The sequence below is a fragment of the Tenrec ecaudatus genome, chromosome 16, assembly GCF_050624435.1.
Source record: "Tenrec ecaudatus isolate mTenEca1 chromosome 16, mTenEca1.hap1, whole genome shotgun sequence".
NCBI classification, from domain to species: Eukaryota; Metazoa; Chordata; class Mammalia; order Afrosoricida; family Tenrecidae; genus Tenrec; species Tenrec ecaudatus.
In genome coordinates, this window is record NC_134545.1 from 1,289,863 (window position 1) to 1,576,829 (window position 286,967).

Here is a 286,967-nt window from a genome sequence, read left to right on the forward strand (position 1 = left end):
CCTTCTACTTCACCAAGTCTAATGTCCTCTCCTGATAACATGTCCAAACACGTGAGACAAAATGTCACCATTCTCACATCTTAGATATGTGGGTATTTATGGAGTACACCCACTGTATGTATACCTATGTCCTTATACATACAGACTCACCTATACGTGCATGTGCCTTTACTCACATGCATCTTCCTATACACTTACACGTATCTATCCGTACCTACATACAGATGGTACTGAAGGAAGAAGTCCAAGCCGCATTGAAGGCATTAGCCAGAAGCAAGGCTCCAGGAATTGATGGAATATCAACTGAAATGTTTCATAAGGCTGATGAAGCACTGGAAGCACTCATTTGTTTATGCCAAGGCATTTGGAAGACAGCTACCTGGCCAACTGACTGGAAGAGAGCCATATCTGTATCCATTCCAAAGAAAGGTGACTCAACAGAATATGCACATTACAGAACAATAGCATTAATATCACACGTAAGTAAATGTTTGCTGAAGATCACCCAGCAATGGTTGTAGCAGCACACTGAGAGGGAGCTCCTAGAAATTCAGGCCCCATTCAGAAGAGGGCATACCGCAGGGGATCTCATTGCTGGTGTCACATGGATCTTGACTGAAAGCAGAGAATACCAGAAAGATGTTTGCGTGTGTTTCATTGACCATGCAAAACATTCGACTGTGTGGATCATAACAAACTTTGGGTAGCCTTGAAAAGAACAGAAGTTCTGGGAGACTTCATTGTGCTCATGCGGAACCTGTACATGGATCAAGGGGCAGTTGTGCAAATAGAACAAGGGAATATCGAATGGCTTAAAATCAGGAAAAGTGTGCGACAGGGTTATCTCCTGTCACCACACTTATTCAATATGAGCAAATAGAGAAGTTGGACTGCACGAAGAGAACTTGGATGATATGGCATCAGGGTCGGAGGAAGGCTTATTAATAACCTTCAGTATGTAGCTAACACAACCTTCCTTGCTGAAAGTGAGGAGAACTTGAAGCACTTGCTGATGAAGAGCAAGGGTTTCAGCCTTTTGTATGGATTACAACTCAGTGTAAAGAAACCAATATCCTCACAAGTGGACCAGTGGGTAACATCATGATAAATGAAGAAAAGATTGAAGTCAAGGGCTTCATCTTGCTTGGATCCACAATCAATATACTCCCTTGGAAGCAACAATCAAGATATCAAAGGGCCCATTGCATTGAATAAATCTGCTGCATAAGATCTCTTTGGAATGTTGAAGAGCAAGATTGTCACTTTGAGGACTCAGGTGCACCTGACCCAAGCAATGGTATTTTCAGTCGCCTCATCTGCATGTGAAAGTTGGACCTTGAATGAGAAAGACTGATGAATTGATGCATTTAAATTATAGTGCTGGCAAAGAATACTGAAAGTTCCATGGACTGCCAAAAGAACAAACAGATCTGCCTTGGAAGAAGTACTGCCAGAGTGCTCCTTAGAAGCAAGATGGTAAGGCTTTGTCTTACGTACTCTGGACATGTTATCAAGAGAGACCAGACCCTAGAGAAGGATATCATGCTTGATAAAATGAGGAAGACACTGAAAAAGATGAATTTACACAGTGGCTGCAACAATAAGCTCAACTATAAGAACAATTGTGAAGATGGGCAGGACGGGTAGTAGTTCATCTGTGGTACATAGGATAGCTATGAGTTGGAGGCTCACCTTGAAGGCACCTAACCAACAACCTTTTATTGAAGACACTCTTCTCATCAAACGGACGTAATACCGTCTTCAGAAGTCACATGACCATAGATGTGGGCGTTCATTTCTGGGCTCTCCACTGTATCCCATGGGTCTATGTGTCTACTGCTGTGCCAAGACCAGGCTGGTTTTGATTACCGTAGCTATGTGGTATGTTTTAAAATCAGGACATGTGGACTTCTCCACTTTGTTCTTGTTCAGCACTGCTTTTGCTATCTGGGTAGCTTGTCATCTCATAGAAAGTTGAAGACTGGCATTTCTATGAAAAAAAAAAAGACTTTTGCAATTTTATCAGAATTCCATTGAAAGCCAAGAGCACTTTGGGTAGTATTGGACAACTTAATAATACATCTTTTCAATCCATGGGCATGGGCCCTCTTTCCATCTGCTAAAGTCATTTAAATCTTTTTCAGCAGTGTTCTGTGGTTTTCACAGTACAAGTGCCTCATGCCCCTGGTTAGGTGTATTCCTAGGTATTGTATTCTCTAGATGTTTGCCTAATTTTGCTTTCAGATTCCTCATTGCTGGTGTGTAGGAATCCAATAGATTTTGTTGGTTAGCCTTCTACCTGTTAACTTTGCCAAATTCCTCTATTGCTCTATACATTTTCTTGTGGACTCTTTGGGATTTGGTATCAATAGGGTCATCCCATCCATGCTTAGAGAATCTGGTTGATTCTGATCATATGATACCAGGCCAGAGGTCAGAAGTCCATGGTTAGCCAGTGGACTGAGGCAGTTGGGTCAGGGGACTACCCAGGTAGTCACATGCCACAAAACATGGCTGCTTACACGTTTCCTTCCTGCTTGGCCTATTAGGCAAGGCCCTTCCTCTCAGAATGGACTGAGCTCCCTCTTTCTCCACAGGCAGCCTCACCTGTTAGGTCCTCACCTAATTCCTTGATCCCCAGTTGCACTGAGCGTCTTGCTAGTTCACTGCCCTGGCTTGTTATCTGTGCATCTTTTTTTTTTTTTAAAGTGAAGACTTTATTTTCAATACACACAGCACATGATTAAGCATTTGATAAAAGTTTTCTTTTTTTAAAAAAAACATTTTATTAGGGACTCATACAACTCTTATCACAATCCATACATATACATACATCAATTGTATAAAGCACATCTGCACATTCCCTGCCCCAATCATTCTCAAAGCATTTGCTCTCCACTTAAGCCCTTTGCATCAAGTCCTCTTTTTTTTTTCCCTCCCTCCCCTCTCCCCCCTCCCTCATGTGCCCTTGGTAATTTATACATTGTTATTTTGTCATATCTTGCCCTATCCGGAGTCTCCCTTCCCCCCCTTCTCTGCCGTCCATCTCCCAGGGAGGAGGTCACATGTGGATCCTTGTAATCAGTTCCCCCTTTCCAACCCACTCACCCTCCACTCTCCCAGCATCGCCCCTCACACCCTTGGTCCTGAAGGTATCATCCACCCTGGATTCCCTGTGCCTCCAGCCCCCATATGTACCAGTGTACAGCCTCTGCCCTATCCAGCCCTGCAAGGTAGAATTCAGATCATGGTAGTTGGGGGGAGGAAGCATCCAGGATCTGGGGGAAAGCTGTGTTCTTCATCGGTACTACCTCGCACCCTGACTGACCCATCTCCTCTCCTAAACCCCTCTATGAGGGGATCTCCAGTGGCCGACACTTGGGCCTTGGGTCTCCACTCTGCACTTCCCCCTTCATTCAATATGATATATATATATACATATATATATACACACACATATATACATATACATCTTTTTTGTTGTTGTTGCATGATGCCTTATACCTGGTCCCTTTGGCACCTCGTGATCGCACTGGCTGGTGTGCTTCTTCCATGTGGGCTTTTTTGCTTCTGAGCTAGATGGCCGCTTGTTCACCTTCAAGCCTTTAAGACCCCAGACACTATCTTTTTTGATAGCCGGGCACCATCAGCTTTCTACACCACATTTGCTTATGCACCCATTTGTCTTCAGCGATCCTATCATGGATGTGTGCAGCCAATGATATGATTTTTTGTTCTTTGATGCCTGAAAACTGATCCCTTTGGGACCACTCGATCACACAGGCTGGTGTGTTCTTCCATGTGGACTTTGTTGCTTCTGAGCTAGAGGGCCGCTTGTTTATCTTCAAGCCTTTAAGACCCCAGTCACTATCTCTTTTGATAGCCGGCACTATCAGCTTTCTTCACCACATTTACTTGTTCACCCACTTTGGTTTCAGCAGTTGTGATGGGATAGTGAGCATCATAGAGTTCCATTTAATAAAAGAAAGTATTCATGCATTGAGGGAGTGTTTGAGTAGAGGCCCAAGATCCTTCCGCCACCTTAATAGTTAACCTATAAATATAGACACATAGATCTATTTCCCCATCCTCCTATATATATTTGCATGTACATGTCTTTGTCTAGACCTCCATAAATTCCCTTTGACTCCTAGCTCTTTCCTCCATCTCCCTTGACTTTCCTCCTGCCCTACTACCATGCTTTGTCACCACCTGGGCTACAGCTATACCTCTTCTTTACGCAACCTTACCCTTGATCATTCCCCACCAGGCCTGCCACTCCCCTCTCTCTACCATTTTGGGTCCCATGTTGTTCCCTGTGTTTGTTAACACCACTTCCTTACCCTCCCTACTCCCCCCCACCCCAAGTCCCCCCAGAACTGTCGGTCCCGTTGTTTTTCCTCCAGATAGTTCATCCAGCCTGTCCTATTCAGACAGACCTGTGGAGACACTAACATGCACGAAAACAAGACAGAGGAAAACAAAGCAACAGTATACAACCAGACAACAAAACAACAAAAACAAAACACTGACAAAGAACAAAACAAAACACTTCACAAAAGAAAAGCTTGTAGTTAGTTCAGGGATCGTTTGCTGGCCCTTAGGAGCGTTTTCCAGTCCAGTCTGTTGGGGCGCCACGCCCTGGCCCCAAAGTCCACTTTCAGCATTCCCTGGGGACCTTGCCACTCCATTCCCTTGCTGTTCCGCTGCACTCCCCCAGTGCTTTGCCTTGGTGTGGTGGGATCAGGTCAGGTGCAATTCCCACACTGTGTCTCCGGTGCTGTCCCCTGTATCGCCCTTAGTCACTGAGGGGCATCATTTCTCATAGTGGGACCAGCCATGTTGTTCTCTCTGTGGACTGGCTACTCTACTCAGGAACATCATCCTCACGGCCTGGTGGGCCAGGCTGTGTTCCACTCTCTCCTCCTGCCCCTTCATGTGCTCCCGTGTGCTCTGATCAGATATGTCCATCTCCCGGAGCTGCAGAGTCAATGTCGTCCTTTGGAACAAATTCTTTTCTGGGGAGGGGCAGGAATCCACTTAATTTGTGGTGCTGGGGCCAGCCTCCCAGACCTCTCCACTGGTTCCCTACTCCACGTCGGGATATTGCAGTCACACCTTGCGGCACTGGGTTGAAGTCTGGTCCCAGCATCTTTTGCTGAGTTTTTCTGTCTGGAAGCATGTACCCAGCAACTTCAAGATGCAGCTCAGACCAAGCCAGTGTAAAGGAGAGGAAGAACAGCTCACAGTGTTGACTGTGCATGTGTGCCGCATGCATATGTAATAAGCGTGTGTGTCTGCACACGTGCACACACAAGTATGAGTGAACGCTGGTCTTCTACTTCCCATGCACGTGACTTTAAATAAGTATCCCCCCCCCTACCTACCTACCTCTCACCTATCAAAGTGACTTCACCCACATTAAAAACCCATTGTAGTTCGGTAAGTTGCGATTCACAGGGACCCTATGGGATAGAGCAGACTGCTCTGGGAGTTTCTAAGGCTGCTGGGGTTGAACTGCCAACCTTGGGTGAGGAGTTGAGTGTTTTATCTTCTGCTCCAGTCCATGTAAAGTGTTCAGAAACCTGCCTGGCCCAGAAAGGAACCCAGAGAAGGTGGCTTGCCATCCTCATTTCCATGCGCACCATCATTCTGCTACAGTCCGGAGGGAGAAGACAGGCTTTCTACCCGGTAATGTGAATTAGGTGAAAGTTTAAAGAGTAGATAGTCAGTTTCACATTCCACAACTCATCACACCACCCCCGGCATTGCGCCTTCCCCTCCTTCCCCTCTCACCTCCCTCTTGCTGGGCATTGTCCCCTTTACCCAGATCACACCTGGGTGTTCTCTTGCCCGGGGAACCCTGGGGGGCGTAGTGGGTTACGAGTCAGGTTGCTAACCTGGAGGTTAAGTAGTTCAAAACCACCAGCCACTCCGTGGGGTAAGACAAGACCTTCTGCCCCAGGAAAGAGTTGCAGTCTGGGAAACAGTCCTTCCCTGTCCTGTAGGGTCGCTGGGAGTTAGGATCGACTCCTTGGTAGTGGGTTTGGTAGCCTTTGACCCCCTCTGGCCCGGGCAACCATCAGCGTTGGCTTCTTTTAGTATGGAAGCTTGCTCTTCAATTTTTCATTGTAAATTATGTGAGGGTTCACATTTGTATTCAATAGTGGACACTGCTCATCAGTCCCCCCAGTGGTTTACCTCCACCTGCTCCCCTCGTGGACTCCCTCCCACCGACTTTCGTTAACAGTGTCCACCGGTTTGTCTCCCACCCCTGCTCACCCCTTTGGCAAGCTTTAGGGCAGCTTCCCTGGAAGGGGAGCCTCTGCCTTGGTTTTCTATGTCTGTTTGAGAATAACGGTATAGCAGTGGTCTCATGCACTGCCCTTTGTGCTGCTCTGGGCTGGGCTCACTCAGCATGGTGCCCCCCACTTCATACCTGTCCTGGTGTACAGAGATGTGTTCCCTCAGTATCTGCCCAGCATTGGTTCTGTCCTGGCTGCAGTCCACCTCTTGCTTGATCTCAGCAAGCCCACTCTTCATCCTTGCCACACGCTTAGGAAGGGGACATACTCAGTGGCTGAACATGACTGAGGCAGGTTCTGGGCAGTTCAAGTCCAGCCCCACCCCCTACCCTTCCACAGGTGCAATGGTTCACACGCTGGGCTGCAAACTGCAGGGTCAGCAGTTCAAATCCAGCAGCTGCTCTGTGGGGGGAAAATGAGGCTGTCCACTCCTGTCAAGAGGCACCACCCTCAGAACCCTCAGGGACTGCTTGGCTGCATCCTTGGGTCTCTGGGAGGGTATTGGCCCTGTGGCAGGTCTCCTGGGAGGCACGTCGAGAAGGTTGTCCTGTGGCTCCAGCTGAGGGCTTGTCAAGAGGCAGGCGTGACAAATACTCCGTCACCGAGCTGCAGGCCCTGCTCCTGCCCCTCTGTTTCCCACATCCAAAGTCTCTGGCAAGACTGCGGTTTGAGACATGCAGAGTTTCCTTTGTATTTAGGTCTGGGAGCTGCCTTCCTGTTTCAGGTGCTTGTTCCTCTGTTGTTGAAGTGTAACGCCTGTGCGTGCAGTCACATCCCCCTGCCGCTAGCCTCTTGTCACGGTGGTTGTCTGTTCTCAGAAGTACCTGCCGAGCCAGGAGGCTCATTCCCTGGCCCTGCTCTGGTGTGGCCACAGGCTTTTCATGGGCCAGTACTCAGAAGTAGGTCTTCAGACTTTCCTCCTGGTCTCGTGTGGCCTGGACACTCAGCTGAGACCCGTCCAGCGTGGGTGATCCTATTGGTATGGGACACACCAGTGACACAGCCTCCAGCCTCACAGCCACATGTGCCCAACCCCCACTCCCCCAGTGTGACACATGGACAGATGAGAGGTGGAGTTAGATTGCAGACTCTCTCGTTTAAGGTCCTTGTCCCGCTAAGTGGGTCATTAAGGGGCTCATCTGGCAATTGGCTCCCCTTTCCCAGGACTTCTGGGTTCCCTATGATGGGGAACATTCAGTCTCCTAGGACTTTGGGGTTCTGAAGAATGGGAAGCCATCAGTCAGTCCTGAAGCTGGCAAAACCAGGGTGAACCAGAAGGGACTGGCCAATGTGTGTGGGTCCAGTGCAGGGACTTATTTACCATGGCTCTTCTGGTATATTGTTTCTGTTTCTCCCACCAAACTGTAGACGCTGATGTGGAGTTTGATCCCCCCACCCCCTGTGAAGGCCAAGGAGCCCTGGTTACAGAGTCGTTACTCGCTGGGCTGCTAATCACAAGGTCAGCAGTTCAAACCACCAACCTTATCCAGGGAGAAAAGGGAGTCTTGGGAATTCCTAGGGGGCAGTTCTACCCTGTCCTATAGTCACCATGAACCGGCCTCAACTTGGTGGCAGTGTGAATGCAGAGGTCGGGCCACCCCCATGCCATTTTTCTTTGGTCAGGGCGGGTCCCCACTATATGCAGCATAACCCTTGGAAATAGTAGCTAGATTGTCACCCAAGGCTCTCCCCACCCCCAGCCCCCCTGCCCAGGAGCCCATCTTTCAGCAGCTCTTGAGTCTAGGTGTGGGCCCTAGGACTAGTTCCCACCAATGGGACAAGAGCGGGGTTGGGGAACCTGGTCCTTCTGGGCCTGGGGGGTGGAAGGAAGACAACAGGTGGCTGGGCCCAGTGGGCTCTCGGCTCTTGGGAGTGGGGGAGCCACAGGGGCAGGAGGCCTGGATCCCTGCGTCACTGTGTGGAGGGCAGCTGCCACCCACCAGAATGCTGCTGCATTAATCTGTTAGGTGAGTGAGTGGGCTCAAGCCTGTGAGAGGGAGAGACCTCCTGCATGCAGGGTCCAGAGATGGAGACAGCCAGGCAGAGATTGACTTGCACTGGGACAGGTGGGTGGGCAGGGGGAGGGAGCCACTTGGGCTCCTCCTGCACTAGCTGAGCATCTTTGCTCACATGGCTTGGGCTTAGACACAGAGGGCACTAAGAGACAGGTACCTAAACTCTCCCTCTGTAAGCTCCTGGAGTTGTTGGCTTCGCTGTTCCCTGTGATGCAGGTTGGAGTGGGGTTAGGAGGTGTTCTCAAGGCATTTGGCAGTGGGGTCTACCGAGTTGGTACTGACCCCCATGTAGCAAGTTGGCTTACCCGCCTTTGGGGGTCTCATGGGTGGTGATCCCTTGGAGCTTTCTTTCATAGAACCCCAAGGGGGCAGGCGTGCGTTTGGAACTGCCAGCTTTGTGTGCATCCTAACACGCTGTCAATCTGTCCTCCTCCTGAACATCCCTGTCCGTCGCCTCCTTTAGCCACCCCCCCCACCTGATGTGGGGCTATGAGAGTATTCACAATTGTGGAGTCTGTGTAGCCGTGTCATCTATGTTCATGGAGTTGGGGCTTCCATGGGCATTAACTCACAAGGCAGCTAAAATGAATGTGCACATCTAGTAATTTGTAAAATTATGGTAATGGTAGATCACTGGCCCCGTGAAACAGTAGATTCTGATGGGAAACCCTTAAACACTCAGCTTAAACCCTTAAGCACCCTTAAGCACTCAGCTGTGAACCAGGAGGTCAGCAGTTGGAACCCAGCAGCCATTCCTCGGGAGAAAGCTTAGGCTGTCTGTTCACGAAGGTTTCCATGGGGCAGTTCTGTTCTGCCCTACAGGGTGACTGTGAGTTTGAGTTGACCAAACAGCAGTGGCTTTTATGCATTTGTTGTAGATGGAATTTTTTAAGTACAGAAAATAATTCAGAAAAACTTTCGTTACATGTAAATATCCCCCTCCCTTAAATCCTTGTGATCTGATGCTTACGGCATGAATCACACTTTGTTGGCTTTTGAGAGAATGTAGTATACAGGTTTGACTGTATCTGGAGGTGGGGTGGTCATTGGGTTCTTTCTGTTCATGCGTATCTTACTTTCTAACACGTGTGTGTGTGTTTTATGTTTGAAATGAACTTGTATGTCAGTAAAGCTCCATGTCCACTTCAGTCTTATTTTTCCTCTTTTCTTAGCCACTCAAGCCAATGTTTACATCTGAGGGGTCAGGAATCTGGAGGGTTATTTTATAATATTTTTGACAGTATCTACATTGCATGCGTTATTTTGGAAGACAGATGATGTGGCACCCCTTCCCACAGTGCTGGACAGTCCCTCAGGCCCAGTGGGAGGATAATGGTGATAGTTGCACCCCCAGCACTAGTTACACTGCCCCTCCTGTCCCCAGCACTGGACAGGGTGGTGGGCATGTCCCTGGCATACCCAGTGTTGCCTGTGAGTGAGCCTGGCACTGTCTAGCAGGCCTGGCCTGCGACCCTGCGTCTGTATTGTCACCTCCAGTGAGTGGGCCCTGTAAACCAGGGGACCATTTCCTCTTGGACCTGGGCCGGTGACCTTTAAGCTGTTCAACTCCAGCTGGACAAAGCACTGACTGCTCACAGTGGCTCTCCTGACTTAAGTCTCCAGGTGTGAACCCCCCCTCCCACCCCACCCCCGTTTACTGTCTCTGCTCTGGTGTGGTGGTGGTAGTGATGTGTGTGTGTGTGTGTGAGAGAGAGAGAGAGAGAGAGAGAGAGAGAGAGAGAGAGAGAGAGAGAGAGAGAGAGAGAGAGAGAGAGAGAGAGAGAGAGAGAGAACACCACCCCCTTTGGTTGGAAGCAGGAAATGACACCTGGAGGGTGGACTCGCTTCAGAAAGTCTCTGGGAGCAGGGGAGAAACAAACCCCTGGTGAGTGTGTCTGTGCCCATGAGGCTGCTGGGGGCGAGGGCGAGCATGCAGTGTATGTCCTCCCTGGCATGGGTCTGTTGTGTTGTTTTCCTCTCTGAAAAAGCTCCGGAGAACAAACAAAGCTATTAAGTAGTTCAGTAATGGGAAAGAGCCTTAATGAATCCATTGAGCTAGGTGGGAGGCTGGGGAAGGGCAGGGTCAGTTTCAGGTTTCTGATGAAGTAGGAATCTTTGGTTAAAAGAAAAGTGCATCTCAGCCAGGCTCTGTGTTGAAAGGAAAGGCATCGACGAGCTCCCAGGTGCAGAGATGACGCATCTGGCAGGGTTTGATCCAGAGGCTCCATGCCATCACCAAGGACTCAGCCACCTCTCTCCCAGAGCGGTGACATGCTTGTGATATATACATTGTATTGGATGTGGGTACATTGTGTTAACATGATGTTGTTATTACGTGACACAGGTATTGTTACTTGGTAGACACTAGTTTTGTGTTCTGCACAGGTACATTTGACTCCTCCAGGAGGAGGAAGCAGCTCTTGGCCTGTCGCATCTGGAGTACCTTCCAAATGCCCAAATCTCCCCTTCCATTCCTGTGTCAGGCCATGCTCCACTGCCATCTGCACATCTTCACTGAGGAAGGAGATTAACAGACCATTCTTCCTAGTCTGCCTTGCCTAGAAGTTCCACTGAGACCCGTCCCCTGTGGGGGAAGACAACCACCATCGATTTCCTTGTCTGCATAATAGAAGTGGGTGCTAGGGTTATGGTGTGCTGGCAAAGTGGCTCTTGGGGTGGCAGGGGGAACCCCTGGTTTGTGGCCTGTGCCAGTTTCCACAGTGTAAACACTCCCACAGACTTGGTTTCCTCTGGGCATAAGCAAGGGGCTGCCAGCACCTCAGATGTCTGAGGAAGCGAGGGAAGGACTGCAGCTGTTGTGGCCAATGGCCTGCGTCCCATAGGGCTGCACCTCTCAGAATTCAGTCCATGCTGATGCTGTACTGGACCCAGCAGGGGCTGCTCCTGATGTCCCATTGAAGCCCTCTGCGTCTCAAGATTCCAGGGTTCAGGAAGGCTGCCAGGACTGAGGTCACGCGCATGGGCACATAGCCTCTGTGACAGCCTGTGCCACCTGCTCTGACCCCTGAGCCTGCGTGCAGTTGACATAACCTTTCGTGGTGCCGAGGATTACGTGTTGGGCTCCTAATAGCCAGATCAGCCTGCTCCACCCTACCCCCGGAAGCACTGTGGGGCAGTCCTACTCGCCAGACTGAAACGCCAAACCCACGGCCATCGAGTGATTCCCATGGCTCATTGTTGTCAGGTGCCGGAGCGTCAGTTCTGACTCATGGGGACCCCAAGCACAACAGGACAAAACACTTCCCGGCCTGCCCCACCCCCACAACCATCCATTGGTCTGAGCCCATGGCTGCAGCCCATCTTGTCAAAGTTCTTCCTCTTTTTCACTGCCCTTCCACTTGGCCAAACATGATGTCCTCCTCCAGGGACTGGCCTTTCCTGCTGACAATGTCAGGAGAACATGAGACAAAGTCTCACCATCCTTGCCTCTAAGGAGCATTTTGGCTGTACTTTCAAGACAGGTCAGTTTGTCCTTGTAGCAGTCCATGGTACTTTCAGTAGTCTTCTCCAGCACCACAGTTCAAATGCATCGATTCTTCTTGGGTCTTCCTTATTCAGTGTCCAACTTCCCCATGCATATGATTGAAAATATCATGGCTTGGGTCAAGTGCATTTTAGCCCAACTCACAGTGAGCCTGTAAGTAAGAGGAAGATGAGACCTACATACTCAGCAAAGTTAAAAAAAAAGTGAAAACAACTCCCCTCGCCCCAAACTCCCACCATCAAGTTCATTCTGACTCACAGTGATCCTACAGGACAGGGCAGAACTGCTCCTGTGGGTTTCTGAGACTGTAAATCTGCACAGGAGTAGAAAGCCATAGCTAGAGGGTTGAACTGCTGAGGGTTGAACTGCTGACCTTGTGGTTAGCAGCAGCCTCAGGGCTTCTCAGTGACCCTAGGACAGGGTAGATTAACAACAGAACTCCAAACCCACTGCCATCTAGTGGAGCTCAACTCACAGCGACCTTCTGTAGGTGTCTGGAGTTGCGAATCTTGTGGAAGCAGACAGCCTCCTCTTCTCCCCAAAGCGGCTGGTGGGTTTGAACTACAGACCTTTTGATGAGCACACTCCAGCGCTTGCCTGACAGCACCCTCACAGCTCCTCAGCACAGAGAACTAAGGGGTTCTCAGTGAGGGGGAGGGTCTGTGGAGTGACAGGGCATGATATCTGCTGGTAGGGACAGAACTGTCCTCATGGTCACCCTCTGCTGAGCCACCACCATTTTCTTTGGGTGTAGTAGCCATGTAGGCACGAGTCAGTCACCTCCTACGACTCCTGCAGGCTCCCCGTGCTGCCTGGCCCCACACTGCCTGCGTTGTATGTGACCCTCCAGTCGGTTGCCAGGTGTGAAGGCAGCACTCAGCCCTGGAGGCTGATGGGGAGAGGAGGCAGTGGAGCCCAGGTAGGGTGGGGAGCCAGGCACGCACATCACCTGTCCAGTGATGCCACCCTGCAGCCCCTGGGTCAGGGCCAGGGACGTGGCCTACTGATGAGCTAGCCTGCTGTTAGGGATGACAGACACAACATCAGATTAGACACACTTGCCATCCCCGGCATGCCAGAATACATGTGATGGGGGACAGGTGATTGGGGTAATGGCAGGGCCGAGGTCATCTGCCTGTGGTTTCAGTGCAGAGAACTGTATTCCTGCCCACCCCGGTCCTCCACCCAGTACCTTCACCCCCTACTCAGCCTCTGGAGCTCCAGTTCAAATCCTGTGCCCACCTCCCACATCAATGTGCTCACCAAGAGACCAGCGCTCTGTGCCTCTGTTGCTTCATTTGCAGGATGAAAGGACAATACCTGCCTTAGATGATCTTGTTACTGCAGTGTGGACCCCATCTCGTAGTGAGAAAGGACCCTGCTTGGGTCTCACTGTGTCCACTGTCCACTGTGAGTCAGTGTCATGATCCACAGGGGGCACAGATGCCGATCATCAGACTTTTCTTCCCAGTACATCTGGACGTACTTCTAAAATGTGTGCAACATTACAGCAGCACCAGCCTCTGCTGACTGCCAGGCAGCGTTGGGTGGGAATCCAGCCTCTGCTGACTGCCAGGCAGCGTTGGGTGGGAATCCAGCCTCTGCTGACTGCCAGGCAGCGTTGGGTGGGAATCCAGCCTCTGCTGACTGCCAGGCAGCGTTGGGTGGGAATCCAGCCTCTGCTGACTGCCAGGCAGCATTGGGTGGGAATCCAGTCAGGTCTGCTGTGTGTAGGGTGAGGATTCTCACCCTGCACCTCCACTGCCTTCTGAAATGGAGGGAGGTGTATCCCCACATGTAAATGACTGATCAAGGAGCACACTCCTCGCTGGAGGTGGTGCCTGGGACAGAGGAGGTGTACTCTCAGCTCTGGGGACCCCTCCTGTCAAGGGCATCCTGTGTAACTGATCTCTTTTATGGACCTGTATGTTGCTTGGCTAGAAGTGGCCTCCTGGATGGCTTTGGTTCCGGGTCAGAAGGGTGTCTCAGGGCCATGGTGCAGGGGGTCCTCAGCTCGGTCAGACCAGTGTGTCTGGTAAGTTGGGTTGTTCTCCATTTGCCGGCTCTGTTGCCATCCCACCAGAGTGCTGGGCTGTGGTTGCCAGGCACTCTCTAGTTTTTCTGGTCTCTGTGAGTCACTGGTCCACTCAACCGTTTTTTGGACAAGTTGCCGGGCACTCTGACTCTCGAATTTTCTTCACTCCCCTTGGCTGTCCATGGGAAAGGGTCAATAGGGGGTTGTATCTTGGATGGCCGCTGCCAAACTTGTAAGACTCCATACTCTATGTACCTCAGTAAGTAGGGACCTGTGTTCTACCGTCAAGAAAGATGGCAATCATCAAATTGTAATGAGGACTCGGGGGTGCTGCTGCAGTAGACCAAGTAGTCAGGGACAACCCATGTATGTGTCCGTGTGTGCATGTGTGCATGTGTGATGGAGATGCTGGGTCTGTGACTGTATGAGACTGCGTGTGTCTGTATGTGAAGGAGGCACTGGTGTTGGCTGTATGAGCCGGTGTAAGTCTGTGGCTGTGTGTCATGGGAACAGGGAGGTACACTCAGCATGTGGCCTTTTTTAAGTGTGAGGAAGGGCACCCATGAAGGCAGTCCAGCAGAGGCTCTCCTGGGACAGCTGTCGCTGCAGCCTTGGGTGTTTCTTTGCCCATGGGGATGTCTACATGGCCTACAACACATGGAAGGCTGCTGCTGGTACACAGGGCTTGGGGTCTGGCCAGGCGGCCCTGCTGCAGGCAAGCTGGGCACAGTATCTGTTGGCACAGAGTAGGTCTAAGGACAGATCATCGGCTTGTCGATAGGTGATGGGAATAGCTAGTGGCGTGAGGGTAGCAGGAGGAGTGGGTAAAGGTGGGACCATGTAGACCAGCATTCCTTTTTTTTTTTAAATCATTTTATTGGAGTTCACACAACTCTTATCACAATCCATACATACATTAGTTGTATAAAGTATACTTAAACATTCATTGCCCTCATCATTCTCAAAGTTCACTTTCTACCTGGGTTCATGGAACCAGCTCCTCATTTTCCTTTTTTCCCTGACCAGCGTTTCTTAAAGTGGGTGACACCACCCAGTGGGGGCCAGTGCTGGCATGACCCAGGGAGGCTACCAAAACTGATGCACCTATACTTTATCTTGCAATGTGGACTGCAGTACAAAGGTGTTTAATTTCCGGGGTTGGGAGGCACAGTTGATGCAGGATAATTTATTTCTGAAAAGGGAGAGGCAGGCCAGGCATGTGTGGGACCTGTGACTTGTAGCTGGAACAGAAACCAGATCAGAAGCAGGAGCCAGGCCCTCGGGAAACATTCCCATGTGGATGGTGTGTTCGAGGCCAAGTGGCCTGGCCCCTGTCCCTGAGGGCCTCTGGGACTCACTGATCCTGCCTCTCTTGAGGGCATGCCCACACCGGTCAAGTCCCTTTCACTGAGACTCGGGCATGATCTTCCACCTTCCCAGGCTGTTTGTCTTAGCATTCCCTACCAGTTGGTTTATTCCACTCGACCCCCAGTCGAACATTCCCGCCCCCCCCCCCCCTCCCAGGTAAGGAGCAGAGATCTTGCTTCAAGAGGCTCCACAGCAGGTAGGTTTCTGGCCCTGGGCTCCAATCCCCTTGTACCATGTGTGCCTGTCTGTCTGCAAACACGCCCACTTGGTTGAGCCCCTCCCTGGGAGTGCAGCCACGTGTGTGCGGTGTGCGCTCTGCTCTGGATCTCCTTCTCCAGGGGGGGAGGAGAGTGGTGGTGGAGGGGGGCGGGGCCACCTAGGGGCAAACAGGCGGCTCGTGTGCTCCCTTGGTCTGCGTGACTCATGCTGGCCGCTGGCCGTTTGCTGAGCTGTCCTCCGTGGATATTAAATTACCGCCCTATTCAGCGGACACAAAGCAGTTCCTGCCTGGCTGGGCGCGCCATGAATAAGTAAAGGCTCCTCCTGTTCCTGGCTGGGGCAGGCAACGCGGGCTGGGCGAGGCCAGCGGTCGGGGGTTGCTGGCGCTGGTGCTGGTTGGGCGGTCCCTGAAGGCCACCCCTGCTCTCCAGACTCCCGGTGAGTCCTCATTTTCGGGAAGTGGTTTAGACAGCGGTTGGAGCCGTGGGCCACTCACTGTAGGCTTCTGCCTGCTGCAGAGGGGGGACTGTGCTGCTGGCCCGGGGGTGGGGGGGTGGGAACCAGCCAGAGGAGCAGGTGCTCATCAAGGGAGCTCCTCTTGGGAAAGGTGGTGGGGTGGACTGTGTGGCTTTACACCCCTCCCCCCAGACAAACACACAAGAGATGGCTTTTCCATGGGGAACGGGGTCAGGGTTGAGCTCCAGCCTCCTCTAAATGAGATTGAAGGGTCACAGGTGGGGGTTCCCAGCTCACGGAGGCAGGTTTCTGTCGGGACTTGGACTTGGGATAAGGGGAGGGCTGGGGGCCACCAGTGGACTAGGTCGGAGCCATTGAAGCCCAGCCTGCTGTAGCCTGGAGACGTGGGCGTCTGTCTTTGGCAGAGGGAGTGCTGTATGATTGGGAGGCTTTGGTGGAGTGGCTGGTGTGGCAGCCTGATGTGTCCCTTGTGCTTGGCGGTGGGCATGCATCTGGGACAGGGCAGGGGGGCCAGGGTTTCTGTTGGAAAAATACATGAGTCAATCATGGCTTTGCTACCTGAGTTAGTTTATTGTGCCAATCTGGTCGATAAACACATGTGGGATTAATTGAAGGGCAGAGGGATAAATGACTCAGTGAACCTTGTCTTTCTAGTTTTCGGGTCTCTTGCTTTGTGATGTTTGCACCAGAGTGCAGCTACCTTAGCCGTTCCCTGCTTCAGCTTGAGGACTTTGTGGATTGATGTTGGACATATGAGTTAATGGGTTAATGTTGGACTTGTGGGCTTGGGCAGCACTGGGTGGGGATGTTTTCTTGATGCACACTTAACGTTTATATAAAGCTCTCTCTTATACATGAGTTTCTGTTGATTTGTTTCTCTAAAGTACCCAAACTAATACATTGTGGTACTGGGAGTGGGGTGAGGCATATCTTTCCTTGCAGGCATGACCTAAACCCATTTAAAGATCAAATTTTAATGGTTTGAAGGACTGGGCTTACAAACTTTCTATTTTCACACTTCCCATATTTTCCCAGAAAGCAACTGAGTAAATAATGTGGCTTTATCTGACCTCTGGCTGGACAAGAAAAAGAGCAACCGTGAGGGAGAGGGTAGATGTTTGAGTGACCGCTGTGGACTTGGTTTACAGGAAAAAAAAGAAGATGAGAACGATTGACTGGTCTAAGGTTCATGACCTAGCATGAGGGGGCTAGGCTTATTGAGTATTGGTGAGAGCCCATGGTCTAAAGTAAAGGCAAGGTGGCCAATGGGCACCCTGTGGAGGCTGAGTGAGGCAGCCCATATTGAGTTGACCAGAACCCGACTAGCTGGAGACTTGAGCCTGTGATGAACTGGTGCATATTGTTGCTGACTTTTCATGGATGGCCTATCCGGATTTGACTTTGCTTATGGATGCAGACTTCACAAGGTTCCAACTGGAATGAAGACTCTTCATGTCGGAAAATATGATTGTCTTCTCAGAGAACTGGGTTGATGTAAGTGGGCAGTATATAAATTGGATACCCAAAATTGGGGGAGATAAAGGCATGAAGTGGTTGGCTTACAAACTTTCATAGGTGGGGGGAAAATCACAGCATTATAGGGTTAAGGTGTAGGTGTTACTTAATTGCAATTGTGAAGCTAAAGAATTATGTACAGGTGCCAGGTTGGCAAGGGGTAATTGAGTTAGTTTATTGTGCCAAGCTGGCTGATAAACACATGTGGGATTAATTGAAGGGTGGAGGGATAAATGACTCAGTGAGCCTCGCCTTTCTAGTTCTTGGATCTCTTGCTTTGTGAAGGTCGCACTAGAGTGCAGCTGTCTTAGCCGTTTCTTGCTTCAGCTTGCAAGGCTGACTTCCAGCAGCCCGTGTGGAGACCCCTGCTAGCGCTGAGATGTTTACACATTCACTAACTCGGCTTTCCTCCTGCAGTCGGCATCATTGCCTCTGTTTTGTGAGATGGAGGAGGACTTTGTGGATTGGTGTTGGACATATAGGTTAATGGGTTAATGTTGGACTTGTGGGCTTGGGCAGCACTGGGTGGGGATGTTTTCTTGATGCACACTTAACGTTTACATAAAACTCTCTCCGATACATGAGTTTATGTGGATTTGTTTCTCTAAAGTACCCAGACTAACACACTACCTGTCTGCCCGAGATCTGAGCCTGGGAGCCTGCTTTACTTCCGAATCATTGGGGCTGGTCATGGGCAGCCCCCCGTCTCCCACACCTCCTTCACAGAGACCACAGGTGCAGGCCCGGCCAGGAGAAGGGAGCCTGTGAGCCCCTTCTAGGACTGGGCAGTGTGGAGAACTAGCAGGGAGGTGTGTAGATGGGGCAGTAATGTGTTTGTGTTTATATCTAGATGGGATGTTATGTATTTTTAGGTGACAGTTGTGTGCTTATCTGTGGATATCTATGTATATATTTAGATGGGATTATATGTAGAGAGTGGATATTATATATGTTTAGGTAGAACGCGTGTGTGTGTAACAGGTGGGACCAACCTACTGCCTACTGCCCACTTCCATGAGTCATTGCTCATTAATAGCGACCCAGTATAGGGTTCCTGGAGCTATACATCTTTACAGGTGCAAACTGTCACCTTTATTCCTCAGAGTGGCTGGTGGGTCCAAACCACTGACCTTGTGGTTAGCCTGACACGACAGTGCCATCAAGGCTCCTTAACGGGAATACAGTCTGTGTACCTGTTGTCAGGTGCTGTTGACTTGGTTCCAACTCACGGCTCCCTGTGCACAACAGAATGAAACATGGCCCTGCACTGGCTTCCCTCACGATTGTTTCTGTAAGGAGCCTGTGTGGTAGCCACTGTGACGATCAAGCTCATCGAGGGCCTTCCCCCCTTTGCTGACCTTCTTCTTTACTGAGTATGGTGGCCTTTCCCAGGGAAGGGAGCCCTGTGGCGCAGTGGTTCTCTGCCGGACTGCTAAGCACAAGGTCAGCAGTTTGAATCTACCCGCTGCTCTATGGGAGCAGACTGGAAACCTGCAGGGCAGTTCCAGCCAGCCCTGTAGGGTCTCTGTGGGTGGGAATGTGGATCTGTAGACAGGGGTGTGGTTCGCGGTGGGAGAGAAGCTGTAACTTGGTAGCTGTATGTTTTGTGTAGTTGCGGGAGGGACCAGACCCAAACTCAGCCTGTGCACTGGTTTGCTCTGAAGTCTTATGCTGCCTATGTGCAGGTTCCGTGAGTTTCCAGCCTTCTAATGTCACTTAACACTTTCTGTGGCACATGCCCAGAATCAATGTAAAAGGCCCTCCAGCCCCAGGCCACACCCACTGCTGCTGATGTGTGGGGCCTCCTGGGCCCTGAGGAGAGCTGCTCTATGGGGTTTCCACACTGCCAGTCTTCCCAGAAGCTGACAGCCTCATGTTCAGTGGAATAGTGGGTTTGAACCACTTCCCTTTGGGTTAGCAGTCAGGAGTGACACCACTGAGGAACCGGGGCTCCTTACCTGTGCCTGAAGGAATATCCTCAGGCCCCATATCCCCTGCCTTGTCTTTGGTCCACTGCCCAGCCCCTCTCACCAGAAGCAAGCGGCCATCCAAGACACCCTCCATAACATGCCTATATTGCTGCTTCTGACATCATTTTTCATAAAAGTGAGACATGCACTTCCTATTAGGATAGCTCAAATGGAGGCAGTTCTAGCCCCCCCCTCAGGTCATTCACTGCCAAGTCTGGTTGGAAGAGGCTGGGGTGCAGTTCGACATGTGTGCACAGAGCCGCCTCCTCCCCCCCCACCCAAAACTTGGCTCTGCCCCAGAGGCCCATGGTGTGAGTGAGAGGCCTGGAGTAGGGCAAGTTAGGTCCCCTGGAAAGGAACCCGGATTTACAACTGTTGAAGTCCTTAGCTGCTAACAGAAAGGTTGTTGGTTCAAATCCACTAGCAGCTGTGAGAGAGACAGATGAGGCTGTCTGCTCCCATGAAGATTTACCACTTTGTATACCCTCTGGGCCCATTTTGCTCCATCCTGTAAAGTAGCTGTGAGTCTGAACCAACTGATGAGAATGAGCTTGGCCTGGCCTTGGGTGTGGCATTTGTGGTTAAATGCTGCCCGAATGCACCACATGCCTCGAGGCATACAGATTTGGCAATCAGATTCCATGTGATGTTGACCTTGGAAACTCATTGAGGCAGTTCTTTCCTGTCCTAGAGGGTCGTTATGGGTCAGAATTGATGAGAGACTCCCTCGATCAATGGTTGAAATCACGATCTGGTTCTGCTCCCTGTTGATGCTCACACGGCTGCTGTGCGCCCATTGCTAGCTGCTGCAAAACCAACCGGGGGCTGTGCGCCTGGCAGCATTTCCTTCTGCGCCCAGTTTTCCGGTTTTCCTGGATTTACACATCGCCTTGTTCTCAACGGTGTCCCTCGCAGTCACGCAGTGAAAACCCTCGGTTGCATCAGAAGCTTTTCTTGCGTCTCCCTTCCCCAGGCGGGCACTCCAGAAGCTCCTCGCACTGGTGTGGGCTGCTCTCCTGGGCCTGCCTTAGAATTTGTGACTTTCTCTTTGGGGCGGACAGGCTGATTTCACCTCAGCGTAGTCTTCAGTTATTCCCCATGAAAGATGGTGCTGAGGGGAATTGGGTGGGTCTTTATCCTTAGGAGGATCCCTGATGGGTCGGGAACCACAAAGTCAGAGTTTGAATTCATCTGTTGTTCTATGGGACAAAGATGAGGCTCTCTGCTCTCGAAATGTTAACAGCTTAGGAAACCCACAGGACAGTTCTACTCTGTCCTATAGGGTCACTGTGGGTCAGACGACTCAATGACAATGAATATTAAAAATTTTTAGACATATATGGCAAGCTCTCGTCTCTGCCTTCATACTTGTTTGGATAGAGAATTTTAAGTTGGAACTAGTAATTGATAAGAATTAAGAAAGGAAAAGAAAACAAAAAACAGACCAACAAAACTATTATTGTGAATCAGGTGAAGGTTTACAGAGCAGATCCGCTGTTTGGTGGTCCATGCACATCTTGTTTCAGGTCACTGATTGCTGTTTACACAGTGTCCCACCTCCCCCCGCGTGTCCCATTTCCATCCCCCTCCTCTCTGAAGGGTGCCCTTTATAAACATGTCCCTTTTGATCTCAAACAGTTGGTGATGCTGAGGTGTGGTCCCGCTAGACTTACTCTCCCCTTATAGACCTGTCTGTTGTCTGGCTGGACACTGAGCTATGGGGGGAGGGATACTGGAGTTGAATTCCAGACGCGGAGGTTGGCTGATGAAAGGCTATCGTTGTCTCTGTGCCACCAGGAATCTGAGCCTCTTTTATGCTTTTGCGTGGAGGTCCACACGTTCCTGGCTTCTAGGATGGCTGTCAAGGATACCCACCGATGCCTGTAACCGGTTCTTGGGCCTTTGGCAAGAGCCCCAGAAGCACCACCACTATGGCCGGCCTACCGAGTCGACTTCTTATCTCGTGAAGGCTCGTGACTCCCATACGTGCTTATGGGGTCCTTTCTGAGTTCTAGAAACTGTTCTCAGACAAGTATTTCACTAAACCAACCCACCATTTTTCTTTCCGGGAATCTTCAAAGTAAAAAAATGGACCATCTGGATTGATCTTTAAAGCCACTCTTTTTCTTTCCTAGTTACTGTCACTTTAGGGGATTTTGTCAACTTTATCTTCCAAATGCTCCGTTTAAACGTCATTTTACACTATGTCTTTTTTGGTCCCCGGTTGTCTTTTTAAAGCATCTTGCTTTTGGTTCAGGCGTGCGATCCTTGCAGGTTGCCTTTTACATTTCTCTGGTTGGCTGTGCTCCCCCAGCCCCCCTCCCCCACCCCCAGGCTCCTGTGGGTGCGTTGACTTTCTCTCCTGTGTTGGAGGCTTGCTGACATAAGAGGATTTTTAGAACCTGCTCCTGCCACCCGTGTGGGTGTCAGTGGTAGTCTCACTTGGGCTAGGCTTGATCGTTTCATTGAGCTTCTGCTGTCCACACTGACTGACTTCCACAAAGACAATGTCAGGGAGTCCCGGTGGCAGAGTGAGTGTGGGCAGTGGGAGGTGTGTCAATTTTCAGAGCTTACAGCTGGTGCCAGTTGACCCAGCATGGATGGCTATGGCCCAGATGACCAGAGCCTGCCCAAACGAGGAGAAAGAGGCTCCACTCTGAGCTGATAGACACTGCCACAGTTTTGACGATTGGCCTGCTGTGGACTGGACTTGGCATCTGCATGTAGATGGCCAGAGGTCCAACGTGAAATGAAGACTCATTACATCAAGCTTCAGCCCTGGGATACTGGGGACAGGCTATTGAAGAATTTGGACAGTGATAGGAATTGCCTGAAAGGAACAGGTTTTTTGTTTGTTTATTTGAAACCAAGGTAGACTAAGGGGCTTAGAGAGAAATCCCGAGCCCCACCCATAACTGCTGGGAGACCAGGTGTTAGACATTGAAGGGAAGACCTTCAGGGGAAAATCCTGTTTGCCTTTTGAAAACCACAAGGTTGGCAGTTCGACTACCAGTTACTCTGGAGGAGGAAGGTCGCTGTATCTGTAGAGTCACAGTCTCAGAAACCCACAGGGGCCAGTTATGCCCTGCCCTACAGGGTTGCTGGGGGCCACATGACTGGATGGGAGTGTGCTTGTTTTAGGTTCGGCCTCACTGGAGGAGACCCTGAGGGACTGTAAACCCACAGGCTGGAAGTTGGTGTTCACCCATAAGTAGCCACAGAAAACCCCGTGGAGCAGGCTGTGCCGTGGGCGGGACTATGGGTAGCTTGGCTGTAGGATGGGTGAAGTGGGTTTCTGAGCCTCTGATCTCTGCATGTGGGGCTGGGGCGGGTCTCCACAGGCAGGTAGATTCTCATCATCACTGTTCCCTGTGGCACCTCTCTACCGTGAAGGCCACCTGGTCCCTACACATCCTGAGTGCAGTTAGTTACCAGAGATCTCCCTCCTGTCTCCTGTCTGGATGCCTTCCCCTCCCACCTCCCCTTGGGTCCCACTGGCCCTCATCCCAGTCTAGCTCACATGACCATCATGCATCCGTGTGTGGACCCCAAGGTGGTGAGGGCTGCATGGACGTGGTTTTATTATCTCTGGATCTAACCACCACCATGAACTTGAGAGGCACTCGGCAAACGTCTGATCCATTGAAGTACATTAACATTTGCTCCCACAGACTGTGTGGTGTGTTGCTTTGTAGATACTCTCTTTATTCCCCGTCTTTGCTGAGTTGACTTGAGTGGAAGGCGTTTGTCAGTTCTCTGAGAAGATCAAGATACTTCCGTCTACTCTGCGATTCTAAGGAGATGTGAAACGATCAGAGTTGAGGGAAGAGAGAAAGGACTTGAGACTTTCTGATGGCGTGTGCCACCTCGGGGGTCTAAGGGAAGACGGGGAGGATCCCCTCCCCCTCGAGAGAGTCTGTTGGGGTGGGCCTGGGAGGGGCCCCAGGAGTCTGTGGGGTGGGCTTGCTGGTAGTGCTGTGATTTTCAGGACTTGTCTGACCCCTCCTCAAGCTCCTTATAACCCCCCTGGGGTCATCCAGGCTTCCATGATGAAGGGAATGCAGTGGTGTGTGTGTGTGTGTGTGTGTGTGTGTGTGTGTGTGTGTGTGTGTGAGAGAGAGAGAGAGACAGACAGACAGACGTGGGTCTGGGCTCTGTTCCTCTGTGTGTGTGGCCCATGGCATGTACGCTGTGTGATTGTGTAGCCCACGATGTCTCCACAACATGTCTGTTATTTGATTCTGTAGTCCTGGCATGTCCATTACATGGTTCTGTAGTCCATGGTGTGGCCACTGTGTGATTCTGGATAATTAGCCACGTGTCCAGTTTTCCTTGGCAGATCCAGCAACACGGTGCTTCTGCACAAAGCCTCATGGGCAAGCTCTGTGTGCGGGTGGGGGGGTGGCTCTTCTTTTTTTCTACACCGGGACGTTTGGTGAAGACATCTCGGGTTGGTGAGAGCAGGACTTGAACCCTGGAATGTTCTGACTTGGAAAATAGATGGCATGAACCCTGCCTTGTGGACTGGAGAGGGAACAGGAGGCAGAAAAGTCAACCTGTAGTCATTTCCTTGTGCTTCTCCCCGCAGGTGAGCCATGTCCCACTATACCTGAGACCAGGAGGTCCAGAGGACAGACTTGACTGGCCGGCCGGCCGGCCTGGGATTTCCCTGCGGTGCCCGAGCTGAGCAGAAGCCCAACGTGGAAATCACCAGGTAAGATGTCCCGATGCCCTTTGGAAGCTCTGTCCTTGCATTGGCTCTTAAAACCCGAGACAAGATGTGTGTTCACTGAGGGCCAGCTGGGGGTAGGTTGGTCGGAGAGAAGGAGAGAGTGACCAGCAAAGCCAGTTGTGCCTGCTCCCCCGGGAGGCTGGAGGCTGTGCTGCAAGGGCCCAGCCAAGGCAGAGCTGGCTGGGTGCTGTGCTTGTGGCCTGTCTGAGCTGAAGGAGCAGTGGCCTGTTCAGGGACGAGAGTGACATGTGTGAGAGCGCTGCAGGGCGCTGAGTGGAGGTGGGGCAGAGGAGAAGCAGGAGAGCGTTGTCCAGATGATTGATTCACTATGGAGGCTTGTACCAGGGGGTTGGCCCCGGCGGGGGTAGGGGAAGTGAAGAGAATCTGCAGGTTTGGGCAGTGAGGGCTGTCGGGCACTGGGGTTGACTGGGGTGGGAGTGAGGGAGGAGGTGACAAGCATGACTCCAGTGACCTGGAGGTGGAGGCGGAGCTGCCATTTTAGGATGAGAATGGCTGACGGACTAGTGTGTGGGCGCACTCAGTCTGTTTGCAAGCGTAGGTTTGGCTTGAGTGCCTGGAGACACTTTCCTGGGGTGCAGTTGGCCAGGTGGTTGTGTAGTTTTGCATGGGGAAACGCCTTGCTTCTCGCCACAGTGATCCTCACCCGGAATGGCTGTCTAGGCCCCAGGTGTGGTAGATGCCAGCAGGCATATGCTTTGTGCACGAAGCAGAAGGTGAACCACCAGGACCTGCAGTCCCCTCTCTGGGTGTGACATTGAGACTTAACTTCTGAGAGAGAGGAGTGAGTCCCAGGTTCCAGGGAATGTGGTGGCACACCTGGTTGAGATTAGGATTTGGGTGACAGTGATGATGGTGACAGAAGTGATGGTGGAGGTCTGAGTTGGGGTGACAGTGATGATGGTGACAGGAGTGATGATGGTGGTCAACAGGTGGACAGGTGGTGTTAAGGTAGGGTTACGGTGGCAGAGGTGGTGATGGTGACAGAGTGTGGCAGACCTGGTGACGGTGGTGAGGAGGATGGCTGGGAAGTCGTGGCAGAGAATCCCGGTGGGTGTGTCGGGGGCCTGGGGAGGGGGTAAGTGATGCTACTGCTGGTGGAGCTGCGAGACGGTGAGGTTGGGGTGATGAGAACCTGGACTTGGGGGGATGTGCTGGCGGGCTCCTTCCACACCAAGCAGTCTCATTCACGTGTCCTGCCTTCAGTTTCCTGGGACAGCTGATGTAGGGTCTGCAGCCACTCATCATTGTGCTGTGAGGTGCTGGTGAAATTCCAAGCCTTGTGCCTGTCTTCCTCCCTGGCACACTCACAGTCTCCCTCAGGTGCCACTGGCCACAGGGTGCGGGTGTCGCCTGATTCGGCCTGTCTCATGGACAGCTCTGGGGCAAGGGGTGGAGGTGGGACGGGCGTCCTTTATAAGTTTGTTAGTTTCTGAGTCCAGGCTCCCTGCGTGGCCTGTGGGGTCCAGAAGCCCCTTGCTTCTTCTCAGGGCGAGGCAGGCAGGCTATTTTGAGCACTGGCTGCTTGGGCGGTTTTGGTTTTTGTCCTCCGGCCGCTGCGGAGAGGAGCTGTGTGTGTGACTCTGCCCTATATTTGGAACGGGCTGATTTTTCTGATAGATTGTTGGCTGCTTGGAATTGCAGATGCATCATTAACTTATTGCGTTTAAATTTAGCCCTTGTTCTCACTTCCGAAGGGAAGGGACTGTTTGAATTACTTCACCACGGATGGAGAGCAATTAGGAAGCAGACCACGTGCCTTTCTGGAGTGGGGGCCTCAGCCAGTGGCTCGGGTGGCTGGGGAGGGGGCTACCTGGGTGAATGGGAGGAGGAGGGGCTCATCACAACTTCCCTCACCCTGGGAGTCGTTCAGGCAGCCTTCAGGAGACCATAGGGATCCCTGCATTTTACCTTGGGCTTTAGATGGGCGTACTGACTTCCTGTAGCGTGTTTGCATACACACCGCATGACACTGAGGGCCACCCCTGTGCCAGTACTGGACAAGCGTCAGGACCCACGCCTTGCACTACTGGTGGGTGTCATGTTCTGTTCCACCTTGGGGCTGCAAGGAGCACCAAGATGTTCTCCCCCACCTGCCCCTTCTTCCGGGCATCCGTGCCTAGGGTTGGTTTGCTGGTCAGGTGATCATGTGATGGCCACCCCAGGGATGGGTCCCAGGGACTCTCCTCAGCGCTGCTAACCTTGCTTTCCACCCACCTCTGGGTCCTTTCTCCATGTAAGACCATGAGCCTGCACCTCTCGCCCTCTGGGCTTTGATCATCTCTGTTCTAAGGGAGGCGAGGGGCTATCGCACAGCCATTTCTGTCCGTATCTCCCTAATGAGGTGGAGTGTCTTTTTAGACACCAGCGGGTGGTCTGTGCTTTGAAAGAAGAGGCTCCATTTCTCTGCTACAAGCATCCCTGCCGCCGCCTCTGCAGCTCCTCTTAGAGGCAGACCTCTCCCCATCGGGATGTGTCAGCTGGGCCCATCCAGAATGCTGCCTGTGGGCCAACAGCATTGATGATGCACAGGGTCTGCCAGGCTGCCTCAGATGCTGTGTCAGGGGGAGCCCGCTGGCTGGGAGAGGAGCCTTGGGGATTTAGGGGCAAGTGGGAGATGGGGCGAGGCAGGAACTGGACGGAGGTCATTGGGGGGAGTGTGGATGGCTTGCCTCTAGATGATCACCAGCACTGGCGGTGAATGGCTCTGTCGTGTGTGGAGCCTGTCTGTGCTGTGGGCACAGTGATCAACATTGCCGGGGTTAGGAGGTACCTCTGTTCACGTCTGCTCGTGAGGCTCCAGGTGTGTGTCATGTGCATATGCAGTTCTTCCCCGAAACAATACAATCCCCATGAGATATCCCCCCAAAATGTGTGTATGTGTGTGGGGGTGGTGGTGGTGGTGGTGGTGGTCTTAGGTGCAGTCAGTGGGTCTGACTGCAGAGACCCTATCTATGCCCAACAAAAGGAAATACCACCCGCTCCTGGGCCATCCTCACAACTTTCCTTATGTTTGAGACCTTCGATGCAGCCACTGTGTCAATCATCTTGTCGAAGGTCTTCCTCTTTTTGGCTGCCCCTGCACTTTGCCAAGCATGGTGCCCTTCTCCAGAGACTGGTCTCTTGACAACACGCCCAAAGTATGTGAGACAAAGTCTCGCCATCCTTGCCTCTAAGGAGCACTATGGCTGCACTTCTTCCAGGACAGATCTCTTTGTTCTTTTAGCAGCCCATGACACTGTCAATAGTCTTCTCCAGCATCACAGTTCAAATACATCGATTCTTCCTAATTCAAGGTCCAACTTTCACATGCATGAGGCGATTGGAAGTATGTTGGCTTGGGTCAGGCGCACCTTAGCTTTCACGGTAACCTCCTTGCTCTTCCTTCTAAAGTGGTCTTCTGCAGCACATTGACCCGATACAATGTGCCCTTTGTTCTCTGGACTGTTGCTCCCATGAGCATTGACTGGATCCCAGCAAGACGAAATCCATGACGACTGTAATCTTTCCCCCATTTACTGTGGTGTAAGTGGTTGTACTCTGTCTTATGGGGTTGTTTTACTTTTTCACATCAAGTTGTACTCCCCACTGTAGGCTGCAGTTCTTGACCTTCATAAGCAAGTGTTTTCAGCAAGCAAGGCTATGTCATCTGTTTCTTGCAGTTTGTTAGCGAGCCTCCCTGCAACCCGGGCGCTTCCTTCTTCTTCATAGACTCCAGCTTCTCTGTTGACTTCCTCAACCTACAGATGGAGTCACTGTGGTGGGAGGAGACAGCCCTGGAGCACATATGCCTTTGTTCTGTTTGCACAACTGCCTCTTGATCCTCGGACAGGTTTCATATGAGCACAATGTGGTGTTCTAGAACCCCCATTCTTCTCAAGGCTGTCCATAATTTTCAATGATATATATGTATATATATGTGTATGTATGTGTGTACACAAACACACAGTGTTTCCCAGTGTGGGCAATCCCACCCCCTGGGGAGCAGTGCTGGAATGATGAGGAAGCAGGCGCTTGTATGCAGTTGCCTGCGCTGTATCCTGGGTGATGGGCTACAGTACAAATGATTTTAATTGCTGGAAGCGCAGGGATGGGGTGGGGGGGACTGAGTGATTTATTTTTCCTGAAAAGGGGGCAGTAGGCCAAATAAGTTTAGGAACCCATTCTCTCTATATATCTATATGTATATAGATATATTTAGTTTATATGCGCATGTATACACACTTGCATAAATATTCGCTCTTTACACACACACACACAATACACAAGGGTCTTCCAGAAGCTCATGGAAGCTCAATTCCATGTTTCCACAAACCTCCTGCAGCCCCTCCTGCATGTCCACCGCTGTCTGCTTTGCTAACGCAGAGCCTGTCTTGGGGCTGTGAGGCCACAGGGTTAGCATGCCATGCTTTGTCCTGTGAGACCACACGGTTAGTGCTATAGTTTATTGTGCCAGCCTGGCCGATAAACACAAGTAGGATTAACTGAAGGGCAGAGGGATAAATGGCTCGGTGAGCCTCACCTTGGTTGTTCTGTGCCTCAGTTTAAAGGGGTACACTACCTGTGGGATGCCTAGCCTGTGGACTGTGTCGCTGTAAGTTGAGGTCCCTTTAAGCCCACACGATTGGAATGTTCATCTCTGGAGCTGGGGACTGACAGTTGATGACAGTTGGGGACCTGCCTTGCTGTTTGCTGCCTGGGTATATATAGCCCAGCTCTCTCTACAGAAGGGGACTGGCAACTGGCAGCCCTCAAAACTTGAAGGACTGCTAGTGTCTTACTACTTTATAATTTAACTGTTAATTTCTTGTATTATCTATCTGTATATTATTTAATGGTTTATTTTTTGAATTATATATCTATCTTTGTAAATATATTTATATATAATTACTAGCAAGCTGGTTTGTCTCTCTAGAGAACCCTGTCCAATACATTTTGGTACCAGGAGTGCTTCTAGAGAAGTAAACTATAAATATGGATTTCTTAAATTGGTTTTCCAACCTATTTAGTCTTGACGGGGATATGTCTACTACCCGTACTAATCCATGGTGTGAAATAGCAAAGATAATACCTAAAGTAGCACCTAAAGTAGATGACGTGCTGAATAAAGGAGATGCTCTAGGCAATCGCATATTTGATATTTTCCAGGAGTTTTGTGATAATGACAAGTATAGGGAAGCTGGTTGGCTGGTCCTTCATACAATGGAAAGTGTGATTAAGGAGAGGGATGATCTCAGAGCCTCAAAAGCACGCCTCAGGTGCAGACTAACATATTTGAAAACTTCCATCTGTGCTACAAAGGAGAGCCTTCTCTTCTCTAGTAAAAGAGCTGACATTGCTGAGAAACAGGTCCAGAGTCTCATTATACGAGTGGCTGAATTACAACGGCAGTTGAATTGCAGATCTAGAGTAGTGTCTGAAACCAAAGTAAGGGCATTAATTGGGAAAAGTTGGGACCCTGAAACATGGGATGGGAACCTGTGGGCTGATGATCCAGAAGAAGAGGATATTGAGTCCTTAGAAACACCTGAACAGATTAGCCAAACTATTCAAGTTGATATGCCAGGTGGGGCTGCATCAGTAGCATTACCTGAGGAAGATGCCTCGCAAGATATTGCTGAGAGCACCCAGGAAACACCCTCACCACCCATTATTTCCGCTAGATCTGTCACTAAAGTTAAGTCTCAGAAACCTCCTAAAGGTGCGGTTGAGAGGATTATCCAAGAAGAAGTGTGCTACACACATAAAGACCTTCTCGAGTTCTCAAATACGTACAAGCAAAAGCCTGGAGAATACCCCTGGGAATGGTTACTAAGGGTGTGGGATACTGGTGCACGAAATGTAATAATAGACCGGTCTGAGTTTCTGGATATGGGACCCCTAAGCACAGACTCTTCTTTCAATGTCTCTGTGAGACAGGCTAAAAAAGGATCTAAGTCTTTATTTGGTTGGTTCAATGAAGCATGGACTGCCAGATGGCCTAGATTAGACCAACTTGAAGTACCTGACCTACCTTGGTACACTGTAGAGGAAGGCATCCAGAAGCTTAGAGAAATTGGTCTGTTAGAATGGATATGTCAAGATATTCCCATAGATCCAAAAAGGGGGTGTCCTGAAGACATACCCTTTACCACAGCCATAAGGAACAAGTTTGTGAAGTGGGCCCCAGCATCTCTTAAGACTCCTGTAATTGCTATTCTATGTGCACCAGGATTAACAGTGGGCACTGCCCTAAGCGAACTCCGACATTTGCCCACAATCGGGCTGATTGGTCCCCGTGATGATAGAGGGCAGGTGTCAGCACTGAATCAACAGAGACAGGGTGGGCGTGGTTATAATAGACAACAAGTTTTCAATAATAATCAAAGCAACCTGTCTTGTGTAGAATTATGGCATTGGCTACTTAGCCACGGTGTCCCTAGGAATGAAATAGATGGGAAGCCTACTAAATATTTACGTGATCTCTACAGGCAAAAGAATGGTAGATCAGGTGAACAGCAGAATAGACAGTCACGATCGCTCAATCAATTCCCAGACCTGAGCCAGTTTACAGACCCACAACCCCTTGAATGAAGGGGAGGCCGGGTCCCTTGTAAGGAGGATCCTGCTACATCACTGAAGGTTTATACTGTTAGTCTTTCTTCTAGCCTTCCCCAAAGGGACCTGCGGCCTTTCATAAGAGTAACTGTTCATTGGAGGAAAGGAAATAATCAAACTTTTCGGGGATTACTAGACACCGGCTCAGAACTGACACTAATTCCAGGAGACCCAAAATGTTTCGCAGGCCCACCAATCAGAGTGGGGGCTTATGGAGGTCAAGTTATCAATGGAGTTTTAGCTCAAGTACGCCTCACTGTGGGTCCTGTGGACTCCTGGACCCATCCTGTGGTTATTCCCCCAGTTCCAGAATGCATCATTGGAATAGACATACTTAGTAACTGGCAGAACCCCCATATCGGATCCCTGAAATGTGGAATAAGGGCTATCATGGTAGGAAAGGCCAAGTGGACACCATTAGAATTGCCATTACCTAGGAAAATAGTAAACCAAAAGCAATACCGCATTCCTGGAGGGATTGTAGAGATCAGTGCCACCATCAAAGACTTGAAAGATGCAGGGGTGGTGATTCCTACTACATCCCCATTTAATTCACCAATTTGGCCTGTAAAGAAGACAGATGGATCCTGGAGAATGACAGTGGATTATCGTAAACTTAACCAGGTGGTGACTCCAATTGCAGCTGCTGTCCCAGATGTGATTACATTGCTTGAGCAAATTAATACTTCTCCTGGTACATGGTATGCAGCTATTGATCTGGCTAATGCCTTCTTCTCCATACCAGTCTCAAAGGACCACCAGAAGCAGTTTGCCTTCACCTGGCAGGGGCAACACTATACTTTCACAACTCTCCCCCAGGGGTACATCAACTCTTCTGCCCTGTGCCATAATTTAGTCCGAAGGGACCTTGAACACCTGTCTATTCCACAAAATGTCACACTGGTCCATTATATTGATGACATTATCCTGATTGGACCCACTAAGGAGGATGTATCAAAGACTCTAGATTCATTGGTACAATATCTGCATACAAGGGGTTGGGAAATTAACCCAACAAAGATTCAGGTACCCTCAACATCAGTAAAATTTCTAGGTGTCCAGTGGTGTGAGGCATGTCGAGATATTCCTACTAAAGTGAAGGATAAGCTATTACATTTAGCTCCCCCAATGACTAAAAAAGAGGCACAACGCCGAATGGGCCTCTTCGGATTTTGGAGGCAACATATTCCTCACTTGGGTGTTCTACTTCGACCTATTTATCAAGTGACACGAAAAGCCTCCATTTTTGAGTGGGGCCCAGAACAAGAAAAGGCTCTTCAATAAGTTCAGGCTGCCGTGCAAGCTGCTTTGCCACTGGGACCATATGATCCAGCTGACCCAATGGTGCTAGAGGTGTCAGTTGTAGATAAAGATGCAGTGTGGAGTCTTTGGCAGACCCCAATTGGTGAATCACAGCGTAGACCATTGGGATTTTGGAGTAAAGTCTTGCCATCCTCTGCAAACAACTACTCCCCCTTTGAAAAACAGCTGTTGGCCTGTTACTGGGCCTTGGTGGAGACTGAACGCCTCACCATGGGCCACCAAGTCACCATGAGGCCTGAATTACCTATCATGAACTGGGTATTGTCTGACCCACGTAATCATAAAGTTGGACATGCGCAGCAACACTCCATTGTTAAATGGAAGTGGTATATACGAGATCGGGCCAAAGCAAGACCTGAAGGAACAAGTAAGCTGCATGAAGAAGTGGCCCAAATGCCAACAGTCTCCACTCCTGTCACATTGCCTCCTTTCTCCCAGTCTGCACCTATGGCCTCCTGGGGAGTTCCTTACCATACTTTAAGTGAAGACCAAAAAAGTCATGCTTGGTTTATGGATGGCTCTGCACGATATGCAGGTGCCACTCATAAGTGGACAGCAGCAGCACTACAGCCCCTTTCTGAGATCTCCCTAAAGGACAGTGGTGAAGGGAAATCTTCCCAATGGGCAGAACTTCGAGCAGTGCACCTGGCTGTTCAGTTTGCATATAAGGAAAAATGGCCAGATGTGAGATTATATACTGATTCATGGGCTGTGGCTAATGGCTTGGCTGGATGGTCAGGGAATTGGAAGGACCATGATTGGAAAATTGGTGACAAGGGAGGTGTGGGGAAGAGGTATGTGGATAGACCTCTCTGAATGGGTCAAGAAAGTAAAGTTAATTGTCTCACGTGAACGCTCACCAAAGGATTACCTCTGAAGAGGAGGACTTTAATAATCAAGTGGATAAGATGACACGCGCTGTGGAGACTGGTCCTCCTCTTTCCTCTGCCACCCCTGTTATCGCCCAATGGGCACATGAACAAAGTGGACATGGTGGCAGGGATGGAGGTTATGCATGGGCACAGCAACATGGACTTCTACTCACCAAGGCTGACTTGGCCACTGCCACTGCTGAGTGTCCCATTTGCCAGCAACAGAAACCAACATTAAGTCCAAGATATGGGACAATTCCTCGGGGAGATCAACCAGCAACTTGGTGGCAGGTTGATTACATAGGACCACTTCCATCATGGAGGGGGCAGCGTTTTGTTCTTACTGGAATAGGCACCTACTCTGGATATGGATTTGCCTTACCTGCACGTTATGCTTCTGCCAAAACTACTATTCGTGGACTTACAGAATGCCTCATCCACTGGCATGGCATCCCACATAGCATTGCTTCAGATCAAGGAACTCACTTTACAGCAAATACAGTGCAGCAATGGGCCCATTCCCATGGAATCCACTGGTCGTATCATGTTCCTCATTATCCTGAAGCTGCCGGTTTGATAGAACGATGGAATGGGCTCCTAAAGACACAATTACGGTGCCAACTAGATGGCAACAACTTGCGGGGCTGGGGCAATGTTCTCCAGGAAGCTGTATATGCTCTAAACCAGCGGCCAATATATGGTGCTGTGTCTCCAATAGCCAGAACTCATGGGTCCAGGAACCAAGGGGTGGAAGCTGGAGTGGCACCACTCACTATTACTCCTAGTGATCCCCTTGCAGCATTTTTGCTTCCTGTCCCAGCAACCCTGTGTTCCTCAGGCCTGGAGGTCCTGGTCCGAAGAAATGAACTCTCCCACCTGGAAACACAGCACAGATTCCACTGAACTGGCAGCTGAGAATGCCCCCTGGGCACTTTGGACTTCTCATGCCTTTGGATCAACAGGTCAGGAAGAGTGTCACCGTACTAAGTGGTGTGATTGATCCTGATTACCAAGAAGAAATTGGACTGGTACTACATAATGGAGGTAAAGAAGAATATGTCTGAAATCCAGGAGATCCCATAGGCCGACTCTTAGTGTTACCATGCAGCAACCCAATCCTAACAGGACTTATAATGACCCAGACCCCTCAGGAATGAAGGTCTGGGTCACCCCACCAAGCCAAAAACCACAGCCAGCTGAGGTGCTTGGTGAGGGCAAAGGTAATACAGAATGGGTAGCAGTAGAAGGTAGTTCTACCTATCAATTACGACCACGTGATCAGTTGCAAAAGCGAGGCTTGTAATTATCAATGTATTTTCTTTGTGTGATTATTGAATATATATCCTTTGTTCAAGTATGTTAGATATAATTTGACTCAGTGTGTTTTCATTTATATGTATGATAGATGATTGATGATAAGTGTAAGTGTGATTTCATTAATATCTGGAAATTATATAAGTATGTATGGGTAAAGAATTGTGTACAGGTGCCAGGCTGGCAAGGGGTGGATTGCTATAATTTATCGTGCTAGCCTGGCCGATAAACACAAGTAGGATTAATTGAAGGGCAGAGCGATAAATGGCTCGGTGAGCCTCACCTTGGTTGTTCTGTGCCTCAGTTTAAAGGGGTACACTACCTGTGGGATGCCTAGCCTGTGGACTGTGTCGCTGTAAGTTGAGGTCCCTTTAAGCCCACATGATTGGAATGTTCATCTCTGGAGCTGGGGACTGACAGTTGATGACAGTTGGGGACCTGCCTTGCTGTTTGCTGCCTGGGTATATATAGCCCAGCTCTCTCTACAGAAGGGGACTGGCAACTGGCAGCCCTCAATATTTGAAGGACTGCTAGTGTCTCACTGCTTTATAATTTAACTGTTAATTTCTTGTATTATCTATCTGTATATTATTTAATGGTTTATTTTTTGAATTATATATCTTTATAAATATATTTATATATAATTACTAGCAAGCTGGTTTGTCTCTCTAGAGAACCCTGTCCAATACAGTTAGCATGCCGTGCTGTGTCCTGTGAGGCCACAGGGTTAGCATGCCATGCTGTGTCCTGTGAGACCACAGGATTAGCATGCTGTGCTGTGTCCTGTGAGACCACAGGGTTAGCATGCCGTGCTGTGTCCTGTGAGACCACAGGGTTAGCATGCCATGCTGTGTCCTGTGAGGCCACAGGGTTAGCATGCCGTGCTGTGTCCTGTGAGGCCACAGGGTTAGCATGCTGTGCTGTGTCCTGGGGCTAGCGTCGTCTGCACTCCCTCTGCCCTGTGCTTTTGTGGCTCTCGCAGGTGTACGTGGGGGTGTGGGGGGGTGTGCTCACAGCTGTCCTTGTCCTTAGAGCTGCTCCACAGTAAATATTTTTTGACAGACAGGGCCCCTCTGCCTGGGAAGAATCAGCCCCACCACAGCCTGTACTCCAGCCCTTGTCACCTGCTCCGAGACAAGCATGGTGCTCAGACCCTCAGAGCTGCCAGGCGGGAGCTGGAGGACACCACATAGGGAATGGGGAGGGTTCGGGGAGATACTTGGCCTTCTCTGCATTTCCAGAGTTTTTGTGATGAGCTGCTAGGTGCAGTCTTTACCAAACTCACCAACTCACCCGGCATTTCCCAGTGTGCCACCCTTGGGTGCTGGTTGCGACTCATAGCAGCCCTGCGTACAACAGAGTGAGAGGCTGCCCGGTGCTGCGCCATCTACAGATAACGAAACGGACATGCATGACGAGCAAAACCCATCTGGAGCCAAGTGTCTACTGGGATATTTAACAGGAAAAACAAGTACGACCAGCACACGAGACCCGTGGCTTCAGGGTTGAAGCCGCTTTCTCTTTCAATATGTGTGTGTACGTGAGAAACCCCAGTCTGTTGTGGGGGCAGAATGAGCAAGCAGTCGATGCGGGGGGCACTGGAGATGCAGGGTAGAGCCGTCACCATCCCTGTAGGACACGTGGACTCAATTCCCAGCCAGTGCACTTCATGCGACTGGGTCTTAGCGGAGCTTCCTGACTAAGATGCACTAGGAAAGAAGGCCTGGTGATCAGTTCTTAAAACCAGCCCATGAAAACCTTAGCAAGGTCGTGGTGGGATCTGCAGCTGGTCATGGGGAGGGACAAGGCAGTGTCCTGCTCCCTTGTGTGTGAGGTCACTGGATTCTGGGGGCCCTTCAAGGGTAACTGGCATCCTCCATTGCTGGTGGGTCTACAGAGAGGGCAAAAAGGGTGAAGGCTGGGAACCCCAGGGCTTGGCTGTAACATGAGAAATTACTGAGGTTGCAGCATGGATTATGATCCAACAGAAGGAACATCCTCACATCTGGACCAGAAGCAACCTCGTGATTGGTGAACGGGGCGAAGACTGAAGTTGTCCAGGATTTCCTTTTGTGCGATCCTCATCAGCACCTGTAGACGTAGGCAAGGCATCAGTGACGTACTACGCCGGGTAGACCTGCTGCACACACTCTTTAAGGTGTTATGGAGCAAGGATGTGAGTGTGAGGACCACAGGTGTTTTCAAAGGCAGGCTGCCAGTGGTTGAGGTGTGGGACACTGGAAGAACCATGGACAGCCAGAAGAACAAACACTTTCCTGGACGAAGTGCAGCCAGAATGCTCCTTAGAGGTGTGCCTTCACCTCACTTGGGACATGTGCTCCATCGGGATTGGCCAGTCCCCAGAGAAGCAGATAGAGGGTCAGTAGAGAGGAAGGTCCTTAAAGAGATGGGTGGATTTTGGCTGTCACCCTGGCCTTAATATAGGGAAGGTTGTGGGGCTGGCGCTTCATTGCACACGGAGTCACTGTGAGGAGGAGATGACTTGAGGGCACCAGACAGCAGCAGCTGTACCTTCAGGCACTGCTTTGTGGCGGGCAGCTCATGGTGGCTCTGAGCAGAGGCCGCTTCTGTGGCCATGAGTGGATGAGCTGCCCATCCGCACACAGATGCCTCCATCTCATGTCTGGTTCAGCCCCAGGCCTGACCGTCTCCACTTAATGCTATTTGTGCTACAGTGGCTCTTGAAGGGGGCTCTATATGTCATTACTCTTCTCACCAAAGCAATTACATTTCTGCCATTCCACTTTGACTTTCTCAGGGATACAGACACTAAGGGACAGGCTCTGTGGATGGCGATGTCTTTGTGCCAGCTGCTGTTACAGGACCCGGCAGTGTTGTCCTGGGCCTCTTGGGCGACACGCAGGGTCCTGAAGGTCTGTGATGTCCGGTGCTTGCCTCTCAGGCAGCGGGAAGCCGAGATTCCATGGCTTTGGTAACAGCTAGGAGGCCATCATGCCTGACATTTCAAATACAAGCAGGGTCACCCTGCCTGGCAGGTTTCAGTGGAACTTCCAGACTAACAGACTCAGAAGGAAGGTCTGTAGATCTACATCTACAGAGAAGCTCAGGGATGACTAGGGGCCAGCACAGAGTACTGTTGGGGCTGGCCACTGGTAGGGGGCCAGGGGACCCTAGGTGAGGTGGCGTGCCGTTGGGCCACACTTGAGCATGGATGGTGAGGAGCAGGTGGGACTGGGAAACACAGGACTCTGTTGTGTGTGAGGCAGCCGGTATGTGCCAGCATGCCTGCCTGACTCTCCCCACCCCTGAGTGCACAGAGCCAAGGTCATGATGGCCTCTGCCCACCACTCCCAGCCCGTAGGCTTGCCCTCTGCCCATTAGTAACCAGGCAACAGGGCAGCATCTCAGAGTACAGGAAAAGTAGAGGAGATGGTTGGAGGGACACAGCTACGGGCAGTTTCATGTTCTACCTTAGGCCGGCCTGTCAGCATGTCTCTGTGTGTGTGTGTGTTTCCATGACAACTCTGCTCATAGGTGCTGGCTGTGCAATGAGAGAATGCGGGTCCTGGCTGCTCTTCCTGTTTCCTGGTGGCTCCTAGTGGCTGGGCAGTGGCTGCCCAAGTTACCACCGGATCTGGAGACCTGCAGGAGTGGTGTGGGGAACTTGGGGCCTGCAGTCAGAGGCCCTGGCATGCTTGGGTTTCTTTGTAGCTGAAGGCCCCGCATCAGCTGGAAGCTCGGCTGGGGACAGGCTGGCCCTGGGAGCTTCACCAGAGGGCTGACCTGCTGAGGGGCCTTTTCATGTGATGTGAGCTCCAGCCCCATGAATTCCCCCTGATTGCCAGCCAGAGCAGCAAGCAGAGCGTGGTCCTCAGGCAGAGCGTGCTGACAAGTGGACGCTCCCTCTCCCTGGCCAGCCCAGGAGGGACTGCCCTGCCCCAGGCTGCTGGGACCACACAGGAGTCAAATGCACTTCCCAAGGTGACCAAAGGCCTCGAGCCAAGCTGTAAGGACCTCTGTCTGCAGTAGTGGACAAACCCCCATCATGGCCCAGTGAGCACTTGACCTGCTCCATCCTGATTGTGTGACGGTTTCCGTGTTCTGCAGAAGCGTGGGAGCCTGGTGGCTTCGTGGGCTGCATGCAGCGCTGCTCGCCAGAAGGTCAGCGGTTGGAAATCACCAGCTGCTCCAAGGGGGAAAGACGGGGCTGTCTGCTTGCAGACACACTTACAGCCGTGGAAACCCACAGGGGCAGTTACCCTGTCGGCACTGACTCGATGGCTGGGTTTTTATGAGCAGTGACTCCTTGGGCACCTTTTTGAGGGCATCACACCCATGGTCTCCCCCATCCGGATGGATGATCTGTTTTTGTCATTGTCCCGGCCTCGTCCTGTTTGACTTAATAAAGGGGGTTTCTGTGCTGGGGTAAGGGGTCGTTTTCACTCTCTGACAACCCGGAGGACGCCACACACCGACGTGAACTCCCAGAACAGAAGCCCACTCCTTGCCGTCTGGCCCCACTGCAGGCACTCCAATCTGGCGGCTGTGTGTGCGTGTCCGTCAGAGGGGAACCACCCCCTATGCCATTTCTGAGACCACCATCTTTACTGTGGGCAGATGCCAGGTATCTCTTCCTGGGAGCTGCTGGATGGGCAACTGAGCATTCCACCACCGCACCACCAGGGTGCCCGTCTTCTAGTCGACGTGCTTTTAAGAATCAGTAAAAAATGCAGCTTTACCAGGTGAGGAGGAAGATCTTACCAGAAGTAGAGGTGCATAAGCACACTGGCAAGTGAAGTGAGGCCGGGCAGGCCAGAGTGCATGGTCCAGGTCCAGCTGGGTGCCAGACCTGCTCGTCACCTCCCACTGGATAAGAGGGCTGAAGTGTGTCACCTCAAAGCAGACGGGCTTCAAAAGTTCCTGGAGAAACGGGCTTTCCCATGGACCCTTTGAAGCCCCCCCCTCCACTTCCCATAGAATCCCCTGGTGGTACGGTGGCTTAAGTGTCCACTGCCAACCCCAAAGTTGTGATCCATACCCATCAGCCTCTTGCTGATGGAAAGACATGCTTTGGAGCCACACGGGGTGGTTCTCCTCTGTCCTGCTGGGTGCCCGAGCCTGCAGCCACTCCGTGGGGGGCAGGTCCCTTTGCTTTGTGCTCACCCTGTCAGTCATCTGGAGTCCTGGGTGGGGCAAGCCACCTGCTCCCGGGTGGCAGGGGTGGAGGACTCGACAGGGAGGGGTCCCAGCTGCTTCCCACGCAGATGCTCCGTAGTCCTCAGAGGCCTGTCTCTGCCTGGCCTGGCACACAGCTGCCTTGCTGCCACTGTGGGACCTGCCCCAGCACCTGCTGTGGCCCTGCAGAGCTGTCCCTGTGACATGTCAGGGGCCCCAGGTCTGGTTCCTTAATTGTCAGGAGACACTTCCTCACAGGACTGGAATCTGGGTCCCTGTGTTGCTGGCTCCACCACTTCCATTGACCCCCGCAGAGCAGCCCTGTGAGGGCAGGTTCGCAGGTACGAGAGCAGGCTTGACTCAGGCAGTTGTCCCCACCCCAACACCGACTCCCCCTCCCCCAGAGCACTGTGCAGACTCCACACCCAGGCCATCAGCCAGCCTGCTGCCCGTTCCCAGCCTCGCAGCGAGGGGCGCCCTGGCTGCCAGCACTGCTAATAGCTGCGTTTATACCTGCAGGGCGGCTGTGTTGCTGCCAGGGTCTGCAGCCAAAGACCAGCCAGCAGGCAGGGCTGATGATAAACCACCCATGGCCAAGGTGAGAGACAGAGGCCCTAGGGCACACAATGCTTGCAGAGTGTGGGGACAGCCCAGGGGCCCGGAGGGGGTATGCTGACTGCCTCCTTCAGATGTGGAGAAGGCAGGAAGTGGGTTTCCTGCGTGCCGATGCCATGTCTGCCATGGTGGTGCCCTGGCATCTGGTGCTGGCAAGAACACAGGGCAGGCTCAGGCTCCGCCCCAGGCCAGCATCCATAGCTGATGTTTGCCACCCCAGGAGCAAGGTGCTTGGATGCACTGATCCTGCCTTAGGGTTTGCAACGGAGACAGACTTTGTGTGTGTGTGTGTGTGTGTGTGTGTGTGTGTGTGTGTGTGAAAGAGAGAGAGAGAGAGAGAGAGAGAGAGAGAGAGAGAGAGAGAGAGAGAGAGAGAGAGAGAGAGAGAGAGAGGAGAGAGAGGAGAGAGAGAGAATATGGGGTGAAGTGCCTGACTGATGTCTAACAGGTCTGTGTTTGGAGCCTCCCCATAACCCTGAGGAAGAAAGACCTGGCTCCCATGCAGATGATGCCCGGGACACGCACAGGCAATGTGACTACCCTACCAGGTCCATGTGAGCTGGAAGCATCGTAGTGACACACAGCAGTGGCCTTAAGGGCGTATGTATATGAATATATATGTGGGTGTGTACTTGTGTGTGTGCTGGTGTCTGCATCTGTCTGAGTGCACATGTATGTGTGTCTGTGTGATTGGTGCATATGTATGTGTGTCAGTGCGGGTATTTCCTTTATTTGGTTCATAGAGTTTATGCATTTATATATATTTTTGAACATTTTCCCTTAAAATAACAAACTTGTTCAACTTCAACGTGAAGTCGCACCCTAAGTCCCATTGGACTCACTCTGCATCTCTTACATACTGAGCCTGTTACATCTTGGCATTGTTGCCAACTTGTTAGCCCGTAGAAACCATGCTGCCACCCTCTCAGTTGTCCTGATGGCTGCCATCAGTTTGCCTCAGGCACACACGGCCGCTCATATTCCCATGGGAGGAGATGGTGCCTGGCTTGACTGGGAAACTGGTGGTGGCGATGTGTTGGGGAAAGGGGAGAGGTTTGGAGCCTAAGGTCCATGTGAAACAAAGTGAGGGCGGTTTGGAAATGCCAGCTCCGCTTCCCGGGGCATCCAGAGGCGGCCTTTTCCTGCACTCTGAGCCTGCTGGGCTGGAAGGGAGCCCTGTGTGGGGACAGCAGCAGGCGGGGGTGTGTTTGCTGCTATGGAGAGGAGAGGCTCAGAACAGACCGTGGAAGTGCTGAAGATGTAAAAGGAGAATGGCCGTCTTCCATTCCTGACTGTGGGGCAGAGAGATGTGAAGGTGACAGCCTGGCAGCCCTGTGGGGTAGGTCCTGCCCTGTGGAGTCACTGTAGGCTGGCATGCTTGTCTCTATATAGCAGTGGTTCTCAACCTTTACTACAGCGCCTCATGTTGTGGTGACTCCCCCAACTATAAAATTATTTTCGTTGCTACTTCATAACTGTAACTTTGCCACTATTATGAATCATCATGTAAATATCTGATTATGTGGGATGCATTTTCATTGTTACAAAATGAACATAATTAAGGCATAGTGATTAATCACAAAGCAATATGTAATTCGATATTATGAAATATGTGTTTTCTGATGGTCTTGGGCGACCCCTGTGAAAGGATAGTTCACCTCCCAGGCTGAGAACCACTGATAGAGAGAAACTCAACTTGTTGGAGGAACACCTTCTACAGCATGGTTCTCCTGAGGTAGGAAACGCTGGGTGTCCATGAAGGGATGTGGGCTCTTTGCCATGGGTGGACTTTTATTTACTTCTGACTCTGTGAAAGCCAGGCTCCAGCCATGGGGCGAAGGTCTCACTCTTGAAAATGTGCACTCCACAGTCTGCCTTGGGCATGACGCTGGGACAGGGAGAGGCCGTGGAGAAGGACTGTCAAGACTGTTGACGGTGGTGGCAACAATGGGCTTGAAGGTGGCAGCAGTTTTCAAGGCGGTGCCTGGGTGGCTGGTGTCTACGGGTTAGAGGTAATCTCAGGACAGAAGTTTCAGGGGGTCCATCCAGCTTCTGTGGCTCCAGAAAGTCTGGACTCTATTAGAGTTAGAGATTCTGTCCCACAGTGTCGTCCTCCTTCTGATCAGGATTCTCCCATGGAATCTCTTTGTTAAAATGCTCAGTAACAGTAGCCGGGCACCATCCAATCCTGGTCTCCTGGCAGCAGAAGCAGAAGCCATGGTAGCAATTAGACAAAACACATTTTCTAATCTGGGTGAATTGAAGAATGCAGAAAAGACAGCTCACATGCAACAGGCATCGCAGGATCTCAGAGAAGGTCGGTGGTCAGTTTGTCACCTCTGTTTATATCATCATCCACCTGCTACCTGCCTGTCTCAATCATCTAGTTCCCTATCATCTGTCTGGCTGTCTACCCACCCCCACACACTGCCTATCCCCCTACCTACCTACCTACCTATTGTTGGTCATCTTTCTCATAAACCACCCATTTATCTTCCACCTCAGTCATGATCATCTAATGCTTTTGCAGAATGACTTCAAGGTGGATTACAGATACTATGCCACTTACTACTAAACGGTCTGTCCTGCATCCTTAGAAACAGTCATTTCTTGAATAGCTGCAGCACCGTGCTCAGACCCAGGAAAACAATGGCCCTCCCCCAGGGCACCTGATGTCCAGCCTGCTGTCAGGGAGTGTTAGCTGAGACAATGCCTTCCTTACTGCCGGGACTCACTCTGGTGGGACATTAGCTGCCCCCTGCCTCTGATCTTGGGTGGTTGAAAGCTCTTTAGCCCCATGCGGCTGATGGTTTTGAACAGAGGGACCAGTTAAGCATTACAAATTCCCTTCTGATTCCCACCCCCGCCCCATCCCTGCCCTACTACCAAAAGCACTTGCTGCATTTTCAGGGCATTGTGTGCCCTTCATGTTCCAAACCTGCTTGCCTGCACATCTCTGTTCCCTCCTGTGGAATCCCTGGCCTCGCAGATGGTCACTGTGCAAGCTCGCTGCTAACCGGGAGGTTGGGGGTTTGAGCCCACCCTAGGTGGCTTGGGAGAAAGGCGTGGTGATTGAATATCCACACATCAGCCATTGAGGACTCCATGGGGTGCCATCCTGCTATGATTGAAGGGTCACCGTGGGACAGAGTCGCCTTGAAGGCAGTGGGAGTAGTCTTCACTGGTGGAAGCAAGGGCTGGTGAACGGCTTCCACGTGGAGTGAAGCTGGGACGCACGAGCCCGTCTACAGTCACACGCACTCTGTCTATTTTAGAATGGTTTCCAGGGCAGCGAGGTGTAGATCCTTACCTCTTCATTTAGTCTGCCACTAGCTTATAGCCGCATTTTGTGTGTGTGTGTGTGTGTGTGTGTGTGTACACACACACACCAGGGGACTTCAAACAGTTCACAGGAAAACCGTGTTATTTCTAATGTATTCTTATGGGATTTTCGAAGGCCCCCGTTATGTGACAAGAGCCTTGACATTGTGACCCCTTTTCCAGTGGATTCGGGGATGTTTGTTCTGTCCCTCATCCTGGGCAGCCACCACCACAGATTGCTGTGCCACCCTTCACAGGGGCTCTGCCACCACCCCTAGCAATGACCCAACCCTACACTCGTGCCCATGGTGACCACGGATTACCTCCGGTTGGTCATCTGGGCCTGTCTGGGCCTCTGGCACTGCTGTCCTGGCACAGTGCTTATGCACTCCACTGCCGACGGAAAGGCTGGCCTCAGAGAGGAGGTGGTGATGGTGGTGAGGTGCTGTCCAACAGCCCTCCCTCACAGTGACCCCGGATAACAGGAGAACACACTGCCCGGCCCTGTGCCATCCTCACGGTGTTGCTGTGTTCCAGCCTGTCTTGTTCAGGGTCTTCCTCCTCTTGCTGCCCCTCCACTTTACCAAGCATGATGTCTCTTCGTGCAGGGACTGGTCCCTCTGACGCCGCACCTCAAGTACTCAAGATGAGCCGTGAAGCCCCCATGGGGCAGTTCTGCCTTGTTGGGGTTCTACCCACAGGCCACCACAGTGGGTGCTTCCTGTCTGGGACTGCACCGTGCTGGTTCTTTTGTGACAATAGACGGTACACAGGCCCTGCTTACCATTGCTGTGGCACAGCTCAGCCACTCCTCCTCAACGCCTCTCTGCTTGGGCCCTGCCTCCTGGACACCCAATGCCTCCTTGGCCTGTGCCCATGCTTGGCAGAACACGGAGGGAGCAAAGGAAGCCAGGACTGCCTGCCAATGGCACCTCAGGAGGAGCGACTCTCTTGGGTCTGCTGCACCTGCACATCTGGAAAGGACACTCCTGGGAAGCACAGGGTCTCACGCAACAGACAGACAGCAAGAAAGAAGCAGCCCACACTCAGAACTGGGCCTGGACCTGGCGGGGTCGTCAGCTTGGCTCATAGCACCACTGTTCCTTTGGAACCGGTGCCAGGGCTGGATGACACGGGCAGGGCAGGCCGTGGGGAGGAGGGAACAGGAAGAGCCCCCGTGCCCCAGTGTCCTGCCTGAGTGAGTGCTCCTGTGCTGTGTGGTTCCCGGGTGCCATTGAGTTGGTTCCGACCCATAGTGATCCTGTGCCCACAGAACGCAACACTGCCTGGTCCTGCAACATCCTCACAATGGTTTCCACGCCCAAACCCATAGTTGCAGCCACTGGGTCAATCCTTTTTCTTGAAGGCCGCCTTCTCCTTCGCTGCCCCTCCACTTTACCAAACACGATGTCCTTCTCCGAGGACTGGTCTCTCCTGATGACACATCCAAAGTATGTGCCATCCTTGTCTCTGAGGAGCATTCTTGCCAAATCTTTTCCCCTAAGACAGATTGGTTGTCCTTTTAGCAGGTCATGGTACTTCCAATAGACTGCTCAAGCACCACACTTCAACTGCATCAATTCAGTGTCCAACACTCACATGCATGTGAGGCAATGGACAGAGCCATGTCTTGGATCAGGCCCACCTTTGTCCTCAAAGTAACATCTTTGTTCTCCGACGCTCTAAAGAGGTCTGTGCAGCAGATTGCCTCATTCATCAGAGAGCTGGCTTATAAGAAGAAAAACGTGGGGCATCAGGATTGGATGAAGGTTTATTAACCTGCAACATGCAGGTGACACAGCCTTGCTTGCTGAAAGTTAGGAAGTACTGAAGCCCTTGCTGATGGAGATCAGGACTGCAGCCTACAGTGTGGGTTACAGCTCAAGGTAAAGAATCCAGATCCTTACAACTGGACCAGTGAGTGGTAGCATCTTGATAAATGGAGACAAAGTCGAGGATCTTATGGATTTTCTCTTGCTTGGATCCACAATCAGTACCCATGGAAGCAGTAGCCAAGAGACCAAAAGACACATGGCATTGGTTTCTGCATAAGCCCCTTGTAACTGTTTCCAAGATCAAACCTCAGAGATCTTTCCGGCCAAACCAAGACCACAGCTATGAGTTAATTTTGACACGTCACCACCTCATGTAGGTTTCTACAGGCTCATCTTTCTCCCCTGGAGCGGCCGGTGGGCTTGAACTTAACGTTAGTAGCCTACGCCTACTCTGCAGCACCACTGCAGCCCCTGAGGCCAGAGGCTAGTGAGACGGTACAGGGCTGCCTTAGCCCTGTGGCTCTGTCCCTGCTGGCTGGACTGCACTGCATCCACTTGCAGACTCGGCACTGAGCAGCTGCTCAGGGAGATGGTCCCTGTGATAATAAGAGGGCTGCTCTCCAGAGGGCCTTTACCAACAGCAGGGTGGCCCCGGGGGTGGGGTCGAGGGGTTCAGCACACCTTTGATGGTGCTTCTCTGAGCCCTGTGTGCAGGTGACAAGAGGATGAGTGCTGTGCGGGGGGCTGGCAGCTCAGCGCTGCTCTGCAGGACAAACTCAATTAGGGTGTCAGGCTAGAGGCCAGGCTGGACAGTAAGTGAATTTCCAGCCCATGGATGTGACTTGATTCTGGCATGATGGATGTCTCCCAGCCCAGTGCCTCCCAGTCCAGGAGGAAGTGCGGAGGTAATTGCATTGACCCGTGTGGGTGAGCAAGGCTTGGGCAAGGCCCCAGGGCTCCTGGGGTGACAGGAGCTCTGTCCATTGTCACGTCTGAGCAAAGACCTGGCAGGTGGCTGCTTCGGGGCTGCGGCTAACAGCCCGGGCCAGTGATCTAATAACCATAGGTGGCCTTCTGGGTGACAAATCCAGTGCCATCCAGTCCATTCTGACTCACAGTGATCCCATATCAGCTGTAGATCTTCATGGGAACAGACACCCCATCTTTCTCTCGAAGAGTGGCTGGTGGGTTTGAACTGCCAACCTTATGGTTAGTAGTCCATGCTTAACCCACAGCACTACCAGCATGTCTCTTTAAAGGTAAGGGACTATCAACTTTACCCTCTTGAGTGAGGCTGGTAGTCTGGGTCTTTCCAGGAGTCTGTCCAGGGCCTGTTGGAGGAGCGTTGGGCTGGTTGGTTGGGGGCAAGTGGACACTGTGGCACTGGGATATCAGCATGCTGTCAGGGCCGGCAGGGTCCTGTCTTACTTCATAGATCAGGTCTCTGGGGACACTCAGGAAGTCCCAGCACCTGCCCCAACACTGGGATGTGGACAGCAAAGGAAACCAGAGCTTGCCTCTGAGCTCCCCACCCGAAGGGATAGGTGCCCACAGGCCCTGACCCAGGGACCCAGTCCTTAAGGTATCCTAGATCATGAATCAGGGCTAGCAAACTGCTGCTTGAGAGCCGTGTAGAGTTCTTTCGGCATGTACATGTGGCTCTGAAGTGACATTGAAAAATTTGAAGGATATTATTCAGGTAATGGTGACTTTGTAAAAAAAATTACTTATGGCTCTCAAATAACTTTTAAGTTGTAAGGGACAAATTGGCCCCTCCATCTCGAGTCTGTCTGGTCTCTCTCCAGTGGCATCATCTTCCTGGAGTTGTCCCTGGGCCTAATCGGCTCTCTCCATAGCTCGAGGCATTCAGCTGGCAAGCCCAGCGATTCGGCATGACCTTAGTAGTGTTGCAGAAGAAAGCCCCATTTTCCATTGGATCCTGTTTATGGGGCGGGGTGGGGGGCTGCAGCACCTGTTCGGAGACGGCAGGCCCGAGGAGAACAATAGTGAATCAGGTCCCGTGGAAGTGGGCTTGTGAGAGAAAGTGTGGTCAGCTGGATGGGTTGAGAGGAAAGCTTTGGGAAAGAGTAGAAGAGGGCCCCCTGGAGAAGGCCCACCACCTGGGAAAGGCTGACCTGGGAGAGTTCTGAAGACTCGGGAGCCCGGATTGGAGGCCCTCCCAGAGCTGAGCAGGCACGTGGACAGCTGCTTCCTCAGCAGGAAGAGACTCAGGCAGAGACTGGTGGGTGGGAATCTTCCTGCTCCTGCTCCTGCTCCTGCTCCTGCTCCTGCTCCTGCTCCTGCTCCTGCTCCTGCTCCTGCTCCTGCTCCTGCTCCTGCTCCTGCTCCTGCTCCGTGTTAATTTACAAACTCCCCTGGGTGGGAGGAGCATAAAGTGTAATGACTTTCTAAGAGACTAGCCGTGGGGTAGTCCCTGATCATTTTCAGTGACTTTCAAGTCATTAAGCTGCTAGGACCCTTCAGAAAGATGGAGCTGGAAAACATCCGGGCTGCAGTGCGACCATCACAGGCTCCTCCCTCTTGATCTGACCTCACGGTTGTTAGGGGTCTTTGAGTGAACTCATAATGCCCATGTGCAGCAGAAGGAGACCCTGCCCGGTCCCATGCCATCCTCACAACTGCTGTCCTGTGGGATATCACTACTGAGGCCACTGTGGGGGTCCTTCTGATGGTGGGCCATTCCTGTACCTGACCAAGCGTAGTGACCCTTTCCAGGACCGGTGCCTCCTGATCTCATGTCCGTAGGATGTGAGACAAAGTCTCGCCCTGCCGAGGACCTTTCTGATTGTGCTTCTTCCAGGACAGCTTTGCCCATTCTTCTGGCACCCACGCCACCCAGAACACTCAGATCCTTGAGGGCAAGAGCCACCTCCAGTGTCCCCCATACTGCTGCCTCTCAGCTTTTGGGGGCACAGCATGGCACCATTGTGCCAGTTCTCACCTCTCGCCTGGCTCCCCTCACCTACGGCCCCAGCTCTGTACCCTGAAAAGTGCTGTACCCCACTGCTCTTGGAAGAACTGCCCCCCACCCTTCATGAGTTCATGAGACTATGACTCTTTACGGGAGTGGAAAACCCTGTCTTTCTCTCAAGGAGTGCCTGGTGGTCTTGAACTGCTGGACTTGTGGTTAGCAGCCCAATAGAGAACCACACCACCACCAGGGGTCCTGCTAGGCTCTTCTAGGCCAGTGAAATTCAAGGCAGAGTGGTCAGCTCAGAAGGTGATGGCGACTGTTGGGGGATTCAAAGTGTGTCATTATGATAGTTTGGAAGGACACAGGGTGAAGGTGGGGCTTATTAGGAAGAAGTTTCATGAAATTTGAAAACCGCGTTACTGAGGAAAAGGCCGGGAAAGTTACTCCACGGCCTTTTTTTCATCACAGCGGTGCACCTGCTCATGGGCCGTCCCAGGGCAGTGTTGTTGGGAGCCTTGACCCCATCCACACTACAGCCCTGATCTTGCCTCTGCAGACTGCTTTTTGTCCCTCAAACTAAAAATTAAAAAATTGAAAAGGGACATATTTTGAATCCCTGGAGGATGCCAAAACAGATACTTTGATTCTCCAAATGACTCAGTGATATGGAGTCAAAGCCCCATAGAACAGTAGAGCTGCCCCTGTGGGTCTCCAAGACTGCCAGCCTTCACTGGGGCAGACAGCCTCGTCTTCCTCCAAGGGGAAGGTTAAACCAAACCGAACTCAAGCCGCTATGTTGATTTCAACTCATGGCCACCCTATAGCACAGTGGCTATGTGCTGGGCTGCCAACCACAAGGTCAGCAGTTCAAAACCACCAGCCACTTCTTGGTCAAAAGATGAGGCTGTCTGCTCCAGTAAAGAGTTTGTCTCAGAAACCCACAGGGGGCACTTCTGCCCTGCCCTCAAAGGTGGCCAGAAAGGAAGACGGGAGAGAGATGCAAACCTCCCTTCAGAAGTGTGTAGACCTAGCTGAAGGGCATATCCAGAGACGATAGCTTTTTGATATTTGTGTTTAATACATTTTGTGTTTCTGTGCTTTTGTGGCATGACATTAGGACTTTGCCTCTTCTTTAGGACTTACCAGCTTCCGTTCCAATGCTCTCCTTGACCTCTCGGCCCTCCCTCTGCGTTCCGACAAGACGTATTTTCCTTGTGCCAACGGTTGGCACTGAGCTGTGGTAGCTCACTGGGCTGGTGAACACTTGGCCTGTGTGAGCGGGAGCTGCCAGTGGCCATTGTGGTAGTTACATCATTTCGTATCAGCGTGCAGATATGTAAGTGTAGTAGTGGAGTCTAACCTGTGAACCAGGTCTCAGCCTGATGGCGCCTCCTTTGGGTTTGGCCTTCTCATAAGGAGTACCTGGTAAACTTCCCCTTTATCTCTCTGCCTTTGCCTTCCTGCTGGAGGACCCTGGTTGCTGCTAGAGCCCTGGAGATGCATCCGCCACCATTGGATCCATAGGACTTTGCACCCACCGGACTGTGACCTTCTTGCCTTCGGCATCACTGCATGTACCTGCGTGAGTCTGAAGAGGACTTATGGGCTTGAGTTGGACCGGGCTGGGATGTCTTCCTGATATGCAATTTCTTCCTGATATAAAGCTCTCTCTTAACACATGAGTGTCACTGGGTTTGTTTCTCTAGTCAACCCAGCTTCACAGCCATCCCTGTCACTAGTGGCCATCCCCAGTGCCTGGCAGAGAAGAGTGTTTGCTGAGTCTGAGGCAGTGAGAGGCCCAGCCCCACCCGGCAGCTGTGTTTGTTTGCAGAGAGAGGTGTGTTTGTTGGCGATCACAAAATATTATGATCCCATATGTCCAAGCTGATCATAACTGTGAGATGCTTATTTTCAGGCTTCTCTGCGTGCTGATGGGTCCGAGGCTCTGGGTGCTGTTCTCTGGGAGACAATGAGGCAGGGTGGGGGCCTCTGTCAGCAGAAGCACTTTGCTGCAGCCCCAGGAACGCCCGCTCGAGTGATGGTTTTGTTTCGAGTCTCGGGCAGCAGCATCAAACCGTCATTGTCATCCCAGTGATGATGATGGCTAATTGCCATCCCAGTGGTGATGAAAATGACAGCTTCTAATAATCAGGCCTTCATGCTGTGCCAGACTTGAGGTGGGGCAGCGTCTAAGCCGATCTGCATGCCAGGCTGCTTCCTTGTGGTGAGCTGAGGGGTAGATTCCACACTGCCCTTGCTGCCCAGATGTGGAGACCAAGTCGCAGAGAGGCTAATGAGCTTCCCACAAACCGGCCAGTCAGGACAGATGGAGGAGGTGGGACTTCAGAGTCAGCCCCATTCACCCTCAAGTGAGCACAGGGACCAGGCTGACGAGAAGAGACAGTCGGTAGGATTTCCTCCAAAGATGGCCTCTCCAGGTGGCTGAGGTGCCATCAAGTGCTGACTTACAGGTGGATGTGTGTGTCTCTCTGTGTCTTACGTCGCATCTTTGCCTCAGCGTGGTTACTGACATTGGGTCACACAGGTGGCGTGCGAGGGCGGGTGTCTAGGGAGACAAAACCAGTGACACTCGTGTAAAGAAAGGACTTTACATCAAGAAGTCACTTCACATCAAGATGTCTATGGACTAGTATCAGACTGTATCCAACTCAGTCTGTGGGTCTGATGCCAGCTGATCTCCTCTGTGGCCTCAGGCCAATGATGCTGAGGGATCCAGGGGGAAGCAGGGAGATCACAGGCTGGTGGGGGCAGAGTCTGGGGAAATGTGGCAGAGTGCTGGCAGTTCTCAGGTTGGTGGTCCACAAGGGGCCAACTCTGGAGGCAGGCACAGAGTTCCAGCAAGCAGGAAGGCAGAGGGAGAAGGGAGGGGTCCCCAGTGTCACTCTTTTTTTTTTTTAAAAACATTTTGTTAGGGACTGATACAACTCTTATCATAATCCATACATACATCAATTGTATAAAGCTGTACATTCTTTGCCCTCATCATTTTCAAAGCATTTGCTTTCCACTTAAGCCCCTGGCATCAGGTCCTCTATTTCCTCCCTCCCTCCCCACTCCCTCATGAGCCCTTGATAATTTATAAATTATTATTTTGTCATATCGTACCCTGTCCTACATTTCCCTTCACCCCCTTTTCTATTGTCCATCCCCCAGGGAGGAGGTCACATGTAGATCCTTGTAATCGGTTCCCTCTTTCCAACCCACTCTCCCTCTACCCTCCCAGTATCGCCACTCACACCCCTGGTCCTGAAGGTATCATCCGCCCTGGATTCCCTGTGCCTCCAGCTCCTATCTGCACCAGTGTACATCCTCTGCTCTATCCAGACTTGCAAGGTAGAATTCGGATCATGATAGTTGGCAGGGAGGAAGCATTTAGGAACTGGAGGAAAGCTGTATTCTTCATCGGTGCTACATTGCACCCTGACAGACTCATCTCCTCCCCTAGACCCCTCTGTGAGGGGATCTCCAGTGGCCGACAAATGGGCTTTGGGTCTCCACTCTGCACTTCCCCCTTCATTCATTATGGTAAGATTTTTTTTTCTCATGATGCCTTATACCTGATCCCTTTAACACCTCGTGATTGCACAGACTGGTGTGCTTCTTCTATGTGGGCTTTGTTGCTTCTGAGCTAGATGGCCGCTTGTTCACTTCCCAGTGTCGCTCTTATAAAAGTCCACACCTCCCAGCAGGCATCATCAGACTGGTGCCTGATGGGCAGGTTGCTTCACCCACCTCCACAAGTGCAAGTTGGTATAAAATCTAAGTGCCACGTATGGTTTTATTTTTTTAATTGATTCAGTACTTATGGGTGATATTTTTTACTTTAAATATGTATGTATGTGTACTTTATAAACCAGATGCTCATATAGCATCTTCTGGGAGTCCTCTGGTGTCCATTGGACCAATAATTGTGGACTTAAAGGAGTTGAGGTCCAGTTCCACACTTTCCCTTCCTCCTATCAGGCTTCCTCGATTGTGGCCCTGATCAGAGGGCTGCTGGTGGTGGTCGGGCACCGTCTAGTTCTCTGGTCTAAGAGGAGATGAGCTCCTGCACACCAGTGTCCCCTCTGTGTCATTGGCTCCATAGTTTCCAATGGCTGACTTTTCAGAAGGAGACTCCTCAGTCTCCTGTCCGACCTGCAACTCCTGGTGACACAGCTGAGTGTGTTAACTGGGTCCAGCAAACAGGGACACCCCTTTCATCCAGCCCACTGTCCCCGTAGATGCAATGGAGGCATGCTTCTCCGGAGAGCCTCATGTCCTGGTCTGTAAGCGCTTTTGGGCTGGGGGACAGACACTGCTGTTTGGACCAAGAAATGAGGACATGGAGAGGAAAGCCCAGCAGAGCTGGCTCCCTCTCAACACCCTTGTGTTGTGGCATTTCTCCTGTCCAAGCTTCTCTGTCCTTTCCTGTGACCTAGGGCTTGGTCCTGTGGATGGCATCACCCATCTCCTGTGTACTTTGCCTTCCAGTTGGGCACCACCCTGAAGTTGCAGGTGTGTTCCAGTCAAAACTTCATAGCCCATTTTGTTTCATCTTGCTGATTGTCATTCTCCCACTGTAAGCAACTTCACTGTGTTAGTCTGGGTAAACTGGAGAAACAAATCTGGGGAGACTCATGTGTGTAAGAGAGAACTTTATATCAAAGAGTAATTGTACATTAAAACTTCCCAGCCAAGTCCATCAAGTCCGTAAGTCCGATATTAGCCCATATGTCTGACACCAATCTATGAATTCCTCTTCAGACTCATGCAACACATGCAATGATGCCGAATGCAGGAAGATCACAGGCGAGTGGGTGGAAAGTCTTGTGGATCCAGCAGTGGTGGAAGCATCTCAGCGCTGGTGTGGGTGTCCACATGGCTTCTCTAGCTCCAGAGCTCAGGCTCTATCAGCATAGCTACATGAGGCTTGTTAACAGAAATGTCTATCGGGGAGAGTCTGTGTATCTAGCCTCTAGTGATCTATTTATCTCCTTTGCAGCTCCAAATGAGGTCATCAAGGTGCGACCTGATTGACAGGCTAGACTCCTCTCCTCAAGTTGACAGGAGATGATGCTCTGCCACAAGCACGTATCCCTTTCTCCCCTGCCTTCCACATTTCTACTCCTCCGCTTTTTTTTTTTTAACCCCTCTGAACCTTGTTCTTGGATCAGTGCTGCCCTTGAGATCACCAATGGCTACTTGCGGTAAATACCTCCTTAGTGTTATTGTGCCCCTTATAGACTGTCTATAGTTTACCTGAAAATTGAGCTGTGGGGCTGAGTTCCTTTCCAGACTCGATGGATGATCCAGGACCAGACCCCCAGCTCTCTGAATAGCAAGCCTGGTCTTTTTATGAGTTCGAGTCTTGTGCCACATTTGTCTCCCACTTAATCTATTGCAGCAGTTCTCAACCTGTGGGTCATGACCTCTTTGGTGGTCAAACAACCCTTTCACAGGGGTTGCCTTCAGACCATTGGAAAACACATCTTTTCCATGGTCTTAGGAACCAAGACACCGTTCTTCTAACCGTCTCCAGGTGGGTCTGCCCACAGCAGATACACCCACATAGGAGTCCCTGGCAGGAAGACTGTTAACCCATACTACACCATGTTTCATGACAAAATTTCATTTATTTTTAATTAGAAATAAATATTTCACAATTTATAATTACATAGTGTTTTTGTGATGAATCACTATACTTTAATTATATTCAATTTGTAACAATGAAAATACATCCTGCCTATCAGATATTTACACTATAATTCATAACAGTAGGAAAATTACAGTTACGAAGTAGGAACAAAAATAATTTTATGGTTGGGGGTCACCACCACTTGAGAAACTGTATGAAAGGGTTGCCGCGGCATCAGGAAGGTTGAAAACCACTGCTGTAATGTGATCTCTTTCAGAGCAGTTGGTGCTGGTCACGGGGCACCCTCTAGTTCTTCTGATCTCTGGGCCATGGGGATTGATGCTCACATGGTCCATTAGTCCACTGGATGAATTGTTTCCATGTGTCTTCGACTTTCTTTGCCTTCTTTCCTCTAGAATCTAGAGTCTAGATGGACCAATGATTGCACCTTTGATGGCCACTCATGAGCATTAAGGACCCCAGTGGGTACTGCTGTGTGGTATTTCTGGCAGGACTTTATATTCCTTCCAATGACTCCATGAGCCACTGCTCCCCCAGACTTGGTTAGAGGCAGCAGCGGCTCCTCCTGTTGTTGGTCCCTGAGTACCTGACCTTGCCTTGTGGGACTTGCCCTACCCAACCAGAAACCAAGCTACTTGCCATTGAGTGGACACTGCCTTCTGGTGACCCCTGTGTGTGTATGTGTGAGCAGAGTGGGGCCCTGCTGGGAGCCTCACGACAGTGATTCTTCCAGAAACAGATGCCCTGCCAGACTGCCTTCTGAGGTGCCTCTGAGTGGTTTTGAAGGGCTGGTCTTTGACTGCTAGTCAGGTGACTGAGAGATTCCTAACCCTGCCAACTCCTTGAACATCCAGATCCCGTTTCAAGCCGCCTCTTGGTCCCCAGGTGACTGAGGCAAACTACCAGCCCCCCTCCCCCACTTCCCTTGGACAGATGAGACATTGTGCTATGCCACCTGCATGAGGGGGTACAGGTCCCCACGGCTTCCTGAAGACCACCTACCTGTTAAGTGTGGACTCATCTTGTGCAGATGACAGTAATGGGGCTTTCTGCTTATGCTGCTTCCTCCCCTTGCTCCAGGGGGGCAGCACTGCCTCACGTGCTGAAACACTGCTTCAGAACAAAGTTGGTGGTCGGAGTGCATCAGCACCGAGCCCCGGCGGGGGTGGGGTGGGGTGGGGGCTCAAAACGGCAGACCCCTTTCTGAGTCCTGAGGAGGCTGTGGTTACTATGGTGACTGCTGGCCTTCCTCTCAGCCTGGTGCCCCGTGGCTTCCTGTGGTGCTGGCTGGAGACAGAGCTGGGTGATCACCAGGTGCTGGCAGACATGGAGTTTGTCCCGAGGGTCTCAGCGGTGCCCCTCTCCCTGGTGTACTTCTGCACGAGCAGGTCCCCTGTCCTCTGTAGAAGACCCCAAGGTCACAGCACGAGAGCCCAGGGCACAGGCAGAGCTTCACAGCCCCTCTGCCCCCTCAGAAATGCCTCCCTCTAAGGGCATTTATAGAGGTCTAGATAAAGACATGTACATATACAAATATACTTATATATGAGGATGGGAAAATAGATCTATGTGCTTATATTTATAGGTTTAGTATTAAGGTAGCAGAAAGACATTTGGTCTTCACTCAAGTACTCCCTCAGTGCAAGAATACTTTTTTCTATTACATTGGCATTCTATGATGCTCACCCTCCCGACACAACTGCTGAAGACAAAGCGGGTGAATAAGCAAATGTGATGGTGTCCGGCTATCAACAGATATAGCATCTGGGGTCTTAAAGGCTTGAAGATAAACAAGTGACCATCTAGCTCAGAAGCAACAAAGCCCACATGGAAGAAGCACACCAGCCTGTACGATCACAAGATGTCGAAGGGATCAGGTATAAGGCATCATCAGAACAAAAAAATCTTAACCATAGTGAATGAAGCGGGGAGTGCAGAGTGGAGATCCAAAGCCCATTTGTCAGCCACTGGAGATCCCCTTGCAGAGGGGCCTAGGGGAGGAGATGAGCCAGTCAAGGTGTGATATAGCACTGATGAAAAATACAACTTTACTCTAGTTCCTAAATGCTTCCCTCCCACTATCATGATCCGAATTCTACCTTGCAAGTCTGGCTAGACCAGAGGATGTACACTGGTACAGATAGGAGCTGGAGGCACAGAGAATCCAGGGCAGATGATACCTTCAGAACCAGGGGTGTGAGTGGCGATACTGGGAGGGTAGAGGGAGAGTGGATTGGAAAGAGGGAACCGGTTACAAGGATCTACATGTGACCTCCTCCCTGGGGAATGGACAACAGAAAAGTGGGTAAAGGGAGATGTCAGACAAGGCAAGATATGTCAAAATAATAATTTATAAATTATCAAGGGCTTATGAGGGAGGGGAGAGCGGGGAGGGAGGGGAAAAATAGAGGACCTGATGCCAAGGGCTTAAGTGGAGAGCAAATGTCTTGAGAATGATGAGGGCAATGATTGTACAGATGTGCTTTACACAATTGATGTATGTATGGATTGTGATAAGAGTTGTATGAGCCCCTAATAAACCAATTAAAACAATTAAAAAGAAAATGATGACAACAAATGTACAAATGTACTTGACATAGTAGATGGATGGATGGATTGTAATAAGAGTTGTACGAGCCCCCAATAAAATGATTTAAAAAAAATAGAAATGCCTCCCTTTAAAGCCTTAGAAATCTAAATATTTCCCAGCAAGGGGATAAGTGGACCCCTTTGCTTGTTGTTCCATTGTGTGTGTGTGTGTGTGTGTGTGTGACAGTGTGACAGCATAAGTGAGATGCATGCTTTGTGTCCATGTCAGATCCTTGTTATTTATCCTGTGAAGTGTGTGTGTGTGTGTGTGTGTGTGTGTGTGCATGCATGAGACAGAGAGATACACACACACACACACACAGACACGATAATAGTCCTACCTCTGCCCAGAAGTGAGATGCATGCTCTGTGTCTAGTTCCATGTGGGATCTTCTGAGTTCCTCGGATGAGATGAACCTCAGAGAATCAAATAGACATCGTAACAGTGCCAAGCCTCATGTGCATAAAGAATTCGGGCCATGGAATGGGCAAGGAATCCGGAAGTGCTGCGGACTGCCAGAAGGATGAGCAAACCTGTTGGGGAAGAATTCTCAGCCCACTGTGCCGCTGGGGCTGCTCCTCATCTCCTGAGTGAGGACCTCATTCCCACAAAGGTGCAGACAGCACAGTGGACGCTGAGGGGAGGTGCCGGGCCAGTTCCATGCAGACGGAGAGGTCAGTTCAGCTGAGGTTACAGTGACTGGGTTTTTTTTGGTGATGGGGGTGGGGAGAAGACACCCAAAGGAGTTATCCTGATGGAACGTCCGGGAGGACACAGGCCAGGCACAGGGGATTTTCATTCCCAAACATGGACTTAATACAACAGTATTACTTATCAGAAGATGCTTAAGGAAACGGGAAGCTGCATGGGGGGTGGGGGGAGGAGGCCCAGGAAGTAAGCTTAGGATCTTGTTTCACTGACCATAAGTGTGCACCCACCTGCTCCTTGTTTGAGGGTGCCAAGGGCTGTCCTGGGAAACCCCAGCCACGCTGCAGCCCCAGTCTTGCCCCTTCAGACTCCTTTTCGTCCCTGAACTCCACGGACGTTGAAAAGGAACAAAATTCAGGTCCTCTGAGGGTGCCTACATGGCGAAGCGCCAGTAGCGGAGCATGGCGTTCCTCCCAGAAGGAGGTTCTGAGAAGACGGAAACGACACCCAGAAGAGCGCAGACCTCGATGGTGCATCCGTCTGGAGACCTCAGCTTCAGTCTTGGTGCCCTGGAAGACAGGTTTCTGTGGTGCTGCAGTACTGCTTGTGGACTTAGCATCGTCCTTGTGCTTTGCCTCGATTCAGCACGAGTGGTGACCAGGGCGTCGCTGCCTGCTTTGAGCACAGTTGGCTCCAGTCAGTGTCTGCTGGGGTGGGGCTTGGGGGGCACCATTGGCCCCTTCCCTCTTTGGAGCTCTGCTCTGGCTTGTCATGACCCCTACGACCAAACATGTGAACATGGGGTCTTCCAGGTGCAGCAGTGGGGGAGTGACCGGTTCTAGGACAGGTCTCAGGACTGCCACTGGCCGCTCTATGACTCCCGTCTGGCCCTTCAACCTCTGTCAACCTACACATCTTGAAAATAGGAATCGGCCCAGTGACTGTCCGGTGTGTCACCCTTGTGCCCTGGTAGGTTCAGGCTCCTTCTCTATGTCACCAAGATGTTCTCCCTCTCCAGCGATCGGGATCGGTGCCTCCCAGTGGCCTGTGTGAGATCTCTACTGGTGTAGTGGGTGTGTGGGTCTGCTCACCGCAGGGTCCGGGCTTAAATACACCAGGCTCTCCCAGAGGAAGATGAGGCCATCCACTCTCCTAAATGTTTGATGGCCTCACAAACCCACAGAGCAGCTCCATTCCGCCCGATAAGGCCTCTGTAAGCTTAGCCGACTCCCGGCAGTGGGTTTGCCAGTGGGGGTAGAAAGTCCAAAAGCAAGCGGTTGGACTGGCACTCAATGCGACATGGTGGGCGACTGTCATAGGTTGCCACACCTTTCTTCCTCACGTTAGTCTGAAACACTAGGGAAACCTATCCAGCCGTGGCATTTGAAATGAGAAGCATATACTTGCTATTTCAGTGCCCTCCTTGCTTCATTATGATGTGTGTCAATCTGGTCGGCATGGCTCTGCGCCTCGGATAATAATGAACATTATTGGAAGGTGCACAGCTCCCAGCACCGCACTGAGCCACTGTGTAGCCTGTGGCTGTGGCCCTCAGGTGTCATTGGGTCGACTCTGACTCACGGCAACAGAAGGAGCACCATCCTCACAGTTGCTGTTCGGTTTGCTCAGAGTGACCCAAGCAGAGCTTCCCAGGGTTTGTAACTTGTTAAGGGAGCTGACAGCCTCGCCCTCATCCCTTGAAGTGACTGCAAGCTTGAACCGCCAGCCTTGTGGTTAGCACCACCAGGACTCCTTGGTCCCCCAGCAAAAACAAGCCCACTGCTTTCGAGTTTATTCTGACTCATAGCACCCCCACAGGACGGGCAGGCCAGCCCTTTGGGTTTCCAAGGCTGTGAATCTTTTGGGGAGCAGACAGCCCCATCTTTCTCCCCAAGAAAGAGTGGTGGGTTTAAACTGTGGGTCTCGCAGGATGCATAGCCACCCAGACTGCTTTCTTGGCCTCGGACCACACATGAGGTCCTGAGCCTTTCTAACCGGTTGGAGTGGGTCTTGAAAGAGTTTGAGCAGAAAGGCCAGTGACTGACATGCTGCCTGTGATCACACAGCATCTCCCAATTTGTGCACTAAATGGGCAGAGCCAGCAGGCTGACTAGTTATGGAAACGTGACTGGGCTGTATCACCAGTTCCTCGCACCCGAGGCCTCTAGGAGGCGTGCTGCAGTGGAGCTCAGCACTTGGGGTGAGGGGCGGTGCCCTCCTTCTAGTCAGTCCTTCTTGCTGTTGCCACGACGACTCACCGATGATTTTAGACACGCTTTGTTCCAACCTGCCGTGAGGTTACCTGTTTTGGGAAATGCATTAACGAGCTAATGTGCTTTTATGAGTTTATTTACTTAACAAGTCACTTGTGAGAGGAAGAGGGGATTTGTGCCAAGCGCAGCTCTGTTTACATGGCCACCACAGTAAAGAGCATTTCTGTTCCTTAATGGTTTGGTTTTTTTTTAGTGAGTCTGTGTGTGTGTGTGCCGACCTCTCTGGTGGTTGTTTAGGGCCTTTGTACGGCAGGAGACCTTGCCGGTCCTGGGCCACGCTATGTGAGCTCCTCGTTGGAGCCCCGTGCCAGCCCATCCCATGGAGGGCCTTCCTCCCCTGCGCTGTCCTCCGCTGTGCCTCACATGACGCCCTTCTCCAGGGACTGGTCTCTTCTGACAACATGTCCAAAGTGCCTGAAGCCAAGTCTCTCCACCCTCAATCTAAGGCGCATTCTTTGTCCAGAGCAGGTCTGTGTGTCCTTCTAGCCGCCTGCGGTGCTTTCAGTGTTCTCCCTAGCACCGTCACTCAGAGACGTCCACCCTTCCTGCCGTCCTTATTTAGGAGTTGACTCTCACATGCACGCGGGGCGATTGGAAGTTACATGGCTTGTCAGATCCACCTCACCCCTCAAAGTGGTTACTCACAATTTTTTGAGACTCTGGGCTTTTTGAATTCCCCATAAAACCAGGAACCAGCTCCCAATCCTCTTGGGAGCTATCCCATTGATTCCATGTCACTGCAAGATGTAGCAGCTCACTGTGCACACATTGTCACAGGCGTTTAAGCAATTAGTAGGACAAGCAACCTTTTAGCCTGTTGGACGATTAACATAGTTGGTGGGGCTCAGAGACTTCTGGGTGTGTTTCTCTTGGTTGAAATGTGCCCCTTACACTCACAGCTTACAAATTCACACTGCCCGGCCCCACACCAGCCTCATAGGTCTGGGTGTGGCAGCAGTGGTTGGTGCAGTGCAAACCCCAGTCTGCTGCCTCGTGGCACCCTAGGGGCTTGCTTCTTGGGCTTTAGGGTCTTCTCAGGAGCTCATCTCCAGGCCTTTCTTCCAACTGACTCTGGATGGACTTGCACTGCCACACAGGTGTAAAAGGCCACCGAGTGGAGGCACTTACACCCTGCACACTTGATGCCTGTCATATCCTCCTAAGGGGACCCCTGTGCACCAAGGCCAGAACTGCTGAAGTCAGCCCACACCTGGCCCAGTGAACACCTGAGGGGTAAGCACGATACTGGATTATTGTTAAAGCACACACACACACACATGCCCATGCACACACGCTCTTGCACACACTCACATACTTGTACACACACATTCATGCACACACTCACATACAGTTGCTCCGGAGTCAACTCTAGCTTCTCTGACCCCCGCCCATGTGCCCATGTGTGTGAGAAGCACTGTGCTCACAGGGTGTCCTGTGGCTGGTTTGGGAAGTTGATCACCAGGTCTTTCTTACAAGGCACGTCTAGGTGGGCTTGAACCCCCTACTTTCTGGTGAGCTTGCGGGGCACTGGCTGTTGGTGCCACCTCAAGACTGAGTACACAGCAGTGACCAAAGGGCTCTTGTTGAAGGAGCGAATTGGTCCGTCAGTCCTGTGACTCCACCAGTGTCCCGGGATTCGGGGAGGTGTCCTAGAGAGAAGTCCTGAAATGCGCCTGGGTCCTGGGATTCAGGGAGAGGTGGGAGATGGAAGGACAGAGAACCAGGTGGAATGAAATCCTTGACAGCTTCTTCGCCTGACTCCCACACGAAGTCCTGTGTCTCTGGAGATGTGTAGGGTCCTTGTCCCTTCCCAGCCAATGGCTCTCCGACCAGGTCCAGGTCATGTGCCCAGTTCTGAGCCAACCCCTGTGGCTGTAGGGGCGGAGAGTCACATGGCAAGTGTCTAGGGGAGGGGCCCCACCTGTGGAGCACAGGATTTGAGGCGGGGAGGAGATTGCTAGAAGACACACTGGCTGGGGGCAGACGTCGTTGGCCCCTGTCAGCAGCAGGCTCCTTCTCCCTCCTCTCTCTCCGCAGTGGACTACAGACCATGTTGGGCTGACCCACGTGCTGGCAGAGTGACTACGGGGGGCGATTTGGCCACCAGGAGGAGCGCCAGTGCCAAGCCAAGCTGGAGAACCTAGAACAGGTCCTAAAGGTAGGAATACGCTGGTGTGGCGTGGTGTGGCGGCACGTCTGCCAGCCTCCCTCTGGGGGCAGGGGAGAGCAGTGGGGCCTCTTCCCAGCGGCCTTGGGGACCCAGTCTCTGGTGGTGTGGGCCGTCTCAGCAGGGAAAGGCAGTAAGTAAGTGACAGAGTCAGATGTCTTGGAACCAGCTGTACACCAGTCGGCTTGGATCTCTGACTCTGGCTGGGCAGCAGAGGGCGACAAGGCGGGGCCCTGGGGGGAGAGCTGGGCTGACCCAGGCCAGAGGCCAGGGCTATCCACAGGGGCGGCTTCAGCAGTGTTGCTCAGACCTCTGAGCGTCTCCCAACCTCCCTGACAGGACCCCTCAGTGCCAGCCTGGGTTCTTTCTCCTCCAGCGTCTCCTGGGCGGGCGGGCCTGTTACTGAGGTGACGGGTGGCTGGGCGGTAAAGGAAGGGACTCTGCAGCTGTTTTCTAGCGCTAATTTCTTTTGATTGGATTCTCATTGGGGGGTTTTCAGAGAAGAGCGAAGGGATACCCCTTACTCCCCCCCCCCCCCCCCCGAGTCCTGCCTTTGAGCACAGAGCAGAACTCTGTCCTTTGTCGTCAAGCGTGGCTTTTACTCTGTCCCTTGTGTGTCACAAATCAGGAGAATTACCCACATGCCTGGGGTGGGGCAAGAGGGGCGCTTAGATGCCATTTGGGCGGGAGGGGGGGGAGAGGCGGTGTCGTCAGGTCCGACTAAGAGCGGCCCTAGGCACAGCAGAAGGAAAGATTGCTCGTCCCTGTGCCGTGCCCAAAGCCCTTGTTAGGCGTGAACTACTGTCGCAGCCTGAGAGTCTGTGCACCTCACCCAGGGTCCTGCTCCTCTTTGTGGGACTTCTGTCCCAGGCACAGAGCCCTCTGAGACAACGGGAAAGGCACTCGAGATGAGGCCTCCCCAGCCTGCATTCCAATGAGCGCTCCAGCTGCATGTCTCCGAGAGCATGCTGTGCGCCCTCTCGCGCCCCCTTCCCTCCCTGCAGGCCTGCAGCCTGGTGCTTTCTGACCTCTTCACCAGCAGCCCATCACCTGACCTGCTGTATCACCAGGGCTTCTCAAAGGGAGGCAGGAGTGGGACAATGAACTGATGATGGAGAAGAGGCAAACAGGACGGGCACTCATTGGCAGTCCTGATCGGGGTGCTCAGACCAGTGATTCTCAGGGCAGGGGGAGAGCTGGGGCGCTGGCACTCTTTGTGTTCCAGCCCGATAGAGGTGCATGAGCCCCGCAGGCTGCACAGACTTCCAGGACAGACTGGCATCTGGACAGAGATCTGGCTGGCCATGTCCCCTTCCAGGCAGTTAGATGGAGGCTCGGCCGATTATGTCTTCAGGAAAAGGACCTTACTGGCCGTGGGCAGCATGGACACCAGCAGAAACTGGTGCGATCCAGTCGACCCCAACACATGGTGATCTGTGTGTGTCAGTGGGACTGTTCTCCAGAGGTGTGTGGGTGCGTGGATGTTGGGTGCAGGATCACTAGGTCTTTCTTCTGGGGTACCTCTGGGTGGACTTGAATCACCTACCTTCTGGTTAGTAGCCAACAGCCTCCCTCCAGTGCTGCCCAGGGACTCCCTAAACCACTGGCTGTGAGGAGTCCATTCCTGGGGAACAGAGGAGACTGCCCGGCAGGGTTTCCGCAGCTGCCGGCCTTCCTGGGAGCAGGCAGCCTCATCTTGCCGCCACGGATTGGCCAGTGAGTTCACTGACCTCTCCAGTAGCAGCCCAGTGCTTACCCTGCCGTGCCACCAGAGCTCCTGAACTCAGAAACTTGGACAACACAGAGTCTATTTTGGCTTCCTCTTTGCTGTGCTAGTTCTCTCCATGGTACAGGAAGTCACGTGATGTGAAAGCAGCCACTTGTCTGCGAATTCCCTCCCTTCTCCAGGCTGGAGCTGCCCCTGCAAGTTTGCAAGACTGTAACTCTTTACTGGAGTAGGAAGCCCTGTCTTTCTCCTGAAGAGCTGCTGGTGGCTTGAACTACTGACCTTATGGTGATCAGCCGAGCACATAGCCACTACACCAGCAGGTCACCGTCGTCTCCAGCCAGTGTTGAGTTAAAGGAGGCTGGCGTGACGTTGCACTCCTGAGAGGGGAACCACTCTCTAGGAACCTCTGCTCAGGCAAGGCCGGGGCCACAGCCCCACTTTGATCGAACACCAGGAGATCCTGTAATTTGCCCACCCCTGGACTCCTTGTCCCACCTAGTTTTCCTTGGGATGTGGCATTTTGCATCTCTGGGTAACTTGTGGGCTCGTGTGGGTGTTGTCCTCTGGTTGGACATTCCTGCCGTAAAGATGACCTGGCCACAGGTAGAGCCTCACAGATGGCACCTCTGACATAATTTCTGGCACCTGTCAGCTGTGAGGTCCCGTCCTGGAGTGCACTGTGTGCGACGGGATTTGAGAAGGGTTTGTAGATGGAGAGATGAGCTGGAGAGAGGGGTTGATGAATGATGGATGATGACAGTTATGTAGTTGTGCAGGTGGGTGGGTGGATGATGCATGGATAGGCAGATGGATAATGAGTGGATGGATAGATGATGGCTGGATGGATATAGAGGATGGTTAGATGGAGGATAGATGATGGCTGGATGATGGATTGTTGGATGGATGGAAGCATGGAAAGATGTAGGATAGATGATGGATTGATGGACAGATGATGGATGGATTATGGATGCATGGAGAGAAGATAGATAGCTGGAGAATAAATGATGGATGGGTAGGTGGATGATGGATGGATGATAGATACATGCATGGGTAGGTAGAGGATGGATGGATTAAGGATAGGTGATAGATGGGTATAAGATAGATGGGAGGATGTTGTTGTTCAGTGCCAACAACCAGGTTACTACCCATAGCGGCCCTCTGCACAACAAAACAAAACCCTGCCTGGCCCAGAGCCATCCTCACAATTGTTCCTATATCTGAGCCCATGGTTGCAGCCACTGTGTCAGTCCATCTTGTTGAGGGCCTTCCTCTTTTTTGCTGCCACCCCACTTTACCAAAAATGTTGTCCTCCTTCAGGGGCTGGTCTCTCCTGACAAAATGTCCAAAGCACTAAGGTGAAGTCTTGCCATCCTTGCTGCTAAGGAGCACTCTGGATGTACTTCCTCCTAGACAGACTTGTTTGTCCTTTTAGCAGCCCATGGTACTTTGAATAATCTTCTCCAGCTTCACAATTCAAATGATCTGTTCTTCTACAGTCTTCCTTACTCAGTGTCCAACTTACACGTGCGTTGGAGGCAATGGAAAATACCATAGCTTGGGTCAGGTGCACTTTAGTCCTCAAAGTAATATTCTTACTTTTTCAATACTCTAAAAAGGCCATGTGCAGTCGATTTGCCTAATTTACCTCATGCAATGCATCTGTTGATCGCTCTTTAAAAAAAAAACATTTTATTAGGGACTCATACAACTCTTATCACAATCCATACATACATCAATTGTGTAAAGCACATCTGTACATTCTTTGCTCTCATCATTTTCAAAACATTTGCTCTCCACCTAAGCCCTTGGCATCAGGTCCTCTGTTTTTCCCCTCCCTCCCTACTCCCCCCTCCCTCATGAGCCCTTGATAATTTATAAATTATTATTTTGTCATATCTTGCCCTGTCCAACGTCTCCCTTCACCCCCTTTTCTGTTGTCCATCCCCCAGGGAGGAGGTCACATGTAGATCCTTGTAATCGGTTCCCTCTTTCCAACCCACTCACCCTCTACCCTCCTAGTATTGCCCCTCACACCCCTGGTCCTAAAGGTATCATCCGCCCTGGATTCCCTGTGCCTCCAGCTCCTATCTGCACCAGTGTACATTCTCTGCTCTATCCAGACTTGTAGAATTCGGATCATGGTAGTTGCAGGGAAGGAAGCATTTAGGAACTGGAGGAAAGCTGTATTCTTCATCGGTACTACATCACACCCTGACTGACTTATCTCCTCCCCTAGACCCCTCTGTGAGGGGATCTCCAGTGGCCGACAAATGGGCTTTGGGTCTTCGCTCTGCCCTTCCCCCTTCATTCACTGTGGTAAGATTTCTTTTTTCTGATGATGCCTTATACCTGATCTCTTTGACACCTCGTGATCGCACAGGCTGGTGTGCTTCTTCCATGTGGGCTTTGTTGCTTCTGAGCTAGATGGCCGTTTGTTCACCTTCAAGCCTTTAAGACCCCAGACGCTATCTCTTTCGATAGCCGGGCACCATCAGCTTTCTTCGCCACATTTGCTTATGCACCCGTTTGTCCTCAGCGATCGTATCATGGAGGTGTGCACTCAATGATAAGATTTTTTTGTTCTTTGATGCCTGATAACTGATCCCTTCGGAACGACGTGATCACACAGGCTGGTGTTTTCTTCCATGTGGGCTTTGTTGCTTCTGAGCTAGATGGCCGCTTGTTTATTTTCAAGCCTTTAAGACCCCAGACACTATATCTTTCGATAGCCGGGCACCATCAGCTTTCTTCACCACATTTGCTTATTCACCCGCTTTGTCTTCAGCAGTTGTGTCGGGAGGGTGAGCATCATAGAATGCCAATTTAATAGAAGAAAGTATTCTTGCATTGAGGGAGTACTTGAGTAGAGGCCCAATGTTTTTCCGCCACCTTAATACTAAACATATAAATATAAGCACATAGATCTATTTCCCCATCCTCCTATATATGTTTGCATGTGTACATGTCTTTGTCTAGACCGCTATAACTGCCCTTTGCCTCCTGTGTCTGTTGCTCTTTTGACTGCTGCTTTTCAGGAGCATTGTGGATCCATGCAAGACAAGAATCCTTGAAAACGACAATCTTTTCTCCATTTATCACGATGCTGCTTACTGGTCCAGTTGTGAGACTTTGTGTCCTCTTTTAATTGAGTCGTAGTCCATCTCCATAATGATAGACTACGTCTCTGTGTTCGATGGATGGATGATGGGCAGGTGGGTGGAGCATAGATGGAGGATGGCTATAGGAGACAATATACAAAGGGTGGATGGATGATAGATGATGTGTGAGGGGTGGGTAGATGCTGGATAGAGATGACAGTGGATGGTGGGTGACTCCATGATTAAGCGGATGGATAAAGGAGGGGTGGGATGATGTCTGAAGAATGGATGGCAGGTAGGCAATGAATGAATGGGATGGCAGATCAATGATAGGTAGATAATGAATGGATGAAGGGCGGCTAGATAAAAGGGATACAGAGGTGACGGGATGGTGGGACAGTGATAGATGGCGATGATGGTGTTAAGTGATGCTGAGTCGGCTCTAGCTCATGTACGACAGCACGAAGCACTGCCGGTCCTGCCCCATCCTCACAATCATCCTTCTGTCTGAGCCTTTGTGTAGCCACTCCGTCAGCCCATCTTGTCCAAGTGCTTCCTCTTTTCTGCCGTCTCTTTATTTTACCAAGCATGGTGTCCTTTCCCCCAGAAAGCTCTCTTCTGAAAACACTCTTCTAAAATATGTGAGCTGAAGACTCACCACGTTTGCTCATAAGGAGCCTTGTGGCTGTGCTTCCAAGACAGCTCTGTCTGTCCCTCGGGCAGTCCACGGAACGTTCAGTGGTCTTTGCCCAAGTCTCCAGTCTCCCTTATTCAGTGTCCAATTTTCATACGCGTATGAGGCCACCGATAATACCATGGCTTGGGTCAGGTGTCCTTTGGTCCTCAAAGTGACATCTCGTTTTTCTGGTGGGCCTCTGAGTGGCACAAGTGATTTGTGCTCTACTGCTCCTTGAAAGATTGGCAGTTCTAGCCCACCAGCTGCTCCTTGGGAGAAAGGTGAGGCCAAGTGTCAAGCCCACAGGGCAGTTGCAGTCTGACCCTGGAATGCCACAAGTTTGAATGCACCAGCAGCAGGGGGTTTGGATTGGGGTTTACTAACCTTGGGATTGGGGTTTACTAACCTCAGGAGCCCTGGGGGTGCCATTGGGGAAGCCTCGACTGTTCACCGCAGGGTTGCCAGTTCAAACCCACCAGCCACTCTGGGAGAAGGGTGGACTCTCTGCTCTCATAAGGAGTGACAGCCTGAGAAACTCTGTATGGGTTGCTACCCATCAGAGTCTGTGGCAGTTTGGACCCACCCGACGGCAGTGCTGCGGAAGTAAGGCCTGGCTGTGCCCCCTGGTGGTCACAGCCCTTCAGGACCCTCTGTGAAGTCACTGAGGTGGAGGGGCCCCCACGGAGTCTGCTGGCCGTTTCGGCCGCCTGTGGCCGACTCCCTTGGGGGTCTTGGATCTGTCCATGCTGTCTGTTTTGACTGTGTGCCTAGACCCCCACGGAGGCATCTGTGGGCCCCTTCCCCACTCCCCCTCACTCACGGGAGCCTGGAGCCTGGAGCCGTCTGAGCCTTGGAAGGAAGACGGCCCCCCCGCCTGCTAATCACTTCCTTCCCGACACTAAATAAAGATCACACGGCTGGCTTGGCAGTGGCCCGCTCCCATGATAAACAGAAGCCCCGGAATTAGCGGGAACAATAGTGTAATTTGGCAGCTGTCGGCTGTTTAGCCAGGCCACGTTGGTGGCTAGGGGGCAGTGGTGAAGGCACCCTGGCCTGAGGTCTGACACCTGGGGTGGTGCCCAGCCTCTGCTGCAGGCCAGAGATTGGCTTCGTACAAGGGCCTTGCTCCAAGCCCTGAGCCCTGCTACTTACCCCTCCACCGTGCATCAGACCAGAGCGGTGACCAGTGTTGGATTTGCCAGGGGTTACTTTCCAGGCCTGTCCTCCCAGGCACCTCTGGCTGAACTCACACCAGCAACCTTTCCCCACTCAGACTCACGTACAGTTAAAAACAAACGGACACGACGAAAGTCAGACCATGGCCACTCACGGCGGGGTGCCAAGTGGTCGACCTTTATGGGACTAGAGAGCATCATCTCCTCCCTCAGAGGAGCTTGTGGGTTTGAACCCCTGACCTTCCAATGAGCAGCCCCATGCTGAACTCACAGCGCCCCCAGGGTGGGGGTGCACAGTTAGGGCTTCATGCATGTAGCCACCACCTTGTGTCATCACACCACAGCTGTCACTGTCAGGCTGTCTCCCTGACTGTCCGCCACGCAGCCAAACACAGTCACGCCAGCAGGGGCTTCCGCGTGGGGGTTCCCCAGGGAGTGTGCGAAGCCCCCCTTGCAATGGGAAGGGTCACCTTGTATCTGCGGCAGAAGGTCACAGTGGCCACCACAAATCTGCAGGGTCAAGGATAGTCTGACTTGTAGTGGGCTTCTTGGGAAATACCAGCTCTCCTGCCTAGGGGGCTGAGGGAGCCACGCTCAGAGTTGACTTGCCAAGGGAGGATGGGGGAGCCAGGCTCAGAGTTGATCTTTGGTGCCTAGGTAGTAAGGGGAGCCAGACTTAGAGATCAGGGAGGTCCAGGAGAGCCAGACTCAGGGTTGTCTTGCCTGTGGGAGCCAGGCTCAGAGCTGACCTGTGGGGACAGGAGATCCAGGCTTAGAGAACAGGGAGGTCTGGGAGAACCAAACTCGGGGCTGTCCTGCCCAGGGGTGTACCAGGTTCAAAACTGACCTGCTCAGGAAGAGGCAGGGAGTCAGTCTCAGAGACCAGAGAGGTGGGGGGAGCCAGGCTCAGAGGCAGTACAGATGTGTGAGGGGTGGGTGTGTGGTGTTAGTCTGCCGGCCTGTCTGGCTCCCCTGAGCAGGTTCCTGTGATGGGCCAACAGCTCAGCTACAGGTTTGTGGGGTTCTCTATTTCGGGCCCACTCCCCGGGATCTGACGGGCTGGACTTGCCGGCTCGGGCGTGAAACTGCTCATGTGCAGGCACAGGGCTCCTAGCTTCTGCACAGCCAGCTTTTTCTCTGGAGACAGCAGGGGATGCCAAGGCGTGAGCGTGGAGCAGTGGACAGACAGGAGACGTGACTTCTAAAAGGACAAACAGGCCTTCCTTCCGCCCCTGCCTGTCCACAGCAGCCTCTCGGCTGCTTGGCAAGAGTGTCTGTGGCTGAGGTAGTGGAGCCAACCCTCAGGAAAAGAGTGTGAGCTGCCGTGTGCCCCCCTTCCCCTGCCGGGCCCCTCCTGGCTTTTCCTGATGGAAATCATGGGTGCACCGAACCCTCAAACGCGAATCTTAACAATGACATGTACATATGTATGCATGTCCACTTACCTGTAAGAGTTATGGTGGTGGAGTGTGCTAAGCACAGGCTGCTCACCACCAGGTCAATGGTTCAAACCCATCCACTGCTGGGAGGGAGAAACAGGAGGCTGCTGGCTCCATTCAAGAGCGGGAATTTCTACTCTGCTCATGAAGGTCGCTGTGGGGTGAGATGGGCTCGATGGCAGTGTGTCTGTGTGTCTGTACGTGTGCATATAGACGGACACAGGGACCTTGGTGGTGTAGTGGTTATGCGTTAGGCTGCCATCAGGAAGGGCAGCAGTTTCAAAGCACCACACTCCTTGGGAGATCGATAAGGCCTTCTCTCACCATCAAGAGTGAGTCTCAGAAACCCACAGGGGTGGTTCCACTCTGCCCTATAGGTCACTCTGAGTCACCAGCGACTTGACTGCCGCGAATTATGTACATACAATACAGAGATATCCATGCATATACAATGAACCTATTGACAGCTAGTCGATTCTGACTCACAGTAACCCTGTAGGACAGAGCACAGCTGCCTCATAGAGTTTCTGAGGCTGTCAGTCTTTTCTGGAACAGCCTCCTCTTTCTCCCTCAGAGCGGCTGGTGGGCTTGAACCACGGACCTTGTGTTTAGCAGCCTGGCACTGGAGAAGGATGAGGCAGTCTGCTTCCTAAGATGGCAGTCATCCCCCAGTGGGGCAGCTGCCCTGTAGGGCTGCATGGGCTTGACTTTGGGGTATACCTTCAGAGAGCCTCCCTGGTGCAGTGGGTAAGTGCCTGTCTGCTAACCTGAAGTGGGCTGTCCAATCCCACCAAGGTGAGGACTTACTCTTACAAACCCAGGGGTAGCCCTCCTGCCTGCCCTGCGAGGTCTGTGAGTCTGAGCCAAGCCCTAGGGACAGGTCCTCGGTGGTGGGCATTTGGTAACTTAGAAATGATCTGGAATAAAACCCAGCCACTTGAGTGAATGTGACTTTTCCAACCCAGGGAAGGGCGGTGGTCTTTGTAAGCATCTGGCACTGCCCACGGTCCCAGCAAGAGGATGCGTCCACAGGTGGAGGAGGGGGCCGGGAGGATCGGCTGGGTTTGTGTGTGTGTGTGGGTGGGTGGGTGGGAGGGGAATGGCTGCTGGGGCGGGGACCGAGTTTGCCCCCTGCTTGGGCTGATTCAGAGATGCTGCGCAGCACTCCCCACAGCCAGCTGGCCTGGGTGGGCACTGGCCTGCTGACCACTGACCCTACCCTGTCCCTGTAGCACATGCGAGAGGCCGCGGAGCGCCGGCAGCAGCTGCAGCTGGAGCATGAGCAAGCCCTGGCCGTCCTCAGCGCCAAGCAGCAGGAGATCGAGCTGCTGCAGAAGGTGAGAGGGCAGGGTGGGGCCATGGCCATGGGGCGGGGCAGGCCTCAGCCCCTTCTGCCAGGAGCGCCCCCAGCAACATGTGTGCTTTTTCTGGCACCGCCCACGCGGCCTCTGGTCCCCGGAGGAGGACGCTGGTGCTGGTGCTTGTCACAGGGAGGGTGCCCCCACACTCACGACACACGTTAAAATGCACGGAGTGGGGGCGGCTGCAGGTGGGAACTGGGTGAGACAGGTGCCCATGCTACATGGTGTGGGCCGGGTGCTGTGTCCTGCTAAAGGGGTGCCCTGCTTCCTTTGTTCTGAGGGGTGCAGCGGGCGTCCATCAGTGAGCCAGAGTGGAGAAAGAGGGGACAGTTACCCCCTGTGGAAAGGAGAAAGGGGGGACAGAAAGAGGAATGGTGACTCAGGGACCCTTGGTGGCACCCAGGGGAGCTTGTGGGCCCCCATGCCCCTCCCCCTCTCTCACTCAGACACAGAGGGGGCTGGGGTGGTGGGAAAGGCCTGGCAGGAGCTCGGCTAATGGACCCGCTGTGGCTGAGTGTCGACCAAGTGGCCCCCACCTGGGGAAGCCTAGAAAGGGTGCCCTGGGTGTCCCCGGGCTGCTGGCATGCCCTGTCCCCTGGCACCTGGTGGCTGCCCTCTTGTCTGTCCTCGTCTTCTAAGAGAAGCCACTCAAGCTGGACCAGCATCTGCCCTGCCCCAGTCCCATGCCATGGCCGTGGGGTGGACCCACCGCCCAGCGAGCTGTCCATGGGATCTCTAATACTGCTGTCTTTGCTGGATCAGACGGCCTCATCTTCTCCTCAGAGCTGCTCCTCGGAGCTGCTGGTTGCTTTAACTGCTGCACCACCATGGCTCCTGCCACAGAGATGAAAGCAAACCCCACGGCCAACGAGTGGATTCTGACGTGTAGAGAGCCCTGTAGGACAGAGTTTCTGAGACGGTCACTCCCCACAGAGGCACTGTGGCCTTTTGTAGACCCTCACTGACCTGACTACCTGCAAAGCCTGTCTCCAGATGAGGTCACTCCCCACCCCACCAGGTCCCATCTAGGAGGATCTGACAGCACAGCTGGCCCCCCAGGAGCCACAGAGTCCTCCACCTGGCTGGTAGCCCCGCGAATACCCTGTCACAGTGCCCTGGACTGGTACACATCATTTTTTGTTCAAGGAGTAATCTGTCCACCAGCCCCATGGAAGAAAGTCCTGGTGGCCCACTGGGTCAATTCCAAGTACAATGAGACCCCCACAGAGTCGAAATGCCCCACAAGGGCAGGCATTAGGGTGCTCACTACAGAGCTGGCCGTTGGAGCCCACAGTCCAGCCCCTGGGAAGATGAGGCTGTCTGCTCCCATGAGATTTATAGCCAACGTTTTATTGCTCTGGGTCAGAAACCACATGACAGCAGTGGGATTTTACCAATTTTCCTGGGAGAGGTTTGGCAAGCCCTTCTCCTGAGCATTCACTGGGGTGGTCCAACTGCCAACACCTTTGGTAAGCAGCCAAGCGCTTCCCCACGGGGGCCACCGGGGTTCCTTGTGGAAGGGTGCTGCTGCTTCATGCTGAGGTGCCACTGGGTGGGTTCGAACTGCCCACCTTTCATCAGCCAGAACACGAAACCACACCCACTCCCTTCCTGGAGTCCATTCCAGCCATAGCTCCCTTGTAGGACCAAGTGGAGCTGCCCATAAGGTTTCCCAGACTGTCATCCTTACGGGTGCAGGAGGAGGAAGCCTTCCCCCTCCCCCTCCCCCTCCTCCCCCCCTCCCGTCAGGGATGGGCGCTTCTATGGAGACACTGCCCAGAAGTGTGGCAGGAGTGGCAGTGATAGGCTTCGCCCGGCGAGCACTTGCCACTCAGGCCACGTACCTGCTCACCTGCCCTGCATGATTGAGGCTGTAGATTACAGCAGATTTCATTAAACTGGCCTTATCGCCTGTTGCAACAAGCTGGCTGCCCCGAGCCGCTGTCTCTCGTGAGATGTTATCCGTGGCGGATATTGGTGAGACAGTGGCGGACATTGCTCCTCACCTCCCGTAGTCTGCGGAAGGGCTGCTTTCCATGGTCAGGCGGTGCCAATGATTCGACCTTCAGCCCTGCAGCTCCGGAAGCTCTATCCCAGGCAGAGCTGTTGGACAGTTGAGCTGGCAGAAGCTTCAAGCTTGCCCAGTGGGGGGCCCTGGTGGGGGGTGGGGGGGGCAGCGGGGTGTGTGTATGTGTCTGCAGGGCCCAGATTTCTCTAGGAACCAAGAGCCATTGACTGAGCACTGGGATGGGGTGGGTGGGTGGGTGGTGGTGGTGGTGGTGGTGTGTGTCCAGATTTCTCTGTGAGCACTGGGCCAGTGTGTGCGAGCGTCTGTGCTCTCAGTTGGCCATTTGTACTGTGGGCACCTTGATGCCGAGGTGTCAGCGGGCAGCAGGGAGGGTGCAGGGGAAAGACTAGCAGATGCTAGTGTGCCATTTCCTACAAGCTTGGAGTTTTTAACATTGGAAGCAGAGGGCTGAGCAGAGTGAGGCTGGTGGACTCTTTGGGGTCGGCCCATAGTTGCATTTGGTATTCCCGGCCGATGGCCATCGGGCTCTGGTTGCTGAGCTGACCAGGTCACTTGCCCTGTCAACAGATGTTGGTGACCAGCCCTCCACGTGGCAGCCGCCCAGCCATCGTTCTCGATTGCGGGGCGGCGGTGACACCCCAGTGTTGAGAGACCACAGCTAGTTAGTGGTCAGCTGGGCAGAGGAACATCCCACCAGAGACGCAGTGGTGAGGTGCTTGGACACTAATTATGAGGTTAGTGAATGAAGCCCACAAACGACTTTGAGAGGGAGGAGACAGAGACCCGATCCCTGAGGGCCTAAGCCTTGGAGACCCCGGGAGGTGCTTGCTCTCCTGCCACACAGGGTCTCCAAGAGTTAGCTCGACACCCAACAGCAGCTGGGTGGGTCCTTATTCCAAGACACACTGAGTGTCAGTAATGTGACCCCGGGCTGCTGACCGTCAGAGTCAGATCACACAGAGGGGTCTTGGAAGAAAGTCCTGGCTATGGATCCTGCACGGCCTCCTCCCTGGGAGACTGTGGAGTGGCTCCATTTGCCTGCTTGGCCTTTGAAGCAGGATTTTTGTGGCCGGAAGTGGTGGCAGCGGACACTGCGGTGGTTGGACACGATGGGAGCAATGCAATGGTGGTCACCAAATGGAACATGTTATGTTGGGAAACAGTGTCATTTTACTACTGCTTGTCCCATCTCCTGTGGTGGCTCCCCTGCATGGCCGGCAGTTCAAAACCACCAGCAGCTCTCGGGAGAAAGACTGGGCTTTCCGCTCTGTGAACAGCTACCGTCTCGGGAGCCCACAGGGGCGCTGTGAGCCAGCACTGACTCGATGGCGGCGAGCTTGGCTTAAGGAGAGGCCCTGGTGGTGTGGTGGCCACGTGTTGGACCTGGATCCCCATGGTTGGCAATTCAAACCACCAGCTCTCAGGAGAAAGATTGTAGTAAACAGTTCGTCTCGGAAACTCGATTACAATGAGTTTAGTTTGGCTTGGTTTTGGACCACCACCGAGACAAAACCAAAGCAGACTGGCCTCTGCCCTCAGAGTCCAAGAAAAGGGACTCTGTGTCATTAGCTGCCTTCACATCAGTTCCAGTTCACAGTGCCCCACACGCATATGTGAAGGAATCGCCACGCAGCCCCAAGCCATCCCGACAGTTGCTATGTCTGAGCCCTCTGCTGCAGCCTTGGTGCTGTCCTGTCTCACCGAGGGTCTTCCTCCTCCCTGCTCCACTCAGCATGAAGTCCTTCTCCAGGGATGGCCCCTCCTGATCACATTCTGAACCCTGTGAGCCAGAGTCTTGCCCCCTGGCCTCGAAGGAGCACTCTGGCAGTACAGACTTGCTAGATCTTCTGCCAGTCCACACTCTTGACTGCCCTGCTCCACTGTTGCTGTAACTCATGACTGCAACCACAGAGGACAGCAGATACTTGTCCACAGGTGGTGTGAGCAAGGAGGGCAACCCTGGACATGGGTGGGGTTTGCACGGCCAGGTGCTCACCTGCCTCCTAACCTACCATGTTGGGATGGAGCTTGGTGGCTTTGGGGTCTTTAGGTGGGAGCAGGCGAAGGGGGTCCAAGAAATGGAGGAGGGAGGTGTGTGGCTGGGAGTGAGGGCGGCAGGCTGTGAGCTGGCTCCCCAGGAAACCTCTCGATATTTGCAGTTACAAAAGATGAAGAGTGGGCATGTGTGTCCTTATTGAAACTACTTGGCTGTGGAGCCATTTGTTGAAGGGCAGGGGAGGGGTCAGGAGCACCATGGAGGGCAGGTGGTAGGCAGAATGTTGGGGTGAACTCTGTCCCTGGGTAGCTTAGAGGGTGAGGAGTGGGCAGTGGACGTGCAGGAAGGGGATCCAGGAAGTGTCTCCAGGCTCTCAGCAGCATGGGCCTGTGTGGGAGGGCAGACCACAGCCGCCTGGGCTGGTGTACGCTGCCAGAATTTAGTCTCAGGTTCGCCAGGTGCTTGAGTCTGACACAGCCTTGTGCTGGCTGGTTACCTAGCTCGGTACAAAGTGAAAACATCCCTGACAGCCAGGATTGCTTCCAGAAAGAGAGGCTTTAATGTAGCATGACAGTGGGAGGGGAGGGTGGCATGTGGGTGTGTGTCTGCATGTTAGTGTATGGGGGTGTGCACATTAGTCTATGAGTGTGGGTATAGGTGAGCATATGAGTGCATGTAGGTGTGTGTGACTCACTATTAGTGTGTCTGAGTGGGTAGTAGTGTTTGTGGGTGTGTGGTTTATATTGGCATGTATGTAGTGAGTCTGAGTATAGTGGTGTATGTGTGTAGTAGATTATGAGTGTACAATAGTGTTTGTGTGCATGTGAGTGTACAGTAGTGTGTGTTACAGTAGTATAGTTGTGGTTGTGTGTCTATGTGAGCATGCAGTAGTGTGTGGGTGTGTATGTGTGAGTGTGCAGTGTGTGTGGGTGAGTGTGCATCATTGTGTAAGTGTAGAGAACTATATGTGGGTCTGAGTATGTGAGAGTATACATTAGTGCATTTGTGGGTGTGTGGACAGCGGTGTGTATGTGTGGCTGAATGTATGTATAGTTGTGTGTGTCAGTGTGAGTGTACAGCCATATACATTTGTGTGAGTATATATAGTATATGTTTGTATGTGTGACTGTATAGGTGTAGTGTGGATCGATGAGTGTACAGTGGTGTCTGGTTCTGAGTGTGTGTGTATATGTGTGAATCTCTGTGTGAGTACACAGTAGTGTATGTTTATGGTTGAGTCTGTACATGTATGTTAGTGTGCATACAGTAGTGTGAGTTTGTGGGTCAGTCTGAGTGTATGTACAGTAGTATGTAGTAGGTGTGTAGGTATGAGTCTGTGTGTGTACAGCAGTGTATGGTTCTAGGTGTGTGTATGTTTGTGCACAGCAATGTGTGACTCTAGGTTTGTGTGTACAGCAGTGTGTGGTCTGGGTGTGTGTGTGTATACAGCAGTGTGTGGTTGTGTGTGTATGTGTGAGAGAGAGGGGGAGTCTGGGTGTGTGTGAAGGTACTCGTTGGCCCTAGAGTGTGGATGGAGCAAGCACCCACTCCAGCACTTCTGCCCCCAGGGTTAAGCAGCAGGTGAGGCTGAGACTAGGATGGGTGCTCTGGTCTGGTGCCCAGAAGCCTGGGCACCTCATGCAGGTCTCGTGCCTCGGTGGTTACTGCTTGCCTCTCCCCCACCCCCGGCAGTAGTGATGCCCAAACATCCCTGCTCCGTTGTTGGTCCCGCAGCTTCTGCTCTGTCTCTGCTGGGTAGAGCAGCCACACTCCAAAACACATACTGCCCAAGACTCCTGGTGGCACAGGGGTCAAGGTGCCCAGCTGCCAAGCCTCAGGTTGGTGGTTTGAATATACCAGCCGCTCTGAGGGAGAAAGAGGAGGCAGTTGGCACCTGGAATGACGACAGCCTCGCACAGCCCAGGGCAGCTCTCTGTCCCCCAGGACTGCCCCCTGGGCATCAGAGTCCACACCCAGCAGCAGGGTTGGGTTTGGTACTTAAAGTGCTCAGCTATGAACTGAAGGCCAGCAGTTCAACCCCACTAGCTGCTCCCTTCAAGGAAGACGAGGCTGTCCATGATGGTTAAGAGCCTGCCTGGGTCACCCTGTGGGGCAATCCTGTTAGGGTTTGTAGGGCCCCTACAAGTCAGAATTGGGTTTGGGTTTTTTCTTTTTTTTTTTTTAAGAGGAAGACCCCCCCCAACCAAAGTGGGTGGACACGATGGCTGCCCAGAATGGACTCCCACGACATGTTGTGAGGATGGTGCGGGGCCTGGCAGTGCTTTGCTCTGTTGCAAAGGGAGACTGTGAGTCCGACTGATGATATGGGAACTAGTGACATGGGGGATGATGTTGAACAGGAAGCTGAGCTATAATACTGTGGTCACAGTGGGGCTGAGATCCAACCCAGAGCCCTGAACCCTAACCCCCATGAGCAGGTGGCTGTCAAAGGTGCTCTCTGCTGCTCCACACTGCCTTGTAGGTGTCAGGCTGTGACGGGGCCGTGTGACCCGAGGGTTTGAAATGAGACTCCTGCCCCTGGGGAGGCCAGCGTGGTTCAGACACCGACCCACAGCACGAAGCCTGTGCAGTATCAGTCTCATCGGCTGCCCATTTTACAGTGTGTGGTGGGGAGGCCCTTCAGAGCATCGAGACAAAAGCCTGTGGCGCACAGGTCTCCCCTGACCCAGGGGGCAGAGCCCCCAGCACAAGTCCTTAGAGCACTTTTGGTTTAGCTCAGAGCTGATAGTGACCAGCCCCTATGGATCCCACAAGTGGCCCTCCTCCCCGCTACCTCAGCCAGCAGGCAGCATCCCCACCTTGCTCATGACACCAACCCTACCCAGTGTCTTCCAGCACCCTGCCCTGCCCACTGCCACTTAAACCCCACCTACCATCGCCCCAGCCCCAGCCACTATCACCCTGACCCCACCCACCACCATCCCATTCTACTCACATACATCCCAGCCCCACCCTCCTAGGCACCCTGGTGGCTCTGGGTCTGGTGGCTGGAGTGCTCACTACAGAGGTGGCAAGGCATCTGGGCCCATCCACCTTCCCTGGAGACACAGTTCCTGCTCCTGCTGAGCCTCCTGTGTCCTGTACTGAGTCTTCTGCATCAGGGCCCCCTGGGGGTGCAGATCCTTGTGGGTTTTCCATTGTTCTGAGGGAAATGGACCTAAATGGGACCTCAGCAAAGGTCAGGCTGCCCGCCCGCCAGGGGCCAAGGGGCCCAGGATGCTCTGGGTGCCTGAGATAAGGAGGAGCCCGCCTTGCCCCTTGTTGCTACGGGCTTCTGGCTACCGCCCGCTGCCCTGACTGCACGCGCTTGCACTGTCTGCTCGGCAGGCCGAGCTCCAGCTGTCTGCCATGGTCCTGCCCTGCCCGTAGGTTTTACATCCTGCCAGGTGACACCAATCTGTGACTGAATGGGCTCCATGGTGAGTGTGCTGCCTCTCCGAATGCCCTCTCGCCATTTCTTGACTTTGCTTCTGTTTGTTCAGTGATTTGTTTCCATCGGCTCAGGCTTTGTGGGTGCTGCCTCGCCCCACACCCAGCTCTGAGGGAATGGGGGTAGAGGGCGCTGTGGAGTATGTGAGGTGACGCGCCTGTGAGCGAGTCCCGCAAAGTCTCATATGCTTCCCATTTTTAGCCACGCACAGCCCACGGATTTGCCGAGAGAAGCAGCAGCTGTGGGCATGGTGCTCCTTTGCTTAGTCGTGACACCCGCCCTCCTCCCAGAGAGCCCACAGCCTCCCTGGGGAGCTGGGTCACTGCCAGTCAGGTCAGAGGAGCAGGGTGGGGTCCAGCCCTCTGGGAGAGGCATCCCTGTAAAGACAGAACGGACTGGGGATCCTGTGTGGCTCTGCAGCTGCCCTGAGAATGCCTGGGGCCTCCTGGCAGGAGCCCTGGTGGGTAAGTGCATCCTTCCATCACCAGCTCTGGCCAGGTTCATTCCACCTTGTGTGCCCACAGGTGTCAGAGCAGGCCTGTGCCCCGGACTACTGTAGCTGATTTGGGGTGCAGTAGACCACCAGCCATTCTTCCTCGAGGCCTTGGGGTTCACTGGGACCACTACCTTTTGGTCAGCAGCCAGGCAACAGGAAACCTGGGAAGGGACTGCATCCTGTCTGCACCTGGGTGGATCTGGGCGGGCTTCAGGCACAGCTGGATCCAGGGACCCACAGATCCCATCCACCTTTGCCCCTGCCTTCCTCTGTGCTGGCTTCCCTGCCCTTGGCAGCCACAGCCACAGCCCTCCTCCTCTTAAGTGCAATGCCAGTAGGAGAGAAGACTGCCCTCCCCCAGGACTCCAATTGGGCCAGTGTCCACCCAGAGGCCTGACTGTGAGAGTCTTAGCCCCATTGACTTCCATGAAACTCGGGGTTCACCCCAAGAGAGGAGAAGAACAGCTCCAAGAGCCCCCCAATGTTAGAAGCAGAACTTGTGAGCAGGGCTCGTGATGAGGAGAAGACAGAGTCATCAGGCCCAAGTGCAGGTTTCCTTGCTTTATTGAGATGTGCAGGTGACAGAGAAACGGCCCGTGGTGACCCCACATCCAGCAGGTCCATCAGCGTCATTGCCCCCAAAGCCAGGTGTTCGCTGTCTGCTATGTCCCACCCATCTTGGTCATTTTCACAGCTGTTCATACTTTCTTATCACTGTCACACGCTACAATGATGACCTACTAACCACCCCATTGCCACCCAGTTGAGTCCGACTCACAGTGACCCTGCCATTACGGGAGCAGACCGTCTCGCCTTCTTCCTGCGGAGCTGCTGGTAGGTTTGAACCGCCTAGTGAGCAGCACAAACATGCACGAGGGGTCCCCTGGCAGACTGTGGTGTAGTGGAGACACGGCTGTTGTACGCACCAGGAAACCAGCACATGCAGTGGCAGCCGGGTTGTGGTATTCGATCGGGGTCCTCTACCAAGAGGGCAGTGGAACGTGCCCTGTCCAGCCGTCACCATGCTGGGGGCATTGCTTTAGTGAGATCTGTAACTTTTCTTCTGAGGAGAGATGGTTTTGCCCCCAGTCATTTTCAGAGGGCAGCCCCTTCACCCATGGCCCTTCTGGTCTGGCAGGGTTGAGGTGCTTCAGGGTGAACATTGATCTTGGGGGTTGAGTATGTGGATTTATGTCTTATTCCTGAAGCGGTGTGGGGTGGGGTGTTGGCCATTCCTGTGGCGTTTTCAGAGAGGTTTGAAATGCTGATAGTCACTGTCAGACTCAATCTGTGGTCTGGGTTCCCACAGTGCAGGAGTCACAGAATTTGCACCTCCAACCCCGGTCCCACCTGCCCATCTGAGCACTGCTAGATTGGAACACAAGCTCTGAATTTTATAAAGAGCATCAAGCCCAACTGAAATCCAGGCCACCACTCCATCTCTCTTACTGCCATCAAGTTAAACTCAGTGTTCCCATGGGACATGACAGAGCTGTCCCTGGGAGTTCCAAGGCTGTAAATCCTTACTCGAGCAACCAGCCTCTGCATTCTCCTGAGGAGCTATTGGTGGGTTTGAACTACCAACCTTGTGCTTAGAAGCCCAACACCGAACCTACAGAGCCACCAGGGTTCTTTGAATGAGATGTAAACAAAAACCAAGCAAACCCACTCCATGGAGTCCATTCTGACTCAGAGTGACCCCCTGGGACAGAGTCAAGGTGCCTCTGTGCGTTTCCGAGGCAGCCTGGTCTTGACCTCTGCTGAGCTCAAACCACCACAGCCATCAGCTTGCCCTCGGTTACCTGCTGAGCATTAACTGCTGCCCCGCTGCTGCCTCCTCAGGCCTGACTCCGCACTCTGCAGGCAGAGGGGGCTGCCCTTAGGGCTTCTGAAGATGTCATCTTTACGAGAGCAGAGCGGCCGGTGGGTTGGAACTGTTGACCTCGTGGTTGGCGGTCTAGTGTCTGAGCCCCTGATCCATGGACCCTTGTGCTTGGGGCTCCCACTGTGGGATGCAATGAGTGATCTGTGGTTGCTGCAGGGCTGACTCGGCTCAGGGCCACCTCAGTGTCGGTACACTGCACCCCAGAGCCTCTGGGCTGCGATCCTGATAACGCAGCCCCCTGGCCCTCCCCCAGTAAGCATGTGCCCTCTTCTTTCTCACCAACAGGCTCAGGTTGAAGCTAAGAAAGAGCATGAAGGTGCGGTGCGGTTGTTAGAGGTAAGCGGAACCCTGCACCCCTCACGAGTAAGGGGCTGTCCCTAAGTGCCTGCTGTGTCCCAGTTCTGAGTGCATCTGGTGTGGTCCCTCAGGAAGGCCTCCCAGTGACCTGGGGCATGGTCACTGTGCTTCTTCAGGGGGAGGGCAAGGGGGTGGGGCCACGGGGAAAGGCAGTCTCCATGCAGGACACAAGCCTGCTGGCTCATGGGATGATCTCCCCAAGGGGTGAGGTGGGTGGGTATCTGCCAGCACTGGTGGCCTGGGAGCAGGGCACTGGCCCAAGAAGGCATCAGGGGGTCAGCATGGGACCCTCAGGGATTTAGAGCAAGGGTGTCTGAGTGACCAGCTCAGCCCAAGGCTCTTTTGCAAATGACCTCCCTGAGGCACTCCTGGGGCTTGAGTGGAGAAAAGCAGTCCCAGTGGACCTGGTGGGTGGGGGTGGGTCAGGAGCACATAGGGCTGTGTCTTGAGCACTTGGTCTGATGCCACCCTCCCAGTCTTGGGTCACCTCATGGACTTCCATCTGTATCCATCATATGGGACCAGGGGCTCCTGATTTCATGGGCAGGCCTGGAGTCCACCTGCCAAGGACAGAGGCCTGATAGCCCTCGCTGTAGATGCAGCAGCAGGAGCGACCTTGTTCTGAGGCCAAGAGGATCTCCTGGCGTGTAAAAGCCTCAGACTGGGAGCCGGGAGCCGGCCTGGCTATCTGCCTGGGAAACTAGCCCGTTGGCCGACACAGGGACTCAGGGTACATGGGGATGCACAGGGACGCAGGGATGCGCAGTGCCTGGCACCACTAGCTGCTCTCACTGCTGGGGCCCAGCCTGCAGCCCCGGGAGCATGTCCAGCAGGTTGGCAGTGTCTCCATAATGGTCTTGCTTTGCTCTTCCCCATCCAGAACACCCTGGACTGCATGCAGGTACTTCGAGGACTCCCCCCACCCCCTGTTTGTTGGTGCTGTTCCCCTCCCCCTCCCCACAACCATGCTAGTGGACAGTAGGTTGGGCCTGCTCACCCCCATTCTGCCCAAACTGGGTGTCAGATGGTTCTGCCTCAGGACACATCGGGGGAGCCCCCCAATTGATGGGCAGGATCCCAAGGGCTGGGTGAGCAGACTGATGTTCTAGAAGCATGGTCTAGAAACTAGGCTGAGCAGACTCTGAAAGGGCGAGCGTGCCTTGCAGGGCGGACAGGCCTCTGGGCTCCAGTGAACACAGGCAAAGGCACCGTTAGGGCCAGCCCAGCCATGGTCATGGGAACCTGGCCTCCCTGTTGCGTGTGGCCTCTGTGTGCATGTCTCATGGTGTCAGTGGTCCCTGCTCTCTGTTTGCCTATAAACAGAGACCATTGGCCCTAGAGGACAGAAGCTGCCGTGTCCTCCCTGAAAACAGGGTTTTGTGCTTTTCCCCAAAACCCTGGGCTTGGCAGTGCATCTGTGCTGTGCCTTCTGTCCTGTTTTTTGACCTGCTTCCCTCGATGTCTAGACCTGTGAGGTTGGAGTGACCAAGGCCTCCCCCAAACCAAAATGAGATGGACTCGGCCCCCCTCCCCAGGCTACAGAGAGCAGCTACCTAGGCCCAGAAAGAGTGATCACAGCAGCAAGGCACCAGCCCATTCCCCCATGGTGCCACACGGGTGGGTTTGGGCCACCCACTTTCAGGGAGCATTGGGGTCTGCCACTTAGGGATGGAAACCTTGCCCAAATTTGGAGTCCAGAGCTGTGGGTGTGGGGGGCAGGGGTGGGGGCGCTGGCATTTGGATGCTGAGTGGTCTTCCTGCCGACCATCCCACGGAGTCCAGTCCACCCCACGGGCCTCTCACTCTGGGATTCTAATTGCTGGCCTTGAGCACTCCATGCAGACAGGGACCATGCTCAGCACCTCATTATTGTCTACACATACCCCCTCCCTTGCTCCTACCCGCAGCCTCGGCTGCCTGCTTTGGGGGCAGCACAGTTTGCCTTAGAGAGCGTGGTGACGGCCACTCAGAAGCCCGGCTCACTGCTGTGTGAATTCCAACCCACAGCGACCCGTAGAGGCCAGATGAGAATCACTCTTGTGATTCTAATTTCCAAGGCTGTAAATCTTAGGGTTCTCCTTAGAGCAGCTGGTAGGTTTGAACTGCTAACCACAGGTTAACCCATTGAACTGCTAAACCAACCTGTAACCCATTACTCCACCGGGGTCCCTGACTGCCACTTAGAAGTGTGTATTCCCAAATCCCTTTGAGCTTGCCCCCCAGCTAGAATAAGCTCTGTCCATGTTCCCCTGGACACCCACTCAGCTCCTCAGCTCCTCTTGGGGTTCTGTATAGACACCCCGGTTCTCACCTGCCAGCTTCAAAGGTCCCTGAAGCTCTGTTCCAGCTACCAGGTGGGGCTCCTTCTGTACCCAGCCTGCCCTGGGACCCCGGTTTGTAGGTACTGTGCCCCTCAGTGGAGATGGGCAGCCAGACCAATTCATTCAGTCTCCTGAAAGGGGTGCTGCTGGCTTCTTGTTTTAATGAATTGAAGAAATTAATGATAGGTTGAAGCTTGTGGGTGTTATCTTTAGAAATCTGTGAATCTGGCAATAAACAGCATTTCATTCTCCCATACGCGTGCTGCCTCAGCCCTGCCCAGATCCGTGCAGAAGGAGCCCGACTGGCGAAGCGGGTACTAACCACAAACCCACCAGCTGCTCCTCGGGAGAGATGACAAAGGTGCCCTGGTGGCATGGTTGAAGTGCTCACCTGATAACGGAGACATTGGTGGTCCTGGAGCAGTTGAGGAGGCATCTGGTCCTGTAGTGCCTTAGAGACCCAGCAGGGCAGCTAGATCTCCTCAGTCCGACAGGTTGCCGGGAGTCAGAGTGGACCTGGGTCTGGGTGGGACTCTGAAGAGTTGGCAGTTGTCTTGAAAGGTAGGCGTGGTCACCTATGTTAAAAAAAAAAACCACACCTCCCCCGCCAAAAAAAAAAAGCAAATTTCAAAATCAAACCCACAGCCACTGAGTCAGTTCTGAGGCTGTACATCTTTTCAGGGGCAGACAGCCTCATCTTTCAACCCCAGAGCAGCTGGTGGGTCGGAACCCCCGGCCTTGGGGTTAGCACGGTGCCTATAGGCTCAGTTCTGAGATACGTGTGCACGCAGGGAAGCACAGTCCACCAGTGGCAGCTGGCTTGGGCTTGGTTTCAGCCCCTGCGACTGCAGGTGACCAAGTGCTTGGCTTCCCACCAGTGCCTGCGGCTCCGCAGACCAGGGCCTGCGGCTCCGCAGACCAGGGCCTGGTAAGAGACCCCTGGAGCTCGGCTCCACACTGGCACACGGGGCTACTGTGAGGATGGGCCTGAGCAAAGCTGGTGAGGCACATGGCCAGAGTCCCACGCCGGGCAGGAGGTTGTTGCTGCAGGGTGAGGAGGCAGGGAAGGCCCTCTGTCATGTCCCTGTGTCCTGGGCTGGTGCACGAACCTGCCACCTGCCCAGGCTACACCTGGGCTGAGCCCCTAGAGAAGCAGGAAACCCATGGGTACAGCATCCGAACCTGGCTCACCTGCCTGCAGGCTCTTCCCGTGTCCCGGACTGAGGGCTTTTGCCTCTGGACTCCTCAGGTGTCTGGGCAGTATCCACTCACCCAGCAGGCAGAGAGACCCCGGGACCACCCAGAGCTGTGTTCTGGGGGGCTCTGTGGTGCGAGGGACGCACCCCAGATGTGAAGGTGCTGCGGCTGAGAGCAGGTCAGCCATCCTTGGGTCTACTCTGGGTCTTGGCTTCTCATTCCCCAGCTGAAGCCCTGAGTGGGCGGCTCTGCTAGTCCTCGTGCTGGCATTGGGGGCCAGGCTACAGGGGATGCTTGGCTTTATTCGATGTTCCCAGCACAAATGCTTCTGGCTGACCTGTGTCCTCTGTGCCCTCCACCCCCTGCCCCAGTCCAAGGTTCAGGAGCTGGAGGTGCGATGCCGGGTGCAGAGTGAGCAGTTCTGCCTGCTGTCCCAGGAGCTAGAGAAGTTCCGGCTACACTCTGGCATCATCGACCTGCTGGGCCGCAGCCCGGTGTCTACCCGGGACTCCCCCTTCCTCAACGGTGCCAACGCCACCCTTGGCAAAGGTGTGTGCCCTCCTGCTGTTGCCGGCCGACACCTCCAGCCCCGGAGGGATCCCATTTTCCTGGAGAGAGGCCCCTGTAGGGTCGGCCCAGGAGCAGCCAGGACAGGGTGGCTTCTCGTCCAGGGTCTCCTCACCCCTGAGTGTCAGGCTCCCTTCACAGACAACAATGCCCCCTTCTGGTGGCAGAGTGGCTGCAGCCTCCCCTCAGTGTGAAGTCCAGGAGGAGGGGACCTCTCTCCCAGCGGCTCCACGAAATCCCCTGTGACAGACCTTCCTGACTGGACACTGTGTGCAGCCTAGCCCTGGCAGCTTGGGCTGTGCTGGCAGAAGGCCAGAGTAAGGGCCTGCTTCTAGCCAAGGGGTGGGTGGCCACCCACCGGGGTGGGCAGGGGCCTGGAGAGGCAGCATCTTGGTCTGACCACCCCTGCTAGGTCGGCAGAACATCGTGGGAAGCCACCCTGTGATCCAGGACTACATCCTGCTCCCTGGGGATAAGCCCCAGCCGCCGACCCGCAAGCCCGCCTTCCTGGCCAGGCCTGGAGGCCCGACATGCCGACTGGAGCCCAACGTGAGTCGTACCCTGGATGGCGCCCACCTGACCACCTGTGGGGGGATGCCCCAACCCATGGTGTGGCTTGGATATGGGGGAGCTGCCCCTCTGCATGAAGGAAATGGGCTCTGACCCATGGAATGGCGTGGACATGAGGGCTTACTCTGTACCCTGTTCCCTTCCTCTATTTGTGCTCCTCCTTCTCCTGCTCCCTCCTGCTCTCCCCTTTCCCCCCTCCCCCAAGACCTGTCTTTCTGAGTGTCCATGTCGGGGGACCCCGTCGTTTCTAGGACCTCACATGGAAATACACAGTTGAGCTTGAGACTGCTCTTTGAAGGTCAGAGGGTCAAACCCATCCAGAGGCCTCTGAGAAAGGCCTGGTGACCTTGAAAACCCAGTGGCGGCAGGGCCTGCTCTGATACCAGGGGCGCCGGGACCCTTGGCTGAGGGTGCACATGTGGCACTTGCTCCCTTCATTGCTCTCCACAAGGGTTTCCATGTGGCTCGGGCAGAGGGTGAGGCCGCCTGCACCCTGAACCCTCCCTTTGTCTCTCGCAGATGGACAATGAACAGAACTCCAATACCTCAAAGCAGAGATACTCGGGGAAGGTCCACCTGTGTGTCGCCCGGTACAGGTAGGAGGCGCCACTCCTGCTCTGCACTGTGCTGGCACCTGCGCTTGGGCGGTGGGTGCTGCAGAGGAAGCCAGCATCTCCCGGGTCTTAGAGGGAGGCCTCTCCCGGGGGCTGCTAATGGCGAGCTCTCTCAGCGCCTCACAAGAAAGGCATGGCATCGATTTCCCCAGGAATCTTCCACCAGAAACCCCATAGGCACAGTTCCTCTCTGACACTCACAGGATCTCCATGACTGCTTAGAGGCAACTCCAGGCAGCTGGGTGCACTTTGCCAAGAGTTAGAGTTAGGGCAGGGGAGGGGGCCTTCCTCCACCCCCTCCACCACACCCCCCCCCCCCAGTTAGGACAGCAGGCATGGCTGAGGTGGTGGGGGTGGGTTTTCCCTTCTGTGGAAATGTGTTTGCTGGAGAAGGTGTGAGTGTGTGGGCGTCACCAGTCTGTCCCCAGATCCTGAAGTACCTCTGTGGGTGTTGATGGCGAGGGGGCAACCAGCTGGATGTCTGGAGCATCTAGAGGGCTGGCCAGCCACCCATGTGGGTCAGCCACGTCCAGAGATGGGGGCGAGGTGAGTGGCCCGGCATGCAGCCTGGGGTGTGGTGCAGACGTGGCCTTTGTGTCTCCCTTCAGTTACAACCCCTTTGATGGACCAAATGAACACCCGGAGGCTGAGCTGCCGCTCACGGCAGGGAAGTACCTCTACGTGTACGGGGACATGGATGAGGACGGCTTCTATGAAGGTGCATGGTGTGGCTGGTGGGGCGGGGACGTTGGTTCCAATTCCTGCTGAGCAGCCAGTCCTTTGTGCGTGGGTTCTTAATGTCGCCCACAGCCCGTCTGGGCTAAGGTCATCGCCGTTCAGTGTGTCAGTCTGCTCTTGAGATGGACTTGCAGTTCAGGCGGGATAGACTGAGTTTGGATTTTTGGCTCTCATGGACCCATCTTAATTTTCTTCAACGTCAGCCCGATGTACAGACAAGAAGTCTGCTCCACAGTCAAGCCCTGGCCAGCTTACAGCAAGATGCCCAGTTTCTTAATTTCCCCAAACCCCACGGTGTGGTGTTCAGTGCGATTCCCGAGCCCCTGTGGTGGGCGTGTGCCAGGCTTGGGTTTGGGCTCTGCCCTGTGCTGTGAGCAGCACGAAAGGCTTATGCCCTTGGGAGGTGCCGCCCTAGCCAGGCGAAGGGGTTTGGGTGCTGGTGACAACACAGATGAGCTTGACGGTAAGTGGGAGGAGGTTGTGGGAGTGGCCCTGAGCGAGGGGCTTTGGCCACCAACAAGGGAGGAGACCCACTACGCCTTGCCACATGGTCGGATGCAGGAGGAGCGTGGTGTGTGCTGTGGGACATCAGAGTCCCTGGTATGACCCCTGGGGTATCACACCGCCTTTGTCCCCAACAGGTGAGCTGCTTGACGGGCAGAGGGGTCTGGTGCCCTCCAACTTTGTGGACTTGGTCCAGGACAATGAGTCAAGGTTGGCGAGCACCCTGGGGAGTGAGCAGGATCAGAATCTCATCAACTGCTCCGGCTTGGGCTTGGAAGGCGAGGGCCTCCCTGACCTGCACTCTCCCACGCACCTGGCCCCTGGCATCACGGACAACGGCTCGGGGACGCTGGACATGAACATCGACGATATTGGAGAAGACATCGTGCCTTATCCCAGAAAAATCACCCTCATCAAACAACTCGCCAAAAGTGTCATTGTGGGCTGGGACCCCCCGGCCATGCCCCCCGGGTGGGGTACCATCAGCAGCTACAACATCCTGGTGGACAAGGAGACGCGGCTCAGCCTCACGGTGGGGAGCAGGACCAAAGCCCTCATCGAGAAGCTCAACATGGCCGCCTGTACCTACCGCATCTCCGTGCAGTGCGTGACCAGCCGGGGCAGCTCGGACGAACTGCAGTGCACGCTGCTGGTGGGCCAGGATGTGGTGGTGGCGCCCTCGCAGCTGCGGGTGGACAACATCACCCAGGTCTCCGCGCAGCTCTCCTGGCTGCCCACCAACAGTAACTACAGCCACGTCATCTTCCTCAACGAGGAGGAGTTCGACGTCGTCAAGGCCGCACGGTACAAGTACCAGTTTCTGAACCTCAGACCCAACGTGGCCTACAAGGTGAAGGTCCTGGCCAAGCCCCACCAGGTGCCATGGCAGCTGCCCCTGGAGCAGCGTGAGGAGAGAGAAGCCTTCGTTGAGTTCTCCACCCTGCCTGCAGGTGGGTTTCCCCAGGCCTTGGGTCAGGTGTGGGGGGCTAGCTTCCAAGGTGCGAGCAGAGGGACCCTGCACATCGCCATCTTGCTGCTGAGAGCCCCTCAACTCCGTGTGCAGTGGGCTCTCCCAGCTGGTGGCCATGTGCGCACCTGTGTGTCTGAGAGAGCGCTGGGGTCCCTGTGTAGGGGATCCCGTGGTGGAAAGGCCTGCTCTGAAAGCATGTGCTAATAAGCAGGAGGCCCGTCCGGTGTGCTGTTGTCACTGCTGGCCCTGCCGGATCAGTTCTGACTCAGCGACCCCATGTGTAATAGTCCTGCACTGTCCCCACGGCAGCCCCACGTGTGAACCCATGGCAGCGGACAGTGTCCAGCCAGCTCGATGAGCCTCTTCCTTAACTCTAGCCAAGGAGGTGACAAAGATTGCACCCAAGTACTGCCTCTGCCCCTGCTACGCTCACTGGGTGGCACAGAGGATGGGGTGCCCCTGCCTCAGAATGGCCCTTCCCTCCATGTCTGGTTGGTTGGAGGCCACAGACAGTGGGCATTTGGGATCCGGGCATGCCTGCAGCTCCAACTGCTGGCTCCTCAGCTACGGGGCAGACGGACCATGGCATGGCTCCCCTGCTTGCCCCTCCTTCGTCCCATTTGGGGCTTGGGCTCCCACATGAGCTGTGGCTTCCCACTCTGCCACAGGACCGCCTGTTGCAGGGCCCTCTACTCCGACACACACAGGCCACTCCAACCTCAGCGCCCGCCTGAGTAGTGGGGGTCAATGGCAGTCGTGAGAGAGCGGCTGTCTGAGGGCCCCGCTGCTTTTCTCTTGGTTTTCCCATGTCCTTCTGTGGGAGATTCCCACCCTTGCTGGGTGTCTCTCCTGACTAAGTGCCGAATCCTGGGGAGCAACCCACCCCTACCCCCTGAGTAGTTCTTTGCCTGAGTGGTACCTGACCTACCTAGGAAGGGTCAATTCACAAGTTTGAGATGGCGGTACCATCTGGCTTCCTGCTGGTCGACTGCGAGAACCTCAGTGAGAAAGAGGTGGTGGCGAAGATCCCACTGTGAGGTCTTCGTGGAGCCCAGGGCTGTGTCAGTGGGCAAGTTCTCAACTGCTAATGGAAGCCTGGTGGCCTAGAAGGCTGGCGGTCTGTCTGCTGCCACAAGGCCACAGCCACAAGGCCCCCAGTACAGTGCTCCTCCCCTACACCCTGGCTCCAGTAGGGACATGCATGGGGTGGGATGGACAGATGGCAACTGGCTGGTGCGGTCTCGTGCTCCGTGCTGGTGGGACCGAGAACATTCAGCATGGGAGTCCCAGGGAGCGCGCCAATGAGGGACGATTCTGCGGGGAGCTGACATTGAGGTTGGAGAAGATGGGAAGCACGGGGCATTCCCTGGGGTTGGCTCCAATGCCTGGAGTCGGGTCTGGGTGTACGCAGTGGCTGGAAGGCTGTGGCAGTGGTGAGGGAAGAGAGCATGGTTCAGGCCAGCATTTCCTAGGATTCACTCCTGAACTACTTACTGTGTGCCATCCAACGCCATCTGTGTATTCCAGGGTTCCATGCTAGTGTCCATAGAACGTCCTGCGGTTATGGACATGCTATGGTGTTATGGACACACTATGGATGAGGATGGTGGCCACAGCCACACAGGGCTGCTGAGCACTGGACAGATGGCCCGAGCTTTGCTGTGAGGTGCCATCAACGTGGTTCCAACCCATAGTGACCCCGTGCTCTGCACAGCAGAAGGGAACCCTGCACGTCCTGCATCACCTTTACAACGGTGCAGTCCCCTGAGGCAGCCCCTGTGTCCATCCATCTCCTCAGGGCCTTCCTCTTTTAGGGCCCTGACATCCTTCTCCAGGGACAGGTCTCACCCGACAACTTGTCCAGAGTATGCGAGACAAGTCTCTCCGTTCCGCCACAGGCCAGGTGGGGGTTGTGGCCGCCTGTGCTGCTCCCGCCCTCTCCTGCAGCGCAGCTCAGGGCCATCAGCTCTCCTGGGCTCTTCCCGGTACAGGTCGCACATGCATGTGAGGCAATGACGAGCTTCACATTTTTTTGTTGTTTACTTTGTAATTTTTTATTGTGAATTAGGTAAAGGTTAACAGAGTAGATCATAGTTTTAAAATAAACATTTCATACACAATCTGGTTCAACTCACCTATTGCAATCCCCTCAGTGTATTACTATCTTTTTTTAAAAACGTTTTATTAGGGGCTCATACAACCCTTATCACAATCCATACATATATCAATTGTGTAAAGCACATCTACACATTCATTACCTGTCAGGGGAAGCCAGCCCCAAACACATCATTACAAGTCCGGTAGAAGCAATTGTGCAGCGATAATAAGTAAAGATCATAGTAAAGTTATAGAGAGTATGAGAGATAGAAGTGAAGTATTGAAATAAATGGAGTCAGACACGATTCATGATATTATGCTTACCTCAGCCCCACTCGATGGTCCATGTGGAGGGAGAGAGAGAGATTTAATGCTAGCCCAGGCCTTTTATCTTCTCTGGGGACGTGCAAGCCCCCTAATTACAGGTGAGGACATACGTCACTGGAAGGGGCTGTCCTATGGGTAATACAGTAATGAGAGGGGGGTGTTCTAGGGACATACACGCAATAGGAAGGGGAGGGATTGGGGTTATACATGTGACAAGATGGGCGGATCCTAGGTTTAGGAGGGCGGCTTAACTTTGACCTATTCCCTAGATCTCCATAGGAGCCATTATCGGTAGGGTATAAACCCCATGTACTGGAACCAAATAGATGACTGCAGGCGTCCAGTGTCTTTTACAGCCGGGAGTGGGGCCTACTGCAGTCTGGCAACTGGGAGGAAGGCTGTGAACAATTGACCTCCCCCCATAATTACCCTAATCATTTTTGAAGCATTTGTCCTACACTTAAGCCCTCTGCATCAGGTCCTCTTTTTTTCCCTTTCCTTACCTGCTCCCCCCTCCTTCATGAGCCCTTGATGACGTATAAATTATTATTTTGTCATATCTTGCCCTGTCCGACGTTTCTCTTCACCCCCTTTTCTGTTGTCCACCCCCCAGGGAGGAGGTCACATGTAGATCCTTATAATCGGTTCCCTCTTTCCAACCCACTCTCCCTCTACCCTCCCAGTAGCACCACTCACACCCCTGGTCCTGAAGGTATCATCCACCCTAGATTCCCTGTGCCCCCAGCTCCCATATGCACCAGTGTACATCCTCTGCTCTATCCAGACTGGCAAGATAGAATTCAGATCATGAAAGGGGGCGGGGGTGCTGGGGGGGGGGGGGAGGAAGAGGAAGCATTTAGGAACTGGAGGAAAGCTGTATTCTTCATCGGTGCTACATCGCACCCTGACTGACTCATCTCCTCCCCTAGACCCCTCTGTGAGGGGATCTCCAGTGGCCGACAAATGGGCTTTGGGTCTCCACTCTGTACTTCCCCCTTCGTTCACTATGGTAAGATTTTTTTTGTTCTGATGATACCTAATAACTGATCCCTTCAACACCTCGTGATCGCACAGGCTGGTGTGTTCTTCCATGTGGGCTTTGTTGCTTCTGAGCTAGATGGCCACTTTTTTACCTTCAAGCCTTTAAGACCCCAGATGCTATACCTTTTGATAGCCGGGCACCAACAGCTTTCTTCGCCACATTTGCTTATGTATACGGGAGCAGATGAAGGGGGAGTAGGAGAGAGTGGAGCACATCCTAGCCCACCAGGCCCTGAGGACAATGACCCCAATTAGAGCAGCCAAGTCCACAGAGAGGACCACCTGGCCAGTGCCACTATGAGATATGACGTCCCTCACTGACCCATGGCCCTGCGGGGGACAGCACCGGAGACACAGTGTGGGAATTGTGCCCGACCTGATCCCACCACACCGAGACAAAGCATTGGGGGAGTGCAGCGGAACAGCAAGGGAAGGGAGCGGCAAGGTCCCCAGGCAATGTTGAAGGTGGACTTTGGGGCCAGGGCGTGGTGCCCCCAACAGACTGGACTGGAAAACACTTCTATAGGCCAACAAACGATCCTTGAACTAACTATTAGCTTTTCTTTCCTGTTGTGTTTTGTTCTTTGTCAGTGGTTTGTTGTATATTGTTGTTTGGTTTTGCTCTGTCTTGTTTTTGTGCATGTTATTATCTCCGCAGGTCTGTCTAAATAAGATAGGCTGGATGAACAATCTGGAGGGAAAACAACGGGACTGACAGTTGCGGGGGGGAAATGGGATAGGGGGAGGTGGGGATGGTAAGGAAGTGGTGTTAACAAACCCAGGGACAAGGGAACAACAAGTGATCTAAATTGGTGGTGAGGTGAGTGTGGCAGGCCTGGTAGGGCATGATCAAGGGTAATGTAATGAAGAGGTATTGCTGAAACCCAGGTGGGGACAGAGCATGATAGTGGGACAGGAGGAAAGTCAAGGGAAATAGAGGAAAGATCTGGGAGGCAAAGGGCATTTATAGAGTTCTAGACAAAGACATGTACGTATGCAAATATATATATATATATATATATATATATATATATATATATATATATATGGATGGGGAAATAGATCTATGTGCCTATATTTATAGGTTTAGTATTAAGGTGGCAGAAGGACATTGGGCCTCTACTGAAGTACCCCCTCAATGCAAGAATACTTTCTATTATTTAAATTGGCATTCTATGATGCTCACCCTCCTGACACAACCACTGAAGACAAAGTGGGTGAATAAGCAAATGTGGTGAAGAAAGCTGATGGTGCCCGCTATCAAAAGATGTAGTGTCTGTGGTCTTAAAGGCTTGAAGATAAACAAGCGACCATCTAGCTCAGAAGCCCACATGAAAGAACACACCAGCCTGTGTGATCACGAGGTGCCAAAGGGATCAGTTATCAGGCATCAAAGAACAAAAAAATCATATCATTGGGTGCACACCTCCATGATACGATTGCTGAGGACAAACGGGAGCGTTACATTTTATTGAAACGCATCGTTGCTATCAGCTGATTCCTAGGCAACTCTCACGTGTGGCCACCTGGGTACCCAGGAAGTGCCCCCAGGCCCTGGCTTCCGGTTGTGGGCCTGGTTGAGCACATGGTTGTGGCCACTGTGTCTGGCCACCCCATCCTCCTGGACCCTGCACCAACCATGCCTTTTTCTAGCATGTGGCCTTTCCCAGCACAGTGCCCACTGCAAGCAAGTCCACATCTCCTCGTGCTCACTCCTAGGGGGCTTCTGGTTGTGTTTCTTCCTGGACTGATGTGCTCCTCCTTTGGTGCATTGGATATTTTTTCACCAATAAACAGCACAATGAGAAAATCATGGGTTTTCTTTTACGTGGCCCTCCAGCCTTTGCCTGCATAAGAGGTGATATGTGTAAGTTGAGTGAGTTGGCATTTAGGTGGCCATCTGTGGCTGGTGGCCCATTCTGTGTAGCTCACCAGTGGGCATGGTGGGCATAGCACATGGAGCTTGAGGGCCTGGTGAGTAGTGTTTCACTGATCTGAGTCTCTCTGAGGAGAATTGACAGTGCGTGCTCAAGAGCGTAGGCTCTGAGGTCAGAGGGTAAGTCCTTGTCCCCACCCTCCCTCCACTGTCTGTGTGACAGGAGGCCACCATGTCCTCAGAGAATCATAGTAACTGCTTTGTTGGTGGTGTTGGCAGGTGCTGTCTCCCAATCAGACCAAATCACTGCCCAGTCCTGAGCATCCCCCCAATCTTTGCTGTGTTTGAGCCCATCGTTGCACCCACTGTATCAGTCCATCTGGTTGACGATCTTCCTCTTTATCAACCTACCTCTTTCCTTCAGGTCTCGTCTTGACCTCTTCTCCAAGGACTAGTCTCTCCTGATGATAAGGTCCTGTTTTGGCTCTTGTGGATTTGTTTGCATTTTCTTGAGCCTCAGCCAGACCTCCAATCTCACTTACAAGCTATTGATAGCCAGTTCCAGTTGGCCTTATTTTGGCTAATGATATTGAACTTCTCCATCATCTCACTGACATGATCATTGTGTATTCCGTGTGTAAGATTGCTGTTCCCGGTGTTGAAAAAATGTCCGTACAGTGAGAGGCCGTTGGTCGTGCAAAATGCTGTCATATGATCTGTACCTTGGCTTCGGCCACCCGGGCCGTATTGTCCAACTGCTGCTCCTTCCAGCTTTTGCGTTTGATTCACCAGTGATAAGCGGAGCAGCTTGTTGGTCAACGTCAGACTGAAGAAGTTGGTAGGATGGATTCTTCAGTTTCATCGCCCCCAGTTGTGGCTGGTGGTGATTTTGAGTAATACTTGTGCACATGGACTTCCTTATAGGTACTGCGCTGTCATGGGCTGCATTGTTCTTGGAGACCCGGACGTGCTCCTTTTGGTGATGCGTTGCACACCACTGCCCTTGGACCTTGTCATTCCCAACCCACCATGTCCACTTTCACTCACTCACGCTTGGGATGCGATCTTTTTTTTTTGATGCATGCTAACTTTCCTAGACTTATACTTTGCACATTCCATGTTCCAATTCATAGTAGATGTTTGTGGCTGCCTCTTTCCATTTTGAGTTGTGCCGCCTGAGCCGCGGGAGGTACTGCAGACGGCTCCGGCACTCCCGGGGTCTCCCCTCACCGCGTGAGCCTCTGATGCTGCTCAAAAGGCATGTTCAGTGGACAGGCCCCCAGAAATGGACAGCCTCTGCCGCCTTCATGATATGTTCTTAGTCCGGAAGCTCCACAGAAGCCTTCCCACCTAGGAGACCCTGCTGGTCTGGTCGCTGATCTGTCAGCAACCTAGCCACAGACAAGTGATCAGCTACTGCCCTAGGGGTGGTTTGTGTGTGGGAGGTGACTGGGCTTAGACAAGGCCCTCCTTGTGGTGGAGGTGTTTGGGGTGGGAAAGGTTTTCGGTAAAAGAGGGCGCTTGCTGACGGTTTTCATAAGTGGGGCCTGGGCACAGTGAGCAGGCCCGGCTGGTACCCCCTGCAGACAGGCAGCCCTTGCTCCTCGGGGGGTATTCCTGAGTCCTGTGTGTCACCTGCAGACCTGGGAGTTCATAGAGGTGTGCTCTTGTCCTGCAGGGTCACCTGAGAAAGGCAGGAGGTGACCAGAGCCTGTGGAAGGTGGCAGTCCCTGAGGAGTGGGCTCAGCTGGCTGGCAGACTGCCCCCAGGAGTCTAGAGGTGCCAGTCCCTGCTTGACAAGAGGCTGGAGCTGGCGGAGTGAAGGCAGGGTTGAGCCCCGGGCACCCCTGAGGAGAGCAGGGTGTGTGGGCCACAGGACAGGGGGTCAGCAGAGGTCTGGGTCACAAGGCATGGATGGCGGGAGGGGGGCGAGCACGAGAGAGAGAGAGAGAGAGAGAGAGAGAGAGAGAAGAGAGAAAGGAGGAGGGTGGTGGGTGAGGGGCCGAGGCACAGAACCAACGGGGCAGACAGGCAGATGGGAGGGTCCGTCTGACCAACTACTGTGGTGCCCGCCCAGACGCTGGGCAGTGGCCCCTGCAGGTGGGCAGTGCTCTGTGAATCCGGTTGGTAGGTGGTGGTCCCATGCTGAGAGAAAGCCACTCAGAACCCGTCACCAGCCGCTGCTCCTCCTTTTCTCTGCGTCAATGTCAGCTGGGCTGACTCCTCATTTCTGACATCTCGGTGATGGTCCTATATCCAGAGAAGAGAGGCTGCTTCTGGCCCCACCGTGGACACTTGCCCCTGTCACCTCCCAGAGCCCCAGGATGATGGTATCCGTCTGTCTGTCCCTTCAGGCCCTCCGGCTCCCCCCCAGGACGTCATTGTGCAGGCCGGTGCCACAGCCACCACCGTCCAGGTGTCCTGGAGGCCACCTGTGCTGACACCCACCGGGCTGTCCAACGGCGCCAGCGTGGCAGGCTATGGCGTGTACGCTCGAGGGCAGAGGGTGAGTCCTGCTCTGGCGGGGGCAGGCGACACTTGGAATCAGGCCCCCTACACTCTCCCAGGCCCCCCTGCCCCCACCCCAGGGCCACCAGACATGACGCAGAGGCCTGAACAGCTGCTGCTCAGCCCACTGCCACCCAGGGCCCCTGGGGCCGAGCATATTGGCCTCCACAGGGTTTCCCGGGCTGTTTTGTGGGGTTCAATCTCCAGACCTTTCTTACAAGGCAGCTCTGGGTGAACTCAAAGTGCCATAGATTGATGAACGATTGGGTTGGACTTAGTTCCATGCACACCCAAAACAGAGCGAGAACCCCGGGGTTGCTCGGCGCAAACTCATGCAGGCCTGCAGGCTGAAGCCCTCTGACTGCTGAACCAGCGGCTGCCCTTACTCTGAGTGACCAACTCTGTCTGCACGCAGGTGGCCGAGGTCATCTTCCCCACAGCAGACAGTACATCCGTGGAGCTGGTGCGCCTGCGTAGCCTGGAGGCCCAGGCAGTGACCGTGCGGACCCTATGGGCCCAGGGCGAGTCTGTCGACTCCTTAGCCGCTGCCATCCCCCCGGACCTCCTGGTGCCACCGCCGCCAACTCCCCACCCCAGGTCTGCTCCTCCAGTGAAGCCACCTGCAAGTGCCCGTGCCCAAGAAACCAAAGATGTGCCCTCGGGTGTCCCCAGCCGGGCGCCGGTCCCCGAGCACGGACACCTACTGGAGCCTCCCAGCCCACAGGGCCCTGGTCGCCGCTCCCCCTCACCCAGCCGCCTGCTCCCGCAGCCACAGGGGGCGCCCGTCTCCAGCACCATCGCCAAGGCCATGGCCCGGGAGGCTGCTCAGAGGGTGGCCCAGAGCAGCCGGGTAAGGCCGGGCTCATAAATAAGAGGGTGAGGGGCTAGGGGGGCCCCAAGCCCACCAAGAGTCCCACCTATGGCCTTAGAAGGCAGGGTGCTGAGTTGTCATCTGGACCCCATGGAGTGGTGATGCCTGGTCTGTTTGCGTGAGGCCCAGCTGGGGGTCTGCTCCGAAACGCTCTTGGTGGTAGGGTGGGGCACGGGCACAGACACATTAGGGAGCCTGACCAGTCGGCACGCCCCACCAAGTTCTGAGAGCACGCACGCGTGGGCCAGCATACATGCGCTGTGTGCATGTACATACAGGTGTATGAGCATGCCTGGCACAGGGAGGTGTGTGCATGCCATGTCTGGAAACACACATGTTGTTTGGTGAAGAAATAGATACTGGTGTTTTCCCAGGAGGCTTTTGGAGCCCCTTATCCACGTGGCTGGGTGTGTACACACATAGTGTACTTGTGCATTACAGAAACGTGCACTCACGGGTGTGAACATGTTGCATGTGCCTGGTCTAAGTGCATCTGTCCGTGAGTGCATGCGTATGCAGGTGAGCCTGAGTACACATGTATACTGAGTGTGTGTGTATACACATGAATCAGCATGTTTGCATGGCAACCACAGCCATGGCCTGGGGCACGTGGACACTGGAGGCTATTCTGTTGAGACACCAAGTGGTTTGGCACTAATTATCAGCCACTCCAACCCCCTCCCCGCTTCGAGATCATAGATTCCATGTTCTGCGGCTGAGTGAATCCCTGCCCCTCCTTGCTCAGCACCGAGTCTCCTATCTGGATCTGGCACCTCTGTCCAAGGTAGCTGCAGCCAGTGGGCAGCCTGTAGGTTCTGACAGGACAGGCCAGTGACTAAGGGCACACCTGCCCTGCCTGGCTGCCCTCCAGCTGGTGCTGCTCCACCAGCAGCTTGTTCAGTCTTCAGTAGACGGGGACAAACGGAACACCTCTGGCTGAGGGTGCCCCGCCTGGAGCCCCCAGGACCCCTCCAGAAGCAGGGTGTGGTGGGGAGGATGCAGTCCTGGACCCTGGTTCTCACGACAACATTCACTGGCAGAGTTAGTAGCTGGGGCAGGCTGGGCGGTGCACAGAGGGGCCATGGAGCGAGCTCAGGGGCCAGGCACGAGCTGTGGACCCAGTTCACCCATACTGTGGGTGCCGCTGTTCTGAGGAGGCTGTGGGCGCAGTGATGGAGGGGAGAGAGGTGTCCCCTGCTTAGCTCCTGTCTCTTTTTATTCCAAGTTAGAGAAAAGGAGCGGGCTCCCAGAGCGCAGCAGCCCGGGGCAGCATGGCGAAGAGGAGGGCTACTGCTCCCCAGACCTCCAGCGGAGGGGCACGTCCGTGGAGGACTTCCTCAGAGGTTCAGAGCTTGGCAAGCCGGTGAGTTGGACCTGAGGCTCCGCTGCCAGTGTCATCATCCCACTAACTGCCCACCACTGAGGAGAACGGTGCCCAGTAGTTCTCTCTCACACCAGGGCCAGAGCCCACGGGCATGGGGACGCTGAGGAGCAATCCTGTCTGTCTGTTCTCACTCCCGCCTGATGGGAGGGAAGCTGGAGAAGCCGCTCCCAGAGGCCAGGGCTCCTGGTCTGCTCTGGTTACAAAGTGGCCGCCACACTTGCAGAGAGTGATGGGAAAGGGAGAGGACTCTGTCCTCTCGAGCTGGAGGAAGATTCTTCCCAGAAGCCCCGTCAGCCAAGCCCTTCCGTGCCCCCGGCCAGCTGGCCAGAGAGGAGTACGATTCTGTATGCTTATTCCTTGGGCCGGGCCTTTGCTGTTCACACAGAAGTGGGGATTTGCTAATGTGGGGAAGGTAGATTTCTGTTGAGTAGCGCCACAAGGGTACTGACTTTTCTCAGGGTTACTCAACGCAGAATGTCACAACTGGCACCGTGTAAAGTCTCACTAAACACGCACACACACACACACACACACACACAGAGAAAGAGGGCAGAGGGGAGCATTTGTGGTTGATTTCTGGCAGAGCTGCAGGTGCTGTTAGGTTCCCACTCATCGCGACCCCCACCCTCAACACAGTGTGACGCAGACACCCCCCGCCCGCCCACGCCGTCCTCACATTGCTATGTTTGAGCCCCTTGTTGCAGCCACTGTGTCGATCCATCCTGCCCAAGGCTGTCCTCTTTCACTGCCCCTCTGCTCTACCGAGCACAACAGCCTTGTCTGGGGCCTGGTCTCTCCTGACAACCTGTCCAGAGCACTTGAGAGGAAATCTCAGCATCCTTGCCTCTCCGGGGCATTCTGGCATGCTTTGCCCCAGATGGGTGTGTCTGTTGTTCGGACTGTCCACGGCACCGTCAGAAATCTCTGCATTTAGCATAATTCTGATGTGTCGACTCTCCTTCGGTCTTCCTCAGTCGTGGCCCAGCCTTCTCATGCATGGCTTTGGCCAGAAGCGCCTTCATCCTCAAAGTGACCTCCTCTCTCACCAGCACTTGAAAGCAGTCTCCCGCAGATGCCCATTCTCCAGTTTGATGCCTTGCCTGCTGCTTCTGTGAACCTTGGTTGTAGACCCAAGATGGACGCTTTGTCTTTTCTTCATCTGCCCATCTGCACTGTGGTCTTATTCACGAGTCAGGGGTGAGGATACGTGAATGTCCTCTTGACATTGAGTTGCTGTCATCCTGAAGGCTGCAATCCTTGATCTCCATCATTAAGTGCTCCCACTCCTCACGTTCCGCAAGTGAGGCTGCATTCAGAGGCCTTTCTCCAGGCTCGGTGCTGTGATCTTCACACCACCCGGCTCCTTGGAGTCTGCGCGGCACACAGGTGGCATCAGCGGTGAAAGATCAGCCACAGAGTGCACCCCTCGTTCTATTCAAGAGCGCCTCTTGGTCGGTGGGCAGGCTCCCTGTGAGCAAAGGAGTCTTTGGACGGAGCTGAGATACAGCTGAGATACACTCAGATGTTCCCGTGCATGTAATGTGCACACACACGGGAAACTAACTCACGGGGATGGCAGTTTTGCACACTCAGAACCCGTGTGATCACGTGTGGAAACAACGGTAGCTGTTTTAGGACCCTTTCCATGGGGCCCTGCATCCGGTGTGCACCTTTGCACTCACTGACCTTTCCCTCAGGTTTTGAAAGTAGACATGAGCTACATCCCGGATTCTGAGTGGGGTCCCCTCTTAACCCAACTGTCTCCATTCCATTCCCTCACAGTCTCACTGGTCGCTCAGAGCCAGACACTTCACCCGCCCATCCCTTCCTCTGGGACTCTAGGCAGGATGGAAGCTGCTTACAGGGGAGAGGACCAGCTACCCTGGGAGGGATGCGAGAGGTGCTCTCGGGGGGAGCCCTCCCTCGTGTGCTGGGGAGGGAGGCCTGACAACCAGCCAGACTTCTGTCTGGTCACCTGAAGCCTTCCACTCGGGCCTAGTTGGAAGCCTCAGGACTGGAGCTCATGTCCAAGCCGAGGATGTAGCCCTCCGCAGGCCCCTCCCGTTTCTGACCAGACAATGTCTGCACCACCGCCACTCCCTCCTCAGCCCAGTGAGACTGGGAGTGGGTATACCATAGTCTGTGTGTTTCAGGATGCTTCTCATAAGTGTACCACAGGACACTCCTCACCCACCAGTGAGAGCGCAGGCTCTCCGTCACCAGCACTCGACTGTGTGGCCTGCAGTCGCTGACCCGAGCTTGTTAGTGTGTGTAGTTTGGCGTGTTGGGGCTTTCCTTGACTTAACATGTGTGAGCCATCAAAGGACAGAGCCCTTTCTTGTAAGTGAAGCCTGGCAGCCGTGTTGAAAGTGCACGCTCCCTGCGGAATTCCGTGCCCCTTGGCACGCCCTAACTGGGGACAGCGCTCAGGGGAGCCCTCCTGCAACCTCAGAGCGCTGTGTGTGCACGTGCCTGCGCGTCAGAGCCCGGGGCTGTCATGGGCGCTCTCAATGCTGAGTCACTTTTCTGTAAAGCCTGTGCTGCCCCCCCACCCCCAACCCCACCTTCCTGCTTGGTGTCTGTGAGCCATGCGCTCACTGCCCCCTGCCCCGACCACCATCTGAGTTTACCCCACTCCACAGGTGGCTTGGACCCAGAGGAGTAGCACTGCCTACCTGGGTGCCTGTCCCATCCTTTACCAGCTCCACTCGCTGTGTGACTGGGACAGGGGCCATGGTGGAAACGGGTGATCAGGCAGTGCCCACTGAGCATAGCTCCCAGTGTTTGAGGCCACTAGAGAGCAGAGGAGGAAAGGCGGTGGGGCGGGGCCAGCCCCTAGTGTGCTTCTGAGTCAGCACCCCTCTCTCGGCCTCAGCCCCACTGTTGCCACGGGGAAGAATACCACACGGACAGCAGCCGGGGCTCCGACCTCTCAGACATCATGGAGGAGGACGAGGAGGAGCTGTACTCGGAAATGCAGCTGGAGGATGGGGGACGGAGGCGGCCCAGCGGGACGTCCCACAACGCCCTCAAGGTCAGTGGCTGGGGTGCAGGCCAGCCTCAAGTGGCTCTGTCTCAGTCCTTGTCCTGCTCAGGCTTCCCAGAGGGGCTTCTTCCTGCAGCCAGAGGCCTGACGACTTGGATTAGCTTTTCTCTCCCAACTGAATTGGCTGAAAGATCTGGGTGGAGGAGTTTGGGGGAACCCACTGGTAGCTCCAGGGGCACCGGCACTGGACCAGGAATGGGAAGGGACAGAGCACAGGCAGCTGTACGCCTCGACTTCCGTGCCCGCACAGGAGGGTGGGACCAGGTGGGACAAGACAGCGAGGCTGGTGGTTCACACAGGGGCAGGCCGACTGGGACCAGCAGCCCCTTCTACCAGGGCCTGACTCTGTGGGCTGGCAGGGACATTCCTCAGGGACAGAGGACACAGCAGGTCTTTCGGATGGTGGACAGAGCATTGTCCTATGCCCACTGTTCCCCAGTGCCACACATGGATGAACTCCTCATCTCAGCAAAGCCCCCTTGTCTGGGCAGCCCCCCATCACCAGACCCCAGCCCTCCTCAGATCTGTAATGTGTCAGCTCTACCGCTGGCTCTGGGACTCCCTGGAGCAGAGGTCTCCACAGTTCCCAGGCTGCACCCCCGCCAAGAGCTGCCTGGACATGTAGTGTTGAGAGGAACAATGGTGGAGGCCTGGTTCTAAGGCCCCCCACAATACATCTCTTTCCAGTGGGGCGGAGGGGGGATGGGGGGGTGGGGAGACAGAGCAGAGCTACCTGACGCCCCCGCTCCATCTCAGGGTTGGGGAAGCACCCTGAGAAGTGGGCACTCAGCCAAGCTCATCTCAGACACCTTTTGACCCTCACGAAGCCCGGCTCCCAGGGTGCCCATGCTGCCCCTGGTGCAGCACCCCCCACCCCCCTGGCAGGGGCAGCTGGAGTTAGGCGGTGTTTACACTTGTGCGGGGGTTCGGCTCTCTATCCTGCCCCTCATCAGGCCATTCCTTCTTCCCGGGGCTCTTCACCATGGTATGGAGCAGTGCCCTGTGCACCCCTCCCCCCCCCAGCATCCCCTGGTGAGAGGTAGGCAGGGACCCTGTCCTCACCGGGCACAGGCCAGTCCAAGGTGGGCTGTGGTCAAGGGATCCACATGCCTGGGGCCTGACTGGAGAAATGGAGACCCACAAAGTTCCTTCAGGGGGAGGCAGTTTCCAGGAGCCTTTCAGAGGAAGGACTGAGGGGCGCACTGTGTGCCAGGCAACGGACAGCTGACAGAGGGACACAGTCTGCCTGAAGCCCCTTGGAGGCCAGGGGCACCTGAGGAGGGGGCTAAGTAGGCAGCAGACCCGCCCAGCCCGGTGGTGGCGATGAGACCCCTCCCATCTGTTGCCAGCCAGCCAGCCTCCTGCTCCCTCCCCTCCCTCACGACCCCAGCACGTGGTCCTCCTGGCAGCCTGTTTCCCCTCCAGGACGCTTGCTTCCAGCCCCAGGCTCCTCCAACACTAATTCTGTGTTCTCTCTCCTTCCCTCGAACCCCACTTTTGCTGGGTCCCCTGCGCGGTCCGCCCCACACCCGCCTTGTCACATGCCCCCCTCATGGGGTGCCCTCAGGATAGGGGCCCTGTTGGCGTCTTCTGGGAGCAGCCCGAGTCCCCCCTGCAGCCCTCGCACAGTAAGAGGCTGTTCAGCATCCCGGAGGCGGCCGAGGAGGATGGCGAGTCGGGGCAGTTCCTGCACAAGTGGGGCGCAGGGTGCCCCCCGAGAGTCCGAGCACCGCCGCTGGCACCCCGGGGCTCCTGGCTCCCGACCAAGCACAGGGGGCCCTACGCCGAGGACTACCCCCCTGAAGACAGGGGCTGTCGCTTCAGTCGCTGGGCCACCCGGAGCCCGGACAGCGGTCTGGACTGCGGCAGCGAGGAGGAGGAGCTGCGGTTCAGCTTCCGAACCACGGCCTCCGGGGCCGGCCCCGGGCCCTGCCCCTGCCCCTGCCGCCGCAGCCCCCGGCCCCTCCTGGCCCGGCGGCGGACGCTGACGCGGCAGAGCAGCATCGAAGAGGACTTTGGGGACCAAGTGGACCCCAGCGAAGGCGGCCGGGGCGAAGGCGCCCCGCCCCGCCCGGGGAAACCCGGCCTCAGGAAGTGTGGCTGGGTGGAGTCTGCGCATCTGGACGATTCCCGGGATGTCTGGAGGAAAAGCATAAAAATGCCGGGCGCTAGGGCCCCCGCCCACCATGCACAACCTCCGCCCAGAGCCGCAGACGGCCCCGTGGTGTGTGAAGTAACCTTCCTCTGCTCCGCTTGCCCCCCAACCCCCGTTCTTCCATGCCTTTTCTTTCTTCTTTCCGGTGTCCACCCCTGGGGGGGGACCCCTGCTGTCTCGCCCTCTCCCCTCCCCGTGCCTTTTTGATTTAAGTCCTGTTGCTGCATAATCTCAGAACCATGCTGACGACCTCTTTGCTTTGCTTTTAGAATGATGATTTTTCCCACAGAATCAGTGATGACATGGCTGCTTATAATTAAAGGACAACTGAATCTAAATTTTAATTAAGGGTTAGCTGAACTATGATATCCAAGGGCTTGTCAATAGATCAATTTATTGTTTGCTCTTTTCAAAAATGGCCCTTGGTGGCTGGAGCCTGCTGGAGGAGCCACAGAGGCAAGGAGCTCCGCAGGAATGACTGAAGGACTCCATTTTTGCACGTTGCTTCTCCGGTGGTTGTGTCTGTGTCCTATGTGCCCCCCCCCCCCCCATTCCTTTGCTGCCTTTGAGTCATCACTAGGAATTTCCCACCAGCAGCCTTTGGAGGGGGCTCTAGGCATGTGGCCAGGGCTCCTGAGCTGATGTGTGAGGCAGGATTCACCCCGGGGTCGTCTCCTGTCAGCACACGCGGTCAGCCAGGCCCAGCTTCTCCCTGAAAGCCTGTGCCTGAGCAGTTAAGCCTGTGCCCACAAGAGGGTGCCACCCATGACGAGTGCTCACCGGGCCGCTGGGCATGGTCGGAAGCTAATAACCCCACCACCCGGCCCCCATCCCCGAGGTCATTCTCCACGCCTGTGAGCTCCGGTAAGAGTTTGATTCTCTTAAATTGTAGCCTTTTGTCTAAACTAGAGGCAGGCTTACACTAGGAAAGAGAACATTCAAGGTTGCCCCACCAAACAGCGGGTGCCTGCAGACGGGCGAAGTTGCTGCCCTGACAGTTAAGCTTGTGGCCCAACAGACAGTTCTGCACCTGCGTCCTGTAGCCTCACGCTCAGCTGTTCTCCAGGGGATGTGTGGACGCACATCAGCCCCCCCTCCTTTTGTTGCTGTCGGACAGGCTCTCTGCAGACTAGGTAAGGGCTGCCTGTCGGGCAAGTGAAGAGCCACATTGGAGGTGTGGCTGCTGCTTCCAAAGCACCCCCACCAAAGCGCCCTCCTCCCTGGACACACGGCACCCCCTCCCTGCAGGAGTATGTTCTGCCTCTCCTGGTGTGTCAGCAGCGACTGTGTAGAAAATGGGGTGCTTGGGCAAACAGCCTTTTTAATTTCTATTTCCAGGTCATTCAGCTAACCTTTCAGTTAAAACCTAAGTTTAGTTGCCTTTAGAGCTTCTGCTTCGACCTTGAGCTGATTTTGCTGACTCCCCAGCTCCAGGTTGGGCATGACCTCTGACTCTGTTGTCTTTGTCCTTAGATTTTAGGGAACCTGGCGTTGGCTGGACGGCCTGAGCGTGCAGATCACATGGGCCCAAGGTTTCCTCATGGCAGTGCTGGCTCACCGCGGTCCCGGCCAGGGGCAGCCCCCCTCATCGGTTAGTGGGCCCAATTGAGTTCTGTTCCCCTCGCAGTACTGCCCAATCTCTGGAACCATCACATGTCCACCAAGTTACGGGAACTTCGTTACTGATGGCAAAAAAGGGGTGGTGACAGCCCCCAAAGATAAACCTATTCCCCCAGTTCGTTAGGAGCCCTGGTGGTGCAATGGTTATGCCGTGGGCTGCTGGCCTCAAGGTTGGTGGTTCAAATCCATCAACTCCTCAGCAAGAGAAAGCTGAGGCAGGCGTTCTGCTCTCATAAAGATGGCTCGCAAGGCCTGTAGGGTGCAGAGTTGGAATTGATTGGACCCCAGCCGGCGTGGTAAGCATCCGTGGCTGTCCTGGCTTTTGATGTCGGCTCCTTCCTGCTAGATTCCTTACCAGAGTGGCAGCTGGGCCCGGGACACGTGTTTGTGTCCTTGAAGTGCTGGCTGTGGACCTAAAAGCCATAGACCCTGAATGTGTGTGGCCCCCAAAATGTGCGCTCTTCATCCCTAGCTTCTCTTCTCCAAATCTAGTCATCCAGCTGGGAAGCTGCCCCCTGTGGCAGGTAGGCAGGGACTGTGGCTGAAGGCTAGGCCAGATGCGTTTAGCCATCCCTGGAATGGAGCCATGTGGTCAGCACCAACATGACTGCTGGGTCCTGCTTCAGCGTCAGGTTTCGGGGTGGGTGGGTGGGAGGGAGCTCCTGAGGTACCGTCTGCCTCAGTGTATTGACAGGCATCCTCCCAATCTTTTTCCCACCTCCCCAACGTGTTCTTTCTCGTGGTTTGAGTTTGGGGGTCTTTAAAAGGATCACTGGTGGTCTCTAGTCGGCAGTTTAGTGGCTCTTGAAAACAGGCATTTTTGGTAAGCTGAAAAATGGTATTGCCTGTCATCAAGTTTGGAGGGACTAATGTCATCCACTGCAGGACCACCAGCAGGGCTGTCTGGCGCTGTGCTCCCCTCTTAGTGACCACACAGCTTAAATCCCCCGCACTCCCCCTTCCCCTCCCCCAGTGAAGTGGCTCTGGTTGGCACCTTGGTGGCGTGGCTGACTGCTGAGGGTCCTTGGTCACAGAGTGCTGAGAATGATGCCCCAAGGCCCCCGAGGGGGAAGCTAAGACGCCCCAGGGAACCTGTGGACGGACTGACATTGGTAGAGATGAGTGGTTGCTGACACTCACTGAAGAACAAACATCCCAGTATTGTGACAGAGACTCTGCCTTGCATTGATTCTGACTCTGTGACCTGCAGGAGAAAGCAGAACCAGCCCCTGGCACACCGAGAGGGCTTCCCGGGCTGTAAACCTCTCTCTCAGACTGGCTGGTGGGTGTGAGCTACTGACCTTTCTGTTACCACCAGGTCATCAAGAGCCCAAGTTTAAATAAGGAACGATTCCGTGTCTTACACGCCTTGCAGTGGGACCTTCACTGAAGACAACAGCCAGTTTGCTCCCCCCTCCCGTTCCCCTGCACTTTAGCTGCTCAGAGGCATTTTTAGAAGCAGGCTCGGCCAGGAAGTTCTGCACCCATGGGTTTGGGGCATCCTGTCACCACTTGGTGGTCTAGCAAAGTGTGCAGCTTGGGTGCCTCTGGATGTTGAGACTCCAGAACACAGCAGTGGATGCTGTGGAAGACCGGAGTCCGGCGTGCCCAATGTGGACGCAGCCGAGGGCAGCCTGGGCTCACTGGCTGTGCTTCCTCTTAGATGACTACAGGGGGCCCAACCGCCTGTCCCCCGACTTCTATGAGGAGTCAGAGACGGACCCTGGCGCCGAGGAGCTCCCAGCACGCATCTTCGTGGCGCTGTTTGACTACGACCCACTCACCATGTCCCCGAACCCCGACGCTGCTGAGGAGGAACTCCCCTTTAAAGAAGGGCAGATTATCAAGGTGGGGGATTGGTGGGGGGGGGTGCTGCACAGGGTGCGGGTGGGGCTGGGCAAAGCAGGTTAGTGCAGATGGCAGAGACCCCCAGCTGACCTGTAGCCACGGCTCCCAAACCGTCTGCGGGCCTGTACATGATGGGCACTTTTAGGAAGACGCCGTGCTCTGGTGGCACAGTGGGTTAAGTACTACCTGGGAAGTTGGCAATGCCCGTCCACCAGTCAGTGCCCCTGAGATGGAGGCATGAGGCTGTCTGCTCTCTGCCCCATGTCTCACTGCCAGTGATTACAACTTACACCGGGGGCTTTATCCCACATCTGACCTCTAGCAGACAGCAGGGGAGCAGTTTCCACCACCACTTTGCCTCCCCTCCACACCAACAGTTGTCTGCTGGTGAAGGAGGGGCTTGCCATGGTAACCAGAGGCTTCCTGGGAATTCCAGAGAGTCCCAATACCTCCTCTGGGAAAGTGGCTGCCCAGGGTCCCCCTAACAGAACTGTGGCCCTGATCCAGGCAGCGCCGCACTGTCAACAAAGAGCGCTGCCTCCCAGGGTGGCATGGAAATGCCCACCTATCAGTGGGGAGCCCAGAGGTGCTGCTCGGCCCTAGGGCACCCACCCAGGTGAGACCCAGCGCACGGCAGGGTTAGGGTGATGCTGTGCCTCACGGTGCTAGGTCTATGGCGATAAGGACGCAGACGGGTTCTACCGAGGAGAGACCTGTGCCCGGCTCGGCCTCATTCCTTGTAACATGGTCTCCGAGATCCAAGCCGACGGTGAGGAGATGATGGGCCAGCTTCTCAGACAGGGCTTCCTCCCGCTCAACACCCCAGTGGAGAAGATTGGTGAGTGGAACGCCTTCTCAGCTCCATGTGGGCCTGTGTGCTGCCGCTGCCTTGCGTGCCTCCTGGGCCACGTGCAACAGACACACACACAGATGCACCAGGTCTGTTATGTCCAGATTTGCACATTGTCCTACAGAGGTAGATCCGTCGGAGGGGGGAGTGGGGGCAAGGCCGCCTGTTCTTCAGGGGAATCTTCATCCTTTCATCTGTAGCTGGGATCCCCCACTCAGCTCCAGCCTGCCTGCCTGCCTGCAGCAGCTCCCTTCGTGACCTTTAGTCCACCCCCCAGCATGGAATTGGGAAAGGGACTTACTAGGACAAACCTACATTCCCTACACAGCTGGTGAGAAAAAAATACCAGTTTCTGTCATTCATGAGGGGAGCTGTGAGATTATGAAAAGGGAAATTTTGATGTTTAAATTTTGAACTGTTAAAACATTTATTGAGGATGAACATAAATATATATATATATACAAGCACCAGCAAAGCATCTGTTTATAGTTCAACATCTGCTACACTTTGCTTGAGTTTTTTTTCTAGCTTGTTCATGGCTGCAGAGAGCTTGCCTGAATCACTATTGTGTGTTCAACACACACCTTCTCACTTTGCGAAATGCCTTTGAGCCCCAGTAGCTTTCATATAAAGGTTTGGGGTGTTCTGTGAGATCATCTTCTGGAAGGAGGGTGGCTTTCGTTCCTTTCCCATCTGGGTACGTTGTCCACCCTGGTCACATGGCTCTGGCTTAGACGCCCAGGACAGCTGAGAGTAGGTGCCTTCCCTATGACATTAGCTATGCATTTTCCAATGATGCCCTGTTTTTTAATCATTTTATTGGGGGTTCATACAACTCTTACCACAATCCATACATCAATTGTGTAAAGCACATTTGTGCATTTGTCACCCTCATCAGCCTCAAAACATTTTCTCTCCACCTAAGACCCTGGCATCAGCTCATTCCCCCCCCCCCCCATGAACCCTTGATAATTTATAAATTATTTTGTAATATCTTACATTGTTCAACTTCTCCCTCCACCCACTTTTCTGTTGTCTGTCCCCCAGGGAAGAGGTTATATGTAGATCCTTGTAACCAGTTCCCCCTTTCCAACCCACCCTCCTGGTATCGCCACTCACACTACTGGCCCTGAAGGGATATCTGTCCTGGATTCCGTTTCCACTTCCTATCTGTACCAATGTACATCCTCTGGTGTAGCCAGATTTGTAAGGTAGAATTGGGATCATGATAGTGGGGGAGGAGGAAGCAGCTAGGAAAGTTGTGTTTCATCGTTGCTACGTGTATGACCCTTCTGTAAGGGGATGTCCAGTGGCCTACAAATGGGCTTTGGGACCCCACTCCACACTCCCTCCCCCATTCGCTGTAAGATTTTTTTGTTCTGATGATGCCCGATACCTGATCCCTTTGACACCTCATGATCGCACAGGCTGGTGTGCTTCTTCCATGTGGGCTTTGTTGCTTCTGAGCTAGATGGCGGCTTGTTTATTTTCAAGCCTTTAAGACCCCCAGATGCTATATCGTTTGATAGCCGGGCACCGTCAGCTTCCTTCGCCACATTTGCTTATTCACCCGTTTTGTCTTCAGCAGTGTGTCGGGAAGGTGAGCATCATAGAATGCCAATTTAATAGAAGTATTCTTGAATTGAGGGAGTACTTGAGTGGCGGCCCAATGTCTTCCTGCTACCTTAATACTAAACCTGCAAACATATGCACATAAATCTATTTCCCCATCCTCATATATTTGCATATGTACATGCCTTTATTTAGAACTCTATAAATGCCTTTTGCCTTCCAGCTCTTTCCTTTGACTTTCCTCCTGTCCCACTATCATGCTCTGTCCCCACCAGGGTTTCAGCAATTCCTCTTGGTTACATCACCCTTGATCGTGCCCTACCAGGCCTCCCACACCCTCCTCACCACCAATTTGGATCACTTGTTCCCTTGTCCCTGGGTTTGTTAACACCACTTCCTTTCCCCCACCTTCCCCTATCCCATGTCCCCCTGGAACTGTCGGTCCTGTTGTTTTCTCCTCCAGATTTTTCATCCAGCCAATGTTATTTAGACCTACAGAGGGAATAACTTGCACAAAAACAAGACAGAGCAAAACCAAGCAACAATATACAACAAAACAATGACAAAACACAAGAAAAGCTTGTAGTTAGGTCAAGGACTGTTTGTTGGTCTTTAGGAGTGTTTTCCAGTCTAGTCTGTTGGGGCACCATGCCCTGGCCCCCAAATCCACCTTCAGCATTCCCTGGGGATCTCGCCACTCTGTTCCCTTGCAACCCCTTCGTGTTTTGCACCGGAGACACTGTGGGAATTGGGCCTGATATGATCCCGCCACACTGAGGCAAAACACTATCAGGCACAATTCCCACAGTGAATCAGGTGTTGTGCCCTATAGGGCTACGGGTCAGTGAGGGACATCATGTCGCATAGTGGGGGCGGCCACGTGGTCCTCTCTGTGGACTGGCTGTTGAAGGCTTGGTGGGCCAGGATGTGCTCCACTCTCTCCTCCTCCCCCTTTCTCTGCTCCCATCAGAAATGTCCCTCTCCCGGAGCTGCAGCTTCTATGCCGTCCTTTGAAATAAATTTTTCTGGGGGTGGGGTGGGGATGCCCTTTACCTTTATTGTGTTCAGGAATTTCCTAGTGTGTGTGTTGTATCTCTTGTCTTCATCAGTTAAGATGACCACGCGGTGTATTGCAGTGGCTTATTTCCTGTTTTCCCCACGTGAGGGGAACCCCATTCGCTCATAGCGTATACTCCTTTTAATGTGTTAGTGGATTTGGTGTGCTCATATCTCTCTGTGCATCAGTGTTCACCAGGAGACTGCTCTTGTGCTATGCTTGTCTGGCTTTGGCATCAGTGTGTTGTGGAAGTGCGGTAGGAGTGTTCTCTTCTAGCTATTGCAAGTGTCAGTAGGGCTCGACTCACACCTAGGTGCTGCTCTCCAGTGAGGGTTTCTGGCCTGTGCCGTTTGTGTGGGGCCAGGGGCCACACTGCGCAGTTGCTTTCATGCTGACCCTGGCCCTGGGCGCCTATGTGTGCACGGGGAACCCACAGGGCTGGGCACCCTTCAGCAGCAACAGATCGCCAGGCCTGTCTTCTGAGGTACTTCCAAATGGGTTCTAACTTCTTGTCTTTGGGCTACAGTGCTTAGCCGTTTGTTACCAGGACATCTGCGTCCAGGACTTACATTTTGGTCGGAAGATTTGTCAGGAGCTCTGCAATGGCAGTGTTTGTCTCCGTCCAAGGGGCCCTGTGCTCACTCCCCACAGTGAGCTGGCGAGCTTGTGTATTTAATATGGGAGCAGCAAGGCATGTCTCTGGTGTGAGGTCCGATATCTTCATTCCATTTGTATCTAGTGAGTAGTCAACTCTTGACCCTTTTAGCAAGGGCTCTTCCAAGGATATTTTAGTCCTTGGCTTGGTTTCCTTGTACACAATATTCACCCCAAAGCTGATGTTTGGGTCTAGCATGTAGGCCTAGTGGCACAGTGGTTGAGCGTTTTTGGCTGTCAACTGAGGTCAGCAGTCTGTAACCACCAGCCACTCTGCAGGAGAAAGATGCAGTTCAGAGAGTTAAAGTCTTCAACACTCACTAGGGACAGTTCTACCCTGCTCCACAGGGCCACCACGACTCAGAATTAATGCAATGACAAGGAGTTTGGTGTATGGATGTCCAGACACAGGAGGTCTGTATACACCTTCTTAGAAACAGTAGAAAGAACAATCTCATACATTTGAGACATTTGTACCAGGAATTCTCTGAAGAATGGTCTCAAGTCTCACACAAACCTGATAAATGACATATTGGCTAAGTACTGCATCTCCTAGCTCAGTGAAACTACACTGCACAAGTTTCATCCAGTCTAAAGCTAAGGAGAATGCTTAAGGAGGGTGTGTTTCTCCTTTCCAGTGGAAGATCAGGTTTCCGACTCAGTGGCTCTGCAGTTAGCGGTGGAACATGGTTGGTGAAATCCCTCCCCACCTGTCTGCTGAGGAACCACTGTGGAGTTCCAGGTGCTGCAAGTAGCAGGCTATCCCATTTGGCTGTTTCCTCAGCTGCTTTTACACCTTCCTCGTGCCGTGACCCTGTCATACAGTTCCTCATTTTTGTGGTGACCCCTCAACCATAGGATTACTTTTGTTGCTACTTCATCACTGTAATTTTACTAGTGTTATGAATCGGGAGACCCCTGTGAAAGGGTCGTTTGACAACCCCCCCCAAGGGGGTCGGGACCCACAGGTTGAGAACCACTGTTGTAAACCATTTACCTGTGACCCCACGTGAAGTGCCTGGTATGGCTAAGCTTCTCTAGGAGTCCACACCGCCGTAGGGGCGTGAGCTCATCCACCTGTTGCACACCAAGCGGGTTCACTCTCGCGCCAGCTCCCATAGCTTGTCCAGGAGACATCTGATCCTGATGTTCTATTTTTATTTGCTGGTGAAAAAAAGTTGAAGACGAGAAAGCATGGCCCGCCCCCCTCCCCCATCCCCATCTTCCCTGGAGGACTGCCAGTGGAAGGATTATCTTCTAATTTCCCATTTGTTTCACATGTTGTCACGCCATGACTAGCAGCTTCTCCACTGACTCAGTTTTTCCATCTTACTAGAGACATTTGTTGAGCTAGGCTTACCAGGCCTTTCTCTCCTGTTCTGAGTGTTGATGTAATCAAATTATTGTCAATTGCAGGTTCAGTGCTACTCCTTTTTGAAGGTGGTTCTCTCTCGGTTGTGCTGCCTTTCATGAATGGTTGCATTCTTTGGTGGTTTTCCTCCCCGACGGACAGCAGGCTGTCACCCATCTCTAATATGCCCTCTCTGCTCTGGCAGTAAGTCGTATCATCTGATTCGCTGGCACAGAGCTGTTGAACCAAAGACAAAGCTCCCCTCCAGTCTTGGACAGGCAGCCAGCGCAGTCAACCAGCAAGCTCAGCCGTCCTCCGGCAGCAGCGGCGTCTCCCGCCCCCATGGATCCAACCTTTGCTTCCTGTTCACCAAGCTCACTCTTTGACTGGTCAGCTCCTGCCCACAGCTCCACTCCTGGCAGTTTCAAGCAGAGACCAGACTCTGTTTGAAATGGGCTTGATTAACAGTGATCAATCAAGTTAACACCTAGGTGTTTATTGTGTATGGATCATGGATGACAGCAAGAAGCAAACAGGAGGGAGGAGTGGGAATACAAAGAACGCTTGTTCTTCTGTTTGAGCCCATTGACAGAGCTGCTGTGTCCAGCCATCCCCTCCAGGGCCTGCCTTGTTTTGCTGCCCCTCCACTTTACTCCCGGCAGGACAGGTCTCTCCTGACAGCATGTCCAGAGTCTGTGAGAGGAAGTACCACCATCCTGGCCTTTAAAGAACATTTTGGCGGACTTCTTCCATGACCAGACACACTGGTTCTTTTGGCAGTCTGTGGTATTTTTAGTATTCTCTGCCAACACCGTGGTTCACGTAATGCCAAAAACTTAGTAGTGGAGTTAATAACTCAAAGGCAGGCAGAAGAAGAGAAAACCAGATAAAGTTAAAATATCTACAAATACGGTAGACCTTAATCCAACCACCTATATAAATAAACCTTAAATGTGACTTCACCAGCCAACCACGTAGACAAATATTGTCACACCACATAACAATCTACAGAAACCAGTCAAAGACAGAGATCCCGACAGTGAGAGCAGAGGAACAACTGCCCTAATTCACAAGAAAGCTGCTTGCTATGCCACACAGCTGACGCAGAGGCTTCCGAGCAGACAGTGTGCTCAGAGATAAAGGGTCTAGCAGTTCACCAAATGGACATAGAACTCAAGTGTTTCTGTACCGAGTAAGAGTTTCAAAATACATGCAGAAAAAGACAGTGGGGAAGAGTAACCTAAGTCCTAACTAGGTTTGGATGATATTGGGGTATACCCTCTTGGCACCCCCAAATCCAAGCATACACCAAATCTGGGCAGATAACGTAAGACCAACAACACTCGACCACCATTATCCAGCAGCTTGGTCTGCTTTAATCAAAGGACAAAAGAATTCACTCCACCTACCAGTGAAACACTGACCAACTGAAGTCATGCCCAGGGCCGTACAGCAGACCCTGACAGTGAATTCAGCTATTGCAGGAGTTTTCCCAGGTGCGGCGGCCCTCCTACGACACACAGCCAGCAGTAGGGGATAAATCACAGAGAGCAGAAACCAGCGAAACAATTTTATACAGACCGCAAAGGGTACATAAGGAACCATCACAAGTAACTCGGTTACTGTCGAGTAAACCCAGGCAGGGGTGCCACCAGGTGAAAAATGGGTGATGGCTCTCTCCCTCCTCCTGTCTCCACACAGAGAGAAACAGAAGGAGCGGCAGGCGGCATTCAGCACCAACTCGGAGAATGGTGGCTCTGTATGACTATGACCCGAGAGAGAGTTCGCCCAACGTCGATGTCGAGGTACTGGTGACCTGGGACGTAAAGCCACACCCTCAACCTTCACTGATGTGGCTGCTCCAGACTACCGCCCTAAGGCCCCTGACTTTAAACCTTCTCATCCTCCACTGTCAGCCACTGTATCCACATAGGCAAGAGTGAAGGGGGACCAGCGTGAGGGGACATGAGCCCTCGACTGACAGACCCTGTCCTGGCTCAGCCTGCCCCCCCATCCCCACTGCCAGGACAGAGGGGGTGCCAGTCTCTTGATGGTGGCATAGAAGGGCCGTTCAGGGAGAAGACGGCCATGTACAGGTTGGTGTTAAAAAGCCTGGACACGATGTATCTTCAGAGATGACAAGCTAGGTTTTCACGTTGAGGGAGCTCCCATCACGACCGTTCTGACGGGCCACAAGCGTCAGTGTGCTCAAAGATGTCTGCACGTGGCGAATTCCTGTCTGAGGTCTGGGGGCTCTTATACGTCAGCTGGGCTGTCCTTTCCACGTTTAGACTGGAGCGGCCAGCTTTGTGTGTGTCTGTGTTCTAGGGGCTGACGGGCTGGGACTGGCAGGGCATCTCAGAGCTATAGTTCTCGCTCAGTCACTGCCTCCTGAGGCAGGGGTCCTCACGCTTGGCTATGTCCGTATGTAACCAGGGTGGACTCTGTCCTCGGCAGGGTTAGCACAGGCTCACGTGTGCGTACTATTTTCACTCAGCAGTCTCACCTGGGTTTCACTACAGATGGGGACCACTGCCTCCATCGCTGCAGCAGAGGCTGGTGGGAATCTCATTCCTCCTCAGCACTGTCGGTCTTGGGTGGGCATTCTCGAGCGAGGTTGACTTTCCACAAGGCTGGGCAGACCAGCAGAGCCTTCCACCGACACAGAGTGCTGGCCATGGGGGACATCAGTACTGACTCCGTGTTCCGTTTCCACAGGCAGAACTCACGTTTTGTACAGGAGACATTATTACCGTGTTTGGTGAAATCGATGAAGATGGATTTTATTATGTAAGTTTTCAGTAGTCTGTCTCCCACTTGTGCACATGCGCAAGAGGAGGATCCCGCCTGCCGCAGCGACTCCCTTTTCTCGCGACAGTAATGTTGGGAGGTGCCCTGACCAGTGCCCATGCACATACCATACACGCTCCTCAACGTCCACAGTGTTTTGCCAGGGAGATGCGGAGCTCAGGGACGGCTGTCCAGGTGTCCTTGGGCAGAGGCTAGTGGTTGTGCCCAGACCACCCTCACTGGGGAAAGGCTGGTGGGTGGGGGTGGGAATCGCCTGTAGCACATCTGAGTCCTGCTACCTCTGTCCTCCCTCCAGGATAGGGTGGGTTGCCCCAAACGTGGCGTTTTTTAACAGTTCCTGTGGGAAGCTTCCAAGGTGGATGGGTCATGGCATGTCTTAGGCATCACCTACCTGAACTCCTGCTCATGGGGTTGTACTGTGACTCCCACGATCGCCAAGAGTCTGGGCAACTCTGGGGCCCTCAGTTAATGGAAGACAAGCATATCTAGGAAAATAAAGAGTTCTGCCTCCTCCCTCCCTGTGTTTTTAGGGGGAGCTTAATGGGCACAAAGGCCTTGTCCCATCAAACTTCCTGGAAGAAGTGCCTGATGACGTAGAAGTGTACCTTTCTGACGCACCATCCCACTACTCACAGGACACACAGATGCGGTCCAAGGCAAAAAGGGTAAGCAGATGCGCCCAGCCCTGTCCATGTCCCTTTGCACCCTGCCACCTCCCGTCACGGACTTTTGCGTCAGTGATTCCTATCCTGTGGGCTGACCTGGAGGCCCCCCCATTCCCAACCTCACAAACATGACCCTGTGCTGTCCTCCCTTTGTGTCACTCACGAGTGCGGGGGATGGCTGTTCTCTGGGGCAGCGATGGCTCCAGCCCCATTAGGGTCAGAGGACCACTCAAGCATATTGAGATTTTAGACTACATTCACGTGTAGTGTCTCATTTTTATTTTATCTCATCACGGCAAGTTTTTCTCTACCACATTTTTATATCTATATATTTTTATTTCTTTGCTCATCTGCTTGGAAACAGAAGAAGAGTGTTCATTTCACACCTTAATCAGGCAATGTAGCCTTCACGTAAGTGAGCAACTGAAGATACCTATAAAGATACCAACCTAGGCTCCCTTACAAGGACTAATGCGTAGACTTAAGGCTTCACTGTGGGCTTTAAAAACAGCAACAAAGAAATATGTCTCAAAACAAAAGCAAACACCATTGGACCTAAAGTATTAGGCTTTCTCTTGGTCTCAGTTGTAAAGCAACTGAATGTGTAGTGAAACTAATCGTCTTGACTAATCATTTCCTACTTGTATTATGAATATTATGAAAGGCCAACATTGGGAACATATTTCTTAACAAGCAAACTGTTTGTTTACACAGAGCAGTGTTAACATTAACTACAGCTGCATATTGCATTGCTAGCCACTCTCGGAAAAAGCACAACCTAACAACTTTGTTTACTGTAGGCACTTTTCATCTTATGGGGCTAAAAGCACAACCTGTAAGGTCACGCAGATGAATAGTGAGTAAAAGGTGACCTACCGGCACTCAGTTTACGTGCTCCCCCACCCCTCACTTCACACACGAGCTTATGCTCCTCCCACAGACATGCACGCACACACGTTTGGTGAAGACCGCTGTGCTGGTGTGCCAATGCAATACCCAGTTTCACGAGACGTGCAGCTGCACGATGGCATTAGACGGAGCAGCTGGTATCTTCAGGTGTGCTTTGGGATGCTTGACAAGGTGTTTTCCATGAGACCTAGACCTTGATTTTACATCCAAGCAAGCTGGAAGCTCTGGGTTTCGCTCTTTGCTTGCGGAAGGTGGGCACACTTCAGTGAGTGGGTGCGTGGGGGCGGGGGGGAGGCTCTGTCTGCGAGGACGGTAGGGTAGGCTCAAGGTCACTGACCCAGAGGTAAGAATACAGGAAGCAAACTTGGCAATGGGCTGAAAGACGTACTTGGACATCACGGATTTGAGGGAGGGTCTTTCAGCTTGCTTTGATGGCAAATTAAGGTTCATTTTATAGTTTTTTTTTTCTTTCAACCAGTGTGCCATCTCCAATATTTTTCTATAACTAATCCAGGAATGCATTAAACAATATTAGGATTTTATATAACTGAGTAATTTTCAGATAAGATTACTCTCAACCCAATTTGCTCTATGCTCCTCTTTTGGATTCTGGTCTTAATTGACAAAGCAAATTACTGCTGAGTGTGGTTCTGCCATAGCAGGGCCTCCCCCACCCCTGAAACATCCACTGTCTCTGGCTGAAGCCTGCCCTCCTGGCTCTCTGTGACAAGGGGATTCGCTTCTGTGGCATACTAGACTCATTGAAAGAAGAAATGACCCCCCCCTAAAAAAAAACCCTTTCCCTGGGTGGGAGTTGGGCCGGGCGCTGTGGCCAAGGGGGATTGGTGTTGGGGACACGGGCACAGGCGCTCAGTAAACTGTACCACTGTACCACTAGGTTCCTCCTGAGGGGTCAGGGACAGCAAGGAGCGCTCCATCCCCCACAGCCCATCTCCATTCGGGGTCACCTACGTCATCTATGGGTTCTGGTAGTCCCGGGAGAGGCAGGGAAATGTCCTCGAAAAAGAAAAAGGGGCTGCTTTCCAAAGGCAAGAAACTGCTGAAAAGGCTTGGTGCGGTGAAATGACCGTGGGCTCTCCTCTGGACGACTCCCCAATCGATGTGATTTTCTTTAATTCCAAACTAGGGCTTTCATGACTCAAGTCCTTCCTAAAAACCATCTTCTCCCCGCCACCAGTAGAGATAGCACTTTGCACACCTACCATCCGCTTTAAACCAACTGCAAGAGCCAGGAGGAGCCTGGGGCGGGAGGCGGGCGGGGTGGATGGCTCTGTGTAGCTCCCTCCCTGTCGCCCGTCTGTGTGCATTGGTCATCCACCCTGCAAGGAATGGTTTCCCACCTTCTCCCTCCTCCAAAATGCTGGCCTCCTAGTGCATAACTCTCAGTTAACTCTGGTCTTGCAATTCCAAGTTTAATCCGCCTTGATGTCCTGCCTTATAAAATGCACAATGATTTGTACTGTTGAATAAACAATTCCGTGTCTACGTGTATGTGGTGTGCGCTCAGTGGTCTCCACCCTCACTGACACAGTGGTTTGCAATCAAGCTGCACAGGCTACACAATTTACAGACACCAGTATGAGTCTTTACAGAGCCAGCCAGGACACAGACAGACAGACAGACAGACACACACACACGGACATGGACGCGTGCGTGCGCACACAGTGTTTACTCACTCAGCCGTTCGGAGGAGGGGTAGAATACCAGTATTTTGCCCCTGCCGGGCGCTGACAGCCCCCACTGCGCTCAGCGTTACATTCTGTGGCATGTAGATTTCCCTAATGTTCACTCTGTCACAATGCCATGCAGAGAGTCAGCGAGGGCCAGCACGCACGCACGCACACGTGCTACACCACACACAGCCCATATACCACACCACAAAGAGTCTGGTTCAAGGTAATTCCATCCAACCCTCCTCTCATCGGCATTTGAACAAAAGAAGGACAGAGTTGCTGGCAGATTGTCCTTTGGTGGTTTATATTTTGTAATTCTTGTCCACTTGTAAATTGTTTTTACTCTTTATACATATTTTCAGACTGCCTTTCTTTTGTAATTTATGGAAGGTTTATAAACGAGTGATCCAAGCTTTCCCCATATTGTAAATTGTAATATAACAGTATGTGTTAGATTTATTAAAAGAAAACGATTCACATACTTTGTGGGCGTGTGTATGTGTACAGTGTCACTATTTTATAGCAATAAAAATCGTCATTTTGTACAATGCCACGCTCGTTTGCTCTCTCTCCCAGCCCATACATGCAAGAAAAACTACGCTGTTTCAGGAAAGATACGATTACAACAACAGATGATGCTGACCTGTTGTGGAACTTGTGATGGGAACGCTGACACAGTCTTGCTGTTGATGTCGCCCCCTCAGGGGCAGGGAATGTGGGGCCTCACATTGCTGGCACAAGAAACACGTGTGAATACATCTTTTTCCTGGAATTCAAATAATGCAGACAGATAAAGGGCAAAACCATTTTAATACACTTGGGTTCCTGAGAGAGTCTAAAATCTTTTTCAGTTTTACTCACGTTTATTTCTATTTACCTCTTATCTGTATTGATTTCCTGATCTAGGTGGTATTTTTCCTTTAAATCGATCATTTCCCACACCTGTACCAGACAAGTGAACAAACTCTCCAGTCACAGTATGATGGCAATTTTATATCTCCAAGGATGAACCTAATTGCTAGGCTCACATAATGCAAACTGTTCAGTACAAAACTCAGAATATTTGCCATCCGACTCAATGCCTCCCCACCTCTTATGTGCTGGTTGATTCCACAGCACAGGGAGCATTCCCCGGCAGACACACCCACAACCTGATCTCATACTGACCCCCTCCCCCCACCCACTTTGTGCTGGACACGAGATGTATCACTAGGACATCATCTCTCAACTCCACCAGCGCTGTCATACCGACTCTGAAAAGAATGAAACAGTGATGCCATCCCTGGGCTCAGGCCTGAGGTTGGCACAGGACTGGGTGTATCGTGCACTGTTGTGCACAGGGGGACCATTATGGGTCAGAGTCGATGGCACCTGACAACAAACAGACCAAGTGTGTCTTCGCTGACTCGCAGCTGGCCAGGTGTTTCATGGGTCCTGGCACTTAGAAGACACAGGTCTACTGACAGCAGTGGCTGCAGGCAGACTACTGGCACAGGGTCCTCAGGGCAGCGTGAGCAAGGCCAGCCTATAGGCTCCATGGGCAGAGGGCAGGAACTCCTCTCACCACTCAGGGAATTTTCACCGTCCAAGCCTCCCAGATGAGGCACTTGTGGTGATAAAAGCCAAGATGTGCAGCAACAGGTGAACAATTTTCTCCCAACACTGCTCAAATCGACTAAAGTCCAGAAATGAGACCAGAAAAGTGACCCCTTCTGTCTACAATACAAGGACATGAGTCTGAGTAACTGCATGGTATGCCTAGTAAAAGCTAGGGTGCTAGCTAAGCTGGGCTCAAGAATACTTCTCAAAAACAATACTGGGTACCATTAAAAGAAAAATCTAAGGTTTTGATTTGGTTCCTGACAGTATGGTGAACAACTTTCTTATTGGTTAGTTACCATTAGGTGGTGTGCTTTTGAGTTGATTACCAATCCCAGAGACCCTATTAAAGAGAGTGAACGCCTCCCAGCCCTGCGCCATCCTCACCGCTGTCCTGTAGCAGCCCTTGTGGCCATCCATCTCCGTGACGGTCATCTTCTCTTTTGCTGGCCCTCCAGCTGCACCTTATTTGTAAATTAAGGTCCAAACTTCCACTGTTGTCTCTTCAAAAATGATTAACTTGGAAACTGCAAAAACACCTTTCGCAAAAACCGTGTCAAGGAGAAATCACACTGAACGGCAATGCAGGCAGGGTGCAGGGGCAGTGCCGCTTCTGGGCAATGTTACACATCTGCATGAGACGTGACACCAAGGAAGTCCCTTCAGCGAAGAGAAAGAGACGGTAAAGGGTAGGTGCACATGAGCAGAAAGCACTGAGAAAGTGCAGCTCTGTGAGAGGACAGCAGGGCAAGCAAGCTCCCAACAGCTCTGTCAGTGAGCTGGAAAGCACGGGGCTGCGGCAGGGGGGAGGGGGGGGCGGGGGGGCATGAGAAAATTCCTCTAAAACTGCTAACTATAAAAACAGATTTGGACTGGGGGTGGGGGGAGGGGCTTAGAGTAACAGTTAACCTGACAAAGGGTATTTACAAAAATTCCCTAATGACACTGGTCTTACAAGGGGAGAAAGTTAGAAGCACTCACATGAAAAATGGACACAAAGTGAGACTGCTCACTGTTGTCTCTCTTCTTCAGTGATCCATGGAAAATGCTCTTCATGAGAAAGGGAGGAGAGACACTGGAACTTGCCTGCTCTTCTGTGCCTAGAAAGTCCTCAAACCGAAGGGTCCAGAGGAAAAGCATGGACAATCAAGTCCACTCCCATCCACTTCAACAGAAATGACAGTCTTTCAAAAACCCTGAAGTTCCCATGAATAAAACTGATGAAAGACTTAAAAAAAAAAACCCATTCAAAAGATGGAGAGATCTAGAATCACAAACATACCCTTTCTCCCCAAATATCTCTAACTTCAATGCAGTTTAACCACAAAGGGAGTCCAAAATCTATATAAAACCAAAGGGGGAAACTTGCCCTACCTAGTATCGGGGAGCGGAGGGGAGGGGTGGGGGGACGCATTCAGCTATGTGATTTAAGATCACACGATGGATGACTGAGAGAGAGACTTCACTGAAAAGTTACCAGCAATGTGGGAGAAACAAATTGTATCCCTATTTCAAACTATATACAAAAAAGTTGTTGAATCAAGATTTTCCAGGTTTAGCCTAACTGTAAGCTTCCATGGAAAATATAAGGAATCCGCTCTCTGGCCTTGGGGTGCAGCAAAATGAGACTCACAAAGCAATACTTAATAGAACGGATACATTTACAAAACAAAGGTTGAGAACTCCCGTTTACCAAATGACACCTTAAATAGAGTGAAACCAGCCAGGAGAGATTTGTAGCACCTAACTGACTGGGGGGAGGGGGGGCTGTGAGGGATTCCTGTAAACAGTCACAGTCCCAGGGTGGTGTCAGTGGGTTCCAGGGCCACCTAACCATCTGAGGGCTGCAGGTTCATGGTCACACTCGATGCGCCTCAGAAGAGCTGGCCCCTGAGGACCGTGTGGAGGACAGTTGTACTCAGGTGCAGGTCGGGGCGCAGGGCTCAGAAGTGACTCCCTAACTGCAGGTTCTCTCTCCCCACACGCGCCCTCTGTGGAGCCTAGCAGGGAGACAAACCATACAAAGCAGTTCTACCAAATGACAGGCAGACCGGGGCTTCGTGTTGGTGTGGCTTCTGCAGCTGCTTCCTGTGAGGAGAGAACAGCAGGAGGGAATCCAGCCACTTCCCGCCTCACCCCCCCCCCCAGGGGCCGTCCAGGGTCCTTTTGTAATTACAGGCAATGCCCAGCACCTGGTGAGGGTGCCTGATGCCTGGAGACCTGAAACAACACCTGCACTGTGGTGCCACCCCCGCCCCCATTCTTTAAAACCCTCTCCACTTTAGGAGATGCTGCCAGGACCATAGCAGGGGAGGGGCAGGCAGATGATCCTGAAGCAGTACTTGGCAGGGTATCCCTGAGGGTAGATTACCTGTCCTTCGCTAGCAGCCGCTTCACTTACCCCATCTCCTGGCAGTGCCATGTCTGGGGACTGCCATCTCCAGGGATGCGGTTCGGCAGGCCTTTTTCCACAGAACCAATGGGGTGCTTGAACCGTCCCCCTTGGGTTGCTCACTCAGCACACAGGGACCCCAGTGTTCTCTGCCCACCCCGCTGCAACACGACTCTTACAGGATAGTGTTCTTTCCCAAACTCTGGATGGTACTGAGAGGTCACTGGCACTCTGGAGGGAAGACTCCCCACAGATACAGATCCCATCCAAGTAGCCATGCTGGGGGCAGAGCTGCCCTGGGAGAGAACAGGCAGGTGGGAGTGCTCAGCCTGACCAGGGCTATCCCGCTTGGCTTCTGCTGTGAGGGAGGGCCAGGCTTTAGGTGGGTGAGGCCCCAGGCAAGCTTGCCTAGATGCCGACTCTCTGGGCACCATGAAGAGGCTAAGCAAAACAGAGTGAGGCCACGTTCTGACAGTGACCACACAGCACCAGCAAACCCTCACATGGCCCTCACCCAGTGCCAGTTTCTATCTGACGTGGTGCTGCCTGCCCCTTACCTGGATTCCAGTACCAGCAATGGGTCAGCCCTGTGGTGAGGCACGGCTCCCCTGGGGCCTCCAGGAGGTGCAGACAGGGACAGACTGGATGCTGGTGCCCCACAGGGCAAGGTCAGGATGCCGGTACCCATCTAGATCAGCCCGGGAGGCCCATCTGATCAAAACCAAATGGGACAGCCCACCATCCTGTCCTGGCTAGACCCTGTATACCTCCTGAGTCACCAGGTCACTGTTGACACTCTGCTTACCTGGCCCCTCCCCTAGAAGCTCCGATTCCTCAGGCCACTGTGGGCTGGGCATGGGGCACAAAGGCACAGATGCCCCTCCCTCCTGGACGAGTTCTGTGTGATTTCACCTGGTTCTCAGAAATCAGAGGTGAGTGACCACTCAAACCCAGCACCACCCAGTCCCGGTCCCTTCTGACACCCAGCCACCCCATGCAGCGGGTTCTGAGGCTGTACAGTTGCAGGGAGCAGGCAACCTCATCTCAGCCTAGCAGTAAGCAGTCAAATGTTTGGCCGCCAGAGCTCTTTAGGGTGGTGAAACAGCTGATATCCACCAAGCAACGCTAACAGCTGCTCCGAGTTCCAAGACCCTCACAGAACGTTTCTTCATCATCGGTCATGAGGGTGAAACCCAACAGAGATGTCTGCAGTGACTTTCCCACAGGGCGGGGGCAGCAGCCGCAGCCACTCACAAGCATCACTCTGAGACATCCTCCTGACACACAAGCCTGGCTCTGCCTGCATTTCCTGTGAGCATCAGAAGGAAGCCTGCGCTCAGTATTACGTATCGTGGGTGGTGATATTGCTTTAACTTTACTGACATGAAACATACTTTTTATTAATGGGATCACAGCCTTTGGAGCACAAACAACACACTGACCACAGATGGTGACAATGGCTTCAGTTTTATTTTGGAATGAATCGTATGTTGTCCTATACACATAAACAAAACAGCAAGGCACACACACAGATATGGCTACTTATCGCTATTACAGAAAATTACAATGGATCTTTGGCAGAAATTTAAAACTTCAACTACCCTTTTTAAACTCCTCTACCATCTATCCACAACAAAGAAACAAGAAGCAAACAGACCCCCACCCCCAAGAACCTGACCGCTGCCCTGCACCTTGCAGGGCCACTTCACCCTCACTGCCCGAGGCCTCAGGTCACACCCCACCTCTGAGTGTGGGAGGTCCCACTATTAATTCCATTTTCCTCTCATTTAAACTCAAAATAAGTATTCAAAACTTAGCAAAGTACACAGGACTGCCCTGCAGCAGAACCTGCTCCCTCCAGAAAGCTCTCAACAGGACTTCCCAGTGCCCTCTTCAAATACAAAGAACCTTACCCGCCACATTTTATCCAACACAGAAATAAGCAAATAAAATACCCTCATTGCACACTTAAACAAGATGAAATCCACAATCTTACTTTTTCCCTATGAAACAAGGACATCGGTTCACAGTAACATTGGACGCCAGCACCAGGCTTCCCCACTCCCTCCCCAACACTCATCTAGAGAAGAACATCCCACAGCTGCCATTTTCAAAAAGAAACACACCCAACAAACCCGGCTGCAGAGTGCTGTCCTCGCCGTTAGAGGTAGTAGAGGCGGTTTGAGAGGGACAGGTTGGGCTCTCTGTGGATACTCTGGCCCACAAGGAAAGCCAGCTTGTGGGCATACTGGCAGGGAGCAGGCACGCGGATGACACCCTTCAGGGAAAGAAAAACACAAGCCCTATTACTCCTGACGGCCTCTGGGCCACCCATCTCACCAACCAAGGACCTGGAACCAAGGCCCCTGTGGTGGGGTGGCAGGCGTCTCGGGACTCACCGGCCAGTTGTAGTACACATGGCACAGCTTGTAGGTCAGCCGCTGGATGTGGTCCGGCTTGAGGCCACTGTTGTCATAGATGACGTTGTAGTGTGTGGGCGAGACGCTGCCGCTCCTCACAGCTTGGCTCACGATGAAGAAGTCGTACCTGGATTACAAACCACAGATGGCAGGGAGGGGGGTGTGGGCTGAGCACCAACATCGAGACCACGCAAAGCTCTCCAGTGGGCCGGCCCTGCGCCCAGCCCTTCTCGGGTGGAAGGGGCCTTCCACAAAGTCGGAGCCTGTAACTCCTCCTCCTCCTCTCCGCAGCATGTCCTCCCACAGATACAGTTGCGGAGCTTTACCAAGGAGAGGTGGACCGCTACATCTTCCTGTGCCAATTCCTCCCCTTAAGTTAGATCCTCCAGAACCCATGTCAAAACTGACATCTACCTGAGGAACGGCAGAAAGGGGACCAAGCACCTGCCTGTCGCAGAGCAGGGTGCCCAGCCCACAAGTGCAGGAAGGGTCCGTGGACAGCATATACCCATGACCTCCGCAGCGGAGCCACACAGACCCTGAAGAGACCTGGTGGTTTAGTGGTGGCTGACCACACAGCTGACAGGGTGAACGCACCAGCTGTCCTCTGGGAGGAAAATGAGGCCCTTCTGCCTAGGACGCTCTAAGCTGCAGTCAGCTGAGTGGTGGTGGGTTTGCGTCAGTTTCTTTCACGGGCAACAACAGGAAGTACCCTCCCTACTGACGGTCCTGAGCTGGGTGATCCTTTGCTACAGACCCTTTTTACCCGCCATCCCCCCGCCCCCCAAGGGGTTTTGAGCAGCAGCAGTATCCCCCCGTGCCCTGGCTCTCCAGATTGAACGGGACCCTATGCCTTCAGGGTGGCCTGGCAACAGGTGGCTTTCCGGTCCCATCAGCCCAAAGTCCACACACAAACTCTGGGTACACGGAAGCCACGGTTCTCAACCACTGGGAACTGGAGCTATGCCTACTTCCATTAGGTCGGAGTATGAGGCCAGCGAGGCACGCCAGCAAGGCACGCCAGTGCTCCTTACTTAGTCTGCGCAGATACAATTAATTCTAGGCATTAACTAACTCTTCTCAAAGAAAAGCTGCTTAGAAATCCTGGTCCGCCTTAGACCCTACTTTGTGGATGATGTCAGAACACAGGGAGCCCTGGTGGCATAGTGGTTGTGAATTGGGCTGCTAACCACAAGGTCAGTAGTTCAAAACCACCAGCTGCTCTGTGGGAGAAAGGGCTTTGTACTTGTCTCAGAAACTCACAGGGGCAGGTCTAGCCTGCCCTATAGGGTCACTGCGAGGATTCGATGGCAGTGCGTTTCTGAGTGAGAGCACACTGGTTGGAGACCGGGTGTCTTCTAGAGGGTGTGCGGCAGGCACACTGCTGCTGGGGAACTCACCACTCGGGTCTGGTGACCTCCACGTCAATGACTGTCCCAGGGAGAGGGTTTTGGAGCCGTCCTCCCGACTGAGCAAAAAAGCGGGCATTCACGCGTTTCTTCACCACAATGACGGTGAGCCTAGGGCTAAAGATGACGAGGAGGGTAAGCACAGCGGGCTCAGGCACGATGGTGGCAGTGAGGGTCAAGGAGTGTTTTCTTCAGTTGTACAGAGGTCATGACAAGTGGGGGAAGATCCAAGGGCAGTTAGAAAAGGCGCCTGTGCCCCTGCTGGGGTGAGCAGTCGATGGTGGGGGAAGAGGAGTTTGGATGTCTTCACTGTGACACAAGGTCACCGAGCTTCCTCCACAGACCAAACCACCCCACTACCAGCCGCCTCATCACCCACCCTTATCACCCCAAAAGGTGCTTCAGGGGACTTGTGTCTCTGGGGTTCAAAGCTGAAAAGCCCCCACTGTGGGCCCCAGGCCCCTTCGGCTATGTGGAGCTTGGGGTATTAGCCTGAAAGTCTCGGTCAGCGATCTAGTTAGCGCCCAAGCCCCACAGCATGACCAGCTGTGTCAGAAGGGACACCAGTACAACCTACAGCAGTTATTGTCCTGCCCCTCCCAACTCAGCAGAGCAGGCTTCCCGCTCCCTCCCGAGCCTGGTCACTTCCCAGAGACCTGTCAGCTCTCCTGTGCTGCACGCTGTATCCACAACAGCACTCGGAGCGCTGCCTGGAGGCTGCCCGTGCTGGGTGCCCTGGAATGCCTTTTGCTCCCTCCCTCTTCAAGTGGCTATCGCTGCGCGGCAGACATCCTGGTAGCAATCAGTCAATCGGGGCATGTGATGCCCGGGAGCAGCGACGACCCAGGACGAGCAAACACTCCGTGCAGGTCACCATGATGATGGCCTCAGTGATTATGTGGCCTCTTCAGGGCACAGGTGAGGTTCCTAGTGGTGCAGTGAGCTAAGGGCTACGTGCAAGGCTGGCAGTTCAAAACGCCAACTGCTCCATATGAGAGTGAGGCGGTGTTCAGCTTCCAATCAGATTTACACCTATAAAGGATCCACTATGCGACAGAACCAACTGGGTGGCTTAGGTTTGGCCAGAGCACCAAAAGGACCCAACTCACTGCCATAGAGTCGGTGCTGACTCCAAGTCCCTGTGGGTCTATGAGACTGTCACGGCTCCTGGGAGTGGAAAACCCAGTCTCTCTCCAGGGGAGCTGCTTGCGGGCAGCCCCAACTACCGACTATGTATGTGGCAGCCCACTGTGGAGCTGCCACACCCCAGGCACTCCTGAAGCCTGCAGCATTGACCTCGCAATGCCGGGCCTGAAATTCTCCCCAAGACAGCCGCACAATCCAGTGGAGTAGGTTGTTCCCTTCAGACTGGCAGAGGGGTAAACCCAGGCGCATGGCAGTGGTGACTCACAGAGAGGCCCAAGCAAGGGCCTTGCTATATATCCACAGAGGACACTGTTGGGAGTGTCACCATCTACATGAACTGAAGCGGAAGCTACCATCTAGCCCAAGGGTCCTCAAACTTTTTAAACAAGGGGCTAGTTCACTGTCCCTCAGACCATTGGAGGGCCGGACTATAGTTTTTTTTAAAAACTGTGAACAAATTCCTATGCACACTGCACATATCTTACTTTGAAGTAAAAGAACAAAATGGGGCAAAAACATCTGGCAGGCAGGATAAATGTCCTCGGCAGGCAGCATGTGGCCTGCGGGCCATAGTTTGAGGACTCCTGGTCTAGCCAATGTCTCTCTGGACCCTGGTGGAACCCAGCGAGCCCTGCAGGGGAGCCTTCGGGCCCTCACCTTCCTGCTGCCCATGGCCTGGATGGGGTCCAGGCAGGTCTGGGGACGGCAACTTGCTGTAAAGTGATGATGCCTTAGGAATTCATCAACACGGCACTTTGCAAAAGGGTGGAAAGGCCAGAGATCATTTCAACCCTGTAATGATTTATTCATGCTGAGAGCTGAAACACTGAGAAGTCACCTAGCATACAAAATTAGCAGAGGTAGTCAAAGAAAGACAAGTCGCAAACATGCTGACCTGACTTTCTGATTTGTTTTGATATCAAACTTCCCAAATCAGCTAATTTTTTTTTGGCATTTTACCTTCGCATACAACTTCAAGCATCATCGCTCGAATTGTCTCGTGCATCTTGTTGTCTTCATTGCCCGTCACTCTGCCTCCCAGACCCCTGGTGCCTCTATTGGAGGCTCTGTGGCTGTGCCACGCTGAGCAAGTCCACTGGCGCCATGTTTCTAACAGGAAGTGCTCCCTTTGTGCGTCTGGCCCATCGTGGTCATTTTCACAACAGTCGCCACTGCACACTCACCACCTCCACGGAGCACGCGCACCACTTTCTCCTGCACTCGGAACCAGACCACGAGCTGCTTGACAACGATACCTGCCTCACTGCAGTGGTGCAAACGCACCTGCCGTCTCTCCCAGGTCTGTGTCCTGCGGGCAGGTGTTACACATGGCGGTCCCATTGTCTTTCCTCCACCCCCGAGTGGAAGGTCCGTTCCCAGCTGACCCACATCTGGCTCTACAGCTCCCTGCTCTTGACCACTCACATCTGTCCACTGCCACACAGCCGCACCACCATGTGGCATCTGCCACACAACCATGGGCACAGGTGCACACAAGCTATCGGTGTAGTCCTGCTCTCTAGTGGGTATGCGCACTGGCCCACGAGGTAATAGGCAGGCCAATTCCCTGGGCTCATTAGCTCAGTACTGCCAATATGTGCCCAAATAACACAGGGAAATTCAGTTGACACAATTCACTCTGCCTCTCTGCTGGGAAGCAGACAAGGGGCCCAGAGCCCAGTCCGCCTGCCCAACAAGCAGTGCGTACCAGCTGCACCCGCCCCAGGACATCTGATCAACTTACACTACACCACTCTAACGGGTATTTCTTGGAAACAGACACTGCCAAACACTGTGAGTAATAAAAAAGACTAGGAGAAACATCCACTTGGATTTCTCTATTCCCTTCCCTCTCACAAGCTCCCAACAGACAGGACATGCAGCTCAGATGGAGGAGGACAAGTCATGGTTAAGCACACCCCAAACATGGTGGTATTGGGCTTCCAGCAAGATGGTGGCCTCAACAGACATGCTACACAGATTCTCAACAACCAAGACACGAGAAAAGAGAAGCAGAGGAAAAACCGGGAGCCCCGGGCACTGAAAGAAAGCAAGGTTAAATGCGGCAAAATCGACACACAGAAATAATGGCTGGAATCCACACAGAGAAGTCAAGCAAACCAGTACATTTTCTGTTGCCTGGCTTCGCGCTAGCAGCTCTGTCCATGGTACGGGCAGGGTCTAGTGCTCAACATTCTGGCTCACTACAGCCTTCTGGTGGGCACATGTGTAACTGGACTCTGCCAAGCTGTGCCCCTGGCTCCATATCCCCTGGGTGGTGAGCGTGGTGTGAAAGGGGTAGACTGCTGGACTGCAGTGCAGGAGGCCGTGGGGGGATGGAAGCACCTCCTGCAGCTCCCCATGGCTCCCTGGTGCGTGGAGGGAGCCGGTGACACACATCTTTGCACCCTTGAAGCAGCAGAGGCTGAAAACCCTCTCAGTCAGAGGAGGGGGTGAGTGCCCTCAAGTTGCCAGAGCCACCGGAGTTGTTTCTAGCCACTTGAGCAGGTGCAGTCAGGTCAGACTCCTTAAGGGCCTGCATCCCTGGTGACCACAGAGGTTAGCCACAAGGCGGGCCACAAAATCTTGCACAAATTCTGCAGCAAATCTCCACTCAGTGGTGCTGGCGGCTGTGAGTGCCCTGGGGCTGCCAGTCTGGCTTGGAATTTCCGCCTTCATAACCCATCAGTGACCAAGCACAGGGCTTAACAGGGATGGAATCACCCCGAACTTCCCGAACCCTTGGTGTCCAGGAAAATCTCCAGTTCTCCACACTCCCATGGATGCACTCCTATGGAATTTACTAGAGCGGGAACTTGGTAAGCCTATGGTTGTGATTGTTTGTGTGAATGTGTTATCTCATTTTGTTGTAGATTTGCCTATTGAAAAAAAAATATCTCAATGCACCTGATGGAAACTGTTACCACACAACCTAGCTACCCCCCACCCCCACCAGCCACACTTAAGTGGGCATGAGCCACCACACACTCCAGACTAATGCATCAACAAACAAATAAAAAGCAGTACCATGCCTTAGACACAAAAATTACAACTTCATACAAAGAAACAGGATAGAATGGAACAATTTAAAGAGCCAAAGACCTTCTTGTGAAGGTTAATACAGGAGAAAGACAAGGCTTTCTACTCATGCCATGATGTACAGTCTTGAAAACCCACCGGAGCAGTCCTACTCAGTCCTATAGGATTGCTTATGGAATCAACTTGATGGCAAGGGTGGAAGATAAGGCATTGGACCGACTGGAAAGGGATTCAGAAGAACGAGTCTTAGGAACTTTCAATGGATGAAGAAAAGGAGAAAAAAATGCAGAAAAAAACTTTGTAAAAAGTCAGGAGAACACTACAAGAGCAATCTAACAAAATTCATGAAAGGAAAAAATAAAGAAAAATCACACAAAATCAGCAAATACAAATCCTGGGGATGAATACTAACAATATTATAAACAAATAATAGTTTAAAAGAAAAACAGTGCAAGGCCTAATTAACAAGCTTGAAGACATCTCTCTCAAGACCAAATGACAAGAACAGTCCAAAACACCAAAAAAAAAAAATCAAAACACCAAAAAAACTGTAGAAAGTCTAAGAATTTTGTAGGACTCTATCAAGAAGAACAAATTTGAGAACAGAAACAAAATCAGAGAAAGTTCAAGAGTTTTCTGACCATAAGAGATGATAAAATAACCAGTCAAGACACTTAAAAAAAAAACCCAAACAGGATAGATCCCCAAAGAAAATCACAAGATCATAATCAAATTTTCCAAAATAAAAGACAAGAATCCTGAGGGCATCTTGGCAACATGAAAAGCCCCCTACAATGGGGAAGCAGTAAGACTAAGCTCTGATTTTTCAGCAAGAACGATGCAGACAAGGGGGCAATGGGAGAAGGCGGAAAAACTATACAGGGAAGAAGATGCCAACCAGGGATTTTCTATCCAGCAAATCTGTCCCTCAAATGTGAGAAATAGGGCACTTCCAGATATGGAGAAATTAAAGGAATTTGTTAAAAACCAACCAACCTTACAAAAAATATCACGGGAGTTCCGTGGTCTGAGAGTCGGCAGTAGCAGCAGAAAACCAAACATTATTGCTCAGAAGTCAACCCATTCCTAGTGCCTCTCCAAGCCAGACAGACTGACACAACCGAGAATAAGGAGCCAGAGAGACAGGCCTGCAATGAGGACCATGACAAAGTCAGTAGAGTAAACACTGTCCATTCAAGACACTTGAACAGAAAGGAAGTTAACAGGATTTCAAGAGGGAACAGACTACTTTTTAAATAAACATAGGAAGAAAATAACGACAAGGTATAACTTCAGTAAAATGGAAAAAAGTTATCAAAAAAAAAGAGAAATCACAAAGACCAAGTAAAAGGGTAAAGAAAAAAATAAGAAAACCCGTAAACAAAATGAACTCAGCACAAAAAATTACATGAAAGAATCAACAGCAGCAGCAAAAGCAACAACAAAAAGCAAAATGTAATAAATTCATACCTATTAACAATACTAAATGTAAATTGATTATATGCATCAGTCAAGAGACAAAGAGTGACAAAATGGATAAGATAACAGGAGCAATCAATGGTGTCTACGAGAGACACATCATAGACACAGACAAAAACAGGCTCAAAATCAAAGGATGCACAAAACTATCAAGCTAGTGGCAATTTTAAAAAGTGGGCCTGTGAGGGTGGAAGGTGGGGAGGGAGGGGAAAGAGGAATGATATCAAGGGCTCAAAAATGTTTTGGGTAGGATGGCAACATACATACAAGTGTGCGTAATACAACTGAAGTATGGAATGTAATGTTTTGTGCTGAGCCCCTAATAAAATGATTAATAAAAAAGGGGGAGTGGCAAATCAATCTACTCAAACAAACTTCAAGTTAAATTCCACCATGAGATAAAGAAAGGCATTGCATAATGACCAATGGAACAATTAAACAAAATATATTAATTACATTATTTGAAGAGAACTGAAGAATACAGCTTTCCTCCAGTTCCTAAATGCTTCCTCCCCGCCAACTATCATGATCCGAATTCTGCCTTGCAGGGCTGGATAGAGCAGAGGATGTACACTGGTGCAGGTGGGAGCTGGGGGCACAGGGAATCCAGGGTGGATGATCCCTTTAGGACCAGGGGTGTGAGGGGCAATACTGGGAGGGTAGAGGGTGAGTGGGTTGGAAAGAGGGAACCGATTACAAGGCTCTACATGTGACCTCCTCCCTGGGGGACAGACAACAGAAAAGGGGGTGAAAGGAGACGTCGGACAGGGCGAGATATGACAAAATAATAATTTATAAATTATCAAGGGCTCCTGAGGGAGGGGGAAAAAACAGAGGACCTGATGCCAAGGGCTTAAGTGGAGAGCAAATGCTTTGAAAATGATGAGCACAGTGAATGTACGGATGTGCTTTACACAATAGATGTATGTATATGTATGGATTGTGATAAGAGTTGTATGAGTCCCTAATAAAATGTTTAATTTTTTTTTTAATTTGAAGAGAACAATAAATAGGCAATACTACAATAACATAGGGGACTTCGACATACCACGCTCAAGGAAGGATAGAACAACTGTAAAGAAACTCAACAAAGACACAAGACAAACTCAGCAGTGCAATTAATCGACTTCTTAGAGATATGCACAACACACTACCCAGCAATTGCACACAATATATTCTCTGCTAGCACACACAGACCATTCTCCAGAATAGACCTTATGTTAGGCCCCAAAGCAAGCCTTGACAAATTTAAATATACTGAGATATTATGAACCATCTTTTCAGATTACCAAGCTATGAAATTAGAAATCAAATGGGAAGATCAAAGGGAAATAATAAAGTACATGGAAACTGAACAAGACCCTGCTTAAAAACTACCAGGTGATTAAATAACTATGGAATTAAATAAAAAAATTCCTTCAAACAAGTAAAAATGAAAATACAACACACCCAAACCTTTAGACACAGCTAAAGTAGTAACTAACAAGGCAATTTAAGTAATAAAGCCATGTATCATAAAAAGAAAGTCAACAGTTTAATTCAACTAGAGTGGCAGAACCAACCTTCATCCCCCAGAAGAAAAGAAATAATAAAGATGAGAGCAGAAATATTCTATCGGAAAACAATAGAAATCAACCAGCTAAACTGGTTTTTCGAAAGGATTAACAAAACAAACTACTCACAAATGTAACAAAAGGTGCAAATATCACCAATAAATGAAATGGGTGACATTACACACAACAGAACTGGAATTAAAAATATAATACACTGCTATATGTAGGTCTGTACCCCACCTAATTTGAAAACCCAAAAGAAATAGATTTCTTGAAACAGGTATCTACCTAAGTTAACAGACTGATGTAGAAAACCTGAACAGACCCATAACAAGAGAAATTGACATGGTTATTAAAAAAATCCCAAAAGACAACAAAAAGCCCAGGACCAGATAGCTTTACCAGGGAATTCTACCAAGCTTTCAGAGAAGAGCTCACACCAATTCAACTCAAATTATCCTAAAATATAGAAAAATATAGCACCACATGCAATAGTTATGAAGCAAGCATAACTGACACCAAAACGTAGCAAAAACACCATCAGAAAAGACCAATATCCCCTACAAATATAGATGCAAAACTTCTCAACAAATCTTAGTGAACAGAGTCCTGCGAAGTACCCACCCCTTACCCCCAAACATAATAAACCAAGACCAAGTAGAATTCATCCTAGATATGTAAAGGATAGTTCAATATTAGAAAAGCAATGTAATCCATAAATAAAAGAAAAAATAATCATGTCTTTTATATGTAAAGGAAAGACACTCAGGATCAGCAAAGCTCTACTAAAGGAAAAGAGTGGACAGCCTCTCATTTCCAGACCTCAAAGCCTTTGACAACAGCCGCCATAGTCCTGTATTCAGGTCCTGACACAACCAGAAATAAGTCACTCAGAAATAAGTCCACCCACCCGAGACTGTTCATTTTTGACAAAGAGCCAAAAGCACACTGGAAGGGGACGAGATCGTCTCCTCACCCAATGGTGCTGACAAAACTGGATTTCCATTTGCAGAAGAATGAAGCAGGGCCCATACTTCATCCCATATTTTAAAAAAAAAAAGAGCCCAAGATTGACTGAAGACCTAAATGTCAACCCTAGAACTATAAAGACCACCAATGAAAAAATAAAGACAAGTACACATCAACACACGAGCAAACAGTACAGAGTGTGGGGGCGCGTGCACATGCACGCCAAAACAGATGGCTGCGACCGCCTACACATAAGACACTTATGTGCATCCACAGACTGAGAAATTCTGGCAATGACATAGTAGAGAAGGTACTATGCTCTAAAACCTACAGAAAACTTAACAATATGAGCAATCCAAAAAATGGGCAGACGGACATGGACAATTCACCAAAGATGACATCCAAGCAGTCCACAAACCGATTAAGAAATGATGACAGTCACCAGCCATCTGAAAGATGCAAATCCAAACAATGATGAGGCACCAGCTCATCCTAGCAGTGACAGCACACGCTTAAAATCAGAAAACGACACATGCTGGATGGAGAGGGTGCCCACAGACTGGCCCACCACACACTACCGGTGAACTGTGAACCCGAGCCGTTGCGGCCAGTGAGATGGCACTTCCTCAAACCACTGGGGATACAAGCACGACAGGACCCACCAATCCCTCTGTCACATGCCTCAAACAAGTAAGAAACACAGCATCAACAGACAAGTGCACATGCGTGCTAATCCCAGCATGCTTCACGATTGCAAGAAGATGGAAACACCTACATGGCTACCTGTGGGAGAATGGATAAGTAAACTCCGGTCCATATCCACAGTGAACTATTAGGCAATATCATATAATTTTAACAACCATGACGCACTTCATGACATGGATGGATTTGGAGTGCTAAGTGAAGTCAATCAATCACAAAAGGACAAATATTGTATGACATCACTGTTAGAGTAAAAGTTAAAGCCTTTTATACCAAAAGGAATGGACTTTGATAGCTACCAGGGATGGCAGGGAGAAAGAGGGAAGGCGAAGCAATAGGTTAGAGCAGACAGGTATTAGAGTTGGTGACAGACAAGAGACTGTCCAAAGAGGAAGTAAGTGTGGTGGGGGAAGCAGGGGAAAAAGGGCAAGCCGTAGGGAGGTTTGATAACTTGTTGAAACCAAAATGATTATCTCATCTGTAAGCCTCATCAAATTTACAAAACAAAATTAAAAACGAAAACAATGGAATCAGTATCATTCTCACAGGGAGAAAATATAAGAATGTACACAATATTCCAAGGTATTATTTAATATGATTATATATTAGCCTTTTCACTTAAAGATGAAAACAACTCTGGCCTCATATCTTACATTTTAATAGACTTCTTCTACAGCTGACACTAATTTGAGGAGCCTTTTAGAATGTGGCCAATGATGATCTATGTTGGAAGTATCTTACAGTTGGTTGGCCAAGCTAAAACATACGAGAGGAAAGCCAGGTCCAGATACAGGGAGTTCCTATTCCTGATGACCATCTATCTACAGCACCATCAAATGATGGCTAGAATGGGCTGGCAAGATTCAATAGCTGTCCATATGCACACGCACACCAGTCCCTGGATCTTCTAGGCACCCTGAGAAACCAAGTTATCCACCCCTGTGACTGTGTGTCCGGAACCCTGCTCTCCCCAGGCTTGCCCTCTACTGAAACAGGAGCTGAGGCAGCCTCACAGACAGCAACGCTGAGACGGCGGCGTGCAGTGATGCCTCGGGGCAGCGGAGGGCAGCAACCAAGCATCCCTGGTGCTCAACGGAGCTGAGCCTGAGGAAGAGCGTGGCCATCCCAGTAGTCTCATTAGGACTCTTCAAGAACCAGGGCTGGGGGATGCCGCAGACCAGAAGGCACACAGACCCAGTGCTAAAGGTGCCTTAGTGTCGTAGCCTTTGCCTTTTACCCTTTTTGAAACATCCAAGGGCACGCCACCCCCCAACACACACACACACACACACACACACACACACATCAATCACTTCAACCACACTACACCAAAATTTTGGTTAGGGTCTTACTCATCTTGCCACCTGGTGACACTCGTGTCGAAGTAAAGAGGTGCGTCTTTACGAAAAGGGGGTGTGTCTTACAATCGGCATGCTTACTTGTAACCTCTACCGACAGACTTTAGGCAGTCCAGAAACTGTGGTACTTCATAGTTAACCAGCGTTTTCAGCTGCCCATCTCCAACTCCGTCCCGGTAGACAATAATCCGACTAGGCATGTATTCGTTACAGCTATTCCACGCCCTCAGAGCAGCTGAAAAGAAAGCCAGGATCGTTGGGAAGGAATTAGCAGAAATTGGTGTGTCTTTCTCCCACACTCCATTTTTCAATCCCATAGCTCTTAGGATTGCTTCCTGGGCCCCCAGTCCCCAGACCAGCATGCTGAACATTCAGAAGACTGACCTTGCAGGCAGACCTTCAGCCCATCTACCAGCTCTTGTCCTCTGTCTTGAAATACACACCGAGAGAACCAGCTGTGCAGAGAAAAGCTTGACTCAGGTGAGGAGACAATGATCTACAGCATCTCCCCAAATTAGTCGATCAAAGTTTGTTCTTAGTAATTTGTCATCTTTTAACTTTATCGTCAAAAGATTTAAGCAACGCTGAACGAACAGAAGTATGCAGATAGCGTAAGTCTGTCATGGACATCAGGGGCTAAATTTTCTTTAATTACAAATCCAGCCTTAAATTCCCTCAGCTGGTGGGCAGCCTAGGCAGACAGCAGCAGCAGCAGCAGCTCACCCTCCTTGGTTGGCCTTCGAGAGAGATACAATGCAGGCTCCACTTTTCTCAAAGAGGAAACCTGGAAACAGCCAATGCAATAATCTACCTTTACCTTCTCAATCCTCCCTGTGCACTGACAACTCATTGTACAACGCTGGTTGATGTAGCTTTTCAAAATAACATCTTAACATTATACTTCAATATGGCCATAAAATTATTCAATGCAAATGTTCTGGGAGATGAACTTATAAGATGCACAAATGACAATAAAAGTAATCAGAAAATTAGTTGTACTACTGCAGAACACGAAGGTCGTGTGAAAACTTAGAAAGGCAGGGCAGCTAATACTTGGCCTTTCTTTGTTTTCTGGGCTACATGTAATCTGGGAATACCGGCTGCATAAAACATCTAGCACGGATCCTTCCTGTAGCTCACAAGCAGACTCGAGAGCTCTCAGTGCCTGGGTTTATGTCTTTGTTGATCCATGTCCAATGGTTCTGCTTCTTCTTTTACACTTACAGAATCATGGCACCAGTGTGCGGGGTCAAAAATTATGGTCGCTTGGCTCCTTTGGGTGTGGCTCCTCTGAACGGACATTTGTGAAATACACACCAGAAATGTGGAGATTTTTTAAAAAAAAAGGGAGGGGGGAATCTATAAGAAATGATTAATTTTGGTTGAAATGTTTCCATATGCTAAGTTAATAAGATTGCTAGATTAATTTAAAATAGCTTTTTAACATTTCTCGCCATGCTTTTCAGAGCCTTATAGCTGACACTCTTCAATACTCTGTGGCTGCAGAGAGCGCTGACAGCACAATGGACTGCCAGAACCAACAGGTCTGCTCGGAAGAAGGCGAGAACATTAGGACCGTGCTTCGTGTACTTTGGACAAGTTGTCAGTGGAGACCAGTCCCTGGAGAAGGACGTCATGGTCGGCAGAGGGGCAACAAAAGGAGGAATGCTGTACACAAGCTAGATGAACACGGTGGCTGCAACCCTGGGCACAAAAGCTACAATGGTGAGGATGGGGCATGACCAGGCAGTGCTTCCTTCTGCTGTACACAGGGTCACTACGAGTTGGGACTGACCGGACGGCACCTGACAGCGACCTGGTTCACATTTGACTTCTGCTGGCAGGTGGTGACATGTGTCTGTTGCAGTCTACTCTCTCACCTTCTACCCTCGAGCTGCATGGCTGGCTGCCTCTCCTCCTGAGCCTGGTCAAGCTATTGCTACCAAATCTCACTCACCGGGTCATCCCTTCGTTGATGCTGGCAACAAATCCTGCAATGGACCTCCGGCCAGCAGTGGTGTCATGGTAACAGTCGATACCGACGATCATCGCAAGCTTCAGCTTAAAACAGAAACATGGTCGTGTTGAAAACTACTCAGCCCTGCAAACAATGAGGATGTCAGGGGACAGGTCTCCCTCAGACTTACTGGCATATCCACCCTCCAGAGCTCTCCTCCCATCTTGCAGTTCATCTGGAGTGCGATCTTCGTGGCAATGGCCATGACAGTCTGCTGCTTCCCCAGGGTTCGGGCCACCACGCACTGGCTGGGGGTGGGGCAGTCTGTGCACAAGTACTTCTTGATAGCATCGTACTTGTCCTTCCGATTGCTTGACAGCAGGCATACCACCTGGACAGAGACAGTCAGGACGCACACTCAATCCAGGTCAGTGGCTACAGGTATCCAAGGCACAGAGTGAGTCCGCATGACACGGTCATGTCTTAGATCATGCTAACTGTAGTCAGCTTAATAACATGAAGAGAGAAAGATGCTGTTGTTCAATTAATTCAAAACGAGACATCACTAACTCCTGAGAGACCAGTCACACAGTCAGTGTGAGCAGTCTGGAGGAGTCACAGGCGTCTCATGGAAGGTGAGCCACCACCTGGGAGAGCCTGGCTTCTCTGACACCCTGTAAGGATCCAGCTTAAGATTGTCACATGAAGACTGTTGCCAGGACACTTAATGCAATCAAGGAGGGAGAGGGGGTCACAAATGGGCTGCAGGTCTGAAAGTGCTCATCCAACCCAGGGCTGCAGAGGGCGACGGCAAGCTCACTCATCACACTACCTTACGAGTCACCATCCCAGTTTCCCCAAACTTCTAGTGGGTTAAACACAACAACTGTGTGTGATGAGCTCTGAATCATTTAAACTGTCTGAGTCAGACTGAGCCGCGACTGTGGCTTCCTTCCCCTCTGCCTCTGCTCACCTCCTGGAGTGCAGGACCCCAGGCCCCACGCCCTCAGCAAGCACTACTGTACTACATCACTTGGCGCAGGGCAGAACCCCGTCAGAAAAGGAACTCAAACCTTTTCTACTCACTGAGAGACAGAGAGATGTGGCAAGCAGAATCTCGACAAAGACAGAAAACCTTGGAATGTGAGGTCCCCAGTGAGTTCAGGCTCTCACAGGTTTCACTGTATATGAAGGGACTTCACAAATTTCATAGAAAAAAATAAATGAAAAGATAATGGCACTTTCCCACAAACTTTTAGATGTCCTCCTGTATATAAAAGCCAAACTCACTGCCATCAAGTTGATGCTGACTCATAGCAACCTTATAGGATGGAGTAGAACTAGCCATGTGGGTTTCTGAAACCCTTTTACAGGATCAGAAAGTCACCTCTTTTCCCCTGGGAGAGGCTGGTGGTGAACTGCTGACCTTGTGTTTAGCAGCCCAACTTTAAGCACTCCACCACCAGGGGTGCTTCCCCCTAGTATCGGAGGGTAGAAAGCATAGAAACCTTTAAAGAGGCATATCCACACAGGAAGCTTTTGTTTCTTGACGTAGCCTCCATCAAGGACTAGCCCCTCTGGCTGTGGTGTTTCTCTGTGTCTGTGTCTGTCTCTCTCTCCCTCTCCCAGAGGGATTCTGTGCTGACTGGTACACTGTCAGTTGCAGTTTGGGTGTATTCCAAAGACTACAGTCATGTTCTTTCAGTTTGGGAAATGAAGACAAGTCTGAAGGGGCATCGAGTACAGCTATGGGATGGGTGGGGTCAGGCTTCCCAGTGAAATTCTCCTGTCAGCCCTTGCTGCCCCCCCTTTAAAAAATGAGCATTGTCCTAGTGGAAAGAATTCCTCTGTGCAATTTTCCTTGTCTTTTTCTCACCGACGTTATCCTTTTTTTTAAAGACGTCTTCCTAAATCTCCATGATTCTCTCAGACTTCAAGAGAATCTATCAAGATGACCCCTGTGGGATCCTCCCAGTCACTTTCCTTTTGAGCTGACTTTCCTGTCTTGTATACATGCTTTGAGGTCTTCCCACCCTTCCTACATGTGCCTGATGCATCCCAAACCCGTGTGTGGGGCAGCATTCCCATAACCTTGCACGGGCAGATGCCATCCCGCAGGAATACGTACACTTGAGTTTGGTTAAAAATGTGATGTTCTCCCTGATGTCAAAGAGCCAGCTACAAAAGCATCCTTTCCACCTGAAGGCACTACTCAGACCAGACACGCAGCCCTGGGGCACCGCTGGGGAGGCACTAGACCGCAGACTGCAAGGTTGTTACAGCCGCCGCAAACTCCCCCCCACCCCAGAGGGTCACTCTGAGTCAGAGTCCACTTGATGGAAGTGAGTTTTTCCTCTTACTTGCGGCTAAGCACGCCTTGAGCTGCTTACCTCAAGGTCAGCCATTCACACCCACCAGCTACTGTGTGTGAGAAAGTTAAGGCTTTTTGCTCCTATAAGGATTTACAGCTTCAGAAACCCACTGGGCAGGTTTACCCTGCCTCACAGAATCAGCTCGCTGACACTGAGTTTGGTTAGTTTGTATAAATGCGAGCTGGGAGGTTGTGACTAGTTTAAGAAACTATAAAACCTTGGGGAAAATGACCTCCGTGTGAAGATTTAGAAATACCCCTTTGAAACTACTCCTTCACTGAAAACTGCCTGGGCATTATGCAATTATGACCACAAAGAGGACCCAGGACCCGATGGGGTTTCATTCTGTTATCTACACACAGTGTGACCTCAAGAAGGAGCCACCTGGAGGGCAGCTGACAAGGAAAAATCAGTTAGCTACTTACTATCTGCGTATCTGAGGTAACCTTTTGCTGTAAGACTCGTAAATAGGCTTCTGTTCTGTCATCCACCTCAATCCTACAATGGAAATATATAATCCAACATTCAAGGAAAGTGATCAACATGGGAAATGCATAAACAATTCTGTATTGATTACTGCCCACGAAGCATTTCTGTCTCAAACACTGCATGCTTCTAATGCCTACCCCACTCACAATGGTTTCATCTTAGGCACATACTTCCTGTAGACAGTCTTACCTGCTTTCTCCCAGCCACTCCAAGTAAAAGGCATTTCTGTGCCATGGCATTACAGGGAGCCATGTCAGCACTCTTTCTTGCTACTGCTTCTTTCAATGGTCTTACCACTTTGGAGTCCCCTAACCTTTCAGTGGCTCTGCAGGGCAGAAAAGGCCTTGAGAAACTCACATGACTGCTTTTTTCATCTGTATGCCCATGGCTGGAGTGACTTTAAACAGGTTTTGGATCAGTGAATTTGCAGCCTCATAGTTTCTCCGAGTGTAGATCAGCAGCCAGTTGTCCAGGGGCTTGACACTGATGAGTGGTGCCCCTCGCGTTTCCTTTGACCAGTCTGCATACTGTGGGTTGTAATCAAACTAGAAGAAAGGTCAGATGAGCTGAAAAGGCCAACTATCTTCAACTGCTCACCATGTATTCCCTGACCATCAGAGCAGAGCATCAGTCTTACGGCTAAATGCCCTCATGTCCACTTCCCTTACACAGGGTCACCGTCACAGCTCCCTGCTGTGATCATCCTCTGCCCTCCCCACTCAGTGGCATTCTCCTCGGCCTCTAGAGCTTACGAGGGTAGGTTGCTTCTTCCTCAAGATAGAGAAAATGAAGGCTTGTAAAATCAAGTGACCTGACCGAGGTATCAAGACATCGAGAGGGGGCTACAGGGAATTCCTCCAGCAAGGCAGCAAAGGGCCGTGGGCTCAGGGTCCGGAAGCCTGGGGGTGGCTCTCACAGAGGAACAAAGTAATCAAAATACACAGACCCCATCAAGATCCTACATCACACGATGTGACATGCAGAAGCAGGAAAGGCACTATCTTCTGTAAATAAACTGGTCTCTGGCATTTGCAGACTATTACGTAACCATGACTTTTCTTATACTAGCTTTTCCTTTTCTGAAGAGAAAACAGAAACGCCTGGACAGTGTACTGAGTATATGTCCCTTTCAAACAAACGATCCAGGCAGAAGGGAAGCCAAAATGAAGTTGATATTTTTTTTCATGTTAATGGCAAGCCAATTACCAACCCCATCAGATGGCTCAATTTAAATACGTAAGGTTATTACAAAATAATTAAGCCAGCTTTTAGCTAAGTCTTGCACATGACTTAGAAGGACTCAGCCACAAGTGACCCTCTACAGTGCCTTCTCTCGGAGTCGAAGTCGGCTCATTTCTGAAAACCTGGGATGGTGAGCCTTTGCTGGTGGAGGGTGGGGATGGCAGTGAGACAAGGAAGGGGTATATAAAGACTCTGACCATGGATAGTGAGCAGTAACTCCTACCCCTTTTACTGTGACTCTGAGAGTACTGAGTGGCCTTACTGTTTTTCCACCTTGGTGAATCTTTTCTGTTTGCAGAATTCTTCCTGAGAAGGACAGCAGGTTAGAGTCAAAGCTCAAACCCCAGTCTCGCAGTTCCCTCTGCACGTTGTCGTCTCTGTGGGTGAAACAGATGCAAGCACCCCTCACCCCGCTGGAAGGGAGCACCCACCCCAGTGCACACATGCTGCAAGTGCCTTCCTCTGGAGACTGAAACCCCAGCGAGAACGCTGAGACCTGCTCAAGTAGTCCATGCCTCTGTCGCCACCTCCATGCTACTCTCCTTTGTGCTGTCTATTTTACTGCTCTGATGGCCAGCCTCCCACCTCACGCCCTCCAGGTAAGCCCCCTGATATAACTAGGTTTCTCCTCCATTCATTACCTCCTGCTAGTGGAGAACCGGAAGGCCATGGACTACCAGAAGCTTGATATTATTATTATTACTCCAGAGAAACTGTAGCCTCACTGAACAACACAAAACACAAACCTACCCAAACACTTCCCTATCCCTCCTGCTGGAAAGAACCACTACCGAAACCCACAGACAGTACTGCACAGACACTGGAAGTGCCACCTCAGGGAAGGACGTACTTATGGATGTAGTCAATGAGCCGGCCAACTTCCCGCTGCCTCTGCTCAGGAGTCAGTCGTGTATGAACAGCAAGGTCCTTCATCACGTTGAAGTCATTCCGCATCTTATCAGTCAGACCTTCATACAAAAAAAATAAAGCAGTAGGTGCATATTCAAGGAACAAAAGTCAAGTTTAGTAACCCCTGAGGTGTGGGTGGTAATGAGTGGAACCATTTCCCAGGAGAAAAGTCTGTTAGAAGGTGTGTTTGGGGGTGGCTGGGGAGGGGGAGTAAAGACCTCTTTCAGGGTTATGGGCCAAGTGTGCAGTCCTCCCAGCACATAGCCCCACCGTACCTGTCAGGTAGCAGAGCTCAGGAATGAGCATGGCAGGCCCTGGCAGTGAGCCCCCTGGGCCCCTCCTCCTCTTGGGCTGACTAACCAACACTGGTTGTTTCAAGTCGGTGATTTCTTGGTTATATTGCTATTCAAGGGGAGAAAAGTGAGATCGTTCATAGCTACAGGTTTCCCTCTTAATTAAGAACTGATACCACAGCGAGGCTGGTATAACTTTCTCATTAAAAACCCACTTTTTAATCCCCCAAGACAGACTGTGATTTCTATGCTCTAGTGAGTGTACCTCAGCAATTTATTGTTAATTATGCTTGTGCTTCTTTTGCTGTCTGGAATTAGAAGGAGACCCCTAATGCCTCATTCCTGTAAGGCCACTTGAAACACACAGCCATTCATACTGCACAGAATAGTTAGAAAGCACACATCCACAGCAACTAGGAACCCAGGAGATGTGCACTCACATTTCAAAAATAGGTAAGGCCAAGGAGGGTAAGGGAACAGGGTGGAATCAGTGGAAGTCAGCAGTTTCCTTCATAACAGACTAGATGGAAGAATCAGAAACATGAGGCAAGCCCAAGAGCTACGAGGAAGAGCATCAAGAGGAATAACTTACCTGTAACTGGAATGCCTATGAAGAAGAGACAAAAAATAAAGAGTTGAGGACATTTCAAAACATTTTCTAGCAGAAATCACCCCAAATATCATGAAATGAGAAGATATCTACCCAAGAGGTTCAATGAACCCCAAGCAGGACAGAGCCCAATGACAAATTTAGAAATTAACTTAATCAGGAATGTAAAAAACCTACATAAAAGAAACTACAAAGCACTACAAGAAAATAAGACACTTAACAAAAGAGACCTAAAATCCAGTTCCAACACCATTATTTAAAGAGATGGAAAAACTAACCATTAACTTTATATGGAAAGGAAAGAGACCCAGATAAGCAAATCACTATTAAAGAACCATGAAGTCAAAGATAAAGAACAACCTTATCATCTCAAAACTGACTACACAGCTGCAATAGTCAAAATCACCTGGTACTGGCACAATGACAGGTACCCAGGCTACTGGAACAGAACAGCGGAACCAGAGGAAATTCTTCCACCTACGGGCAGCGTTGATCTTCAACAAGCAGCCAAAACTCATTAAATGTTACACAGAGATACACTAGTTAACAAACAGCGACAGAATAACTGGAAGATATGAAACAGAACCCTTATCTCGCATCACATTAAAAAACTAACTTGAGATGGATCAGTAACATAAATGTAAAACCTAAGGCTATCAAGACTAAATGAAAAAACAGAGACTAATTTGGGGGCTCTGATACATGGCATATAAACACACGAGCAGATCAAACATAGGAAGTGAAAAAAAAAGAAAACTAGCTGATTATTACCTCCTAAAAATTAGACACTTATGTGCATCAAAGTTTCTCACCAGGAGACTAAAAGGCACCTGCAGTTTGGCGGGAGTTGGGGGGGAGGGGAGAAGAGTTTCTATAACGACCTATCAGTTAAGGATGAATTTCTGAAATCTATAGAAAACTTCAACACCTTAGTAAGTACAAATATCCTATTAAATAATGGGCAGAGGCATGAACAGATACTTCGCCAAAAATGGCGTCCGGGAGGCCAATAAGCACACACAGAGAGCCCAGAGATGAGTTGTTACATGGACAGGTACAGTATATGCACATTCGTGTTCATGGCAGCAGCATCATTCACAACAGCAAGATGACTCCAACCATCTAAGTGTCCACCAACAATGAATGGATCAACTCTGGTACATATATACAACACATCAAAACATGGGCAAGTCTGGAGGACCTTCTGCCAGGAAGAACGTGTCAATCACAAGAGGGCAAATATGTTAGGAACACTATTATAAAAGGCCAAGAAAATCTGTTCATATAGAAACCATGTTCTGATGGCTACCAACCTATCTAGATCGATGTTGTAAACAGGTGACATCAACCACACTGCTATATTAATAATTAAAGTATGTTAAACAGCTGGACTGAGAGTAGGCTAGTGCCTGGAAACCCCTTGATTAGGAACAAAGAAATTCCAAACATTTCATAGTTCAAAATAGGGTGCTGGCTCAAGGGAGGGGTCTTTCTAGCCATTACATTCTTACTAGGTTGACAGAGTAATGGGGTTGGAACAACACAGCTACAGGTGCTAATTCAAAGTCTTACAAGATAGCATACATTTCTTGTTAACTGAGAGCTGGGAGAGGGAAGAGGAGCAGGGGGACTAACTGCTACCAACAGGTAGTCAGTTTGAAACAAGATGGTGTTCCTCATGTTAAGCTAGGTCACTACATTCCCCACTTCTTTAGTAAATGTGCTGCTGACGCGAGCACATCCCCCATTTCTTTAGAGGGAGTCAAACCATTGGCTTAGGCACCTATTGGGCTACAAAGCTGTACTGTGCTTGAAGCACCATGAGGCAGACTGCTTGGATATGTTTTCTGGGTAAAGTATACAAGACAATGTATGAGACACAGACCTATAAGCAGTACTAACAGTAGTACAGCGAATGGGGCGGCAGTGCCGGTTAATCGGGAGGTTTAGTAAGGCTTCTAATTGAATGGTCTATTTTACCAGGATTCCTGTGACTCCCTTTCTCTTTTGCACTGGTCTAATCTCTCTCTTACTTTCTGCAAAGAGTATTACTGAGGGAACCAGTGGAGGGGTCTGAGGGGCCAGCTCCATTCCAAACTACGTGGACACCTGCCCCTCCCACCAGAAGAATTTATTTCAGAGGACGGCACTGAAAATGCAGTTCAATGAGAGGGACATGTCTGATCAGAACACAAGGGAGCAAATGAAGGTGGGGAAAGAGAGAGTGGAGCACATCTTGGCCCACCAAGCCTTGCTGATGATATTCCCGCTCAGAGCAGCCAATCCACAGAGAAGACCATATGGCCGGCCCCACTATGAGATACTATAGCCCTCAATGACCCATAGCCTTACAGGGGAAACACTGGAGACACAGTGTGGGAATTGCGCTCGATCTGATTCCACCACACCGAGGCAAAACACTAAGGACATGGAACAGAACAGCAAGAGGAAGAGAGCAAGAAAGTCCCCAGGTAATACCAAAAATAGTCTCGGGGCCAGGTCTTGACACCCTATCTGACTCGACCAGAAAACACTCCTAACGGCTAACAAACAGTCCTTGAGCTAACTACAAGTTTTTCTTCTTTGTTGTTGTTTTGTCACTGGCTTTTTGTTATTGTTGTTTTGTTTACTTTTGTTGCTTGGTTTTGCTCTGTCTTGTTTCTGTGCATGTTATTATCTCCGCAGGTCTGTCTAAATAAGATTGGCTGGATGAACAATCTGGAGGAGAAAACAATGGGACTGACAGTTCCGGGGAGATATGGGAAAGAGGGAGGTGGAGGGAAAGGAAGTGGTGTTAACAAACCCAGGCACAAGGGAGAAATAAGTGATCCAAATTGGTGGTGAGGAGGGTGTAGGAGGCCTGGTAAGGCATGATCAAGGGTGACGTAACTGAGAGGAATTACTGACACCCAAATGAAGGCTGAGCATGAGAGTGGGACAAGAGGAAAGTCAAAGGAAATAAGAGGAACAAGCTAGGAGGTAAAGGTCATTTTTAGAGGTCTAAATAAAGGCATGTACTTATGCGAATACATTTATATGGGGATGGGGAAATAGATCTATGTGCATATATTTATAGGTTTAGTATTAAGGTAGCAGATGGACATTGGGCCTGCACTTAATTACTCCCTCAATGCAAGAATACTTTGTTCTATTAAACTGGCATTCCATGATACTCATCTTCCCAACATGATCACTGAAAACAAAGCAGGTGCATAAGCAAATGTGATGAAGAAAGTTTATGGAGCCCGGCTATCAAAAGATACAGTGTCTGGGGTCTTAAAGGCTTGAAGGTAAACAAGCGGCCATCTAGCTCAGAAGCAACAAAGCACACATAGAAGAAGCATACCAGCTTATGTGATCTTGAGGTGTCAAAGGGATCGGGTATCAGGCTTCATCAGAACAAAAAATCATTATCATTGTGAATGAGAGGGGGAGTGCGGAGTGGAGTGGAGACCCAAAGCCCATCTGTAGGCAACTAGACATCCCCTTACAGAAGGGTCTCCGGGAAGAGATGAGCCAGTCAGGGTGCAGTGTAGCAATGAAGAAACATAAGCATACAACTTTCCTCGAGTTTTTAAATGCTTCCCCCTCACTCCCAACTATCATGATCCCAATTCTACCTTACAAATCTGTCTAGACCAGAGGATGTACACTGGTACAGATAGGAACTGGAAACACAGGGAATCCAGGACAGATGAGCCCCCGCAGGACCCATGGTGAGAGTGTCAATACCAGGTGGGTGAAGGGAATACTTTGTAAATGATCAAGGGGTCATGAGGGAGGGGGAAAATGAGCTGATACAAAGGACTCAAATAAAAAGCAAATGTTTTGAGAATGATGATGCCAACAAATGTACAAATGTGCTTGACACAATGGATGGATGTATGGATTCTGATAAGAGTTGTATGGGCCCCCAATAAAATGATTAAAACAAAAAATAAAAAAGAGCAGGGACTGAACTGAACCAGAGCTGCCAAACTGCAGAGCAGGGAGTCGTTGGTCTTCGAACACTCTCTGCTCTCCACAGGTGAGAGAAGGGGGGCCATTGCTTTCCGAGGAGCAGAGTAAGGACAGGGGCCACCATAGACAAGACTTGGGCAAGGCAGGTGGCCTTTGGAAAACCTCTGAGAAGCTGGAGTAAACAGGAGGGGCTAGGGAACACCACAGATAATCCCCCATTCCACAGAGGGATTGCAGGGTGCAGGCGGAACCATGAGTGTCGCAGAGAACACCCTGAGACACAAAGGAATCGCTAAGGGCTAAGAGCGCTTTGCAGTGGCCGAAAGCCCTTGCAGAGCACGTCAGAGACACTGCACAGCCAAAAAGACTGTGACCCCAAAGACATGAAACAAGCTAACAGACCTTTTGGAGAGGAGTCCACTCCTCACAGGCAGTAATTATTCGCCCAAGAACTAAACAGAGAATAATGGACAACAGATTACAAGGCGAAGGAGGAAACAGGCCCTCCAAAGAGTGGTCATCGGAGCTGATTCTTAACCCTCTCAGTCATAACTCAGACAAATGGAGGACGTTCCACCAAAGTGAAACCACCGGGTGCTGGGCTCGCCTGACCACAGGTTAGAGCCTTCATCAGACATGGACTGTAACAGGTTACAAACACACACTGACACAACTTTCCAGAATTTAAACCGTTAATTCCCTTCCGAAGAAGAGAACATATAAAGTTTCCAGAAACCAGACCAAGACAAGGTTTACTCCATACTAAGGGTGGGCACTTGTCAAACCGACAGCTTCCAGAAACCAGACCAGAGCAAGGTTTACTCCATGACTGGGTGTGGACACTTGTCAAAGCCCAGGGGATTCTCGTCAGAATGATATCCCTCCAATGCAAAACAGACAGACAGACTTACCAGAGAGCACACAGATTGGAAAAGGCCTGAGGGAGACTCCAAGGAGGTCAAAGTCTGAGATAGGAGGGTTGACTGGGGCCCTGGATCATCATCAGGAGCACTTGCCCCCACCCAGGAAAGCCCTCTGTGTCCAGTCAGCTTGGAGGGAGGTGGCTGGTCTGCGCTAAGTAGGATCTCGCTGGCACCGCCAAATGTAAATGGGCAAGATCAACCACAATACTATATTAATAACTAAAGTCTTCATTAAACAGTTGGACCGAGAGTAGACTAGCCCCTGGAAACCTCTTGATTCAGAACAAAGAAATTCCAAACTTTATACAGTTCAAATTAGGGAGCTGGCTCAAGGAAAGGGATATTCTAGTAGTGGGTAATGGGGTTGGGGGGAACAGCACAGCCGCAGGTGCTGATTCAAAGTCATACAAGATAGTGTACAGTTCTTGCTAGATGGACAGGCAGGGTTTGGAGACATCTGAAAAGAGTCAAGGTCTTGTTGGGAGAGCCAGGAGAGGGAAGAGGAGAAGGAGGGCTAACTGCTAGTAGGAGTTAAAGGCAGTTTGAAATGAGATGGTGTCCCTTATGTTAAGCTAGGTTACTACATTAGACACACATTAATTTGAGTGACAAGTAAGGTAGTATATAGTAAGGGGAAGATCAGCACACGCCAGCAAGGCAGACCCTGGAAGGCAGGCAAGAGTCAGGTCCATAACACATTCCGTCCTGCATGGACAGTAATCACAAACACTTTGGAGACATAGTTACAACGCATAGCTAAATGGGTGCTCTGGCACATGGAGTACAAGCACAGACGCATACAGGTAGATCTTTTGGAGGGCATTTCTACATGCCTATTCGAACGTACTATAAAAATTCTGGGGTACATGGTAGAACAAGCAGGGGGCAAAACTATAAGGTCCTCTTAGCCACAGTCAAATAAATACCTTTAGTGTCTGTCACTGGGCTTAAGTGCCTAGGAGTAGTCTATGGGAGACAATGAGACTGCTGGACAACATGCCCATCAACCAAACAGTGTTCCACACCCGGCTCTGTGGAGTTCAACAGTCACCTAGGATACCAGTGTCCATCTCTTCCTGTGCAGAACAAGTATGAATGAACATCCAAGACTCGAGGACAGAACTAGCCCATTAGCCACAGCCTTCAGAAGCAGACACCAGAACTACATGGTGCCCGGCGACCACTATCATCACCACGGCCACATAGTCAGAGCTGCTCATTTTTTGGTTAACAATTTTATTAGCATTTCATCCATGTCATATAATCCAATAACTCAACCATATCACGAAGAGTTGGTTATCACCATTTTCAATTCTATAACATTTTATTTTTCCTTGTCCTTACTGTTATTCATGTAATTTTTTCTAATTGTGGCAAAAATATGTACAACAAAACACTCTACAATTCCACAACTTCTACATGTATGATTCAGTGTCCCTAATAATACTCTTCATGTTGTACAGGCATTATTGATATCCTTTCCCAGATTATTCCACTACTGTTAACATAATAAACTCAATGGCCGCAAGAAAAAAACTTTTCAAATTGGGTAAAGAGTAGGGCAGCTTGAGTTTCCGACCCCATGCTGAGAAAAGCAAACAATTATTGAAGGCACCACATGGAGAAACTGACATAGAAAACCCCAGAAAAAAGAAAAAGGGCTGTGGATTCTGTTCTACCCAAGCCAGCAGGACACCTGCTGAGGTACTAGCCCCTCTGGATCATACGGGTGACCCAATAGTCACCCCCACACCCAACACCAACCCCCCACCAGCCTGAGGAGAAGCTGAGCAGGAACTTGGCCAGGAGAATACATAGGCCTCTTAGCCCTGGGACTGGGAGGGTCCCCAACTCACTCATTGCATGTTGGCCTGATTTGGGGTCTGCCATGGACTGGCTCTCAGCATCTGGCTGGGTCTCTTGTGGCAGTTTCCCTAGAACATTGGGAGGCCTGACTCCAAGTGGGTACAGAATCAAGAAAGCAAGTATTAGGCAAGAGGAGGAGATGTCAGTTCAGTACTTGAATGAGCATTTCTCTGCACGGCCCAGAACTCAAAGTGCTAACACTTGCCTGTCCTAAAGCCCAGGCCCAAATAGTAATTGGGACACAACACCGACATACGGGTCCCTTGCAGGAGATGGTTTTGGTGAACACTGTTCTAATTAGTCACTTCTTTCCCTCTGTGCATTGGGGTTTGATCAGTATTTGCCAGGTATCCCCTGATGATTTGGGAACCAGCTTCAAAGTCAGGGTTTTGATGGAGGCCATATTTAATTGCTTGTTGACTTTGGCTCCTGCTAAGGGTAGGCTGGTGCCCAACTGCCTGGCCACCCTTGAATGCCCAGGTTCTGGAACAGGTGTGTGAAGACAACTCTGTATTTAGAGTCAAATCATACACAGTAATTTTAACAAGCAATAATGCCATGTTTCAGAAGCAGCAGTCGAGCTGCATACACTCGTGAAAGGGGAAAAGAGCACAGTTATCAACAGCACACAGACATGGGTCTGGAGGAGCTCCTGTAGGAGGACAGGAGGACCGAGTCTCCCAAGAGGGAGATTACAGTGATGGACGCCAGTTACTTTAAGCAACTGGAGAAAAAAAAATAGAAATAGAGAAGGAATACAAGTTGCAATTCAAGAGCTCAGGAAGGTACATTCTGGTGAGATGTAACAATTTCAAACAAATACAAAAAGCAAATACCAAGATATTAGAAGTGAGAAACATTGTGAAATAACAAGATAGCAGGATATAAACAATGGAAATGATTCTGTAATCTTGAAGCTAAATTTCTCTAGTGCAAAATACAATAAGGCAGAATTATAGAAACAACCAAAAAATGGAAGAAAACCTAATATTATTGGATACCATCAAAAGGAACAACATATGCCTGATAAATGTCTTAGAACAGATAGAAGAAATAATAACTATTGAGAAAATAGTTGATGAAATAATAAGGGAGAAATTTCCTAACATCACAACACGACAGAATATAAAATAATTATGCAGGAAGTCCATAGACTTCTGAACAGAATTCCCTAAAAGGAAATCACCACATGTAATAAACTTTCTAGGACTAAAGAAAAGGAAGCGACATGAGAGCAACAGAGCAAAAATAACAACAATATCTAAAGGCCAAACAATCAGGATAAGCTCATAGTTTTCTATTTAAACCATACAGGCAAGAAAGCAATGGAATAATATCCAAAATTCTGAAATACAATCCTATATACAGCACAACTATCCCTCAAATATGAGGGAGAAATAAACATTTACCGATAAGGAACAACGGAAACTAACAAGCACATGACCATCCTTACAGAAAAAATTAAAGGAATTCTATGGGCAAAGAAAACCTATAACCACCACATACAGCAACCTTAAAATATTAGGAAAAATTATGGAGAAAAATATTCTGTATAAGCAATTGTCATAGTGAAGCAAAACTAAATGAATTAAAACAAGAAATCATAGACAACAGTAAGGAGCCTCACAGAGAGATTTTCAACCATTTACAAAATATAACTATGTTGGAATTGGAGAGAATAACCATAAAAAAACAAAAACCTTCCATGGACAAATTAAAACTTCAACATAACAAACCAAATGAAAACCATATAAGCAAGACAAACAGTAAAATAAGAACAGAAACATAATATTGACAAGAAACAAACAGAACACAACACACATACAAAAAATCATGAAAACAGAGCAGAAACACCATAAAAAACTAAACAAAATGACACCAACAATACCATATTTATAAAAACCAATACTGAATTAGTTACAAGAAAAAAGACTAGCACAATGGATATAAAAAAGAACCTTTTAATATGCTGCTTACAAGAAATGCACCTCAGATATAAACAGACTAAAAATCGAAGGATAAAAAAAACTATGCCAAGTCAATAACAGTCAAAGAAAACTGGAGTAGTAATATTAATCTCAGACAAAATAGACATCAAAGTGAATGACACAATGAGAGCAGAAGGTCACTATATAATTATGAAAGATTTAATTGCACAAGAAACCATAACCATGATTAATACCAAATGAAATTGATCACCAAAATAATAAAATTCTTACAGAAATGAAGAGAAATAGCTCATAATATGATCATACTAAGAGACTTCAATCAATACATCACTTTCAGCTAAAGATTGATCAACTAGAAAATCAATAAAGATACAGAAAAATCAAGTAACAATAAATCAACTTCATCTCAAAAGAATCTATATAACGCTACACTCATAAAAAACTCATTTCATTTTCTTTAGTGCCCGTGATAGCTATTTTAGAATATACATTTTGTCAGGAAGCAACAGTAAATTATAAGACATTAAGAGGATACAACAACCCTTTTCAGATCACAATGCTATAAAATTATAAATCAACCATAAACCAATTAACTCCCCTCCCCCAAAAATCAACGACATGGAAATTGAACAGCACTTCACTTAAGAACCACTGGGTAATTGAAGAAATAAAAAACACACAAGATTCTTCAAAACAAATGAAAATGAAAATACAACATACCAAAATCTTTGGGACATGGCAAAAGCAGTACTCAGAAGTGAATTCATAGCAATAAAGGCATACATCAAACAGGCATAGAGAATTAAAAAAAAACTTTTTAACACATCAACTACTACTACTGGAGACTCAAAATATTACCACACAATTATAAAGACCAATGAAAAATATGGACAGGCTTAAGGACCCTCATACAAGGAGGAACACACTAGCAAGCACAATTAAAAATACCCACACTGTAGAGGGGAAAACAAAGAGCGGGGGCTTACTAACAATACCACATTCAGGAACACCGAAAGACTCCATCAACAGAGCCAACCAAGCCTACCCCCAGAGTAGGAAAAATGTTCAGTAATAATACATCAGATAAAGGGCCGACCTCCAAAATCTATAGGAAACTACGGCTTAACAAGAAAAATACAAATAACCAATCAAAAACGGGTACACCACATGAATGGGCAGTTTACCAAAGACAACATCCAGGGGCCAAGAAGCGTAAGAAGAAATACTCGAGTTCCTTAGAAATAAGAGAATATAAATGAAAACAATGAGATACCACCTCATACAAACACTTTTAGCAAAATTCAATAAAACAAAATAAATGCTGAAGAGGATATGGAGAGATCAGAATGCTTTTACATTGTTGGTGGGTCTGTAGAATTGTACAAGCAGTATGGAAATCAGCATGGCATTTCCTTAAACAAATTTAACTACAAGTACCGTACGATCCAGTGATCTCTCTACAGAGTAAATACCCTAAAAAAATTAAAAATGTAACACGGACATATGCATATCGATGCAACAATCAAAAAGTAACCATTAGGCCAGCAGTTCAAACACACCACCTCTGCTCTATAGGAGAAAGACGAGGCTTTCTACTCCCAGAGTTACTGTCTCAGCAACCCACAGGGGCAGTGCTACCTTTCCCTCCAGGGAGGGTAGCTGTGTGTCTGTCCACTAGATGGCAGTGATTTTGTTTTTTAAACACAAAGGCTGTCAATTCTTTTAACATACCCCTACATCAAAAAATACCCAAACCTTCACTTTTGTTAACATCATGAAGCTTTTCCATTATAAACTCCCAACTTTTTTTTCCCCAAAAATAAAGATCTGATTTATTTTTTCTCCATTTCATTAGGAGCTCTTACAGATATTACAACAATCCCTAGTTCAATTAGGTCATCATTGTACAATTGCTGCCACCATTACTTTACTTTCAAAACCTTCTTGCCCTGTTATCAGCACCCTTTTATCCCCTCCTTCTCTCCCCCCTCCCCCCCCCCCCCCGAGGAACCCAGCTCAGTGCATAACCCACGACTCCATCCAGGCTCCTTTTGGTTTCATCTCTAAGCCTATGAGAAGGGTGAGCCTAGGATTACGCACTGTGGAATGATGCTTCCATTGGGCTGCTACCTGCAAAGTCAGCAGTTCAAACTCACCAGCTGCTATTGTCTTGATGGCAGTGGGTTGGGTTTGGTTGTTATATTAATATTAAATATTATTATTTAGTATTCCCTCTCCCCTACTGTTATGGTCTTAGTGTGTTACTTCATTGTTAGACTTGTGTATGTTCATTTGTATAATTAAGATTGTTTGACGCATGAAAACCAAGATAAGAGGAAACCCTTCAGAAATAGTAACAGGAGTAATAATTCCCTGACGGTAAAGAAGGTGGGGCAACTGACAGCAACGATGACTACTATATAACCCCAGTCAGAGGCAATGAATAAAAGAACAGTAATCAAACAGGCAGGCACACTGGATGGTGTAAGGTACGACAAATACATATATAGGATCTTCACCTGTGTAAGAATGGAAATAGGGCGCACATCTCACATCATGTGCAAAAACAAACTCAAGATGCTGAATCTTCTCCAGATGAAGATGTGTCAGAAAATACTGATATAAAACCAGAAATTTTTACAAATAAAAATATCCCACTGCAAAGCTGTGTCCGACATTTTCCTGCTACAGTGATGTTTCCATCTCTCTCTGTGCTCTTTGACGGACACCACCACATGGCAGTTTGGGCATCTTCCAGTGACTCAAATTACATCCCTTTTCAATGTTGAGTTTGAGGAACAAAAACGTCTGCAGGGGAAAAATCAGGACAGTGGAGGGTGCAGTGGGGTGGGGTTTAAGGGTCCCCAAAGACATTCTCACAGGGCAGCCCTCACTGCCCTTCAAGAGCAAGCAGTGCATTGTCACGATCTTAGACAAACATTCCCTTGATGCAATGTTTTTGACCCTTTCTTGCTGATTTTCCATTTTTCTAAACCTTCTTCACATATAAGCCCCTATAATTTCCCTGTGTCCTTTGAGAAAATCTATCAAGATGACCCTTTGAGGATCTCATCCCCCTACTCCCCCTGCCCTCATATTGTCATGACCTTTTGAGTTGACCCCTCTACCCAGCAGTCCCTCAGAGGTTACTGTTTGGATTGGACCTTTTATTTTGAGGACACCCCAACAAGACTAAGACAAGTGAGTCTAAGACAACTGCTGAGTCTACTTGTCCGCAGCTCTCCACAGATGACACAGTCATAGTTTAACATGTTTTGTTTAAAATATGCACGGGTATACATGGACTGGAAACCTCCTGGCCTACCCACATTATCTTTAACCCCCAATCAGCAAAGCAACAAGAGTACTAGGAAGTCTGAAGTGTGCGATGTCGTTCTGAGGGAAACCCAATTGTTAGGGAGGAAGGCCAGTGCAGCACCAAGCAAGACCAGCAGCTGGGGCCCAGTTAGGATCTCTCTGGATGTGTTTAATGTACCTCAGGGGCAATGAAGAAACCACCTGCCAGTTCTGGGTAGCCGATTAGTGTGGTTTGAAGATGAGTCAGAAAGCAGCAGTGATGCCCAGAAAGACACAAGGCAGATGGGTTAGAGAGTCAGAGTCCTGGAGAAGTTACAGCAATGGTTATGTGTTGGGCTGTGATCACCAAGGCCAGCAGCTTGAAACCACCAGCTGCTCCACGGGAGAAAGATGAGGCTTTCTATTCCCATAAAGAGTTGGTCTCAGTAGTTTTACCCCATTTTATAAGGTGGTTATGAGTCAGAATCAACTTAGAGGCAGTGAGATTTTTCCTACTTAGGAAAGGAGTCCTCCTCTCTGATAGTCCTGTAGGGTAAAGGTTGAATTCCGATTTGTATGCTCACTGCAACATCTGAGTGTCTTCTGTCAATCAAGTTATAACCTGCTGACACCTCCTGAATGTCATAAAGCCTGCTTTATGAAGAGTGAGAGACTCTGGGAATTGCTCTCTGCCACTTCACCTTCCTTCCTCCTCTGGGACTTCACTGGGACTGTGTCTGCCTTCAGGGGCGGCCACATGTGGGCCAGTAACCCTGAGAGCTATCGGCACCCTGCCGTGCTGACACGACCTTTGAATCCACGTGACTCTGCTGCTCTCTGCCCAACAACAGTCATTAAGGTAAACAACACCCCTTTCACAGAGCTGCCTGAATTCCCTGAAGAACCTGGTGGGCATCCTTCAGGAGCAGAAAGGTGCAGCAGCATTGTCAAGCCAAAATGATGTGGCTTGTCTTCCTGGTAGCTTGTCACCCCCCTCTTCTCCACCCCCCCACTAACCACACACACAGAGGCATCTGATTTTCCCTCTGGGCAGAGCACATACAAGGACACATTAGACAACCAGCGCCAAGACCACCCAAGGTCACCACAGAGGGACAATAGTCCATTTATCTAGCTTTTTGGAAATACTCTACTTAAAGTGGGAGAAGTGAGGTAACTTTGTACTTCCAGGATAAGCTTTATTATTGTTGGTGGTTTTCCAGAAACGGGGGTCCCTGGACTTCTACTAGTGTATATGGAGTGGAACATGGCCAAGGATGGAGGCGTCATCCGAGTTCCTCTCTGCATACGAAGCAATCTCCTAGTGAGCAGCTGTTCTCAGTGAGATTTGCCTCTGGTAGTCTTTGCAACTGGGTGACTACTGTGCCAAAGCAGAGGGCTGGAAGATGACCCATTGTGAACACCACTGTCAGTGCACCGTGAAGGGTCAGCCCACCTCCAGGACATCTAGGCCAGGAGGTACTTGAGGAGCAAAGGCCCCGGCCAGTGAGCGTGCCAGTGTCCGTGTGTGGGTGGGAACAGTGAGCTGTGGGCTTACTCTGTACCAACTTGTCCTCCGCATGGTTATGTTCAAACACAGCTTGCATTCTACCATGAAAAGGGGCCAGGACAACACAAGTCTCATGATCAAAGCTGAGTGAAATGTGGCATTATGATATTCCAGCAAGTACACTTCCGCTGTAAAGGATGTAATGAAGACAGCTTCATTCCTGTAGTTTTAAAAGGACTGTTTCCAATATGTCACGAGTATTTGCACCCTCAACTGAAGACATTTCTTAAGGCCATCAAGATCTTCAGACATCATATCAGAAAAGATAAAAAACAGAGACTTAATACCTTCCTGTAGTACTCCAAAAAGCTGACTTCAGAGCCATCAGCTTTCTTAAAGGTACTCTTAGGATTCTGGTCCCAATCAATATCGTCTACTCTGTATGTCTTGTTGTTATACCTAAGGGAGGAGTGAGGTTTGGTTTTCGGTTAAAATGCAGATGTAATGGTAATAAAGAGAATTGCGAGACTACATATCACCTCTAAAAATAGGATTTCAAATCCCCTAGTGTGATGTAAGAGGACGGGGAAAAAGACTTTCCTAGAATGTGCTAGATGGACACGGGAAGTAAATTACTAAAGCCAAATAAAAACTAAAAGGAGTCTAAATCCTTAGCTATTTGTCCTTTCCTGGTTAAATGTTTTCAAAACATGGTTCTTGAGAAAGGTGACAAGTATCACATTGTTGCTCCTTTTTCATACTGCTCTCCTTTCCCAATAATCAGCTTTAAAACCCATGTCCCACCTAACCATCCCAGAACCAGCTTCTCCTGTTATCTAGAGCAGGGCAATGACTACTTTTCGCTTCGGAAAGCAGACTCACTTGGTAAGAACAATTAAACCTATCAGTTCTTTAGAGACTTGCTCTTGAAATGTATGCTCTTCGGTCTGATGGTACAAGTTGAACATGAAGTCTAACACCGTCTCACTGCGAAGGACTTTGTGACTGACATCCGTGCAGAGCATGATGTTGTTTTCATACTGAAGGATGGAGGTCGTGAAGCCTGGCCAGATCACCAGCCTGCCAAGGAAAAAGACCACACCCTCCATGAATACCCAGGCAAGTCTTACACAGAGTGGAGTTTCCCACATTTACCAACTGCGTCTACCTTAAAATATTATGGGACAGGAGGGTATTTTAAAAAGTTCATGGAAAAATGGAATATTAAGATTATGGACTTTTTCCAGGTACTTTCTGAAGCCCTCTCTTATTTGTGATTGCATGAATTGATACCAATTTTTATGTTTAATGTGGTTCACATGCAACCTGTACAGGGAAGTTGTTTGAACAAAACAAGGGAGCACTAGGTAGTTTACAATCAGGAAAGGTGTGCATCAGGTTGTATCCTCTCGCCATACTTATTTGATCTGTATGTTAAACAGGACTATGAAGAACAAAGCATGTGGATTGGAGGAAGGCTTATGAACAGCTTGAGCTATGCAGAGGACACAACTTTGCTAGCTAAACGCATAGAGGACTTGAACTTGCTGACCAAGATTAAGGACTACAGCCTTCAAAATATGGCTCACAACTCAATGTAGATAAAAAATAATTATCACAACTGGACCAGTAGACAACATCACAATAAATGGCCAAAAAGATTAAAGTTGCCAATGATTTCATCTTGCTTGGGTCCAGTAAGTGCTCATGGAAGCAGCAGTCAGAAGATCAAATGACACACCTGCAAGGGGTAAATCTGCTGCATGTCCTCTTTTAAAGTGTTGAAAAGCAAGAGTATTACTTTGAGGACTACGGTACGCTTAACCCTAGCCATGGTATTTTCCATTGCTTCCTGTGAACATGAAAGTTGGAGAATGAATAAGGAAGACCAAAGAAGAATTGGTGCATTTGAATTGTGGTGCTGGAGAAGAATACTGAAAGTATCACAGACTGACAAAAGAACCAATACATCTGTCTTGGAAGTATTTCAATCTGAATGCTCCATAGACGCTACCATGGCAATACTTTATCTCATGTACTGCAACATGTTATCAGAAGAGATCAATCCCTGGAAAAGGACATCATGCTTGGCTAAAGGTGAAGGGCAGTGAAAACGAGTAAGACCCAAGGAGCTGCGACAATGAGTTCAAACTTAAGTGACTGTGAGGGTGGCGCAGGACTGGCAGTGTCTCTCCTCTGCATTGCACGTACAGTCTCTACAGTTGGAACTAACTGGATGGCACCCAACAACATGTGGTTCCTGATAAAAATCTGTATTTAAGACCTTCAACCATGAATTCACCTGTTTATAACTACTGCTTTTAATGACTATATATGCATCTGGCTTTAAGAGTCTACACAATGTCTTGGGGGACACAGGACAGGAGAGGTGGGGGGAAAAGGTAGTAGTGTTAACAAACCCAGGGACAAGGGAACGACAACTGATCCAAATCGGTGGTGAGGAGGGTGTAGGAGGCTTGGTAGGGCATGATCAAGGGTAATGTAACTGAGAGGAATTACTGAAACCCAAATGAAGACTGAGCAAGATAGTGGGACAAGAGGAAAGTCAAAGGAAATAGAGGAAAGAGCTAGGTGGCAAAGAGCATTTATAGAGGTCTAAATAAAGGCATGCACATATGCAAATATACTTATATATGAGGATGGGGAAATAGATCTATGTGCATATATTTATAGGTTTAATATTAAGGTAGCAGATGTACATTGGGCCTCCATTCAACTACTCCCTCAATGCAAGAATACTTTCTTCTATTAAATTGGCATTCTATGATGCTCACCTTCCCAACACAACCGCTGAAGACAAAGCGAGTGAATAAGAAAATGTGGTGAAAAAAGCTGATGGTGTCCAGCTATCAAAAGATATAGTGTCTGGGGTCTTAAAGGCTTGAAGGTAAACAAATGGCCATCTAGCTCAGAAGCAACAAAGCCCTCATAGAAGAAGTACACCAGTCTGTGCGATCACTAGGTGTCGAAGGGATCAGGTATCCTCAGAACAAAAAATCATATCATTGTGAATGAGGGGTGGAGTGTGGAGTGGAGATCCACAGCCCATCTGTAGGCCCCTTACAGAAGGGTCTCCGGGAAGAGATGAGCCAGTCAGGGTGCAGTGTAGCAATGAAGAAACATACAACTTTCCTCTAGTTTTTAAATGCTTCCCCCAACCCCACCCCCAACTATCATAATCCCAATTCTACCTTACAAATCTGGCTAGACTAGAGGATGTACACTGGTACATATAGGAACTGGAAACACAGGGAATCCAGGGCAGATGATCCCTTCAGGACCAGTGGTGTGAGGGACAATACTGGGAGGGTCAAAGGAGGGTGGGTTGGAAAGGGGGAACCGAATATAAGGATTTACATGTGACCTCCTTCCTGGGGGACGGACAACAGAAAAGTGGCTGAAGGGAGATGTCAGACAGGGCAAGATATGACAAAATAATAACTTACAAATTATCAAGGGTTCATGATGGAGGGAGAGCGGCGAGGGAGGGGTAAAAGCGAGCTGATGCCAGGGGCTTAGGTGGACAACAAATGTTTTGAGAATGATGAGGGCAATGAATGTACAGATGTGTTTGACACAATTGATGTATGTATGGATTGTGATAAGGGTTGTATGAGCCCCTAATAAAATGATTTTTAAAAAAAGAGTCTACACAATGGGCTGAATCTTGAGGCAGTGGCCAATCTAACAAAGTATTCACAGTCACTGCAGTAAACTACGTGGAGGAACTTGTGATACAGCAGAGTCACTTTTAAAATAATCACTAAGAGATTTCGATGTATTTTATGATCTGAGAACAAAAGACAAGCTTCATGATGGCTGATGTATGCTTCCCCAGTGATTGATATGTATCATGTGGGATGCTGTCCTTTTTAATCCAAATCAACACAGTGTACCCTTATTATTCAAGCCAAATTAAAGATTCACTTACTGTGATGGGCCCCATTTAAGAGTCTTATTGGCAAGTTTGATCATTTCAAAATGGAGTATCATATTCAAAGTCTAAGATTAAGCCCCAGGAGAAAGAAATCATTCCCTTCATACAAACCTATGATTTGGAATATCAATCGGATCACTTGGGTTATAATAATTCCGTCCAATTTGCTGCAGATTCATGATCTTCAGAAGCCTAGAAGTTGAAAGGTCAGCATAGTTAGAAATGGAGGGATAATGGTGAGTACAGCACTAATACTACCCTCAGATGGCGTGGTGCTGTGAGCAGAGGTCAGCAAACTGGAACCAACGACTAGGTCAGTCACAAATTACACAAAATTTAAGTTTTGGGGTTCATCAGCATAGTTTTATCGAAACACACCATGAGCAAACATTTACATGCTGTCTAAGGCTGCTTTCAGGTTATATTTGCAACACAAGCACTTTCAAGAGAGACCGTCTGGTCTGTAAAACCTAGAGCATGTGCTATTGGTACTTTATCGGACAATTCTGTCAACTTATTTAGAGAACTCAACTACTAATTACGCTAGTTCAAACAAACCAAACAAAAATAAAATTGACCTTTTAATCACATCAGACCAAAGACAATCCTAGGACACAGCAGAGGGCTCCATGGGGCTTGCTAGGTGGGCCTACTTATGGAAGCAGGTTGCCTCTCAGTTAGCAGCCAAGCACTTCAACCACAGCACCATCAGGACACCTAAGTCGAGCAAGTGTATGCCAAAAAGAATTGTCTTATCATTAAGGGCAGAGAGCTTATGACCACTTTAAAAAGGCCGGTCGTACATCCATCCCTCTCCTGACAATTACCAATGGGCCAGTGCCGGCTTCATCCCAGACCTCTTCTGTCCCGGGGAAAAGCCTATGTAAGATGCTGAGGGTGGGAATGTAAGAAATCCCTACTGAGGGTAAATGATCAAGTGAAAGAGGTGTGTGCCTGTGACAGAACACACACACACACACACACACACACACCACCACCACCACCACCACCACCACCACCCTCAATTCTTTACATCCTGTCTCTCCTCACCAGGTTGGCGGGTGCAGGGGGGTTGGGAGAAGCGACAGAGCAAATATAAAGTTAATAACAAAGCAAAAGTACTTCTGAGAGCTAGCGACGACATCAATGAAGGCGTTAAAGACATGACGCTTGCTTACAGCAAAAGATCAGTTGTTTTAACAGTAAATCAAACCTTAAAAGTTATAATTTAGTCATTTGATGATAATTGTGGAATTATTCCTAAGTGACACACATCTAGAGGACAGTTCTTTCCACTTTTCTGTATGTTTGAAAATAATCCTCATGGTAAGAAGCACCTCATACCTCCTGAAAATGATGTTGTAGAACTGCAAGCAGGTTGGGGATGTTGGGGGCAGCTCGTTTGTTAAGGTGATCGTTATCTTCACATGCTCCCCGTTCCTGGTCTGACTGAACACTTCTGTAACCTGAGGTGGGAGGGTGGAAACCAAATTTTTGATTGTTAAAAGCAAAGCGAACCCAGTAACATTATGCCTGGTTAAAATGGTGCCATTTTTAATACAGAAACATTTCAAATGGGCTCAAGAGTGGACACATTTCCGCCGGCAAGTTCATCGCATTACCTAGTGGGTTGGAGAATGATCTGATAATACCCAAAGTGTCCTGTGGGTTGATGACGACTTCTGTCAGTTAGAAGTCGCTAAAGCTACTTTATATTGTGGCACTTCCCCTCCTCCCTGCCCTTGTAGACGTTTGAAATAACCTTGTGCTGTAGTCTTTTAGGTAAAAACAATATTGTTCCATCAAAAGCATGACACCTTCCAATCAGATCTTCATGCTGGAAAAGCAGAGCAGAGCGGAGTCTCCTAGCTTCCATCAGTGGGTTATAGTCAATGTGATACTGGTACAGGGCCCACTGGGGACGGGATGTCAGTCGGAAATGGTTGGTGCTCAGCCTTACGATAGAGCCCGAGGTGCCTGTGGAAGCAAGTCAAACCTGTCAACAGAATGGATAATCGACATTTCCCTGCAGCCCTTTCCTGACAGACAATGCAGACAGTCTGCAGAGCAGAGACTCAGTAGCTGACAATGGAGAACTCTCAGACATCCAACTCTGGGGCAGCCATCCTACAGCATCTGTCAAGAAACCAGTCATTCCCAGAGCATTTCCAAGGCCGTCCACTAGGACAGGAGACAGCTTCATCCTACTTCCAACAGAGTAGCTCGTAGGTATGAACAGCTGACGCTTTGAACAGCAGCCCGGCACCTAACCCACTAGGACTCCCATCACTCCATTTAAGTGAGCACTTAAAGCAGCACACAAAGAGATTCCAATCCCCCATCACACCAAGCAATTTAACAAAAATCAAATAAATATCTTTGCCAAATAAATATGGCAAAATTTGACAGAAACAACAATGGCCTCTGTACATGATCTCAGGGCCGGTGAAGGATCTCCAACCACCTCATCAGAGCCAGCAGGGACAGAAGAAATCAGGAAAGGTGGCAACACCTTGACTATCTACCTGCAGGTTTTCCTCCCAGTGGCTTGACATCTGAGCACACAGGCAAAGAGCAATACCTTGGTGCACTGGAACCACACTCCCAGAACATCACAGACTAGAGAATACACTCACCTGTTTTTGACTCCTTCACATGGTCAAGGTTCTGTCTCGTGTTCACTCCAAGGTCGTGAAAGTCTCTGCGACGCCCACCTCTCTCTGCCAAGGACAATTCTTGAAACCCAGCAGATATCTGGAGTTCTGAATATGAACCAGGAAACAAAGATAGATCAGTTCCCACAGGGCCGCTCTGCAGAGCCCAGAGACTACTGAAGTACCACAGACAATGAGTAACAAGGCCATCAAATGGCCTCAGGTATCTTCAGGCCAAGAAAGCAGGCTTCTCTAATACTCCCTTCTCTCACCGAACCTTCCATGTCTCCATCCACAACACACCCAGTGCTCTCTGATCAGACACGTTCCCACCCTATTCACTGCCAGCTCAGGAACCTCAAAAAACAGAAACCAGTTTGTCATACTGTGGTGGCATTTCAAACACCAGCAGGGTCACCCAAAGTGAACAGGTTTCAGCACAGCTTACAGACTAAGAACAGACTAGGAAGAAGGAGTAGCAATTTTTAGGAATTAGCCACTAAAAATCCTTATAACTAATGGTGCAAAAAAGGTTCAGATCCTGAAAACCTCATGTTTAGACTATTTCTCACTGCAGTGTCAGAAGAGCCCATTGAGAAGGCACTCAATGATGACTGAGGAAGAGCTGCCTTTTCAAAGTCGAGTGGACCATAATGTGATTATGGGGCCTTCGACTGCTGATGGGTATGACTCAAATGAGAACAGCCCAAAGCATCTATCAATAACTAACTCTTTCTGCAAAAGACCTCTTTAAAGTGTTGAAAAGCAGTGTTTCTTTGAGGTCTCAGGTGCTATAGTATTTTCTTGGCTTTTAAACAGAGAAATTTATTGTCTCACAGTTAAGGAAGCTAGAAATTCAACCTGAGGGATTGGGCTGTAGTAGATGACCTTCTCTCACTCTCAGCTCTGGATGGAGGTCCTGGTCTCCTTAACTTCTGCATCCTGGTGCCTGCATCCTCTGCTTAATTCTTGAATCTTTTTAAAAATCATTTTATTGGGGGCTGATACAGCTCTTATCACAATCAATACATCCACCTATTGTGTCAAGTACATTTGTTGCCCTCATCATTTTCAAAACATTTTCCTTCTACTTGAGCCCTTGAGATCAGCTCATTATTTTCCCCTTCCTTACCCACTCACCCAACCTCCCTCATGAACCCTTGATAATTTATAAATTACTTTTTCACGTCTTACACTGACTGATGTCTCCCTTCACCCACTTTTCTGTTGTCTGTCTCCCAGGGAGGGGGTTATATGTAGATCATTGTGATGTTCCCCTTTTCTCCCCTCACCTTCCCCTTACCCTACTGCCATCACTATTCTCATTATTGGTTCTGAAGGGTTTATCTGTCCTGAATTCCCTGTGGTTCCAGCTCCTATCTGTATGTGTACATGCTCTGGTCTAGCTAGATTTATAAGGTAGAATTGGGATCATGATGGAGGGAGGAAGCATTAAAGAACTAGAGGAAAGTTCTATGTTTCATTGGTGCTATACTGCACCCTGACTGGCTCATCTATTCCTTGTGACCCTTCTTTAAGGGGATGTTCAATTGTCTACATATGGGCTTCACCTTATATGCCTATGAATATTGGACACTGAGTAAGGAAGGCAGAAGAATGAAAGCTTTTGAATTATGGTTCGGGTGGAGAATATTTAAAGTACCACAGAATGCCAGAACAAAAAAAAAATCTGAAGAGGCACAACCAAGGATGGCAAGACTTCATCTCGTATACTCTGGACACATGATCAGAAGAGACCAGTTCCTGGGGAAGGTCACCATACTGGGTACATTAGAAGAGGAAGATCTTCCGTGAGACGGACTGACACAGAAGCTGTAACAATGGGCTCAAACATAACCATTTTGAGGATGTCACAAGTGCAGAAAATTTTTGATTCTGTTGTACATGGAGTCATTAACCAACTTGATGACACTGAACATCACCACCTCCTCTGATATGCAGCTCTGAGTGTGATCTTCCCTTGAAGGACCAGGACAACTAAACCATGACTCAGAACTCAGGAACATGCATTGACTGGAAAGCCATCTTTGTCTTCTGTTACTGGATAACAATAAAGAGTCAGTCCTGGTGGCTGTATTTTCCACAATTTGCCATCAAACATTTATATAAAGTTTAACTTGGTAACCTGGATTTAAGATGTAACCCAACCCAATACCATCTCATCCATTCCAACTCTAGTGACCCTATCAGACAGTGCAGGACTGCCCTATAGCGTGTTGGAGTTAACAGATTTTTCCAGAACTAGACTGCCTCATCTTTCTCCTGCTGAGCAGATTGAGGGGTAGAACTACTCATCTTTCCATTGACAGCCTAATACTTAACCCACTGCGTCACCAGTCTTCACTATTTGACATGCTTAAAGCCAAAACTAACAAGCTCACAGCCATCAAATCAACGGACACAGTGACTCCATGGGACAGTGATGAGCTGCCCCTGTGGGTTTCTGCAACTGTAACTCTAGGAGGGGGAGGTGGAGAAAGCCAAGGCTTTCTCCCCACTTACAAGCCAGTACTGCTGAAAGACAAGGACAACGCACTAATTGATGACGACCAAACACTACCGCTTTCAGTATACTTGATATCCTTATATCTCAACATCAAGACAAACTAAATCCAAACAAGTGGACCAATGAGTAACATCATGATCAATGGAGAAAAGCACAAAGTTATTAGGGAATTCATTTTACTTGGATCCACAACCAACTCCCAAGGAAGCAGCAGCCAAGAGATCAAACCATACATTGCATTGGGTAAATCTGCTGCAAAAGATCCCTTTTAAAATGTTAATGAGCAAAAATGTCACTTTGAAGACTAAAGTGTGCCTGCCCTCACAGGCATGCAAAGGCCATACAATGAATAAGGAAGAATGGAGAACTGGTAGAATATTTTAATTATTGGGTGGGGGGCAGAGAATATTAAATATACCAGGGTCTGCCAGATTAACAGGTGTATGGGTCTTAAAGGAAATACTGCCTAAATACTCCTCTGCAGCAAGGACAGGAGACTTTGTTCTATCTACTATGATGGTCATCAGGAGGGGCTAGTCCCTGGAGAAGGACACCAGGATTCATAAAATGAAAAAGAGGAAGATCCTCAACGTGATGGTTTGACATAATGGCTTCAACAATGAGCTCACCTGTGGCAACAACTGTGAGGATGGGGCAGGCCTGAGCAGTGTTTTAATTTTATATGGGATCATTGTGATGGTACCCACAATAGACAGAAGATGAGTCTGTGCACATACTGTCATGATTCTTTCACAAGGCTTAGGTCCGACCCTCATATACCATGAAGGTGTCCATGACATTCTGTCCCTGCTAACTACTACTGAAATGTGGGAGAGATGATGCACTCATGTTTAGTTCCAAAGCTGTGGCTACAGCCACCTAAATAACTCATTCAATTTGCACAAAGCATCCCATTAAGACTCTTAGATCATGACAGAGAAAGAGTACAACTTTCATGGTTTAATGTTAAAATTCTAGCTGTGCTGGAGACTGCTAGCTGCCTCCCCAAAGGCCAATCTCATTTTGTTTCAGAGAGAGAATACACTAAAATTCATTTTTGGGAGCAATGCACCTAATAGAAAAATTTCCACTTTGCCTGAAGTTCTGTTGGGCTAGGACTTAAGCAGAGGTTCATCGGCGAGGCTTCTAGGAAAGTTACTTAGAAGAAGAGTTCAGCATCTGGCTTACGAGGGTTACCCCCCAAAAACAAAACAAAACCTAGAATTGAGGAGAGCTTTTGTAGTATGCATTTTCCCCGCTAGTTGAGCATTAAGCAACTCACTCTGAGTTAGTGAACCCAGTGGCATTGCCTGGGAAAGGTCTCTGTGGTCAGTGAATTTTTTCGTAAAAGCAGTTTCACTTGAACTTTGTTTTTTTTGTGATGGCTGATTTAAGAGACCACTGTGTGGTTATGAAATTGTTTCCTGCTTGGGAAAAATGCCGCAGAAACTTGTGATGCTGAACACAGCTCACCAGGACAGCACTATGGGAAACACTCAAAGCGTGTGAGGGGTTTTCTCATTTCAAAAAAGGTGAAATGTTGATTGATGACAATCTTCGTTCTGGACTTCCATCAACTTTCCGAATGAATGAAAATGTCCACTTGAGTGCATTTGGAGCTTGTTCCACCAGGTCAGACTGTTAATCATGTTTTCTATTTAGAGCAGTGGTTCTCAACCTTCCTAATGCCGCAAGCCTGTAACGCAGTTTCTCATGTTGTGTTGACCCAACCATAAAATTTTTTTTCATTGCTACTTCATAACTATAATTTTGCTAATGTTATGAATTGGGAGACCCCTGTGAAAGGGTCATTCGACCCCCCAAATGGGTTGCGACCCACAGGTTGCGAACTATGGATTTAGAGGTTCTAGAAAGATTGTGTGTGAGACAAAAAAGGCCTGATTTGTGGCAGGTAGAGGGCTGGGTCTTGCCACCACGACAATGCACCTACTCAGGCAGCCATCTCAGTGTACCAGTTTTGGGCAAAAAACAGCATGCCTTTCTTGCCCCATGCACCTGACTCACCTGACCTTGCTCTGTGTGACTTTTTATTTCCTCAAATTAAGAGGGACATGAAAGGACAGCAATTTGACAGTGTAGAAGAGGTGAAGAAAAAAAACCAAGGGAGGTGCTGTCAGCCATCTAAACAGATGAGTTTGAAAAATGTTTCCACGAATAGTAGAATAGCAGATTTGACCAATGTATTAAGTATAACGGAGAGTACTTTGAACGTGATAAGGTTGTTTTGTTTAAAAAAAACAAAAACAACAACCTGCTTTTTGGAGTGTACTCCCTCAATGTCTCACATGTTCAAGCCCCTTGCCTGAAAATCTTTCCTCAACTCTGGCTATGATGGCAGGAACCCAAGCAGCCCTTTTGAAGCAGAGGTAATCTCAGTGAGGAAACTCACAGACTAGCCCAAAGAATGGTTCTTATGAACAGAAACATCAAAACCAACCCAGAATAGAATGGTGGGTACCTTGAGCTTCACACAGAGAGAGGCTTCTTAAAGACAATATTTTTTTCACTTATCAAGCTACTTATCCTTTGCCTCAATTTCTTCACCTGAAAAACTGGTGATAAACATTACAGGCATGCCATGAATTTAGCATAAATATACAACTTTGGGACTGATTGTAACAGTAATCCCTCTGTCATCATCTATAGGAATAAAACCCTCTGGTGTTTCACTCAGTAACAGGTTATGGGCTGAGAGTGACCCTGCCACACTGGAAAGGGCTACTGGAGACCACCTGTCTTGGGGGCTCTTGGTGTCAATTTGGACACATGGTGATCCTATAATTATAGGGCAGTAGAACCACCCCAGGGGGTCTCCTAGGCTATTATCTTTACAGGAGCACATCACCAAAGAGAGGAGTTCAAATTGCCACACCTAGAGTCTGTGATCAAGTGCTAACCATTTCAACACCAGGACTCTTCCCTTTGTGATAGGAGTTTGTATGCAACTTATGATCTCATGCTTAGCACCACACCCAAGCATAAGGTCTTTTTACTCCCCCTTCACCTTCTGACTTGGCTGTTGCTCCTACTGGTCCTCGCTGGCGTCCACGGCCAACTAATTCCCCCTCTGATGGTGGCTGTTGAGGTCTAGGCTGGATATAGCCAGGTTGCTGACTCTAGTTATTTGCAAAATGAAGAAAAACATTCATGTGAGTGAAGGGAAAGGCAGTAAACAGTAAAGGGGAGGTCGGTCAGGACTGCATGACCAAGGCAAAGGAGGGTACTGGGAGGTGCGCCAGTGTCAAGGGCAACAACAGTACATGTAAGATGCACAGCTCTGCAGTAACAACAATTTATGAGTGGGTTCATAGGTAGCCATAGAAGCTGAATAGGTGTGAGGTGCCATATCAAAATACATTCATAGATCTACATATCTATGTCCAACATTATCAAAGTAAATAGTAGAGAACATAGCCAGAAAGACTGAAAATTTCTTAGCCATCGGCAAACACCTAGAGGGAATGAGTCAGTGGGCTTTAGGGTTTAAAACCAATCTCAAGGGACAGCTAGACCAATTGGCATAACAGCTCATAAAGATATTGCTGCACAGCCTCCCTTGACGAGTAACATCTGGTATTTTGAAAGCTCAAGAGTTGATCTAAGATACAACTACTGCTTTCCTCTCATTTGGAGCAAAGAAGATTTGAAGACAATCAAAGGCTAAAGAAAGCAATTAGTTCCAAGGACCACTGGATCATGTGAACCACAGCCTGAAACCAGAACTAAATGGTGCCAGGTTACCACTACCAACTGCTCTGTTTGGGATAACAATAAAAGGTTCTGGATAGTAATAAAAATGCAGAAAATTAAAAATCATTTTTAAACGACCAATCTTACTAGTCTGATAGAAATTGGTGAATGCACTAAGACTATGGTCTTTAATAGACACCCTTCAAACCTGGAACTGAATCCACCCTGGAAATCACCTTCCAGCCAAAACGATAGCTTAAAAAGTGAACAACTATCAAGGAGGAACATCCTCCTCAGTACAACCGACCAGGAGACCAAAAGGGCAGCATTTGCCCCAGGAGGAGGCCTGGAAACAGAGAAGCCAGGAAGGAAGGGAGAAGTGCTATTCCATTGAGGGATTGCAACCAATGTCAATTAACAAAATGCGCATACATTGTTGAATGGGGAAAATTTTATTCAGGAAACTTTCACCCTAACCACCCTAAAATGCTCCCCCAAAAGGACCGCATTTATTTTTTTACATGAGGTCACAGGGTAAATAATCTTAAACAAATTTAAGGTATGATCTAAAGTAGTGCTGAAATGCTTTATTCTTATAAAGACATTTCCTCAAGAGAAGAGTCGGCAATGGAGTCAAGATTTTTGACAAGCTTCTCATCAGGCTTTAGAACATGAATGTCACTGCTCCGTTTTTGAATCTTTATCATAGCACATGGCTAATTTCTTTTGACCAGCTTAAAGAAGAAAGGCCCAACAATGGCTGTGGTTTGTCCCAACAGACAAAGTCATAAAGCACTTACTGCAGCAGCGCCCACATGCTGTGCCAGCTCCTGCCCTCGGGCCCTCCCTCTTGCTCTGGCTCTGGCTCGCCCAGTCATGGTTTTCCTGGAAAGTAAAAATTGTGAAGACAGTTTTCAGTACACACTGTTCCATTTAACCACTCCCGCAATTACTTTAAACTTACATACAATTCCAAAATAACCCCTAGGGCAACACATTTTTCTCATTGCTCTAAACCTCCCCGCACTTCCTTAAACGCTCCTACACTCAGCAGGTGTTCTAAGTGTAGACCAGGCACTAAGTGGTAGGGCTAAAGGGTAAAATGTCTGGAAAATGTATCTGAATAGAAGCTTTACTTTTCCAAGATGGACATAGCGTAAACAGCTCTAGGAGGGTGAACCCAGATGTTAGGAGTGTTTGTTTTTTGTGTTTTGCTACATTTTGTATGTAGCTATTAAACTGGGCATTTAAGTCAGATATCCTAGGCCTTTAAGGAACTCAGACATGTGCATACTCTATCCTTCCTGGATCTCCCCCACAGTGCTCTAGGTAGCTTAACCTTAACATCAAAACAAAGCCTTTCCAACTGCCTCTTTCCTCTCCAATAATTTCCTTTCTGATTAATGGTATCATCTACTGTCTCTAAAGCACCTGGCTAGTCATTTATCTTCAAGCAAGTCCTTAATGTAGTGTATTGTATCCGTGGGCCAGGCTGTCATAGATACTGTTGTGAATTGACAGTGCCCTTCTTCTTCCCTCTCCCATGCAGTGGAAACCAGTATCGTCCAATATCTTGTGTACGGGTCTTGGAGCTAGCGTGCCTAACTCAAGTTCTTCACACTTTACAAAGGACATTGAGCAAGCTACATGTGAACTTGAGGGATACCGTCACTTTTAACATGTGAACTTGTGTGGAAGGGTAATTGTGAGGATAAAATGCCAATCCATATAAGGCACTACATTAATAAAAAACACGCACACAATCACCATTCAACAAATAACCCTAGTAGGAAAAAAAAGGTATAAAAAACTAAAATTGTTAAAAGATGTAATGAGCAAGTAGGGGCCTTGGTGGCATAGTGATAAGGATAAGGTCAGCAGTTTGAAACCACCAGCTACTGAGAGAGAGCCTTTCTACTCCTGTGACGGGTAGGTCTCAGAAACCAGCATGGGCAGCTCTACTCTGTTCTATGGGGTCACTATGAGTTGGCATCGCCTAGATGGCATTGAGTTATAATGAGCAAACAGACCAAAGCAAGCAGCCATAGAGAAGACAGGTGGCAGGAGCCCTCTGGACCAGTGGGAAGCACTGGGGCCTGAATACTAGAGTCTGGCTTGATGGTGGGACTGGGAGGAGTCCAGCATGACTGTCTTGTAAGGAGGATACCTGATGAACTGAGGAAGTCAAGGATCTGACAATTCAGGCCTTACAGATGTCAGTAAGGGCCCTGGAGTTAACAGTCCATGCAATGAGAAGCCCCTGCAGACTTTTAATCGGGAGCAAACATGGTATCACTTGATTACCCTGCCTTTAAATTGGGTTCTTTTATGACTTTCAATAGCTTCCAAAACATATGCTTTCTGAAAGATAACTCTAATGATTCTAAAGACTTATCTAAAGATAAGTCAAATGATATTCTCTAAATTTCCAAGTCCTCTTGTCCCTGTTTTGCAAATGAAAGCAACTATGACCATATCATTTAAGAGGCCTTTCCAAAGTAAAGTACACCAGTGAGCTCACTGAGCTTCCAGAATATTGCAAGTAATATTCAATTTCATGTTAAAAGGCTTTCCATGTTTTACAATCCAAACATGCAGACTTCAATATTGGACAATACTGGACCTAGCTGTGGATGTGTAGTTCTCTTAGATGCAATGCACAAGATCAAATGTAGAGATTTCTGCTCTCAAATCCAGTAAACCTTACTATGACCCTTTACCAAGCACAATCAAAAATAGAGCACACACCATAGAATAGTCTTTGCCTCAAGTGCTGCGCCTCCCTTCTTAGCGGGAAGTCACAAGACCAAATGCCATCTCGCTCACATTTTTCCTTCCTTTCAAACAGTGTTGGTTCCACCTGTCAAGACTTCGATCTCCACACTGCATGGTCATTGTTTTGGTTTTTTTCCTTGCACACACTGTCAGGCTAGCTCTTAGCACCTAACCCCGCGTTCAGCACCCCCACCAGAACTCTCCCAAACAACACACACAAAAACTGCACTGCTATCTCCAATGGGTACCACTGAGCAGAAAAATGGCTCATCTCCAAGCCTGGTCTCTGAACTGGTAGCTGCAGCACAGCCCACCGGGGAAGGTCCCACGCCCACCCTCCACCCCCAGGACCCGCGTTGATGATGCCGGAAGTTTCAGAACCCCTGTAGTTCACGAGGACCCACACCGGTGGCGCTGGGCTTAATTGTCGGGTCCCAACGCACCTGCCGCTTGGGAGAAAGATGTGGCAGTCTGCTCCGGCACGGATTCCAGCCTCAGAAACCCTCGGGGGCAGCTCGGTTCTGTCCTACAGGGTCGCTGTGAGTCAGGATCGACTGGAGGGCACCTTACCACCGCAGCCCAAAGCACGGCGGGAAGCCGCGCTCCCAGGAACCACACCTGGAAGACGAGGAGTTGCATTTACACCCAGGCGGTCTCCATCTTTGTAGCCCACGCCCAACCAGCAGCGTGCGCGCACACCGAGGTCCCTGACTGCTGCTGTGGCAGGTTCGACCCTTCCTGCAGCTGCCCTAGCCCCTCGGGGACGCCACGCCCCAGGGCCTGTCCCCCACACCAAACACCCTCCTCTGTGCCTTGGAGGTTGCCCACTGCCCCCGAACCCCACTTTCCTCTATGGCGGCTCCAGCCCCCCACCCTGCCTAGCCCCTCAGCTTCAAGAGTACAACGCAAGAATGGCGCAGCTGTCTGCGCCCCGAAAGCTTAGTCTCGGGTACCTCCAGAAGAGGTCCTCCATTGCCGGCCGCCGTGGAGGCACCTGGGGGACGCAGCTGTTCTAATCCCTCCACCTCTGGGGCTGAGATGGCGATGAGGCCTGACAGAACGAGTCAACCGGCTGTCCGGCCGCCCTGCTCACCTGGATTGACCCCCTAAGAACGCCACCGCCATAGCGTCCTGCATTCCCAAAGGGCTGGGACTTTTGAGGAACACAAAATGGGGGTCATGGGTAGCTCCCTCCCCACTGGACCCGCACCCCGACGGCCGCAGCCTCACCAGAGGCAGCCACTGGGGCAAACTTCCGACGCTGTCGAGGGAAACACGGTTCCTCAGGGGTGCGGGCCGCCTGAGGGAGGCCTGGAACGGGCCCTCAGCCCGTAGTGCGCACACCTGCAGACCGCGCTTCTCACATCAAACACCTCACGCCTTGCCGGTCACCGCCCGGCACTTAACAGTAGCGGTCAACCAACGGTCATGGATTCCCTGGATCCCTCCGCGCCGGGACTTCGCGCCCCCGATGCCAGTCCCAACGACCCCTCGACCCTCATCAGTGCCGCAGCCCCACTCACTCGCTGTTCCCATGCCTGCAGCCTTTGGGACCCTCCTGTGAGGGGCCAACAAATCTAGTGACAGACAAAAGTGGGAGCGGTCCTCTTTTTCTAGGCGGATGGACACCGGGGTCAAAGTGTGTGAGCAAACGACGCACGAGAAGGCCGGCCAACGGCGCCGTAGGCAGGCGCGTGCTGCCCCCTGATTGGCAGCCATGCGGACAGCCGTTTTCGATGGGGCGGGGCCAGATGAGCCCCGCCTCCCCATCTGCCTGGGACTGGTGTGTGACCACGCCCGCGCATGCGCATACAGTCTGGCCAGGGCTACCACATTCAGCCATTGCAGCAAGGTGGGCGGGAACGGGCTCTTTAGGTAAATGTTGTCCTTGTGATTCGGCTTGGAGCACCTACCTGGGAATAGTCGGCTGGACCTCTGGCAAGCCCTTAAGTTAACTGTTCAGAAGACATTTCACACATTAAATACAGAAAGGTGATTTGCGTTTTGCACCAAATTCAGCGGTGTATACCCAATCGGTTCACTTTCTCTGTCAACACACTGTGCTGGGTGCGTGCCCGTGGTGCTAAAGTATGGCCTGAGAAAATTATCTCTCAAACTTTAGCTGGGTCAGCATCACCTGGGAGGTGGGCAGGTCTGAAGTAGGCCCTAGTTTGAGTGCAGGTGTGGTTGATGCTGAGTCACAATGATTTAAGCACAGAGTTGAACAGATTCAGGAGCTCTGAATCAACTCGATGGCAGGGAATTGGGGGGGGGGCGCTGTTTCGTTTTTAACAGGTTCAGTCGGGTTCAACCCCTAGTTGAGAATTTGCATTTCCACCCTAGATTCTTTGAACAGGTTCTCAGGAGGGACCTGTCCCTGGAGAAGGGCCTGCTTGGGACAGTAAAAAGGTCCGTGAAAAAAGAGAAAGGCCCCATGAGCTGGATTGGCACAATAGCTGTAACGAGCCCAAAAGTGGTGACAATCGGCAGGACATTGCTGGATGGAGCAGTGTTTCCTTTTCTTGTATGTGCGATTGCCTTCAGGCAATAGCACACAACCACAACTATAACCACAACAACTCAATAGACCAGATCAGGATCTACGGTTTAACAAGAGCCCCAGGTGATTCTTAGACTTAGAAGGCATCATCTATAAGAATCTATGACACCTATACGACTCTATGAGATCTATAAGAGCCAGCTGGGTATGCAACTAAAGCATGGATTCTGACTCAGTGTCCCTGGTGTGGAAAGGCAACTCCTCAGCAGAGGACTGAACTGGAATGAACTGGTTCAAAGCCCTCGATGTAAGGAACCGAGCAGGATGCTACCACCTGGAATGCATTTCTACACTGAGGCAAAGTGGACGCAGAACCATCGGAGATACTGTACCTATGACAGGATCCTTGTTCAACTGGGACTGCATTTATCTAGTTATGAGACTTGCTGAACCCCATAGCGGCCCAGTCGTTTCTGAGGAGCACAGGGGATATAAGGAGCTCTGGTGGATTGAGGCCCGCAGCTGCCCCACTGGAGGAAGAAAGGGCAGCCTGCTTTCGTAACATTGGCAGGCTTGGGAATCTGATGAGGCAGTTATACTCTGCCCTGTAGAGTAGCTCTCACTCAAACCCTCTGCCATCAAGTCCATGAGGACTCAGTGACCCCTAGGGCAGGATAGACCTGCCCATGTTTCTGAGACTGTCACTCTACAGAAGTGGAAAGTCTCATCTTTCTCCCAAGGAGCGGCTGGTGGTTTTCAACTACTGACCTTGCAGTTATCAGCCCAACACATAACCACTATACCACCAGGGCCTCCTGTCGGAGTAGCTAGGAGTTAGAGTTGATCCAATGCCAGTGGGTTGACATTTATATATTGGAGCCCTGGTGATGTAGTGTCTTAAGTGCTCAGTGACAAAGCGGAAGGTTGACCGCTCTTACCCACCAGCCTCTCTGTGGAAGAATGCAGTAGCCTGCTTCCATAAATGTTGGTTGGTTCAAATAGTTCAGTGGACTCATGGACCGACCACTTGGACATCAGCCTCCATCACTCTGAGACCAGCAGAACTAGATGGTGCCTGGCTACCACTGCCAGTTCCTCTGAAAAGGATCCTGTCAGAGCAGTGGTTCTCAACCTTCCTCATGCCACGACCCTTTCATACAGTTCCTCATGTTGTGGTGACTCCCAACCATAAAATTATTTTCATTGCTACTTCATGATGGTAATTTTGCTGTTATGAATCAGGCAACCCTGTCAAAGGGTCGTTTGAGCCCCCAAAGGGGTCACGACTCACTGGTTGAGAACCACTGCATTAGAAGAAGATTCTAGACAGAAGAATGTGGACAACAATAAAAATCAGAAAGCTAGGAGGCAAAGGGCATTTACAGAGGTCTAAATACAGGCATGTACATGTATAAATATGTTTACATATGATGATGGGGAAATATATCTATGTACATATATTTATAGGTTTAGTATAAGGTAACAGATGGACATTGGGACTCTACTCAAGTACTCCCTCAATGTAAGAACACTTTGTTCTATTAACCTGGCATTCTATGATGCTCACCTTCCCGACACAATCACTGAAGAAAAAGCGGGTACATAAGCAAATGTGAAGAAAGCTGATGGTGCCCAGCTATCAAAAGATATAGTGTCTGGGGTCCTAAAGGCTTGACAATAAACAAGCAGCCATCTAGCTGGAAACAACAAAGCCCACATGGAACAAGCACACTAGCCTGTGTGATAATGAGGTGTCGATGGGATCAGGTATCAGCCATCAAAGACCCAGAACAAAAAATCATATCATTGTGAATGAGAAGGAGGGTGGAGTGGAGAACCAAAACCTGTAGGCAATTGGACATCCCCTTACAGAAGGGTTGTGGGGAGGAGATGAGCCAGTCAGGGTGCAGTATAGCACTCAATATCATGATCCCAATTCTACCTTACCAATCCAGCTAGACCAGAGCATGTACCAGGGTACAGATAAGAGCTAGAAACACATGGAATCAGGACAGATTAACCCCTCAGGACCAATAATGAAAGTAGCGATACCAGGAGGGAGGGGAAGGGGAAGGTGGGGAGAGAAAAGGGGAACCAATCACAATGGTCTACATATAACCCCTTCCCAAGGGGACAGACAACAGAAAAGTGGGTGAAGGGAGACGTCGGTCAGTGTAAGACATGAAAAAAACCAATAATTTATAAATTCTCAAGGGTCCCTGAGGAAGGGGAAAAAATGAGAAGCTGATCCCAAGGGCTCAAGTAGAAAGAAAATGTTTTGAAAATGATGGCAAGAAATGTACAAATGTGCTTGGCACAATGGATGGATGTATGGATTGTGATAAGCATTGTGTGAGTGCCAATAAAATGCTTTAAGAATAATAAAAATAAAGTCAAAATCATATGAAAGACCAGGCCTGCTGGCTAGAGAGGTGGGTAGACCCCGCGTCTATGCCCTTACTCACCCTGCAGGTCTGGAAATGAACTCATCCCGTAATAGCCCAGAGCAGACAGGTCTGCATGGAGAACACTAGCACAAGGGATCAGAAAGACAGCATTCACCCCGGGACAGAGTTCGGAAGAAAGAGGAAAGGAGGACCCATGGAAACAAAACACAGGGACAAAGCAGGATATGCTATGCTACATTGTGGAGATTCCAATCCCCAAGAAGGAATAAACTGTGTATGTATTCTTGAATGAAAAGCCAATCTGATCTGCCAATCACCCAAGTCACAGTTACAGAAGATGTCCTGTTCTGCGGGTCTGTTAGTCCCCCTCACACCAACCCCATGAACCACAGGAAAAACTACTGTCTCATCCTGGGCCGTGCTGACAATCCCTGCTGCTTGAGCCCGTTGCTGAAGCCACTGCGCCTGGCCATCTTGCTGAGCGTCTTTTTTTACTGAACCTCTACTTTACCAAGCTTGATGCCTTTCTCAATATGGTCTCTCCTGGTAACATGTCCACAACCTAACGTGAAGGCTAACCAGCCTTGTATCCAAGGCGCACTCTGCCCGTGCTCTGTTCCTTCTTCTGGCAGTCCGCGGTGTGGTTAGTATTCTGTGCCAACGCCTTGGTGCAAAAGCATCGATTCCGCTTGGGTCTGTTTCATTCATGGCCACACTTTCACATGCGTGTGAGGCAATGGAAACTAGCATGGGCTGGGTAAGGCACACCCGAGTCTTCCAAGTGATGTCTTTGCCACCACGAATGGGGCGCTGTTCCCCCTCTGTCACAGGCGGCCTGTGATGACCTGATTCCCCATGGTCAGCGTGCTGTTGCTCTTGGTAGATGCCACTGAGTTGGCTCTGACTCTGAAGGACACTGCCAGGTGTTGTCTGTCAGCTTGTCGCACTGTGGTGGCTTGTATGTGGCTTTGATGCTGGGGGCTACATCACCAGTATTTCAAATGCCAGCAGGGTCACCCAAAGTGGACAGGTCTCATCCACCAGAGACGAACAACTGACTATGAAGAAAGAATAGGCTGTCCCCTTGTAGGGAATTAGCCACGGAAAACCTCATGGCTAGAACGGAAACATTATCAGACGCTGAAACGTCATGAAAAGAAGCATAAGCATTGCCGGGGGTGGTTCCAGAAGACAAGCCCCACAGGTAGGAAGATGCTCACAATGTGAGCTGCCTTCTCAACGTAGAATCGACCCTCACGATGGGGCTTGAATCGAGCCTGTGGGTGGGGTGGGGGGGAGCCCTCAGCACCTTCATTGGGTGATGGGGCATGACTCAACAGGAGAAGAAACAGCTGCAAACATCAGTTCATCATCGGAACTTAGGATGTACAAAACATCGGTCTATATTTTATATGATGAAACATACAGTTTTCCTCTGTTTCTTTTTATTTCTTTGAGAAATCAGAGTTAAGTTTTATTGTTTCTTTGAAGGTAATGGATCTTTTTCTCTTTTTAAAATCATTTTATTAGGGGCTCAGACAACTCTTATCACAATCCATACACATATCAATTGTATACAGCACATTTGTACACTCATTGCCCTCATCATTCTCAAAACATTTGCTCTCCACCTAAGCCCCAGGCATCAGTTCATTTTCCCCCTCTCTCCATGCTCCCTCCTCCCTCATGAACCCTTGATAATTTGAAAGTTATTATTTTGTCATATGTTGCCCTGTCCGACGTCTCCTTTCACCCACTTTTCTGTTGTCCGTCCCCCAGGAAGGAGGTCACATGTAGATCCTTGTAATCGGTTCCCCCTTTCCAACCCATCTTACCAGTATCGCTGCTCACACCACTGGTCCTGAAGGGATCATCCGCCCTGGATTCCCTGTGTTTCCCGTTCCTAACTGTACCAGTTTATATCCTCTGGTCTAGCCATATTTGTAAGGTAGAATTGGGATCATGATAGTTGGTGAGGAGGAAGCATTTAGGAACTAGAGGAAAGTTGTATGTTTCATTGTTACTATATTGCACCCTGACTGGCTCATCTCCTCCCTGAGACCCTTCTGTATGGGGATGTCCTGTGGCCTACAAATGGGCTTTGGGTCTCCACTCCGCACTCCCCCTCTCATTCACAATGATATGATTTTTTGTTCTGGGTCTTCGATGGCTGATACCTGATCCCTTTGACACCTCATAATCATGTGGGCTTTGTTGCTTCTGAGCTAGATGGCCACTTGTTTACCTTCAAGCCTTTAAGACCCCAGACGCTCTATCTTTTGATAGCTGGGCACCATCAGTTTTCTTCATCACATTTGCTTATTCACCCACTTTGTCTTCAGCGGTTGTGTCGGGAAGGTGAGCATCATAGAATGCCAATTTAATAGAAGAAAGTATTCTTGCATTGAGGGAGTAATTGAGTGGAGGCCCAATGTTTTTCTGCTACCTTAATACTAAACCTATAAATATATACACATAGATCTATTGCCCCATCCTCATATATAAGTATATTTGCATATGTGGATGCCTTTATTTAGACCTTTATAAATGCCCTTTGCCGCCTAGCTCTTTCCTCTATTTCCTTTGACTTTCCTCTTGTCCCACTATCATGCTCAGTCTTCATTTGGGTTTCAGTAATTCCTCTCAGTTACATTACCCTGGATCATGCCCTACCTGGCCTCCAAGACCCTCCTCACCACCGATTTGGATCACTTGTTGTTCCCTTGTTCCTGGGTTTGTTAATGCCACTTCCTTTCCCCCCACCTTCCCCTCTCCCATGTCCCCCTGGAACTGTCGGTCCCGTTGTTTTCTCCTCCAGATTGTTCATCCAGCCTATCTTATTTAGACAGACCTGTGGAGATAATAACATTCACAAAAAACAGGACAGAGCAAACGCAAGCAACAATATACAAGAAAACATCAACAACAACAAACCAATGACAAAACAACCCAAAACAAAACACAACAAGAAAGAAAAGCTTGTAGTTAGTTCAAGGACTGTTTGTTGGCCTTTAGGAGTGTTTTCCAGTCCAGTCTGTTGGGGCACCATGCCCTGATCCCAAAGTCCACCATCAGCATTCCCTGGGGACCTGGCCACTCCATTCCCTTCCTGTTCTGTTGCACCCCTTAGTGTTTTGCCTCGGTGTGGCAGATCACATCGGGCGCAATTTCCACACTGTGTTGCCTGTGTTGTCCCCTGTAGGCTATGGGTCAGTGAGGGACATCGTATCTCATAGTAGGGCTGGCCATGTGTTCCTCTCTGTTGACTGGCTGCTCTAACTGGGAACATCATTTTCAAGGCCTGGTGGGCCAGGCTGTGCTCCACTCTTTCCTCCTCCCTCTTCATCTGCTCCTGTGTGCTCTGATCAGATGTCCCTCTCCCAGAGCTGCAGATTCAGTTCCGTCCTTCAAAATAAATTCTTCTGGGGGAGGAGCAGTTTCCTCTATTTCTTGAATGCGTCCTCTCCCTTACTATCATGAACCCAATTCTACCTTACAAATCTGGCTAGACCAGAGCATGTGCACTGGTACAGAAAGGAACCAGAAACACAGAGAATCAAGGACAGATGATCCCTTTAGGACCAGTGGTGAGGGTTGTGATACCGGGAGGGTGGAGGGAGGGTGGGGTAGAAAGGGGGAATAGATTATAAGGATGTACATATAACCTCCTCCCTGGGGGACGGGCAATGGAGAAGTGGGTGAAGGGAGACATCGGAAGGTGTAAGATATGACAAAGTAATAGTAATTTATAAATTATTAAGGGTTCATGGGGGAGGGGGGAGGCGGGAGCGAGGAGGGAGAGGAAAAATGAGCTGATACCAAGGGCTCAAGTAGAAAGCAAATGTTTTGAGAATGATGAGGGAAATAAATGTACAAAAGTGGTTGACACAATGGATGTATGTATGGATTGTGATAACAGTTGTATGCGCCCCCAATAAAATGATTTTTAAAAAATGAAGTGGAACGCATAAAGATCAATCGCCTAGGCATTACTGAGCTGAAATGGACTGGTGTTGGCCATCTGCAATCAGAAAATCACATGATTTACTGTGCTGGGAAGAGCGCTAAGAAGAGGCGCAGCGTGGCAGCCGTTGTCCAATGGGACATTGCAAAATTAACCGTGAAATACAATGGTGTCTGGACAGTAGTATGTCTATTCACTTTCAAGGAAATCCAACCAATACAACTATTGTTCAAACTCATGCACCGTGCACAGAATTGAGTGGTGATGACACTGGATCATTTTACCAACTACTTGAATCTGAAATGGATCAAACACGCAATCAAGATGCACTGATGGTCATTGGTGGTTGGAATGCAAACACTGGAAACAAATAGGAAGGGAGAACAGGCAGGAAAACCGGATTTGGTGGGAGAAAGGAAGCTGGAGATCACCTGATAACATTTTGCAAAACCAATGACTTCTTCGTGGAAAATGGCTTTTCTTTAAACAACACAAAAGATGACTAACCATGCGGACTTCTCCGGCTGGAATGCACAGATGTCAAGTCGGCTGCATCTGTGGGAAGAGACGATGGAGAAGCTCATTAGTAGCAGCTAAAAGCAGGCCAGGGACCGACTGTGGAACAGACGACCAGTTGCTTACACACAAGTTCAGGTGGAAGCTGAAGAAAAGTAAAGCAATTCCACGAGAGCCAAAGTACAACCTTGAGTCTATGGCACCCGAAATTTGAGAACATCTCAAGGACAAATTTGATGCATGGAACACTAAGAACAGAAAACCCGATGACCTGTGCGATGACCTAAAAACATCATATGTAAAGAAAGCAAAGGGTCGTTAAAAAGACTGGAAAGAGAGAAAAGATCAAAGTGGGTGTCAAAAGAGACTGAAACTGCATCCAACCATAGAGTAGCCGTGGCCCATTGAAGAGAGGAGGCACCTCACGGGCACCCTGAGAAGACAAAGTCGAACATCATCATGAAATGTGCAAAGACCAGAGTTAGAAAACCACAAGGGAGAACGCAGTCAGCACACCTTAAACTGGAAAATCTTAAGAAAAACTCAAGCCTCGAATTGTAATATTGGAAGATTCTTTGGGCAAAAGTATTGCGTGATGCAGGAAGCATGATAAGAAAATGGAAAGAGTACAGTGCAGAGTCACTGTACTGAAAAGAATGAGTCGACATTCAAGAACCCTTCCAGGAGGTAGCGAATGAGCAAGAACCAGTGGTGCTGAAGGAAGACGTCCAAGCTGCACTGAACGCATTAGTCAAAAACAAGGCTCCTGGAATCAGCGGAATGCCAGCTGAAAGTTTCCACAAGCGGATGAAGCACCGGAAGTGCTCAGAGCACTGACTCATCCACGCCAAGAAATTCGGAAGACAACTCCTTGGCCAACTGACTGGAAGAAATCCCTATTTGTGCCCATTCCAAAGAAAAGTGGCCCAACAGAATGCTCAAACAACAGAAGAACACCATCAATGTCTCACACCAATAGACTTGAGCTGCAGATCACCCCCAAACGGTTGAGCGGTGCACTGACAGGGAGCCGGAACAAGGGCTGTGGTTACTAATGACAGCTGGATCTTGGCGAAAGCACCGAGTACCAGAAAGAGGGTTACTTGTGTTGCATTGACTGTGCTGAAGGATCAGCTGTGTGGGCCTTGGCAAACTCCGACGGCCTCGAGAAGGCGGGCAATCACAGCCTATCTGGGCCAAGACCAGCTCCTTACCACAGCCTTGGCCCGTCATGGGGCGTTGAGTCAGGGTCGATGGATTTGGTTTGGGGTGACCCGGCAGATGGTTGCTTCTAGGAGTTTGTTTCTAACCTGTGCCTCAACAGCACAAACATTATATTTTGTTGCTTCAGAGTGGATGTGAAGATAGTGGGACAGGAGGAAGGTCAAAGGAAATCGAGGACGGACAACAGAAAATGGGCAACGGCAAAGATCGGTCAGAGTAAGACACGAAATAATAATTTATAAATTATCAAGGGTTCATGAAGGAGGGAGGGTGGGAGAGGGAGGGGAAAAATGAGGAGCTGATACCAAAGGGCTCAATTACGTATGCATGGATTGTGATATGAGCTGTATGAGCCCCCAATAAAATAATTTTAAAATTAATAATTTTAAAAAATTTAAAGAGTGTATGTGAGGGGGCTTCAAAAAGTTCATTTTTAAAACATCCCCTTTTAATTCTGATTTGAGCTTTCTGTAGCCCCTCGCCCATGGGGGTGAGTTGGGAGGGTAGAGAAGGCCAAATGCCAGGACTGCCTGAAAGCCCAGGAGCTGCTGATGGGCTCCAATTGCCAGCCGGGCGATTGCAACTCGAAGTGTGACCGCTGCACCACGGGGCTCACACACGTGCAAAGTTTGGGGCAGGACCTCTGCTGCGGACCTCACTGCACATCTGAGAGAGTCTTGGTGGGGCACTTGAAAGGAGGCGCTGTCTGCGGGGACATGGTGTCTCATACAGGCCGGAACCCGCCAGGGCCGCTTCCAGGGAGAACTGCCGCTCTGGATGAGAAGGATGCTCAGGAACCTGACCCACAGGTGGCACCTGGAAACCAGAAATGAGCGCTCACGGTCACCATGCTGTGGGGAGAGAATGGCCCTGGCTGGACCGTACTTTGTCTATTTGCCTAATGCGGAGTAACTGCTAGGACATGCCCACCCCGTGAAAGGCCACGGGCTTGGGGTGGCGGGAAGGGCTGTCTCGGCGTGTCCTACATGTGAAGTGGCTGGTTTCTAAAGATGCAGTAAGCCCAGCTACAGCCAGATGGAGACAAAAACCCTTGTTCTTACGCTGGTGCCCACATGGTAGCTCACAAAATTTACCTGAATGCTAGAAAGGAAAGGTAGACCAGGTCCCTGAGAACTCACTGTCCTGGGCTGGATTCTGACACGCAGTGGTTTTATGGGGCAGAATCGTGTTCAAATAAGATAGCAACAGCTTCCCAATCCTCATGGCCCCACAGGGCACAGGACTACCCCCCTCCCCTACCAATGGCATCTCTGCCACTTAAGAGCTCCCTCCCTGCCAGGTCTTCTGCCTAGTCTTAGCCGGAAGCTCTGCTGAAACCTGTGCTCCCTGGGTGACTGCTGGTGCAGGACGTCTCAACAGCGTGGAAGCCCGTGGGCATAATACGGAGCTGCAAGTCTCAGGGTTGGGCCTTGGGCTGCGAACTGCAAAGGCTTCTGTTTGGAACCATCAGTTGCTCTCAGGGAGGAAGACGGGGCTTTCTGCTCCCATGAAGAGCTACAGTCTCAGAAACCCACAGGGGCAGTTCTGCTTTGTCCTGTAGGATCCCATGAGTTGGAATGTACTTGACGGCAGGGAACTTGGTTCTAGCTACAAGAGGGTGTGGAGTCCATACTGTTCCTGTTCTAGTTTGGAGATTAAAAACAAAAGTCACCGCCATCAAGTCAGTGCTGACGCACTGGGGCCCTATTAGACAGGAGAGAAGTGCCCGTGTGAGTTTGAGGCTGTTTCCGGGAGCAGACAGCCTCATCTTTCTCCTGCTGAGCGACTGGTGGTTTTGAACTGCTGACCTTGTGGTTAGCAGCCCAAGGAGTAGCCACTATATGACCAGGGCTCCTCAGTTTGGAGATAAGTAGCTTATCAATATGGCTGAGCCCACTGCAGGCAGGGCCCTCAGTAAGCAAGGTATGCGTGGGCTTACATGTGCTTCCTTACTAATCTGTAGGGCACTGTTCTGCATTGTGCTGCAGATCAGTAAGCACAAGTCAACCTGTGCTTACCAGCTGCTGGGTCCTCTCACAGTGTTGTCCATAAACCAGGCATCCGAGGGGTGACTAGTATAGACAAGGGGTGGGTCACCTCGTCAGCAAGGCAAGCACAGACTGGCTTGTGCTTACTGATCTGTAGTGAACAGTTTCACCTGGTTTTCTGTTGGATACAGATGAGTAAGTAAGCGAAAGTAAGCCTCTGCTTACTTTGCCAGACCTAGAAGCAGAATCTTGGAGGAGGTGGGCGGGGGGGAGTGAAATTGTGGAGTAAGGCCTCGTTCATTGGGTCATCTGACTCTGGCGCCCGCCCGCCCCCCCCCCCGCCTTTGGGCTCCCCGTGTCTGTGGATTCCCCCTTGTCTGGGCTGTGCCGCCCATCCCCTCAGAGACATGGTAGCTGTCCTGTGGCCATATGGAGAACTGCAGGAGGTCCATTTCCTTGTGGTCAGCTTTAACCCAGTCAGGGTGTTCTGTCCCTGTGTCCCAGGACCAGCATCATGGATGCAGTGGCCCCAGGCTGAGATATGGCCCAGAGCCACCTGGGCACTGGCTGGGCTGAGCCTCGACCTCAGGAATTTGGGGTTATCTATTTCCAAAAGGCTTCTCAGTTGGCGCTGATGCCAACAGGCCACGGTTCAAGCTTGGAGGAAGAAGCATGGCTGTGTTGTGTTGTTTGGATCTTGATGTTGCAGACACATGCAGTGTCAGCGAAAATGAAATCTCACTGGGGATTCTCCAAAGGGTCACTGCTCTGAGGTGAACAGCGGTGGGCATTTTCTCCCATCTCTTGTTGGTTTCTGCACAGAACACATCCTCTCTCTACAGCCAATCTCTTGGGTTGGCTGGCAGAGACTAGGGCTCAGCACTGGTGGCAGACACAGAGAGAGCCGGCACATGGAGAAATGCCATTCAGACAAAAGGTCAGGGAGCTTCCAATGACAGCCACAGATCACGCGATCGTGAGGTGCCACCAGGTCCGCTCTGTCCCTGTGACCCCGTGCACAACAGGGGACATTAGTGGGCTCTGCATGGCCCTCACCGCTGATCCTCTGCTCCAGCCCATCGCTGCAGCCACGGCGTCAATCCAGCTCCCCGGGCCGTCCTCTTGGTGCAGCCTTCTGCTTTCTCAAGCATGATGCCCTCCTCCAGGAGCTGGTCTCTCTGCCACACGCCCGTCGTACGTAAGAGGAAGTCTCTCCAGCCTTGCCTCTTTTCTGAGGCAGATTTGTCTGTCCTTTCAGCAGGCCGTGGTGACCTCAATGTTCTTCTCCAGCACCACAGTTCAAAATATCGATTGCTCTTTGGTCTTCCTTATTCCATGTCCAACTTTCACATGCATATGAGGCAATGGAAAATACCACGCCCTGGGTCAAGGGCGCCTTAATCTTTAAAGTAACCTCCCGGCTTTTTAGCACGGACTGCCTTGTGCTGCAGATGTGCCCCGTGCGGCGCATCCTGTGATTTCTGGCGCACTGACTGTAGATCAAGCAAGACGAAAGCCTTGGCCAGGTCAGTCTTTTCTCCATTGGTCGCGATAATACCGATTGGTCCAGTTATGAGGATTTGGGTCTTGCTTGCATTGAGTTGCGATTCATACTCAAGGGTGCGGTAGGAACTTTGATGTCCCCCCGGTCAGCAGCCCACTTCCTGCGGTTTGTAATGAAGCCAAAGCCCATCACTCTCTCTAAGGCTAACCCCACGGGCTGACCAGGAGCAGACGCGAAAGGGAACTGGGTCCAGATTCCTCTGCTCCCTCTGTATCATTAAATGATCCTTTGCCTATGGATGTCCTTGAAATGCCACCCGTTTTCCATTCTTCAGGATGTCGCGAGTCTGAGCCAGCATATTGGCAACGAACGACAGATCAGCAAGTCCCACTCATTGTCATCAAGTTAATTCCGACCCAGGGCAGCCTGGTGAGGCAGAGTAGAACTTCCCCAACGGTTTTCCAAGACAGGAATCTTGCTGGGAGCAGATGGCCCCATCCTTCGCTCTCAGAGTGGTGGGCGGGTGTGAACTGCTGACGCTGTGGTTAGCAGCCCAGCTCATGACCATTACGCCACCAGGACTTGGTGCGCTGGAAGGTGGGGGTGGGTTTCAGATGCAACTCACTGGTGTGAACAAGACAGCAGGTACAGAATTGAGCTGCACGAGACAGAAGCAAAGCCAAGCAGCATGTCGTCTTGCATGGAGTGCTATCAATAGACCGTTGGTGACTGCCAACCACCGTATGGACTCGTGTGTGAGCCAAGTTTTTCAGCATATTTTTAATGCTGGTTTGGGATAAAATTAGGTGCCTCAGCTGGTATTCGGGTTGGCATACAGGTGAGCATATAGGTACTCATTTTACCTGCACTGCTGGCGCTGGCCTTCCATTTGTAGCCTGATCACGGCCACTTTGTCCTTTTCTCAGATTTGTTTGAAATAAGTAAGATCACTTTTTGTCATGGAAGCCCTCTAAAATCTTCGTGATGATTAACTTTCCTTTCTCCGCACCATACCAGTTCTTCCTCCATTTCATCCTGACTAGCCATGCTGTTAAGGAGCCCTGGGCGCTTAGCGGACTGGCTGGTGAGCTGCTAAACCTAAGGTCAGCAGTTCAAGCCCACCAACTGATCTATAGGAGAAAGATGAGGCTTTCTGCTCACAGAAGGAGGTACAGCCCCGGAACCCCACAGGGGCAGTCAGATTTGACTCGAAGGCAGTGAGGGGTGGGGTGCTGCTTGTCTTGGTTCCAGGGTAGAGTCCTCACCGTGCACGTGGGAGACTCAGCTTTGATTCTTGGCCAAGGTCTCCTAGGAACAGCCCACCACCCTTCTGTCCACAGGGGGCTTCCTGTTGCCATGATGCTGAGCCGATTTCAGCAGAGCTTGAAGACTACGGTGTGCCTGAGACAAGCCGTGGTATTTTTAGTCACCTCCCATGTGTGTGAAAGTTGGACACTGACGAAGGAAGAGTGAAGGGGAACCCATATGTGTCACTAGGGTGCCGGCGAGGAACATTGAAAGTACCGTGGATGGCCAAAAGAACAAACCATCTGTCTTGGAAGAAGTCCAGCCAGAGTGCTCCTTCGAGGCAAGGATGGTGAGATGTGGTCTTGCATACTTCTGGATGTGCTGACAGGAGAGACCAGTCCCTGTAGAAGGACATCGTGCTTGGTGAAATGGAAGGGCAGTGAAGAAAGAGGAAGACGCTCCGTGAGGTCGATGGACACAGTGGCTGCAACAGTGGGCTCAGACACAACAGTCGCATTTGAGCAGGGTGCGTGACCAGGCAGTGTGGTATTCCGTGGCACCCGAGGTGGCTGCGAATCAGGGCTGCACCTCCCCAGGGAGAGAGGTCTGGCCAGACAGTGAAACTCCAGGATCTGACAGGCACTCACATGGGAGGGGCACCAGGCCTCTCCACGTGATGTCCTTTGTGTGTACACAGGAGGGTTGCCAGCAGTTCAGGGCTGACTCAGCGTGAGGTGCTGGTCGACCCTAAAAATCAGCAAGGACATGGCAGGAAGTTAGGGGAATGGAGAGAAAAGGTGTATCTTTCATCTCCAGATACCAGCATCGTCTTAGTGATTTTTGTGGACAATCCCCCTTAACATTTTTATGGACACTCCCTGGGAGCTGATGCACACAATTTCATAGGCTGCCTCTCCTCCCATCGTAGAATAATGGTCTTGCATAATTCTCAAACGGCCATTTTAATGACGTATGCTATTAAGTGGATTTACGGTCCGTGGGAAACCTGCTTCCTCCTTCTGACTGGGTTTTTATGTTGAGTCTAAATTTTCGAGATGATAAACCACTTTGTCCCACGGAGCCTATTTTCTTTCTTTTGGAATTACCTGGAGAATAAATTCTCTTGAAGCCTGGTGTTCCTGGCGAAGCGGGGGCGGGGCAGGGGATGTTATGGTTCTTTCTATATTGTGAAACAGCTTTCCTAAAAGCCAATCGACATTATCTACATTGCCTGTCAGGGGAAGCCAGCCCCTAACACATCATTACGGGTCCGGTAGGCGCAATTGTACAGCAATAATAGGTAAAGATCATGGTAAAGTTATAGAGAGCATGAGAGATAGAAGTGAAGTATTGAAATAAATGGAGTCAGACACGTTTCATGGTAGCATGCTCACCTCAGCCCCACTTGATGGTCCACATGGAGGGAGAGAGAGAGATTTAATACTAGCCCAGGCCTTTTATATTCTCTGGGGACGTGCAAGCCCCCTAATTACAGGTGAGGACATACTTCACTGGAAGGGGCTGTCCTATGGGTAATACAGTAATGAGAGGGGGATGGTCTAGGGACATACACACAATAGGAAGGGGAGGGATTGGGGTTATACATGTGACAAGATGGGTGGATCCTAGGTTTAGGATGGCGGCTTAACTTTGACCTATTCCCTAGATCTCCATAGGAACCATTGTCAGTAGGGTGTAAACCCCACCTACTGGAACCAAATAGATGTCTGCAGGCGTCCAGTGTCTTTTACAGCAGGGAGTGGGGCCTACTGCAGTCTGGCAACTGGGAGGATGGTGGTGAGTCTCCCCCCACAATTGCCACGGACGGAATGGAGGCAATCGTGTTCCTGCCTCTTCCACAGCAGCGGACATTACCACTAGCCAGCACATGCACGACCCACAGGCAGAGGTGCTGGAATCAGCGAAGGACCCAAACCGGGTCTGAACTGAGGGATGGGTGGCAGCAAAGTGGAAAAGAACCAGTCTTTGTAAAATTAATACTTACCTTAAGAGCTATTCTAATTAAATGGTGAATTAGGATATGGTATAAGAAAAGAAAGAGAGGATCTTCATCTTGGACAGAAGAAATGAGTGCGGTGATCAGGAGGAAGGAGAGTGGTGATCAGGAGGAAGGAGAGTGGTGATCAAGAGGAAGGAGAGTGGTGATCAGGTGGACGGAGAGTGGTGATCAGGAGGAAGGAGAGTGGTGACCAACCCCTGTGTTTCCTCACCAAGTCTGAACACTCCTTGCAAAGTACTAGCGTCTTGAGTTTGAGTTGGACAAAGAAGCCAGGTAGAGTCAGAGGGAACTAATGAATTTCTCCTGGTATGTATGGGGATTTTTTTCCCATTAAAAATGGAAGCAGCTTAAAAAAGGGAGATCAGAATGATTGGGACAGGGAATGTACGGATGTGCTTTATACAATTGATGTATGTATATGTATGGATGGCGATAAGAGTTGTATGAGTCCCTAATAAAATGTAAAAAAAGAAAAGAGGAGGAAAAAAAATAAAATGACGAGGGCAAAGAATGTACAGATGTGCTTTATACAATTGATGTATGTATATGTATGGACTGTGATAAGAGTTGTATGAGCCCCTAATAAAATGTTTTAAAAAAAAGGGAGATCAAGTGAAAAGGCATTCCGTTTTAACCTAATCACATCTGCCATCATTGGCTTATAACGATCTCTGTCTGATTGAGAGCAAGCCCATTCACACCCCCACTATGGTAAGAGGGAATTCACTGGCAGCTTCATCCATGTGGGGACCCTGCAAACGGGTTTGGGATTTGCACTGTCATCCACAGTCTTCTGCAAACTGGGTGTTCACAACCTAAGTTCTGATACCATTCCCTCCACTGGATTTGGATCTCACCATTTACAATCCTTGGATCACACGGGCTGGTGTGCTTCTTCCATGTGGATTTAGTTGGCACTTTAGTTAGATGGCTACTTGTTTGAAGATAAGCCTTTAAGATACAAGACACTATTCTTTTTTTTTAATCGTTTTATTAGGGGCACATACAACTCCTATCACAATCCATACATCAATTGTGTAAAGCATATTTGTACATTCATTGCCCTCATCATTCTCAAAACATTTGCTCTCCACTTAAGCCCCTGGCATCAGCTCCTCATTTTCCCCCTTCCTCCCTGCTCCCCCTCCCTCATGAACCCTTGATAATTTATAAATTATTATGTCATCTCTTACACTGTCTGACGTTTCCCTTCACCCACTTTTCTGTTGCCCAGCCTCCAGGGAGGAGGTTATATGTAGATCCTTGTAATCGGTCCTCTCTTTGCAACCCACGTTCCCTCTACCTTCCTGGTATCGCCACTCTCACCACTGGTCCTGAAGGGATCATCCATCCTGGATTCCCTGTGTTTCCAGTTCCCATCTGTACCAGTGTACATCCTCTGGTCTAGAGGATGTAAGGTAGAATTGGGATCATGATAGTGGGGGTGAGGGTGGTGGGGGAGGAGAAAGCACGTGGGAAATAGAGGAAAGTTGTGTTTCTTCATTGCTACACTGCACCCTGATTGGCTCGTCTCTTCCCCGAGACCCTTCTCTAAGGGGATGTCCAATTGCCTACAGATGGGCTTTGGGTCTCCACTCCACACTCCCCCTCATTCGCAATATGATTTTTTTGTTTTGATGATGCCTGATACCTGATCCCTTCAACACCTAGTGATCACACAGGCTGGTGTGCTTCTTCTATGTGGGTTTTGTTGCCTCTGAGCTAGATGGCCATTTGTTTACCTTCAAGCCTTTAAGACCCCAGACGCTATATCTTTTGATAGCTGGACACCATCAACTTTCTTCACCACATTTGCTTATGCACCCGTTTGTCCTCAGCGATCGTATCAGGGAGGTGAGCACACATTGGTATGATTTTTGGTTCTTTGATGTCTGATAACTGATCTCTTCAGCACCTCATGATCACACAGGCTGGTGTGCTTCTTCCATGTGGGCTTTGTTGCTTCTGAGTTAGATGACTGCTTATTTACCTTCAAGCCTTTAAGACCACAGATGCTATGTCTTTTGATAGCCTGGTACCATCAGCTTTCTTCACCACATTTTCTTATACATCCACTCTGTCTTCAGTGATCAAGTCGGGAAGGTGAGCATCATGGAATGCTAGTTTAGTAGAACAAAGTATTTTTGCATTGAGGGAGTACTTGATGGAGGCCCAATAAGACGCTATTTTTTCTGATAACCGGGCACCGTCCGCTTTCTTCACCACACTTTGTTATAGCACCCATATCTTTAGGGATCATCTTCATGAGGGTGATCACTGAGCAGGGCCATGTCATAGAATGAATTGTTCTTAAACTGGGGCTAGAATTAAGTGGGAGCCCCAAATCCACTCATATACCTGTAGTTCTTAATATATCTCAGGTTCCCTTTAGAGGCATCAGCATCGTTTTACTATAGAGAACATTATGAGCCACCCCTGGGGCACATGGGAATTCAATGGAGTAACAATGATTTCCAACTCAAGGGGACCAGAAGGAGACTGTGGAATAAATGTCTGGCACAACTTCCAGGCCGTCTGGAAGAAAAGCGTGCATTTCTAGCTCATACTCCATATGCAATTATCTTCCAGATGGGTGTAGGGATGGTGTGTCACAAACAGGCATTGCCAATGCCCATGTCAGAACACCTGGGACACTCTAAAATGCTGAGGCTATCTCCGTGAATGCCACCGCCAACCCGGGAGTGACAGAAGCACCCCCGACACGCTTTTATAATGAAGACGAATGCTTCCCAAATGACAAACAGATCCAACACAATGCCTGTCAAGATCCCAGCTGTATCTTTGCAGAAAAGTGACCAGTCAATCTGAACATTCTTACAGAGATTCCAAGGCCCATAGTAGTGAAGCCATCTTGCCAAAGAACCAACCCAGGGGACGCAAGACGTTTCCAATTCAAAGCAGGGTGCTCAGCTGAGGACATCATGGCAGCGTGGTGCTGGCAGACACACTGTATTAGTCTGGGTGGACTAGAGAAACAAATCCAGAGACACTCATATATATGTGTATAAGAACGAACTTTACATCAAAGAGCAATTGTATATTAAGAAAACATCCCACCTCGGTCTAGATCAAGTCCTTAAGTCCAATATTAGCCCGTATGTCTGAGAACAGTCTATAAATTCCTCTTCAGACTTATACAACACATGCAATAGCACAGAATGCAGGAAGATCCCAGGCCAATGGGTGGAAAGTCTTGTGGATCCAGCGGCAGTGGAAACATCTCAGCACTGGCGTGGGTCTCCACGTGGTTCCTCCAGCTTCTGGGCTCTGGCTCCATCAGTGTAGCTCCATGCGACTTGTCAACAGGAATGACTTGCAGGGAGACAAGCAGAGTATAGGAATCTGGCCTCCAGTGACCTATCTATCTCCTTCATGACTCCAAATGAGGTCATCAAGCTGCAACCTGATTGACAGGCTAGACTCCACCCCTTTGCAAGTCAACAATTATGTAACTGCCACACACACAGATCAGAGAGGTAAAACTAAGAGTCAAAACTCATCTCTTACATTCAGGGTCAATGGGTTTTCCAAAAGGGTTGAAATTTGTGGGAGACTGAGCACCGTGGAGAGAGTGTGCGCAGGCTTTCCCTCCATGCTCACACGTCCAGGAGCCTGGGAAGCGGACACTCCGTAGAGGGAGACCTTCACGTCCGTGGGTTGGGATGCATCTCAGTCCCATTCAGTAACTACGGTTGCTCCCCACGATGCCCCCCCCTGTAATAAGGCCCATGTTAAGGTGCTGCTGCGAGCACATGGCTGCTACTCTACTCAGGAAGGTTCACAGCTTGAAGGCTGTCAGCCCGAAGGTCAGCTGCCATCAAAAACAACCAGACCATCTGACCTTCCGTAGGACCCGCTCCCTTCTGATGACCATCAGACTGTCCCCCTGGAGAAGAGCTCAGGGACACTTGAGGTCAAGCCAGCTCAGAGAGGACCACGGCAAGGCCACCACTTTGACTAGAACCCGCCCATCTTGTTGCATATGTACCGTCCTGTCACATGTATGCCTCTGATGCCTCCCCTTCCCACTGCATGTGTGCCCCAGCTTGCGGCCCTCCTGTTTTGTGTATGCCTCTGAAACAGCACCTTCCCGCTACTCATGGGAGTAACCTGGCTCACATGCCTGAGATTATATCACCATTTGGATGTGGAGGTTGGTCCCCCGCAGAAATATGCAAGAGAGAACAGAGCAGCCTTCTCAAATGATGCTGTGGAGACACCTAGATGTCCACAGGTGAGAGAGTGAGGCCGGACTTCCTACCTCACGCCATTGAGAGACCTCCAGGGAAGACCTCAACTTAGACAACTCTTAGGGGGACAGACAAGTGGCAGAGGGGGACAGACACGTGTCATGGCATCGTTCCATGAGCTTCTGTTCCCCTTTCCCACGAACCTTTGAACCCTCATAGAGGGGAAATCTGGGTGACCTCCGGTGGCACCTTACTTGGAACCAAATGCCTGAGGACCAACTGGTGATTCCCTCTGTTGTACTCGATGAGACCTGACAGCACTGTGTGTGTGCGTGTGTGCATGCACCTATGGGCCCAGAAGGACAGGAACTCCGGGCAGTCACCATTTTAGAATCCCCTCTGCATACGTGCTTTGCATCATCTGAGCAGACACACTTTACAAAGGATACAAACACCTCTACGTGGTTGATGTCACCCCTGACGGACCAGAGCTGCTCATCATAAAGGACGGGGATGGATCCTAACCAGCCTCATGTTGGGAATGCTCTGACAGAAGGACACCCCTCCTGCCCGGAGCTGGCAGGACTTCTCAGCTACACTTTCATTGCCGGGATATCAATATAGATGAATCTTTCATCAAAACCCGGCGCAGTTATGCAAAACACGTGCTGCGCTCGCTGATGAGCAGGGCACTTGCCCTGGGCGCTTTGCCCGCAGTGGGGGTGGGTTTATTATGTGGGGGCCTGCTGAGCCCTCCTGAGGGTCAGGGGTTAAAGCCACGGGAAGAGGATTTGAGAATCACCTCAAAGCTCAGCTGTGTGGGAAAGATAAACAGAAGGATGATCAAAGCCGTCTGTGGAGCTATTTCAATGCCCTGCCTTTGGGGAGGGCGAGGGGAGCCCACACAGACCCCACCCTTCACGCCCACGAGACCTTAAGGGATGTAAAGAAACGGCCCCAAACCCACCTGAAAGGAGCCTGTGGTGTAGTGGGTTTTGCGCTGGGCTGCTGACCCCAAGGTCGGCAGTTCAAAACCACCAGCGGCTGCTCGGGACCATGAGGCCGTCTGGCCCCATGAACGACCCCAGAAGCCCCAGGCAGCAGTCTGCCGGAATCAACGCAGTGGCTGTGGGTTTGTTAGTGGGGTTAGTTTTGAACCTCCAAAGGTGACATTAGCAGAATGAGTTCTTTTCCTTGGGTGTTGCCTGTGAGGGCTGCACCTGGCCCTTCTCCCCCCACCTTGGACCCCGCAGTGCTGAAGCTGAAACAGACGCATCTCCTTGTTATGTTGCAGTTTTCCAGATCTTTCTTGGGGGGCCTGGGGTGGGTATGAGTTTGGGGCCAGGAGATGTGCCCCTGTGCATATCGATGCTGTGTTCGTTTGGCGTTGACGTGAGGTTGGGGTGGGCAGGTTCTGCCTCCATGCCCCTGGCTTGCTGAAAGGTGGCAAGCTGTGGTGTCCTGGGGAGGGCGGGGAGAGGGGTGTCTCCTCCTTAGGAAAGGTCAAAGGGCAGCTGGGTCAGCACAGTGGTCCCCCTCTTCCAAGGTTCAGTGATGCTGGTTTTGAGTTATGCAGGGCTGATCCAGGCCCAGATAGACCCTCTGTGTGTTAGTCCGGGTAGATTAGAGAAACAAATTTATAGACACTCATATTTGTGTAAGAAAGAGTTTTATATACAAGGGCAATTAAATATTGAGAAAACACCCCAGCCCAGTCTAGATCAAGTCCACAAGTCCGATATTAGCCCACATGTCCGTTACCAATCTATAAATTCCTCTTCAGACTCATGCAACACATGCAATAATGCTGAAAGTAGGAAGATCACAGCCCAGTGGGTAGAAAGTAATCTTGTGGATCCAGTGGCAGTGGAAGCATCTCAGCAGTGGCGTGGGTCTCCACGTGGCTCTTCCAGCTCCAGGGCTCTGGCTGCATCAGCGTAGCTCCATCAGGATAGTCATCAGGAATGTCTCGCCAGGAGAGTGTGGGGCTCACCTCCAGTGAGTTATTTATCCGTAGCTCCTCCAAATGAGGTCATCAAGCTGTGACCTGATTGACAGGCTAGACTCCACCCCTTCACCAGCTGACACATTACGTCACTGCCACACTTTGTAAGTGTGAACCTGTGTCCTGGTTCTGAGGAGCGCCAAGAACTCTCCATCCACCCTGCTCCGCCCCGCCCAGCTACGAACCCGCCCTGGGCACTGTCCAGTCACTGGGCCACTGAGTGGTCACTGCGGTTGCCAGATGGGCCGTCTCAGTATTTCTGGGCTCACTTTGGTGGACCTTGTTTTCCTTGATCACGGCTCCCCGTGCAAATGGAACCGTGCCGGTAGTTCAAAGAAGCCAGGAAGTGCCTTGTCTGAGTGGAAAGGTGAGCGTTCTTGGCTGGGAAAGGACTGGGCATACAGTATAGTCCACTCAGTTTCATCTTTCACTGGACTTTTTGAAGCCTCGAATAAATGTGGCCGGACCCATGACTGGCCTCCTCTGTCTACACAAGGGGGGAGGAGAATCCACACCACCCCGCGGAGGATTCCCATGAGGCGGAGATCAGGTATACTGCCACTCTCCATCCTCCTTTACCCTGTCCCACCCTCACCTTCTCTCCCACGGTCCTCTCTGCTTCTCAGCCAGGTTCATTGCAGTAGCCAGGCTAAGCTCACAGACAACAGCCACAATTGTGGGGTTTAGTACAGAAGTGAATGGGTTACAAGTCAGGATCAGAAGTGTTAAGGATGCAGTTCCTTGGTCTGCACGGTCTCTTCTCAGCCACGGGGTTCTTAGCCTCTGTCCTGCTTGGACGAGGGTTACAAAGTCCTTTAGTGCTGCCGCTGAATGCCCACAGGGCAGCCCACTCTGCAAGCCAGTCTCCAGACCAAAGGAGCTCAGCTTTATATGTTCTGTGGGCTGGAAAGCCCCGGCTCTGCCTCACGATCTCGATGTTCCTGATTCTGCTGCTGCGTGGACTTCCTGGACATCTTCCATCCCTGGCTCTTCTTTCTGGTCAGTCCGAGATCCACACACCCTGTTTGCATGCCCCCATCCTGTCTTTGGCTGGAGTTACAAGGACTGAGACCATGAGAGCCATTCTGAGCCCTCCATGGTGCCATGAGCCAGCCTCCTTGCACATGGTGTGGTCCTTGCGTGGTGTTCAGTGTCCATGGGGGGTCTCGGGACATATTCTCTGTGGATAAGGGAGGAGTGGGGAGTGGCTGGTGGCAGGTATGTTACAGGAGCCTTCCAAGCATCTGAAGAAACTGTCTGCTATCCTTTCATCCCATTGCTCCACAATCTTTTCACAGTCCCTTGGTCGTTCTGTCCACCGGTGGCTGCTTAGGTACTGGGCAGTGCAAATGGTGTGCCCTCAACTACCTTGAAGCTGGTGGTTTGAACCAGCCCAGTCACACCACGGAAGAAAAGCCTGGCGTTTGCTTCTGGGCAACTCGCAGTAACAGAAGCCTCCAAGGCAGGCAGCAGGGGGGTTCACCCTCTGGTAGTTACATCATCTGGTGTCAATTTGAAAAGATTATGAGTGAGGGGTGGAATCTAGCCTGTCAATCAAGATATAACCAATGAGGCCTCTGTGTGGGCATGGCCCTCTCCTGAGAATCCTGGGGGTTCCTGTATTTCCTCTTTGGAGGCGGGAGACCCACTCTCTCTCAGCTCACTCCCTAGGAGATGCTCTACTGACAAGACACATGGCCCTACACCCTGGGAGCTGGAGAAGCCACATGGACCCACCCTGATGCACCCAGACCGCTGAAGCCAGAGAAGCCATGTAGAGACCCCTGTAGCACTGAGATGCTTACAATTCCACTGGATTCACAAGACTTCAACTCAGTGGCCTGTGATCCTTCCGCAATCTGCAACATTGCATGTGTTTCATGAGTCTTAAGAGGACTTTATAAATTGGCATCAGACATATGGGCTAATGTTGGACTTGTGGACTGGATCTGGACTGGGCTGGGCTGTTTTCTCAATATTCAACTGCTCTTAAGTACGAAGCTCTTTCTTAGACACATATGAGTGACTATGAATTTGTTTCTCTAGTCCACGCAGACCAGCACATGCCGTGCGTGTGGATGGAGTCTGAGATGGAGGTTTGGTTGGCAGTGGTCTCGGACACGGAGAGGTGTTTTAGCGGAAAGGCCTTGAGCTGCTGGGGACGTTGGCTTGGCTTCAAGGGGTCTCCAAGAGACCCCTGTTGCAGGGGATCTGACCTCCTTGCTGGCTGCCAGCAGGGAGGGCACACAGGTTGGCTCTCTCAAGAACATGTACCTTTCAAGCCCTGTGGGGACCGAGGAGACCTGCCGCATGGGGTTCTTTGGGGCTGTACATCTCCATGGGAGCAGACTGCCTCAGCCTTCTCTTCAGGAGAGGCTGGCGAGGTTTGAACCACTGAAGTTGTGGTTAGCAACTGAAGACTTAACCACTGTGCCCCTGGGGCTCCCTGCCTTATCTTCTCTCGTTGCTGCCAGAGTCCATTTCCCACACACGCCATCCCTGGACAGCAGAGTCTGCAAAGATCAGAGAGGGGGGCCCCAAAGCGCTTCTGAGGCAGGGCATGCACAGGAAGGGGCAGGGGGCGGTGAGGCCGAGGGCGCTCCAGGGGGCAGCTGTGCCTGCATGTGGCCCACGCCCTGGGCAGACCAGGTCCTGGAAGGAGTTGCAAAGCAGGACTGCCTCGCTCTTGACATTTTAAGTTGCGTATCAGAAAGGCATGGAGCCTTGGTGGTGCAGTGGTTAGGCATTGGGCTGCTATCCACATGGTTGGCAGTTTGAAACCACCTGCAGATCCTTGGGAGAACGATCAGGCTTTCAACTGTCAACAGTGACAGGGGCGCCATGAGTCTCGCCGACTCCACAGGGAGCAGACCACTGACTCCACGGGGAAGAGACCTCACTGAATAGTGGTCTACGTGATAGAGCTCCTCTGGTGAGGTGGGCTCAGTGACAGCTCACCGCAGCCCCGTGGGAGAAAGGCACGGCTGTCTGCTTCAGCAAAGATGTGCAGTCTCAGGATCCCTGCAGAGCCACTGTGAGTTGGACTCCTTGACTGTGGGATTTTGTGTTTTAAGGATCCCTGGTGGTTGAACCACTGACTTCAAGGTTGGCAGTTCAATCCCCCAGGTCCCTATTTGGGAGAAAGATGAGGCTGTCCACTCTCTTTAAGATGGACAGTCTCAGAAGTCCCAGGAAAGGTCTCTGTGAGTTGGGCTGGACTCCCAGCAATGGCACTGGGTGTAGGGTTCTTCGTGGGTAGTTGGGCTGCAGACAATGTTGCAGGACACAGCTTCTATGTAAGGTATGTCAGTATGCTTCTATGTAACTATGCTTCTATGCAAGGTTTCCAACCCCCAGAGAGACTTAAAGCTTGAGTTTATAGAGATAGGCAGAAGGAAATAATGGAGACTTAAAAAAATAAATAAGAAAAGGTCTTACATTTAAGTCTGAATATACTGACAAAGGACCTCTGCTAAATGGCAGGGGGGGGAGCTCTCTGTGTACCAGGTTAAAGATGTTTAATAAGTGGGGTCTCTCTGTATCCCAGTTAATACAAAAACAGGATGATGTTCAGGACACAAATTCCCCATCTCTCTGATAGGACAAGTCTACACCAGGCAGGTGCACAGAGACGGAAGGTTTTTTTGTGGGCAACAGAGCTGCAGGGAGGGTCACGGGGCCACTGCAGCGGGGTGGGGGGCACTCTGGATTTCCACCTGTGGTGCTGACATCACCTAGAGTGTATGGTGGCAACATCAGCACAATAGGAGGACACAAAACCCAAAGCCGGTGCCCTGGAGTCGGTTCTGACCCATGGCGACTCTATAGGACACGGTAGGCCTGGCCCCGTGGTTTCTGAGATTAGAACTCTTGATGGGAGCAGGAAGCCTCATGTGCCTCCGACGGAGGGGCCGGTGCCTTTGAACTGCTGACCTCGTGGTTAGCAACCCAGCGCACAACCACAGCACCACCAGGCTCCTTGCATGTGATGGACGCCATCAATGTCACTGAATTGGCAACTGTTTGGTGATAGGAGGGAGCGTCCCATAGTCGGTGGTGAAATGGAATGAAAAGCTAGTGCCATATCCCCAGTCCGCAGCCCCTTGCCTATGCTTTCCCTGTAATCGAACCTCAAACGAGCGGGCGCGGCCGGCTCCTGGCATGGGCAGATTTCTTCTGTAGAAGGAGATGGCCCACTTCCCCCAGGCTATCCCCCCACCCGGCCCCCCACACACCAGTTGTTGGCCTAGACTTAGTGCTGGAGGAAGGACACGGGGCGGCCGGGCAATTAGCTGTGTGCTCCTCCTGCAGCAGCAGCAATGGCAGCAGCTAACTGCCCTTCCGGCCGCCCCGCCCCTCTCCCAGCTGCAGGCCTGGAAGCGGCTCAGGAAGAACAGGAAGTACTTGAAGCCACAGCCAGGATTAAAGGCTCGGTCGGCACCTCAGATCTGGGCTTTCAAGTGCTAACACTCCGTGTGTTTGGTTCCAGGGGAAAGGACACCGTAATTGTTGAAGTATGTTTCCTTCAGCGCAGACCGATTTTGAGGCTTGTCATCCCCAGAAGGGGACCTCGGGCCCAGGCCCGTCATGGGGGGGGGGCGGGGGGGGGGGAAGCCACGCAGCCCAAGCCCGGGGGCTGGGGGCAACGTTTTGTCACGTTCAAAGAGACGAAAAAGAAAAGAGGACGCACTTTGGGAGCGAGGCTGCAAAGCCGCGTTTTCTAGCTAACCTGCCGTTTGCAGCGTCTGACCTGACTCAGCCTTGACGAGTCACTTGGTCTGGCGGTGTTCCCAAGGGGGGGGCTTGAAGGAAGAGTAAGGCCCTCCAGGAGATGGACAGCCCCCCCCCCCTGGCTGCCGCAAAGGACCCACACACAGCAGGCACGGGAGGCTGACACGGGACCCAGCAGGTGAGTCAGCATCTGCCTGACAAAACCTAACAGCCACAGTCTTTCTCCCTTGAACTTGACCCCTGACCTTTTGATCAGTGGCCAGACTCACAGCGTGCTTGCTGGTCTCCAGGAGCGTGCTGGTGCAGTAGGTAAAGTGCTCAGCTGCGAACAGAAAGACCAGTGTGCTTTGAACCCCCAGCCATTCCACATGAGCAAGGCCAGGCTGTCTGCACCCACAGAGATTCCTGAAGCCAACTGAACCCACTGCCCCTGAGTCATTTCCAAGTCCGGGGACCTCCTACCCGGCTAGCGAATCCCCCTGACTCATGGCCACCCGCCAGGACAGGGTCGCAGTGCCTCTGTGTTTTCTGAGGCTGTGAATCCTCACGGGAGCAGAATACCTCGTCTCACCGTGGGGTCAGTAGGCCAGTGTGCAACTCACTGCACCACCAGGGCTCCTGGACTGAATTCACTCCATCCAATCAATTTAGTCTCCTAGCGCCCTTATAGGACCTGGTGGAAGAGGCTCTCCGTCCCAACCACAACCCAGGAGGGCCAGATGGGCAGCTTTCTGCTGAGACACACAGGGCACGGAGGGTCAGAGTTGACTAAGCAGAATTGCAACAGCAAAGGTGAAACTAGCTAAGCTTTGTGGGGGGGCGGGCACCTGCCAGCTGCGTTCACTCACCGGGCCCCCACTGTGCTGGCCTGGAGGTATAGCTAGGGCTTGTTTACACGTTGGGCTGTAGCCGCTAGGTCAGCAGTTGGGAACCACCAGCTGCTCTTCGAGAAAGATGAGGCTTTCTGCTCCCACCCAGTTACCATCTCAGAACCCTCAGGGGCTGTTCTCCCCTGTCCTGAAGGGTTGCTATGCTCACGCCAGGGCAGTGTGTGTGTGTGTGTGTGTGTGTGTGTGTGTGTGCGCGCGCACATGTGTGTGACGGGCAAACAGAAGCTCAGAGAGTCACACAGCACGTGGTGGTCTAGGGTGGGCCCTGGCATCTGTCGTCCCAGGAGGAGCAGTGAGGGAGGGCGTGCGGGCTCGTGACCGAAAGTGTGCGCCTGGGCCTGGGTCTTCAGGAGGAGGGCAGGAGATGGGGGGAAATGGAGGGAAAGGGCTGAGCAGCACCAGCTCCTTCCTGAGCCTGGAACCCCGCGGGCTCCTCCCCAGTCACGTGCTCAGGAGGAACACCAGGGACCCTTCGCCCTCAGGGAGAACACCTCCAGCAAAGTCAAACCTCAGGGCCGGACTCCCCATCGGGTCCACGCCCACCCACAGGAGTGACCCTGCGGGAGTGTCCCAGCCTCCAACTCCTGACAGCAGTAGAAGGCCCCCACCCCCAAATACATATCTGTAAATCTTGAACACAACCCGGTCAGATCCAAGGGCTGTGCCTGAGAGACAATGCCCTTCAGGCTGACAGGTAATTTTCAGGACAGCCAGCTCTAGGGACAAATTAGCACAACTCATCCTGGGGACTGGCTCAGGAAGGGAGCCCACAGGGGAGCCTGGGGCATCGAAACAAGTACAAAAAAAAGAACTCTTCACGGGATGGCAGGTCATTCACTCACACACTGCCCCAGTGATCCCCACTCACACTCACACACGAACCCAGTGATCCCCACTCACACTCACGCACTGCTCCAGTGATCCCCACTCACACACGAACCCAGTGATCCCCACTCATACTCACGCACTGCTCCAGTGATCTCCACTCACACACGAACCCAGTGATCCCCACTCACACTCACGCACTGCTCCAGTGATCTCCACTCACACTCACTCACTGCCCTCAGTGAACCCCACTCACACTCACGCACTGCCCCAGTGATCCCCACTCACACTTACTCACTGCCCTCTGATCCCCGCTCACACTTACTCACTGCCCCAGTGATCCCCACTCAACCTCACGCACTAACCCAGTGATCCCCACTCACATTCACACACTGCCTCAGTGATCCCCACTCACACTCACTCACTGCCTCAGTGATCCCCACTCACACTCACTCACTGCCCCAGTGATCCCCACTCACACTCACTCACTGCCCCAGTGATCCCCACTCACACTCACACACGAACCCAGTGATCCCCACTCATACTCACACACTGCCCCAGTGATCCCCACTCACACGCACTGCTCCAGTGATCCCCACTCACACTCACGCACTGCCCCAGTGATCCACACTCACGCACTGCTCCAGTGATCCACACTCACACTCACGCACTGCCCCAGTGATCCCCAATCACTCACGCACTGCCCCAGTGATCCCCACTCACACTCACGCACTGCCCCAGTGATCCCCACTCACTCACACACTGCCCCAGTGATCCCCACTCACACTCACGCACTGCCCCAGTGATCCACACTCACACTCACTCACTGCCCCAGTGATCCCCACTCACACTCACACACTGCCCCAGTGATCCCCACTCACACTCATGCACTGCCCTCAGTGATCCCCACTCACTCACTCACTGCCCCAGTGATTCCCACTCACACTCACGCACTGCACCAGTGATCCCCACTCACACTCACTCACTGCCTCAGTAATCCCCACTCACACTCACTCACTGCCCCAGTGATCCCCACTCACACTCACGCACTGCCCCAGTAATCCCCACTCACACTCACTCACTGCCCCAGTGATCCCCACTCACACTCACGCACTGCCCCAGTGATCCCCACTCACACTCACTGCCTCAGTAATCCCCACTCACACTCACTCACTGCCTCAGTGATCCCCACTCACACTCACTCACTGCCCTCATTGAACCCCACTCACATTCATGCACTGCCCGTGATCCCCACTCACACTCACGCACTGCCCTCTGATCCCCACTCACACTCACGCACTGCCCCAGTGATCTCCACTCACACACACTCACTACCCCAGTAATCCCCATTCACATTAACGTACTGCCTCAGTAATCCCCACTCACACTCATGCACTGCCTCAGTGATCCCCACTCACACTTACTCACTGCCCTCATTGAACCCCACTCACACTCACTCACTGCCCCAGTGATCCCCACTCACACTCACTCACTGCCCCAGTGATCCCCACTCACACTCACGCACTAACCCAGTGATCCCCACTCACACTCACTCACTGCCCTCAGTGATCCCCACTCACACTCATTCACTGCCCCAGTGATCCCCACTCACACTCACTCACTGTCCTCAGTGATCCCCACTTACACTCACTCACAGCCCCAGTGATACCCACTCACACTGCCCCAGTGATCCCCACTCATACTTACACACTGCCTCTGTAATCCCCACTCACACTTACTCACTGCCCTCTGATCCCCACTCACACCATGCACTAACCCAGTGATCCCCACTCACACTCACTCACTTCCCCAGTGATCCCCACTCACACTCACTCACTTCCTCAGTGATCCCCACTCACACTCACGCACTGCCCTCAGTGAACCTCACTCACACTCACGCACTAACCCAGTGATCCCCACTCACACTCATGCACTAACCCAGTGATCCCCACTCACACTCACCACCCCAGTGATCCCCACTCACACTAATGTACTGCCTCAGTGATCCCCACTCACACTCACTCACTGCCCTCAGCGAACCCCACTCACATTCACGCACTGCCCTCTGATCCCCACTCACACTCATGCACTAACCCAGTGATCCCTACCCACACTCAGTGCCCTAGTGATCCCCACTCACACTCACTGCCTCAGTGATCCCCACTCACATTTACCACCCAGTGATACCCACTCACACACACTCAGTGCCCCAGTGATCCCCACTCACACTCACTGCCTGAGTGATCCCCAGTCACACTCACCCATTGCCTCAGTGATCTCCACTCACACTCACTGCCTTAGTGATCCCCACTCACAGCAATCTGACAAGACAGGGTCCAGGTGTGCCTGTGGTCTGAGACTGTAGCTCATCATGGGCGTGGAGAGCCGCATCTTTCTCCCTTGGAGAGAATCTTGGATTCGACTCTCTGACATTGTGGTTATCAGTCCATGGCTCAGCCCACTCACTATGCTACGGAGCTCCAGAACCCCTCCCTGTGACTCACAGAGGCCCTGAAGGACAGGTAGCATGTCTGTGCACTGTGTGACTAACTCTTTCTGGGAAAGAGGACCTTGTCTGGAGCGGCTGACAGGAGCAGTCAGCATCTCCTGACAGAAGACGGGCTCCATGAATCAGCAGTCGGCCCCATCCCTTCAGGAGGGCTGGCAACAGGAGACAGGCTGGCCAGTGCCTGCAACAGTGGGCTGGCACATGTCCACATGTGGGAGGTTGGCTGAGGACCGGCGGCGTGTCCTTCTGTCATGCACGGGGTCGCAATGGGTCTGTACAGACCTGATGACAGCCCACAGCAACACAGGGCCTTGCTTTTGTGTTTCCAAAACCACGTTCCTGAGCTCGTTGGGTCCCGACCCCTGTTGACCTGGCTGTGGTCATCCTCTCGTCCACCTTCCAAGATAAGACAACACGGGCAAGAAACCTAACCTCCTAAACCAAAGCAAACCTTTCAGTGTATTCAATGGTGAAGGTCCGGCACCACCAGCTTCACAGAAATTAAATCTTTGTCTTCCAAAGCAGAACCAAACATCTCTAACTCCTTGCCGTCAACACATGTCTCACCACGAGGACCCGTGGGTGGTGCTGCAGGGCCTCCCTGGCCGCTGTCTCTTCTGGACACAGTGGCAGTTGCACCGTCTCCTGTCCACTTGCAAAGGAGTGGCGTCTAGCCTGTTAATCAGGTTGCAACTGGATGACCTCATTGGAGACAAATAGCTCGCTGGGGGCCAGACTCATACTCTCTGCTTCACATTCCTGCTGACAAGCCAGGTGGAGCTACGCTGGTGCAGCCAGAGCCCTGGAGCTGGAGGAGCCACGTGGAGACCCACGCCAGTGCTGAGATGCTTCCACCACCACTGGATTCACAAGACTTCCCACCCACCGGCCTGTGATCTTCCTGCACTCAGCATCGTCGCATGGCTGCGTGAGTCTGAAGAGGAATAGATGGACTGGTATCGGACATATGGGCTAATATTGGACTTTTGGACTTGATCTGAACTGGGCTGGGATGTTTTCTCAATACACAATTACTCTTTGACATACAGCTCTCTTGTACACACATATAACTGTCTCTGGATTTGTTTCTGTAGTCAAGATGGACTCACACAAGGGAAATCACCGGGCCATTCCTCTGCGCTGCTGCTGGGCAGGTTTTAACCAGTGTCCTTTTGGTGGGTGGCTCTGAGTCAATTGCTCCTGTCACCCTTGGGAGTTGAGTCTCTGGATGCTGGGGTCCCCTCTCTGGCTGCCAACCTCATGATCAGATGCAGGACCTCCTTCAAGCTCAGCAGGCGTGACAGTCAGCAGGACCAGGAAGGTCACCACAGGGGACACCAGTAGTACATAGTGCTAAAACCAGAGATGGGCTAGTGAAGTCATCCTCAGAGATAGCAGGGGTACTGCAGGAAACGGGCACTGCTGGGGCACCATGGGAGATGGCCTCGGGCTCAACTCCAATCGCGTCCTTGAAGTCACCTCTGTTTTCTTTCATTTTTGTAAAACAGCTTCATTGACACATAATCCTCATACTGTGTAACTCAACAGCTCAGTCTGATCAAGAAGCCTTGCGCCATCATCACCACCATCAACTTAGAGCAGTTTCTTCACCCCCGTCCTCATTATTAGCTCCCCGTGTGCCCCAACCTTCCCTGCCATCACCCCAGAAACCGTTCATCCGGTTATTGTCTCTAGATTTACTTGTTCTGCATTCCGTGTACAGGAAAATATATTTTAGAAATCCAACAACCCTCACAAAGTAACAGAGAAAACCTGCCAGACCTCAGAGAAAAGGATCACCCCATTTAGGGTTAGCGGGGAGGGGGCTTCAAAACATTAGGGGGGGGAGAAGGGATGCACAGATAACTGGCCTTCCCAGGAGCTTTCTGAGGCCCCTGGGCTGCCAGGTCACGGCTGGGGGTGGGGGCGGGGGGGGGGTGGTCCTATCAGGAGAGGTGGCCTGTCTTCCACAGTCTGCATGGATTCTGGACTCACGTCCTGCCTTCCTGGTGGGCTCAGCCCCACCCCTGCAGATGGCTCTCTCCGTGTTCCATGAACCTCCAGTTGGAAACTCACACCCGACCAGGCAAACAAGCATGGACCTCACACAGACAAGTTTCTCCCAACACACAGCCTCTGAGAGGAGTCACACCCTAAACCAGTGGTTCTCAACCTGTGGGTCGTGACCCCTTTGGGGGCTGAGTGACCCTTTCACAGGTGTCGCCCGATTCACAACAGTAGCAAAATGACAATGATGAAGTAGCAATGAAAATAATGTTATGGCTGGGGGGGGGGGGTCCTCACAGCCTGAGGAACTGTATTCAAGGGTCGTGGCATGAGGAAGGTTGAGACCCACTGGCCTAGACATTCAACCCAACCCTAAGTATCATGATCCCAGGGGACAGAGCACAGCTGCTCCACAGCGTCCCCAAGGCTGTCAATCTTTACAGCGGTGGCCTGCCGCATGGGGCAGCCGTGGGTTTGAACCACAGACCTTTGGGTTGGCAGCCAGGTGCTTAATCATGTGGCACCAGGGCTCTAACCAGACACCAAACCCAACCCACTGCCATCGAATCGATCCCAACTCATAGAAACCCTAAATAAGGCTTCTGAGGCAGTGAATCTTTGTAGGAGCAACAACAACAAAACCCCCTCACCTTTCTCCCATGGAAACCTTCCCACCATGGCTTTGAACTGCTGAACTTGTGGTTAGAATCTCAGCACTTACCCAAGAGCGCCGCTGCCCGGGCTGCTTACAGTACAAGGACATTCTCTTTCCCTTCACCCAAATTAATCCCCATCTCTCCTCTAGCCCATAGCTTCCCAACTGGTTTTGTTCATTACCAGAGTAGAAAGCCTCCTTTTTATCTGGCAAGACAGAAGCAGTCATTTAGAATGTCTCTTCTTCAGGAATGACCCAAGACTAAGTGACCTGGGATGACCCTCGGGGGATCATCTGCCTGTAGGGCCAGAAGGACCCGTGGGCACTCTGTCCAGTAGAGGACAAACGGGTGCCTCTGACTTGGGGGACACCCACCTTGATGCAGCCGGCTCCGACCCTCGCAGGCAGCCCCAGCCTCTGGGATGCCGTTTGTGGGCTGCCTGAGGAGGTCAGGGCAGAAGGAGCCCAAGACCTCCAGCTTCCTCTGTGCTGTTGCTGGGCGACCCCATGTGACAGATGGAACGTCCGGGGGGGGGGGTGTTCCCCTGTCATCTTTATGGGAACGGGGGGGGGTGGTGTTCCCCTGTCATCTTTATGGGAACGGGGGGTGGGGTGGTGGTGTTCCCCTGTCATCTTTATGGGAACAGGGCGCCAGGCCTTGCTCCCTCAGTTCGGCTGGGTGACTCGAACTGCCGACCTTTCCCTTAACAGTTGAGCACATAACGCCTTGGCCATTTCAGAATCCCTTTCACTGGGTAAAGACCCCTGGTGTTGTAGAGGTGAAGCGCTGGGTCAGCGGTTTGAGCCCACCAGATGCTCTGAAGAGAAAGCAGGAGGCTTTCTGCTCCCGTAGAGAGTTACGGTCTGGGAAACCAACAAGGGCAGTTCTACCCTGCCTCATACGGTCCCTGGGAGTCAGAAACGGGAGAGAGAGCGCATGCACGCACATACGCACGCATGCAGGAGCGCACGCAGGCACGCACATACGCACGCACGCACGCACGCACGCAGGAGCGCATGCGCACATGGGAGAAAGCCTACAGCCCAGTCCTGCAAGGCAAGACCAGAGGAGGGACCCCGGGAGGGAGGCCACGGTGCGGAAGCCCCTCCATCGCCATCGCCCCCCCCACCCCCCCGCAAAGCCAGCCAGAGGCCAGAGCTTCTCCGGAGACAGCAGGACTGACAGCTAAGCCCACTGTCCCATGCTCTGCGACCCAGAGAGGCTGGGCCTGGCCGTGGGGGTCTTGGAAAGTGAGCCGGCGCCTAGCTTTCAAGTGCCCCCTTCAGGGGGAGGGAGGGGCTGAGAAACTTTGTCCCAAGTGTGTGGGGAGGGGATCAGGAGGCTTAAAAGGGGCACTGAGCAGTGCTGCAGAGCTGTGGGAGGCAGGCGGCCCCCCTGCAGGGGCAGTTGATGAATTGCGGAGTCAGAGTCTGAGGCTGGACTGCGGGCTGGCAGTCCTCACCCTGTGGGGAGGCGGGCCATTCTCCGCGTAAATGAGGGGGGCCCTCCCCTCCGGGCCCCAGGGGGGTGGGATTAGAGAGGCGAGTTCAAAGCCCAGAAAATGGCTCTTCCTCTGTCTCCCAGCGCCCCCTCCCCCCAGCAAGCCTTCATGTTTTAAAGGAGGCAGAAATACGGTTGGCTGTTATCTCGAGTTATTGCTACAAAGAATTTTGAAATTAAAAGATAAGCGTGCGGAGGAAGCTCAGTAATTTTCATAAAAGGGGACTTAAAACAGATGTGCCCTTTCATGGAGGCGGGCTGGGAGGAACGGAGGCGCTGCGTTTGCAGCACTGCAGGGACAGGGGCGCGGACTCCGCCTTTGTCTCCGGAGAATTTGGGCCTCTTAGGAGGGGTGTGGGGGGAGAGACAGAGAGAGACCCGTCGCTGCTTTCATCTGCCTGGCCTGGGACATGCCCGTGTCCTGGCACCAGGCCACGGCTAACTGAATGCCGATGATGTCATCTTTGGACTTGTTCCCTCAGGACCCAGTGTGTCCGGGAGGCAGGGCAGCAAGACCGTTGACCAAAACAGCAACAACAACAAATTCTCTGTTGGTTTCAGATGTCACACAGGAACCCTTGGGCCCTCAGGGTCCTCCCCAGCCCGAGCCATCAGCCTTCCTGAAGAGCCTGTGTGTCCCTCAGCTCCTGGCAATGGCGTCTCTAAGTCCCTTGGGAGGGCGGGGGGGCGCCTGGAGCCTGTGGGCAGAGGCGGTGGGTCCCCAGGCATTTGGCCCAGGACACAGGCAGGCCTGTGTGCCCACCGACAGTGTGGTCACCGGTGGGAACCGGGACAAGTGCGCCCACAGCAGGCCACACGCAGGGCCGTCCTGCAGCGTGCAACAGCGGCATCGTCTGGGGAGAGGGTCCCTGGAGAGGACCTGGTGTCAGACAGCGGAGGGTTGGCGGAGAGAGGAAGACCCTCCATAGGGTGGGCTGGAACAGAGGACCAAGCCAGGCGGTGTTCCCCTCCCCCACCCCACCCCCCCAACCCAGCAGTGAGCACACTGTCACTGTGAGCCGGAGGGCACCTGCCAACCACAGCCCAGGGCACACACGTAGTTATTGCAGGCGAGAACCATGTCCAATTGAAACGTTTCAAGTGACTGACACCTGCTTTCGTTTCTCCTTCCCACAAACAGCAGTCACTTGTCTGTCTGTCTCCTTGGAAAACAGCTGAAGGCCTCACACAACGCCTGGCTATGAAACCACCCCTGCAGCCGAGCGGATGCCCGCGAGCAGCGATGCTTACAGACCAACTCTTGGCTGTAGCAGGAGGTCTGGAGGTTAGCAGCCTGGCACTTGGTCCACAGTACCACTATGGCTCCCTCTTGACCATGATTACCATGCCCACTCTCTGCCAGCAGGTCAATTCGGACTGAGAGTGACCTGATAGGATCCCCCTGTGGGTTTCTGAGACAGTAACTCTTTATTGGACTAAAGGCCTCTTCTTTCGCCTGTGGAGGGGCTGGTGATTTTGAACTGCTGACCTTGCAGTTGGTGGCCCAACACAGAACTCCTGTGCTACCAGAGCTCCGCTTTGACTGTGATAAGAACTCAAGAAGTATCCGCAGACGTTTGCTGAGTGAGGGCTCTGCAGGCTACTAACCAAGATTGGTGGGTCCAATCTGCCCGCACCACGGAAAAAAGGCCTGGTAACCCATGCACATGGCAGTGGGCCAACAAGGGGTCGCCTGGAGGCCCAGGTGACTCAATGGTGTCCCAGGTGACTTTTGATGCTTTTGGAGTTATATCCTTGTGGATGTTGGGTACCCACATCCATTACCATATTATAACCATAAATTATAGAATCACTTCAGCGCAAGGAGACTGTCCCCCAATCACCTAGCCTGTGACCTCTCTCCGCCCACACTTCACTGGAGACTTGTCTGAAGAGACAATGGCCAATGGGCCTTGTGATGTTGGGGGAGGACGCTGAGTAGACCACTGTAGTAGGTACATAATCTCATGTCAACTTGTGAAGGGGCAGAGTCTAGCCTGTCAATCAAGTTGCAGCTTGATGACCTCATTTGGAGGTGTGCAAGAGATAAATAGCTCACCGGAGGCCAGACACTCACTCCCTATGAGACATTCTGGATGTCGAGGCTGAGGGAGCTAAGCTAATGGAGACAGAGCCCTGGAGCTGTAGGAGCCACACAGAGACCCACACCAGCACTGAGATGCTTCCACTGCCACTGGATCCACAAGACTTTCCACCCTCTGGCTGTGATCATCCCGCATTCGGTATCATTGCATGAGTTTTGTAAGTCTGAAGAGGACTTTATAGATTGGTATCAGACAGATGGGCTAATGTCGGACTTGTGGACTTGACCTGGACTGGGCTGGGACAGCTTTCTCAATATTTGATTGCTCTTGTATATAAAACTCTCTTATACACATGAGTGTGTGTCTATGAATTTGTTTCTCTAGTCTACCCAGACTAACAACCACGGACTGCTAGAAGAATGAGCCGATCAGTCCCAGAGGAACGAGGGCCTGAATGGTCCCTAGAAGTGAGGATGGTGAGACTTCATCTCACTTCATTTGCACATGTCGTGTAGAGGGACCCATCTGAGGAGGAGGAAGGAGGTGGTGGGGTCGGGGTGGGGGGCCTGTCAAGGAGGTGGACCAGCACAGGGACTGCAACAATGGGCACAAACAGAACGATGGCAAGGCTGATGCAGGACTGGGCAGGGCTTTGTTCCGTTGCACATGGAGAGGTTGCTATGAGCCAGGCCCGATGTGATGCCATCTGTCAACTATGCCCGGGTGGCGTAGTGATTATGTGTTGAGCTGCTAATCCCAAGGTCGGTTCCAAAGCACCAGCAGCTCCTCGGGAGGAAGACTAGGCTTTCTACTCCCATCCAGAGTCACAGTCTCAGCCACCTAGCAAGGAAGCATCAAAACCCATGTGGAAAAAGCACACCAGCCTGTGTGATCACAAGGTGTCGAAGAGATCAGGTATCAGGCATGAGAAGGCCCAAAACAATCATATCAATGTGAACAAGTAGGGTTAGGGTGGAGACCCATAGCCCATCTGTAGACAATTGGACATCCCCTCACACAAGGGTCACAGGAGGGACGAGCCAGGCAGGGTGCAGTACAGCTCTGACGAAGCACACATTTCTTTAGTTCTTTAATGCTCCCCCCCACCACTATCATGAGCCCAGTTCTACCTCACAAGTCTGACTAGACCAGAGCATGTACACTGGTACAGATAAGAGTTCGAGACACATGGAATCCAGGACAGAAAAACCCTTTGGGAACAATAATGGTAGTAGCGGTACCACGAGGGTAGGGGGAAGGTGGGGAGTGAAGGGGGAGAAAGGGGGAACCAATTGATAGGATCGACTTATAAACCCCCCTCCCCCAAGAGGGACAAACAACAGAAACATGGGTGAAGGGAGACCGTGGACGGTGTAAGAGATGAAAATAACATCATTTATCGGGTTTATGACGGTGTGAGGGTGGGGAAAAAAGAGCTGATATGATACCAAGGGCTCAAGTAGAAAGAAAATGTTTTGAAAATGATGATGGCAACATGTGTGCAAATGTGCTTGATACAATTGATGTATGGAATGTTATAAGAGCTGTAAGAGCCCCCCCCACAAAAAAATGATTTAAAAAAAAAAGAGTCAGAGTCTCGGAGTCACAGGAGCAGCCCTGCCCTGTCCCGTGGGGTCTCTGTGAGTCGGAATCCACTCGATGGCACAGAGGATGAGGTGAGGTTTCCAACAAAAGCAACAGGCTGAGCTTACAAAACAAGTCTTTGTTCTTACCACAGACCGTGGGGATTTTAAAGAATATAAAATGGTAAATTTCTGCTGAAACACTGCCCAACAATGTATAAACAGTTATTTTGCTGTCTTTTCGATTAATGGATCCTTTTAGCACTACCGAATTTCCGCGGACATCTGATCCGACAGATTTCTCCCTAAAGTGCACTTTGATATTAAGCTTGCGACACTAGCTCTCTTTCAATGATTATTTGCATGGAATATTTTTTCCATTCTTTCAGCTATTTCTGTCCCTGGGTGTAAGGATGGAAAAACAGGCAACAAACTAACTATTTATACCTTTCTGTGCAGTAAACAGTTTATAGCTGGATCACATTTTATTTTTTAAACCATCTGCGACTCTTTGCCTTTTGATTGGAGCACTTAATCCACTTACATCCAATGTAATTACTGATAGGAAAACAAAAAAGACCCCAAACTTACTACCATCGAGTCAATTCTGGCTCATAGTGACTCTACAGGACAGCATAGAACTGCTCCTGTGAGTTTTTCTGAGGTTGTAACTTTATGGGAGTAGAAAGCTCAGTTTTTGTCCCACAGATGGGCTAGTGGCTCTGAACTGCTGACCTTGTGGCAACCTCAGTGTGTAACCGGAGTCGCCAGGGCTCCTTTTGTGGGAGGAGGGTCGACACCTGCATCTTGCTGCTTGTCTCCATCTGTCTGCAGCCTTCTCTCTTTGTGGGCTCCCAGTTCTGCTGGTTTGTTCCTCGGAGCCTTTGAGGTGCCCCCCCCGCCCGCTTCCCTGGAGTGGGTGCTTTGTATATACTTCCCTGGGGCCCATCACACTGAAACCTACCAGCTCCCAGTCCAGCGGTTCTCCACCTTCCTCAGGCCACGACCCTTTCATACAGTTCCTCTTGCAGTGGTGACCCCCAACCATCACATTATTTCCATTGCTACTTCATCACTGTCATTTTGATGCTGTTACGAATCGGGCGACCCCTGTGAAAGGGTTCTTCAACCCCACAGAGGGGTCACAACCTACAGGTTGAGAACCGTTGTCCGTGGATAAATGGATGCCAACTTCATATTGGCAAAATACAGGAAATCCTATCCCTGGGCTACTCCTCTGCCTCCCTTTCCCCCGTCCCCCTTTGGTCATCATCACCAGTGAGGCAAGTCTGTCATATTCCTAGGAGCCCTGGTCATGTAGTGGGTCAGCAGTTCAAACCCACCCAATGCCCCACAGAAGCAAGGTGAGGCTCTGTATTCCCCACAAAGAGACACAGCCTCAGAAACCCACAGGGCCGGCTCATGTGGATTTAGTGCGGGGAAAGCAGGCCCGGCCTGTGCCAGGACAGACGGTGGCTGCTGACGCCCTCACCCCACATCCACGGGTGGGCAGCTGCCACTCCAAACAGTTCCAATTTTGTCAGAGTCCCGAGAGCCCATACTGCCCCTGCCCTTGCATTTCGAATACAAGTCTTCAAGGCGACTCTGGAGTGGGTTAGGAGGGCCAGCAGCAAGCTGACAGAGCGTGCCCCCCTGCTCCATCCTCCCCAGGACCCACCTGGATCTCAACCGCCAGAGGAACTGTTGGGCGAAGAGGATTCCCCCAGCTGAGCAGCTCGGCCAGATGCCAGGCTGTGGCCTATACCTTTTGGAAGGAAAATTAAACATAACCAGCATCTTCGCTTGAGGATTTTCGATACCGATTATCCGGGCGAGCACATCTCACCCTCCTGTCTTTTGAATGATATGCGACTTTTGTTGCTATTTTGGAAGACATGGACAGATTTCAACAATGGTGTCATCTGGCCCTTTTCCTTCCACTATTGGCTGCCTGCTTTCTGGACAGCCCAAAGTCGAGAAAGGAATATATGGGCCCAAGTGAACTAACTCCCCATCACTGGACACACGTTTGTCACGCTTTCATTAAAATTTAGGGTCCTTGGCTGTGTTTTGATGTCTGGGACCGGGGCTTAAGATCACCCCGACAGCCAGGGCTGCTTATCCTGTTATACGTCCACCTGTCGCCTGCATTTTCAGAGACTCTGGATGGCTTTGGGGGCACAGAGAGCAGTCGGAAGAAGACTGACTTCTCCAGCAAAGATGACTCTTGTGTTAGGGCCAATCCCAGCCACGTGACGTGACGCAGCTGCTTAGGGATTTGGGGAGGCCACTGGTCCCCAGAATGAAGTTGGCTTCTAGTAACCATCTCTGGAGGCCAGTCGGCTTGGTGATTCTGGGGAAGGTTGTGGTGTGACACCAAGCCACCGAGGAGAGAGGTCAGAGCAGCGGCTGGCTCTGCCATTTGGTGGCTGCATGGCCCTGGGCAAGGGCAGCGATGCTTCTGGGCCTCAGTTTCCTTATCTGCCGGTGACAACCATAATCTTGGTCTTGTGTGCGTGAGGCCCAGCGCGAAACAGGAGCGTGTCAGTGGGACCTTGAGAAACATGCTCCCTACAGATGGACCTCGGAGATCCCGATCCTGTGGGTTCAGGCCCAGGCCCCCCGCAGGGAAGCCGAGGTCCCATGAAGTCAGCCATGGGTAGTTTTCTGTCCTGTTTCGTAGTGACACTGGCACTATGAAAGGAGGCCTGGTGGCACCGTGGGCTAGGTCTGGGGCTGCTAGCTGCCAGGTCAGCGGGTGAAGCCCACCAGCTGCTGCTCAGAAGCAGGTCACTCAGCTACTCCCATAAAGAGCGGTGGTTTGGTGCTGTCTGCCGAGGGGCTCTGACCCCTGCAACCCTGCCTGGCCCTGCACTGTCCTCACGGTCATGGCTACGTTTGGGTCCCTCGCCACAGCGTCGGGCCATCTCCTTCGTGCAGAGGTTCTTGACCTATGGGTCTCCACCCCTTTGGGGGTGGGGTCCAACGACCCTTTCACAGGGGTCGCCCAATCCATAACCATAGCAAAAAGACAGTGATGAAGTAGCAATGAAAATAACTTCATGGTTGGGGGGGTCACCGCCTGAGGAAGGTTGAGAACCGCTGTCCTGGAGGGTCTTCCGCTTCTTCACGCCCTGCTCCTTTATCCAGCGTGATGTCCTTCTGCAGGGACTGGCCTCTCTTGACGAGGTCTTGCTGTGCTTCTGGCCTGCAACGAGCATTCTGGCCATACTTCCAAGACAGGTGGGCTTGTCCTTTGGGCTGTCCGTGGTTCTTTCAGTAGCCTTCTCCAGTAGCCATAGTCCAAGTGTATCGATTCTTCTTTGGTCTTGCTTGTTTGATGTCTGTCTCTCGCACGCAGAGGAGGCCATTGAAAACACCGTGGATGGATGTGTGGCTGTGATAAGAGTTGTACAAACTCCCAATAAAATGATTTTAAAAACAAAAAGAAAGCAAATACTGTGGCTGGGGCCAGGTGCACCTTGGCCCTCAGTGCGACATCCTTACGAGTGGAAGGTTCTGGCGGCCCTGCGTGGAGCAAGTCTGCAGGCGTCCTTTTCCCTTCAGCGCACGCTCACGTTGTGTCTCGGTGCCCCTTGTTGGCCTCCTCCGAGTACTCCAAACATAGCCTACAGCCGTGGGGACGCTGACCGGGGCTTTGAAATGGCCAAACTTCAGCTAAGCAGGTATTACCCATGTGTCCTTGGGCCCACCCGGAGACCCCCCACCCCTACCCCTGCTTTCCCACAACAGAGATCCAGGCCGGAACCAGCCCATCAAGAGGCCTTGGGAAGGCTTCTTCCTGCCCCTCAGCAGTAAGATCCTGCCCGGCTCACACAAAAGCCGCAACTGAACACTTTCCAGGTCTGGGCACCACATGGCCACAGTGCTAACGGTTTCAGCAGCCACCTCACACAAACACTCAAAGTTGCTTAATCTGTGCAAAAAGAGACCCCACAGTGGCCCCAAAGCGGGTCCTGTGCTGCCCTGCGCTGCCGGCCACCACCAAAAGCAGCTCCGCTCCTGCAGCCAGTGAGTCTCCCCAGCCCGATGTCTGTCTCAGGCGGACTCCCGGCCAGTGTCTCCGTCGCTCCCCCTTTGGGGCTGGAGCCCACGTGGGAGGAAAGGGTCGCCATCACGTGCCTGTGTTCTGAGTCCTACTTCACCCAGCTGCGTGTTTTGCGGCCCTGGTCTGAAGCTCAACCCTCACCAGCTCCCAGGCCTGCTGCCTTCCTGTGTGCGGCCCTAGACGGGGAGGTTGGAAGCAGCTGGGTCAACTCCACGCTGTCAGCTCTTGTGCTTGTGACATTTGGCTTTGACTTGTCTTGGTCAGAACAGCTTGACACCACCGAAGGCGGTGGTCAGGGGCTGGATCCAGGAGGCCCCACGATGCTCCGCATGGAGACGAGGGCTGTGCCCAGTGGCAGGGCTGGAGGTGGAGCTCGGAGCATCTCGTGTGTGTGTGTGCTGAGCGTCCTGGCTGTCCTCTGAGTGGGGCGTGTGTGCGTGCACATGTGCTGTGTGTACACAGGAGACCTCGCGGGACCTTCCAGGCTGACATTCCAAGCATGGTCAGGACCTGTGAGCTCACACACTTCTCACTCACTGCCTTCAAGTCATTTCCAACACTTGGCCCCAGATGACACCCTGAAGCTCGGGGGGGCGGGGGTGTTCCAAGGACTTTCCACAACAAAAGTGGCATCACTAGAGACACACAGGTAAGGAACTTGGACGTAAACACATCGTGCGTCGTATCGACAGATGCGTTTCTTAGCAGGAGACGCATCGGGTGGAGAAGGTGGATGAGGCGAGGTGAGGGATGGGGACAGGCAGGTACGCACGCCGTAGAACAATCAACCCTTGCCGATCAGAAGGGCAGCCCTGGCCTAAGGACAAACCCCTGGCCGGTTTGGAAAGGGAGCAAGTGAGGCCAGCGATACTGCTCTGTGAGGGTCCGAGATCAATGTCAGGACACAAGAGGGGCCTGGACGGCTGAATGCAAACAGATGTGCTCTGTAAGCCTTCACCCAACACACAACAAAAAGTTAGAAAGGAAGGGATGCAAGGATGAATTTGAAAAGAAATGAGACAGAGAGAGAGAGAGAGAGAGAGAGAGAGAGAGAGAGAGAGAGAGAGAGAGAGAGAGAGAGAGAGAGAGAAAGGAAGAGAAGGGGAGGAGAGAGGGACCCATGCGGAAATCCCCTGATGTGCTGATGAGGCATTGAGTTGAGAGCGAGACAGAGAAAGAGATTGAAAAGCATCGCTGAAATCTCCTTCTGCTGTGAGGCTTGGAGTTCTCCGTGGGAAGCCGCCTCTGCCGCCTGCCGGCTGGTGGAGACTGAATCATGCTGGAGCAGACAGTTTCCCGGCGGGATGTTGAAGGTCCGGTTTCCCTTTCAGGATAATGCCGGACATTAAGAAACTGGGTCCCGCCCAAGCCAGGAGGGCCCGAGAGAGGAACCTGTGCCAGGGTACCTCAGTAATTGCCAGCCCCCCAGGACCCCAGCCCAGAGATTTCTGCATGTTCTCGGGAGACATAACTGAGCGATCATCAAAGACAGCAGCGCTCAGCAGGGCTGTCATGAGCCTGAAGTTACAGCACAGACGTGCGATGGAATCCACCACCGAGGCTCTCTGGTGCATTGCCCGCAGTAATTAAGAAGCCGCTCCCTGCTGTTCTATCAGCTCATTAGCGGCAGGGGCACCGCACTTTTATCCTTGTTTGTCAGGAATCAAACACAGCAGAGGAACTCTGATTATAAATGGATGAAAGTAAAGTTTAACTTTTAAATAAGAGCAGTGGCTGTCCACAATGTGTTGTGTGTGCGCGAGCACGAGCTAAAAGTTGATTAGAGAGCCCCTATAAAAACAATGCCCTGGTCCAGCCTGGAATGAGGAGACCACCCCCAGGACTGCCCCGTGCTTCGGAGGCAGGGGAAGCTGGTAAGCTGTGCCAAGGTAAAATAAACATCAGCCCCGAAACCCCTTCTGAAAGTGGGATGCGGGGGAAAGCAGCCCATTTCCAGGCACTTGAAGGGGTTGCAACACCCCCTCCCTGCGTCTCAGGGGACGTGTGTACAGGTGCCTGCGCCCGGGGTGACTGGCTGGCCTCCTCTGCCACACAAACCCGCTTTCTGCTGCATGGATGGCTTATCTCTGCCCACGAGGACAGTGATGGGCCCAGTGTCCACTTCAGACTCTGTTTCTCAAGCAGCAACTGCCCTTCAGGACAGGCCCCGCTGTCTTTGCTGCGGGGCTGCAAGGTCCTCCACCCCTGGGTGGAGTGAATGGTGGGTGTGTCCTGTGGCCGACTGAAAGACTACAGGTTCAAGTCTACCCAGAGACACCCGGAAGAAAGGCCCGGTGATCTACTTCTGGGGGAAAAAAGTCCCCCATTGGGAACGCCCCAGGTCTGGGTTCTGCTCTGACACAGACACGGGGTCTCTGAGTCAGATAAGGCACAAGGGCACCGGGCTTCCTGGTTGTAGCCAATGGCTGACTGTGCTCTGAGCAGAGGTCTAGCTCCCGCTGCGTGGGACAAACAGGCAGTCCAGCAATTTTATCTGACCCCAAATCCCCAAATCCCTCCTGTTGGTCTGTGAACTGCAAGGCCAGTGGTTCAAACCCACCAGCCTCTCCTCGGGAGATAGATGAGGCCGTCTGCTCCCGCAGAGACCAGCTGTCTCAGAATCCCTCTACAGGCTCCGCGGTCCTGGGTTTGTTCGAGGAAGATGGCAGAGGGGGAGAAATGGTTTTCTTCCTCAGACTCAGTTAGGAACTAGCTTTCCCGACGGCTAACCCCATCCGACATGTACTATCTATCCCCGATGCTCTGATTCGGCAGAAAGTCCCCTTTCCCTGGTGGTGCCAACGGCACTCAGCCGGTAACCACAAGGTTGGTTGTCCACGTCTACCTGGAGACACTCTGAAGAAAGGCCTGGTGATTGACCTCTTAGCAGCTTGCCCTGAGAGCCCGGGGAGATGGGGTTGGACTCTGGCCCACTGGGGGTGCCATGACTGCGATAGTTTATTGTGCCAGCCTGGCCGATAAACACAAGTAGGATTAATTGAAGGGCAGAGGGATGAATGGCTCGGTGAGCCTCGCCTTGCTTGTTCTGTGCCTCAATTTAAAGGGGTACACTACCTGTGGGATGCCTAGCCTGTGGACTGTGTCGCTGTAAGTTGAGGTCCCTCCAATCCCACAGGATTGGAATGTTTGTCTCTGAAGCTGGGGACCGACAGTTGGTGACAGCTGGTGAACTGCCTTGCTGTTTGCTGCCTGGGTATATATAGCCCAGCTCTCTCTACAGAAGGGGACTGGCAACTGGCGGCTTTCAAGCTTTAAAGGACTGCTAGTGTCTCACTGCTTTATAATTTGACTGTTAATTTCTTGTATCATCTATCTGTATATAATTTAACGGTTCATTTCTTGTATTATATATCTATCTTTATAAATATATTTATATATAATTACTAGCAATCTGGTTTGTCTCTCTAGAAAACCCTGTCCAACACAGTGACTCAGGGAGGGCCCCTGTCCTCTTAGGCATCCGGAGCTGCCCAGTGCTGCGCTGGTGCCGGATGCGAGCAGAAAAGCGGTGTCTCAGTCGCCCCAGAAACAGGAGTGCAGGGCGTGCCGAGGTCTAGAACCATGAGCCGAATCTTCCAGATCAAGCTCAGGAGAGATCCGGAGAGTCGGTTCTGCTGCCACTTGCCTGGCACAGGCCTAAGAACCAAGGAAGGAACCACGGCTGCATGCTGGGCTGCTAACCCCAAGGCCCGGTTTGAGCCCACCTGTGGCTCTTTGCGGGACAGGTGAGGCTACCTGCTTCTGTACAGTTACAGCCTCGGAAACTCCGGTCCTCCCGGGTCATGGAGTGGGAAGACTCCATGGGAACGCACTGAGGGAGCGGCGTCAAGGACGGTGCGAACCGAGACGAAATCCCGGGATCAAGGAGAAACGGGGTCACGGGCACAGCATGTAGGAACCTCGGTGGCGCATGCACAGGAAGAGGGGGAGCCCGGCTTCGGGCCTGGCAGAGCATGCTGCAGGCGCTACTAATGTGCTTGCCAGCCTCTTTTAAGACTCCCTGATCTTGCCTTGCCCGCCCGCAGGTTCTGGGCGTTACCTGCTCACGCACAGCTCTGCGTGGTGAACAGCTGTCATTGAAAACCGGTGTCCTGTCCAACCCTCATTGTTTCTGAAGCCGTGCTGCTCTGCCACAGGGGTTTAATTAATCTGTCACAGGTACATCCTTTCAAGTGCTCTCACAGAAGGCGCCCTCGCCTGGGCGGCCTTGGTGTGAGTATTTTCCATCCCTATGCTTGACCGGGGAGGAAAGAGACAGGGGGAAGCGGGCGGGAGGGGGGTGGGGGTGCCAGTGGTGGGGGGGTGGTGTTGATGATGCAGTGAGAACAGCACACGCTGCGGTGGCAGGGACAGCGAGACTGGGCCTCTTTGCCAGGAGGGGCCCGCCCTCGAGAAGGACGTCGTGCTTGTGAAAGCAGAGGGGCAGTGAAGAAGGGGAAGGCCTCTCCGAGTCGGGCTGGTTCAGTGGCTGCAACAATGGGCGTGTGAGGAGGAAGCAGGGCCGGCCAGTGTGTCCTTCTGTTGTGCACGGGGTCGCTATGGGCCGGAGGCAACTAGATGGCGCCTGACATCATCCACTGTACGAAGCGTGGTGTCCTTCTCAGGGACTGGTCTCTCCTTACAACACGTCCCAAGTTTGTGAGACGAGGCGGCTGCAGCAATGGGCTCAGGCACAGGAACCATTGTGAGGACGGTACAGGACCGGTTTGGTCTTGTTGTGTCTACAGTCACTGTGTTAGTCCAGGTAGATTAGAGAAACAAATCCAGAGATGCTCATATGTGTGTAAGAGATAGTTTTATATCAAAGAGTACTTGTATATTGAGAAAATATCCTGGCCCAGTCCAGATCAAGTCCATAAGTGTGATACTAGCCCATATGTCCGATATCAGTCTGTAAATTCCTCTGCGGACTCACGCAGCACATGCAATGACACAGAATGCAGGAAGATCTTGGACCAGTGGGTGGAAAGTCTTGTGGATCCTGTGGCAGTGGAAGCATCTCAGCGCTGGCGTGGGTCTACACGTGCCTCCTCCATTTCCAGGGCTCTGGCTCCATTAGTGTAGCTCCTTGTGGCTTGTCAACAGGAATGTCTTGCAGGGAGAGAGTATATCTGGCCTCCAGTGAGCTATTTATCTCTGTAGCGCGTCCAAAGGAGGTGATCAAGCTGCGACCTGATTGACAGGCTAGACTTCACCCCTCCACAAGTTGACAGGAGATGGTGTCGCTGCCACAGGCGCTGTGGTTGGAACCAACTGGATATCACCCAACAACAACAACATCAACAACAACACTCAGGACAGCACTTGACCTTGGAGAAGATGTGGGCAGCCTGGGCGTTCCTGAGGCAGTGGGTGCAGGTGGTGCTGTTAACTGGAAATGGAAGCAGAGCGTTACCTGCTCACACACCTGTCCCCAGCACCTGTGCTCCGACTGAGGCGGAAAGAACACTGGAATGAAGGTGTGGAGACCTCGGGGACCACCATGCAGAGCCCATCCACCATCCACAGAGGAGCAGCCTGCTTGGGAAGCCAGGTGTGCCGGGTGGCAGGTAGATGTGGAAGGGGGGCCTGCATGTCTGTCCTGGGGCAGCTCACATTGCTCAGTCCAACCGACTGCAGCCTGCTGTCCTCCGCCCCGTCTGTCAGTCTGTTCAGGCTCACACATGGCTGTGATGCGTGAAGCTCTGCCAGTGGCGTGGAAAAAGCCAGCAGGCCTCCCAGGCTGAGCCTAGGAAGAAAGGCCTGGTGGTCCGAACACCAGCCATGCAAAGCACCCCCCCTGCATCCCCCACTTAACCACGTGCCACGAGTGTTCCTGTGGACGCCATGGGGGCAGCTCTACTCTGCGCTGCAGGGCCATGAAGAGTCGGGGTCCACTCAATGGCAGTAGGCTTTTTGTTCCTTTAACTCGGAGTCGGCCCAGCATCCATGCGGATGCCCATGAGTAAGCCTCTGTGCATGCAGAGTTCACAGGGACAGAATTGCTCTCCCATCAGCCCAGCCATGGCTCTGGATGCACCAGGGAAACCCCAACGGTGCCAGGCCCCTGAGGACAACGGTAAGCACCCACACCTGGCCACCCCGAGGAGGAGCCCAAATTAAGGGGACTCTGCTGCTTTAGCAGCAGTGATGATGCCCCTGGAGTGACCACTGCCCATCCCCAGAGTGACTCCTGCCCCCACCAGTGACCCCTTCCCAGGGTGACCACTGCCCCTCCACCAGTGACCCCCACCCCAGAGTGACTACTGGTCCTCCTGGCAGTCATCCCCCAGAAGTGCTGTGTAGTCAAGGCTGAGGCATGGTTAAGGGTTCTGCTGGGCTGGGCTCCTTCTGTGTGGTCATCTCCCACTCTGTCCGGACTGCACCCCTGGACAAGCTGGGCTCACTGTCATCAAGCGAATGCTGATTCATGGAGACCTATAGGACAGGTAGCCCTGTCCCAGTAGATTTCTGAGACTGTATCTCTTTACAGGAGTAGAAAGCCTCACTTTTCTCCTGTGCAGTGGCTGGTGGTTTCGAACCACTGGCCTTGCAGTTAGCAGCCCAGCATGTAACCCACTATACCACCCGGCTCCTTTGTGAGAGGAACTGTCAGTTCCACCAGGGCGGAGATGGTTTTGTTTTGACCGCTGTCTTGCCATGTGGGTGACCGTTGACAGAGCTCGGTAGTGGCCCATCCACTGATTTGTGCGCGTCTTGTCGCCTGGCGTGGGTTGTAAACCCCCACTGTAACAACGCTGCTCCCCCTTCTCAGCTTGGCTGTGGGACAATCAGCCCTCCTGGGCGTCCACGGGGGGTTGCTCTGAGGAGCAAGTTCCTCATGGGTGTCATCGTTGCCTCAATAGACCCATCAATTGTTTGCACGAAAGGCGATCCCGGCGGCGGCAACTTCAGCTCTCAGCCTCAGTTCTATGTCAGGGCCACAGGCTCCAGGGCTCCCTCAGTCCACTGGACTGCTTGAATCTTTGAGCGTGTCCCCCTCCGGGCCCCATTATTGGCACTGCTTCACCGCGGAACTAGCTGCTCAGACGCATTTGTTGGAGGGAGACTGAGACGCCACCCCGTGACTTACAGCCAGCCCATCTTTGCATTCTCTTTGCTGTTGTGTTTTACTTCGCAGCAGAACGAGGCAACCCTATTTCATCACAACAGACCACTGTTCAGCGCAGTGCTGGAAGACCAGCCCCTAGGTTGGGAGGAGGTTGACATGACGGTGACGGAAGCAGTCATCGTCAGAGTTTGGTCATGGGCGGAGCAAATTAGAGGAGTGAGTTTGCTTCTGAGTCTTACACGGAGGCCTGGTGGCGCCGTGGGTGATTCATTGGGCTGTGTGGCTCAAATCCGCCAGCCACAGTGGGAGGGAGAGCAGGCTGTCCGTCCCTGTGAAGACTTACAGCCTTGGACCCACGTGGGCTGCTATGGTTAGAAGAGACGTCATGGCAGCGGGCTTCTTAGAAACGTGGGCTCAGGTTTGCACGGATTGGGGTTCATTAACTCTGCATTTCAGATTTGCTTTGCAGTGGACATGCTGCATTAAGGGGAACTCACTGACGGCTTGCGGAGGAAATAATTCCATCCCAGGATGAACATTTTTTTAAACCACGGAATTTATTCAAACCACATACTGGGAGGCCTGGGGGGGGCGGGTGGGGGAGGGCAGAGAGATGTGCTTATAATCACACAAGATCTGCACCTTGATTTTAGAGGACATACTTCAACGTGGGACCAAACAAGTTCTTGGGCAAGTGTGAAGTGTCAAGACCAGGTGGGTCACAAAGGGCGACAGGGTGGTTGGGGTTCTTTGGCCAGTAAATCCTCCCCGCTGTGCATCCAGAGGGCCCGCTCACCTGTGGGGAAGGCTGGTGGGGTGTGTTCTTCAGGACAGGACACCTGTCCAGTGCAGAGGGGACAAGGAACACTGAGTTGTGGCCTCTGTGTCACAGAATGTGGCGGGCAGGGTCAGAGGGCTCCTGGGGCACATCAGACACTAGGAGATGCCGTGAGCACCGAGTGTGTGTGCCAGGCCAGCCCTCACTGACTCCGTGGTGATGGGGCGGGAACCCACGGTCCCCAACCGTGTTAGAGCTGTCTGGGACCCTCTTTGATTCCCCAGTCACCCAACCTTCCTCGCTGAAAGTGAGGAGGACTCGGAGCACTTGCTGATGAGGATCCGGGATGGCGGCCTTCCGCGTGGATGACAACTCAAGGTGCAGAAATCCAAAACGCCCACAAATGAGCCCGTGGGTAACATCGTGATCACGCAGAAAAGGTTGACGTTGTCAAGGGGCGAGTCTTGCTTGGACCCACAGTCAATGCTCCTGGATGCAGAAGTCAACAGATCCAGACACGTTGCCTCAGGCAGTTCTGTGAGGCCTCCCGCTCTGTGAGGCCGGCCAGGGCAGGGTCTCCTCCCAAAGGCAACCTCTCCGCTGCTCCGATTGATAAAGACTGCGCGTGTTGATATCTCTCTCGGCGAAACGGTTTTTCCTTTCATATCCAACAGCCCCCCTCCCCCAATACCACCACCACCTATGACCCTTATTTTTCACTCGGCCTACGTCATCACAAGGGTGAGGTGCTGGCGAAGAGTCCTGGCAGTGGGCATTCAGGATGCCACAAGAGGCAGCCGGGCATACTCTGCGGAGCCATCACCAATACGCTCCCTAGGAGCAAGGATGGCGAGGCTGGGTCTCCCGGACTCTGGCTAGGTGACCAGGAGAGGCCAGACGCCAACCAAACTCAAGCTGATGCTGATTCATGGTGACCTCATAGGACAGAGGAGAACTGACCTCTGTGGGCTCCCGAGACTGTCACTCCAGAGGGCACTGGAAAGCCTCATCTTTCTCCTGCAGAGTAGCTGGTGGTTTCAAACAGCTGACCTTGCAGTTAGCAGCCCAGCGAGCAACCACTACCCCACCAGGGCTCCTTCCTCAGGAGAGACCAGCCACCAGAAAAGGACACCATGCTTGGTAAAGCAGGGGGCAGGGGCTGGGGAGGAAGATGGTCAATGAGACGGATTGGCGCAGTGGCTGCAAAAATGGGCCCAAACATTAAAGTTGTACACCAGGTAGTTCTGAGCTGGAATCCCGTCGATGGCAGCTAAGACACCCCACCCCCCACCACCATCTATGTATTACTTAGAGTGTTGGTTTAGCAGCTGCAACAAAGAGGCCCCAAACACGACCTGATCAGGTGAGAGCTTGGTTTTCTTCCATGCAGTTCAGAGAGGCTCTTGAAAGTGGCCCTAGTCTCTCCGTGTGCAGACACAAGCGATGTCCACTCAGTGTCTAGCTGGTGATGGGTGGAGGCAGGTTTGCGTATGCTGAGCCTGGCATTCAGGAGAGTGGTCCAGGCTGGAGACACAACCTCGGGTGGTTAAAGACGGCCCACCTGTTGCTCTGAGCCTGGAGCTTGGCACGCTGTAGGTGAGCAGGCCTCATCCTGCCGCAATCCGCTGTATTGAGCTGCTCAGATTCTGCATTTGTTTACAGGTGGAGGGTTTGTGGCAAGTGTCTACGGGGGGTGGGGGGGTAGGGGGTGTGGGGGGGGAGGTTAACCGTTTTCCCCACAGCCTGCGCCTCTCTGCCCATTGGAATCATTCTCACACTTCACAAGACCAGGGCTGTTAAACCCCACCCAGCCCGCCGCCCTGCAGGGCAGAGTAGACCTGCTCCCTAGGGTTTCTGAGGCTGTACCTCTACCCAAGAGCACACAGCTCCGTCCTTCTCCCCCGGGGAAGCTGGTGGGGGTTTTGAACTGCCAACCTCCTGGGGAGCAGCCTGACCCATGAGCCATTTCTCCATCGGGCTCATCTCAGGCCCTGCAGAGGAGTGTCTCCTGCGCTCTCCGTGCAGGATGCCAGAGCCCAAGCCAGACGCTGGCCCTCAATGAGCACCCAAGAGTGTGTCCTCTCCACCCTGACCCCCAACAAGGCGGAGTCACCTTTCCTTCCTACCGAGTGCATCTTGGCAGAGGCCCATGGGGCGTCCTGATGCTGAGGCAGGACGGAGAACAAGTGTTCTGTTCTCTGCGTCCTTCTGGTGTGTGTGTGTGTGTGTGTGTGTGTGTGTGTGTGGTTGTTTGCATCCCTGACAGATACCCCTTCCCCCAAACGAGGCGCCTAGGCCGAGCCCCTTTGCAGAGGCGGGGGTGGGGGTGGGGGGGTGGGGGCGCCCGCACAAAGGCCGCCTGCATGGTCGTGCCTCCCACCCACGGACGGCCCTCCCGTGCGGTCTTTGTTTAGAAAGAGGAAAAGCGGAGAAAGGACCATACCCGGGCAAAAGTAAACCGCAGCCTGATGCTGTGCCAACAATATTAACCAACTTCTCCTGAGCGCCTTTGAAGTTGGCAGGGGGCCATGTGCTGTGGTGCAGGGGAAGAGGCAGACTTTAAGCGATTCCTTTTCATCCCTTTAACTTCATGAAAGATTAATGGCCTTGTTATTTTTGTTTCTGCTCCTTAACACCCCCCCCACCCACCCTCCACCCCTCTTAGTCCCTCCAAACACGCCCCTGTTGAAACTGAAAATCCTGCCCTGCCACGATTTTCCGGATCAGTGGGTTTTCTGAATAGGATCCCTACCCCTTGGCCACCCTCTGCGCAAGGAGCCGCCTATCTCAAGTCCAAAACGCCCAGGTGCCTTCTGGGGAGGAGCTCAGCGTCCTCCAGCAGTGGGTGTCGGCCCGGAAGAACGGGTTTCTCTTCAAACAAATCTTCCCTGATTCCAAATGGACAGGAATACCTGTGCAGGGATACACTTACTTATTTTGAGTCTTGTAAACTCACAAGGGTGTTGTGTTTTCTGGTGCCATCCACTGCCATAGAGTCGATGCCAGCTCATGGCTACCCTGTAGGTTAGGGCAGAACTGCCCTCTGTGAGTGTCTGAACCTGTCACTTTATGGGAGTAGAAAACCTCGCCATTCTCTCTCGGAGCAGCTGGTGGTTTTGAACTGCTGTCCTTGTGGGCAATAGCCCGAGGTGTAATTACTATGCCACCAGGGCTTCGTGGGTCTACCTAACCCTCGCTCATGCTGGTTCATGACCTTGTTCAGTCCCCAGAGCAGGCACAGTTCGGAAACACTGAGGCTTCCCAGTCAACGACACTAGGGTGTGAGTTTCGTGACAGTAGCTGCCTGGGAGATCTTCTCACTCATGGTTCTGTGTTGGTGCCTACTGGATGTCTTGGTGGTGCTACGGGCCAGGGGTTGGGCTGCTGGGTGTTGGGTATCTAGATGCTAGGTGCAATGGGCTAGGTGTTGGGCATGTAGGTGCTGGGTGCTATGGGCTAGGTGTTGGGCATGTAGATACTAGGTACTATGGGCCAGGTGTTGGGCATATAGGCTAGGTGTTATGTGCTAGGTTTTGGACACATAGGTGCTATGGGCTAGGTGTTGGGCACAAAGAGAAAGACCGTTTGCTGCCATGAAGATTTAACCTCAGAAACTCAAAGGGGTCATTCTACTCTGCTGTGGGGTCGCTGTGAGGGTCTGAACTGACTCGGTGGCAGTGGGTTTGTTTCTGCTCTCAGCAGTGAGCGGTGTGGTTTTCAAAATGGCCTCAGTCACAGGCCCAGACAGACCGTGGGAAAGGCAGCCAGGCACGAGAGCCCGAGAAAGGGCCATGAATGCCAAGTTCATTCCATTTCTACTCGCCCAGGGTCTGCACACGCACCCGGCCACCAGGTGTCTCTGCTCCGTCACATGTGGTCATGGCTCACTCTCGAAGGTCTTCCATGCTGGGGAGGTTCCCTGCTGCCACAGTGGTGATGTGTGGGGCTGCTAACCACCAGGGCAGCAGTTCGAACCCACCAGCGCTCCCTGGGAGAAAGATGGGGCTTTCTGTTCCTGTCAAGAGGTACAGTCTTGTAAACTCACAAGGGTGGTTCTAGCCCTCCTGTCAGGTCACTGAATTGGCAGAGACTCAATGGCAGTGAGTCTGGTCCATTCCATGTAAACAGCGCAAAACTGGGGCAGTGCCACCTGGTTCCAGGGCCTGCCCCGCCCTCCAGGTGAGACGCGTCTCCAGGACACCTGGGGTGTCGCCTGGACCTTCCAGAGCTGGCTTTCCCAGAGGAATGACACAGCTCAAAGACCCTGCAGTTCCTGGCCAAGCAAACACCAGCGTCAGGCGAGTCATGGCACCGTATGGTTTCCCAGTTCACAGGAAAGTGATGCTGGCACTCGACTGCAGTCTGAGGAATGGTCTGGAGACAGTTGGCGGGAAAGTCTGGGATAGGGTGAGGGTGACCGCAACTGGGCGTGGAGACAGGCAGTGGGCGCAGGCTCCTGGGCAAAGGCACCGGGAGGCAGCGTGGTCACAGCCCTTTCCTATGCTCTCTGACGCCCAGTGGGGAGAGGCGTGCCTGCACTTGGGGGCCGGACTGCGCCTGTCGTCCACAGTCAGAGCCTGCATGTTTAGAACGTGAACTTGTTCACGGGAGGAAGAAAAGCTGCAGCTCAGATTAAGACCTTCTCATCCTCAGAGCAGGTGGGCGGCAGGTCCCGGGCATAGCTACCCTTTCTCTCCATGTGGGCACAACCAAACACCAAACTCACTGCACCGGGTTGATGCCGACTCGTGGCAACCTTCTAGGACAGGGTAGAGCTGCCCCTGAGGGCTTCTGAGACTGTCCCTCTCTCCTGGAGTGGGAAGCCCCCTCGTCCTCATGGACATGCATGCCCAGGCCCGTATGTCCCCGAGCGCCGTCATGAGCTCAGGGTCAGGCTCATAACCACAGGGTCCGCGGTTTGAACTCACCGGGCGCTCCCAGGGCAAAGATGAGGCTGCCCATTCCCGTCCAGCTTTCCCGTCTCAGAAACCCATATGGGTCATTTCTGCTCCATCCTATACAGCGACTCTGAGTTGGAATTGACCTGAAGGCTGTCCAGTTTTTTGGTTACTGGCCTGGCCCACCACCTCTCTGTCACTCTGCCCTACCTACAGTGCTGGCTTGGGTGTCACTGTGATGCTGTGAGCTCTACCACCCACGTTTCAAACACCTGCCCGCTTGCCCAGGGTGGGCAGGTTTCAGTGGAGCATCCGGTCTAGATGCACTAGGAAGAAAGGCCTGGTGATATGCGCCTGACAGTCAGCTGTGGCAAAGCCGGGGGCTCACAGTGGCCCGGCATTTGTGGGTGCTCTGTGTTCACAGTGGACTCAGACACGTCCAGGGTCACGCAGGCAGTGGGGTGCTCTCTGATGGACAGGGTGGCCAGGGGTCAGGAGCCACTCCATCACAACAACAAACTGGCAAAATCCTCAACTATCCAAACCCACTGCCGTGGAGTCCACTCTAACTCGGGCCTCCCCTGTGAGAGTGCGTGGCCGGGAACTCTCTGCTGCCTGTGACGATGCTCCAGTGTGGGAGATCCTCTGGCCACGCGGCATGACTGACTGAGCCACTGGCCACTAGCAGACCAAAGGGTCTTGAAGTGTGTCCCCTGGCACGAGCTGCCCCAAGAAGGGGTCGCCGTCCAAGTGAACAGTGGCCGCATCCAGGAGAGGCCAAGGGCTGGGGATTTCTTGCAGACAGATCCTGACGCAGAAGGCTAAGTGCATCAGCCCCTTCCTCTAACAGCCCACGCTGATTTCTGATGGGGAATCACAGCAGTCTGATACCATAAAAATTAAACAGGAGTTTCCTGCCATTACACCAAGCAGCCTGCTTATTATGCCGGAATGAAAAGGAATAATTTATGGCGGCGTGTGGATGCCGACAGCTCTGAAACGATGTCCCTCCTCTGCCCCCAGAGGGAGAACGGGCTTCTTTTTACTTCAATATACTGGCGTTCAGCATAATTTCTCTGTCTGTAGAACTTTACTCCTGAAGAGGAGAAGGGATTAGATTTTTTACATCACAACCTATTTTAAGCAATTATAATCCACAAGTAATCTTGCTCATTTATCCTCGCCCCCTGGGGCAGGGGAGATGTCAGAGACGGATCTCGGGCCTTCCTTTAGATCAGCGCTGGCACTCCTATTAGCCGAGCTGTCTGCAAGCCCGAGTCCCCGGCTCCTTTTTCTCGGGCACAGTAGAGCCCGCTCCTTGCACGCTGGCCCCATCCAATGGTGCAACGCCCTGTCCCTCTGGGCTCCCACCTGCCCGGGGAGCCGCCCAAAGTGCGTGGGGAGACGGGACGGCAAGGCAGCACCGGGTCCCCACCAACTTTTGGAGGTCTCGTCTGTATTTTCTCAGCCCTTGGCTGCGTGCTGCCGAGAGATGGAATTTCTGGTGGCTTGACGGGGAGCCATTAGCCTGATGAGAGCGGCGGTGTGGGGATAACCCCCCTGGATCTTCTCCTAGCCATTCAAGGACTTCTGGGAGTTCCCAGGGCCCTGGGGCCCGTTCCTACAGCGTAGCAGCCGTCTGTAGGGTGGTTTTGTGAGGTGGTTACTGAGCACAACCATATGACGAACTAAAGCACGTGGATTTGTAACTCGATCCAAGAAGAGAACACCGCTCCCTGATCCTTTCCAGACGGGTTCTCCGTCTCACGGGCTGTGGACATGTTGGCAGGAGGGACCATTCCCTGGAGAAGGACGTCGTGCTTGGTAACGTGGATGGTCAGGGGAGGCCCTTTACGAGATGCATCCACTCCGTGGCGGCACCCGTGGGCTCGGGCATGGGAAGATGGCGAAGACGGTGCAGGGCCGGGCAGAGTCTTCTGTTGTGCACAGAGGTGGCGATGGGTCGGAGCCACTCCATGGCACCAACAACAATTACCTTCTCCTGGGAAGCCTTGATCTCAGTTAGGTGAGACTGGAAAACACCCCAAACCAAGAATCACAACCATTCCCAACTCCCGGCAGGAGTGAGGGCTGATGGCCGGTCTGCTGCTCCCCATCAAGACCCCCAGGGGCATCTGTCTGCGTGGACACGTAGGCCTGTGTGTCCAGGTGTTGCACGCAGTCGTTCCACACGCACGAACAAAGTCCGCTCCTTGGTCGGCTGCTGGCATCTGCCGGGGCCACCTCCCTGCGCATCCTCAGAGAGACTGGGCTTTTCACTGGGAAATGTCAGTGGGAAGAGGCTTTGTGTCCTAATCAGGTACATCTAATGCTGTCAAAATCCCACCCAAAGTTCTTCCTGGACAATCGATGAGTGGATCACCATCAAAGGGTCTGTTTTTCCGCATCCCTGGATCAATTACACTACTCTTGGACAGAGGAGTCCTCTCCCGAGTCCACTCGGTCTCATCATGATCCTGTGGACAGGGCAGAACGGCTTCCTAGGGCTTCCAAGACTTGTCTGTCTCCATGAGAGCACACGGACATTATCTTTTCCCTGTGGAGTTGGTGGTGGGTTTGAACAGCCCACCTTGAGGTCAGCAGCCCAACTTGTAACACCCCCCCCACTACACATGCCAGGACTCCTTATCCAATGAGCAGGGAATCCTCTAGCCCATCACCAAGGCCAGACTGTGTTTATGAATCCATCGTCTCATCCTAATTCTATCATTTATTTGCTTATGAATATTTGCCATCTAATGAATACCTAGCAAGTGCCCTTCGGTCTGGGTCCCAGGGGAGTGTGAAGGGTGAAGCTCTTGACTACTAAGGGAAAGATCAGCATTTCAAAGCCTCCCACTGGGGGAGGTGCCTTGGAAGAAAGGCCACGCTCATTGAGAATCCTGTGGTGGTAGTGGTGGGGGGGGGCAGTCCTACTCTGGCACGGTGTGTGCCCAGGAGTCAGAATCAACTCCGTGGCAACTGGTGACTGGTCTGCCTGCTGCCTTGGTCGGGGTTCTCACAGTGAAGCTGTGTGCGTGCGGGCCCAGCGAGGCTGAGCTCGAGCACAATGGTGTGTGTGTGTGTGTGTGTGTGTGTGTGTGCCCGGCGAGGCTGAGCTCGAGGGCATGGCTCACGCAAGAGTCAAGGAAGGCAAGTTCCCATCTGGAGCCTTCTCCTGACCCACAGGGCAGTGGGCAGCGCTGCACCGGCTGATGGACCCAGGGTCCTTGGCAGCGCAGACATCAGCCTGCTGGCTAATGGGCTGGGAAGGCGAATGAATCTGAGGTTCACAGGTAAGACGTCAGGACACAGGGGTGAACCACTCCCAGGACTGGAAGAAAGGAACACAGGCCCACTGGTTCACGTCCAGAGAACCAAGCGTCAGAGGCAGGTTGCTAAGCCAGATGTAGGATCTGTACCCAGCAAGAAGGAAGAAAACTTTGCCAGATGTGCCAACGTGTATGTGCAATAGGCGTGCCAGACACGCATCTAAACTCTCTGCCTGCCTGCCTGCCTGCCTGCCTGCCTGCTCTCTGTTCCATTCCCTGCTCATTAGCACCCGACAAGGACAACACTGTCTTTGTAACTTGGTGACTTGAAAACCCCTCTTTCCCCTAAGAAGTCAAGCTTACCAGAGATGCAAGGCCAGCATCCACAAGACATACAAGGGGTACTCCCCCAAAACTGGCATTTTTTTTAAAGCTACGTATTTAAAAAAATTTTTTTAACTACTTCATTATCTCCAAAGCACTCTACATGACACTTAATACATTTCCATTCTTGGAAACTCATCTGTTTGGATGGCCGACAGCACCTCCCTCATTTTTCCCCCTACCTCTTCTACTTCGTCAAATCGCTGTCCTTTCATGTCCCTCTGCTTTTCTGGAAACAGAACTAAGTTGCATGGCGTGAGGTCAGGTGAGTCAGGTGCTCTCTGCTTCACCTTCCCGTTGTCAAGTTACCCGGCTGAGACCTACCAGGGCCTGGTGATGCTCCCACCGCCATTGGATCCACAAGACTGCACCCACTGGCCTGTGCTCTCCCTGCATCCTGCATCATTGCCTGTGGCTGCGTGAGTCTGAAGAGGGATGTATGGACTAGTATCGGACTTAAGGACGTGGTTTGCACTGGGCTGGGAGGTTTTCTTGCTATTCAATTGCTCCTTCATACAAAACTCTTTCTTACACATATGTGAGTGTCACTAGATTTGTTTCTCTAGTCACCCTGGTGGCAGCCCTGTGACATTCCATCTCCTGGAGGGTCTTCCGCTCTTCCGCTGACCCTCTACAGCAGTGGATCTCAACCTTCCCGATGCCGCAGCCCTTTATTACAGTTCCTACGTGGTGGCGACCCCAACCAGAAAATTAATTTTGTTGCTAATATTTTTGCTACTGTTAAGAATTGAAATGTAAATATCTGATAGGTAGCATGTATTTTCATTGTTACAAATTTAACATAATGAAAGCATAGTGATTCATCACACAAACAAGATGTAACTATCTATTGTTAAATAGTTATTTCTAATGACAAATAAATGAAATTTTGTCATGAAGCACGGTGTTGCCTGGGTCACAGTCATCACGCCTCGTATTGGTAGATTGGTAGGTGGGCGTGTCTGCATGTAGGTAGACCTGCCTGGAGACAGATAGAGGAGCGGTGTCTCGGTTCCTAAGACCATCAGAAATATGATCTTAGGCAACCCCTGTAGGATCATTCACCCCCAAAGGGGTCATGACCCACGGGTTGAGAACCCCTGCTCTACAGCATGGTGTTGTTTGGAATGCCTTCCCGGCTGAGGGTTCCTCTGTCAGACAGCGTCCTGCTGCTGTTCCTCACAGTAACGCACGGGCCACCACTGACGCCCAGTGGGGTTTGGCAGAGCTTCCTGGCTCAGGCACACTGGGAAGAAAGGAGTGGTGGTTGACTTTCCAAAACCAGCTCTCTCGGGACCCCAATGGCCCGGTCCCCAGACAGTCGCGGCCCAGAGCAGGACCAGGCAGCGTTTTGTGCCATGGTGCCTGGGTCGCCAGTGGCCGAGTAAGGAGTAAGGCAGTAAGGAGCTGCCTCCCAGATGCGAACCCCTCTCTCCTGGGCTCATCTCACTTCACCCTCACAGCACCCTCTCCTGGTCGGCCCGCTCTGTCTGCAACCCCTCCCAGGCCCACAGCCGCAACTGGAAACACCCGATGGGCAGCCCTGGCCACGTCCACTCATCCGGACCTTTCCCAGCCGCTGCCTGGGTTGCTTGCTACCTTCGATTCCCACAGCTGCTCACTTGTGGGTTTAAACAAGGTTCTTCCTTCAGCAGATGGTGCGGCTGAAGTTTACACTTGAGCCTGGAACTAACGGCTCTTGTTCGGCCCATCAGGAAACACAGCTCCTCAAACACGCTCACGGGATAACGCTTCAGCTTCAGACAAAACACTTGAAATAGATAAGCCTTCCTGAGAGCAGCTGTTAGGCAGCACGGTAGCTACTTGTTGTTCCCTACTGGGGGCACTAACAAGAATGGGGCACATCCACACACACTCACACACACGCATACTCACACGCACACACACAGGCATACACACACTCACACGCACACACAGTCGCACGCACACTCACACACATGCATGCTCACATGCACTCACACGCATACACTCATACATATGCACACACTCATACACATGCCTGCTCACACAGAGACATACACACACGCAGGCTCACACACACTCACACATGCATCCTCACACGCACACACATGCGTGCACACTCATATACATACACACACTCATACACACATGCTCATATTTGCATGCACTCACACACATACTCAGATGCACACACATTCACACTCATATGCATGCGCACTCACGCACACACTCATGCACATGCCCTGTGCACACACCTTTGCATGCTCATACACACACTCATACATGTTCACAAAACACCCACACCCACACGTGTGCAGTCACACACATGTATGCACACACATGCAAACACATGTGCACACACACCCAAACTCACACACTCCCGTCTTTCCGTGCCTTAACATTTGCAGCCCATTCATTGCACACACCTGGGCCACATTTCCTTTCCCGCAGAGCTGTCTGTTTCTACGCCCCGTCCTGGGGCATCTCCGGCATTGTAGTGGGAGGGGCAGCTGTCAGAAGCTGTGCAATATGTCTGAACGCCCGGCGGGCAGTGTGGATTCTCCTCTCCTTTGCAGTGGATCCTTTTAAGCACGTATATTTTAGAGTAGAGAATTGACACCAATGACTGACAGCCGAGCCCCGGGCAGTCACCACTCTGGTCAGGACATGGAGTGCCCTATCCATGTGGTCACTCCCTGCCCGCTCTTCTTAGGTGATGTCACACCCACCCGATGCCATGGCAACCACTTCCTGCTTCACTTTATAATCCCACCAGCCTAGCTATGGTAGAGTGGGTTTTGGGTTTTATTTGTTTTGTCTTGTTTTTACGTGTCTTTTGAGTTTCTTTTCTTGACATAATGAGATCCGCTGCCTCCCAGGTGACCCTACTGCCTGCGACTCCGTGGGGCAGAGCCGAGCTGCCCCAGGAGGTTCCAAGGTTGCCATCTCTGGGAATCAGGCTGCCACAGTTTCTCTCATGGAGTGCCTGATGTATTTGAACCACTGACCTTCTGGTTGGAGATACTACGGAGCCTCTTTCTAATAGAGATAAAAACAAAGCCAAGCCAAACCAAACCCTGTGCCATAAAGTCTACTCCAGCTCATGGTGGCTGCGGGGGACGACCCTATTGGACAGAGTGGACCTGTTCCGTGGAGTTTTGTACAGTTTTACAGAAGCAGATGTGTGGCTTTCTCCGGAGAGAGGGGATGTTAGATTTGAACCGTCCACCTTGAGTTTGCAGCTGAGCCATTAACCACTGCACCAGGAGGGTCGTGAGACTAAGCAGAGCTGCCCCAGGGGGTTTCATGGCCTGCAGTCTCTGGGGGAGTTGGCTGCCGCATCTTGCTCCCTCGGGTCATGTACCCCTGTCCCAGCAGCAGAGCGCTTTAGCCAAGGTGCCACTGGGGCTCCTGTGCTTCTCCTGTGTGGCATGTTTGCCAACAACTCCCGTGTGTTCAGCATGCTGAGCCCCCGGTCACAGGCCTGCCAAGAAATCACCCCGTGGTAAGAGCTGACATGTTCTCCTGTCCTGAGGAGAAAGATGGGGCTGTTGGCTCCAGGGAAGATCCACAGTTTGGAAACCCTGTTTGGCACAATGAGCTGGCATTGACTTAACGGCAGTCAGTGGTCCCTTAACCTGGTAGTTGGGTGTCTCCTCTCCCAAAGTCGTCAGGGTCAGGGATCAAGGCTACAGCAACCACTGGCTGTCGGTGGGAGAAGGCGTATGCATGGACTGTGCCTCGTGAGGGAGAGTCTATAACGGCAGTTCTCATGTGGTGGTGACCCCCAACCATAAAATTATTTTCATTGCTACTTTATAACGGTCATTTTGCCACTGTTATGAATCGGGAAACCCCTGTGAAAGAGTCATTCACCTCCAAAGGGGTCGCAACCCACAGGTTGAGAACCGCTGGTCTAGAATCACCAAGTCCAGTTTTTCTGGGGAGCTCCTGAGCTGTCTGTCCTGGGCCACTTTTCTCTTCTGGGGCACTCTTATCCAAAACAAATCCCCTAGCGGCTCCAGGAAATGATAGTCCAATGGGCCATACAATCACCCGACCACAGCCTCCACCAGCATGAGGCCAGAAGGGGCTGGATGGTGCCCGAGGATCACTATTCTGATTGGGTTACAGGAGGACGTCGTGGGCAGAAGGGGAGAAAAACACAGGGCGCAACTCAGTTCCACGGAAGAAGAATAATGAGCAGACTTCCTGTTCCAACAGACTGGTGACCCCCAGGTGCCCTTCAAGTGTGGAGCCGAGCCCACGTTGTCGCCAACCGACGGACAGACACAGAGGGTGAACCATGACACTGGTGAGCAAAGGCTGGTTCTCTGCAGAGCAATCACCCACAGGAGACCAGCGGGGCGGCATGTGCCCCCAAACAAGCTCAGAGGGCAGGAAGGGGCGGGAACGAAGGCGGGTGGAGACGGGGTGGATCACAATTGATGCCGTGAACCAGAGCACCCGTGAGATGCCGAGTGGATGCAGAATGAGCTCCACCCACCTTTCACCCAGAGCCACGTCACTCTGCCTGCCACCCCCTCAAAAGGAGAATCGCTTTGCTACCACTGCCACCCCAAATGAGAATCAACACAATGACAAAAGTCAGGACAAATCATCGCCTCGCCCTGGCCGCCAAAGTCATGATCCAGGCTGTGTCCACTTGCAGGAGCCCTCCTCGAAGACCCTCTCTGGGAGATCAAGGGCTTTTCTTCAGGGGGCGAGACTGACCTTTGAAAGCCCTCTGCTCCATACCTGGCCATCAACAAGTGGACAGCAGGCGCTGAGGCCGGCTGGGGTCCTCTGCACCAGGGTCATCCCCGCATGATTGTCAGGGGCGAGCATGCTGTGCCGAGAGGGAGGGCAGAGGGCACACCTCTTGGGACGACACTTAACTGGCACCCAAGGGTAACTCTTTATACAAACAGAAAGCTTCATCTGTCTCCCGAGGGGCGGCTGGTGGATTGGAACTGCTGACCTTGAGGTTAGCAGCCCACAGGGTAACCCCCACGCCACCTGTGCTCCTTTCTCAGAATTGGGGTTTGTGCGTGTGGGGCAGGGCCATGCTCTGGAATGCTTGCGCAGCTGATGATCAGAAACAGGCCGCCAGGCCTTGTGTCCTGGTCTGGGCAGCCTGGATGCTGCCCCGGGCCCAGGGGTGGCCCTGCTGGTGTTTAAAATACCGACGGCATTATGGCAACCCAGGGAGCCAGCACGGACAACAGCCACGTGGCAGATAGGGGAGGGTTGCTGGCGTGGCCTCAGTGACTCGTGCTCGCGTGCTCCAGTCTCGCCCCTCCCCCATCCCTGGCTATGCTGCCTTTGTCACAGAAGTGTGCTCTGGGCCCAGCCTGGGTGGGCCCGCACGTGGGTGCCATCTCCAACCGCGAGTGCGCACTGCGCACTCTGAGTACAGCCCTGGTCCTCACAGTGGCATGGGCTCTTCCCGGGCATGGGCTCTTCCCGGGCGTGGACTCTTCCGGGCGCTGCCGAACTGCCCCTGGACCACAGCCCTGCCTGCGCCCCTCTCTGTGCAGGCAGGAAGCACGAGCTGCTCCCCTGGAGAAAGAGGCAGCCTTCTGCTCCCCAGGAAAGAGTTAGTCTCACAGGGGCAGTTCTACCCTGTCCTGTGAAGTCGCCATGAGTTGGCATCCGCCTGATGGCTGTGAACTTGGCTTGCTTTGGTCCCAGTTCTGACCTGCAGGGCTAAGGTCACGGGGCCATGATTGGATTTGACCACAAGTCCAACACAGCACTGCCCAGAGACCCTGCAACCTACAGTATGGTCCCTGGAGGAACAATCAGTCGTGCTTTCCAGTAGAAACACCCACGTCTAATGGATGACCAAGGCAGCCCTGGTACTAAACCCCACCTCTCCTTACTAGCCCATCTGTCTTTCTTGTCTCTTTTCTGTCTCCATTGCTCTTGTCAGGTCTCATCAAATTGGTTTCAACCCATCTGAACCCTAGGCCCCACGGAACAAAGTACCACCCCCACAAGCAAGTGCTCCTCTGCCTGAGCCCCTTGCCACCACCGCTCTGCCCGTCCATCTCCTTGAGGGGCCCTCCAACAAGCAGGATGTCCTTCTCCAGGGACTGGTCTCTCCTGACAGCATGTCCTAAGAAGGGTGAGATGAGCTTGCACCACCCTTGCCCCCAAGGTGCATTCTGGCCGTACTTCTTCTGAGACTTGCCGCTCGTCCTGTCGGCAGTCCGTGGTACACTCGACCTCCTTCTCCGGCACCACCATTCCAATGCATTCAATCTCCTCTGGTCTTTCTGGACTCACACAGGTGAAGACATGGTTTTCCTTTCTGTCATGCTGGGTTCCCATCTGACAGACAGTCCCCCACTGCCCCTGAGCTCGGGGGGGGTTGGGGGCAGGCTTTGCCTGGGACTCTGCCTGCCTTTCCTTTTCCCTGGTGGAAAGGCTGCCTGCTCCGCGGGCTCCGATGGCTTGTCTGTGGCCCTCGGACACATGGCAGTCATTCTGCCTCTCCTGGGCGGCAGCTGTGATGAACCCCCGCGGACTGCCTGGGCGCGGCCCACTGCCTTTGTTCCGATAGAGTTGGACAATAGCAGTAGTCCCCTCAAGAGGACCCTGACAGCACCCCCACAGTTATGAGCCTTAGGACAGCGGTTCTCAATCTGACGATTACGACCACTTTTGGGGTCAAACGTCCCTTTAACAGAGGTCGCCGATTCATAACAGTAGCACAATGACAGTGATGGAAGTAACAACGAAAACAATGTTATGGTTGGGGGTCACAACCACATGAGGAACTGTGTGAATGGGTGGCAGCGTGAGGGAGGCTGAGAACCACTGCTCTAGGAGGCCATGAGCCAGCGGGAGCTGGAAGCGTTATAGGACGATGTCAGGTGGACAGGAGGCAGGGGTGTCGTACACCGTGTTGGGGTGCACATAACTCAGCTCACTTGGAGGACTACGTTACACCCGCCCCAAGCCGTGGTATTTCCAACCGCCTCCTAAGCATGGGGAAGACTGAGAAGGGTGGCTGCCTTTGAATGGAGGTGTTGGTGAGGAGCACTGAAAGCAGGTGGACTGCCGCGAGGACCAACAGATCTGTCCTGGGAGAAGTGTGGGCAGAGGATGGCCAGGCTGCATCTTACGTATTTTGGGCGTATTGTCAAGAGAGAGCAGTCCCTGGAGAAGGACATCGTGCTTGGGGAAAAGTCGAGGAGCTGCGAGAGAAGAGACCCTTAATGAGACAGCGGCTGCAACAATGGGCTCGAGCATGAGAGTGTGTGTGTGTGTGTGGGGGGGGGGGTGTCCTTTCCTTCTGTTGAGCACCTGAGCCCATATAGTCGGAACCAACTCAATTCCCAGTGTGGGTTCAGCTCACAGAGATGAGATGAGCAGGGCGCTCTGGGGCCCCTGCGCAGATCCACAGGAGTTTGTGGAACTCAGTTTGGGGAATTGGGTCATCAGGCCTTTCTTCCTAGAGCGTTTTGGTCCAGAGCTCTGCGGAAGCCTGTCCATGGGTGGTGGGCCTGTGGAGTCTGAAGCTTGGTGGTCTGGCTTCCTGGGTCATGGCAACACCCAGTGGCAGTCACTTGTCCTGTTCTACCTGAGGTCACTGGAGCCCTTGGTGTCTCACCACCACCGAGGGAGGCCACTAGGTGGCTCTGTTGGTGGCCGGTGGCTAGTCTGACTGCCACTAGGGTTCTTCCTGATAGTGGGGTGGGCATGGGGTGGGGCTGGGGTGTCTGGGGGCTAAGGACGGAGCTTCCTGTGCTGGGCGGACATGGGGCTGGGTCTGCTGGGTACAGGCCTGAACAGGGATATAACTTGAGATTCCAAAGAATCCTTCCGTGTTAAGACATTGAGAGGGTCTTTCATGCTAAAGACCCTCCTTTGGGCTTGACGACTGGGGTTGTGGAATAATCCCTTAAACGAACTGAGACGTCAAAGCAACTCCTGAAATTCCCAGGGGAGAAAGCTGAGGGAGGGGGGGCAAACATCTTATATTTTAGGGACCTGGAGGGCTAGGTCAGTTGGGCTGCTCCCTGGCCAGGCCAGCGGTTCAAATCCAACAGCTGATCCGAGGGAGAAAGAGGAGGCCGTCGACCTCCATCAAGATTGACAGCCTGGGAAACCCCGAGGGGCAGCTCTGCTCCTTCCTATAGGGTCCCGGGGAGTGGACTCAACTCCACAGCTGGGGGCTTTGTATTTGGTTACATGGGGGAGGTCTCAAACAGTTTTGGGCGAATGGCATGATACTTTAATTCCCTTTGTCCACACTGTGCGAGGTCCCCGGTCCATGGTTAAGGAGGACGTCTCTTGTCCAGATAGCACCGTGGTTGCACACTCCACTGCTAACCCAAAAGTCATGCTCCGAACCCACCTACTGTCCCAAGGGAGCGAGACGGGGCAGTCTGAGTCTGTAAGGATGGCTAGCTTGGAAACCCTCTGGGGCAGGTCGTGTGTCCTGCAGGATCGGCGGGAGTTGGGATCTTCTTGAAGCTTATGGGTGTGTTGTTTCGGTTGGGTTGGGTAGATTGCAGCAAGAAAACATTCGGACGGACCCTGGTCCCTTCCTGTGCCCGCTATGGCAGCCGGCGGACCTTGGTGTCCAGGCTGGGCGGCCGACCCCTGTCCAGCCGTGCGCCTGAGCCTCACCCCATTCCCGGCGTGAGTTTCTGCCGCATGAAGAAGATGCACTTGGCTGTCCCCACCCTTCCCAAATCTGCCACGGGCACGGTGAGAATTGGAGCACAGATAAGAGAAAGAAAAGGGGGAAGGGGAGGGGAGGGGGGGATGAAACTGGGCCAGGATTTAAATTAATGCTTTTAGCTGAATATCCATCCCATCTCCATTTCTAATGCTAATTACATTTGTGGATCAAAGACCCTCCCTGTTAAAGTTTCACTCTTGAGAAGCAGAGAGCGGTGTTGCTTTGTCATTTGATTAAAAGGAGATGGGGTCTGATGGGGGAGATGGAGCCCCTCTCTTGGAGGCTGGGGTCTGGGGTCTGATCTCCCTGTCACGGCCCTCCTTCTCGCTGTGCATGTGTGAAGCGTAAACCATGTGGGGCTCCTTCTAGGGGTGAGCCCCATACCCCCCGCGGGATCAGCATGCTGCACTGGCACTGTGGTCGCCTGCAAGGGGCTGAGACCCTGGAAGCTACATCACCCCTAATTCAAATGCCAGCAGGTTGGCCAGGATGGGCGGGCTCCAGTGGAGCCTCCAGGCTATGGCAGACTAGGAAGAAAGGCCAGGTGATCTGCCCTTGGAAAGACACCGCCATTTCAAACCCCAGGGGCCACGCCCTGACACCCACGGGTCATCGAGCTCAGCAGCCACTCAGCAGTGGCTGTGACATGGTCGCCTTATTTCTATCTCCAGCACAATTTCCTAATCTGTTCTCCAAGCAGCTGCTGCTGCTACTGGTGGAGTGCTCAAGTGTGCCTGTGTGCGTGTGTGTGTGTGCATGCGTGCATGCGTTGGGGGTGGGGTGGTGGTGTTGGAATTTGAAATGTGTGTAGGAAATGGAATGAACAGAGAATAGAACTTTTCCATGAACTCCTATCTACCCCCTTCATTGGTGTCTCGTGGGTCCAGGAATTCAACACCAAACCCTTATGGTGCCAAAAGGCAGCACTCCCCACTCTTCCCACGGGCTCAGTCACCGCTGACCCGGTAAATCCTGTGGTACTCCGGAGTCCTGCCCCAACCCATGCCCTGCTGCAGGCTCTGGAGTGCTTAGTGGGTGGCCACACCAGGACCCCTGGGAAAGGCGCAACCTGGAGCAGGGCTCTGCAGTTCCATTCCCGTGGTTGGAGTTCCACAGGCAACAGATCTGGTTGCTATTCAACACATGCAGGACTCTGCACCAGGACAATTACTGAACCAGTTTGATGCCCTGCTACAGGATCTGCCTGTGCCCCTGCAGCCAATCTTACCCCACCCCACCTCCCCTCTCCCCACTCCACCTAACCCTCAGACCATGCTTCACCTCACCTCCCCAACTACATCGCCTCACCTCCCCCCACCTACCTTACCTCTGCCTTCCCCACCTGACTCACCACATCCCTCCCCATCTCCCTTCCCAAACCGATCTCCTCCCCTCTCTTCCCCTCCCCTCCCCATCTCCTCCTTTCTCCTTGCTCCCAGTTCCTTGGGCACACGCCCTTCCAAAGGCAGCCACGCCCCCTCCCCAGGTTGCTCTGCCCTTCCTCCTTCTGGAATGTTCTCCTCAGGGCCCCTCCCAAGATCACTCCTTAGAAAGCAGGCACCTTGGCTACTGGGGTCCTTTCCTGGACTCACTGCGCTTCCTCCTGCGGGTTCACGAGCTGAGGGCTGGGTGCGCGGGCCGGGTGGGGGGCCACTTCTGTCACCAGCTGCCCCCTTGGACCAGCGGGGAAGCTCCCCAGGGCAGCGCTGCCCTTTCTATGGGGTGGCTGAGGGTCCGCGGCAACCTGAAACCCCACCTCTGTCCCTCTGAGATCCTCAGCCCACTGCTGACCTATGGCGGCCTCCCCTCGCCCCTGAGAAGGTGTGAATGGCAGCCTGCTAGTTGGCAGCCCTGTTCCCCCTGCGGTTCTCCATCCACCTGAACCCAAACCGCCCCAAGGACAAGGGGGACTGCCCCCCCCGGGGGGGGTGTCCTCCACTGGCGGTGTTTATGAGAACTTGTGGCCTAGGGTTGGCTTTGAATCCCTGCTGCCTCACCAGAGACTGTGGCCAGGAACCCCTGGGGCAGCTCTCCTGCGAATCTCCTGGGCCAGGCGGGGTGCTCTGAGTAGGAATCAGCAGCAATTAGTCTGGGATGAAGAGGGATTTGGTGGTGCAAAGTGGTGGAGTTGGGAGGCAGGGGCTGGACTTCAGGACCCCTCCCGCCGCCCCCCCTCCTCCCCCCCCCCCGCAGGTGCAGGGGCGGAAGTCTGTGCAGCCCTGAGGAGCGTGCACGTGGTGGGGTGCGGCACTCATATCCGGACTTGCTGCTTCTCTGCACCCTGGGGCAGGGGGGTGGGGAACCGACCAGTGGGGGTGGGGGTGGGGGTGGCGGTGGGGATGGGGGACTACCCCAGGCAGGCACGTTGGTAACCACCGCCTGGAATGAGAGCAAAGGAGGGAGCCTGCAGACAAACTTCCTCCTCTTGGAGGGATATATTAGGGGCGGGGGCGGGAGGGCATGTTGTTCAGGTGATTCAAAGGCTTCGTGTGCAGACATGTAACAGGCCATGGAGGAACCAGGAGGCAAGCCTCAGAGCTCGGCACAGCTCCCGCATGCCGGGCAGGAGCCTGTCCACTGCCACCTGGCCCCCCTCTCTCAGCTGAAGGAAGACCTGGGCTGAGGAGCCCCCACAAACCAAACCAGACCATGTTTCATAACCCCCCTATGAGACAGGGTGGAACTGCCCCTGCGGTTTCTGCACAGTTGGAGCAGAAAGCCCGCCTTTCTCCCATAGGGCGCTCAGGGCTTCAAACTGTTGACTGGTCCATCACAGTGGTGGTAGTTACATAATCTGGTGGAGCCTGGCGTGTCAATCAGGTCGCAGCTGGATGCCCTCATTTGGAGGCTCCACGGAGATAAACAGCTCACTGGAGGGCAGATCCACACACTCCTCTCTCTTTCTGGTTAGTTTTCCTGTGGACAAGCCACAAGGAGCGATGTCAGAGCCCTGGAGCTGGAAGAGCCACCTGGAGACCCACGCCAGGGCTGAGATGCTTCTAACACCACTGGATCCACAAGACTTTCCACCCACTGACCTGCGATCTTCCTGTGTTGGGTGTCATTGCATGTGTTGCGTGGTATTGGACGTATGGGCTAATATCGGAGTTATGGACTTGATCTGAACTGGGCTGGGATATGTTCTCAATATTCAATTACTCTGGTTGGGAAAGCTCTTTCTCATACACACATGAGGCTCCCTGGGTTTGTTTCTCTAGTCCACCCAGACTAACACAACAGCCCAGCATGGAACGACGATGCCACCCTGTAGGTCAGACCACACGGGGGTCCTTCCTATCCCCTTGAGGAACCTTCTGGAAGCTCCTTGCTGCAGGAGGATGGCACGTGGTCCCGCTGTTCCTGGTGGAGTGAGCTCAGAGCACTCACGCCACGTGGGGCGAGGGGGGAGGGCTATCGACCAGACTTTTCCACTTGCAGAACAGAGCTGTCCACAGGGGTCCCAGAAAACAGTGTCAACAGGAGCATGCCCCCTGGCACTTTTTTTGTGAAAAGGCAAAGTTGGGAACCATGAGAATCACTGAACCTCTGCGTGGTGCAGGCCCTGTGAAGGCCTTGTGCTGGGTCTTGAACTCACTCCTCAGGCTCAACTTTCAGTCAGAGACAGACCGGCCTGTGAGGGGAAGTCGTCAGACTAGGGAGGTGGCGCTTCGCACCACCAGCAGAACAAAGGGAAGCGCTGACCCGAAGACCTGGGGTGTGCAGACACAGGGAATGGGGAGGTATGGAAAGGGCGGGTTCAGGGAGGGGACACTGGGTCACTGGGGACTGCGACCAGTGTCACCAACAAGCTGTGTGACCTGCTGCTGGACTCCGAGTGCTCTCTACTCATAGTCATTGAGTCAGTTCTGACCCATAGGGACCCTGTGCACAACAGAACCCGACACTGCCTGGTCCTGCGCAGGGGTAGCTACACAGTTTCACTTCAACTTGATAAATCAATCAGGTGAGCCCTCCTTGTGGTGTGGCCTTCTCCTGAGGATTCTGGGCACTCCCACTCTTCCTCCCTGGAGGTGGGACACACAGGCTCTCTACACCTTCCTGTTGACAAGCCACGTGAAGGTATGCTGATGGAGCCAGAGGAGCCACATGGAGACCCACGCTGGCACTGAGATGCTTCCACTGCCACTGGATCCACAAGACTTTCGGTCCACTGGCTTGTGATTTTCCTGCATTCAGCATCATTGCATGTGCTTTGTGAGTCAAAAGAGGAATTTATAGACTAGTATCGGCTATATGGGCTAATATTGGACTTATGGACTTGATCTGGACTGGGCTGGATGTTTCCTCACTATACAATTGCTCCTTTATATAAAGCTCTCTCTTGCACACACGAGTGTCTCTGGATTTGTTTCTCTAGTCGACCTGGACTGGCACATGCGCCATCTTCAGAAACGTCCCTCACAATGAGCCCCTGGCTGCAGCCACTGTGTCCGTCCGTCTCACTGAGGGCCTTCCTCTTCTTCACTGCCCTCCACGTTACCAAACAAGATGTCCTTCTCCAGGGACTGGTCTCTCCGGACAACAAGTCCACAAGGTGTGTAAGGTGAGGTCTCACCTCCCTATAGGTCAGGGTAGGATTGCCCCTGTGGGTTTCTGAGACTGTGACTCTTTACAGGAGCAGCCAGCTTCATCTTTCTCCCTCGCAGAAGCTGGTGTGTTCAAACTGCTGACCTTGCAGCTAGCAACCCAACAACGGGTTCCTATGGGGTGAGGTGGGAATGGGGTCATCTTCCTGGGGGGTGGTTTGAGGACGAGCCCCCAGAGCCCCCAGAGCGCATGTTTCACAGAGGACTGAGCTTCGAGTTCATGACAGCTGTGCGCACTGAGGTGCTCTGTGTACTTGGACATTAGCGAGAGAGAGAGCGAGCAACTTAGACTCCCAGGCATGAGAGGTGTGAGTGACAGAGTGGGGGTGCATGCAGTGGCACCAATGGAAGCCACATAGCGTGACAGTGTCGTCAGCCAGCAACTGGCCTAGCCTAAGCCCACATGAGCCCAGGCCTATGGAGCGGAAAGTCCAGTGGGATATGCCTTGGACTCTGTGTTGACATAACCAGGTGGTTGTTCGGGCGTAAGTCACTGGGCCTCTATCCCGCGTCACGTCTGGTAGGCTCAAGCTGACCTTTTGGTAAGCTGGGGAGTGGATTCACAGCCCCCAGGGGTTAGTAGTCACAGCAAATTTGTTCACACAGAGAGCATCTGGCAGGGGGCGGGGTGTGCTGGGGTGGCCTGTGTGGTCTGTGTTCTGTGTTTTCTACACAAACATCGAGCGGCTGTTGGAAAGCATGACTATGGGGGTTCCTGCACATTACCCTTGCAGTGTGATGGAAACAAAACACATGTAAGCACGCCCCGGCCATCAGAGGGCGGCACAGACAGGCTCTCTCAGGGTGCACTCTTCTGAGTCGCCTAAGGCCTCCTTTCTTCCTCCTGCGAAGAAAGACCTGATCAGAACAAATGGTTCCCCGCTGGGTGTCAGGAGGCTGCTGGGCCAGTGACCTTGAGGCTGAGGGTGTTGGAGACTGTTTGGGGGTGGATCTCAAAGGGATGAACCTGGTGGATTTTCTCAAAGGGCCCAGGCCACCCACAGGGGCATTGTATGCAGAAGTTTTGAAAAATGAAAGGCTTCAAAAGAAACCGTCCCGGAGGTTGGTGCCCAGGGACCTTTGCGTCAGCACAGTGCACCTGCTCGTGCTCCGTGGGACAGCAGCCGTCCTGGGAGAATCACTGGGAAACCTCACCCCATCTGCCCTGCAGCCCACTCCTGCTGCCACAGACATCTTCCTGCTGCTCAAACCCAGAGGGCATTGAAAAGGAATGCGGGGGTCCGCCCTGGGGGATGCCCAGTGTGGTAGTTACATAATCTGGTGTCAACTTGAGACTACTAAGAGTGAAGGGGTGGAGTTTAGACTGTCAATCAGGGTGCAGCTGGATGACCTCATTTGGAGACGCAAAGGTGATAAATAGCTTACTGGAGGACACATATTCCTGTGAGACATTCCTGCTGACAAGTCACATGGAGCTACACTGATGGAGCCAGAGCCCTGGAGCTGGAGGAGCCTCGTGGAGACCCACGCCAGGGCTGAGATGCTTCCACCACCACTGGATCACAAGACTTTCCACCCACTGGCCTGTGATCTTCCTGCATTCTGTCACTGCATGGGTTGCGTGAGTCTGAAGAGGAATTTACAGACTAGTATTGGATATATGGGCTGATATCGGACTTAAGGACTTGATCTGGACTGGGCTGAGATGTTTTCTTAACATACATTCTCTTTGATATAAAACTCTCTATTACACACATGAGTGTCTATGAATTTGTTTCTCTCGTCGACCCAGACTGACACACCCAGACTGTCCTTTAGATGCTACATCGATCAGAGAGAGCACAGAATGATGTGAGGGAGGCTCCTCACTCACGACGACTGAGCCGACTCTGATGTGCAGCGACCCTGGAAGACAGAGCAGAACCTCCCCTATGGGTTTCCCAGGCCATCACACTGCGGGGAGCAGGCAGCCTCGTCTTTCTCCCTCTGAGTAGCTGGTGGGCTCGAACTGCTGACCTTGCCGCCAGAAGCCCAACACGTATCCCGCTCTGCCACCACGGCTCCTTGTACAGAGCTGGGTGGAGACCCCGTCCAGACACAATGGCTCCGCCGTGTGGCTCATTTCTGCTTCAACTCCAGTCTCTGTGTAGGACTTCCTGGCTTGCCCTCATCTGCTCTCTCGCCAGTCAGGGAAACCACCACCCCTGAAGACCTTGATTGTTAGTGCCTTGTCTTTGGACATCCTGGTGGCATCGTGGGTATGTGTTGGGCTGCCAACTGCAAGGTCAGCAGTTCGAAACCACCAGCTGCTCTATGGGGTTTTCTACTCTGTAAGAGTTACAGTCTCGAAAACTCTGGGAGCAGTTCTGCCCTGTCCTACAGGGCTGCTGTGAGTCGGCTTCGACTTGAGGCCGGGAGTTTGGTTTGGGCTTTGTCTGTGGGGCACGAGGCTGGGGCGAGGAGTGAAGTCCTAGGGACCCGTGGTGTCTTGGGCCTAAGAAGTCTTCAAAGTTGACACACTCCCTGGAAGCAGGGGCACCCTCGGCTTCTGTGGGGACTGGTGAGAGTCCTGATGAAAGGCTTGCTGGTTAGGCTCCCCTTGTCCCATTCTCTGTACGAGTCCCCTGCATGCACGGTCGGCCTGTCAGTGGTCAGTGGAGGACATGAGAGTCGCCCAGCCTCTCCCAGGGCCAGAGGTGTCGAGTTTCAAAAGCCTGTCAATGGTCCTCCCCTGCTTGAAGTCCACACTCAAGAGCGGCGACCCTGGACTGGGAGGAATTTGTCTTTGGCAACTCATCATGGATGGGAACAGATAGCTCATGCATGAGGGGACAAAGTGCCACCCCATTTCCAAGCGTCTTGTCAGAAGTGGCCCGGGAGGGTTGCTGGGGGCTTCTAGGGGTGAGGTGGCTCCTCCTTCAGGCTCACCATTAGCGTTCCAGAGGCGGGGTAGAGGTGGTGGTGGAACCATCAGCACTGCGTGCTCCACAGCCTGTGGTCTCTGCACGTCCCCCGGTCCCCGGGGCCGTTCTGTGTTGTCATGGTGCCAGCGCCCACTTCATGCGTTGGTGGGCCACGCGGCTCACTGCTAATGCGTCTGTTGGGTGGTGGGTCAAACCCCTCAGAAGAAAGGTGGCAGGCCACGCCCCTAGAGGTCCAGGGCAGCCCCTGTGGGTGGCACTGAGTGGGCCACTGGTTGGTAGCAGGCTGTGGGGCTTCGGGGCCCTGGGCACAGACTATTCTGCTGCCACCATCATGTGGCAGCGCCGGGATGCAGACACCCGCGTGTGTTCGTTATATCTCGGTCACCTGGTTGGAACCACATCATTCCCGGGGTCAGAAGGAGGCCATCTCCTCTGACCGTCACGTCACCTGTCCTGAGGCTGCGGGGTAGTTGCTGGTGTGTGGCTTCCGGCCCTTGGGGACGTGCTCCAAGGTCCCAGCCCTGCAAGAGTCCTCCCTGCTTAGGGAGTTGTCCTGCCCCTGCCCGCAGACCAACACTTGGTCACCCCAAAGTGTGTGAGGCCAGGAAGGGTGGGGTGCCAGGTCTCTCAGCAGATTCAGGCCATGGAGCCGGCACCTCCTGGGGCCCCACAGCAACCGTGGGCCTTGGGCCGGGGCTGCTCTGTGCCGGCCGGCGGGGAGAGAAGGACGTGAAGGGGACATGGACAGATGGAGTGGGTTTCCTCGGTTCGCTTCCGGGGACTGCGCCCCACCACCCACATGCCCCCACAGACCTCAGCACCCACTGCCGGCCCATGGCATCCCCTGACAGTGAGCCCACTGGACAGCGAGGACTGCCCCCGTGTGTCCCCAAGGCTGTGAATCCCATGAGAATAGATGGCCTCGTGGGTTTGAACCTCCAACCTTGCAGGGAGCAGCCCAGCCCACGAGGCCACCAGGACTCCTCCACAGATAGGACTTGGAGATGGTGACAATGGTTGCGGGTCACTGGCCTTGGGACAGCTCAGTGTCCAAGTCAGACTGCCCTGCTGGCAGGGGAGCAGCTGCCTGAGGCCTGAAGGGACTCTGGGGTCAGGCGGTGAGCTCCAGGAAGCAGCTGGGGGCCTTTGAAGTTGGGGTTGCATAATGGGCGGGAGGGCAGACACAGAGACACTTGTTTCTGCCTGTTTCCCAGATGCCCCAGTCTGAGGGGAGGGGAAGAGCTTGGCTCTGGGGTCTGCCTCCCAGATCCCCTGGGTGTGGCCCACAGTGCAAGCCCCTCACATCCCCCAATCTGCCCAGGGACCCTCCACCTCCCCAACTGCCCCCTGGGGGAGGGGAGGCGCAGAGGCCTGGACACTTCAGCTGGCTTTCCATCCACCCTGTTCCTGTCACCCTCGGAGGGCGCGTGACAGAGAGCGAGAGGGACAGCTGGCCTGACCGCAGCCCCTGGTCATTGCTGGGCGATGCAGGCATGTGATGGGGACAGGACAAATATAGTCTGCCAGAGGCTGCCCAGGCCTGCCCTTCACAGCCCAAACCCTGCAACAAGGACATTAGAAACACGTGTCTCCGAATCATGTGACTGCAGCAACACCAGACGGTGCTGGAAGCCGGCTGCAGCCGTGGGGCCCAGGGCCCAGCTCCTGCTCAACTCTCCCAGCGAGTCCAAATGGCTCCTGCACTCAAGGACTGGTGGAAAGGCTGGGGCTTCAGGTCTATCCAGAGAGGCCTCAGAAGAAAGTCCTGGTGACACACAGCCCCCTCCCCCCACCCCCAACACACATTCTCTCTCTCCTGAGCATGGTGCTGCCCTGCCTCACCAAGGGCACCAAAGACACAGCTAGTTTGGGCACACCTGGCCCTGAACCATGGAGGGGCAGTGAGTTAAGCATGGAACTCCTCACTGAAGGCCATTGGGTCAACAGCACCCACTGCTCCATGGGAGGGAGAGGAAGCAGGCAGTCTGAGTCTCAAAGCAGTTCTACCATGTTGTTGTGAGTATGACACACAGCGACCAACAGACAACTGAAGAAATAACACCCGATCCTACTCCACCCTCACCATCATCCTCTGCACCATCTTCACTACCCTCATCACCATGAACCATCCTCACCATCATGCTCTGTACCATCGTCATTATCCTCTGTACCACCCTCACCATCATCCTTTGTACCACCCTCACCATCATCCTCTATACCACCCTCACCATCATCCTCTGTACCATCCTCACCATCATCCTCTGTACCACCCTCACCATCATCCTCTGTACCTTCCTCACCATCATCCTCTGTACCACCCTCACCATCATCTTCTGTACCACCCTCACCATCATCCTCTGTACCACCCTCACCATCATCCTCTGTACCACCCTCACCATCATCCTCTGTACCACCCTCACCATCATCCTCTATACCACCCTCACCATCATCCTCTGTACCATCCTCATCATCATCCTCTGTACCACCCTCACCATCATCCTCTGTACCACCCTCACTATCATCCTCTGTACCATCGTCATCCTCTGTACCACCCTCATCATCATCCTCTGTACCATCGTCATCATCCTCTGTACCACCCTCACCATCATCCTCTGTACCATCCTCACCACCACTGTGTTTCTGAGCCCACTTTTAAAAAATGGTTTTATTAGGGGCTCATACAACTCTTATCACAATCCATACATACATCAAAGGTGTAAAGCACATCTGTACATTCATTGCCCTCATTGATCTCAAAACATTTGATCTCCACTTAAGCCCCTAGCATCAGATCATCATTTGTCCGCTCCCTCCCCGCTCTCCCCTCCCTCATGAGCCCTTGATAATTTATAAATTATTATTTTGTCATATGTTGCCCTGTCCGACGTCTCCCTTCACCCTCTTTTCTGTTGTCCATTCCCCAGGGAGGAGGTCACATGTAGATCCTTGTCATCGGTTCCCTCTTTCCAACCCACTCTCCCTCCACCCTCCCAGTATTGCCCCTCACACCCCTGGTCCTGAAGGGATCATCTGCCCTGTATTCCCTGTACCTCCAGCTCCTATCTGTACCAGTGTACATCCTCTGGTCTAGCCAGACTTGCAAGGTAGAATTCGGATCATAATAGTGTGTGTGCGGGGGGGGGGCGGGGGGGGCGGGGCGGAAGCATTTAGGAACTAGAGGAAAGTTGTATTTTTCATCGTTGCTACATCGCACCCTGACTGGCTCGTCTCCTCCCCTTTGAGCCCACTTTTATGGCTTCTGTTTCACCCCATCTCTGTCCTCTAATTTGGAACCGACTGCTAACAGTGGGTTTGCCTTGGTTTGTTGTAAGGTCTTCATATCGTTTCCACTGTCTCCATCAGGTGGACAGACACACAGATGCCTTGGCTTGAGTAGTCTGGCCTTGGACGGCTAAGAAGGAGACTGGACATTGTCTTGATGGCCATTTCACAGAGGGTCAGGAGAGCCCTGTGACCAGGCATAAGTTTCGTTGAGCCCAGGTTTCCTCTCACTCATGGCTGATCCCGTGTTTCCCTGGTGTGAGAGGAGGAGCACTCTGTCATCCTCTGTGGGCCCCACTCACACATAGTCCTGTTGCCAGTGATTTAAGGCGCTGGGCTGCAAGCCAAGTGGTCGGTGATTGCAAAGAGGAGAAAGATGCGACAGCTGACATCCATACGGCTCCCATCTCGGAAGCTGGACGGGACCGTCCTGCTCTCCCTCCTGGGTCACTGTGGGTTGGAGTCTTGAGGGAAGTGGGTTGTATTTGGTTATTCTTTATTTAGAAGTCCTGGGGTGGGTGTTTGCAATGGTTGAGCATCTGGCTCCTACTGAGAGGTTGGGGGTTCAAACCCCCCACCCATCCCCATTCTGATGGAGAAATATGTGTCAGGCTCCTTACACAAACCAGAAAACCAAGCTGCCCGTGAGTTTCTCAGACCCTGTCTCTTCACGGGAGTAGAAAGCCCTGTCTTTCTCACGAGAAGCAGAGGGTGTTTCTAATGCTGACCTTGCAGATCGCAGCCTCTGGAGTAAATTCCGACTCAGTGACCCTGTTGGACAGAGGAGAACTGCTCCAGGGAGCTTCCCAGACCATCATCTTTAAGGGCCCGGTGTGAAATGGGCTATGCGCTGGTCTGCTAACCACAAGGTCAGCGGTTCAAACCCACCCGCTGCTCTGAGGGAGAAAGAGAAGGCTTGCCACTGCAATCGAGATTTATAGCTTTGGAGACCCACCAGGGCCTTTCTACAGCTTGCTATTGGCTTCGTCTGAATCACAATCGACTCCATGACAGTGAGTTTTGTGGTTGTTGGTATTTAAATCTTTACTGATGTGGACCTCCTCAGTTTCCTCCTGTGAGTTGGCTGGTAGATTGGAACTGCTGACCTTTCTGTTAGCAGCCTCAGGCTTGGAAACCCACAGGGCCCATTCTGCTCTGCCCTCTAGGGTCACCCTGAGTCAGAACCAACTTAGTGGCGGTGGGTTTGTTTGTTTACCCAATTAAAAAAAAAATCAGTCGATCCTCTTGAGCTGGGATGGAAGAGACCAGGGAGGAACAACTGGCTAAGACACTCAGTTGCTGTCTGGAAACCCAGGGTTCCAAACCCACCCAGACACAGCTCAGAAGAAAGGCCTGGGTTGGGGGGCAGGGTGCAGGGGGAGGTGCTGAGATTGAGGGGCTAGGGGGTCTCTTTGAGCAGTGAGAAGGGTCTGCATCAATTGTGCTGAGGGGACCAGAGGCCATGCTTGGGGTGTCCATGCTGAACGGGGAAGGGCCACGGTACATGGATTGCATCTCAGTAAGAGGAGCCCTAGTGGCACAGTGGATTGCACGCTGGGCTGCTAACTGAAGGTCAGCAGTTCGAATCCACCAATGTGCTCCATCAGAGAACTATGAGGCTTTCTGCTACTGTAGAGAGCCATGATCTCAGAAATCCAGAGGGGCAGTTCTGCCCTGTCTTGTAGGGCAGTTCTGAGTCAGTATCGAGTGGGTGGAAGTGATTTTGGAGGGTTTTTTTTGAGAGGCTGGTGTTTGGGGGGACAAAGAGACAACCACCGGAATTCACCGTTACCCCTTTGTGTCCCACAGGGAAGAGGATCCTCAGAGGGACCAGGCAGTGGCCTCTGTGACCCTCTGAGTTCCTCTGAGCCTGGGAGGAAGGAGACTTGTCTTCTTGAATACATGCTCGGGCACACACCTAGACAGGGGTGGATGCCTGTGGACACCTGTGACAAGCGAGAACCAGAGGACACTGAATCACCTCTTGGGCAAAGGCAGGGAGGGCACTGCAGCTTGGTCTTCTTGCCGTGGCGGTTCTAATCGATGCTGTCCAGTGCGTGCCGATGCATACTCACTTCACGCACTACGGAATGAGTCACTGCCTGGTCCTGGCCGTTCGTGCAATTGTGCCTATGTTTGAGCCCATCGCTGCAGCCACTGTCAACCCATCCTGCAGAAGGTCTGACCCTCCACTGCTACCAAGCGTGACTCCCTTCTCCAGGGACTGGCCTCTCCTGACAACCTGCCCAAGGTACGTGAGGGGAAGTCCCATCATCCTTGCCTCTAAGGAGCGCTCTGGCTGAACTTCTCCCCAGACAGATGTGTTTGTTCTTTTAGCAGTCCACGGCGCTTTCAGTAGTCATCGCTGGCACCACAATTCAAAGGTATCGATTCTTCTTCGATTTTCCTTGTTCAGTGTCCAACACTCACATGCATACGAGGCCAATAAAAACACCCTGGCTCGGGTCAGGCGCACCTTAGTCCTCATAGTAACCTTCTTGCTTCTCAACGCTTTAAGGAGGGTGTGTGTGGCAGCCTGACCCAATGCAATGTGTCCTTTGATCTCCTGCCTGCGGCGTCCATGAGCTTTGACCGTGAGTCCGAGCAGGTCTTTCTTCTGAGTGCCTCATAGAAATACCTGTAGGGTTTCTGAGACCGTAACCTTTATGGGAGCAGACAGCCTGGTCTTTCTCCAGTTGGTGGGCATCACGGGCTGATGTCAGGATGAGTAGCCCAATGACTAACCCTCTGTGCCAGGACGGCGCCTTGAAGAGATGTTCAAATCCTAACGCCATTGTGTTGATTGCAGCCCACAGCACCCCAATGTAGGTTTCCTGGAACGGACTCTTGACCGGGTCAGTGAGCCCCACACCTTTCTTTCTCCGGTGGAGTGGCTGGAGGGTTCAAACCCGCTACCAGCCCAAAACTTAACCCATGGTGCCGCCTGGCTCCTCAGGCAGACTCCCAACCCCCAAACTCCCCACCACCGAGCAAATACCGACTCCCAGGGCTCTGTGGCGGCAGAGTGTAAGCACGGCTCTCGTGTGATGGAAACACAAGTTGATGGTGGTGGTCTGCAAGCAGACCCACACCCTGATCCTGGGCCCTCTCATCTCCTGCTGGCACCAGCCACTGGCCCAACCCACCCAGAGCCAGGCCCTGGAGGATGCCCTGGGCCCCCAGTGACACCACGGACCCCACTCCTCTTCCAGGTTCTAGGTGTTTGGGGAGCACGATCATTTGATCTCCTTTTCGACCCATTTCAAAGCTGTTTCAGATCTTTAAAGCACGTGAAAGGGAAATGCATGTGGATGAAGCCTGCCGTGAGCCCCCTCTGACGACTGGCCAAGGCCTCCCTGCAGCGTGCTGTCCCGGAACGGTGCCGGCCCGGCGCAGTAAGGCTCATTCAATAGGTCACCCTTGACTCTCCCTTTTGATTCATTTCAAACTTGTTCTCGTTTTCAGTATTTCTGCTTCTTTTTTCCTATCGAGGTCTTTCTCTGTTTGACTTTGTCATGGTTGTTGGTTTTATTTGGGGCATGTTTTTCTGTGTTGGAAATCCAGGATGGGAAATCTAGAGGGACAGTCCCTGGATAATTGGTTCCTCGGGGTCTGGCAGGGGGAATGGAGAGCTAATCACGGTGAGTGCAAGAAAGAAAAAATGTCCTAAAGTGGCGGTGACGATAGTACAACTCTTCACACTAGGACGGAACTACCGAACTGTATGATGTGTGGGTTATACACCGGTGAGGCTTCAAAAGAAAGCAGCAGCCTACAGGGCCCAGGGCAAGGCTGCAGGGTGGTCAGGCCAGGCCTCTGGGGCACAGAGCAGGGCGGGGATGGGTCTGAGTCTGGAAGGAGTGCTGGGGAGGGGTGATGCTGAGTAGAGTTGGCGATATGGGAGCAGGTGGGCCTGAGCCCTCTGCCTTCTTAGTACTCTCCGTCTGGATGTCCACACGGATGCCCCTAGCCCTCAGGAACTCAACTCAGAGGAACTAGGAGTCTGTGCCCCACGCCGCCCTCCAGAGTGGTTTTGAGAGCAGGCGCCAGGGAGCAATTCCTGGAGGAGCAGGCCTGCCCCTCCAGGTGGGCCGGGTGGTGGGTGGGTGGACAGGTCGGTGCTGTTTTCCCTTGGCAGCCAGCCGGCTGACCAGTCTTTCCTGCCCCCTGAGCCAGGCGGGGGTGCCCAGAGAACATTCCAAGAGTCAGGAATATTCCATTCCATGTCTTAAGACGGCAAGTCCGCCTTTCTGGTCGGGTCGCTTGGGTCTGGTTCCACCCTCGAGCCAGGCCAGTGTACCAGGAGACCACCGGGCCCCTCTAGAGTGGCTCTTTACAGCCACCAGGGGCAGGAAGGGGAGGGCAGGACAAGGAGGCAGGAGGCCAAAGGGCAGGCAGGTGTGGATTTGGGTGAAGGGGCAGATCATGTCCTGCAAGACAGAGAAGGGGGCGAGGCCCAGTGGGGGTTGGTGCATTGCATACAGGGTTGGGTACAAACACAATGCTCTGGAATATACCCCTGCCCCCCCCATTCATTCACAATAAAAACAAAGGTTTTAAAAGTGGGGGGCTCTGGAGAAGGAAAGTACTCGATGGAGCAAGCTGTCAGGGTCTGCGGGTCCCCACTTTGTTTTATTCTTAAAGTTCCCCGGAGGCTGCCAGAGGGGGAGGCTTACGGAGACGGTGACCACTTGGGTGCGTGCGTTCACACCCATATCTGTAAAATGCACTTGGGACAGTGTGGGAAGTTCCCCTTTGGATAACCGGTGGAGTGCTGGGTGGTGGTGGGGGGGCGTTTCAAGTTCATTTATCTATTTGTTTGTTTGTTTATTTATTCATGGTTCATGAAAACCCTCACTGGAGAAAGGGATTCGTGTTTATGGTTGTGCAAAGATAGCGATCTATTTCCCTGGTAGTATTGTGTTGTGTTCACCAAAAAAATCCCCACATCCCAGCTTTGATGTTGCCGGGCCTGTGGTTGCTGGCTCTCTGTGGCTGTGCCAGCAGGGGGAGGGCGGGCTTCCTCCAAGCCAGGGCGGGGAGGGGGGCACTCGGCTTGGAATAAATCTCCCCAAACAGGTGAAGGGGAGGCAGGTCCCATCATCTTTAATGAACTCGGTGCTTCCGGCCCCTCTAATCTAAATAAGAAACAGACAGACGGGTCTCAATAAAAGCCAGGGTCCTTGCTTTGAAAAGGCCAGCCGTGAAAACCGACACAGGATGGGGGGCCACGAGTGCCCAGTGTCCCACCCAGGGACTGAGCCAGGGAAGAACTGGCCAGCTTGGAAGGGCTGCGGACAGACGCCCCACCAACCACCCCCATGGGTTGAGAAAGAAAGTCAGACGGGACAGGAGCACGTCCACCCTCTCAAAACCATTTTTCAGATGTTTTCCGTGCTGGCTAAACGCCAAAGCGTGTTTTGACACGATCCCCACCCCGCCCCCCTCTTTAATTTATAACCCATGTGTATCTGCAAGGAAATTTAATCCTTATGTTTCTAATTCCTTTACACTGAACTCATCTAGCGTGGCCCTGCCAGAGCCGTTTCAAGCTGAGGGCCCCCAAGCCCCCTTTTATGAGATCCTTTAAACCCGGTGCCCTCTGAAACAGGAAGCCAGAGAGAGAGAGAGAGAGAGAGAGAGAAAATGCGTGTGTGTGCGTGTGCATGTGTGCGTGTGTATGTAACAATCTCAGCCCAGAGAGTCCCCTCCCAGGTCCCAGGTGGGGGCAGCTCTGAGACTCCTAGTGGCTCCAAAGTGGGCCCATTTCTGGGCTGTTCTGCAGCTGTAGCCCACAAAGAGGCATCTTGCTTTTACTGCACGTGAGGGAAGCTGGAAGGTGAGGGGAGGCCAGGATGGGCGGAGCCCCGCCCACTGTCCAGGACCTGGCTGCAGCCATAGCAGGAAGTCACCTTACAGGGACCTGAGGTTCAGCTCCTTGCCCAGAGACCGCACCTCAGAAGGGGTGTTGGGTGGATGCTGGAGCCCAGGCGGGAAGCAGGGGCAGAGCGTCTGAGTGAAGGCATGGGTCAGGGCACTTTGGGCAGGATCGGGAAGAAGCTGTACTTAGCAGGACCTCAGCGAGACCACAGGCTCTGCTCGCGTGCCTGGTGGTGGCTGACACTTTGGGGAGGTAAAATGCTGGATTTGGTGACATATGGTTGAAAGGTGTGTGCATGCGCCGTGTCTGTTTTCAGGGGCATTCCGATTGTGACCCACCCAGTGTCGGGGAGCAGAGTCGGGTGCACAGGGGCAACACCGAGGACAGAGGGAGCAGCTCTGTGGCTGGGCTTCTGAGGTGCTCATCTCTGTGGGAGCTGGGGCCTCGTCTCTCTCTCTCAGAGTGGCTGCTGGGTTTGAACCTCTCACCACAGGACAGAGAAAATTGTTCTACCTGCAACCCTGGGAGAAGGAACAAAAGACGAGGAGGTGCTGGTGCGGGGAGGGGAGAGGAGGCTGCATTTAGGGGCAGGGGAGAGCATGGTAAAGACCACTGCTCCCCCTCTCCTGGAATCTCTGGAGGCTCTGCAGCTCAGCTGCTTTGTTGGTTAGGACGTGGCAGAAGGAGTCCCACGACGGCCACGCTCTTCCAGCATTCCCTCGGGGTGTGTGTGGGTGTGGGTGTGTGTGCTCCATCTGTCAGGAAGGAAGTTCAACTGCCCAGAGGACCACCATGTTGGGGAGCCCCCGGAGCCCCGTGGGGAGGGTCTAAAGCTCACGGAGCACTTCGTGAAGACACAGAGACAGATGAAGTCAGAGCCATAGAATGGCCTACAGCAGGGTCGGCACTCTCTGAGATGAAAGAGCCCGTCCTGTCCCTCATGACAATTTAAAATTATTCGAGAGCCACAATGTATATGTACAAACAAGTGAAGTCACTGTGATCTGAATAATATCCTTTAGATGAATCTGTGCCAGCCTTATTTTCATTGTTGATGGTACTTCAGAGCCATGTCCATGCATCCAGAGAGCCGCATATGGCTCTTGAGCCGGTTTGCCACCCCTGGTCTAGACCAATGAGCACCAAGAGTTTGGTAAGGTGGGTGGATGGATGGATGGATGGATGGATGGATGTGTGGATGGATGGGTAGATGGATGGGTATGTGGATGGACGGATGGATGGATGGATGGGTGGATGTGTGTGGATGGATGGGTAGATGGATGGGTATGTGGATGGACGGATGGATGGATGGATGGATGGGTGGATGTGTGTGGATGGATGGGTATGTGGATGGACGGATGGATGGATGGATGGGTGGATGTGTGTGGATGGATGGGTAGATGAATGGGTATGTGGATGGACGGATGGATGGATGGATGGGTGGATGTGTGTGGATGGATGGGTAGATGGATGGGTATGTGGATGGACGGATGGATGGATGGATGGATGGGTGGATGTGTGTGGATGGATGGAGGGAGAGAGGGAGGGAGGGAGGGAGGGATGGATGGGTGGGTGGATAAATATACTACAAAGCTAAATATTTAAAAAGATAATCATCTAGTTCAGTCAGGATTCAAAACATGAGTGAAATGAAAAGAGGAAAAGGATCCTGTAGCAGCCCCCCACCCCCACCCAACACGCTCCCTCTGCGGGCATCACCATATCAGCCAGAGACAACCGAGTCATGTCCTTCTGGACTCACCAGGGATCATGGACAAAGCAGTGGGGTTCCTGGAGGAATAACATGGGAGTTCTCAGCTATGGAGCAATGCCAGACAGCCAGTTCCCTTCCTCCAGCTATCTCATGGCGGGGGCTGTGGGGCATGGGCCCCACAGTCCTGCCCCATCCTCCTCTTCCTTCTCCCCCTTCCTGCTCCACTCAAGGCTTTCCTGGGGTCTGCTGATGTTTGGGTCTGTGGCCCCTGATTTAGAACAGGAGCCCTGGTGGTGCAGAGCCTGACATGCCAGCTGCTAGCCGCCAAGGCAGCAGTGTGAGCGATGGTCCAGTCTTCAGGAGACTGACGGCTGTCTGCTCCCATAGAGAGGTGCAGCCTGGGAACACCACCCGGGTCACGCGATGAGTTGGAATCGACCCAACAGTAGTGGGTTTGGTTTGGAACCTAGAATACAGTAGGCGGCTCCCCATTGCATTTTTTATAGCATTATTGTTAACTATCCATTCCCTATCAACCCATCCCTCCATCAACTCATCTATCCACCCACCCACCACCCACGTACTTATCCCATTTCTCTGTACAGCAACTATCTGCATAAGACTTTCCAAGTGCAGGGCGTAGGAGAAAGAAGATACAGATCAATCATCACGTGCCAAACATTTACAGAAACATCTGTACAGCCTGCTTCACCCAGCCAGCGGGCTGGTTCAGAGAGCAACAGGGGTGATGGCCAGACAGGGCAAACACACAACCAGGAGAGGGCGCCTTCCGGTCCTCCTGCGCGTCAGCTGGTTTCCTAAAGTGGTGTGGCCACCTCCCCACACGAAGGACCCCGCCCCGCGTGCTTACCCTCATGACTCCCTCAGAGTCTCTGCTGGGGTGTGCCCGTGGGCAAGAGACGCCAGCCTGATGTGCACTCAGGCCCTGCCCACTGCAGACTTGATCTAAGGGATGGGATGGCGGGGTTCGTAGCCAGCCTGTGAGAGTTCATAGCCTAATAGCCTCGTTCTCAAAACCTGAGCCCCCTCCCAGGTTCATCTGCCCTAAAAACAAGAGTGCCAATCTGGTGAAGAATAAAGTCAGGAGCCCTGGTGGTCCAGTGGGCTTCACGCTTGGCTGCTATGCGGTTCGAACCCACCAGTGTCTCTTCCTTTGCTTTTTTTTAAAACCTCTTTCTTACACACATACACGTGTTTATGAATTTGTCTCTGAGTCTGCCCACACTGACACTGAATCGGCTGCTAACTGAAAGGGCGGTGGTTGGCAGGCAGCTGCTTCCACAGACGGACAGCTGTGGAAGGCCTGGGCCAGCTCTGCTTGTTCCCACTGGGTCGCTGCACAGTCGGAAGTGACCCCAAGGCAGGGGTTTCATAGATGCAAGCCCCCACGTGGGGCAAATGGTGTGTACCCACCAGCCCCCCTAAAGGTTGGCAGCCTGAACCCAGCCAGTGGCGAAGGAGTAGGCCTGGTTCTGTGCCTTCCTACGGGCCCTGCCACAGAGCACCCCAGGGCTCATAGCTCTGTGCGGTAACCCATGGGGTCACTGCAAGTTGTTCTTTGCAGCACACACTGGGGGCAAGGTGCCAGGCTTGCTGTTGGTGCTAGGTGCTGGGTGCCCACTCACAGGGACCACCCGCCACAGCAGGGACCCGGCCCAGTCTGGTGCCACCTTACCTTCACCGCCAAGTTTGAGCCGGCGGTTGCCGTCATGGTGTCGGCCCGTCTGACACGGAAGTTGTGTGGGCCACGTGTCTAGGGACCCAGGAAGACCCAGGGCAGACAGTCCTTAGGGGCAGATACGTTCGTGCATGCACCAAAGCTCCTGGGGAAAGGGGATGACGAGATGACAGGCCTTCCAGGAACTTGTAGAAGCCCCTGGTAGACGGGATTTCGTGGGAACCACCACGTGGGCTTGTTTGGGGAAGTGCAGGGAGTCGCCGTGGCAAGGTGGTGACACGTTGGGCTGTTTATCCCAAGGTCGGCCGTTTGAAACCCCCAGCCAGAGACGGGGAGGGTTTCTACTCTGGTCGCGGTTCACAGGCTGACAACCCTGCGGGGGCAGCTCGCCTGCCCCACAGGGTGCTGAGAACTGGATCAAGCCCGGGGCAGGGAGGTGGAGTGTTTTCAAGGTGCCCTGGTGGTGCTGTGGGGTGAGCGCTGGGCTGCTAACTGACAGGTCAATGGTTCCAACCCATCAGCTGCTCCTCAGTACAGAGATGAGGTCTGCTGCTTACACAAAGATTGGCAGCCCTCACAGAGACAACAGAAGCCCCAAATCCGTTTTGCAGGGTCCCCACATGCCTCGAGTCTCCAGCGAATCCCCTCTGACCACAGCCTTGCTACCCGACAGAGAGCGTTGCAAAGTCGATTATGGCCAATCCCACCTTATCAGCTGATCTCCCTTTGACTCATGCTGAAGTCACTTCAGACTATAGCAAATTTTCTGCTTCCCCACTGAGTGAGATTTTCCTATGCCTTGTCTAGTCACTGCCGTGGATTTCTGTTTGTTTACCTCCTGCTTGTGTCTGGTATGATTTTCTGTCTGTGAAGTCCAGGACCGGTGGCTCTCTAGGGACACCTGCCCTTGATTGATAATTGCCTGGGGGCAGGGCAGGGGAGGGTGGGGGAAAGAGGGACTAAGGACGATGTGCATGGGGAAAAAGGGTTCTAAAAGGACTGTGGTGCTGACTGGACAACTCTTCTTCAGATGACTGAATGATTACATACTGTGATATGCAAAGCAGATGCCAATAAAACCATTAAATAAATAAAAAGATTCACAGCCTTGGAAACCCACAGGGGCAGTTCCACCCTGTCCTGCCGGGCCATGAGGCACCACAGGATGGCAGTGGGTTTGGGTTTTTGAAAGGAACTCTGGTTTCCCTGCCAGGTGGGCACAGACTGTTGACCAGAGATCAGGGGCCTGAGCCCGTCAGCCCCCCAGAGGAAAAGCTGAGTCTGTCCACATAAAGGGGCTCTGCCTCGGGACCCACGAGTGTGCCCCGGAATCAGAGCAGCCTGGGGCCAGTGGGCTGGATGGATTCAGTGGCGAGGGAGGAGGTCACAGAGAAATCACTAGCCAGGCAGATTTCAGCACAGGAAGGAATGTCTAAGGAGATCACTGAACAAAGGAAATCAGAGTTCAGATTGCTCTCAGGGTCAAGGGGAAGCAGCCCTGCCAGGGGAGGACACAGACATGGGTGCCCGGCTGGGTTCACAGAGCGGGTTGGTCGTGCGCTGGTTCTGCTCCTGGAAGTAGGCTCCCTGGCAGAATCTAGGGAGTGCCCCCCTGACCCCCACCCTCAGGTGATTTGTTAAGCACTTTCAGGCTTGGGAGGCTGTGGGCTGGTGACTGTAACCGATCTGCTTTGCGATGAGTCACAGACACCCCACCTTCTGATTCTCCGGGAACAGACAGGTAATTACCTTGCAGAACAAGAAGCCTGGAGGTGCAGCGAGGCGATTAATGAAGTCATTAGGAGCCGTCCTGGCTCCCCCTAGCTCTCCCACCACCCACCCAGGTTGGCTGGGATAGCAGGCCTCACCTCGGTGTCTCAAGGTCACACAAGGGCTGCCACAGCTCCACATGCGACTCCCACACCCCGAAAGGGCAGGTTTCCTGACATGACCTGCGTTTTATCAGGAAGCAGGACCATCCCTCCAGGCACCTCCTCCTTCAGCAGGCGCATCTGGCCCTCTGTCCCAGGAGGGAGCTCACCTCACAGCTCACTGGCCAGACAGGCGCGCATGCTCCCATACAGGTAGTGGGGCTGTGCAGCTTGGTGGGCGACTGGGGGGCGTCTCCTGGGACATCTGCAGACTTTGCCATAGCAGCAGCAGAGCTTTAAGAAGGTGGTGTGGGTGGAAGAGTAGTTTGTGTGGTAGCACAGTAGTTTGAGCACAGGGTTACAAATGACAAGGTCCATGGTTCAAACCCCAGCCATGCTTGGAGGGAGACAAGGCTGTCTGCTGGCGTAGCCCACGGGGGCAGTTCTCCTCAGCCCTACAGGGTCTCTGTGGGCTGGAATCAGGTTGATGGTCAGGGGGGTTTTGGAGGGGGGGATGAAATGGATGATTTCCCACTTTGTCTGGTGGCTCCTTCCTCATGTGTGTGTGTTTATCTGTATGTATGTGTGTATTTATGTGTGTGTGAGATGTGTTTATCTATGTGTGTGGTATGTGCGTTTATATGTCTGTATAGTGTGTGTATATGCATGTGTATAACTATCTGTGTGTTTATGTGTGTATAAGTGAATGTGTGTTTATCTGTATGTGTGGTGTGTACATGTATGCGCATGTATGTGTGTATGTGGTGTGTGTCTATCTGTGTGTGGTGTATGTATATGCATGTGTATGTATGTGTGTGTTTATCTGTGTGTGTATAAGTTAATGTGTGTGTTTATCTATGTGTGTGTATCTAACTGTGTATTTATCTGTGTGTGTATAAGTGAATGTGTATGTGTGTGGTGTGTGTATATGTATGTGTATGTATATACATGTGTATGTATGTGTGTGTGTTTATCTCTGTGTGTATGTGCTGTGTGTTTGTATGTGTGTTTAAGTAAATGTGTGTGTTTATCTGTGTGTATGTGTAGTGTATGTGTCTGTGTATGTATGTGTGTATGAGTGAATGTGTGTTTCTCCCTAACCCCTTGGTCTGCCTGTGAGATGTGACCAGACCTTCTGACATGGGCGTGGGGTTTGAGTCTGACAGGCTGCAGGTGGGACTGGCCCAAAGAGTGACCAATGCCACCTCTGTTCTCTGCTTGTGGTTCCCATTGCCTCGTCCTTTCCCCTGTGCCCAGACACATGCCACAACAGAATGGAAGCCATGTGCTGGCCATGGATCCTCATGTCCCATGTGCTCTGTGCCCCGTGGGGTAGGGGTCACGTGTGCCCTGTGGGGAGGAGTGGATCACATGGACCACGTAGGGAAGCAGATCACATGCGTCCTGTGGGGAAGAGATGTGTGATCCCAGGGGAAGAGCAGTTTTGTTGGCTCTGCTGATGTTTATAGAGAGCCGCAAGGAGCCCGGTGACTGGGCTGCTGCTGGCGGAAAGGCAGCGGTGTGGGCCCAGCTGTCCTGCAGGAGAAAGGCCCCAGGACTCTGCTCCTGGAGGATTGCCCACCACGGACCCTGCAGTGGTGGAGTTGACCCTGCTCATAGCGACCCTATATGGAACACATGCAGGGCAGACGGCCATCGTTAACGAGGAAGGAGGCTTGGTGGTGCAGGGGTTAAAGCCAACCCAAAGGTCATTGGGGGGAACCCACCAGCCTTCCTCTGGGAACAAGATGAGGCCTCAGTGGTGGCAGCCTCGGAGAGCCCGCAGGGCAGCTCCGCCCTGTTCCATGGGGCCCTTGCTGAGCCAGAATCTACACCCACCACGGGGAGAGCCCCAGGGAGCACCACCACTGCGTGCATGGCATAGCATGGCAGGCCACTAACCCAAAGGCTGTCCAGTCCCATCCACCCAGGGAGCCCACGAAGAAAGGCCTGGCTGTGTGCCTGCGCTCATCAAGATTTCAACCCCGAGCCCCCTGGGAACACAGTGCCCTCCAGAGCCCCTCCACCAAAGGGGTTTTCTTGGGAGGGAGAAAAAGGTTCAACCACAGACCAAGCCTACTGATGTCAGCTGCCGGGGACAGCAACAAGGTGTCTACCACTGGGATGGGTTCTAAGATGCTCTGGCGGCACAGAAGGTTAAGCGTCGGACCAGCCAAGCCCTAGGTCGGTGGGTTCAAACCCACCAGTTGCTCTGTGGGAGAAAGATGAGGCAGTCTGCTCTCAGAGAGGTGCACAACCTCCCTGCCTGGGTGTGTGTGAGGGGGCTTGTGCCCTGCCCTAGAGGGTGGGTCAGCCGGATGGCAGCAGGTTAAACAGCCTGTGTTTCACCACCACCCAACCCCTGTATGCCCTGTGTGCTGGGCCCAGGTGGCTTGCAGAGGAGTTCAGAGACACAGCTTCAGGGGAGAGCCTGGACGGGAAGCACTTTGCAGGTGGATGCACCCAAAGACTCAAAGCCCGGGAAAGCCAGCCTTTCACGGGGAGGAGGGCAAGGAGGCCGCAAGCAGGAAGGGGCGGAGGTGCAGGCAGGTGCTGTGCACCCCCCGGGGAGGAGAGTCTCATTGCTGAGCCGAGGCACCCTGATCAAAGGCTCACTCCCACCTCCAGCGCCCGCCACCCAGCTCCCCAAGCAGTCCCGATTCATCATCTGTCAGGGGCTGAGGACTTTGTAGTCTGCCCCAGATCCTTAAGGGCCTGGCTAGGGCATGTTCTTCGAGTTTGCTGCTGCTCTGCGTGCATGTGTTTTAAGTGCAAATATTCCCTAAAATGTCTCAAAAGTCCCCCTTTGAGGACATCTGTTGCTGAGACCACCTGCCATCCAAGACCACCTGAGAGCACGCTGCACTGCCCTTAGGGCCTCAGTGCTGGCTCACGGCGACCCCAGGTAAGACACTGCAGCCTTTGAGACCCAGCCTGGCCTGCAGGGGCCCCCACTGTGCTGTGTGGAAGCCCACGGTTGCAGCCGCTGTGTTGCTGCATCTGCGATCTTTCTCTCGCTCTCTCCCTGACCCACTGCACGGAGCCCATCCGTTCAGAGCCCCTGCAAGCCAGGGATCTCCAGCCTTTGGTGGGAGGGAACTGAGGGTTGCGGTGGTGGCCCTGAGCCCTTTACATTGACAGAAGCCCAACCCCTGGGTACAAGCCTGGATAAAAGCCTGGCACCACACAGAAGACAGGGAGTGGGGGCTTGCAAAAACCCTGGACGCACCTTGTGGACCTCACGACCCTGGCTCCTGGTGAAGTGGGGTTGGGCTGGGACGATTCTCAGCAGGTTGGTTTCAGGCTGGCTCCTCCCCATCTCCAGCTTGGCTGTCCCCTCACCCTTCACACCCCACTCTGCCTGCACAGTCGGCGAACTTTGCTGTCTCCATCCATTCGCCTACTGAGGGCCTGACGGAGGGTCCCCCAGATCCTGGGGAGTCGCTCAGACATGAGGGCATCCAGACAGAAAGCGGGAGACTCCTGACCCCCTTGGGGGCAGCCGCAGGGCTGCCCAGCAACACTGAAAGCATCACTGGGCATTCTCCAGGACCTGAACTTGGTGCCGGGAAAAGGTTTCCATAAGGAAACAAACCCCCCCCCCCCCCACAAAGCAACACTCGGTGCTCTTTAAGGCTCAACTCACTCATGGGCTTGCCAGGCTTCACGCTCGTAGGCAGAGTTGACAGTAAAAACCCACTGCCCTCTGGTCACTTCTGAGTCACAGAGACCCTGTAGAAGGCTGCCGCGGAGGGCTTCCTCAGCTGCACATCTCCCTCAAAGCCCACTGCCAGGTCTTTCCCCTGGAAGCAGCTCTGGGTTCGAACCACAGACCTTTGGGGTTAGCAGCTGAGCCCTTGAATGCTGGGCTGGCTTGGCAACAAACGTCCTTCCTAACACAGGTTGGGGACCTCACAGAGTGTGGACAGACGGAATGGTGGCAGGCATGGTTCTGCCCCTGTGAATGAGTGTGATGGAAAGGTTTGCCTTGTCACTAAACACCCTTGTTCACATAAGGAGTGTCCAGTCACTGAAGCGTTTAATCTGCACAAGTCCACCATTCATGTCCCGAGGCCTGGAAACCCAGCCTGCACACGTATCACTTCCCTCTCTCTCAGCCGTGGTTTAAGTGCTGTGCCACTGGCTACATTAATGACACTCCCAATAGAATGACCTTATGCCCCAGGGGGATGATTGATGGAACCGGAGACACATAAAGACCACAGATATAGGAACGGACTTGGACTCGAACTTAACTGTAGCCCCATCTAAGGACAAGTAGCTCTTAAGGCACAGCCCTGCTTGCTGCTTGCCGTTATGAAGAGATCGCTGACGATACGGGTGTAATAGCAAAGTGTGGTGAAGAAACTAGATGGTGCCCGGCCCCGGCTATCAGAAAGAATAGTTTCTGGGGTCTGAAAGGCTTGTCTTCAAATAAGCAGCCATCTAAGCGAGGCGCCAACTAAGTCTACATGGAAGAAGCATGCTGGTTTGTGTGATCCAAGGGCTGTAAATAATAAAATTCAAATCCAAGGGAGGGAACGGTATCATAACTTGAATTCTGAGCTCCCAGTTTGTGGAAGGCTATGAATGACAGTGGAAGACCAACTTCCATTTGTAGAGGTCACCCTGGACTGAGCCTCCAGTGAATCCCCTCTGACCACAGTGGAGGGGTGTGCACAGCCTTGTTATCAGACAGCATCGTAAAGTCGATGCTGGCAGATGCGGTTAGGATAAAATGAGACACCGTAACATTTTATCTTCCCTTTGAGCCATTTTAAAGCTGTTTCAGTTTTTCTGATTTTCTGCTTCCATCTTGATCGCGGTTTCTCTGCTGTGCTTTGTTCCTGTTGGTGTCTGGTATGATTTTCTGCATAGGAAATCCAGGAGAGGCAGATCTATAGAGACAGTGCCTGGATTGATACCTGTGTAGGGCCCAGCAGGGGAGGCTGGCGGTGCGCATGAGGACCTAACACCCGAGTGCAAGAAGAACGGATTTTAACACTGACGGTGGCGAGACTGCACCAGCCTTCCTACTATGATTGCAATCAAGTTGTATGGTGTGCGAATTATAGGCCAATAAAAGCATTTTAAAACTATTTTTTAAAAGGTGATGCCATTGTCCACAGAACTGTTTGGAGCCTCTGCAAATAACCAGACCAAATAGAAGACTCACTTCCACGGAGGCGACCCGGTGAGACAAAGCGGAGCTGCCCCCGGCGGTTTTCTCCCACCCAGAGGCTGGTGAGTCCCAAGCACTGGCCTTGTGGTTAGCCGTGGTGGGCTCTAACCGCTGTGTCGCCATGGCTCCCTAAACACAGCCTTCGTGTGTCTGCAGAGTGTGCCGTGTGTGCCAGACAGTCAAGGGTTTGCACATCGTATTTTATTCAACCTCATAACCTATTTCCTCACACTGTCGGGAGGAATACATGAGTTAGAAGAAACATCTTATTTAAAAAGTAACAACAACCAAAATAAACATAACTATACTAAGCTGCTGTGGACTTGATTTTACCTTCTGGTGGTGACTGCGCGGGACAGAGTATGACTCCTGAGGTTTTCAAGCGGGACTTTTGGGGAGCAGACCCCCAGGTTGCAGAATGATGATGGGGTCTGTCTCCAGGAAGACTTTCAGCCTGGGAAGCCTTCTGGGGGTCACTGTGAATGGTGGGCTTGGTCTGGTTCTAATCTTCTCGGGGGCAGATCGAAGTGTCTGGTCTCCTGTGGAAGGGTGCTGGTTTAGAACCGCCAACCTTTGGGTGGACAGCAGAGAACTAAACTGCTGAGGTGCCAGTGCAGCAGGAAAGAAAATCAGCCTGGGGAGTGGATCTCAGCACTGCTCTGGGGGTCTAAGTGTTAAGGTAAAGGCCTAGGCTGACCATTGAAGCCTTGGGGATGGGGGAATGAGAAGGTGAGACCCATCCCCTATCCTGTCTACTCCCCTCTTCGCTCCCCTCCCCTGCCTGGCTGGATCACTTATTCCTGATTTTGAATGAGGCATTTGCACACCATCCTTCAATCCCCCTGCTGCCTGGTTATGCTAAGGGGCCTCTCCTGCCCCCCCACCAACCCGCACCTGTGGTCCAGTCCCACACAAGCTCCCAGACTGACCCTCTCTGCCTGGCCATCTGTTTCCTGTCACCTGTTCACCTCATCCCTGCAGGCCCCCCTCAAACACACACATATAGCCCTCTCTTCCCTTGTTCCTTGGTTCATATCACTGCACATTCGAGTTGGAAACCTCGGGGTGACCCTTGGCTCCCCTTCCTTGTTCCCGCTCATAGAATCAGGCTGGCTCCTACTGGCCCTGCTCTCCTGACCCTGCTCTGGCCACTGCACCACTGGCCAGACTGACGGCAGCCAAGCCGCCTCTCGATCCTTCTCTTTGAGCCGACCAAGCGACAGCTGTGGCCCTGAGCTCTTTTTCCTGGAGCGAAGGCATGATGATGATGTTGGGGGAGGGAATGGTGTGACCCTCACAAAACCCTTAGCACCACGGAAGAGAGGCCTGGAGATCTTCTATTATGAACACAGTGGACAAAACCCCTGGGGAGGAGTGTTCAACTCTACACGTTGAGCCCTCAGCAGCTGGAATCACCCCAAAGCCCTCAGAGGCCAGGCAGGTAGGAGACCTGCTGGTCACCTCTAGAATCCTGGTCAAGTTCCCTACCAGACTGACTCGTCTGTCCTTCGGAGCTTGTTGGGAGGTCCAGTGGGCAGTGGCAGCAGGAGCACCAATGCTCTTGAACCTCTGCCTGCCAAAGAACATTGGGTCTACCGTGGGGCTGCCAGGAGAAACAACGGATTGGCCTCAGAGCCAAGACGCCCAGAACGCTCCTTAGAAGCAAAGGCAGCCAAGACGTCAACGCCATTACTCTGGGCTTGTTCTCAGGAAAGTCCCGTCGCTGGAGCAGGCTGTCAGGTCAGGTGCAGGGCGGATCAGGAAGGAAATACAGCCACAGGGGTCGACGCAGATGTACCCACGGCTGTGAGGACAGCGTGGGGCCAGGCAGCGCTCCTTTCCATCTGCTATCGCGGCTGTTTACACAGAGCACACTCATGTCCCATGGTGCTCACACGCCAGCCTCCTATGAGCGTGGTTCTCAACCTGTGTGTTTATTTCCGTGACACACGTGGAAACGCGGTATGTGCTGTTGCTATGAGCCAGACCCCAGTCTACCGCTCCTAAGGACAACCGTGAGCCTGCTTGCTAATCCCACAGCTGCTCACCGGATGGTGGGTGGCCCAGGCCTTACCCACAGACCCTGGGAAGGGACCTGACCTCTCTGTGCCCGGGAGGGGCTGAGGAGACTCTCCCATGGTGGCAGCGGCTGCTCTGCGCAGCCCTGAGGCTCAGGGGCACCCATGCCACTGTTGCTGTGATGGTGTTGACTGGACAGATGCGAACTCAGTCCTCACACCATGATGTATTCTCTGTGCACTTCTCCCAAGACTGGTGACAAGGGTGCCCCCTGTGTGTCACCCACAGCCCTGCTCTGGTGTGCATGAGGTCTGAACTTGCCGGGCAGCCACTCACAGGAGGACGGAGGTCTCCATTATTTCTAGGGAATCAGCGATTCCCCTGGAGGCCCTGCGTGGAGCCAAGGGGTCCCGTGAACAGCCTCATGTGTCAGCAGCCAACTCTCCAGCTTCCATTGGTGTTCGTATGAGCAAGGGACCAGACCAGCTCAGACAGATAGACAGACAGAGATAGCTTATCAGCTCCCAGCTGCCAACTCACATGTGACAATCCTGACAGTTGCCCCCAGGGTCACTGAGGGTCTGGAGGGAGCTCAGTCAGGATTCCATCAACACCACCATCAGACGCTTCAGCGCCCAGCGTGGGACGTGCAGTTCTCGGCCCAGCCGTGGGGGTGCTGGCTGCACGCACTGATGAATGGGGATCGCTGCAGGGACCTTCTGGAACCTGTCAGAGGCATGTTCCAATGAACACACGTGCACACACACATACATGCACACGCACACACACCTGCCCTTCCTTAGGATGGGGGGAGGGGAGAGAGGCTGCTCTTTAACTTGTAGTGAGGACAATTCTGCATTTGATGCCAAGCACCTGGGCAGATCTCGTTCCCCGCTCCACCTCCCCCACCTTCGTATCTTAAACTTGGTCTCAGACCATCATACTTGCTCTTCTGCACCACAGATACCCACGCCTGTGGGACCCACCTGGGAGGGTGGGAGGGGTGAGCGGGTGGGTGGCCCGAGGCCACGCAGGCTGAACTCCTGAACATCATCACAGAGAACAGGCCACCACAGTCTCCGTGACTTTGCCTAAATCGACCCCACAGCGGGTCCACTCCAACCAGGGCTGAGCCAAGGACAGAGAGAGGCCCCCTTGGGTGTCCGAGGCTGGAAGTTCATAGGGAAGCTAACTGCCACCTCGCTCCCTGAACCGAGCGCTTTAACTGTCGTGCCACTGGGGCATCCTCAGCAAGGGCTGGACACCTGCTCTGGGTTCCTTCCGCGGGGCCTGTTCTGGTCAGAGCAGATATCACCAAGACCCTGTGGAAGGAGGCAGGGCTCCACAATCTGCCCATGGCAGGGACCTCTGGCCCTCAGCTCTGAAGCCAAGTTGAGTTCAAAGTAGGTGGCCCTGAGCCTGCAGCACCTCATCACAGATACCCAGCTTGCCGACTGCCTTACGTGATGGCAGTTTGAATCCAGTGGTTCGATGGCAGAAAGGCCTGGTGAACTGCTTCCATAAACATTAACAACAACAACCCCCAAACCCATTGCCACCCAGGTGATGCCAACCCTTAGGACAGGGCAGGGCCATCCCATGGGGCTTGCTTCAAGACTGTCACCTTTACGGAAGGTTACAGGCTGCCTCATTCGGCAGGGGGGCTCCAACCTCTCACCTTTCGCTGAGCCACCAGGGTTTCTTTGTAAGGACGGGTCGGGAGAACCCTGCTCAGAAGCTTCACTCTGAAACTAACACCAGAGTCATCATGAGTCAGAGTGTGCTTTACCTCTGCGCTTCAGTTTCCCTTGGGTGGCACAGCTGGTTCGTTAAGCACCGGGCTGCTAATGGCAAGGTCAGCAGTTTGAAACCAGAGAAGGACAAGGCCTTCCCTTCCCATAAAGATGTACAGCCATGGAAAGCCCCAGGAATGGCGAAGGATTTTGGAGTTGTAACCAGTGGTGGTTGGCATAGAGCAGCTGCGGCTGGCGGGCAGGGTTTGATGACCTGCAATCTGCCTGAGGGCCCTTCGTATAAGTTGTGTCTGACTTTCTCCTGAGCACCGATACATTGTATCCTGAGCCCTGTTCACAGTGCACACAGTCCTGCAGTGGCTGCAAGGCTGCCCACCCTGGACCACCGCATGGAAGTCAGTCTAAGTGGAAGGGCACCCCACCCACCACCTCTCTTTCGGAATTCAACACTGGTTCCACTCTTCATAGGCACGGAACTCGTTGCCGCTGAGTCTTGCCCCAGCTCACAGTGCTCCCTGTGTGCGTCAGGCACAACTGCACTCTGCAGTGTTTCTTGCCAGGGGTTGACTTTGGTGGATGGGAGCAGGGGGCATGCAGACTGCGAGGCCTTTCTTCCTGGGCACTTCTGGGTGGACTCCACCCTCAGACCTTTCCTTGTAACCACCCAGGGACTCACCAAAGACATTAGAGGCAGTTAGTTTGAGGTGGATTCCATGTTGGGCTGCTAACCACAAGGTCAGCAGCTCAAATCCATCACCCGCTCCAAGGGAGCGAGACGTGGCTTTCTACTCCATGAAAGTGACAGTCTCGGAGACCCACAGGGGTGGCTCTACCGTGTTCTATAGGGTCGCTATGCGTCGGCGTGGACTCGATGGCATCGAGCTTTTAGAGGCAAGCCGCTGAGCACCATTACTCGGAGGGGAGAGAGGGGCTCCTTGGAGAGTTATGTCTACAGTCAGGCCTTCGTGTGCGGCTCCGGAGTCTAGGTGACCCATCCCAAGCATGAGGTCCCTGAGCGATCCCTCTCGGTACAGAATCTAGCTCGTTGGTCAGAGTGAAGCAACCCAGGCGAGAGGAGGAGTGTGTCCCGAACTGGCTATGAGAGCCAACAGTGGGACCAAGTGTTCCTTCCTTCCTTCCTTCTCTCCTGCAGAAGGGAAGCGTCACACACACTGGCACTAACAGCAAAACCAAAGAGCACATTTTATTTTTAATAAAATAAGGACACATGAAAAATATCATATACGACAGACACCCAGGAGCTGGGGCCCGGCCTTTCCTGGGCCGGCAGAGAGGGCACCGGGCAAAGGCTGGAGGCTTAAGTCACTCCTTTAACAAGAGCGGGAATCAACAAGCTCCTGGGGGTGCTTTTGAATGATCCTTCTCCACGCTCCCCACACACCAGTTCAAGAGGGCCTGACACTGGCTTGGTTTCCTTTAAAAGCCCCAGAGTGTAGCCTGGACAAGTCGGAGGCAGGGCCCCTCTCGGGCCATTGTTTGCAGGCTCCCTGGTTGTCTCTCTCTGTGCCGGCCACTGGGGTCTCCTGTTGCTTTCACAGAAAGAAGGGGGAGGGGCCCGCGTATTGCATATCTTTGGATTCGCCAAAAGTGAGGTTTGGCGGGATGTTGCTTTTGGGGCGAGAAAACAAGTTTGACGGCTGGAGCCTGACTTCTTTCTGTCACTTCAAGGTGCCCCAGTCTCTGGGTGTGCACAGACATTGCACTCCAGCAGTAGCCTTTTCAAATGTGTATGTTTTTGATGGGGGGTGAGTGGGCGGGGGCAGATGGCTCATTTGCTAAACAGGGCGCAGAGTTCCAGGGAAACCCAGTGGAGGGCTTTTAACTGCTCACATTTGTAAATGGACAGGAAACCCCCCTCTGTGCCCAGACCAGTGTTTAGGGAAGGGGTGAAATACCTAATTTATTAGGAGGGCCCAATCAACTAGTGGACCACAAATTAGTGACTGCAGAGAGGTCACTGAAATGGCAAGATATCCTTCACTGGGAGGTGTGTGTGTGTGTGGGGGGCAAAACCCAACCCCCTTTAAGTAAATACTATATAGATAAAATTCCTTTTTCAGTGTATCACAGTATCCTGAATTTCAGGGTACAAACTTTTTATTTTTCTCTTACTTTTATTAAAAAAGGGAACTGCCCCCCCAATAAAACAAAAACAACAACAAACAAAACCAAAAACACGAAACCAAACAAGCCTGGGAGGGCGCCCAGATGCCAAGTGACCACCGCAGGTGCCAAGAAAGCAACCCCCCAGAGCCCACATGCCCGCTGCATCTGCCTGCTTACACACAGGTGGGTGGCGGCAGTGCCGGCACCTCATATTTGCCATGGTGGGCCTTCGGGGGGTGCTGGGCCTTCTTGTAAATCCCACTGGTGACCAGGGCGCTGGCGGTCTTCGGGCGTCCCTTGGTGAGCCTTGGTCTGCACACGTTCTGCCACGACTGCAGCGTCTTGCCAGTCCAGACCCACATGCCACTGGTTATACCCACCACCAGCAGCATGAAGACCTTCACCATGAAGACCTCCACGGCTGGGATGGAGGCGGCCATGAGGCAGTCCGCGCTCTTGGTCTGGTTGTTGACTCTGCACGCGTGCTGCGTGGCCAGCTCCTTCCAGGAGTCCATGTTGAGGCGCTCGTACAGGTAGCAGGCGATGACGCAGGTGGCGGGCACCGTGTAGAGGACAGAGAAGGCGCCAATGCGCACCATGAGCCGCTCCAGTTTGTCTGTGTCCTCCCCGCCTGACTTCATCACCCTTCGGATGTGGAAGAGCGCCACGAAGCCCGACAGGATGAAGGAGGTGCCGATGACCAGGTAGCAGGCCAGCGGGACCAGCACGAAGCCCGTCAGCGCGGAGGTGTCCATGCCCCCCACGTAGCACACGCCTGTCAGCTCGTCGCCCGCCACCCTGCGCATCACCAGGATCAGGATGGTCTTCACGGCGGGGACGGCCCAGGCGGCCAGGTGGAAGTAGCTGCTGTTGGCCTCGATGGCCTCGTGGCCCCACTTCTTGCCGGCCGCCAGGAACCAGGTGAGCGTGAGGATGACCCACCAGAGTGAACTGGCCATGCCAAAGTAGTAGAGCACCAGGAAGACCAGCGTGCACCCGGTGCTCTCCAGGCCCTCCTGGATGACATAGAGCTGCCCGCTGTCCCGGTCGCAGGCGATGCTCTCGGCGCCCGCGAACAGGCGGATGATGTAGCCCACCGAGTAAACGCAGTAGCACATGGAGAGGAAGATGATAGGGCGCTCGGGGTACCTGAAGCGGTGGGGGTCGATGAGGAAGGTGAGCACCGTGAAGGCGCTGGAGAAGAAGCAGAGCACGGACCACACGGCCAGCCAGACCACGGCGAAGCGCTTGTCCCCGCGGCTCCAGTACACGTCCACGCCGGGCGTGCAGAGCGGCGCGCACGACGCGCTCTTCTCCACGTGGTGGAACTTGCCTGGGTTGCCGCAGCCGCCGCGCGCCGGGGTCCCGTCCTTGAGCTGCAGCTCCTGGGAGCCGTGCGGCCGCTGGGGCCGGAAGAGCGGCGGGAATAGGCCGGAGCCGCGCGTTGGTTCCTCGGAGCCGTTGTTGGGCGCCTCCATGCACAGGTAGTTGGGGTCGTTCTTGTTGGGGAGCTTGAAGCAGTCCAGCGAGTCGGGCCACTTAAAGTTGAACTGTTCCATGATCGGGGAGCACTTGAGCCGGGCCTGCTCACACATGACCCTGCAGGCAGGGATGGGGGTGGAGACCTGCTCCGTGCACATGGGCGCGTACAGCGAGCACAGGAAGAAGCGCAGGTGCCGGTGGCAGCCGTACTCCACCAGCGGCGCGAACTCGTGCAGCTGGATGGCCGCCTCGCGCTGGTTCTCGTGCCCCATTAGGTTGGGCATGCGGGTCATGTTGTAGCCGATATCCCGGCACATCGGGATCTCAATGGGTTGGCACTGACCGTCGCCCGGGCGCTCCAGGTCCAAGGAGCTGATGGCGGCGCACGACCCCATCACCTGCAGCACCAGCCACAGGCGGGGCCCCGGGCGCTTCATGGTGGCGTTCGAGATGGCCCCGCCGGGAGGTCTGGCCCTCACAGCCGCCGCTCCCAGGCTCGGGCTCCGGCTGCTGGCTCCGGGCCCCCGCCCATGCCCGCCCCGCCGGGCCCGGAGCAGCGCACAGCGCCCCGGGCCTGCAACCGGCGCACAGGGGACCCGGCCAAGCGGACCGACGATACCGGGACGCGCGCTGTCCTCGGCGCACCTCGAGGAGCCCCCTCCCGCGCGGTCGCAACTCGGCTTCTGGTGCGAACGCCCTGGTGGCGCATCCAAGGGCGACCGGCTCCCTGCGAGGCTCCCGACCTCCGCCGGCCTCGGCCCGGGCGGCCAGCAGCTGTGGGCGCGCGGGAGTGCCGGAGCCCGGCCGCGCCACCGGGCGGGGGAAGCGCAGACAGGCTCCGCCCCGCCCCGCCCCTGCGCTTAGCATAAGAAAAGCCGAGGCCAGCCCCCGCCCCCCGCCATGCCCCGCCCCCGGGCGCCCCTCCCAGCCTCCCGGAGTCGCCCTGGCACCCCTAGCGCGCCGGGGCCGCGGGGAGGTCGGAGACTGGCCCGGGCGCATCCCGCAGAGTTTTACGGCGGGTCCGGGCCCGGGGCGCCTTCAAAGGGCGCGGGGATTTGCGTTTTACTGTTCGGCCATAAAAGGGAGGTGGCCTGTGAAGGGACCGCCGCCCGGGGCGGCGGGGGCAGTGCGATGGCCTGGGGCGCCGGCTCCCGGGGGGTCGCTTTGAAACTTCAAAGAGGAGCGTACGGGTCCGGGGAGGGGCGTGTCCAGATGCACGGCCGCTTGCCCGAGGGCGGTGTCCAGATGCAAGGCCTCTTGCGCCCCATCCCTGGAAAGTCGGGGTTCGGATGACTTCGGAGGGGCCCCGCCCTACAGCGCCGCGGAGTTGTGGGCCCCAGCCCAGGCCGGGATTCTTCCCGGACGGCGGAGTTTATTTATTGTAGGAAGTCATTGGTTCGCGCGCTATTTCTATTCTTTGGCTGGTGGTGCGCCCTGAGATTGGAAAGTTGGGGGGAGGCTGGTAGATGGGGCGGGCCCGGGGATCCCGGGGCTGAGCAGTAGGATTTCAGTGGCTGGCCTCCTGTCCCCAGCTGACCCGTCTGCCGGGAGCCATCTCCAGTGTGACCAAGTCACTCGGGACAGCCCCCGCCCCCGCACGTGACACGGGTGTTCCGCGCCCACATTAGCACCCACCTCTCCGAACAATACGCCCAGTGATCTGAATGAACCTAAATAAAGACTGCCCCTAGGACGTGGCCCATCCTCTCTCCTCTTGGACCCCCTTAAAATTTGGCGGCTTTAAAAGTTCTAGAACTACCAGATCTTGCCTTTCATTTCTCGCCGGCCTGCGGGGGGCAGGGGGAGCGTTAGGGGACCTCGGATCCCTTGCCCACAACGCCCCCCCCCCCCGCCACCCACACAGTGGGCAGCATGGCGTTCTGTTCCTTCATCCCCACACGGAGGTGGAGGCTGGCAGCACCGAGGCCTGGGGACAGAGCTGGTGGGTGGGCGGCCAACTCCCGTCCTTCTGGGGCTTTGCAGGAGTGGGTCCCTCCCCAGACAGCTCTGGGCTGTGAGACCCGCTGGGGGCGGGGACACGCCTTCCTCCCAGCAGCTGGTGGTAAGCAGTGGCAGAATGGGGTGGGGGGGGAGGGATGTCAGTCCCTTTTCACCAAGTACTGGGTTTTACTTAAACCCAGTCTAACATTACTGGGAGCCACCTAACCCAGACCCTGCCCCTCTGGATCTGCCCATGAGGGGCTACTGGAAGTTGGGGTGCGGAGGACGCTATTACTCCAACGTCCGGTGGGGAGTTCGCTCTAAAGGACTCCCCTTTCCCTACTGTGCTCCTAGCTGCTTCTTCTAGAGTGACTCTAACCAGCTTTTACTAGAAATGTCCCTGGGGGTGGGTGACAGGGGGAGGCCCTCTGGGGTGGCACCCCCTTTCTCTGCCTTCCTTTTGGTTTCAGAAACACCTGAGAGGCGAAGAGTGAAGATGGGAGCCCCCAGTCCCAGGCCTGGATGGGTGCAGCTTCTGGGGAAAGCACCTTCTCCCACAGGGACCCCTGCAGGCTGCTTCCATTCAGCCGTCTGCAGACCATTTCTGTAGCTCTGGGGGCTGCAGATGACTTCCTTCTCCTGTGTGTGTTTTGTTTTGTTTTTAATTAAAAAAAAAAAGTCTGGGGCAAGGCCGGGCTGGCCCAGCTGAGATGGAAACCAACAGATAGATTTCATTATCGGCGGGAAATGGAGGCTCCGAGAAATCCGCCGGTAGAAGATAACTCTAACTAAGAAATGAAAAGGGTCTTTTGATAGCTTGGGCTGAAAAGATATTTTATTTTATTTTCCTTCTCCTCCTGTGTGTGGGATTTGAGATGCTCGCGTCTGTGGTGCAGCCTGGGTCCCCTGCTGCTCTGGCTGGCTCACCGCCGGCCCCCCTCTGACAAATGTTATGGAGAATCGGGAGGAATTTTATGGTTGTCTTGTCTCCGGGGCCTTTTTTCTTTTGTCTTCTTTGAAGAATGACTTTAGACATTTTATTTACATATTTAACCATGGATGAAAGAGGGATGGGAAAGCATTTGGAGCTGTCCTGGGAACAGTGATAGGTTTAAATTAATGGAAATCTTATTAGGTCTCTAAAATTTTGAGCAAAGGTTTCTAATGAAACTTCATAATTAAACATGATTTCAAATAACGGGCCGGCTTACAGGGACAAGGAAAGAAAAAAAATTTTCCCCCCACCCCACCATCTGAAAATTAAAACAAAATAACAAAGCTTTCCTCTCCCTCCCCCACACGATCTACCCTCAAGTTCTTGCAAATAATATTTCACCAGGGAAAGTGCTGGGGCATGAAGAGGGGCTGGGGGGAGCGGGCGGTGTAGGAACTGGAACCAAGTACTCTCAATCTTCCAGAAGAAGCCACAGTGGTAGCCTGGGAGAGGGGGGAGGGTCCACCCTACCCCAACGCGATGACACACTCCGACCTACACACAGCTCAGAATCAACTGAACGTCTTTTCTCCTCAAGCTGCCGTCTGCGGAAATGATAAGCGCGCTGCAAGGTTTGCTGAAAGGCGATGGAGGAAAACCCAAGTCGCCTCTTAGAGATAAAACAAAACACTTTCTGTGAAGAAAAAGAGAAGAGAGACCACGCGGGGGCTGCTTCTTCGCACGTGGCCAGTTCCCTGAGAGTGAAAGTGGTGTGTGGAGTGCCTCTCAGGCCCAGACTGGCATCCTTTACAAGACCTACACAAGTGCCCACAAGTTTGGTGACACAAATGCGCTGGGGTCCCACCTGCTTCCACCAGTAGCCAGCCTGAAGGCTCCGTCCGCTTTCCTGTTGTCCCTGCCCACCCCCCCCACCCCATTCCCCCCCCCCCCCCCCCGCTTGGGCACCAGTGTTTGTATTTATTTAGTGGTGTGCTTGTCCAATTCTGCTTCCAACAAGAATCAGCCCGGATCTCTTTACTAATCGCTGCCTGATGGGGCCGGGGACTCCTGGCCACCCTCTCTCAAGGTTCCAAAGGGGCAGTAAATCTTAGGAGAGCAGACAGCCTCCCCATTCCAGATCTCCTGGGTGTACAAGGCGGAGGGAAACTCAAGGATCAAGTCTAACGCCGACCCCCCAGAGGGAAACGTCACTTGCACACTATGCAGGCTTCTTCTCCTCTGGACTCCCACCCCCAGTCCCGCCCTGCCTCACTGTTCTCTAAAGAAAAACACCGTTTGTGGCCCGGAGTGAAATGTCTGTTTACATGCAGAAAACAGACCCAGGGTGCCCAGAACCAGTGCCTCTAGCAGCGTATTCAACAGGCACAAAAGTTTCCCTTACACCTCAACATTCTCCTTCAGACACAGCAAGTGCAGTGAGAAACAAACAAACAGACGACAAAGGAGCGGGGTCCTGTGCTGGCTGCCCCCGTCAGCGGTCAGCGCAGCTCCAGGAAGGCTTGCGCAGCTATTTTAAGGGCACTTCCCTTGAAAAGCCGGTTTGAAATATTACCAAAGGTTCCGCGGGGTGCATTCCTGTGAATTGCTAATCAGAGCGGCCCTCTAATCCCCCTTTCATGCCGGGCTTGGATGGCTGGCTTCTGGGGGCTCCCCACTGCTTCTGGCTCAGGAGGGGCCATTCAAGGGGCCACGTCCCTCCTCTATTCCCACACTCCAAAAAACAACACCGCAGACGGACACCCTCCAACTAAATTAGATTAAACCCCGGCTCCCCCCAGCACACTAGCCATTTCTCTGCCTGGGTCCCATTGTGAGGAGGCCCTGGCTCACTTAAAGATACAGTATCTCTTTTGCATGCGGGCAACAAAGAGGAGTAAGGACAACAACAAACATGGTTAACAAAAAAAAAAGAAAAGAGAAGAAGGCGACAAAGCCGGGTTTCTGTAGATGCGCTTTCAAATTACAAGGACATTATCTGTTTAAAATGTAGCAAGACTCAGCCCGGTCCCTAAAGCATGACCACATCGACCCTTCACCTTGGGCAAGGTTGGCAAGTACCAAAAAAAAATAAAAAGGGAGAGAGAAAAAAAGAGTTAAACCTTTTATGCTCTGCTGGACTGCTTTGAAAATCTGTATGGCCAAATCTATATATTTAGATCACAGCATCGCAGACAATCCATAAAAGACTGTTGTGCATGTGTTTTCATTTCAAACAGTGCTTGGTGGACTTGGGGATACACTGTGGGTACCTTTGGAAGTGAACGGGGACAGCCTGAGCTCCAGCCTCATCCTGGGGTCCTGTCCCCCACCCCACCTGGCTGCCTGGTGTGTGTGTGTGTTGATTTAATTACCTGCCTTCCCCTGCTTTGCCCAATCCTCTGCCCTGGCGCCTCTCATTGCCTGCCCCCCCAGGAAGCTGGCTGCCATGTGGAGCCCAGGGGTCATCCTGCCACCTTCCTGCTGCCCCTTGCCCAGGTGACCTCACTTGGACAGGGACAAAGCTGGGACTCCTACAGCCAGGCCCACACAATAAAACCAGACACAAAGGACCAGGTTCCTGCCCTGGCCTTCCGGGCGGGGGTGGGGGGGGCATGCAAAGAGCCAGGGCCCTGAGACTGGAGTCCCCCTACCCCACGGAAGCCACCACACGGCCTCCAGCATGTCATTTCTGATCTCTGAGCCTTAGTTTTTTTCCCCCTGGGAATGGGTCCTTGTGGGGCACCAGACCCACAGGGGTTTCATGGGGGTTGTGCATAAGACTAGTGAGGCATTTGCCACAAGGGAGCCCCTGGGGGCTCTGTTCCTAACTGAAAAGCTAGGGGTTCAAGTTTGCCCCAGAGGCACATTGGAGGAAAGGCCTGGAGATCATGAGCCGCTGAAAATTCCCCCGGGGCTCAGAGTTCCACACTGACACATGTGGGGACAACTGGTTCTATCCCAGCCCTGCCAGGCACCTACTAAGTGCAACTTTAGTGTGGGTGCATGCGGTGAAGTGAAGATGAAACGTGTTCTAGGAGAGGGGAGGGAGGGTGCATGGCTTTGGGGAGCCCTGGTGGCTGGATGTGTAAGCATTGATCTGTTAACCACAGAGCCAGCAGTCTAGTTGTAATCCACCAACCAGCCACTCCAAGGGAGCAAGTCCAGAAGCTGTCTGCTCCCGTGAAGATATGAACATCTAAGGGACCCAGAGGGGCAGCTGTGACTGGAATCCAGTTGGCAGCAGTGCACTTTTGGTATTCTGATTGGTTTGGGGTAACGGCAGTGGCAGGAGCATGAGGTCCAAGGGCAGTGCAACCGTGAACGGAAGGAGGTGGTCTAATGAGTCAGTCTGCTGCCTTATGGGGGTGCGGTCAATGACGCGAGACTCATGTGTTGGGTAGAAAGCCAATTGTAGACCTTCGCCCATGTCCCACATGCACGCAAAGAGAAGGTCAAAGTCTCTGCGAGGGAGACACGTGCCGGGTGTGTTCTAAGCCTTTCTAGGAGGTTGCTCCTGGGTCCCTCACAGTTACCCAAGGGCGCGGGTAGAGGGAAGAGCCCAGGGTAGAGGGACAGGGGGAGGAGGCACCGAGGTCACTACTCTTCAGAAATGTCACTGTGATTAGCACCTCCTGTGATTGTCACTGGCCTTTGAGAAAATCTATCAAGGTGACCCCTTTTGCCATACCTTTCTGAGCTGGCCAAGCAGATGGCCTTGGAAGCTGAGCTTTCCATAGGACCTTTGTATATCTTGGAAGGCCTCCCAGTGAGACAAAGACAAGTGTGCTCCTGAGAGCGTTTGTCTGCAGCCCCCTCTGACAGCGAGGGCGAGTTTGGACGCGGTTGGTCTGGCCCCGTTGTGAAGACTTCTGCTTTATGCTGAGTGGTTATGCTAACAGTGAGGTTGGCAGTTGGAGACCACCAGTCACTCCTTGGGAGAAAGACGAGGCTTTCTCCTCCTGTAAAGAGCTGCCGTCTCAGAAACCCGCAGGGAAAGGTCCACCCTGTCCTACAGGGTTGCTGTGAGTCAGAGTTGATGCATGATAGTCAGTTTGGAGTTTCTAAATGTATCTCTACCTGTGGTAGTTATGTAATTTCATGTCCACTTGATAGGAAAGTGTAGGGGTGGAGTCTAGGCTGTCAGTCAGCTCACAGCCTGATGATGCCTCCTTGTGGCCGTGGCCTTCTCAGGAGGATTCTGGGAACGTCCCCTCTCTCTCTACCTTGGTCTTCCTGTTAACAAGCAACACGGGGGTTTGCTGAGACCTGGGAGGAGCCCCTCTCTCTGCTTCCCCTTCCTGTTGAAGAGCCACACTCAGAGAGAGCTGAAGGAGCCATATGGAGACCCACAGCAGCAGCGCTGAGATGCTTCCACCGCCACTGGATCCACAAGACTTTGCACCCACCGGCCTGTGATCTTCCTGCATTTGGAGTCATTGCATGTGCTGTGTGAGTCTGAAGAGGGATTTGTGGACTAATATAAAACTTATGGACTAGTATTCAACTTCTGGACTTGATCTGGACTGGGCTGGGATATTTTCTTAATATACAATTACTCTTCGATATAAAGCTCTTTCTTATACATATATGAGTGTCCCTGGATTTGTTTCTCTAGCCAACCCAGTCTAACACATTGCCCTATAACCCAACCCCTTTATCAGCTTTTCCCCACCTGTCTCCCTTTCATTCTTGGGTGAGCTATTTTCCATTGTATCATATCTATGACTGTAGGGGCCCTGGTGGTATAGTGGTTATACGTTGGACTGTCAACCTCAAGGTCAGCAGTTCAAAACCACCAGCTTCTCCTCAGGAGAAAGATGAGGCTTTCTACTCCCATAAGCGTTAACAGTCTCACAAACCCACAGGGGCAGTTCTATCTTGCCCTATAGAGTCTCTTTGAGCCAGAACTGACTCACTGGCAGTGAGTATTTGGGCAGTGAGATGACTTTGTTTTAAAATGGCATACTTAACCAACTGATGGGGATACAGGTCACATCACGCAGTTCACCCACTGAGAGTGGACAGTCAGGTGGCCACTCAGTTCAAGTGGCCAAGTTGGGCAGTCAGCACCACTGTCTGATTCCAGAACTTTCTCATCATCCTTAGCAGCCTTGTCCCCCGTCCCCCACCCCCACCCCAGCCCTGGCAGCTGCTAACCTACTTTCTGGGCCTATAGCTCTGTATGGATGCTGTGTTCCTAAGCCTCCTGCACATGCTCCAGGGGCCTCTGCTTAGCAGGGAGTCCTGGTTTGCTGAGAAAATGAGGATTCTTCTGGAATAGCGGTACTAATGCAAATCATTGCTGCTGACAGAGCCAGGGGCTAAGTACTTGGCTGCTAACCAGAAGGCTGGCGGTTCAAACCCACCAATCACTCCCTGGGAGAAAGAGGAGGTTGACTGCTTCCATCAAGACTTCCAGCATAAGAAACCATATGATGGGGAAATTCTGCTCTGTCCTGTAAAGTTCACTGACTTGGAATCTACTTGGCAGTGTGGGTATTAGTGGGGAATCTTTTAGGGACCCTTGGTGCCACAGTAGCATAGTGGTTACGTGTCAGACTGCTGACCCCATGGCCTGCGGTTCAAAATCACCAGCCGCTCCTTGGCAGACAGACAGGGCTTTCTACTCTGGTACAGTTATAGCTTTGGAGCCTCACAGGGGCAGTTCCACTACTAGACTTAAGGACTTGACCTGGACTGGGCTGTTCTGTAGGGTCACCCCGGATCGACACTGACTTGGTGGCAGTGAGCTTTTGAGGTGGCACAGTGCTCAAGCACTTGACTGTTGGCAGAGCTCGATGGTTCAAACCCACCAGCTGCGCTGAGAGAGGAAGATGAGGTCTTCTGCTCTCAGGAGTTACAGGCTGGGAAACCCTCAGGGCCCATTCTAATCTGTCTTAAAAGGTCACTGTGGTTGGAATGGCCTTGACGACTGTGTGTGTGTGTGTGTGTGTGTGTGTGTAACACTTCCCTAATATACCCTCAGTGAGTGCGGTGGGTGAGTTCTGTGTGGCTGCAGCAACCCCTATCAAGCCCGGCAGAGAGGTGGAGGGGTGGCTGGGGCCAGGAACATGAGCAGGCAGGGGGCAGGTAGGCTGGACCTCCTCAGTGTGGGAATCA

General features: G+C 52.1%; 3 protein-coding genes across 9 annotated transcripts; 1 reads left to right on the forward strand and 2 right to left on the reverse strand.

Annotated features, from left to right (window-relative positions):
- The first annotated feature begins 15,681 nt into the window (after nucleotides 1-15,681).
- On the forward strand, nucleotides 15,682-119,391 carry RIMBP2 (RIMS binding protein 2). Of its 7 annotated transcripts, none has more exons than XM_075533786.1 (22): nucleotides 15,682-15,885; nucleotides 23,998-24,123; nucleotides 61,276-61,396; nucleotides 70,755-70,859; nucleotides 81,026-81,076; nucleotides 84,987-85,164; nucleotides 85,595-85,731; nucleotides 86,272-86,348; nucleotides 86,975-87,084; nucleotides 87,746-88,558; nucleotides 96,274-96,425; nucleotides 96,843-97,277; nucleotides 98,524-98,661; nucleotides 101,558-101,716; nucleotides 103,296-103,952; nucleotides 105,357-105,474; nucleotides 107,167-107,351; nucleotides 108,021-108,189; nucleotides 114,537-114,640; nucleotides 115,554-115,625; nucleotides 116,177-116,311; nucleotides 118,119-119,391. In XM_075533786.1, exons 4-22 carry the CDS (start codon nucleotides 70,758-70,760, stop codon nucleotides 118,305-118,307), a joined length of 3,981 nt encoding a protein of 1,326 aa, XP_075389901.1. In that variant the 5' UTR covers nucleotides 15,682-15,885; nucleotides 23,998-24,123; nucleotides 61,276-61,396; nucleotides 70,755-70,757; the 3' UTR covers nucleotides 118,308-119,391. The 7 variants fall into 7 exon arrangements, with proteins under 7 accessions (XP_075389901.1, XP_075389904.1, XP_075389903.1 ...); XM_075533789.1 differs by having other exon boundaries at nucleotides 118,368-119,391; XM_075533788.1 differs by having other exon boundaries at nucleotides 116,676-118,258.
- A 5,675-nt stretch (nucleotides 119,392-125,066) lies between these two features.
- PIWIL1 (piwi like RNA-mediated gene silencing 1) lies at nucleotides 125,067-172,085 on the reverse strand. Its single transcript, XM_075534424.1, has 20 exons — nucleotides 172,008-172,085; nucleotides 170,522-170,633; nucleotides 164,952-165,077; nucleotides 164,078-164,292; nucleotides 163,660-163,781; nucleotides 162,427-162,507; nucleotides 159,240-159,437; nucleotides 158,705-158,816; nucleotides 144,225-144,351; nucleotides 143,891-144,008; nucleotides 143,303-143,417; nucleotides 142,156-142,343; nucleotides 141,735-141,807; nucleotides 139,128-139,328; nucleotides 138,938-139,041; nucleotides 137,365-137,435; nucleotides 137,062-137,215; nucleotides 126,726-126,851; nucleotides 125,305-125,452; nucleotides 125,067-125,183 (listed from the first exon to the last, which is right to left on the reverse strand). Exons 1-20 carry the CDS (start codon nucleotides 172,083-172,085, stop codon nucleotides 125,067-125,069), a joined length of 2,586 nt encoding a protein of 861 aa, XP_075390539.1.
- Nucleotides 172,086-276,663: 104,578 nt separating this feature from the next.
- Nucleotides 276,664-278,418, reverse strand: FZD10 (frizzled class receptor 10). The gene has a single exon (XM_075534793.1). The coding sequence runs from the start codon at nucleotides 278,407-278,409 to the stop codon at nucleotides 276,664-276,666; it is 1,746 nt and encodes a 581-aa protein (XP_075390908.1). The 5' UTR covers nucleotides 278,410-278,418.
- Nucleotides 278,419-286,967: the final 8,549 nt, after the last annotated feature.

Coding starts and splice junctions, on each gene's coding strand:
- RIMBP2 (XM_075533786.1), top strand. CDS start 70,758: ATGCGAGAGGCCGCGGAGCGCCGGCAGCAGCTGCAGCTGGAGCATGAG. Junction 85,165..85,594: donor CAACGCCACCCTTGGCAAAG/GTGTGTGCCCTC, acceptor CACCCCTGCTAG/GTCGGCAGAACATCGTGGGA. Junction 107,352..108,020: donor AAGAAGGGCAGATTATCAAG/GTGGGGGATTGG, acceptor TCACGGTGCTAG/GTCTATGGCGATAAGGACGC.
- PIWIL1 (XM_075534424.1), bottom strand. CDS start 172,085: ATGACTGGGCGAGCCAGAGCCAGAGCAAGAGGGAGGGCCCGAGGGCAG. Junction 170,634..172,007: donor AGCATGTGGGCGCTGCTGCA/GTAAGTGCTTTA, acceptor GCAAATAACTAG/AGTCAGCAACCTGGCTATAT. Junction 159,438..162,426: donor ATTGATATTCCAAATCATAG/GTTTGTATGAAG, acceptor TTTCCTTGGCAG/GCTGGTGATCTGGCCAGGCT.
- FZD10 (XM_075534793.1), bottom strand. CDS start 278,409: ATGAAGCGCCCGGGGCCCCGCCTGTGGCTGGTGCTGCAGGTGATGGGG.